Here is a 242,201-nt window from a genome sequence, read left to right on the forward strand (position 1 = left end):
CCAACCAATCAGAGGGCCCTGCTCAACTTCTCTGTTTCTCTCATCAGGATTGAGTCAGAGAGAGGGGATGGAGAGAGAGACAGAGAGAGAGAGAGAGAGAGAGAGAGAGAGAGAGAAAGAGAAAGAGAGAGAGAGAGAGAGAGAGAGAGAGAGAGAGAGAGTGAGTGAGAGGGTGAGATGTACTCATTCATCAAGGAGCGAGGTGCTTACTTTATGAGTAAGCGGAGGTCCATCTAATGTCATAACGGATGGTCTGTTTGAGTCATAATGATATATACTACTGTGTCTTAGTGCCGGGAAAAGGGATACCCAACTATTCAGGACCCCCACCTAAAACCCTCCTCGGCGCCACATATCTAAGTCATCTCTTCCTAGCAGGCTCGCCCCGTCATACCCTCGTAATCTCCCTCTCCGCTCTCCCGGCCCCCACTCTCCACAACCTCTCTCCTAACCCCTCTCATTCTCCCCACTTCCCTGCCTCCTCTCTTTTAACTAACCCCTCTTTCACAGTCCTCTCCCCCACCCCCTCTCTCTGTGCCACTCTGGGGCTGTATGGGGGTCTATTTTAGGCACCTGTTAGTGGAGGGAGCCCAGAGCCTCAGAGCCCAGCTGTCTGCCCATCAATCAGCCGCCCCCAAATGAGTGAAGCTGACCTGGGCCCGGCTGGCCCCTCACTGCCCCTCCAGACTACCAGACTACCAGACTACCAGACAACCAGAGAGCCAGAAGGCCAAACCACCAGAACCAGGGGGAGGGGATATCAGTCTTAATTTCCTGTGGCAGTAACCTTCCTCATACTTACTGGACTTCCAACTCTCCAAGTCACACACCCTCTAGTCTTCCTTCCCTGCCTGCTGACATCCAGACAACCGGAGAGCCACAATACACACCATGAGTGTGTGTGTATCGTGTGTGTGAGGGAGAAAGACCGAGTGGGTGTGTGACTGTCTGTGTGTGTTCTCCAGCTCTTCTGTTACTCAACACTCCCCTCCACCCCCCACTGAGAGAGAGAGCCATGGCAGGTGCCCTTCTGGAAGGATCACTCTTATCACCAATGTCACTGAGCCATCCTGGTCCGGCCCTTCCCCAATGACTCTGCATGTTGACCCATTTCCCCCTTTATCACACTGCATTCTGGGTAGCCCTAAGAGATATTGGACCCTGATATTGGGTCCTGAGGAGGGATCAACAACATTGTAGTTATTGTAGTTACTACACATTACTAACCTAAATGACAGAGTGAAAAGAAGAAAGCCTGTACAGAATACACATATTCCAAAACATGCATCCTGTTTCCAACAAGGCACTAAAGTAATAATGCAAAACATTTGGCAAAGAAATTAACTTTTTGTACTGAATACAAAGTGTTATGTTTGGGCCAAATCCAACACAACACATAACTGAGTACCACTCTTCAAGCATGGTGTTGGCTGTAGTATTTTATGGTTAAAAAGCGTTGGAATAGAGCTACTGTAAGCACAGGCAAAATCCTAGAGGAAACCCTGTCTCATTCTGCTTTCCAACAGACACTGGGAGGCAAAGTCACCTTTCAGCAGGAAAATATCCTAAAACACAAGGCCAAATCTACACTGGAGTTTCTTACCAAGACGACACTGAATGTTCCTGAGTGGCCTAGTTGTAGTAGACTTAAATCGGCTTGAAAATTTATGGCTGTCTGGCAATGATCAACAACCAACTTGATTGAGCTTGAATAATTTTTGGGGAAATAATGGGCATATATTGTACAATCCAGGTATGCTAAGCTCTTAGAGACGTACGCAAAAACAGTCACAGCTGTAGTCGCTTCCAAAGGTGATTATAACATGTATTGATTTAGGGGATGGAATACATATCTAATTAAGATATATTACTGCTTATTTTTCATAAATAAAATTAAATATAGAGTTTTGTCAACGTGGAAGAAACAATCTATGATATTTTATTTTATTCGTGAAAAGTAAAACAGCAATATATCTTGTGTGGATTTTTGACAACAAAAAAAGGATAATTAAATCCCTTTTAATCCCATTTTGAAAACATAACGAAATGTTTAAAATGTCAAGGGTTGCGAAGACTTTCTGAAGGCTATGTATGTGACAGAACGTCAACAAAGTGTAATACGAAAGGAAACAACAAAGGCCAGAGTGGGAACTGGGGTCTGTACCACTGATGGCTCTTCAGAATAGGGGAATGGTACACTGTAAAAAAAAAAAGCAATGACATAACTGTAAAAAAGGTAGATATTGTACTTTTTTTTACAGTAATTTATAGGTAACTGGCTGCCAGTAAATGATGGTAAAAAAACAATTTTTACAGAACCTCTAATCATATTGACTGGTCCAGTAGCTGGGACCTTCAGGTATTTCATAGTCTTTGGTGGTCTTCACACCTTCAAAGAGTTGACACAAGGACAGATCTAACACCAACACAACCTCAGGCAACGCTGAAACAACTGCTGTGTGTGTACCAACCCCTCGCCATCCCATCTTGTTGCCCAACCTGTTTGCAGTCTGTTTTGCTGTTGGTAGGCAGAATGAATGGCTGTTGCCATGCTCTTATCAAGGCTTGGCCAACACAGCCACAACACATCGGCACAACAGATGTGGACAACAAGGTGGGATGCTTTGATATGCCGCCTTTTCTCATGAACCCGGTTTAGATTCTGACAATAAATATAATAGCATTGATTGGTTTCAAGGCAGAACGCTCAGCCAAGGACCATTTTCCTTAGAACCACATATTCTCTGAGCACAAGGTGCATTCATAAATCACTGTTATAAGGCTCAGCAACAGAGGAGCTCTCTACAGGGCTAGTCTTAACAGCTGTCTGTCAGGCTGGCTGCTGCATCATCATCATCATCATCTGCCACCAGGGGTGTTTTCACAGTCCCCAAATCCAGAACAAATTCAAGAAAGCATAGAGCCCATATTGCATGGAACTTCCTTCCATCTCATATTGCTCAAATAAACAGCAAACTTGGTTTAAAAAAAACAGATAAAGCAACAACTCACGGCACAACACGCCTCAACCCTATTTGACCTAGATAGTTTGTGTGGATGCATTTTTTTATTTAACTAGGCAAGTCAGTTAAGAGTTAATTCTTATTTACAATGGCGGCCTACCGGGGAACAGTGGGTTAACTGCCTTGTTCAGGGGCAGAACGACAGATGTTTACCTTGTCAGCTCAGGGATTCAATCTAGCAACCTTTCGGTTACTGGCCCAACATTCTAACCACTAGGCTACCTGCCACCCATGCCGCTAATAACAACATTTTTTTTCAAATGATGTAGTTCTGTCCTTGAGCTGTTCTTGTCTATTGATGTTCTTTATTGTGTCATGTTTCATGTTTTGTGTGGACCCCAGGAAGAGTAGCTGCTGCTTTTGCAACAGCTAATGGGGATCCTAATACAATAACAAAAATACCAAAAATACCCCAAAAAATCATCATAATGCACATTAGATCCAGTCAGGGCAATCAAGCTGAGCCCCTGTCTCTCTGATGTTGTTATTGGTTCTCCAAGAACATATCCTACATCCTGGAGCACTGATTCTATAAGACCTGGTGGGTAATGTCATCAGATAAGATCAAATGTGAATGACGTACGCTGAGAGTACAAAACATTAACAACACCTGTATAGACTGACCAGGTGAATCCAGGAGAAAGCTATGATCCCTTATTCATGTCACCTGTCAAATCCACTTCAATCAGTGTCGATGAACGGGAGGACACAGGTAAAAGAAGGATTTTTAAGCCTTGAAACAATTGAGTGTGTGCCATTCAGAGGGTGAATGGGCAAGACAAAATATTTGTGTGCCTTTTGAATGGGATATATGCAAATGATTTGTAGACTACTTGTTACTTATTCATCTTTATTTCACATATTTGAACACATATTTGAACACATAGAGATGCCAAATTATTACATCATACAGAAGCAACTACAAGTCATTGGCTAATTAAAATGGGAGACTATCCATTCCATGAGAACGCTCCAAATGACTCATTCAGTATTTCATTTCATGAACAACAAATGACAGCAGCCAAGTTGGTTAAACCTGAGATTGTAATGACTCTCAATTGGCAGTGTCGCTTCTAATGGGACCATGCATGATTTACACAGTAATAACACACAGGAATCCAGAGGCATGCACCGAATCCAGAGTCTCTCTGGATACAGCTGAAAGCAGTCTTTGTCGGGCAGTCAGAAGGGGAACATTTCTTGATTGGCGCATCCTGAACACATCGCGCCGTTGTCTGGTCACTTACGCACAGAAGTACATATCAACGACGTGCGTAATTTGCGTCAAAAAGTACAGTGCATTTCATTTATGCACTGTTTATAATGCTTGCAACAGTTATGGAGAAGTGTATACAGTGAAAACACAACTCTGAACAATATAATGATGGAACAATCAACAACACAACCAGGAATAATTTGTATTCTAATAAACAAAAGCTGCATTGCGCATTACTTTTCTGTAACATCAAAGCATGTTTCATTCATTTTGAGGAGAAATCAATCTCAGACTCGTCCCCGGACTCAAATACGCCCTCTAACCAGTAACTGTAACCCCAAAAGGGGCTACCCCAGACAAAGTGGACAAAGCAACAACTTTCAACATGTTCGAGAAACCCAACCATTGCGCTATATCGGTCCTAAATGCAAACACCACTTACCTATCGATACCAGCTTTATGTGTTCTCTCTCCAAGAATTCCAGCGCGACGGACACATTTTCCAGTTTCATCTGTCTGAAGTTAGGTCTGGCGTGGTACTTTCTGTACATTTTCTTCTGGCTCAAAACCTCCAGGAGACCGATGAGCTTGAGCCCGTCGGTCAGGTCTTTCTGTAGGTCGTTGATCCGCTTGTTGAGGCACTTAAGGTGCTCGTTACACCACCTGGTGAAGGTGTTCTGTTGGATTTTCTTCCAGGGCGCATCCTCAGCGAGGTCCTTCTCTGTAGCCGGCATCTCCTCTTCTTCGTCGTCCCCGTTGTCCGTACTCTGGTAGTACTGCGGCGGCTGCTGCTGCTCGTAGTAAGTATTATTGCTCATCATGTTGTCGGTTTCCGTGCCCTTTTTTATACCACAATCAGTGGGGCCAGTGTGTGAACGTTACGGCACGCAAGGGAGCGTGGAAATAAATGTTAAAAAAATGTTTCTTGCGCGCCAGTGCCAAGCTTGCGCACTGGCCGTGAAAAAAGTTGTAAAACTAGGAAAAATATGAAAGAACGAGTAAGTGAGATGTTCGTTTGTACTTGTGATTGGAGTGGAGCTTGTCCGTTTAATCCGTTTATCGTTTCCAACGTGGACGGTTCCCTGATTTTTAATGTATCAGAATAGTGAAAAAAGTGGTAGCTGCATCCAAATAGACACCTTGGCACGGAAGAAGAATAGACTGTAGAAAGATGAACGCGTTGTCTGTACAATGGACAGCACAGGACCGCTAGTAACCCTACCAAGTCGGCGGCGACAGCCTGCTTGGTGAAGTCGGTTACACTTGAGTAGCTAAATGAAGCTCTAGGCAGGACAGGGTTTTAAAAAGCTTGGCACCCCTGAAGCTCGCATCAGGCCCCTGGACTCCCTGGAATGCCCCCGTTATGACCATATACAACTGCAGGATGGGTATTCTCTAATCAGACGGAGATAGCGAGAGGCAACACCATTGGGTAACACAAGAGAAGGGGGTCAACGATTGGCCCTGGGGCGCCATAACAGTTGTGACACTTCTCTTTATTTTTAGGCTCTCCAAATTGGGCGAGGGGGACGGAGCTTTGCGGTTGTTGTAAAAGTGAACGGTGACCAGGGCCAAATGGGCGTTAATAACAATTGGACTATGAAGGGAAAATGATGCCAGCATCTTCAATAGATCCAACCTTTACCAGCCAGGGTTACTCTTGCTGTCACTCATAATGTCCACTGATGCAGCATTGTGTTGTCAAACATATATATTTGAAACATGATAAATAAACTCACATGACAAGCTTTTGATGCTTAATTTACAAGAGGAATATCATACAGGGTTCTTGGGTTGACAGGGGTTTCAAAAGTTAAAAGGCTGCTCAGTTTGTTAATAATATATGACTTAAGCTTAATGCCGGGGGCTTTTGAATGTACCACCCCAGAGAGAACATAGCACATGTGCATGTATAGATGATACTTTACTGAAGACAACTACGAGCACTATCAGGCCATGCTGCTCTCTTTCTCTCGCTCTTTTGCTCTCTCACTCTTTCGCTTTCTCACTCACTCACTCACTCACTCACTCACTCACTCACTCACTCACTCACTCACTCACTCACTCACTCACTCACAGAATAATTCAGTTTTAGTTATCTTGCAGTTTATGTACATTCTTGCTCTAACCTTGCAAACTGTAGTATAGCCTATTGCCAATGTACAGGTAGCTGCCAAAATAAAGGAAACACTTGAGTAAATGAAGTATACAATGTATATTGAAAGCAGGTGCTTTCACACAGGTGTGGTTCCTGAATTAATTAAGCCAAGTGAAAGTTACTCCTGAGGTGGTGACCTTTTGCACCCTCAATAACCACTGAAATTATTATTTGACTCTGCTGGTCAGCTATGAGTGTTTGAACATCTTGAAGAACAATCTGGCGTTAAGTATTCTGGCCACCCCCTCAAAAAGTAATTTTTGTGCCTTGGGCGCACAATGCTGTGGGTGGGGTGCTCAGCTCTGCTACTCTTGGAGTCTGGGGTGGCCTGATGGTCCTCCCCACCCTCCCTGCTCCTCTTACGGCACTTGGACAGCTGGGAGAAGAGGTCCTGCTGGTTCTCTCTGGAGCTCTTCATGCTGCACTGGCAGTGAGTCATGGCTCTGGTGACTGTTTCTCTCGTCAGAGAAGCCAGGCCACATCACCTCTCTCCCCCTATGCCTCTCACCATGGCTGGGCCTGGAGTAGCAGTAGGGGTCAGGGCAACTAATCCTTCTCCAGCTCTGGCTGTGGCCAGGTTGGCTGGAGGCAGCAAGAGGGACACTGCCCTTCTGAAGGGACTCCATGTTAGGCTCCCACACGTCCAGCACCAAGTAAGACTGGATGTCCTTCAGCTCCAGGCAGTCTTTGATAGGCTGGGCCCTTGGTGCAGACACTTCAGACACCCAGAATGTCTTCTTCACAATGTGGACAACTGAGGGCAGCCATCCAGAAGACAGATTTGTAAGTCATGTGTTGATTAGGAGACAAAGAAACATGTATTTTTTTATCCATTATTGTATTACATGACATTTATGCATGAGTTATTTTTAAGAGAAAATTTGAATTTTTAACATTTAAAAAGCCTTACATTTCTTGCCCAGTTTGTGGATTCCAGGCAAAAAAATAAGATTTATCAGGAGTCATTGTAACACATATCTACTTGATCAGATCAGTTTGTGAATAAGGAATTTAAGCACAATTCAGCATTCTGTTCGGTTCCGTTTCTCGGAATATACATTGTCATAATTCAAAAATTTTGGCAACCGATAAATTAGCTGAAATAGAATGGTTGCATCAGAGTTCTAGAGTAACAATGAACGTGATGAGTATGATTCTTTAGCCAACATTCTACCTTGATATGACACCTCTTGATTATCAGTCAGATCTTCATTTACAACAAATGAAATACACAAGTTAGAAATGTATCTGGCAACAAACACACAGGTAACTTTTTGTTCTTTCAAATAATAGAATTTCATCATAATTATGTGTGCTACAACTTTGAATGCCAATTGTCAGCATTGCCATCTAGGACAGGGTTGCTCTGTATGAGTCAGAAATGCAGTTGTAATGGTCGGTGTTGACTCATCCCCCCCCCTCCCCCCTCAATAAAGAGAGTAAGCTAAAACAGTGGGGGACACAAGAAGGGAACATACACGCACACACACACACACTCAGAGGCAGTAGGCCCAAAATATCTACACCTCTCCCCCTCTTGTTTGGGTGATCTCACACCTCAGTCAGCAAGAGAGAGCTTCAACATGTAATTGAGCTCTCAAACACAGTGCCTGAGACTCACTGGACTCATGTCTTCCATGTTGTTGTTTCCTGAGGGGAAGGACATTCCTGAAAACACCTGAAATGTCGACATTAACTGGTAATCACTGCTTACAGCTCCTTCAGAAACTATTCACACCCCTTGACTTTTTGCACTATTTGTTGTGTTACAAAGTGGGATTAAAATAGATTTAATTGTTTGTTTTTTTGGTCAAAAATCTACACTCTGTAATGTCAAAGTAGAAATCAAATTCTAATATATGTAAAAAATAAAATGAAACAAAAAACCACACTAATATATCTTTAGATAAATAATCACACCCCTGAGTCAATACATGTTAGACTGACCTTTGGCACCTTTGGCTGTGAGTCTTTCTGGGCAAGTCTCTAAGAGCTTTCCATGCCTGGATTGTCCAGCATTTGCCCATTATTCTTTTCAACATTCTTCAAGCTCTGTCAAGTTGGTTGTTGGGCATTGCCAGACAAACATTTTCAGGTCTTTTCAAGCAGATTTAAGTCAAAACTGTAACTCGGCCACTCAGGAACATTCACTCTCTTCTTGGTAAGCAACTCCATTGTAGATTTGGCCTTGTGTTCTAGGTTATTGTCCTACTGAAAGGTGACTTTATCTCCCAGTGTCTGGTGGAAAGCAGACTGAACCAGGTTTTCCTCTTGGATTTTGCCGGTGCTCAGCTCCATTCCATTTATTTTTTTGTCCTGAAAAACTCCCAAGTCCTTAATGATTACAAGCATACTCATAACAGAGACATAATCATTAGATCATTTGTTTTGGCACTATCCATATCTAGCTTGTTTTCGGTCGCAGGTTCAGGAATAGCTGAAGAATTGCAACATTTACCTGGCGTTAACTCTGCATTTAGCACTGCTAGGTGATCTGAAAGGCCATAATCAATTGATCAATAATATAATATTACTCTTACTAAAAATGTTTATCTTTTTAATTTACAATCTGTAGAAGCTATGAGAATAGAAAAGTTCCGAACTGTTGTGAAACATCACAGCACATTTGAAAAATATATATGGCAAATAGAAATCCCAAATTGGATGGTGTTCATAGATAGATGGGAGGTAGAAGCCTTGTCCATTAGTTTACTCCAATTAGGGGAAGGGTGATAGGGATAAGGGAAATAATAAAGGAAAATATATATAGTGAACAAAAATATAAATACAACATGCAACAATTTCATATGAGGATATCAGTCAATTGAAATATATGAATTAGGGTGGGCCTGGGTGGGCATAAGCTCACTCATTTGGGAGCCAGGCCCACCCATTGGGGAGCCAGGCCCAGCCAATCAAAATTCATTTTTTTCCACAAAAGGGCTTTATTACAGACAGAAATTCTCCTCAGTTTCATCAGCTGTCGAAGTGACTGGTCTCAGACGATCCTGTAGAAGCCGGATGTGGAGGTCCTGGGCTGATGTGGATACACGTGGTTTGCGGTTGTGAGGCCGGTTGGACGTATTGCCAAATTCTCTAAAACAACATTGGAGGCACTTCTGGTAGAGAAATGAACATTACATGTTCTGTCAACAGATTTGGTGGACATTCCTGCAGTCAGCCTGCCAATTGCACACACCCTTAAAACTTGAGACATCTGTGGTATTGTTTTGTGTGACAAAATTGCACATTTTAGAGTAGCCTTTTATTGTCCCCAGCACAAGGTAAACCTATGTAACGATCATGCTTTTTAATCATCTTCTTGATATGCCACATCTTACCTTATCAAAGGAGAAATGTTCACTAACAGGAATGTAAACAAATTTGTGCACAAAATTGGAGAGAAATATGCTTTTTGTGTGTATTTCAGCTCATGAAACATGGGACCAACACTTTACATGTTGTGTTTATATTTTCGTTCAGTATTAAAAAATATATATTCAGTACCAGTCAAAAGTTTGAACACACCTAATCATTCCAGGGTTTTTATTTCGTTTTTCTATTTTCTATATTGTAGAATAATAGACGTCAAAACTATGAAATAACACATATGGAATCATGTAGTAACCAAAGAAGTGTTAAACACATCAAAATATATTTTATATTTGAAATTGTTCAGTAGCCACCCTTTGCCTTGATGACAGCTTTGCACACTCCGGGAAGGGTTTGGCCGGGGAGGCTTTACTTCGCTCATCGTGCTCTAGCCACTCCTTGTGGCAGGCCAGGGGCCTGCAGGCTGACCTTGTCTTCAGTTGACCGGTGTTTCCTCCGACACATTGGTGCGGCTGGCTTCTGGGTTAAGCAGGCGGGTGTTAAGAAGCGCGGTTTAGCGGGTTTTGGAGGACGCATGACTCGACCTTCGCCTCCCCAACGTTGCAGCGATGAGACAAGATCAAAATGGGGGAGGAAAGGGGGTAAAAAAAAGCACATTTTTATTTAGGCTTGCCATAACAAAGGGGTGGAATACTTATTGACTTAAGACATTTCAGCTGTGAATTTTTTATAAATGTGTAAAAAAAAATATGAAAAATAATAACAACTCCACTTGGACATTGTGGGTTATTGTGTGTAGGCCAGTGCCAAAAAGATCTCTACTTAATCCATTTTAAATTCAGGCTGTAACAAAGCTAAATGTGGAAAAACTCAAGTGGTGTGAATACTTTCTGAAGGCACTGTACGACAACTAAGTTACACACTGATATGTCATGTTATACGGTACACATGTAGTCTTCTCATGTAGAGTCACGTTTTCCGAATGTAGGATGCTTGGACTGGGAACCTTGCTGTATTTTGGGAATGAGCTTATATCATGCAAATCAGACATACTGTCCATGAGATATAATAGATCAAATGCCTGAAATGTGAACACATTGTGCAGTGTGCACAGCTAACATTATGCATACCTGCGCTACAGTGTGTATCATAACTGTATAATGACTATGTGTATAGGAGAGAATAGTGTGTCCATCAGGTGTGGCCCTCACTTGTAATGGATCTGTGTGAGAGGCCTTGACACTGAGCGCTGGAACTATATATAAAACCCCTGGAGGAGGGAGAGACAGTTAAGCACCCAGAGGGGTGTGATAGGGTTGCAGGGGGCTACGATGCAGGGAGTGTTGATCATCTTTCCTCTTTACGCTGTTCCTTTGGAACCTCCTCTCTGACCTATGTCAACAGGTCAGTCACACAGCGAATAAAGATCAGACTGAACTATCTACAGCTTGTAGTGTGCAATTCGCTTAGAAATTGACAGACAGAGAGAGACAGAGAGACAGAGAGAATGAGGATAAACTACTTTTATTTCTCAGTTCATTTACAAAATGTACAGACTATTTACCAAAATACTCACAATATTCTCATTAAAAGCCCATTGAGACATTGACTGACAAGGTGCTGTAGTAGAGACTATGGCAACATCGGATTCAGCGCTGCATAAAAGAGACATTGACAGTAGCCATGTCACACAGACCCAGACAGAGAGACATACAGAACGAGCTGCAGCTTTACATAAGGTCAAAGGTCAAACTTCACATCATCACATACAGTGAGCAGCAGCCAGTTTCTAGTTAAGAGCACAGGTTGTTTTGACATGTGGAATAGTTTCCGTAATGTGTCTCGCCTTTACTGTTTAAGCTTCCATGCTGGAATAGAAGCAGGGTAGAAAAAAAGGACACTGTCAGTGGATTTTACAGTATTTGAAGCACAGCAGAAAAGATAAATACCCGAACAATCTATGCAGAGACCAGTGTAGAGACCAGACAATTGAAGAAGAAAAGTAGAATAGAGTAGAGTGCGATAGAATAGAAGGGACTGTATGAAACCAAAGTGAAAATGTTAATAGTGACAACCCAGTAAAGTAGTAAATCAACGAAGAGAGACTGACATAGTTAGAACAAAAATCACAAATGATTCTGATTAGTCATGCATGAAGACAGTCACAATGGATTGGCTGAAATGACTGTCACTACATCTACCCATCAATAGGCATGCAAGTTGTTTACTAAGCCTAACATGCAATAGCTATACATGTTACTGTCTCACACATATACACTATTCATGCACTGGCTGTGTTCAGTCAATTCAAAAAGAAACCTCTACTCAATCGAGAACTGCTCTCAAATCAACAAACCATGTTATTAAACTGTGAAAAACTATTTCCTATTTACAGCACAATACAAATACCACATTTTGTTACAAAACTACAGATATCGTTTTTACATACACTGTAGCATGCATTTACCTACCAATGAGGTCTTATATTGTCTCTGCACTGTGGAAAAAATATTCTATGCATAGCCTATAAGCATTCATGTGTTTCAGTACACCTCAGTGTTCAATTGCCCATCACACAGTTATGACTGTGAAACATGTATTGAAACTAATATTATATACTTATAGTAGTAATTTATTGATTCATAGCACAAACTAGAAGCAGTAATTACCTATACATATTTATAATGCTATAACTCTACAATGGGATATTGGAATACAGAAGAATATTGGCTAAGCACACTTTCAATGTCTTGTCACCTACACACCCACGGAATTAAGCGAATTAGCTCGCCTACATACATCTATGAAACAAGCCAACTAACTGTCAGTCATGACAGCACACTACGAATCCAGGCACCAGCTATAACGCTTACTGCATTCTGTACACATTTCTCACAAACGATCCTCTAGAAAAGAAAACATTTATGGTTAGATTGCTCTCTCAGTCATAGTCGTTGTGTGTTCTTGGACAAAGACCATTTAAGTCTAAAATAACCGTCCCACCTCCAATGCAAAGCGCATTTCTGACTTTTTGCTCCACAGATCACGCAAAGGAGTTTAAATGATTTGCCTTGCTATGTATTTACACGGTAGCTAAATCATGCCAAAGCTAGAGTAAGAGTCAAAAAGTATTCTCGGTGCACTCCGTAGGTGCCCGAAACGGCAGAGTAAAGGTTAGACGTCTTCTCCATGACAACAGTGTCACCTCGCTGTTGTTAAGTCAATCTATCATTGGAATGTTTTGTGTCAAGTTTACAGCAATGACACTGAAAAGTTCCCATACAGAACCTGTGAATAAACTGTGTGCTTCGTGCCAACAAAGAAAAGGGCATCATCGTTAGAGAACATAGATATCAGCGATTAGAACGCAAGCGGTACAAGACGAAAAGACTAGGTAAGAGAACACACCCAAAATACGCATCTTGGAAAACAATGGTCCACATTTCATCACTGGCTCCACTTTTCATTTTGGTGGCCTATATTGATTGTTTGTCATTTTTCAGAATGTGTGTGACGATTAATATTTTTTTTTAAACGCAAAACATTTAAACACAAATGTCTATTTACAAAAATAACTCTCTTTTTCAAATAACGAGCCTTGTTAAGTTCTGCTTCTAAGCATAACCAAACACAGTGGAATCAGTCATTAAATAACGCCTCAGTCTTGGGGACAAATTGTTCCTACGGCTACAAAAATAGACATCTAGCTGGAAATCATTTGGACTGTCAAATTGAATACCCCAAGTTGCATTTATGATAGTATTGTTCATCTGTATAGATGTGTATAGTGGTTGTGGTTCCATACACATATAACCAATAACCAATAAGGAGAAAGTGCAGAGAGTGAGAGAGAGTGAGAGAGAGAGAGAGAGAGAGAGAGAGTGAGAGAGAGTGACAGATGCAGACGAGAGAGAGAAAGAACCATTTACAAAGGAGACAAACATCCAATACATCAAACTCACATAATCAAACCCTCCTCCACACAACTTCATTTAAACGTATAAAGAGCATGCCACAACAGAAACAGAAGGAAAAGTGTTAAGATAGTCAATTGTGAGCCGTAAAGACACGCAAAGTGTAGCAGAGACATTCGCATTGGCAATGTTCAAAGTGATTCAAAAGGAGGGGTAGGGTCTGGGAAAAGACCACATGCCCATTAGAAAGAGAAACATCTTATCAGTGACTCAATATGTGCAAAGGAAACAATAAGACATGAGCTTTTCACAATTCAACCTGTACAGGTTGTAAATAAACCAATCAAGCATCAACCAATCAAACAATAAACCAATCAACCATCAACCAATCAAACAATAAACCAATCAATCAATAAATGCTCAGATATGTTCTGTGCCAAATTGTGTCTTTCCATTGACGCCCGTGCAGACACAGTACTGCCACAAACTCAGAGGCAGTCACTGTTATATAATGCTGTTCCCTTAAACTCGTAAGTGTATCTAAAGAAGTGCAGAGAGAAGAGTAGTAGAGAGGGAAACCGATTGAGTCAAACTGAAGGACTTTAAAGAGAGAAACAAGATATTGCAGTCCTTATCGTTAGAGTGGCTTAAACAGGTATATGTATTTCTCCTTGAATAATGTATGGGACTACTTCCTTGTTGTGTTGTATTTCCTGGTGAAAATGTTTTTCGATGTAGTCCTCCTTGGAAGATGAATCGAGGAGGAGATTTGAACGGGGGCATCATGAGATAGGGGCATGGCATTGCCAGTGTTGCCATGGGCAACCGGCACAGTCATTTCCTGTACAGTGACTTCCTTTCTGTGTAGTCCTCAGGTAAATGCTCTAGAAAGGCTGGGGACTATCAGGACTACAAGCGCTGCCACGGCAACCACCGCCACCAGGTTCCAGCCTCCCTCGCTCTCCTGGTGGCAAGAGGACAGAGGACAGGGTTCAAAGGTCACAGAGGTTATTCATTCACAATAAGGACAGCTCAGGTTTTAGCACACATACCGTATCAGCTCCTCGAGTTTGGTCAGAGTAGTTCAAACAACCACTTCGCTTTGCACACACGTTGGACACATCCATTTTCTCAACACACACGTTGGACACATCCATTTTCTCAACACACACGTTGGACACATCCATTTTCTCAACACACACGTTGGACACATCCATTTTCTCAACACACACGTTGGACACATCCATTTTCTCAACACACACGTTGGACACATCCATTTTCTCAACACACACGTTGGACACATCCATTTTCTCAACACACACGTTGGACACATCCATTTTCTCAACACACACGTTGGACACATCCATTTTCTCAACACACACGTTGGACACATCCATTTTCTCAACACACACGTTGGACACATCCATTTTCTCAACACACACGTTGGACACATCCATTTTCTCAACACACACGTTGGACACATCCATTTTCTCAACACACATGTTGGACACATCCATTTTCTCAACACACACGTTGGACACATCCATTTTCTCAACACACACGTTGGACACATCCATTTTCTCAACACACACGTTGGACACATCCATTTTCTCAACACACATGTTGGACACATCCATTTTCTCAACACACACGTTGGACACATCCATTTTCTCAACACACATGTTGGACACATCCATTTTCTCAACACACACGTTGGACACATCCATTTTCTCAACACACACGTTGGACAAAGGAATCTTTTGTGCCTTACAGCCCAGTAATTTACAGCATTGGGATATAGTCCCACACAACCAACCAACACACTCCTATGCAAGAAGAGAGAAGACTTGAGTGGTGTTGGGCATTGTTAGCCACAGTATCTCTCTCTGTGTGTGTGTGTGTGTGTGTGTGTGTGTGTGTGTGTGTGTGTGTGTGTGTGTGTGTGTGTGTGTGTGTGTGTGTGTGTGTGTGTGTGTGTGTGTGTGTGTGTGTGTGTGTGTGTGTGTGTGTGCGTGCGCGTGTGTGTGTGTGTGTGTGTGTGTGTGTGAGAGAGAGAGAGCAAGAGAGAGTAAGAGTAAGAGAGAGAGGGAGTGAAAGAGAGAAAGGGAGTGAAAGAGAGAGAGAGAGAGAGAGAGAGAGAGAGAGAGAGAGAGAGAGAGAGAGAGAGAGAGAAGGAGAGAGAGAGATTTAGTAGTGATGTCTCCCTGGAGCCCAGTAAGAGGATCCCCTATAAGTGTGGTGTGCAGAAAGCTTCTCGCCCACACGCACAACTCGTAGCCATGTCATCCTAAAATGGACGCCTGCTCCCCTCTCATTAAAGTTTCAGAACCCTTACTCACATCAGGCTACAATAAAATACAAACACTCCAACTCAGGCTAAATGTCCCAAGGTAAATAGCCAAACCTCATTCGAAATGTCCCAAGGTAAATAGCCAAACCTCATTCAAAATGTCCCAAGGTAAATAGCCAATCCTCATTCTAAATGTTCCAAGCTAAATAGCCATACCTCATTCTAAATATCCCAAGGTAAATAGCCATACCTCATTCTAAATGTCCCAAGCTAAATAGCCATACCTCATTCTACATTTCCCAAGATAAATAACCATACCTCATTCTAAATCTCCCAAGGCAAATAGAAATACCTCATTCTAAATGCCTAAAGCTACATAGCTCAATCTACTGTAAATAGTCATGATTGAATGTCCATTGCAAAATAGCCTATACTTATAGTATGTAACATACTTCAGGTTGGCCCGAACCCCTGTCAGCTAAATCTGTCAGGGGTCATATGAGAGAGGGGGGGCAGAAAGGGCTATGCCTCATTGCAGGCTGACCACAACACAGCATTCAGCCGGCAGGAGGTTGGAGGGAGAGAAGGTTTATCTAAACCCCAGTTCCCTGGCTCCCTGGCTGCTGTCCCGCCTGTGGAGGTCAGGCAGCAGTGGTGGGTGTTGACATCAGCGCTGTGTCATCCATCTTGGCTCTAGTGGTAATCTCTGCACAGTCCCAATGGAGACATGAAAGGAGTCGCGTGTCACTGTGTTTCTCTCGGCTAAGTGTGACGGACCACTCAAATAAAAGCCAACTTTCTTCTCTCTCCTTTTCATTTCTCTCTTACTAGCAGCTTTTCATGTGTGACGTCTGCTTGGCTGTTCCAAGCCAAGTTCTTAGTATTCTTAGAATCGGAGCCATTCCATTCAGTAGAGTCATTGTAAACACAGTGAATGGTGCATTTGGAGACTGGGTGAGACTGAGTTATTGGACTGTCTGCCTCAGTGACTCTGCTAACTCTAAGGTTGACGGCCCACCTTCAGAGGAACGAAGCAGACCACCCGGTACATTTTGAGCCAGTTTACACCAACGAGAGCAAAGTCGCTGATTTCCGTCAAGTATTTTCGCAACACTCTATTACCGTTTTGGTTCGAGCCCATTTGGTGTTCATGTGGCTTTGGATGTTTATTGTTCACCATTTCTAAGACAGCTTGAGTTTGATTGACAGATCAAGAGAAACGTGATTCTTAGAGGGGCATATCACATTGTAAGACATGGGTCTACTACACTGTAATAGCTGGTCTTGCCAGCACAAGCTTAAGCTTGAATCAGAGTCTTTATGTCAGTGGAATAAGGTACCATTCCACAACAGATCAAATACTGTCAGAACTCTAATAACATTTAACTACTAACAGGAACCATGCGTTCTGGCCCTATACTGTACATTTGCAATATACAGTATATCTGTGTGTGCAGTATTCTACATTCAGGCACATCCACAGCTAGAGGCTGAATAATCTGCATCAACAACAGACATTCAGCCTCTCTTAGAGGAAATAAGAGTTGACTTTATTTGAGTCTTCCAGATAAAGAAAGGGCATGCCCATACCTGGTCCCCTCTAGGACGCCAGCTCCTCCCACCAGCACCATATCAGGGCCATTATTACAATCATTCCTATGAAGGAGATGGAGAGAACAGGGGGCTCAGACGGAGGAGTGCAGTTCTGGGGAGAAAACAAGGGATCGTGGGGGCATGAGAGAGGAGGAGGGAGGTGGTGAGAGAAATCACAAATCATAATAAAGGGAGGCAAAAATGAAAGAGTTACATGTGGAGAGATAGATGAAGAGACAACAGATAAATATATGTACATAAAACATCATGAGGTGATTGAGAGGTAGATAAATGGGATGACAGGCAGATAGACAGGTAGAGAGACCAATAGACAACGACAGAGAGGGTGAGTGACAGAGAGGTCAGAACGAAAGAAATAAAGAGATAGGCAGATTGTAAAAACCATATTGCGCAACATTTTGTAGGGTGGTTATGGTAAACAGATTTGACCATATGAATGTGAATGTGTTTATAAATAGGAGTTTTCAACAAAACACAGCCATGGAAACGATGAAGGGAGGGGAGAAACAGAAAGAGCATGCCATTAGAGCACATCAAAGATGGTTAAAGACAAGATGAACAACTTGTGTAAGTAATGATTCCATCTTGTCATTTAAAGATCTCTGCCCATACTGAAAAGTGCTGCCTGTCACTCAAACGTTCACTCAGACAGAGAGAACCCTGGGAGTTGTAGGCAGCCCAGCAGTGCGGGTGAGGGTGTTTAGTCACAAGATAAACTACAACTATGGAGGACAGGTGAGTGACATGAACTACTGTGGTACTCAGGCTGGATGGTCTAATTCCAAATCCTTGATAAGGAGACCACGTACACCCAATCAAATCATCAAGAGTGGCTGGCTTATAAGCGCACATTTGTACTCTATAAAAACATGTGGGTTGATTTGTCGTTTTTGTTATTCAGTTTTCAACAAAACTCTGATTCAGCACTTCCTGGTTTTGATGGCATCAGACAGGAAGAGAAAGAGGATATGGACCGGGTTGTTTAGGTGGACACGGGGACAGACACTGGACAGGGCGACAGGACGCAGAGACACACCGCCATTGAAGCAATGCATGTTGAGAAGAGGGCGGAAGAAGCCAGGGAGTCGAGGACACAAGAATAACTGACTACACCACTGGCGGCAGAAAGAGGACGAGAGACAAGTCACGATTCCATGAGACATAGCTGTTTGACTGAGCTGTTGTTACTGACCCACATGCACACACAGACAGACAGACAGACAGACAGACTTGATGCTTGAGGAGAATGGGTTAGTTAGCACACAGTTACTCAAGTGTACTGTGAATGCAGGTGTGTATGTGTATAGGTGTGTCATCTTGTTCTCTTCTACTTACCTCATAACTAGCTCCTTCACCACCATAACCCTTCTTATAGCACATGTGTTGTGCCCCCTTATAGAAACACTTGTTTTCACCAACTCATACACAGAAGAGGCCATCTTTTGTCGATCGATCATTGTTACCAAAGTTACCTCCCTCCGACCGCTGACCTCTCACCTTTGACTTCTTGCCGCCAAGCCTCTCTAGCTCCGCCCTATAGTGATGCAGTTCCTGCTCCAGCTCAACCCTCTCCTTCTGGCTGCAGTCAAACAGCCCCTGCAGGTCCGCAAGCTCCCCCTTCAACCCCTCACACTGGGAGACAGACAGACAGACAGACAGACAGACAGACAGACAGACAGACAGACAGACAGACAGACAGACAGACAGACAGACAGACAGAGAAAGAGAGAGCATTTTCATTATCACATTTGGCTTATAAGACTTGTATGTGGGTGTGTGAGAGCATCTGTGTCCATACTTGTCTCTGTACTTGCGAGGCCCTCTCTTCAGCCAGTTTGAGCTGGTCTCGTAGGGAGAAGGCTTCAGAGGGTCCCCCGTTCCAGTTGGTGATAGGCTTGCCATCGAACGAGATGTTCTTCTGGATGGAGGCATCCACCAAGCGCCCACCTTGCCCAGTCTGGGTCTGCCCACCCTGGGTCTGAGACAGGGTCATGTAGCCTCCAGCCTTCACTGATTCCTCATCCTGCCCAACACCCTCATCTTTCTGGTCCTCATCCCCCTCCCTTCTCAAGGCCAGGTAGACATCATTGGAGCTGTCAACCAGAGAGATCATTCAATGTATTAGCAATTTATAAGCATCATTCATCTGTACGTGTGTGTGTGTGTGTGTGTGTGTGTGTGTGTGTGTGTGTGTGTGTGTGTGTGTGTGTGTGTGTGTGTGTGTGTGTGTGTGTGTTTGCTGTGGTGTTGTTGAAATCCGCAGTGCAGTACTCGTCCCATTACTGATTCCCTCTCAGCATAATTTATTCACTGTGAGAAATTTATATCGTGGGCCAACCATAACTCTCACAGAGTTTAAACATATTTAACTCTGTCCTCTGGGCCAACCACAACTCTCCCAGAGTTTAAACATTCATGACATAACAGCTTATATGGTCAGATCACGCCATTACACCACAGAGTACATTGCTAAAACAAAACCACACATTCTGTGAACCGGTAGAGTGAAGATGAATAATTGAAGCTTAAAAATTGATGAGCGCGACAAGTCTAGAGTGCATTGAAGTAACTACTGTATTCAGTGTGATGTATTACAGTGCAACACCGTGAAGAACCTACCACACCTCTCTCTCATTCTGGGAAAACATGAGTCACTGCTTCTGCCAATTAGTCTGAGATTCTTTCTCTGAGGCTAACGTTGGATAAATGTGTCGTGTCTTTCATTTGAGCAGATCTGGGTTGGAAAAGGGACTTGAGAATGAATTCAATGAAATGTCCTAATACGATGTCACCACAAACCTAGATCCCGAAAAGAAACAATTTATCTTTCAAAAACAGGAAATAAACTATGTCAGGATACAGTACATACACAGGCTGCATCCTTACTAGTCACATTGTTGTTTCCTAAGGCCTCACCCACATTAAACAATCACTTCAAAGGGGACGAGAGAAGCTAGGGTCTAGGGGGTGAAATGAAACCAGACCGAAGTATGCTCTTGCAGGAAGATTGTTATTTTCCCACAGTGCTCTGCTGTGCTATTGCAGCCTGCATTATACAGTATAACCACCTCAATATCAGGTCTGTATGCATGGAGCTCAAATGGACATGTTCTCCTGTGTCTCGGTATCCCCTTCGATCAGAGTGGGGACACCAGAGAGCAGAGGGTTTAAAGGGAACTGTGTCAAGCATGTTTATGTAAGAAGGCAGAGTATTGAGCTCGTTGACGTGCCACTGTCAGCCGTAGGACATTAGCCCTCTGGATGGGTGTGTGTACCATGGAGAGATCGGCTATGAAATAGTGTGTGTCTGTCTGTCTGTGTGTTTGGGAGAGGTAGAGGTCAGTGTCTGTGTGTTGGAGGTACTAGCCTATGGTTGGAGGTAGGAGGTAGACTGCACATTTTCTAATAGATAGCCTCTTCCTTTCAGTTGTGAGTTTTTCATATTCACCAGTAGACTCATCTACTGTGAGTCATCTTCACTGGGCTGTGTGTGTGTGTGTGTGTGTATGTTCATCTGATTATAGCCTGTTGTTGACTGTTTGTTATTAAACAGGTGTTGCCTTGTTTTGCTGTCCGCATTATTTATATATTTTCAATCCAAAGGGTGAAGAAACATCTGGTGTACTCTCAGGTGCACAATCACACACATGCACACAGACCCAGACACACTTAATGCACGCACACAGACACACACACACAAATACACACATAGGCCTCCTAGTTATGTTAGAGGTTGTATACAGAAGATCAAAGAATAGATGTCTCGGAAATACAGAGAGAGATGGAGGAGACAAAGGCTTTAACAATTCAGAAGGCATTAAAAAAACTCATGTTTACCTGTGTGATCTTGTCTTGTCTTGACTGACAGATTGTTTTTGTTACATCAGACCCCAGACAAAAAGTTATGATAGATTATCCACAGACAATAAACAGACAGTAGGTTTATAGAGCACATAGGAGGGATTTTACTGCAATGTGGGGGTCTCCAGACATAGAGAGGCTGTGACTGATTGGTCGGCATCTTGATCGACAGGCGGCTCGGCCACTCACCCGGCTCTCTGTAGCTGCTGCAGTTTGAGGCTCAGCTGTTTGTTTTCGTCCTTCAGGGTCTGACACTCATCTGAAATCGCATGACACTCCGCCGTCAGCTGGCTTACCTCACCTGGAACATACACACATTCCCAGGGTTACATTAGTGTGTGGTGTTTTGTCTTGGGTGTGTGTGCGTTGGGGTGGGAAAGTTGACGCACTGAACCATGTTACCAATAAGTAGTCATGGTAACAGATTCCACAGGAAAGGGTGTGATATGGCGAGGAAGGTAGTTGAGGTTTTCAACAACACTGGTTCCACCATGGCCCTGTAACATATTAGTTTAGACAGAGTCCTGAAATGTGTTCAAGTGTAACAGAGTTAAGAACTTCCCCCCACAAATAGCTTCAAATGTCGGGCAAAAAAAGCTATCCAATTGGATCCTTTTGTACAGCTCAATCGGTTGGTACTTGTCAAGGAGGGCAGGCAAATGTGTTTGCGAGCGGAGGTTCACTGCTGCAGCTGCTGAAGCTGCAGTATACTGATAACGAAGAGGCTCAATCCTCCCCTAGACGAGGGTGGTCAATGAGTGTGGGAGAGTTGAGGAAAAACGATGAAAAGCACCAAGTAAAGCATACCTTTAAACACGACAGCGCTGTAGCTCCAAAGAGCTCCTCTTACAAGTGTTATAATTAGGAATTCTGTTTGTAATGTTGCTGGGCAACGTGTGTTTGTGTGTATATACCTAACTGTGTGTATGTGTGTGCATACCTGAACGTGTGTACGTGTGTATACCTGAACGTGTGTACGTGTGTGTGTACCCAAACATGTGTACGTGTGTGTGTACCCAAACATGTGTACGTGTGTATACCTGAACGTGTGTACGTGTGTGTATACCTGAACGTGTGTATGTGTGTGTATACCTGAACATGTGTACGTGTGTGTATACCTGAACATGTGTACGTGTGTGTATACCTGAACATGTGTATGTGTGTGTGGGTATGAGAGGTTGCCACTTCCTGTTCCAGATCCTGATGTATGGCTATAATAACAGCCTACTGTGTGTATGTGTGTGCATACCTGAACGTGTGTACGTGTGTATACCTGAACGTGTGTACGTGTGTGTGTACCCAAACATGTGTACGTGTGTATACCTGAACGTGTGTACGTGTGTGTATACCTGAACATGTGTACGTGTGTATACCTGAACGTGTGTACGTGTGTGTATACCTGAACGTGTGTACGTGTGTGTATACCTGAACATGTGTACGTGTGTGTATACCTGAACATGTGTATGTGTGTGTGGGTATGAGAGGTTGCCACTTCCTGTTCCAGATCCTGATGTATGGCTATAATAACAGCCTACTGTGTTTATGTGACTGGGCGAGGTACAGTACACTTAGACCCACCACTGTATCTTGCGCACAATCTCATTTACCCTTTCTGAATCCCTGTTTTCCTTTACTTTTAGAGTCCTAATTCTGTCTCAATACCTTCTCTCCCTCCCCCTCTCAGTTTCCTTTCCTTCCTCTCCTCTCTCTTTGGCATTAGCCCTGCTATTAGACAGGCTAATGAAAGTCATGCACAGACTGGAGATGCACGAGGATAGAGTACTGTGAACTGCCAATATAATACAGGTCACACACAGAGAGAGAGAGAGAGAGAGAGAGAGAGAGAGCCTTTGATCTAGTAACCCTGTGTTACTCATTCTGCTAGATAATATGTTATGTCATCATTATACTGCATACATAAAGTAGGGAGAGAAGAAACCAGAAGAGAGGTTTACAACAGTGAGGAGGAATGGCCAGCTGTCTGTCTGTCTGTCTGTCTGTCTGTCTGTCTGTCTGTCTGTCTGTCTGTCTGTCTGTCTCCTCTGAAAATAACCAATTGAAAAAAGCAGCTCTGGAAAATTGGCACTTTAATTCATTTATATCTACTATTGGGTTGGTTTTATATAGGGCAGAGTTGTTTTTCTACTTAATTAGCATTCAATTCAAATGAAGGAGTCGCAGCCGTAACAAATGAGCACATCGAGACAGAGAACACAGTAAAACTTTTAAAAGCTTTCGCCTGCTTTCTGGACTTGAGGGGTTTCAACTTGAGAGTGTTAAAAGGAGGACACAGTTTTCCGTCTGCATCCTCCCTCCAGAGGCCAAGACAGATTGTGCTCCTCATTTCCTCCAACACCGTTTGTTACTCATCAGGTAGAATAATTATCTTTTATTTAGTCTGGGCAAACCCATCAAGACCAGGGTCTCATTTTCAGCATAACAATACAACAATTGTCACATTTTGACCTTAGAGATCCTTTTAATTCTCTGTTTGGTTAGGTCAGGGTGTGACTGGGTGGGAAAGAATATGCTTCCTATTTCTTTGTTGTTTATGCCTAGTGTGGTTCCCAATCAGAGGCAGCTGTCTATCGTTGTCTCTGATTGTGGATCACATATCAGTTGTCATTTTCCTTTTGGGGATGAGTCACTGAGTGTTTTTGAGTGTTTTTTTGAAAATAAGAATCATGAACACTGTCCACGCTGCGCTTTGGTCCACTCCTTTCGACGAGAGTCGTTACAACAATAGAGAAAAGATCACTCTAACCAAACTACAAATTACAACTTTCAACATTACAACCACAACAATCTCTTCATTCACTCAAAACAACTGCAGCTCTCATTCAACACATCTAATACAAGAGTCATAAACTAACCTGGCGGCACCAGAGAATCAAGAGGCAAGGAGTTCTGCGGCCAGTCCAACAATGGGGGGCATTAAAATTGAAAGGGGATCTACCTAGATCGATACGGACTAGCGGAACCACGAGAGAATCAACCCATCAAACTGAAACAGAGGCTGTTGGCTTTCCTCCCTCTTGTTTGAGTACACACAGTGGTGCTGTGTCATTACCATATTATCCTAACAGTATAGTGGTGACACCTTGAACTCTGCATACGTGACTTCACCAATAACCTTGAGCCTGGGATCAATTTAATTTAATTTTTTAATTTGACCTTTATTTAACCAGGCAAGTCAGTTAAGAACAAATTCTTATTTTCAATGACGGCCTGGGAACAGTGGGTTAACTGCCTGTTCAGGGGCAGAACGACAGATTTGTACCTTGTCAGCTCGGGGGTTTGAACTCGCAACCTTCCGGTTACTAGTCCAACGCTCTAACCACTAGGCTACCCTAGTGGTTAGTGTGTTTTAATGGATACTGACATGATCTCTCTGAGGTCCATACAGAAACAGAGAGGGATAAAGACAAATCTGGCAACCCTGGAGTCACGACGATGAGTCCCCGACTCTTGTATTTACCCACAATTCTCTGCTGCGAAGAAGAGGCCTCTCTGCCAACTGGACCTGTTGAGTCTGTAAAAACCTGAACATTTCTAGCGTTTCTATTGGATCCGGTCTCCAGTTTTAACTGGATTATACTACTGTGTTGTAATAATGGGTGTACCTGACTGGGATTTTCCTCATGTCTGATTGGTTTCCATTGCTTCAGTGTTATGTATGGAGTGGTGTACTGGATGGGCAGGGAATGTGTGTGGAATGGTTGTGTTTGTGAAAGGGATTCAAGCAGTGTTGCAGCTTGTGTGGTGTTGTCGTGGTTAGTAGTTTGGGTTAGATGCAGGGTTAGTGCAGTATATAGTATGATAGTACCGTCAGTCTCTCCCTCCCTCCTCATGCTCTTCATTCTGATTTCAGCCCGCAGGGTGGTGATCTCCAGCTCGTACTCTTGGGCCGTGGTGCGGAGACGCTGCAGCTCGGCCCTCAGACGACACAGCTCCTCCTGCAGGGAGGCGATGTCGTTCTCCCTCTCCGCTGCTGCCTCCTCCCCCGCCTGCTGCAGCACCAGCACCTCCTCCTGGGCAGACCTCAGCTCCTCCTGCACCTCCCCCAGCTCACTCTCCTTCTCCTCCTCCAGAGAGTCCATCTCCTCCTGGACCGAACGCAGCTGAGCTAGAGGGGGAAGGAAAGGAAGGATAGGAGAGGAGAGGAGAGGAGAGGAGAGGAGAGGAGAAGAGGAGAGGAGAGGAGAGGAGAGGAGAGGAGAGGAGGAGAGGAGAGGAGAGGAGAGGAGAGGAGAGGAGAGGAGAGGAGAGGAGAGGTGTTCCTGTCAATCTGTGATTCAGAAAAAAGACAAGCAATGTTGACTTGTACTCTGTCAAGGACCTTTTGTTTCAGGAAGGTCTGGTAAACACTCTAGTGAACATGTCCTGGCTGCAAAGAGCAGACACAAGAGCTGACTGAGCCAGGGGCATGGGGAAGATAGGGAAGAAGGAGAGAGCAGAAGGGAGGGACAAGGGCATTAGCTCTGGTCTGGGCTCTCTGTCTCTAAAGAAAAACCCCTGGCGCCTCTGATCTCCTCATTAATCACACACACAAACACACACACACACACACAAACAAACACACACATACTTGACTTTTGAAGTGAAGGGAGATTGATTTGTTTACACAGACATGGCCAGAGCTCAAGAGGCCATGGCTATATGGCTGTGTCTGCAGACCAGCTCTCTTAACACACACTGCACAGAGGAACCACACACCTAGATTACTTCCTGGACCGCAACATTAAGAAGATGTACAGTCTGGGCAGTTCTGGCTCAGACAAAGCTACTTACTTACTTAGTTATAGTGTGAGGTACAGTAAGGTATTGTACTGGACAGAGGCTTGTCCTGGGTTAGGGACAAAAGAGTCTGGGCTCACCAGAGCAAGGGGACAATTCTTGAGCACACACATGACATGGTTGTGCAGTACGTTCACATTCTGCTCTTGAGAACTTTCCTTCTGGGAACATCAATCCCCTCCTGCCTTAATGTTTACAGTCATTCAGCCAATCACATGGCCTCTCTCTGACATCACATGGCATTCTGCCTTGGGGTTGCCGTTACGTGGAGCGCACCATGTACGGGGAGTTCTCTCCCTCTCTCTCTCCTTCTCCCTCACTGTGGATGGGAAACACTGGCGTCGTGTGTGTACAACAGCAGAATAACAAAGCCAAATGAGCTAAGACAAACTATCCCTACCTCAGCCTGCCCCCCCCACTCCATTCTGCATTCCAATAGGAGTCATGTGGTGAGTGTCACTGCAAGGGGGGAGTGAGAGAGGAATAAGGAGGGAGTGCTGTGATCCCTCTCACCCCCACACACCCGTCCACTCAGTCACCTACATAACCCCATGTTAATCCAAAATGCTGAGCATCTTCTCCTAAGGAAGTGACATCATGATAAGGCCTCTATCTCATCTGGAGCCACTGTCCTTCCTGTAACTAATGATGTCTGGTGCACAGAATGAAATAGAACAGAGTGGTAATACATGGATTTCTATGGTCTGGTGTGTCTCTGGTCACGTGACGTCATTCATACGGTGGCCACCATGTCTCCTGAGGTTGAGCACCATTGAGAAATCAGCCAATCATGGAGCTGTACCAGACCTCTTCCCAAGCAGACACATTCTGTGAATACAGTCTAAGATTGGCTTATCTAGCATCATTTATCAGTAATGTTAGACCATTAGACCATATAACTATGGTGGGACTCATAAGCGAATAGATATAATGTCATACTCATGTATGTGTATTGAAATCCTATTGCACTTCTTACATAGAACAGTTTATTGTAGAACTTTTGTTTAAACCCTATAGCACTGTCAGGTGATGGGGACAGTACACATAGAAAAAAGAGAGAGAAAGGCAGATTGTGTACAATCCTTGTATCTCTTAAAGTTATGTCCTCTCTCCACTATCACAAGACCCTGCTAGGAGACATTTATCTACAAAAGTTATGTTTATTGGTAACTTTTCCTCAGCCAATAAACTATTTCATGAGACAGTAGGTGAAGATAATGGTGCCGTGCTCATTTATCAGAAGTGGAGAGAGGAGAGGTTGTGTATAAGGGTGTGCGTGCTTGTGTGCGTGCTTGTGTGTGTGTGTGCATACGCGCTTGCGTGCGTGTCTACCTTGCAGTCTCTGGATCTGTCTGGTAAAGCTCTCCGCCTGGTGAGCACTGGCCAGACGCTCATCTTCCAACAGACCTGGGAACAGAGGAGAGCGGGAGAGAGGGGAGGAAGAGAAGAAGGGGGGGATATGAGAGGAAGAAATGTACAAGAGGAAGAAGAGAAAGGGGGAGGAGAGGAAGAACAAAGTGACTGTGTATACAGTCAATGTGGTGTATGTGAGGCAGCAGAATGGACCACGGGGGAGCTGGGATCAGGGACAACTGGCACAAAAACCATGACGGCTGAGCAATAGGACCTCCCAACCCCCTCACAACCCAGCTGTGATGTCACAGTGAACTAAACACCCAGCATGCAATCATGGCTACAGCTGTCACACACACACAGGCACACACACACGCACTCACTCATTCAGACACACACAGTTCCACACACTAACACAAATACAGTCACACTCAGACACAAACTCTTCACTCACACACACACCAACACACCCTGTAGCTCCATGAAGCTCTCTTCGTGTCTTTGAGACACATCCCTGGCCTCCTCCAGCTCCAACACCAGCTGCAGCACCTGGGACCTCAACTCTTCCAAGTCATCCTCCTCTAACATTCCTCCTTCCTCCTCTTCCTCCTCCTCGTCCTCCTCCCCTTTCACCTCCTTCTCCTCTCCTTGCTCCTCCTGCTGGCCCTTCTCGCCGTTCCCCACCTCCACCTCCTTCTCTTTCTCCTCCTTCTCATCGTTCTCCTCCAGGGACTCCCTCTCTTTGGCCGTCAGCTTGTCCACAATGCCAGGCCTCTCCACCTTCACGTCACATATGTCATCTAGAGAGAGAGGGATGGGGGAAAAGAGAGAGAGAGAGAGAGAGAGAGAGAGATAAAAATAGATAGTGAGAGATTTACTACCTCTGTAAACAGCTTAGTCTGCAAACTCCTTTCATACAGAGGTCTGTATTGACCTACAAAGTGGTAGCAGTACTTCTTAACTCATTGACCCTGCTTCATAGGATACGTCCTGGTGTCTGAAAGCTGATAGGCAGCTGTGGTTTGCTTGTCTAGGCTTTGAGCCTCCTAACCCAACCCCCTGACCCCCAGCCCCCCCTCCATCTGCTGCCCCATCCCCTGGTTCAATCCTCACCTGGTTTCCACGGAGGATCCCCCCCCCCCCCAATAGACTTCACACACACACACATTCTTGCCCACACAGTCCACTGCCTGATAGTGCTGTCCTCAGACCAAGCAGAAGGCCAGGGAGCAACTTTTAAAGTAGTTTTACCTGTGTTACAGAGCCATCTAGTGGGAAACAGAGGAATATTCAGAGAAACTCAGGAAATCAATACTCTCTCTGGAGCTATATGTGTCTCCTCAGAATGTATCTTTAGATAATCTTGAGTCATTGCTTATGCAGCACATGAGGTGGACTCCACTTGTCCTTTTCTCGTCTTTCGTTCTCGCCTATTGTCATCAGGACCCAGGGTGAGGAGGGACTTCCAAAAATAAAACCTCTCTCACCTCCCCTCCTTACCTCCTTGCTCCCCTCTCCCTCCCTCCCTTCTCTGTTCTCTCTCCCTCATCCTCTTCACCTTTCTCTCTCCACCTCTCCCCTCCAAATCCTCACTTCCCCTCTCCAAAAATCTCTCTCTCTCTCTCGCTCTCTCTCTTTACCTCTCTCTTTCTGGCTCTCTCTCTTTTCCCTTCCATCTCTCAGTCTTTCTTCTATCTCTCTGCGCTACCTCTCTCTCTTTCTGCTCGCTCTCTCCCCTCTCCCTCTATCCATCTCACGTTCCGCTCTCTCTCGGGCACGGGTAACAACATACTAAACATGTCTTCTGATGTCAGTGATGCTGAAAGGAGGTGATGCTGCTGCAGTCTCCTAAGTGCGTCACCACTGCTCAGACAGACTCTCACACACAGAGAGATGAAACAGGACGGGTTAGAGAGAGTGTAGCCTTCCATTCCTAAGACATGAGGTCTCATTTACTAGCTGTGTATGCATGTGGGTGTGTGTTATTGGCCAATTAACTGGAACACACAGAGTTCTGGTAAAGCCATTGGGCTGACAATAGTTCCAGTTAGATCAATCAATATTCTAGTAAAAGCGTGTGTGTGTGTGTGTGTGTGTGTGTGTGTGTGTGTGTGTGTGTGTGTGTGTGTGTGTGTGTGTGTGTGTGTGTGTGTGTGTGTGTGTGTGTGTGTGTGTGTGTGTGTGTGTGCGTTTGTGCACCTGAGAGTACACCAAATGTTTCCCTTTGGATTGAAAATATATAAATAATGCAGACAGCACAACAAGGCAACACCTGTTTATTAACAAACAGTCAACAACAGGCTATAATCAGATGAACATACACACACACACACACACACACAGCCCAGTGAAGATGACTCACAGTAGATGAGTCTACTGGTGAATATGAAAAACTCACAACTGAAAGGAAGAGGCTATCTATTAGAAAATGTGCAGTCTACCTCCTACCTCCAACCATAGGCTAGTACCTCCAACACACAGACACTGACCTCTACCTCTCCCAAACACACAGACAGACACACACTATTTCATAGCCGATCTCTCCATGGTACACACACCCATCCAGAGGGCTAATGTCCTGCGGCTGACAGTGGCACGTCAAAGAACCCTATGTACTCAGTGAGTACTGTATTCTTACATAACATGCATAGACTGGTAAGGACACAGCCTGTGTACGTAAGTGTATATATACAGTGCCTTGCGAAAGTATTCGGCCCCCTTGAACTTTGCGACCTTTTGCCACATTTCAGGCTTCAAACATAAAGATATAAAACTGTATTTTTTTGTGAAGAATCAACAACAAGTGGGACACAATCATGAAGTGGAATGACATTTATTGGATATTTCAAACTTTTTAACAAATCAAAAACTGAAAAATTGGGCGTGCAAAATTATTCAGCCCCCTTAAGTTAATACTTTGTAGCGCCACCTTTTGCTGCGATTACAGCTGTAAGTCGCTTGGGGTATGTCTCTATCAGTTTTGCACATCGAGAGACTGAATTTTTTTCCCATTCCTCCTTGCAAAACAGCTTGAGCTCAGTGAGGTTGGATGGAGAGCATTTGTGAACAGCAGTTTTCAGTTCTTTCCACAGATTCTCGATTGGATTCAGGTCTGGACTTTGACTTGGCCATTCTAACTCCTGGATATGTTTATTTTTCAACCATTCCATTGTAGATTTTGCTTTATGTTTTGGATCATTGTCTTGTTGGAAGACAAATCTCCGTCCCAGTCTCAGGTCTTTTGCAGACTCCATCAGGTTTTCTTCCAGAATGGTCCTGTATTTGGCTCCATCCATCTTCCCATCAATTTTAACCATCTTCCCTGTCCCTGCTGAAGAAAAGCAGGCCCAAACCATGATGCTGCCACCACCATGTTTGACAAAAGTGGGGATGGTGCCACCACCATGTTTGACAGTGGGGATGGTGTGTTCATGGTAGTAAGCTGTGTTGCTTTTACGCCAAACATAACGTTCTGCATTGTTGCCAAAAAGTTCAATTTTGGTTTCATCTGACCAGAGCACCTTCTTCCACATGTTTGGTGTGTCTCCCAGGTGGCTTGTGGCAAACTTTAAACAACACTTTTTATGGATATCTTTAAGAAATGGCTTTCTTCTTGCCACTCTTCCATAAAGGCCAGATTTGTGCAATATACGACTGATTGTTGTCCTATGGACAGAGTCTCCCACCTCAGCTGTAGATCTCTGCAGTTCATCCAGAGTGATCATGGGCCTCTTGGATGCATCTCTGATCAGTCTTCTCCTTGTATGAGCTGAAAGTTTAGAGTGACGGCCAGGTCTTGGTAGATTTGCAGTGGTCTGATACTCCTTCCATTTCAATATTATCGCTTTCACAGTGCTCCTTGGGATGTTTAAAGCTTGGGAAATCGTTTTGTATCCAAATCCGGCTTTAAACTTCTTCACAACAGTATCTCGGACCTGCCTGGTGTGTTCCTTGTTCTTCATGATGCTCTCTGCGCTTTTAACAGACCTCTGAGACTATCACAGTGCAGGTGCATTTATACGGAGACTTGATTACACACAGGTGGATTGTATTTATCATCATTAGTCATTTAGGTCAACATTGGATCATTCAGAGATCCTCACTGAACTTCTAGAGAGAGATTGCTGCACTGAAGGTAAAGGGGCCCAATTTTTCAGTTTTTGATTTGTTAAAAAAGTTTGAAATATCCAATAAATGTCATTCCACTTCATGATTGTGTCCCACTTGTTGTTGATTCTTCACAAAAAAATACAGTTTTAAATCTTTATGTTTGAAGCCTGAAATGTGGCAAAAGGTCGCAAAGTTCAAGGGGGCCGAATACTTTCGCAAGGCACTGTAAGTTATTTCCTGTTTATTTTATTTTATTTCCTGTTTTTGAAAGATAACTTGTTTTATTTTCGGTGTGAGATCTGGGTTTTTAGCGACATCATATTAGTATGGAAATGTCATTGAACTCATTCCCAAGGCCCTCTTCCAACCCAGATCGACTCAAATAAAAGACACGACACACTTATCCAACGTTAGCCTGGGAGAAAGAAACTCAAGACTTCCCTTTTTGAAACACAGCATAACACTTATCATCATGGCACAATTGTGGACGAATATCTGGAGGCCCTGGTTTAGTCTGGATTTAACAGTGATGCCTAAAAGCTAGCAAGGCCAATCTATTTTTAATCCAAAATAATGAGTTGTCGAAGGGAGACAAGACAGGAGTAAACAACACATCTGGAACACAGCAAGGTGAGGGAAACGCATGAAATCAAAGAAGGTTCAAGTAAAACTACAGTGCCTTCAGAAGGTATTCACACCCCTTCACGTATCCCACATGTTGTTGTGTTACAGCCCGGATTCAAAATGGATTCAATAGATTGTTTTTCTCATCTCCACACAAGACCCCATAATGACAAAGTGAAAACATGTTTTTAGAAATGTGAGACATTTTCTGAAAATGAAATACAGAAATATCTCATTTACATAAGTATTCACACCCCCTGAGTCAATGCGTGTTAGAATCACCTTTAGCAGTGATTACAGCTGAGTCTTTCTGTGTACGTCTGTAAGAGCTTTGCACACTTGGATTGTACAACATTTGCACATGATTATTTTTTAAATGCTTGAAGCTCTGTCAAGTTGGCTGTTGGTCATTGCTGGACAGAAATGTTCAAATCTTGCCATAGATTTTCATGGCGATTTAAGTCAGAACTATAATTACGCCACTCAGGAACATTCAATATTGTCTTGGTAAGCAATATTCTCTTGGTAAGCAACTCCAGTGTATATTTGGCCTTGTGTTTTAGGATATTTTCCTGCTGAAAGGTGAATGTTTCCAAGTTTCTGTTAGAAAGTAGGATTTTGCCTGTGCTTCGCTCTAATTCCATTTATTATTATCCTAAAAAAACTCCCTAGTCCTTGCCAATGACAAGTATACCCATAACATGATGCTGCCACCACCACGCTTGAAAATATGGAGAGTTGTACTCAGTGATGTGTTGGATTTGCTCCAAAACAGAACGCTTTGTATTCACAACATAAAGTTAATTTCTTTACCACATGTTTTGCAGTTTTACTTAAGTGCCTTATTGCAAACAGGGTGCATGTATTGGAATATTGGTATTCTCTATAGGCATTCTTCTTTTCACTCTGTCATTCAGGTTAGTGTATTGATAAACCATCTAAAGTGTCATGCATAACTTCACCATGCTAAAAGGGATCGTTAATGTCTGCTTTTTGTTATATCCACCTACCAATAGGTGACCTTTAAGGAAGCATTGGAAACCTCCCTGTTCTTTGTGGTTGAATCTGTGTTTGAAATTCACTGCTCGACTGAGGGACCTTACAGATAATTGTATGTGTGGGGTACAGAGATGTGGTAGTCATTCAAAAATCTTGTTAAACACATTTTCTTTTAACTCCTGGACGTATTTAGGCTTGTCATAACAAATGGGTTGAAGACCTAATGACTCAAGCCATTTCAGCTTTTCATTTTTATAAATTTGTATTAACATTTTTAAAAAACAACATAATTCCACTTTGACGTTATGAGGTATTGTGTGTAGGCCAGTGACACAACATCTAAGGGGGTGTGAATACTTCCTGAAGGCACTGTACCTCTAAACTACGACAGAGAAAGGAAGGCCCGACGTGGTGAAGGAAAGGCATGAAGAGATTGTCATGTGGGATCTGGTCAGGTTATGTGGTATGAGATGTTATGTCAGCACTATGAGGGTCTTACAACAGGCCATTTCAAATATGGTTAAGTGCCATTTTCAAGGTAATTTAAGCTGTTCCCTCCTCTCTTCCCCTTCCTCCTCCCCCTCCCCTCTTTCCTTCTCTCTGTAATCAACTCTGCGCCCCAACATCCTTCTGGTCTGTCACAGGACTGGCTGATTGGTCGGGGCTTCTGGCAGGCAACCAATGATGCCCCTGCTACAACAGCATCACTGTCACAGGGACCATTCAATAAATCACTCATCATAGCTGTCTGATACTTCCCTCTCGCCCCTCTCTCTCCATCTCCTTCGCTAATCTTCCTCGCCTAACCTTCTCTCACACTGTTCTCCCTCTCTCTTTGCCCCCCTCTCTCTCTCGCTCTCTCGCTCTCTCTCTCTCTCTCTCTCTCTCTCTCTCAGCTAGCCCTCTCTCTCTCTCTCAGCTAGCCCTCCCTCTCTCTCTCTCAGCTCTCTCTCTCTCTCTCTCTCTCTCAGCTAGCCCTCTCTCTCTCTCTCTCTCTCTCTCTCTCTCTCTCTCTCTCTCTCTCTCTCTCTCTCTCTCTCTGCTCTCTCCTCTCTCTCTCTCAGCTAGCTCCTGCTCTCCCCCTCTCTCTCTCAGCTAGCCCTCCCCCCTCTCTCTCAGCTAGCCCTCTCTCTCTCTCTCTCTCTCTCTCTCTCTCTCTCTCTCTCTCTCTCCTCTCTCTCTCTCTCTCTCAGCTAGCCCTCCCCTCTCTCTCTCAGCTAGCCCTCTCTCTCTCTCTCTCTCTCTCTCTCTCTGCTAGCCCCTCTCTCTCTCTCTCTCTCAGCTAGCCCTCCCTCTCTCTCTCTCAGCTAGCCCTCCTCTCTCTCTCTCTCTCTCTCTCTCTCTCTCTCTCTCTCTCTCTCTCAGCTAGCCCTCTCTCTCTCTCTCTCAGCTAGCCCTCTCTCGCTCTCTCTCTCTCTCTCTCTCTGAAACACAATACTCATTCTAAAGACAGGGTTTGACATCGAAATGCTCTTGACAAGATGAGCTAGACGTGTCTCTCTCTTCTCTCTGACTGAGAAGCCACAGTTAGAACAGAGGACAATTATCTTCCTTCCGCACAACTCTACCCGTAAATAATGACCCCCCTCCCTCCCACCACTCAAAATCCCAGACCTGTCCCTCTTTGTGTCCACATGAATACGGGACAATCTCGGTGACTGGTGGTTTGGAGGTGAGGGGATGGGGACGGGGGGCTGCGATGGCAGAATGACTCATACCTCGACACTGCGTCAGAAAACAGCACCTTGGTAACCATGGCCACACTATCTTCTCTGCAAACACACACCTTTTCACATAGCACACACACAGTATGCTACACATAAGCATCCTATCACAAACAAAGCAGCTTATTTATGCAGTCAAAGAGATACACCCCCCTTTAGAATACACATGAGGAGAATGCAGTCTTGCACACTTGATCCCATCACCGCACTGTTATATCAACTATGGGTTTATGGTTACAGACAATTTTATTGCAGGGTACACAAGGAAACATAACTAGAGCAATCGTACAGGTATAACAGGTAACTAAGATACTGAAACCATAACTGGGAGTCAGAGCAGGAGTAATGTCATCTCCTAACCGGGGACAGGGACGACGGGCGACTATAAGGGACATGAATGCAAAAGAGCAGTAAAAACCATGACACCAATCACAGAGTTTGAGACATACAGACTTACCAAAGGCTAGGATTCCAGCACACACGCACATACAAACACACCCTACAGCCTCCTTAGCATGCAGATACCTGAAGTCCCTGTCCGCTGGGGTGTGAAGCTACAATTCACTTCTGTCTGAATAGCACCAAAGCACTTAGTGACCAGACACATTGCCTCTTCACAGCCCTGATCACTCCTGACAGGTACCATCAACACACTGTCTACACAGTACACACATCCCCCCAGGAGCACTCACGCAAACAAACATACACGCCACACACACACGCCACACACACACACACACACACACAGAGAGAGAAAGAGAAACAGATAACACTGCTCTGTGGCACAGCTGACACAGTGGAATGAAAAGGAATCTCTATACACTCATGCATCATTTTCAATTTATTAGGCCGAGCTTTCGGTCTTCAGACCTTCATCCGAGCATTCAAAAACACACAATGACAGAGGCCGAATATAGAAAACGTGCGCCAATGCAATCAGACATGTCGAGGCAACAGCAATAAAAACACCAGGAGGCACATCAGTAATCAATTATCTCAGAAAAGTGTGACTTGATATTATATTTTTCCCAGTGTTTTTTCTCTCTCATTATCATGCTTTAATATGTTTCCCCCTAACCCCTGGCTTTATGTGGTTCCTGTAATTTATGACGGTTCTTTAACCCAATTCCCGCTTACATGTTCCCATAGGCCCACCTCTTCAGCTTTTTTATTCAGTTTGAGGCCTTTCTTGGTCTTCACACCTGTTTCTAGGCCATTTGAAATGTTTATGCATTATGCAAAAATGTGGTAAAACATTTAAAAATTATGTCAAAACTATACTGAATCCCAAAACTACATATGCTGTCTCAATCAAGTCACACTTTTCTGAGATAATTGAGATAATTGACTACCGAGTGCCTTGTATGCAGGTGTTGCGCATCATGTCTGATTGCATTGACGCACGTTGCCTATATGTGGCCTCTGTCATTTTTGGATGCTCTGATTCCTTTTATTTTCAGTGTTACTCTTCATCTCCTGCACCTCAGAAACGGTCAGGTCTGCCACAGAGCCACTCAAGATTCTACAGCTGAGCCAGTGAAAAGAGAGAAAGGTTGAAAAGAATGAGTGACAGAGAATCCAGTCCAGTCACCTCTGTAACCTGTCTTTGGCCCCGGGCCAACACCTGCACTGATTACTATTCTGTTGTGCTGCTTCCCAGACCAAAGACAGGGTGCTAGTTTGCCTTTATCACACATTTTGTTTTGTATTTTTTTATTTCACCTTTATTTAAACAGGTAGGCCAGTTAAGAGCAAGTTCTCTGACCAAGATAAAGCAAAGCAGTGCATCAAAAACAACAACACAGAGTTACACATAAACAAACGTACAGTCAATAACACAACAGAAAAATCTATGTACAATGTGTGCAAATGTAGAAGATTAGGGAGGTAAGGCAATAAATAGGCCATAGAGGCAAGAAATTATTACAATTTAGCATTAACACTGGAGTGATAGATGTGCAGAAGATGATGTGCAAGTAGAGATACTGGGGTGCAAAAGAGCAAGAAGATAAATAACAATATGGGGATGAGGTAGTTGGCTGTGCTATTTACAGATTGGCTGTGTACAGGTACAGTTATCAGTAAGCTGCTCTGACAGTTGATGCTTAAAGATAGAGTCACCAGCAGCAAGAGTGACATCATTGATATATACAGAGTAAAGAGTGGCCCGAGAAATGAACCCTGTGGCACCCCCATAGAGACTGCCAGAGGTCCAGACAACAGGCCCTCTGATTTGACACACTGAACTCTATCTAATAAGTAGTTGGTGAACCAGGCGAGGCAGTTATTTGAGAAACCAAGGCTATTGGCCAGGTCAATGAAGACGGCTGCACAGTATTGTCTTTTATTGATGGTGGTAATGATGTCGTTTCGGACCTTGAGCGTGGCTTAGGTGCATCCATGACCAGCTCGGAAACCAGATTGCATAAGTTAAGGTGGGATTCGAAATGGTCAGAGATCTGTTTTTAGAAAGGCAGGGCAGGGCCGCTTTCCAATCTTTAGGAATCTCAGACGATATGAAAGAGAGGTTGAGCAGGCTAGTAATAGGGGTTGCAACAATTTCGGCGGACAATTTTAGAATGAGAGGGTCTAGATTGTCTAGCCCAGCTGATTTGTAGGGATCCAGATTTTGCCTCTCTTTCAGACCATGGATTTGGGTGAAGTAGAATCGGGGGGGGGGGCTAGGGCAAGTTGCTGCAGGGGGTGCAGAGCTGTTGTCTGGGATAGGGGTAGCCAGGTGGAAAGCATGGCCGGGCATAGAAAAATGCTTATTAAAATGATCGATTATTGTAGATTTATCTGTGGTGACAGTTACCTAGCCTCAGTGCAGTGGGCAGCTGGGAGGAGGTGCTCTTATTCCCCATGGACTTTACAGTGTCCAAAACCTTTTTGGAAATAGTGCTACGGGATGCAAATTTCTGTTTGAAAAAGCTAGCCTTAGCTTTTCTAACTGACTGTGTATATTGGTTTCTGACTTCCCTGAAAAGTTGTATATCGCGGGGGCTATTCGATACTAAAGCAGAACGCCACAGAATGTTTTTGTGCTGGTCAAGGGCAGTCACGTCTGGGGTGAACCAAGGGCAATATCTGTTCTTAGTTCTACATTTTTTGAAAGGGGCATGTTTATTTAAGATGGTGAGGAAAGCACTTTTAAAGAACAACCAGGCATCCTCTACTGACGGATGAGGTCGATATTCTTCCAGGATACCCGGGCCAGGTCGATTAGAAAGGCCTGCTCGCTGAAGTGTTTTAGGGAGTGTTAGACAGTGATGAGGGGATTGTTGTTTGACCGCAGACCCATTACGAACGCAGGCAATGAGGCAGTGATCACTGAGATCCTGGTTGAAGACAGCAGAGGGTGATATTTAAGAGGGTGCCCATGGTTACGGATTTAGGGTTGTACCTGGTAGGTTCCTTGATAAATTGTGTGAGATTGAGGGCATCTAGCTTAGATTGTAGATTGGCCGGGGTGTTAAGCATATCCCAGTTTAGGTCACCTAACAGTAGAACTCTGAAGATAGATGAGGGGCAATCAGGATTTTCAGGAAATGTCAGTATTTTTGGTGGCCTTCCTGCCAAGATTCAGACACGGCTAGAAAATCAAGGTTGGTGGAGTGTGCTAAAGCAGTGAATAAAACAAACTTAGGGAAGAGTCTTCTGATGTTAACATGCATGAAACCAAGGCTTTTACAGTTACAGAAGTCAACAAATGAGAGCGCCTGGGGAATGGGAGTGGTTCTGGGGGCTTCAGGGCCTGGGTTAACCTCTACATCACCAGTGTAGGAGAAGGAGAAGGGTACGGCTAAATGCTATAAGAACTGGTCATCTAGTGCGTTCGAAACAGAGAGTAAAAGGAGCAGATTTCTGTGCTTGGAAGAATAGATTCAGGGCATAATGTACAGACAAGAGTATGGTAGGATGCGAGTACAGTGGAGGTAAACCTAGGATTTGAGTGACGATAAGAGAGGTTTTGTCTCGAGAGGCACCAGTTAACCCAGGTGAGGTCACCGCATGTGTGGGGAGTGGGGCATATTGGGCAGGGCTGGGGACTCTACAGTGAAATTAGACAATAATCACTAACCAAAACAGCAATAGACAAGGCATATTGTCATTAGGAAGAGATAAGTGTAGCCGAGTGATCATAGGGTCCAATGAGTAGCAATAGGTGAGTCAGGGAGCCAATTCAAGTAGTCACTACTACAATAGGTGAGCTGGAGACAGCGAGGCTCCGTGTCGGCAGACCAGTCGTGATGGATCGGGCGAGGCTCCGTGTCGGCAGACCAGTCGTGATGGATCGGGCGAGGCTCCGTGTCGGCAGACCAGTCGTGATGGAGCGGGCGAGGCTCCATGTCGGCAGACCAGTCGTGATGGATCGGGCGAGGCTCCGTGTCGGCAGACCAGTCGTGATGGATCGGGCGAGGCTCCGTGTCGGCAGACCAGTCGTGATGGATCGGGCGAGGCTCCGTGTCGGCAGACCAGTCGTAATGAATCGGGCGAGACTCCGTGTCGGCAGACCAGTCGTGATGGATCGGGCGAGGCTCCGTGTCGACAGACCAGTCGTGATGGAGCGGGCGAGGCTCCGTGTCGGCAGACCAGTCGTGATGGATCGGGCGAGGCTCCGTGTCGACAGACCAGTCGTGATGGATCGGGCGAGGCTCCGTGTCGGCAGACCAGTCGTGATGGATCGGCGGGGCTCTGTGTCGGCAGTAAAGGGTCCAGGCCAATTGGCAAAAGAGGTACTGTTTCCCAAGAATTGGCTGATGGACCTCTTGGCTAGTCGGGAGATGGGCCTAGCTCGAGGCTACCTCAGGGCTAACTGGTGCTTGCTTTGGGACAGAGACGTTAGCCAGGAGTAGCCACCCGGATTGCAGCTAGCTAGCTGCGATGATCCGATGTAAAGATTCAAAGCTTGCGGTAGAAATCTGGAGATGTGCTAGAGAAAAAGCAGTCCGATATGCTCTGGGTTGTTATCGTGCTGTGTAGACTGGCAGGTATGAACCAAGCTGAGGCTGGCTGATGTCCTAGTTGATGGTGAAAGACTGCTAATAGTGGCTGACTACTAGCTAGTAGCTAGTTAGCTACCTAGCTTCTGATGGCGGTTCCAATTCTAAAGTATAAAAATAGCAGATCCGTACCACATTGGGTGAGGCGGGTTGCAGGAGAGTATATTCAGTCCATAGATGGAAAGTGAGATGAACATATATACAAAATATATACGAGAGAAAAAAACGGGGAAAACGATATTTACGATATTTCCACGGGACAAGACAAAACACACGTGCGACTGATACACCATCTTGGATCTCTCACACATACACAAACACACACTCCTGAGTGAGACTGATACGAAGCGGGTGACATTGGCTAAGAGACAGAGGCAGAATACTGAGGACCACCACACACACCTATACACCTTATCAATCCATCCAACTCTGTTCCTTTCATCACTCCCCAAGTGAACATTATCCCAGCTTTTACCACAGAACACACACACACACACACACACACACACACACACACACACACACACACACACACACACACACAGCACCCCAGCCTTGATGAGAAAAGGCAGTATATCGTAGGCCAGAGGAGAGCAGTTCTGGAATATCAATAGGCCTGCATCAGTTCTGTGAAGACATTTAACATCTCTCTCTCCTTCACTTCCTCCATGCCTCATCTCCTCTGGTTCTCTGCCTCTCAGCATCTTCCCTTTCGTTCTCTCTGGCCAGATCAGACATCTTCACTGTGGCAGTGGTGTTTTGAATTTTTTTGTTTTTAATTCATGTTTGATAGAGCTGTAATGAGTACTTCATATGAGATGGAGAGAGAAGAGGAAGCCAGCAAGATGATGCGAGAGAATGAAAGCAAGAGGAGGAAAACAGCGAAACAGTTGAAGAAGGGAGATATAACAGTTGAAGAAGTGAGATATAGACTGATGAGTAAAAAATATGGATTATAAAAGATTGAGAGAAGATAGGAGAGAGAAGATAGCAGAGAAGATAGGTGAGAAAAGATAGGCGAGAGAAGATAGGCGGGAGAAGATAGGCGGGAGAAGATAGGGGGACAAGATAGGGGGACAAGATAGGGGGACAAGATAGGCGGGAGAAGATAGGGGGACAAGATAGGGGGACAAGATAGGGGGACAAGATAGGGGGACAAGATAGGGGGACAAGATAGGGGGACAAGATAGGGGGACAAGATAGGGGGACAAGATAGGCGGGAGAAGATAGGAGAGAAAATAGGAGAGAGAAGATAGCAGAGAGAATATAGGAGAGAGAAAATAGGCAAGAGAAGATAGAGGGGAGAAGATAGGACAAGAGGGGAAAATAGGGGGACAAGATAGGGGGACAAGAGGGGGAAGATAGGGGGACAGGGGGACAAGATAGGGGGAAGATAGGGGGAAGATAGGGGGAAAGATAGGGGGGAAGAAGAGAAGATAGGCGGGAGAAGGGGAGAAGATAGGAGAGAGAAGATAGGCGAGAGAAGATAGGCAAGATAGGGGGAGAGAAGATAGGCAAGATAGAGAAGATAGGGGGACAAGATAGAGAAGGGGGGGACAAGATAGGGGGACAAGATAGGGGGACAAGATAGGCGGGAGAAGATAGAGAGATAGGAGAGAGAAGGCAGAGAGAATATAGAGAAGATAGGAAGATCGGGGACAAGATAGGGGAGAAGATAGGAGACAAGATGGGAGAAGGCAGAGAGAAGATAGAGAAGATAGGCGAGAGAAGATAGGCGGGAGATGATAGGCGGGAGATGATAGGCGGGAGAAGATAGGCGGGACAAGATAGGCGGACAAGATAGGGGGACAAGATAGGGGGACAAGATAGGGGGACAAGATAGGGGGACAAGATAGGCAAGAGAAGATAGGCGAGACAAGATAGGCGAGAGAAGATAGCAGAGAGAATATAAGGAGAGAAAATAGGCAAGAGAAGATAGGAGAGTGAAGATATGCGAGAGAAGATAGGAGAGAAAAGATAGGAGAGAAAAGATAGGGAGAGAAAAGATAGGCGAGAGAAAAGATAGGCGAGAGAAAAGATAGGCGGGAGAAAAGATAGGCGGGAGAAGATAGGCGGGAGAAGATAGGCGGGAGAAGATAGGCGGGAGAAGATAGGAGAGAGAAGATAGGCGAGAGAAGGGAGAAGATAGGCGGGAGAAGATAGGCGGGAGAAGATAGGCGGGAGAAGATAGGCGGGAGAAGATAGGAGAGAGAAGATAGGCGGGAGAAGATAGGCGGGAGAAGATAGGCGGGAGAAGATCGGAGAAGAGGCGGGAGAAGATAGGGGGACAAGATAGGGGAACAAGATCGGAGAGAGAAGATAGGCAAGAGAAGATAGGAGAGAGAAGATAGCAGAGAGAATATAAGGAGAGAGAAAATAGGCAAGAGAAGATAGAGGGGAGAAGATAGGAGAGAGAAGATAGGCGAGAGAAGATAGGCAGAGAGAAGATAGGAGAGAGAAGATAGCAGAGAGAATATAAGGAGAGAGAAAATAGGCAAGAGAAGATAGGCGAGAGAAGATAGGAGAGAGAAGATAGGAGAGAGAAGATAGGCGGGAGAAGATGGGCGGGAGAAGATAGGCGGGAGAAGATAGGCGGGAGAAGTTTGGAGAGAGAAGATAGGCGGGAGAAGTTTGGAGAGAGAAGATAGGCGGGAGAAGTCGGGAGAAGATAGGCGGGAGAAGATAGGCTGGAGAAGTTTGGAGAGAGAAGATAGGCGGGAGAAGTTTGGAGAGAGAAGATAGGCGGGAGAAGTTTGGAGAGAGAAGATAGGCGGGAGAAGATAGGCGGGAAAAGAGGAGAAGGCAGGAAAAGATAGGCGAGAGAAGAGGAGAAGGTGGGAGAAGATAGGTGTAAAAATGGAATGAACAGTGTCAAAGAGTAGGAAAAGTTGAGAGGACGTAAATCAAAGCCTAAACCAGACTTGACTAATCACCAGTATTAATGTTTACCCGTTTATAAACTCAATTCAATGTGTTTTCCTTCTGTATGAGGGAAGGGAGATCAATATGAGGAAAATATGTCCTATCAGAGCACCCCTGTCTCTGTGATTTACTAGATTATGAATAAACACACCATCTCTCACACACACAAACAAACACACACAGTGCGAGGGCTTATAAAATCCATATGACTAACCTGACTACACACAGGGCCAGAGCAGAGGGGATATGATATACCGTAGGATGATGAAAATGGAGGACGAAGGGCATTGGGACATAATGTTATTTGACTCTCTCTCCCCTACCTCTATCATTCATATCCTAATTTTCTACTAACACACTAAGGTAACAGCCCCCTCACACTCACAAAGATGACATCCCACACACTCAAGTCCTACACACACTGTCAATGGCTAGTAGCACCGCATAGACACAATGCAGTCTTCTTGGAAACAGTCTCATGGTCCCATTTGGAGAAAACACACACACACCTTAAACTACAGTTATGTGCAGTTATGTGCATCCCCCCCCCATTCCAATGAGCCCAACCATCTTTTGTATTGACGTCGCTCCCTCAAGGACAAGAAAATGCCAATCAGAAGAGAAACCATGACAGGAATCTAGCCATGTATGAATTCACATTCTCACGAGACAAATATGTAGATTATGTCAGCCGAGATCTTTAATAAGGATTGACACACACGCACTTGTTAGAATAAATAAAAATGATACGACCATACAAGGGCAGTCCACACCCACGAGCCCTTTTGGAGATGGCTCCTATCTGGTTAGTATAGAGCAGGGGTACTCAAATACTATTTGAGAAAGTCCGGACGGTTATTGTAATTTATCGGTGTGGTGACAAACCCCCACCAAGCGATCCAATGCGACCCCAAACTGTTCACACCCCTCTTGTTGGTGGAGAAAATGTTGCAGTTTTAAAGCTAAGTTCATGCAATTCTATACATTTTGCGATCTTCTGTGTGTTTATACAATGATACGCTACATGACCAAAAATATGTGGACACCTGCTTGTCAAACATCCCATTCCAAAATCACGGCCATTAATATGGAGTTGGTCCCCCCTTTGCTGCTGGGAAGGCTTTCCACTAGATGTTGGAACATTGCTGCGGGGACTTGATACCATTCAGCCACAAGAGAATAAGTGAGGTTGGACACTGATGTTGGGCGATTAGGCCTGGCTCGCTGTCGGCGTTCCAATTAATCTCAAAGGTGTTCGATGGAGTTGAGGTCAAGGCTCTGTGCAGGCCAGTCAAGTTCTTCCACACTGATCTCGACAAACCATTTCTGTATGGACCTCGCTTTGTGCACAAAGGCATTGTCATGCTGAAACAGAAAAGGGCCTTCCACAAACTGTTGCCACAAAGTTGGAAGCACAGAATTGTCTAGAATGTCATTTTATGCTGTAGTGTTAAGATTTTCCTTCACTGGAACTAAGAGGCTTAGCCGGAATCATGAAAAACAGCCCCAGACCATTATCCCTTCTCCACCAAACTTTACAGTTGGCACTATGCATTGGGACAGGTAGTATTCTTCATCCGTCGGACTGCCTGATGGTGAAGCATGATTCATCCCTCCAGAGAACGCGTTTCCACTGCTCCAGAGTCCAATGGCGGCAACCTTTACACCCCTCCAGCCAAAGCTTGGCATGGTGATCTTAGGCTTGTGTGCGGGGGCTCAGCCATGGTAACCCATTTAATGAAGCTCCCGACGAACAGTTCTTGTGCTGACATTGCTTCCTGAGGCAGTTTGAAACTCGGTAGTGAGTGTTACAACTAAGAACAGATGATTTCTACGCGCTACGTGCTTCAGCACTCGATGGTCCGGTCCTGTGAGCTTGTGTGGCCTACCACTTCTCGACTGAGCCGTTGTTCCTCCTAGCCATTTCCACTTCACAATAACAGCACTTACAGTTGACCAGGGCAGCTCTGGCAGTGTAGAAATTTGACAAACTGACTTGTTGGAAAGGTGGCATCCCATGACAGTGCCACATTGAAAGTCACTCAGCTCTTCAGTAAGGCCAATCAGCTGCAAATGTTTGTTTATGGAGATTGCATGGCTGTATGCTCGATTTTATACACCTGTTAGCAACGGGGTGTCCACATACTTTTGTATGTATATATATATATATGTAGTGTACCTGAGTGACACATCAAAATCAATGGGGGCCTCCTGTTGGTTGAGGCCCCATGGGCACATAATCTGGCCATGGTAACTACAGCAGTTATATAGCTGGTTAGTTAGCCTTACATACCTACCTAGCTAACATGGGCTGGTTGATGATCAACTGGAAATTCCTGACAGGTTATTAATAGCTCTCTAAGGTATGTCAGTGAATGACATAACAAGAGGAAATCTGCCCATGCACTACCAAATTTGGGATTCCATGGTAATGAACAAAAATAAGGGTTACTATTTACCAATTTGTAAATGTGAGGTTGTATATATCACAGTTGTATTATATTCAGTAGGCCAACTGATTAGAGTGACCAATAATACACCCAACTCTGTGCCCATGTGCCACCTGCATACACACAGCCTAACACAGACACACACTTCTCAACACCCCACCAACACACCACTTCACACACAGCCTAACACAGACACACACTTCTCAACACCCCGACTAAAACACTTCACACACAGCCTAACACAGACACACATTTCTCAACACCCCACCAACACACCACTTCACACACAGCCTAACACAGACACACTTCTCACTAAGTCTATACTGTAACACAGAAGGTTACTAGTCTAATAACATAGCTTACTTCTAAAGCAGGAAACACACTGAGAATCTCACTGCCGATGTGTACTTATCACAGTGGGAGGCCCTTCCTCCTCTTGCTAGACAAAAGCGTTACCTGCTGCGTGCCGACTTGGTAGCGACGAACCTACCGATTCAACTTGTAGAATTACAATGCTCATTAGTAACTTTGAACCAATCAGAAAAAAGAGTGCATTTTCTCTGTACATCCACGGATGAGCCAGTCACACTTCATATGCAATGGGTAGCTAGCTAAGTGCACAGACACAGTGCACAAAACATTAAATACTTCCTCCAAGCTAGCTAACCACTGTATCTAGCATTGACATTATAATTAAATCACAATGGTTTAGCTAGTTTAGCTGAAACTGCTGAGTTAGTGCATTGTCATTAGTTAACATCCCAAATGGCACTAGGGGAAAAGCTAGTCAGTTGAACAACTGAATGCCTTCAACTGAAATGTGTCTTCCGCATTTAAGCCAACCCCTTTGGGTTGGAGAGGTGCGGGGGGCTGTCTTAGCATCCACGGTGCCTGGGGAACAGTGGGTTAACTGCTGTCCAGGGACAGACAGAACCTTGTCAGCTCAGATTTTTTACCTTGTCTAACCACTAGGGGATTTGATCCAGTTCAACTTTTTGCTCTGGGTTACTAGGGAACAAGGTGCCAACGCTCTAACCACTAGCGATTGGCTACCAGTCCACAGACCTCAAACCCCCTTACTATTCCCTATATACTGTAGTTCACTACTTTACATAGACCATAGAGCTCTGGTCAAAAGTAGTGCACTATAGTGCACAGAGAGAGAGAGGGAGAGTAAACATGGTAAACACAATTTAAAGAAGGTTATACTGCAACTAGACAGTCAGCTCTCATGACTGTACTTTTGGTTGACCTCTGCTACAGACACACTGTAACGGGGGGGGGGGGGGGGCAGGTTACTGGCAGGAAGGGAGGGAAGGCTCCAGAGGCCTCGTTTTTGCTGGAGAGATAGACAGAGAGGGTAACCCCAGGCAATGGGTCACGATCCTGAACTTTTCATCACCAGTCACATCCAATTACAGATGACAGAGGAGAGGAGACAGGCTCTAATAGGAGAATGCAGAGGCAGAACTATGGCTGCAGCTGTCTCCCTGTGTGTGAGAGAGAGAGCTGGGAGAGAGAGAGAGAGAGAGAGAGAGAGAGAGAGAGAGAGACTGCAGTAGAGTGGTGTGTTAGTGGGCCATGGAGGCGTGATGGTGGGAGGATGAGGTTGGCACGCGCTGGGCTCTGTGGGTGCTATACATGGCATATGTGGAGAGAGAGAGAGAGGAGGGGTGCAGCTGCTGGGGGTGGACAAGTAGAGACGGGAACTGGTGAAACCAGTGGGTATTGAGGGGTATTGAGGGAAGAGCTATGGGAGTCAGTGGTTCTTCAAAGGCATATCAGGGGGGGGTGTACGTACTTATGGAACAGCACAGCAGAGCTAAAGGACAGGGGAGTCACTGACACAACATGGACGAGGTGTTCTAGAGTGTCGCAGTCAGATCAAAGGAGATTGAGATGCAGTGGGTGGAGACCTTCTCTGTCCTTCTCCCAGTGCCTCCATTTATCCTCTACCTCTCTATCGAACTCCTCAGAGGCCAACTGTGAGGAAGTAACATCTTTGGGTCAGTCAAATCAGATGAGGGGGGATAGAGAGAGAGAGAGAGAGAGAGAGATGCTGTGTGTTTGTCAGTACTTTGTAGTGAGAGTGGAGAAACACTGTAGTCATTTCTATAGCAGAATAAACTGGGCCATCAGCACACACACACAGAATGAACCACACACAGACACAGAGAATGAACCATGCAGCCTAAGCTTACACACTCCGAGCCATCACAAAGCAGCTCTGAAGATCACAATGGACTTTGGCTTTGATCAGAGACAGCATTTTACAGAGGGAACCCCCGGGACTCTCAATTTCATCTGGGTATAGCTAGCTCTACATAGCTCAAGTCCTTCAGACTAGCTATCAAACCCAATTAACCCAATAGACCAGCTATGGCTAACTCACAGCTACAACAGCTAACTAGCCTCATCCACTCTGCCAGAACAGCAACTCAACACAGACAGCTGTGGCTAACCCAAACTCACCTTTACATACTGTAACTACAATACTGTCTCACCTCTACCTGTTAAACTATGTCGCACCTACACCCAGTGTTAATTTTGTCAATGAAAATAGTGACTACAATTTTTGTCAAACACCTATTTTTCGGACGAAATTGACAAGACTATAACTAAACTCAAATTAGTTTTCATTTCAGTTATCTCTGTGACTAAAATCTGACTACTAAATGGATTGGATAAGAGTTTTTAGGTGAGATTGAGAGCTTTTCATTGATAAACACCATGAATATTAGTAGCACAGACCCACAGAGCAGTTCTGTTCGGCAGTCTAAAGGACACGCAGCACCCGGAGCACACAGCCTACATCACTACATCAGCTGGTGCACTGCAGAGGAGCAAGCGATGAGTGGCTCCGATTATACACGTGAACCAGTCACCACCAGTCACCATCTTCTAGTTAGCTACCTTTTGCCTGGTTAAGAAATAAGCTTCTTTACTAAATGAAAAACAATAGCAGCATTGAGTTTAATAGTGAAACAACAGTCTAGTTATGTTTTTCTCTCCCTCGAGTATAGAAAAGTAGGCCGTCTTTAAAAGTGTGGTCTCGTTCAAGCCTGCCACTTTCCCCACTGCATTTCATAGCCAGGTTCTGCAGCCACCGTAACCAATTCTCCCTCTTTTCCTCAGAGAAAACAGCTGGATTCTAGCCTTTACCGTTTTAAAGATATGACCCATATACCCGCTCTACCTTCTTACTTTCTATCGTGCATTGGTGGACCACTTTTTACAGTCATAAAGCATATTGCTGGCTGTTCTACAACTGGACTGCTTCCAGACCAAACCTTCAACCATTTGTTTCGGCTACACCAACTACACCAGCTATAGCTAACAACCTGGGACGTATTGTTCTGGAAAATTCTGATAGAAATATGCTACTGTATGTAGAACAAACATGCCTCTCTGACATGTTGAATAAGGAATAACATCAGTTCTACTCATGGAATTTTCAATCTGCGACGTGGCTCTGGCAACGTGGCTCTGGTACCAGAACCACGTTCAGTTGCAAAACATTCTCGAAGGTAAAAATATCTAAGACTAGACTAAATCTAAAACAAAAAAAGAGTGCAAAAATGAACACTGCCTACACCTGTTAAAACTACAACACTGTCTCACCTACACCTGTTAATAACATCTTGGGGCTAGGGGGGCTGAATTTTCACTTTTGGATAAATAGCGTGCCCAATTTCAACTTCCTGCTACTCATGCCAAGAATATAGGATATGCATATTATTCATAGATTTGGATAGAAAACACTGAGGTTTCTAAAACTGTTTGAATCATGTCTGTGAGTATAACAGATATCAGTTTGTCTCTGTGAATGGTTTGTCCTCTGACAAATCAACTGTACATTTCGGTGTTCCTCAAGGTTCCGTTTTAGGACCACTATTGTTTTCACTATATATTTTACCTCTTGGGGATGTTATTCGAAAACATAATGTTAACTTTCACTGCTATGCAGTGAAATGAATGAAACATGGTGAAGCCCCAAAATTGCCCTTGCTAGAAGCATGTGTTTCAGACATAAGGAAGTGGATGGCTGCAAACTTTCTACTTTTAAACTCGGACAAAACAGAGATGCTTGTTCTAGGTCCCAAGAAACAAAGAGATCTTCTGTTGAATCTGACAATTAATCTTAATGGTTGTACAGTCGTCTCAAATAAAACTGTGAAGGACCTCGGCGTTACTCTGGACTCTGATCTCTCTTTTGAAGAACATATCAAGACCATTTCAAGGACAGCTTTTTTCAATCTACGTAACATTGCAAAAATCAGAAACTTTCTGTCCAAAAATGATGCAGAAAAATTAATCCATGCTTTTGTCACTTCTAGGTTGGACTACTGCAATGCTCTACTTTCCGGCTACCCGGATAAAGCACTAAATAAACTTCAGTTAGTGCTAAATACGGCTGCTAGAATCCTGACTAGAACCCAAAAAATTGATCATATTACTCCAGTGCTAGCCTCCCTACACTGGCTTCCTGTCAAAGCAAGGGCTGATTTCAAGGTTTTACTGCTAACCTACAAAGCATTACATGGGCTTGCTCCTACCTATCTCTCTAATTTGGTCCTGCCGTACATACCTACACGTACGCTACGGTCACAAGACGCAGGCCTCCTAATTGTCCCTAGAATTTCTAAGCAAACAGCTGGAGGCAGGGCTTTCTCCTATAGAGCTCCATTTTTATGGAACGGTCTGCCTACCCATGTCAGAGACGCAAACTCGGTCTCAACCTTTAAGTCTTTACTGAAGACTTATCTCTTCAGTAGGTCATATGATTGAGTGTAGTCTGGCCCAGGAGTGGGAAGGTGAACGGAAAGGCTCTGGAGCAACGAACCACCCTTGCTGTCTCTGCCTGGCCGGTTCCCCTCTTTCCACTGGGATTCTCTGCCTCTAACCCTATTACAGGGGCTGAGTCACTGGCTTACTGGGGCTCTCTCATGCCGTCCCTGGAAGGGGTGCATCACCTGAGTGGGTTGATTCACTGATGTGGTCATCCTGTCTGGGTTGGCGCCCCCCCTTGGGTTGTGCCATGGCGGAGATCTTTGCGGGCTATACTCAGCTTTGTCTCAGGATGGTAAGTTGGTGGTTGAAGATATCCCTCTAGTGGTGTGGGGGCTGTGCTTTGGCAAAGTGGGTGGGGTTATATCCTTCCTGTTTGGCCCTGTCCGGGGACCCCTCCTGTCTCAGCCTCCAGTATTTATGCTGCAGTAGTTTATGTGTCGGGGTTCTGGGGTCAGTTTGTTATATCTGGAGTACTTCTCCTGTCCAATTCGGTATCCTGTGTGAATCTAAGTGTGCGTTCTCTAATTCTCTCCTTCTCTCTCTCGGAGGACCTGAGCCCTAGGACCATGCCCCAGGACTACCTGACATGATGACTCCTTGCTTTCCCCAGTCCACCTGGCCGTGCTGCTGCTCCAGTTTCAACTGTTCTGCCTTATTATTATTCGACCATGCTGGTCATTTATGAACATTTGAACATCATGGCCATGTTCTGTTATAATCTCTACCCGGCACAGCCAGAAGAGGACTGGCCACCCCACATAGCCTGGTTCCTCTCTAGGTTTCTTCCTAGGTTTTGGCCTTTCTACTGAGTTTTTCCTAACCATCGTGCTTCTACACCTGCATTGCTTGCTGTTTGGGGTTTTAGGCTGGGTTTCTGTACAGCACTTTGAGATATCAGCTGATGTACGAAGGGCTATAGAAATAAATTTGATTTGATTTGATTTGATAACAGAACCTGTAGCAGGCAAAACCCCGAGGACTAACTGTTCAGATTTTATTTTTTTGCCTCTCTCTGTGCCCTGACTTGTTATTGCCAAGGGATATTTCTTAGGAACCTGTTTTCAGTTCTTCCACTGGATGTCACCAGTCTTTGGAATTTGGTTGAGGTTATTCCTTTGTGCAATGAAGAAGTAGGCCAACTAGGAACTGGGGACACTTTTGTGAGTTGCGCAAGACGTGAAAAGTGGCGCTGGTTTGTTTTCTTTCCTGTATTGAACACAGATTGCCCCGTCTACAATTTGATTGATTATTAACGTTTAAAAATACCTAAAGTTGTATTACAAAAGTAGTTTGAAATATTTTGGCAAAGTTTACAGACAACCTTTGAAATATTTTGTAGTGACGTTGTGTTTTTTATAAGCTATTTTTTTCTGGATCAAACATGCTTTATAAATGGACATTTTGGATATACAGTGGGGCAAAAAAAGTATTTAGTCAGCCACCAATTGTGCAAGTTCTCCCACTTAAAAAGATCATCATAGGTACACTGAGAAAAAAAATCCAGAAAATCACATTGTAGGATTTTTTATGAATTTATTTGCAAATTATGGTGGAAAATAAGTATTTGGTCAATAACAAAAGTTTATCTCAATACTTTGTTATATACCCTTTGTTGGCAATGACAGAGGTCAAACGTTTTCTGTAAGTCTTCACAAGGTTTTCACACACTGTTGCTGGTATTTTGGTCCATTCCTCCATGCAGATCTCCTCTAGAGCAGTGATGTTTTGGGGCTGTTGCTGGGCAACACAGACTTTCAACTCCCTCCAAAGATTTTCTGTGGGGTTGAGATCTGGAGACTTGCTATGCCACTCCAGGACCTTGAAATGCTTCTTGCGAAGCCACTCCTTCAGTGCCCAGGCGGTGTGTTTGGGATCACTGTCATGCTGAAAGACCCAGCCACATTTCATCTTCAATGCCCTTGCTGATGGAAGGAGGTTTTCACTCAAAATCTCACAATACATGGCCTCATTCATTCTTTCCTTTACACGGATAAGTCGTCCTGGTCCCTTTGCAGAAAATCAGCCCCAAAGCATGATGTTTCCACCCCCATGCTTTACAGTAGGTATGGTGTTCTTTGGATGCAACTCAGCATTCTTTGTCCTCCAAACACGACAAGTTGAGTTTTTACCAAAAAGTTATATTTTGGTTTCATCTGAACATATGATATTCTCCCAATCTTCTTCTGGATCATCCAAATGCTCTCTAGCAAACTTCAGACGGGCCTGGACATGTACTGGCTTAAGTAGGGGGACACGTCTGGCACTGTAGGATTTGAATCCCTGGCGGCGTAGTGTGTTACTGATGGTAGGCTTTGTTACTTTGGTCCCAGCTCTCTGCAGGTCATTCACTAGGTCCTCCCGTGTGGTTCTGGGATTTTAGCTCACCGTTCTTGTGATCATTTTGACCCCACGGGGTGAGATCTTGCGTGGAGCTCCAGATCGAGGGAGATTATCAGTGGTCTTGTATGTCTTCCATTTCCTAATAATTGCTCCCACAGTTGATTTCTTCAAACCAAGCTGCTTACATATTGCAGATTCAGTCTTCCCAGCCTGGTGCAGGTCTACAATTTTGTTTCTGGTATCCTTTGACAGCTCTTTGGTCTTGGCCATAGTGGAGTTTGGAGTGTGACTGTTGTGGACAGGTGTCTTTTATAATGATAACAAGTTCAAACAGGTGCTATTAATACAGGTAACGAGTGGAGGACAGAGGAGCCTCTTAACCTCTTACATCTATGGGGGCGCTATTTCATTTTTGGATGAAAAACGTTCCCGTTTTAAACAAGATATTTTGTCACAAAAAGATGCTCGACTATGCATATAATTGCTACCGTTCGAAAGAAAACACTCTGACGTGTCCAGAAATACAAAGATCTTCTCTGTGCGTGCCCTATAACGTGAGCTTCAGGCAAAACCAAGATGAGATGGCATCCAGGAAATGACAAGGATTTTTGAGGCTCTGTTTTCCATGATCTCCTTATATGGCTGTGAACGCGAGAGGAGTGAGTCAACCCTTTCTGTCGTTTCCCAAGGTGTCTGCAGCATTGTGACGTATTTGTAGGCAGATCATTGGAAGATTGACCATAAGAGGAAATTGGTGCGCAAAAGTCACCTGCCAGTATTTTTCCATACGATACAGAGAGTAAAGCAAGCTTCCACGAACTGCATGTCAATGAAGAGATATGTGAAAAAACACCTTGAGGACTGATTCCAAACAACGTTTGCCATGTTTCGGTCGATATTATGTAGTTAATCCGGAAAAAGTTTGACGTTGTAGGTGACTGCATTTTCGGTTTGTTTCGGTAGCCAGACGCAATGTAGAAAACGGAACGATTTCTCCTACACACAGACGCTTTCAGGAAACACTGCGCATTTGGTATGTGACTGAGAGTCTCCTCATTGAAAACATCAGAAGCTCTTCAAAGGTAAATGATTTTATTTATTTGGTTATCTGGTTTTTGTGAAAAGTGCTACATGCTACACAAAAATGCTAGCTTTGCATACTCTTACACAAATTAGTCAATTTCTATGGTTCAAAAGCATATTTTGAAAATCTGAGATGACAGTGTTGTTAAGAAAAGGCTAAGCTTGAGAGCAAACGCATTATTTTAATTTTATTTGCAGAAATCGTTAACGTTGCGTTATAATGAGCCTGAGGCTTTAAAAATCCGGGATGGGGAGTTTCAAGAAGTTAAAGAAGAAGTTACAGGTCTGTGAGAGCCAGAAATCTTGTAGGTAACCAAATACTTATTTTCCACCATAATTTGCAAATAAATTCATTAAAAACCTACAATGTGATTTTCTGGATTTTTTTTCTCATTTTGTCTGTCATAGTTGAAGTGTGCCTATGATGAAAATTACAGGCCTCTCTCATATTGTTAAGTGGGAGAACTTGCACAATTGGTGGCTGACTAAATACTCTGCATTTTCCCTGGCAATTGGCCAGTTGAGACATTTGCGTCCCGCCTATCCCTAACTAGTTTTAAAACTACAACACTGTCTCTCCTACAACATTGTACCTGCTTTAACCACCCACTGCACAACTCACACTCAGACACCAATGTCAAGTTCAAGAGCCTTGTTTGTGCATTGTACAAATCCCTACACGCGGAGTCTGGGGAACAGTCCGGCTAGTTGATTACCTATCAACTAGACTCCGTAACATCATCCTTTTCAATAGAAAGTGCAAACATAAAGGCATAACATGAAGTTCTTAACAGTCAAGTCATAACAATTGAAAAAGCATTACATTTTCTTGTTACTTCAGTTGTCATCTTCCTTTTAAATGTTTGTTTTATTTTAAATGTTTAATTAACAGAGGACAAGTTAACAGTCTCTTGCTTACAGAGTAAGCCTGTCCGGTGGCTTGCACAGCCGACCCACCCGTGACTAAATATTGGCTCTGAAAGGGGTAGGGTTAGGGCCACGAGCTGGAGAGCTTGGTGAGGTAGAAATCTCACCTTCAGTTGGCTCATGTTTCAATTCTGCGTTGTAAGATCGCTTTCCATGGGTCGTTGCTGTTGCACAAGGCCCTGCTTAACAGTTTTTTTGTAATCTTGACAGCTGATTCTGCCTTGCCATTTGCTTTTGGGTGTCTTGGAATGGTCACGTGGTCAAACTCCCATTCTGAGGCGATACGCTTGAACGGTGCAGTGAATTGTGGGCCATTGTCTGTGATTACCTTGTCAGGCTGACCTTGCCTTGCAAACTGTGCCTTGCAAGCTTTATGACCGTCTCTGCAGACAAGTCAGGGAGCAGTTCAATTTCCCAAAAGTCAGAGTAGTGATCAACCATGAGAAGATAGTCCTTTTGTCTGTGGCTGAATAAGTCCATGCTGACGATTTGCCAGGCCCTTGTGGGCAGTTCATGTGACATCATGGTTTCCTTTTGCTGTTCAGGAGCGTACTCGTTGCATGTGGTACAGTTGCTGACAAAGTCTTTAATTTCTGCTTGCATGTTTGGCCAGTATAATGTTTCACGGGCCTGGCGGTAGCATGCGTCACCTCCAACGTGACTGGAGTGTATGGGGGTAAGCATCTCTGGACGTAGTGATTTGGGAATAATGACCTTCTGACCTCTGAACAAGATGCCATTTTGCACGCTGATCTCATCTCAAAAGGTCCAGTATAGGTAGTGATGGAATCGCTGGCAGGAGAAGACGATGCTGAGGCACTCTTTCTCAATGTGTGCATAGTTTTGTTCGGTGGGGGTGAGCGCTCTCGATGCAAACGCAATGGGCTGGCCTTCGTGCATAAGGCAGCATCCAAGTCCCCTGGCTGGAGTCGCTCTGGATTGCGATAGGCTTTGTGACATTGTAGTAGCGCAACACTGGCATGGATTAAGCCAGAGATTTCATCTCCTGCACTGCGGCCTCGTGCTTGGGTTGCCAGTGTCATGGTGTGTCTTTGTCCAGCAACCGGCGCAGAGGCTCACAAACTGCTGATAGGTGTGGCATGAACTTTGCAAGATAGTTTGCAAAACCGATAAGACGCTGTACTCTTTTTGCATCAGACGGGCTTGGCATGTCGAGGATCGCTCGGAACTTGTCTGGGTCTGGCTACAGGCCTTTTGCTGAGAGAATGTGGCCATGGAAGTGGACGCCTTTCACCTTGAACTGCAGCTTCTTCAGGCCAAGGCGAAGCTTAACTGATCGGCAGCGCTCCATCAGTCCCAGGAGCTTCACATCGTGGTCGCGTTCTGATTCTTTGTCTGTGTCACCACAGCCAACAATCAGGACATCATCGGCAATGGGTTCAATGCCCTTGAGCCCAGCCAGTAACTCGTGCTGCTTACGTTGGTATATCTCAGGCGCCACTGAGACACCAAACGGGAGCTTGAGCCAGCGTTTCCGACCACAGGGGGTCCAGAAGGTAGTCATGAAGCTGCTTTCTTCGTCCAGCTTGCATTGAAGGAATGCATCTCGGGCATCCACCAAGGTGACGATCCTAGCCTTGGGAAGCTTATAGAGGACATCCTCTAGTGTCGGCATGATGTAATGGGATCGTTTCAGTGCTTGTTTCAGATGCTTTGGGTCGATGCAGACCCTCAGCTTCTCTGTTTTTTTCACTATGACCATATTGCTGATCCAGTCAGTTGGTTCAGTCACAGATGTCATGTGGCCATACTTGTCCAGCTGGGCCTTCACAGCCACTTTCATTGCAATGGGCACATTGCGAGGAGCACACTGGACTGGAGTGATGCGCTCATCCACTTCAAAGTGTACCTCCCTAGGCACTGATTCAACGGGCCTGTTGAATACATCGTCATATCTGCTGAGTAGTTGTTCTTTGGACAGGGGTCGATGCTGGACATGATCCACAATGTGCAGGTCATTTGGTACAGTGAACTGCATCAGTCCCAGGTGTTCGCATGTAGAGCCTGAGAGGAGAGGATGTTGACTGGTTTTCACAATCTCAAACTCCAGCTTGTGTTTGCGTCCCCGAATAACATATTCGGTATCAAAGGTGCCCATAGAGCTCATTAGCTCTCCTGAGTACAGCTTTAGTCTAATATCGCTGGGCATTAGATGTGTGTCAGGTGCCAGATTGATTTAGTCTTTGTAGCTCATTACGTTGCATGTAGCACCGGAATCCAGTTGACATTGTTGTTGCTTGTTGTGTAATCGTAGTGTCACAAACCATTTCTTCCCTCTTGAGTGTACAGCCCCAATGGATTCATGCATGTAAATGTCACTTTCACTGTTCAGCTCTGAACATTGAGTGACATCATCAACACAGAGAATCTTGCCCTCACTCACCCTTCTTTTGCTTTTGAGATACAGTTTTGCAAAGTGATTATTAGTTCCACAAGCTCTGTGTGGTTTTCCGTAGGCAGGGCAGTGCTCTTTGCCACGTGTGTGTTCCCACAGTATTTACATGCTACGGGGCTCTGTGTTCACCGTTCGTGGTGAATTGCTCTGCCTCGATTGGTTTTGTCTGAATGTCTGCCTAGCAACAGCGTGAACAATATCAACATTGGTGCGTGGGGTTTCGATTTCCATTGCTCTCATTCTCATGTCAGTGACTTCAGCAGTGCGGCACATTTCTAATGTTACTAATGTTAAGTCTCTCTCTCTCAGTAGACGCCGGTGCATATCCTCATTTGCAATTCCCAGCACTATTTTGTCATGAATCAATTCATCTTTCAATCCACCGTATTCACAAGTTCTCTCAAACGGGTTACAAAATTGTGTACTGACTCACCCTCTTCCTGTTTGCAGCTTCCGAAAACGAACGGCTCGTAAAATGATGTTTCTGGCGGGTTTGAAGTAATTCTCCAATGCATTCAATATAGCCTTTGCATCACACTGTTGTCATGCTGTGAGGGTGAGATTGTGCCGGTAGATATGCCTGCATTCGCTGCCCAATAAACTCCTCAGAGTTGCAGCTTGTACCTCGTTGGGTTTCCCAGGTAGACCGGTCGCCAGCGCATAGTCCTCGAATTCATCCCTGAAGTTGTCCCAATTAGTATTCCAGTCCCCTGTGAGAACCATGGGATTTGGTGGCAGAATGTTCGCTGCCATAGCAATGGAATTGGAGATTTCTTTGCCTTCTGTCATCGAGGTAGGTAGTGATGCTAGCTAGCTAGCTAACGACGAGTTGATCAGTGTTGTGAGTAGGAAACGGCGTGTGTTCGCATATGGAACGTAACTGCGCCTATACTGTACTTAGCTACAAAAATAACAAACGTGTTTTCCGAGCCACTTCTGATACCATGTTTCTGTATGATATGTTGGATAAAGGAATAAATACAGACACCACTGTCAAGTTCAAGAGCCTTGTTTGTGCATTGTACAAATCCCTACACGTGGAGTCTGGGGAACAGTCCGGCTAGTCGAATACCTATCAACTGGACTCCATAACAGGAACCATACGTGTGATTAGACCATGGCTAAAATGAATGTTACTACAAGCTTCACTCCGTTGATCTATGTGTGTGTGTGTGTGTGTGTGTGTGTGTGTGTGTGTGTGTGTGTGTGTGTGTGTGTGTGTGTGTGTGTGTGTGTGTGTGTGTGTGTGTGTGTGTGTGTGTGTGTGTGTGTGTGTGTGTGTGTGTGTGTGGGTGAAGTGGGATTTTTGGAGTAGCAGATACCTTTTGGTAACATGATATCCTCGCCGGTCCCTCTCCCATTTACACTCCAAATTTTTATATTTTTGTCTTAACATTTTGTGAAGGCAAGGAAGAGTCGCCTTTCTATGCGAGTAGTAGCTAGGTGGCAGTCTGGCTAGCTGGCTTTAGCCTTGCTAAAAACATTGCGAGCCAGCTAGCCTTTTTAGCTTCCCACATCTCCATGTGAAATAATCAGATTTATAATTGTATATATATTTTTGTAACCTAAATCATTATTCCAGTTTAATAGGCTCCTTGTGTGTTCATTCCCATATCAGCTAAAACATAAACGTTATCATGTTTTGGTCGTGGAGAAAATAGCACGTTTGGTTTACTGTTTGAACAGTTACTGAGATTATATTTGGTTTTAAATGCAAAATAGGCTACTTTGATGAATAGCCTATGAAGCATATAGATCAGATCAAGAAACCAAGCGACAAAACTTTTCAGGTCGTAAAAAGGATGTTGAATGCCGGAGTGTTACAAGGAGTCGCCCCTTTTGTAACAAACAACATTGCAACACTCTGACCATAATTATATTCTCCTGATTCCTGCTTACAAGCAAAAACTAAAGCAGGAAGTACAAGTGACTCGCTCAATACGGAAGTGGTCAGATGATGCGGATGCTACACTAGAGGACTGTTTTGCTAGCACAGACTGGAATATGTTCCTGGATTCATCCAATGGCATTGAGGAGTATACCACCTCAGTCATCGGCTTCATCAATAAGTGCATCGAAGGCATCGTCCCCACAGTGACTGTACGTTCATATCCCAAGCAGAAGCCATGGATTACAGGCAACATCTGCATCAAGCTAAAGGCTAGAGCTACCGCTTTCAAGGATCGGGAGACTAATCTGGACGCTTACAAGAAATCCCGCTATGCCCTCAGAAGAATGATCATACAAGCAAAGCGTCAACACAGGATTAAAATTGAATCCTACTACACCGGCTCTGACGCTCGTCAAATGTGGCAGGGCTTGGAAACTATTATGGACTACAAAGGGAAACCCAGACGCAAGCCTATCAGACAAGCTAAATGCCTTGTATGCTCGTTTTGAGGCAAGCAACACTGAAGCATACACTAGAGCAACAGCTGTTCTGGATGACTGTGTGATAATGCTCTCGGTAGCCAATGTGAACAAAACCTTTAAACAGGTCAACATTCACAAAGCCGCTGGGCCAGACGGATTACCAGGACGTGTATTCGAAGCATCCGCGGACCAACTGTCAAGTGTCTTCACTGACATTTTCAATCTCTCCCAGACGGAGTCTGTAATACCTACATGTTTCAAGCAGACCACCATAGTCCCTGTGCCCAAGGAAGCGAAGGTAACCTGCCTAAATGATTACCGTCCGTGGCACTCACGTCGGTAGCGATGAAGTACTTTGAAAGGCGGGTCATGGCTCACATCAACAGCATCCTCCTGGACACCCTAGACCCACTCTAATTCACATACCGCCCCAACAGATCCACAGATGACGCAAGCTCAATCGCACTCCACACTGTCCTTTCTCACCTGGACAAAATTAACACCTATTTGAGAATGCTGTTCATTGACTACAGCTCAGCGTTCAACACCATAGTGCCCATGAAGGTCATCAATAAGCTAAGGAATCTGGGACTAAACATCTCCCTCTGCACCTGGATTCTGGACTTTCTGATGGGCCGCCACCAGGTGGTAAGAGTAGGCAACAACACGTCTGCCACGCTGATCCTTAACACTGGGGCTCCTCAGGGGTGTGTACTTAGTCCCCTCCTGTATAACCTTGTTCACCCACGACTGCACGGCCAAACATGACTCCAACACCATCATTAAGTTTGCTGACGACACAACAGTGGTAGGTCTGATCACCGACAATGATGAGAAGGCCTATAGGGAGGTCAGACAACTGGCAGTGTAGTGCCAGGACAACAACCTCTCCCTCAATGTGAGCAAGACAAAGGAGCTGATCGTGGACTACAGGAAAAGGCGGGCCTAACAGGCCCCCATTAACATCGATGGGGCTGTAGTGGAGCGGATCGAGAATTTCAAGCTCCGTCGTAAAGAGGAATCAACAAAACCTATTCCCCCTCAGGAGACAGAAAAGATTTGGCATGGGTCCCCAGATCCTCAAAAGGTTCTACAGCTGCACCATTGAGAGAATCCTGACCGGTTGCATCACCGCCTGGTATGGCAACTTCTCGGCATCTGACCGCAAGGCGCTACAGAGGGTAGTGCGTACGGCCCAATACATCACTGGGGCCAAGCTTCCTGCCATCCAGGACCTATACAATAGAGGAAAGCCCATAAAATTGTCTCCAGAGACTCCAGTAACCCAAGTTATAGACTGTTTGTCTGCTACTGCACGGCAAGCGGTACCGGAGCGCCAAGTCTTGGACCAAAATGCTCCTCAACAGCTTCTACCCCCAAGCCATAAGACTGCTGAACAATTAATACATTCGCCACCGGACAATTTACATTGACACCCCCCCCCCTTTTGTACACTGCTGCTTCTCGCTGTTTATCATCTATGCATAGTCACTTTGCCCCCAACTACATGTACAAATTACCTCAACTAACCTGTACCCCCACACACTGACTCAGTAGCGGTGCTTTCTGTATATAGCCTCGTTATTGTTATTGTGTTATTTTTTACTTTAGTCTACTTGGTAAATATTTTCTTAACTCTTCTTGAACTGCACTGTTGGTTAAGGGCTTGTAACTAAGCATTTCACGGTAAAGTCTACACTTGTTGTATTCGGTGCATGTGACAAATAAAGTGATTTGATTTGATAAAGGATTCACACAGAGGTCATAGGTTACATTATAAATACTTAGGCTGAATGTCCCAATTCAAACAAAACAACATGATGTTTAATGCCAGGAAAACCCCTGGGGATTTCAAAGCTGAAAGTATGTACACAGAATTCCCATTGTTCTGATGATTGACTATTTACCCAGCATCAGCATTTATATTTGGATGTGTAAAGCCAATATGTTAATAATATTAAGAGTTTATGAATGTAATATTCACAGAGCTCTGTGATCCAGCTAGCTTACAGTCTCTGTTGGATGACGTCCCTGAGTAGTGTCACTATGGAAAGCTGGCAGGCTGTCTCTCCATCCCTCTGAGATGAAGCCTCTCTGTTAATCCGTCTGTCCTGGTAAACACAGGCCTCGCTGACTGGCTAACACAAACACACACAAACAGACACCCACACACATACACTGGCAGAGCCTTTATGGCTCACACACTCACGAACACAACATGTTGTGTACACATCCATGGAGTCATTGGTATGTAATACACACACACACACACACAGGCACACAAACAACACACACATGATAGTGTGATAAGCACACACACACATACACATACACAAACAAACACACACACTAACCTGCAGGGTCCATGACCTCCTCGATGACCGGTGGCAGGCGTAGTCCGTCCATGGTTGCCCTGGCAACTCAGTGTGGGGGATTAGGGGGGAGGTGTCGTGTGGGTCCAGATGCTCTCTTGCACTGCAGAGGTCAAGTGATGGATGAGTATAGGGGGCCCAGGGCAGAGAGAGACAGGGGGAGGATGACGCAGACGAAGCCCAGGAAGGCTCCTCACGCTCCGGGTAGACTCAGCCGCAGCAGCCCCTCCATCCTGGAGGTGAGAGAGACGTACGGACGCTGGAGATGAAAGAGACAAACTGAGCGAGGGACCGCAGTCTGAGATGCATGCAACAAAGAGACAAACGGTACAGCTCTCTCTCTCAAACTCACAATTCACTCTCTAGACCTCCTTTTGTTTTAATACTGCACTCATGTCTCCTTTTTACTTGAGCTGTAATTCTATAACCCTTTCCTGTCCTATTCTCTCTCTACCACTGACCAATTCTCTCTCTCTCATTTGCATGGTTGGTCCCTCTACTGGTTTCTCTCTACCGTCTCGGTCTGGGTATCAAACACGTTTGATGCCCATGCTTTTGCATCCCATCTCTCGCTCTACCTCTAGCTCTCCCTCTCCCTCTAACTGCTCTTTCTGCTTCTTTAACCACACGGGTCAAATCGAAGGCATTCCTTTCACCATCTAGCACACATATCTGTAAGCACAAATATCAAGTAAATATAGACACACACACACTGTATTTACCTTTAATGAGATTCAGACCTTGGAGCTCTGGATGCTGACAACCTATTCTCCTGCAGCTTGCGATTCATTTTCCGTCGGTCGTTCACTCCTCCCTCCATCCTCTCTCTCTCTCTCTCGCTCACACACACACACACACACACACACACTCTCTCTCTCTCTCCCTCCGATTCTCTTTTCTCGTTGTGTTAACTATGCAGGCCTCATTAGTAAAGGTTCTCATACTAAATACTGCTGTCTGATCCATTCGTCTCCTTCTATCCTCCCTCTATCTTTCCTTATAGATCAAAACGGCTTAACCCTTCCCTTACCTGCTGTTGGTCCGTCAGCTGTAATCAATGAACATTAGGTCATTTCATCCAGCCATCGAACCTGAGAGCACAGATTGTATGTCATGAATACACAATGAACTTGTGATGTGAGTGATTTAACCCTTCGCTGCACTGAGGACGGGTACTGGGGGGAGAGACTGATGACACGATGAGGGACTGATGAGGGAGGACTCTTGTGGGTTCTCACAGCTGCCGTGTACCTTCAGAGAGACATGAACCACTAAGGGGGAAAATATGGTATCTGGTATCTGTCATTCTGCGAGCAGCATCTTGTCACATCTACAATGCTTTTGAAAGCTTTGTGTAGCAAGAACCTTTAATATTCATGACTATCAGAATGGCATCAAATGGAACTAAAGTAGGCTACTTGTCAGTGCTGATTATTCTCAAACTATTCATTACGAATTTTGATCAGTCATGGAAATAAAACTACTGAAAACAAATTGGCTCCCAATTTAAAAAAAGAAGATGGAGAACAAGCTATGAGGTTTTGATGAAGGTAAAGCCAACGAGCGCAAAAATAATATTGCGATATTGTCAACACGATAAGACATATCGTCAAAATATTTAAAATGTATTATGTATTATGGTATCTGTCATTCGGCAAGCCTTTGAAAGCTTTTCTCCTTCGTGTTGCAAGAACCCTTAACATTCATTGCTATCAGAATGACATCAAATGGAACCAAAGTAGGCTATTTGTCAGTGTTGATTAATGTCAACAGATGTAACTATGTGCTCTCAGTTTTGACATGTCATTGTGAGCACAAAGGCCATGAAGTAACAAACTGCACTCCACAATACACAATGACGTTATAAAAATGGAACTGCGACGAACTCAGAGCATCACACGAATCGAGGCGGAGGGGTTGCTAGGCAACCAAGTCCACTGGACCGCATCACATGAAATAGGCTAGATGAACAAATTTTTCAAGCTAAAAACAAAACTACAGAGAAAAGTGAAACATTCTTAACAGTCAAATCTCATCTTTCCTTGTGAGATGTTGACTGTTGAGGGGGTTTTAATAGATGGTCCTTACTAGCCAATGACTGAAAGTTTCAGGAAAGACTACAAAAGTTCAAAGTTGACTTTGAAGGGTTTTCCCATCTTTGCCAGAACACCCTGGTATCCTCTGCCCTGTGGGTTTTTTCTCTATCAGATGGTGAGTCAGTAAACCTGACTACTGTGAGTGTGACTGAGCTGCTGTGCATCCCTGAGCAACACTGCAGCATAAGTTATATAAGGCAGGCTTTCAGAGGACCAGAGAGTGAGAGAACACTACTGAGTGAAAGGAAGAGGGAAGGGAGTGTACCCAGAATTTTGACAAATGGAAAAGTCGAATTGCATAAGCTAGCAACACATATAGGTTTTGCTCCCACCACTGTGCCGCACAGAGTGGAGGTTTCTGCTGTGTGCTATCCTATGAGAGATGCTATGAATGCCATGCTACCGTCATCAGGAGGTAAGTGGGGACGTACAGTCTGTTAACACACATGGATACACACACACACACACACACTTGATAACCATGCCCTGGAGGACCCTGTGTCCTGCTCTCTCCAGAATATCTCCTCTTCCCCCACACACACACACACACGATAACCATGCCCTGGAGGACCCTGTGTCCTGCTCTCTCCAGAATATCTCCTCTTCCCACCCACACACACACACACACACACGATAACCATGCCCTGGAATGCCCTGTGTCCTGCTCTCTCCAGAATATCTCCTCTTCCCCCCCCCCACACACACACACACACGATAACCATGCCCTGGAGGGCCCTGTGTCCTGCTCTCTCCAGAATATCTCCTCTTCCCACACACACACACACACACACACACACACACACACACACACACACACACACACACACACACACACACACACACACACACACACACACACTGGTATAAAGACAAGAAGACAAGCAGGCTGTGAAAACTAGCCTAACCTTGCTGTGGGCTAAGACAGGATCTTACCGTCTCTCCTCTCATCACTGCCCTAGCCTCGCTATGGGCTAAGACAGGATCTGACCGCCTCTTCTCTTATCACTGCCCTGACCTCGCTGTGGGCTAAGACAGGATCTGACCGCCTCTCCTCTCATCACTGCCCTGACCTCGCTGTGGGCTAAGACAGGATCTGACCGTCTCTCCTCTCATCACTGCCCTGACCTCGCTGTGGGCTAAGACAGGATCTGACCGCCTCTTCTCTCATCACTGCCCTGACCTCGCTGTGGGCTAAGACAGGATCTGACCGTCTCTCCTCTCATCACTGCCCTGACCTCGCTGTGGGCTAAGACAGGATCTGACCGTCTCTCCTCTCATCACTGCCCTGACCTCGCTGTGGGCTAAGACAGGATCTGACCGCCTCTTCTCTCATCACTGCCCTGACCTCGCTGTGGGCTAAGACAGGATCTGACCGCCTCTCCTCTCATCACTGCCCTGACCTCGCTGTGGGCTAAGACAGGATCTGACCGTCTCTCCTCTCATCGCTGCCCTGACCTCGCTGTGGGCTAAGACAGGATCTGACCGCCTCTTCTCTCATCACTGCCCTGACCTCGCTGTGGGCTAAGACAGGATCTGACCGCCTCTCCTCTCATCACTGCCCTGACCTCGCTGTGGGCTAAGACAGGATCTGACCGCCTCTCCTCTCATCACTGCCCTGACCTCGCTGTGGGCTAAGACAGGATCTGACCGCCTCTCCTCTCATCACTGCCCTGACCTCGCTGTGGGCTAAGACAGGATCTGACCGCCTCTCCTCTCATCGCTGCCCTGACCTCGCTGTGGGCTAAGACAGGATCTGACCGCCTCTTCTCTCATCACTGCCCTGACCTCGCTGTGGGCTAAGACAGGATCTGACCGTCTCTCCTCTCATCACTGCCCTGACCTCGCTGTGGGCTAAGACAGGATCTGACCGTCTCTCCTCTCATCACTGCCCTGACCTCGCTGTGGGCTAAGACAGGATCTGACCGTCTCTCCTCTCATCACTGCCCTGACCTCGCTGTGGGCTAAGACAGGATCTGACCGTCTCTCCTCTCATCACTGCCCTGACCTCGCTGTGGGCTAAGTCTGGATCTCCCAGTCACTCCTGTCATCACTTCTCTGGGAAACACAAACATTCACATTTAAACAGGCAGGGAAATGGAGTGTGTTCATTGCCATTAAGCCAGGTTTATGCTAACACACACGCGCGCACACACACACACACACACACACACACACACACACACACACACACACACACACGCACACACGCACACACACACACACACTCTGCAGGTCCATTTGGTAAAAAGGAGTTGTGGCTCGGAGAAAACATCAACACCATAAAAAAGGCATATCCTCTAATTGTTTTTTTGTTTCCTATTTCCACCAGCCATAGGAGCAGCTGACAGACTTGCTCCGTATCAAAACACGGGCAACAGTTTACAGTCAGGTGCCCCAGTTAGCATGGGAGAGAGTGAAACTGGGTATTCCCGGCTGGAGCAAGGCAGAACACTCTGTTGGAAACACATTGTGACCTTGTTCGACACAGCTGGGCCAGAGTTGGGATCAACAGAAATGTCATTACAATACCCTTTCTATATTATATATCTATAATAATATGCCTTAGTACCATAGTGAGGTGAAGGAATATTATTGTACCTAAGGAGGTTCTAGCAGTGAAAAAACGTGGGAAAATGTTAGGTTGGCCTAATGTGTGTAATAACTATATCTTCTGTGTTTTAAACCAGCATGGCTATAATAAATCAAATCAAATTGTATTTGTCACATGCTACGAATACAACAGGTAGACCTTACAGTGAAATGCTTACGTACAAGCCCCTAATCAACAATGCAGTTTAAAAAATACAGATAAGAAATAAAAAATAAAACATTAAAGAGCAGTAGTAAAATAACAATAGCGAGACTATATACAGGGGGTACTGGTTCAGAGTCAATGTGCAGGGGGACCGGTTAGTTGAGGTAATTGAGGTAATATGTACATGTTGGTAGAGTTATTAAAGTGAAGATAATAACAGAGAGTAGCAGCAGTGTAAAAGAGGGGGCGGGGGGGAATGCAAATAGTCTGGGAAGCCATTTGATTAGATGTTCAGGAGTCTTGTGGCTTGGGGGTAGAAGCTGTTTTAGAAGCCTCTTGGGTCTTGACTTTGCTCTCCGGTAGCGCTTGCCATGCCGTTGCAGAGAGAACAGTCTATGACTAGGGTGGCTGGAGTCTTTGACAATTTATAGGGCCTTCCTCTGACACCGCCTGGTATAGAGGTCCTGGATGGCAGGAAGCTTGGCCCCAGTGATGTACTGGGCTGTACGCACTACCCTCTGTTGTGCCTTGCGGTCGGAGGCTGAGCAGTTGCCATACTAGGCGGTGATGCAACCAAGCTCTCGATGGTGCAGCTGTTGAACCTTTTGAGGATCTGAGGACCCATGCCAAATCTTTTCATCACCTCTCTTTTCAGAGAGAGGTGATGCGGCCTGGCTTCTCTGGCGAGAGACACAGCCACCTGAACCGTGACCCTCACACCCACCACTCCTAACAGAGCCATGACCCTCACACCCACCACACCTAACAGAGCTGTGACCCTCACACCCACCACTCCTACCAGAGCCGTGACCCTCACACCCAGCACACCTAACAGAGCCGTGACCCTCACACCCACCACTCCCACCAGAACCGTGACCCTCACACCCACCACTCCCACCAGAGCCACACGGAGAGAACCAGCAGGACCTCTGCTACCGGCTGTCCAAGTCCCGTAAGAGGAGCAGGGAGGGTCGGGACGAACTTCAGGTTTCCTCCGGCTGCAAAAGAAGCAGAGTTGAGCACTCAGCCTACAGCATGGTGCACCCAAGGCACTGAAATGACTTTGAATTAGATATTTTCAAATTAGTTTAATTTAGAGCTAAATATGAGTTACTTGTTGTTTAACTCTTGAGTGTCTGCCTGATATTTTCTCCCAAAAGCATGCACATACTATTAATATGCGCCTGTTGTGGAATTATTAGATATTACCTGTTAGATATTGCTGCACTGTCGGATAAACATTTCACGACACTCGCAACAACATCTGCTAAACATGTGTATGTGACCAATACAATTTGTGTGCGATCAAATAACCCATTCCTCAAACATTTGACGAGAGGCCTAAGTGGGCAATAGGCTAATATGGTTAGCAAGTTTAGCGCAAAGGGAATGCGACACAGACTGTGAAATGACCTGGATACTGCAGCCCTGTTGTCTGCTCAGCATATTAATTAAAACATGGAAACCATAGAGAGGGAGAAACATATGTGTTTTACACAGAGAGAGAGAGAGTGTCAATGAAGAACAAAGAAGAAAAAAATGGGGTGACAAGGAGTAGTCACTGACAGAAAGAGAGAAGGAGAGAGAAAGTGAGAGAGACGTGAGGTGGTTGAGTGAGTGAGGGGATAGTGTTTGACAGAGAGAGGGAGAGAGAGTTTGAGAGATTGAGAGGAAAGGATTGAAGAGGAAGAGAGATTTAATTACTGTTCTTGTTCCTCAGTGACCACAGTGGTTTGGAATAGGGAGCCTGCCTATTACTGTCAACACAGCAGGGCCAGAACTCACACACACACGCACGCACACACACACACCCACGCACAGCATGCACACACACACATGCGCACAATACCGAACCCACACACTAGCACCTAAATTGACTTCTAAAAGCCAGATCTGACTTCATTTTCCAAACTATAACAGAACAGACTATTCCATTTGTGTTTATATAGAATACTGCCACACACTGTGTTTCCTTATGGTGAGCTCACAGGAAATTAAGAGGTACATTTTTCCCTTGAATGTCACAAAAGGTCCCCAAAGCACCATAATATCCCTTTACATACAGCGACATGTAAATGATCTGAGCCGTTGAAAACAACCAGAGACAGTTAGATAAGAGATGTCTGTTGAGTGCAGAGCTGTAGTGGGAGGGACATGGGTGGGCAGGGTATTAGGATGAAGGGATTTATCTAGGCTGTTTTCACCTTTGGCTAGGAGACAGTAGATATACACACACACACATTGTTTTTGCTCTGGGCTAACACTGGGGGGGGGGGGTCTGGGCTGCTTTTTTTCATTGATTTGATTTCCTCTAATCATAGTTCTGGATCTGACAGGGCTCATTAGTGTGTGAATTTCTGCCCCGGAGACCAAGGCAGAGCGGCCTGAATAACATTAACATTTAAACCAGCACACTAATAACAGTGCAGCATAATAATCACCACATTCATTGCATTACAGCTATACCACATAATGCCTCTTATAACAAGAAATGGCTTCATAACAAATCGCTAACATAAGCCCAGTAATTACCTAAAATCTTAATATCAAAACACTAAACATTAGAGAGACTACACAACCCAGCTCTGCTTGACTCAAATTAACTCTACCACACTAGTTTTAATTCATCAGCAGACTCAGACTCAATTTACATAATCTAGTTATTATAGCCTGGGTACTGCTTGGGGGCATTTACATTTATTACTGTAGAACAACACAATGCATCTTACCAGAAGGACAACATTGTATTATGCACTACATGCACCACTACTACGTCGGTAAAAATATCAAAATTAGTTTTTAATATGAAAGGCAAACATATACCATGAGAAAGAGACAGAGGAAAAGAAAGAGATGAAAAACAGCCGTATTCATAGATTACAACTCCAGTGAATAAAATGAAAAGAGAGAGGAGAGAGGGGAGGGAGGGAGGGGAGAGGAGAAGGAATATGGGCCAGAGCTGAGGTTAGTGACCAAAGCGAGTAACTATAATAATAAAATCAAATGTTATTGGCCGCATACACATAGGTATTTTGCATTTTGAGTGTCGTGAAATGCTTATGTTTTCCGCTCTCTAACAGTGCAGTAATACCTGACAATACAAAATAAAACACGCAAATCCCCAAAAGAAAAAGAAAGGAATTAAGAAATATTAGAACGAGCAATGTCAGAGTCCGGAATATAAATATACAATATATGTATATGATGGTGTGTATTGACATCATGGACAGTATATATAATATGACTCATCCAGTGGCGCACGCACACATGTACACGCACACACCATGGTATAAAAACACACCACTACTATAAGCATGGAAAAACAGTCTGGAAGTGAGCTCAAGTGAATCAATGATTTCCTCATCAAAATCACAAGCTACACCAGTACATAGAGATCAAATATATCATCTGTGGTCGGATAAGGAAAAAAACACATTCTGCCGTTCATTGATTGCGATGTATTTACCCTAAACATAAATTGCTGTGTCGGCCTTCATTCTCAGACGAATAATGGAGCAGGATTGGTGAGAGGTAGCAGGTTGCAAGATAAATAGAATGGAGCCTACCTTTTCAGTGCCGAGTTTAGTTTTTTTTCTCTCTATTTTTGTATTTGTACCTGTTGCCCTATTCCGATGATGTCTTTAACCATGGAAGTATCTAACCATGCGGACATGTCCGATGAAATCATTGGATATCCAGTACCAACAAATTACCTACACGTGAAAGAAAGAAGATAAACTGAAAGAATTCATGTACATTTGAACTCTGCAGCATGTAGGAGAGACAACAGCACCACCTAGTGGAACGTCTAGGACAGAAAGAGATATACACGAATCTGCCCATGTGACTTCAACATGTAAAATAAAAACTATTTTGTAACAACACAATTGTCAAACACATTTACCAATTGTTGTATTGTTCACAATAGTCGTTTTTGTTTTGTTTATTTATTACATATCGGTATTGTCGAATAAACATATCTGAAAAGACCAGGACATGTAACATCAGTATCACATGAGCAGCGTGTGCATTTAAAGGTCGACCAGACAGGAAGTTGAGGTAGCTAGCCTTACGATGTTATCCATTATAATGGGATAGTATAAGATAACCTGCATGTTGAATGAAAGCATGACTACTTTTAAAGAGTTATATCATTACTCATAAAAACGTCTGTATCTAAAGCAGGTAGGTTTTAGGCTTAGCCAGATAGCCAGCCATTCAAGCTGGACTGATGCAGTTTAGCTTGAGTCGCCTACTAGTCAGTTTTTAAACCTGTACTGTCTTGGTAGTAGTAATGTGTTGTATGGTTTGACAGGGCCAGGACAATTACAGAGCTAAATCCTGTGGTGTTATTAGATTGAATGATCATCAAGGACAACAACCACCCGAGCCACTGCCAGCTCACACTGCTGTCATCCAGAAGGCGAGGTCAGTACAGGTGCATCAAATCTGGGACTGAAAGATTGAGAAACGGCTTCTATCGCAAGGCCATCAGACTGCTAAACAGCAATCACTAACTCAGAGAGGCTGCTGCCTACATTGAGACCCAATCACTGGACACTTTAATAAATGGATCACTAGTCACTTTAAACAATGCCACATTAAATGTTTACATATCTTACATTACTCATATCACATGTATATACTGTATTTTATACCATCTACTGCACCTTGCCTATGCAGCTCGGCCATCGCTTATACGTATACCTGGCTATTCTTTAAAAGTGCCTTCCTCGCCATCTTAAATAAGCATGTGTAACGGATGTGAAACGGCTAGCTTAGTTAGAGGTGGGCGCTGAATAGCGTTTCAATCGGTGACGTCACTTGCTCTGAGACCTTGAAGTAGTGGTGCCCCTAGCTCTGCAAGGGCTGCGGCTTTTGTGGAGCGATGGATAACGACGTTTCGAGGGTGACTGTTGTTGATGTGTGCAGAAGGTCCCTGGTTCGCGCCCGGTAATGTGCGAGGGGACGATTTAAAATTACACATGCCCCTCTCAAAAAATGTAGAACTAGGAATAGATATAGTCCTTGGTTCACGCCAGACCTGTCTGTCCTTGACCAGCACAAAAACATCCTGTGGCGTTCTGCATTAGCATCGAATAGCCCCTGTGATATGCAACTTTTCAGGGAAGTTATGAACAAATATACACAGGCTGTTAGAAAAGCTAAGGTAAGCTTTTTCAAACATAAATTTGCATCCTGTAGTACTAACTCAAAAATGCTCTGAGGCTAGGAAACATTGTCACCATCGATAAATCCGCTATAATTGAGAATTTCAAAAAGCATTTCTCTATGGCTGGCCATGCTTTCCACATGGCTACCCCTACCCCGGTCAACTGCCCGGCACCCTCCACAGCAACCCGCCAAAGCCCCCACCATTTCTCCTTTACCCAAATCCAGATAGCCGATGTTCTGAAAGAGCTGCAAAATCTGGACCCCTATAAATCAGCTGGGCTAGACAACCTGACAATTGTTGCAACTCCTATTACTAGCCTGTTCAACCTCTCTTTCATATCGTCTGAGATTCCCAAAGATTGGAAAGCTGCCGCGGTCATCCCCCTCTTCAAAGGGGGTGACACTCTAGACCCAAACTGCTACAGACCTATATCTATCCTGCCCTGTCTTTCTAAGGTCTTCAAAAGCCTAGTTAACAAACAGATTACTAACCATTTCGAATCCCACCATACCTTCTCCGCTATGCAATCTGGTTTCAGAGCTGGTCATGGGTGCACCTCAGCCACGCTCAAGGTTCTAAATGACATCATAACCGCCATCGATAAGAAACATTACTGTGCAGCCGTATTCATCGACCTGGCCAAGGCTTTTGACTCTGTCAATCACCACATCCTCATCGGCAGACTCGACAGCCTTGGTTTCTCAAATGATTGCCTCGCCTGGTTCACCAACTACTTCTCTGACAGAGTTCAGTGTGTCAAATCGGAGGGCCTGTTATCCGGACCTCTGACAGCCTCTATGGGGGTGCCACAGGGTTCAATTCGTGGGGCGACTCTTCTCTGTATACATCAATGATGTCGCTCTTGCTGCTGGTGATTCTCTGATCCACATCTACGCAGAAGACACCATTCTGTATACTTCTGGCCCCTCCTTGGACACTTAACTAACCTCCAGACGAGCTTCAATGCCATACAACTCTCCTTCCGTGGCCTCCAACTGCTCTTAAACGCAAGTAAAACTAAATGCATGCTTTTCAATCGATCACTGCCCACACCTGCTCGCCCGTCCAGCATCACTACTCTGGACGGCTGACTTAGAATACGTGGACTACAAATACCTGGGTGTCTGGTTAGACCGTAAACTCTCCTTCCAGACTCACATTAAAAATCTCCAATCCAAAATTAAATCTAGAATTGGCTTCCTATATCGCAACAAAGCATCCTTCACTCATGCTGCCAAACATAACCTCGTAAAACTGACCATCCTACCGATCCTCGACTTCGGTGATGTCATCTATAAAATAGCCTCCAACAATCTACTCAACAAACTGGATGCAGTCTATCACAGTGCCATTCGTTTTGTCACCAAAACCCAATACACTACTGACCATTGCGACCTGTACGCTCTCGTTTATTGGCCTCCCTCGCTTCATACTCGTCGCCAAACCCACTGGCTACAGGTTATCTACAAGTCTCTGCTAGGTAAAGCCCCGCCTTATCTCAACTTACTGGTCACCATATCAGCACCCACTCGTAGCACGCGCTCCAGCAGGTATATCTCACTGGTCACCCCCAAAGCCAATTCCTCCTTTGGTCGTCTTTCCTTCCAGTTATCTGCTGCCCATGACTGGAACGAATTGCAGATCTCTGAAGCTGGAGACTCACATCTCCCTCACTAGCTTTAAGCACCAGCTGTCAGAGCATTTTACAGATCACTGCACCTGTACTTAGCCTATCTGTAAACAGCCCATCTATCTACCTACCTCATCCACATACTGGTATTTATTTATTTTGCTCCTTTGCACCCTAGTATCTCTACCTGCACATTCATCTTCTGCCGATCTACCATTCCAGTGTTTAATTGCTATATTGTAATTACTTCGCCACCATGGCCTATTTATTTCCTTAACTTACCTCATTTGCACTCACTGTATATATACTTTTTGTTTTCTTTTGTTCTACTGTATTATTGACTGTGTGTTTAGTTTATTCCATGTGTAACTCTGTGTCGTAGTATGTGTCGAATTGCTACGCTTTATCTTGACCAGGTCGCAGTTGCAAATGAGAAGTTGCAAATTCTCAACTAGCCTACCTGGTTAAATAAAGGTGAAATAAAAAAATAAGTACATATTCTCATTAACCCAATTAGATTTGTGTGTATTAGGTAGTTTTTGGGGTATTGTTAGATTACTTGTTATATATTACTGCACTGTCGGAACTAGAAGCACAAGCATTTCACTACACTCGCATTACCATCTGTTTATGTCACCAATAAAATTTTATTTGAATGGGCTGGTATGCCTTGGGAACACATAGCTTGCTTACATTCTCACTTTTCCGTTTTCCCCTAGTTACCACAGCCACAAAGTCAACATTGGCTAGATCTTAAAAACACATTAAAATAATTAGGTTCGGTGTAACACTCACATTTTAAGAAGATAAATTGTAGAAATAGACAGGGTTTGTGGCTGTGGTGACTAGTGATGACCCTTTATTCTCAACCCCCCATCTAGGTTTGCTGGGGGAAATATGCTGGGACTTGTATGCTTCATAGGGGGTGACCTCCATGCTACGTCGGGAAGACTCCTGAGATGCACCTTGAGGTCTTCAACAGACTTCTGGCTCCACACACCACCCCCAGAGGGCATGGCTCGCCTCACAGGCACCCCTCTGTGGACACCATACCCCTAAACATAGGACAGGGCTATATGGCCCTTTTACACACCCACAACAGACACTGGGGAGTTCCCGTGGCCCCTTCTCCCTACCCCTTTTCACCCAGAGGGTCACCCTCTCCCAGGGAGCCAACACCTCCACAGCCAAGATCAGGCTGCGAACGCGGCTGGTGGTCATCCTGCTTTTCGGCGGGGGACTGCTTGGCACCTGGTGGTACGTGCGTAACGAGAAGCAGCAAAATCACCAAATGCAGCGTATAGAGTAGTTGAAAAAGGTAGCCCTGGGCCAGGGAGACTTCAGCCTCCGACCACAGGGGGCACCGCAGGACCAAAAGAGACTTCCTGGGTCACTGGGTGCTCCTCTACTTTGGCTTCACCCACTGCCCTGACATCTGCCCCGATGAGCTGGATAAGATATCTGCTGTGGTCAGCGCTCTGGACGAGGACCGGTCTCTCCCCGCGGTCCAACCACTTTGTGACGGTCGACCCGGAACGAGACGACGTGGCGGCCCTGGAGAGGTACGTGAAGGACTTCCACCCCCGGCTGATCGGCCTGACGGGTACCCCAGAGGAGGTGAAGGTGGCGGGGAAGGACTACAGGGTGTACGCCAGCCCTGGACCGAAGGATGAGGACGGGGACTATATAGTGGACCACACCATCCTCATCTACCTGGTCAACCCAGATGGGCTGTTCCTGGACTATTACAACAGAATGAAGGACGACGTGCAGATCGCTGAGCGCGTCAGGAACCATATGAAGAGCTACGTCAAACTCTCTGAATGAATGACTGTAACCACACCAACAAGACTGTATCAAAGGCCTTTAGTATGTTACACTTAAGCTGAACCCAATGTCCAGATAACAATAATCCTCCATCAGAAATGAGGCCCTGTGAATTGTTCTCAGACCAGACTGAACCACAACAATATGGACGCTTCGTCGAGGCTATGGTGATTCTGTGTGTGCAATAAATTGTTTTTGTCTGACACCAATAATGGTTAGGATATGAAATTGTCTTCATACTAGTCTTTTGTCAAGGACAATCACTAGTATACAGACACTAGTAGGTGTTGCAATATCTTCGTAAAATCTACATGCTCGTTTTATTTTATACACGTTTTTGGCCATTGTAAAAAAAAATCTATATAATTTCCTTACAAACCAGTAAAACATAATTTCCCAATTTAGGTTGTTCTCTTGAATGAAAGAAAAATTATCACATTTTTCTTAAAAGTCCTCTCATCTGATATAGAAAATGTATGAGTTCTACACCACTTGGACAAATATGCAAATAAAAACCAACGTATAGAATTGTCATGGATACGAAGGCAAACATTGTGAACAGGGTGATAATTCTTAGGGTCAGTCAATACTACCAACATACCCTGAGTGCCACATCTGGTAAATATATTGTGTAGATGCAGGTGAATGAGAGAGAGATTATTTCTCTTGACAGAACCAGAGGAATACACAGACATGATACACACAGACAAGACATACAGAGGACAGAGACACCAAAGATCAAACAATAGACAGGGGGGTGAAATTAAAGAGCAAGTACGTGAGGAGAGAATAGGTGCAGCCAGGTTGTTGATAGAGCAGGTCAGTACCAGTGGTCCGGTAGGCACAAGTGACATCACACACAGGAGTGCGTACCACGTTTCAGAGTAATGGATCTCTAGTCCCCACGGAGTCAGTAGGAGGCAATAGCGCGCACACACACACAGGATCAGGAGATGTCTGGGTCATATAGGGTCGGAGGTTGCTGCAGGGGCTTTCTTGAATCGTTGGTTGGCCCGGTGTTTGCTGAGCAGAGTGAGTCCCATGGTGTCGATGCTTTCCTCGAGACCCTCACTCCTGTCGATCTCCACTGTGTAGTCGTTGGCCTGAAGAGGAGAGAGCATGATAATAACCTGATGGCACAGTGTCCTGATGGTAGAGTAATGGGAGTTACTGTAGACAAATACACCTTGAACTAGAAGCTATCAAACTCATTTGTCATACAATAAAATCAAGAATCTCGAAATATCAAGTGTTCAGTGTCAAGACTAAACTCCAGACAGTGGCTGATTATGCTTGATTAGATTGAATGAATTGAATACAGCACAATCACACACTCACCAGTTGAAGGGAAGCCAGCATGTACTTGCAGGCCTCGAAGTTGTCCATGCCGTGGACTATAGAGGAGAAGGTCTTCCTCTGGCCCACACTGCTCAAAGCTGCTACGATCCTGTCCCCATAGTCATGGATGTCAAAGGTAGCACGCATCTCCTACAGAGACATGGGGTCAGGAGGTTTAGCCAACACTAGAAATCACCAACGGGGTGAACAATAATATCATTTTCCATTAGAATAGAATGGATACTTGATCTACAGCAAAATGTCTGGAAAGTATGCCATTGAATCTGACCTGATAGGTGAGTTCCGGTCGTATTTTGTCCTCCCATTCCTTCACTCTTTTCGACAGCGCCGTCTCCTGGGCATAACCCTGGGAGTTCACTAGGAACTGCTCCTGGAATATGAAGGAAGTGGGGGGGGGCATCAGGAACATCAGGAACAGTGACTAGCTACACAGAACCCTCTAGTATTTCTCGCTGTAACATGACCCAGAAAGACTGGCTCATTGAGACCATATATACGTACCACACTCTTCTTCACCAGGTCTTCGTAACTCAGTCCGTCCATGTCTGCCCCTGGCAGCGACAGAAACATTGTAAACAGACTCAGAACTATACCATCTTTGCCTAGGGTTGCCTACAGTGTCCTAAAACTTTCCTGAGTGGTCCACAAAGTGGTTTTACCATCTGTGTTTTGTGTTGTCAAGTAACATATCATTGTGGAGTGACACTAATACATTAGTCCAACTCTACAGTCACACAGTCGAGACCTCGTGGCTCTGTTTACACCTTGCCTTAAGATATGTGCAGTTAATAGCAGGAGTGAATGTGGTCTGAGAGATAGAAAGACAGACAGGACAGTGTCTACCTGGTACGAAGTCCTGTCCACTCAGGAAGTCAGCCGGGGCTTCATCAGTCAAAGGGTCATGTTCGTTGTCAGAGAGGTCATCGTGCAGGCCTAGGGGGTCGTGGTGTCTGAGGCCCTCTAACTCCTCCTCCCTCTCTTCTCTCTCGTCCAGCTGCAGGTACGTCCTTCTCAGCTCCTCGTCAGACACAAACACACCCTGTAAGGGCAAAAGGTTGTATGTTCAGTACATAAAAACAGCAACAAATACTTCGTGCTTCATGACCCATAGCAGTACAAACACATACTGTTTTTCCAAGAATCCTCTTCCGGGTCTTCAGCTTGTCTTTCATTTGACTCATATAGATGTAGTTCAAGTCTGTAACAGAAATACCACTTGCTGTAAGCGCCAAATAGTAGAGGGTTCAAAAGATAACACCTCTATCTCCTGTCATTTAGCTATGAGATCCACCCTTACCTGTATACGTGGGTCCATTCTTTAGCCTGGGTTCACGGGGGTCATCTGCAACAAGAGGAGGCATTTGTCAGGTATATTCCATCCGAGTCACAGTCTTCATAAAAACACCAACACACACTACTTACAGGTGCCAGTGTACCAGGTCCAGAAGTCTTGCAGCGCAGCCGGGCCTTTCCTTTTCCGCTTCCCAGAATCATCCAAACCCGGAGGAACCTTATAACATCTTCCTATGGTGAAAGAACACACATTTAACACAGACAGGACCCCTCATAGAAAATACACTGACATCCTCTCAGTGAGTAAGAGTCAGTTGGACAGCATCTCATCGATAGGAAAATGTTTCCTCACCTGTTTTCAGAGGCTTGTCCTCGCCGACTGTATCATAAAGGTCATGTAACCTCCACATGTTTGCCTGCATCACAACAATCATCACATCACAAAGACAAGAACAAAAAACTAAGTGCGCACTAGAATGGTTATTTTTTTATCTCGAAATGTATGGTGGTTTATCCCCCGTGTCTGTGGTTGTGACGGGTAACCGTACCGTCTGGGCCTTCTCCTCCTCCTTCCTCTGTTTCTTCTGCTCCTCCTCAGAGAGCTGCTGGACTCCTCCCCTCTCCCTCAACAGCCTCCCTTCACTGGGGGCCTGTGAAAGAACAAGTTAGAACACACGGATACAAGACATCAATAAACAGAACACATGATAATACAAAATCGTACACAATTCAACACAAGGTCCCATAAAAGGGCTACAATAAATGGGTTGCAATGGAACTAGGCATGTGTGAAACCTATGGTTCCTATGCAGGTATGCATGTATATACAGTGCATTTGGAAAGTATTCAAAACCATGGTCTTATTCCACATTTTGTTGTATTTCAGCCTGAATTCAAAATCTATTAAATACCCCATAATGACAAAGTGAAAAATGCTGTCTTTTTTCAAATTTATTGAAAATGAAATACAGAAATATCTAATTTATATAAGTATCCACACTCCTGAGTTAACACGTTAGAATCACCTTTGGCAGCGATTATAGATGTAAGTATTTTTGGGTAAGTATCTAAGCGCTTTGCACACCTGGATTGTACAATATTTGCCAATTATTTGTTTCTACATTCTTCAAGCTCTGTCAGATTGGTTGTTGACCATTGCTAGACAACCATTTTCATGTCTTGCCTTAGCTCTACAAGCAGATTTAAGTCAAAAATGTAATTCAGCCACTCAGATTTAGTGTCTTCTTGGTAAGCAACTCCAGTATAGATTTGGCCTTGTGTTCTAGGTTTTTGTCCAACTGAAAGGTGAATTGTTCTCCCAGTGTCTGGTGGATTGCAGACTGAACCAAGTTTTCCTCTAGGATTTTACCTGTGCTTAGCTCCATTCCATTGATTTTTTATCCTCAAAAACCCCTTAGTCCTTAACGATTACAAGCATACCCATAACATGATGCAGCCACCAATATGGTTCAAAATATGGAGAGCAGTACTAAGTAATGTGTTGTATTAGATTTGCCCCAAACATGACACTTTGTATTCCGGACAAAAGGTGAATTGCTTTGCCACACTTTTTGCAGTATTACTTTAGTGCCTTATTGCAAACAGGATGCATGATTTGGAATATTTGTATCCTCTATAGATTTCCTTCTTTTCACGCTGTCAATTAGGTTAGTATTGTAGAGTAACTACAATGTTGTTGATCCATGCTCAGTTTTCTCCTATCACAGCCACTAAACTATGTAGCTGTTTTAAAGCCCCCATTGGCCTCATCCCTCGGCAGTTTCCTTCCTGTCCGGCAACTGAGATAGGAAGGACGCCTGTATCTTTGTAGTGACTGGGTGTATTGATACAACATTCAAGTATAATTAATAACTTCACCATGTCCAAAGGGATATTCAATGTCTGCTTTTTATTTATTTTCTACCCATCTACCAATAGGAGACCTTTGCGAGGCATTGGAAACCTCCCTGGTCTTTGTGGTTGAATCTGTGTTTGAAATTCACTCCTCGACTGAGGGACCTTACAGGTAATTGTATGTGTGAGGTATAAAGATGAGGTAGTCATTCAAAAATCATGTTAAACACTATTGTAACATACAGAGTGAGTCCATGCCACTTAAGTGACTAGACTCACTCCAATTTGCGTACAGCCCTATCAGATCCACAGATGATGCAATTGGTATTGCACTCCACACTGCCCTTTCCCACCTGGACAAAAGGAACACCTATGTGCGAATACTATTCATTGACTACAGCTCGGCATACAACACCATAGTACCCTCAGAGCTCATCACTAAGCTAAGGACCCTGGGACTAAACACCTCCCTCTGCAACTGGATCATGGACTTCCTGATGGGCCTTACCACCCCCAGGTGATAAGGGTAGGTAACAACACATCTGCCACGCTAATCCTCAACACAGGGGCCCCTCAGGGGTCCGTGCTCAGTCCCCTCCTGTACTCCCTGTTCACTTATGACTCCACGGCCAGGCACGACTCCAACACCATCATTAAGTTTTGCCGACAGTGGTAGGCCTGATCACCGACAACAACGAGACAGACTATAGGGAGGAGGTCAGAGACCTGGCCGTGTGGTGCCAGGACAAGAACCTCTCCCTCAACGTGATCAAGACAAAGGAGATGATTGTGGCCTACATGAAAAAGGAGGACCGAGCACGCCTCCATTCTCAAGGACGGGGATGTAGTGGAGCAAGTTGAGAGTTTCAAGTTCCTTGGTGTCCACATCACCAACAAATTGTCATGGTCCAAACACACTAAGACAGTCGTGAAGAGGGCACGACAACGCCTATTCACCCTCAGGAGACTGAAAAGATTTTGCATGGTTCCTTCGATCCTCAAAAGGTTCTACAGCTGCACCATCGAGAGCATCCTGACTGGTTCACTGCCTGGTATGGCATCACTGTCTGGTATGGCAACTGCTCGGCCTCCGACCACAAGGCACTACAGAGGGTAGTGCATACGGCCCAGTACATCACTGGGGCCAAGCTTCCTGCCATCCAGGACCTCTATACCAAGCAGTGTCAGAGGAAGGCCCTAAAAATGGCTAGATAACAGCTAACGTTACATTATACCATATCCGTTAGGTGCTAGACTCCAGCCACCCTAGTCATAGACTGTTCTCTCTACTACCACACGGCAAGCGGTACCGGAGCACCAAGTCTAGGTCCAAGAGACTTCAAAACAGCTTCTACCCCCAAGCCATAAGACTCCTGAACATCTAATCAAATGGCCACCCAGACTATTTACATTGCCCCCCCCACTACTGCTACTCTCTGTTGTTATCATCTATGCATAGTCCCTTTAATAACTCTACCTACATGTACATATTACCTCAACTAATCGGTCCCCCTGCAAGTTGACTCTGTACCGGTACCCCCTGTATATAATCTCGCTATTGTTATTTAACTGCTGCTCTTTAATTACTTGTTCCTTTTATTTCTTATTATTTATTTTTTACTGCATTGTTGGTTAGGGACTCGTAAATAAGCATTTCACTAAGGTGAAACTTACACCTGTTGTATTCGGCGCATGTGACTAATACAATTTGATTTGATAAGCAGATTTTTACTGCCGCACTTAAGCTTGCCATAACAAAGGGCTTGAATACTTATTGACTCAAAACATTTCAGCTTTTAATTTTTTATTCATTTATGAAAATTTCAGAAAACACAATAATACTTTGACATTATGAGGTATTGTGTGTTTTAAATTCAGGCTGTGACAACAAAATGTGGAAAAAGTCAAGGGGTGTGAATACTTTCTGAAGGAAATATATATATATATATATATATATGTGTGTAGGAGTATGTGTGTGTGTAAGAGAGAGATATTTCTACGTTCCTACCTGGTGTCTGTCAATATGTTCCTCAGGTCCCTGGTCCATCTCCATCCCGTTGTCCTCCAGGGTCAGGAAGTTCTCCGCACCGGCATCAGCACCATCGTCCCCAGCAACGCCCGACATGGCATCCCCTGCTGCAAGCTCTGCGTCATCTGGACACACAACAACAATAAGGAAGTCAACACCCGGCCATAGCTTAGAAATACACATTAAAGAACTGTATATTCCATTTGAGCTGGTCCTTGCAACATGGTATGGGATTTAGTGCTCTGTTGGAGGCAAAACACATCACAAACACCCCCAGAGAAACCAAATCTATGGGGTGTTTTCTATGATCAGTCGGCTGTTTTGGCTTGACTACAGTTGTGTACAGTATATAGACCTAGACACAGTAATGTACAACTGTCGATATACTGTATCCATCTCTACCTTGGTGCCCGAACAGGGTGACAGGGACCAGGGGTGCGTCAGACAGGGCGTCCCTGAGGAAGTGGGACTGAGAGGAGGCCGGGAAGAGGCGGAGGATACCCAGGGTGTCCGGAGTGAACATGTTCATCCTGAAGTCCTTACAGCTACCCAGCACCTCTCCTTTCAGACTGCAGCGCAAACAAACAGGGAAAATACACAAACAAACATTGATACGACAGCCCTCTGAAGTAATGTGTTCCATCAAAAAGTAAGGCTGCTACATATGGCAAGGCTTATAATGTTTCATAGTTATTCTACAGAAAAGGTCATCATGTTGAGGGCGGTTTAGGCCGTGGACTTGGAACCCACCTGACGAGAAGCAGCTTCTGTTTCTCAAACGCCTCAGGAGGAATCAGAGACTCGGGGGGAAGAGGGGCCACGTCCACATTCTAAGGAACACACAGGACAATCATTTACACAGATAGAATCATGGATACACACACACACACACACAAATCAGTTAGTCTGATTGAAACACCAATCAATATATTGTACATTCTGGGGGGGGGGGGCATTTATAAAGGGTTAAATTTTTCCAGAGGGGGACACTCACTGTGTTGGCCTCATTCTTCATCTCTGACTGCAGTGAGACATCTGTTGTATCCTGGTCTAAGGAGTCAAACTGGGGGAACAACAAACATCAGTAAAATCAGGTGATAACAGTGTTGGGCCAGAACTAAAGCCTGCTACACACACCCTATGGCTCTCTTTGGCCAGGGTTCCCTCGCCCAACTGTCACCGACCCACCCAGCTCCACACTCTTACCCCGCCGTCATCATCATTAGCATTGTTGGATGAGGCCCCATCCGTGCCATCCTCTCCAGATGTCACTGCTCGTTCATCTTTCCTGAAAATGACAGGTACAAATCCCTTTAACTCAATGGGAAAGGAAGTGAAGAAGCAGAGCAGAATGAAGACTGGTGGCTTGAGTGGGACTGTGTGTGTTCACAGGGAGCGAGGCAGGGTAGAGTACCTTCCGAAAGTATTCATACCCCTTGACTTATTCCACATTGTGTTGCGCTACAGCCGGAATTCAAAATTGATTCAATCTAAAAATGTATTTTATAAAGCCCTTTTCACATCAGCCAATGTCACAAAGTGCTATACAGAAACACAGCCTAAAACCCCAAACCCCGTCCCCCCCCCCCTCACCCATCTACACACAATACCACATAATGACAAAGTGAAAGCATGTTTCTAGACATTTTTGAAAATGAAATACTGAAATATCTAATTTACATATTAGAATTAGCATGTTAGAATCACCTTTGGCAGTGATTACAGCTGTGAGTCTTTCTGGGTAAGTCTCTAAGATCTTTGCACACTTGGATTGTACAAAATTTTCACATTATTTTTTAAATTCTTCAAACTTTATCAAGTTGGTTGTTGATCATTGCTAGACAGACAATTTCAGGCCTTGCCATAGATTTTAAAGCCAATTTAAGTCTACTATAACTAGGCCAATGCTTTGTCTTCAGGACATAAAGTTATTTTATTTGACATATTTGTTTGCAATTTTACTTTAGATGCAACAGGATGCATGTTTTGGAATATTTATATTTTGTACAGGCTTCCTTCTTTTCACTGCCTTTCTGTGTTTGAAATTTACTGCTCGACTTTGGAACCATACAGGTCATTTTATGTGTGTGGTACAGAGATGAAGTAGTCCTTCAAAAATCACGATAAGCACTTATTTACTCTTGAACTTATTTATGCTGGCCATAAATGGGTTGAATAGTGTTTGACTCAAGACATTTCAGCTTTTAATTTATTTATTTGTAAAAATGTCTAAAAACATAATTCCACTTTGACATTATGGGGTATTGTGTGTAGGCCAGTGACAAAATCTCAATTTAATCCATTTTTAATTCCGGCTGTAACAACAAAATGTGGAAAAAGTCAAGGGGTGTGAATACTTTCTGAAGGCACTGTACTTACTTCTTGTTTCTGTCATTGATGTAGTCCAGAGTTTGGTACACCAGGTTGTACAAATGTTCCACCTGAATCAAACAATAATAACAAAATAATGCATATTAATAAAGTGTTTCCCCTATATTCATAGCAGCAGCCTGCTAAATTGTTGCCACCCCCCGAAAAAAATGAGATAAAAGAATATGATTTTGTTTTGAAAATAATTTGAGGAATGGAAAACTTTGTGTAAACTGAAACCACTTAAACCAGATATAAACTGTGTAGAAAAGATAATGGACCTATACGTTTAAAAAATAATAATATCATCTTTGAGAACTAACAATCGCTAAAATAAAAACTAGACAGTCATGCAGTTGACTCGACAGTTGATTTTGTTATAATGTTTGAGTCACTCAGATAGATTGCATAAGCCCTGGCAAAAATTGTAGAATTGCAGAAAATTAACATTAAAACTGCAATTTGTCTCAGCCCCATGGCAAAATGTGTAGAAGAATTGAAGGAAATTAGCTTTAAAACTGAATGTTCTCTCTCTCAGCCTGTCAGCCCCTCGACAAGATGTGTAGAATTGCAGGAAACGAGTTTTAAAACGGTAAAAATCTCTGGATCACATAGTTACTTTTGGACAACAAGTCAGGAATATTATATGAAACCAGCCTATGATGTTCTTCTTTTCTACCAAACAACTTCTCACCTTCTTGCTGTAAATGCATGCTGAGCCTTGTATGAGCAGCGCTGCCTCTGCAAAGTTAAGAGTGGTTTTGCCCCCATCGAACGAGATGTACATCTCATCCAACTGCCAGACCAGAGAGACAATATGACAGTGGTAAGTGCAGTGTATATCAATGTGTGAGAGGACAACCTTTCTTAACAGTCTACTCCAGCCTTGGTCTGTGTGATTTTCAACCCAGTTAGTGACTCAATTCCAGGCTGTGTTTGTGTGTTGACACACAACATTGTTGTTAATACAGTACTTTAAGTCTATTTTGTTTACATGATTTGCCCCATAGTGCATGCCACGGGCACATTCCTACCTCCTCTAGATAATCTGCCAACTCCGAGGCCACATCAATGTCCCAGTTTTTCGTGAGCTCCCGGATAGGCTGCAACAAATGGGTGAATCGAGTCTCCACTGTGTCCATGGCTCCCCTTAAAATGAGAGATCAAATCATGTCAGATTTGAATCGGTTTGATTTTTAGAAAAGCTAACACTTTATTCAGTAGCTATCTACAAAATAGGTGGGTTGACATTTAGCTATCTAGCTAGAGAACGTTTAAATTCACAGAAAATTATCATTTTGTTTATATAGTTGCTAATGAACTAACCGGGGCTGCATGTAGCCAAGTGGTTAGAGCGTTAGCCTTGTAACCGAAAGGTTGCAAGATCGAATTCACGAGCAGACAACGTAAAAATCTGTTGTTCTGCCCCTGAACAGGCAGTTCCTAGGCCGTCATTCACAATAATAATTTATTCTTAACTGACTTGCCAAGTAAAATACAAAAAATAATCTACGAGTAGTACTGACTGTAACGTTAGCCAGCTACCTGTACGTTTTAACACAAACATACATTAAATGCTATTAGACTCACAATCAATGTAGGCGTTGATTCACAAAAGACAAAATTGTCCCAAATTTAAACACATGTAATATGTGTTGATAAACTTTGGAGCCCTTTCAAAAAAAATCCGGGCGTCCACCATTTTATTTTATATTCGCGCGAGATTTTCTTATTCGCCGAATTAGTTTCCTCTCTGACGTCGGCGTCAAAAGAGCCAGGGTTTTTGCGGTTTGCTGACATCTACTGGCGGAAGTACCACTAAAAAACAACCTGTATCCTTTTTTTAAAATTTCACCTTTATTTAGCGAAGTAGGCTGCGACCTGGCCAAAATAAAGCAAAGCAGTGCGACACAAACAACAACAAAGAGTAACACATGGAATAAACAAGTCTATATACAGTGTGTGCAAATGGCGTGAGGAGGTAAGATAATAAATAGGCCATAGTAGCAGGTAATTACAATTTAGCAAATTAACACTGGAGTGATAGATGTGCAGATGATGGTGTGCAAGTAGAAATACTGGTGTGCAAAAGAGCAGAAAAGTAAATAAAAACAATATGGGGATGGGTGGGTTATTTACCGATGGGCTATTTACTGCTGCAGCGATCGGTTAGCTGCTCGGATAGCTGATGTTTAAAGTTAGTGAGGGAAATATAAGTCTCTAGATTCAGCGATTTTTGCAATTCGTTCCAGTCATTGGTAGCAGAGAACTGAAAGGAAAAGCGGCCAAAGGGGGTGTTGGTTTTGGGGATGACCAGTGACATATCCCTGCTGGAGTGCGTGCTACGAGTGGGTATTGTTATCGTGACCAGTGAGCTGAGATAAGTTGAGTAAACATTTATAGATGACCTGGAGCCAGTGGGTCTGGCGACGAATATGTAGCGAGAGCATTCAGGTCGCAGTGGTGGGTGGTATATGGGGCTTTGGTGACAAAACGGATGGCACTGTGATAGACTGCATCCAGTTTGCTGAGTAGAGTGTTAGAGGCTATTTTGTAAATGACATCGCAGAAGTCGAGGATCGGTAGGATAGTCCGTTTTACTAGGGTATGTTTGGCGGCGTGAGTGAAGGACCCTTCTCACCGAAAGATGGAGCACTTGGATTTTATATTTACAAACCATCCTTGAATAAGTGTGACGTTCCGATGCTTGTGGCCAGTAAGGCGGCGTTCACACAGATAGCTCAAATCTGATATTTTTCATAATCAGATCAAATATCTTGTCAATCATTTGAACATGTTTATATCAGAATTTGGCAGCCTGTGGAAACGCAGCCTTAGTTATCGTTTTGAAATCAAAGGAGCACCTGTGTCATATTAACCACTTCTGATTTGTTATCGAAATACCAAAACATTAGCCAATGTGTTGTCTCTCTTGTCGTGATGTGTGTTTTGTCCTATATTTATATATATATTTTGTATTATTTTTAATCCCAGCCCCCATCCCTGAAGGAGGCCTTTTTACTTTTGGTAGGCCATCATTGTACGTAATAATTTGTTCTTAACTGAATTGCCTAGTTAAATAAAGATTAAATTAAAAAAAAAAAAATATGCAAAAAAAAATATGCAACATGCAACATTTCGTTTTATGCAAAACTTCTCCAGTTGATGTATACATTTTCAACTTTTATTGGCCTAATTCACAATGTTATTTGACTTCGCCTCTAGCATGTGCTCTATATAACCCATGCATCAAAAGCATTTATTGTGGTTCAGTTTTTAACCAGTGGTGGGGAAACTATTCTAAAAAATATAGTTTACCAAGCTACCAATTAGGCGTACTTCACACTGCAAGAAGTATAGCAACTAAAGTCACTACATGCAAACTACTTCGCGAAAAATTGTCATATCTAAACAAGAAATGTCGGACAACAAATTTTAAAAACAGATTACTCGGGAGTCAGCTGTTCACAGAACATGTAATTTAGCCTATTGCAAAACATGTTTCATGTGAGAATTAGTCAGGTTTGATGCCAAAGTAGTAAGACCATTTTTGCTAAAAGGGCTAATTAACTACTGGAAAAAATACTAAGGTTTGAATTAGCTCAATACCACCAAGCGCCTGCAAAATGTAGTGAAATTACTAGTTGAACTAGTCTACCTTGTAGTTCGCTAATCGCCACTCCCAAACACTGCTAACCCTTGCGTTAAATTCTATGTCGGGCAGAAATGTGTGTTTGAACCCATACTTTTGTACAAAGTACAGAGAATGGATAATTCCACCCATAACCTTTTTCAACTACTTATTATATAGGGACCGCCAGCATACCCCCATGTGATAGTGATAGGCTAGACTAGCCTATGATGCCCAAGCATTGTCCACAGAACCATAATACCTTTTCCGACACACATATAGTGATGCCCTTCGGGGCCTTTATAACAGTCTATGTGAGTGATATTCTCCTTTTAGACCTATTGCATTGCATCTTCTCCCTAGGCCTATTGCATGTTTGACGATGAAGCCAGCAGGAGGCCTATTTGTCAAAGTCTATCAGGGATCCAGGCCTAATTGCTAAGTAAGGTCATAAATTTATCAAATAGCATGCACTTGTTGTGTAAAGTGATTTGAGGCCCTGAACCTGCTCGTCTTGCCTGCTGCGTCCGCACCCCATCCATCTCTCCTCTGGGGCGGCAGTCCCAGCGGACAGCGCGCCCATTTTGACTACGACCCTACATCTTTAATGACCATCATTAATCAATGTTATGCCTGCATAACAGCACGTGTGAGTCCCCAACAAAGACTTGGTATATTCAAAGGCAAACAAATAAGGTGGTTAATTAAAAAGTTAGTTAGACTAATTATTTGGGCACAATCCCATTTAAAATTGGATTTGCGTGTTTATTGTAGCCTATAACAACAGGCGGGTTAGGGTTTAGAACGGGACACTTCATGGTTTCCATGAAAATGCAGGTTTCTTCGAAAGGATTTTCTTGGAATTTGGTATCTCTCTCCCGCTCTCCCACTCGCTCTCTTTCTTCCATTCGCTCTCATACACGTGCGCGCGCACACACACGCACGCACGCAATTGTATTCATGAGGTGCAGCTGGCTTGGCAGTTGGCACTACCTTAAAAATGGTTGCGCTCTACACCACGTGACGCGATTCCTGGAAAGTTCTTGGAAATCGGTATTTTGTGTGTAGCTGTGGGTTTAATGGGGATTTGGTTATTAAAAACACATACCGAAGGAAAGGGATTCAACGCCGCGGAAAAGACTGTCATTGGGATCTGTACCAAAAACAAGACAAGCGTGGTTTGGTGACTTTCTGTATGGTGTTTTAAATCTGAACATTACCAGCAGTGAGCGAGTCGTGCCGATTTGCCTCGGTCGCGAGACGTTGTCATTGCCTGTTTTGCACCACGGGTTGGAAAAATATTCTGAGTTTGTTTGCCATCGCCAAAATGACAACTGATTGATTAGCCCGCCAGAACATAAATAATACGACATGGAAATCCCTAGCTATGTAATCTGTCAGTGTGATCGACATGGCTAAACTAGCTAGCTGTTCCATGGAAGTGTATAGCTAACGAGCGGTTTTGTGCTTTGTTTATTCATCTTAGTCCCCTTTTTTCTTTAGGGAGAAGTGTATTTGAATTACAATCGGTAGTCGTTTGGTGCTGGATCCACAAGCAAACAGGTGAGATTTCATTCATGTAACTCTGTTCATAGTACATTTACTTTGTAAACTAGCTAGTCAGCATTAGATAGCTAAACTGTAAATTTAGTAATGTGTTGTGAACATACGCAATAGTCGATGGCACGTGCTTTATTGGCTGTAGAACAGTGGTTATTTAAAAACGTTGCACATTTACACGACCACAATGTAGGCTTTAATGTAGCCTACACAAAATCAAATAAACATTGCTACAATAGACAAGCTGCAAACACCGAACAAGGCTGATTGGGATTTCTGTTTCCAGTATCTCCTGCCCTGCATATAGTGAGTTTTAACTGCCTTTGCAATTTCGGAGAAGTATTCGATTTCGCAGAACGTTCCGTAATCTGTTTTATTTATTTGAATGCGGACAAACGTTTTCAAATCTTTAACTTCCACGCAGCAATTGTAATCGAGCATTTAAGTGAACGGTAAACATCGAACCTATTGCACATTGTTTTATTGAAGACTTATCAAGTCACTGAATTAGGCTTTTCAGTATCCACTTTGTTTCGTGCTCCCTTACTTGCCATGTGTTTGCAAAAGCTTTATGTTTTTTAAACGTAACTCATTCATATACATCAACTACCTTTAGCGCCAACTGAAGTATATTCTGGCAGGGGAGTTAGAACCCCGCCGTTCTGAACGTTAACGTGTCACTTGCTGTACGATTTGGAAACATCTTTCATATCAGCTAGAAATTCAATTACTACACGCCTTTTATGGGGTTAGGGTTCTCACACGGCTATATTTCCATGTTACAGGGGTACCAGTACCGAGTTCATGTGCAGGCTGTACGAGGTAATTGAGGTAGATTACTGTAGGGGTAAAATTAGTAGTCAACAAGAGATATATACATCTCATTAGCAGCAGTTTGTGATGCGTTAGTGCAAAGGTGGGTCAATGCAGATAGCTATTTGGCTTGGGGGTAGAAGCTCTTCAGGGTCCTGATGGTGCATTGTTACCGCTTGCGGTACGGTAGCAGAGCGAACAGTCCATGACTCGGGTGGCTGGAGTCAAGCACCTAACGGATATGTTATAATGTAACGTTAGCTGTTATTTAGCACGAATGTCCGTGACTAAACTGAATTAATTTACGTGTTGTATTTATTAATTTACAGGACGATACATAAGATACGAGAAGAAACTTGCAAAAGAAACTGGTTTTGCGACTGTGGGGCAACTGCCTGTCTTCTGGGGAATATTTTTGCATTTGTCGGATGACTTTTGGCCTACGGCTGGGCAATTTCGGGTGGTTCCCCAATGACCTGCCACTCACCCGAATCCACGGATACCATCGAAAACGAGAGAACGGATACCGTGTCACGGGTTGTAGATTCCGACGAGACTCGCATCGCTCAGACCATGAAAGACCTTAAAAATACAGGTGAGTGCATGTCCTCATTTTATAGTTTTAGATTACATCCACACACATTTCGACATGATTACTAATGTTCCTTTTTTCAGCGTTCTAGTACAGTTTTACTAGTACCGTTCCATACATACGAGCATGACGATGTCAATAGCGTTAATGAATTACAAATCAACGAGAGCCTAACTTTCAAAATATTTTTGTAATAAAACTCAAGTCATGCATCTCTATGGCCCGGAGAATGAGTGATTGTAAAGCAAACTAGTTTGAAAGTAACCTTATCTACATGCTCGTGCCCATATCTAGCACGATATGCATGCGGTCACGCTGTACGCACTGTCTGTACTCATTATGCATGGTTGAAAATGACTAAACAAGGCACACTTGGTATTTCATCGTACAATGAATGCATTTCACCCTTATTTATCCTGAACAGTAACTTGTTTAGTGTCTTGAAATTCGTAGTAATTCGTGCACGAGGTACTGTTAGACACTTCACTTTGTTTTCAAGTCGCAGAATGTATATTACGTTTTGTTATAGGCTGTTGTGAGTTGACGACTTTCTTTTTTTACAATTAGACACATTCCAATGAGAATTCTCAGAACATTTCTGAATTAATACAATTTGCCTTCATTCATATGTTCAGCGTTTATGTACCTTTTTCTTAATTAAGTCACAAGCATTGTGTTCATTTACTTTCTAATGAACCTATGTTTCACTTCAAATGCTGTTAATGCATTTATAGAATTCCCATTATGGGAATGCTGTGGAGCGGATCATTATTTTTAAGAGATTCACAAAAAGCTGTTCCTATGCTGTGATCTTAAAATGGAGGTGTTCATTTACTAGGTAGACATGTTGGCTATTCAAAGAAAAAAGTATTTTAAGAGGCATGTATTACCATTAAAGGGAAATAAAAAATGTAACTTCATATTCATCTCCAGCAACATCAACATATGTGAAGATGGCAGATCAGTGTTTTCAATGACATCCCCAATTATTAGGAGACATTGCTTACTAATTGGTTTGTCATTGGAAACACTTTTTTTAATTGAAAACATAAGTGTACTTTTCACATGTTGGTGATGAATATGAAGTGGAATTTGTATTTTTCTGAACAAAGCACATAGGACAGCTTCCCCTTTGTATTGCCTTAGTCACAGTAATAAAGAAAGACATAGTTGCGTGTTAACTTTTTAATGTTGAAAAGCGATATCTCAAGTGTAAATACAGTACATACACTAAAGTGGGGATCATCAACTAGATTCAGCTGCGAGACGATTTTATAAAACATTCTTTAGTGGATGGTCGGGGGCCAGAAACATAATTACATATTAACTGCAAATTGACCTTAAGAAGCCCAAACGGATATTTGACTAAAACGTAATTTCAAACTTTGTTAACATTTGTATACGATCATGTTTCTCTATACATGGGAATAAATTACTTGGTGCTGATTTACTGTAGTTTGTCAAATTCTATACAAAAAAGGATATACAACTATTTTTAATTGAGTTAGTTAAGGAAGTCAGTCAATTGAAATTTCATTAGGCCCTAATCTATGGATTTCACATGACTGGACAGGGGCGTAGCCGTGGGTGGTCCAATGTCCTCCCAGGCCCACCCATGGCAAAGGGTGTGTACTTTTGAAGAATCTGAAATATATTTTGTTTTAACACTTGTTGGTTACTGCATGATTCCACATGTGTTATTTCATAGTGTTGTCTTCACTTATTCTACAATATACTAAAAAATAAAGACCCTTGACTGAGATGTGTCAACCTTTGACTGTCTATTCAGACCCCTTTGACTTTTTCAAGATGTTACATTACAGCCTTATTCTAAAATTGATGAAAATAACAATCTACACACACTACCTCATAATGACAAAGCAACTTCTTCCTTTTATATATCAATTGAAATATGTACATGTGATAAGTATTCAGACCCTTGTTAAAGCACAGTGATTACAGCCTCTATTCTTCTTGGTTATGAGGCTACAAGCCTGGCACACCTGTGTTTGTGAGTTCCTCCCATTCTTCTCTGCAGATCCTCTCAAGCTCTTGTCAGGTTGGATGGGGAGCAGCACAGCTATTTCCAAGTCTCTCCAGATGTTCTAACTGGGCCACTCCTATGTTGTCTTGGCTGTGTGCTTAGGGTTGTTCTCCTGTTGGAAGATGACCCTTCGCCCCAGTCTGAGGTCCTGAGTGCTCTGGAACAGATTTTCATCAAGGATCTCTCTATACTTTGCCTCAATCCTGACTAGTCTCCCAGTCCCTGCCAATCAAACATCCCCACAGCATTATGCTGCCACCACCATGCTTCACCTTAAGATGGTGCCAGGTTTCCTCCAGATGTGACGTTGGAGATGGCAGACAGTTGCTGCTTCAGTGTACGCTAACGGCAGAGATTCCCCTCATACATTTTACTGCAAAAGTCACTGCATAAATTGTGAGAATTTAACCTGTTAACCCAGTGGAATTTGTTTTAAAATTCCTGTGGACAGGATAGAGGGATATTTTTTTTTTAGGTTAAATGCTTAAATTCAGGTTTAGTTGTATAGTTTCTGAATGCACATGTTCGCGTATGACCTTTTGATTTGGATTACCGTCTTATCATTAAAAGGGATCTTGTTTTGTTTGAGTAGCCCAGTGTTTTGTCCTGTCTCCTTGTGCTAATGCATGTGTTTCTCTCCTAATAGGCTGGTACTGGGGCAGCCTGACTGCCAACGAAGCCAAAGAGATTCTCCAGGATGCATCGGAGGGCACCTTCCTGTTGCGAGATAGCTCCCAGAGGGACTACCTGTTCACCATCTCTGCCATGACCTCTGCCGGCCCCACCAACTTGCGCATCGAGTACAAGGAGGGCAAGTTTAAACTGGATTCGGTGGTGCTGATCAGGCCCAAGCTCAAGCAGTTTGACAGTGTGGTGCACCTGGTGGAACACTACGTGCAGCTGTCCAGGACTACCAGTAAAAGGCCGTCGTCAGGGGCATTGCAGTCCCTGGCCCCACCCAATGGGACGGTTCAGCTGCTCCTGACCAAGCCTGTGTACACTGCCACGCCATCTCTACAGCACCTGTCCCGTATCGCCATCAACAACGCCACCAGGCAGGTGCAGGAGCTGCCTTTACCCAACAGGCTAAAAATCTACCTGACGGACTACAGTTACAATGTATAGTAGGACTACGAATCCCAGATGTGGTTTGGGGTAGAGAGCCTGCACCTGCCGTGTAGTGGCTATCACCCAGTCTGAAGTCTACCTTTAGCCCCAACCACTAGACATGGCTTGATGGCCCCTGTCCTTCTGGAAGGATTGATGTTGAGCAATATGGTTAGCGCCAAGTCAGTCATCTAATCCTCAGGAAGCTAGGTGGAATTTCTCCCATATTACTACACCCTTCCAGTTCATTTAGAGCTACAGTTGTTCATCAAAAAGGGCTTAGGAGTTGGAGCTAAGGGTTGATTTCAGACCCAGGTCATGTTCATAATCTCTGAAACTGGTGCAAATTTTTGTTCAAATGGTGGTATACCCTGCCTGCAGACCAGCTCAGGTAACAGGGTTTCAGACTCTTCTGAACGAGACCCAGGAGGGGTGGCAGTTAGCACACTTTTTTTTTTTCTTGTTTCAAAGCTTTGTTACTTTTCATAATCTGCCTCATGTCTGAGACATGAGCATCTGACACGGTATCCACTTTCATTCTGAATTATGTTTGTTAATATTCTCTTTTTTTACATTTTTTTTTTTTGTACTGTAATTATAAGAAGGTGCGGTGCTGGGGTGTCGAACTACATGTTGGAACTAGTCATTTAACTAAAATTTTCAGTAGTTTCAAATAAATCTTGGTAGTATTTTCAGTATTACTTTTTTGCGTGTAGCAAACTACTGGAACTACACACAACCCGTTATTTATTTTTGTTAAATTGGCCAGAACTACTTTTTTGGCATCAGACCTACTTAATTGTCACTTGAAAACGTTTTGGTGTTTAATAGGGCTAAATAATTGAGTCCAGGTTGATTTTTCACGTAGCAGTTTGGATGTACTGAACACATTTTTCACAATCACTTTAATTAAGTAAGCTATAAATGTAGCTTCTTCCAGTGCAAAGTAATTGGTAACTTGGTAAACTATTTTCAGTGTAGCTTCCCCAACACTGATCTTTTTTTACATTTTTGTTCACTCAGTTCAGATTTTTGTTTTGATAAAGCACAAGCAATTTACAGGCTTCAAATCTGATGTTGGTATCTCTCTCACTGTCTCCTCTTGCTAAGAGGTTAAAAATAATTGATTTCAGGAAGTTCTCAATCCTGGATGTTGCTCCCACTACGCATCACTTCTCTGAAACATCTACTTCATCACTGCATTTTCCTTCAATAGAAAATGCCATTGAGCAAGTCAATGCTCACACCTCAGAACTAGACCTTGATTAGACACAGGCTGTATCTAATGTCTAGCTATTATGGCTGTGTTATAAGGAATTACCTTTCCAAGCGCATATTGGATGTTCGCCCAGGGGTTTTCATTGGATCAACGTGAATCTTATTTGAATCAACATATTGCAAGTATTTATTGATTGTTCTACTGTTTCCTATATAAAAGTTACAAATAAAGCATGTTTTATCAGCCTCAATTCTGTGATTTGGGAGGCAATAGTGCAGGGGTGTCATGGCGCTCCTGTGTATTGTTTGAGTCATTCTCAATTTACAGAAGGTTCAGTGTGAACACTTCTCGCAGAATATTCCAGAAATCACTCTTGATACATGATCATGACATTTACTGTTTTTGTATGGTGCTTAAATACAAGTGTTTTACTTTCTCTGTGAGGAAACCAGAAATAAAACTTAGCAGTGAGTCTTCTCTGTGTGAAGGTTATTTTCAGTTTAAATTCAGCTGTAGGCTCTGGGGCAAGAGGTTGGGTCAATGTTGAGGGGGCACAGGGATGGGTCCCAGTCTATTGTTTTTGTTTGAAATTAAACATAATAGAACCAGCCCATCGGCCACTAAAACAATCGATTCCTGCTACTGAGACCTGGCTTGGCTCGCAACAGCGCTGGCACACACAGCGCTGGTCTCTGTGGGTAAGTTGGTTGCATTCCTGCGGCTTCTACAGCAGGATGCACCGTTTAGACTTGGCTGAGGCAGATAAATGGAGCGGCTAGAATTTGATGCAAGACAGACTCATGTCTGTTCCACAGAATATAGTTCTGTAAATTAATGTTCTGTATTGTTGAGTTGTCCTGAAATATTCCACTTAGCAGCAGATACAAAATGCTGTTCAAAGGTGCCGATTGGAGTAGACTGAATTGAAGCAATTTCCAACTAAATGTATGCTTCAGTAGGCTATATGTTCAATTTCCACCTGCAGCTTTGTTCAGCTTTATGTAGTGCATGTTGGATCCATCCTTGCTCACAGTACAGTGGCTTACCCTCAGAACACACTGTGTGGGGCACAGTGGCTGCAGCCTGCTTAGCTCTGGCCGTCCTAGCTAGCACTCGTTTGATGAGATCAGGCTGGGTATTAGATCGTATTCTGCATGTGGAGCAGAATGAGAATTTAAGCCCTGCGCCCATGCTTACACTTTCTATAGGGACTGTTTGTTCTGTAGTGGTCGCATGATGGAAAGGCCGGTAGTGTAGTGATGATTGCTGCAGTACCTGCAGGTTGTCACCTTCCCCGGTCCCAAACCACATTAACCCCAGTAAGCGAGGAGAAAGGTTTAAATTTAGCAGGTTGGGAAACCTGCCTGTTTGGTAACACTACCTGAACACTCAATATGGACTGATTTTGTGGCCAGACAGTAGCAGAAAGCATTTTTCTGAGAAATCTACTGGGTCTGAGAACAATCCTTGATTTTTGGCAAATGGAGCGGGATGCTAGTGGGTAATCATCACCCGGTAATGGGGGGCAATTTTATCTTGTGCATGGGTTAGTAAAGGAAGAGGTAGAGAGAGAGGATTTAGGTGAGAGGATGATGTGTGGAGTAGATAGGGAGAGATTATGTGACATGGTTAGAGAGGCTGGACGGGGTCGGGGTATGAGTGGTGTAGTGGGGGGGGGGGGAGTGGTGTCTAGGGTTCTGTTACTTTCTTAAAGGAACAGGACTAATGAAGCTAATTTTATGTAGTTAGCCCGTGACGGTCCTCACACTCCAGAACAATAATTGGCGCTGTACGCGTCGTAAAAGTTGGGTGTGATCCGCCAACCCAATCCCAAAGAAGAGGAACTCAGCAGATGAGGCTGCCTAAAGTTATTGTAAAACAAGAGGAATGACAGTTGACATGAAATTAATCATGGAATAAGGTTAGTTTTTTGTTCACGCTGAGACAAAAAAAATAAGAAATCTTTGCGTATATGCTGCAGTTAACGTTAGCAGCAAACCAACTTCACATGAAGGCGATCTAGCTAACGTAGCTAGCTAATTTTAGCCAATAAATATTGGCTATGGTGGGTTCATTTGACGAAATATATGTTTGTAGACATTGTGTACGACTAGCTAGTTATTTCATGACAACTATGGACCTGAGGCACAAAGATATACTCAGGAAACACCGGCTGGACCTGTCCAACCAAATTTGAATTGATGACACCATAGTTCAATTCCTGTACCAGGAGAACATTTTAAAGAGCCAGGTGGACGAGATTCAGTCCCAAAAAAGAACAAAAAGAAGACGTTGAGACTGCTGGATATCCTTCCCACCCGAGGTCCGCGGGCGTTGGGTACATTTCTGAATTCCCTGGAGGAAGAGTTTACTTGGGTGAGAGACAAGTGACTCCAGGATTTGGAGCAACCCAATGCACCTGGGCAAAGTCCAATAGGTGAGTCTGTTGCCAAGTGTTTGACGTCAAACTAACGTAAGGCTAGATTTTCAATGGCGATTTATTAGTACAGACAAAAGACCATAGAAATAGAATAGGTAGCTAGAACCAACCAACATAGCTCAAACCAGTGCTGGGCTTGATGGTGCTGGTACTTATTTTTGAGTACAGGTACTGTTTATGTTTAGGTGAACTCTGCAATACGTTTATGCTAATATTCTATAAGACGTGCAGGAACTTGAGCAGTAGAACATTTGATGTGCCATAACTCCTGCCCAAGTCAAGCACTGGTTGTAACCATGGAAATATAATTACTATAAAGATTTTAGCTATATTAATAATGTATCATCTTTTGTAAAGCATTTTTTACTATACACTTTTAGATTATTCTTGTACAAAATAAATCAACTTGATAATATAAAGAACTGAAATGTTAAAATAAAATATAATCATATCATGAAAGCAACAATTGGATAGAAGGGTAAGCCAGCCCATAGAGATTAGTCTTAAAGGCCTGCTTTAAATTCCCCAACATGTTGACCAGTCCTGAGATTGTCAGGGAGTTTCAAAGGCATAGTGAGCGGGTGGAAAGCCCTTAATTCCCATAATTCTATGGTTCTAACATTTGTTTGCAGTTTTATGCCTATTACCCTGCAATATCTGAACAATAAGTGCAATATGTCTGCATAGTACACAAACAACTGGCTTTCCTTTTCACAAACATTCCATAATACCATTCTGGTTTGGCGTCAACATGGCATCCATCCCAAATTCTAACTCTTAAAAGCATAGAAATCCATTGTATTCTAAGAAACTAATCACATCTTATCCGTCAAATGCTTTGTAAACAGGTGTAGACTAACTAGGGCTGTGACGATAATTGTATAAAATAACCGTCAAAACTGTTTAAATTGGCCTACATTCATTTTAGGATGAACAAAAAAATGTTTTACTTTATTTTCATGTAGATATACATTTGACCTAATAGCAGGATTTTTCACTAATGATTATAATCAATTGTTTAGCTAAATTAGTCTATTAAACGTTCTACATCTCCTCCTCTTTCCAACGGTCCTTTGATGTTCCAGCAGCCTATGGCAGGGGGGTGTAGAGCCCTATAGGCTATGGCGCTTCAGTACAAAAATATTTATTTTATCCAATGCACATTTTCATTGCTTGCTAGTAAATAAATAAATTGGTATTCTTTAAAAAAAAAAAAGGTTGGATTTGTCTGCAGTCAAGGTTGTTCTGGCTCTGAGGCCTATAATGCGCTAATGTTGTGTCAAATGGACAATGTGCAAATTCTCTCCAACCGGGCATGGTATAATTTCATACAGAATATTTTCTTAATTTATAGACTAATCAACGCTGATCAGGCCCGATCCTGGACGAATCTCCACAAAGTAGAATAGTAGCCTAGGCTATACAGTGTCGGCCCACAATGCACTTTTATGGATGCCCATGTTGTTAAAACTTCTTAGGGATCGAATCCCTTTAGCAGGATCGATTTGACAACATCCGGTGAAATGGCACAGCGCCTAATTCAAATTAAATGACTATAAATATTTAATTAATGAAATCACAAGTGCAAAACATAAAAATAAAGCTTAACTTCTTGTTAATCCAGCCAACATATCAGATTTCAAAAATCTCAGTGCTAGAGAGGTCACTACAGAGACCCTGGTTCGAATCCAGGTTTTATCACTATCGGCCGTGATTGGGTGTCCCATAGGCGGCAAACACGTGTCCCAGTGTCGTCCGAATTTGGCCGGTGTAGTCCGTCATTGTAAATAAGAATTTATTAATTGAGTTTGAGTTTATTTTATTTTTACAGGGACTGTGGACATTAATTAACTTTTCAGTAAGAGTGCCGGTTTTAGCCAGCCGGCTAATTTTCAACCGGAATCCCTGGGCAGGTTATTAAAAACAATTACAATATAGACAATCATTGAGCAGTGAGCACACGCAATTGACTTGCCTAGTTAAATAAAAGTTACATTTAAAAATGTAAATAACAATCAAACGCTCCTGTCATGATTTGTATCTTGTAAAATGCAGATTTTCAGTAGCTTAGGCTATATTATTTCTCTCATTACGGCGTCCTCTTTGTAGAACACATGCCAATGCCACGGCCTTCGAATGACCACAGCATCAGGGTTTGTGACATTATGCTAATAGTTCTGCAAAAGTGGGAAAGAATCCATCAGACTTGGTTTGAATGAAATAGGACTGTATTTAAAAAAAATGAAAAATTATATGCAGAAAAGTTGACAAGGTAGGCATATTTTTGTCATGTCAATATGAAAATGCGACATCCTCTCCAACCTGGTATTTCTTAATTTGATGATTAATATTTATAAGTAATAACATGAATGATAATAACGAAGTGCAATGGCTTGTTTCAAATAGGTTTTATTCAGACACGTGTCCATGTAAACAAGTGTGCAAACAGAATTGTGATCTCCCTTTTTTGAAACCCCCCTCTCTCATGAACTGTTATGACGATGTACAGTCGTGGCCAAAAGTTGAGAATGACACAAATATTAATTTTCACAAAGTCTGCTGCCTCAGTGTCTTTAGATATTTTTGTCAGATGTTTCTATGGAATACTGTATAATTACAAGCATTTCATAAGTGTCAAAGGCTTTTATTGACAATTACATGAAGTAGATGCAAAGAGTCAATATTTGCAGTGTTCATATTCAAGACCTCTGCAATCCGCCCTGGCATGCTGTCAATTAACTTCTGGGCCACATCCCGATTGATGGCAGCCCATTCTTGCATAGTCAATGCTTGGAGTTTGTCAGAATTTGTGGGGTTTTGTTTGACCACCCGCCTCTTGAGGATTGACCACAAGTTCTCAATGGGATTAAGGTCTTGGGAGTTTCCTGGCCATGGACCCAAAATATCGATGTTTTGTTCCCCGAGCCACTTAGTTATCACTTTTGCCTTATGGCAAGGTGCGCCATCATGCTGTAAAAGGCATTGTTTGTCATCAAACTGTTCCTGGATGGTTGGGAGAAGTTGCTCTCGAAGGATGTGTTGTACCATTCTTTATTCATGGCTATGTTCTTAGGCAACATTGTGAGTGAGCCCACTCCCTTGGCTGAGAAGCAACCCCACACATGAATGGCCTCAGAATGCTTTACTGTTGGCATGACACAGGACTGATGGTAGCGCTCACCTTGTCTTCTACGGAAAGCTTTTTTCCAGATGCACCAAACAATCGGAAAGGGGATTCGTCAGAGAATATGACCTTACCCCAGTCCTCAGCAGTCTATTTCCTGTACCTGTTGCAGCATATCAGTCTGTCCCTGATGTTTTTCCGGGAGAGAAGTGGCTTCTTTGTCCAGGATCTAGTTGCAGAGGAAGGTGTCCAGTTCCAGGGTCCTTGGCTTCGTGATGAGCTTTGAGGACACTATGGTGTTGAACGTTGAGCTGTAGTCAATGAACAGCATTTTCACAGGTGTTCCTCTTGTCCAGGTGGGAAAGGGCAGTGTGGAGTGCAATAGAGATTGCATCATCTGTGGATCTGTTGGGGCGGTATGCAAATTGGAGTGGGTACAGTGTATCTGGGATGATGATGTTGTGTGCCATGACCACTCTTTCAAAGCATTTTATGGCTCTAGATGTGAGTGATATGGTGCGATAGTCATTTAGACAGGTTAACTTGGCATTATTGCGCACAGGGACTATGGTGGTCTGATTGAAATGTAGGTTATTACAGACTGGGTCAGCGATAGGTTGAAAAATGTAAGTGAGGACATTTGCCAGCTGGTCAGTGCATGCTATGAGAATGCGTCCTAGTAATTATTCTGGCCCTGCCACCTTGTGAATGTTAACCCATTTAAATGTCTTACTCACGTCGACTACGGAGAGCTTGATCTCAGTCATCCGGAACGGCTGGTGCTCTCATGCATGGTTCAGTGTTGCTTGCCTCGATGCAAGCATAGAAGGCATTTAGCTTGTCTGGTTGGCTTTTGTCACTGGGCAGCTTGCGGATGGGTTTCCTTTTGTAATCTGTGATAGTTTTCAAGGCCTGCCACATCCGACAACATCAGAGCCCGTGTAGTAGAATTCAATCTTAGTTCTGTGTTGACGCTTTGCCTTTTTGATGGTTTATCGGAGGGCGTAACGGAATTTCTTATAAGTGTCTAGATTTGTGTCCTCCTTGAAAGCGGCAGCTCCTAGCCTTTAGCTCTGTGCGGATGTTGCCTGTAATTCATGGCTTCTGGTTCGTTATGGACATACGGTCATGTGGGGGGACATTGTCGATGCACTTATTAATGAAGCTAGTGACTGATGTGGTAAACTCCTCAATGCCATCAGATAAATCCCAGAACATATTCCAGTCTGTGCAAGAAAACAGTCCTGTAGCTTAGCATCCGCTTCATCTGACCACTTCCGTATTGAGCATGTCACTGGTAGTTAGTTTGAGTTTTTGGTTGTAAGCAGGAATTAGGAGCATAGAGTTATGGTCAAATTTGCCAAATGGATAGCTTTGTATGCATTTCTGTGTGTAGATTAAAGGTGGTCTAGAGTTTTTTTTTTTCCTCTCGCATCGGGTTGCAAAGGTGACTGGCTGGTAGAAATGAGGTAAGATTGATTTCAGTTTTCCTGCATTCAAAACACTGGAGACTAGGAGCGCCGCCTCTGGATGAGCATTTTCTTGTTTGCTTATGGCCCTATACAGCTCGTTGACTGCAGTCTTAGTGCCAGCATCGGTTTGTGGTGATAAAATGACAGCTAGGAAAAATAGATAAACTCTCTTAGTAAATAGTATGTTCTACAGCTTATCATGACGTATTCTAACTCGGGCGAGCAGAACCTCGAGACTTCTACTGATTGGAATTCTGCGTGACGCCACATTTCTTCTATTATAAACGCGATAGGCAGCACAGACACAATGGCAGCACATTAAATGATGATTATAGTGTGGACTACTCTGTTCTAAAGCCATCCTAGATTGTCCACATGTCAACAGCATCACAACCTTAAATGGTTGGCTCCAGAAATACGGCACAAACATAGTCTTTGGCACTTGATCAAGACGTGTAAACATCTCATTCTGGTGGATGTTTACTCTAGCTCTGTTTTGTTAAATCGATCCTCGTGTTTTTCTCTCGCATGCAACTTTTTGTGAATAAAAGGTCAGTAAACTCACTATAAAACCATCCTGGACGTCACTGGCATCCGTGTCCTTATCTGAAGGCCATTAATATGACCAAAACACCATGGTTTTATTCAGTAAAATGTTTTTAAAAATGTATGCGTAGTTGGTATTACCAACTATTCATGAATTTATTTTTAAAAAATCCCAAATTCTATTTAATGGAATTAAACTACGTGGTTTCCAGTAGCAGCTAGCTACTGCCAAAAATGACGTTGGTATGACGTTAGTCGACTGTGTTGAAATGCCTGCAGACTAGTGACCCAATCAGTAATGAGGATCAGAGGACTGAGGGCCACTACTGCTTTTTTATAGGGCTGGGTGACATATCGAATTAATTCAAATGAATGTTTTAGCGCAATGTTCCAATTGTCTCATAAGAATCTAGGTTTGTTTTTATGAGTTTTCTGTGTCTTTTTGGTCTAGTCTCCTTTGCTCCTGCTGTGCTGTGTGCACTGTGTACCTTCCCACTCTCACAGACACCAAGCCCATGCCACTCGCAACAAATGCGAAAGATAATTAATTCCTCTCTCACGACATGCAGTTTAAACTCGCTATTTGCATTTGAGGTTTGGTCCAACAGAATCGGTCATATTGACACCGAAACACTCAGAATTGTTTTTACTGTAATAGATGACCTTTCTAACAATGCCCTTTTTATGTCTCAACTACCAAAATGTAGAACAGAGCAGACCCTACTAAAACGAGAATATCAATGAGCATGTTTTGGGAAATGTATGCTCAGTTTCTGCCGCATGTGGTTTTATGGTACCATGTACAGGGTAGCCTAGTGGTTAGAGCATTGCACTAGTAACCGGAAGGTTGCAAGTTCAAACCCCTGAGCTGACAAGGTACAAATCTGTTGTTCTGCTCCTGAACAGGCAGTTCCTAGGCCGTCAATGAAAATAAGAATTTGTTCTTAACTGACTTGCCTAGTTAAATAAAGGTAAAATTCAAATGTACCACTAGGATGTTTTTAGCCACATACCTTTGTGCTAGCTGTCTAGTGTATAAATGTGCATTGAGCAAAATACACATATAAGGAATTGGCAACTCATTCTCATTCTGAGAAATAAGTTCTTATCCAGGTAAGACACTTGATTTCAACATCTAAACAAAGTGAACAGGCGCTGTTGTTCAAACAGTTGGAGACGGACCAGAGGGTGTGTTCATAACAGTTTGAACTGTTCTACCTTGTTAGCAAGCAAACATATCCAAGTTGCCTAGACTTGAAATATGAAGCACATGGGCTTGTGCTTGAGCGATTGTTAATTTTCTATAATGCCTGCTACAATAAATGTATTAGTGGATGTACATGGTTCTGGTTAAATTTGTTACAAAAATTGCATTTTCATGAAAAATTAACAGGTTAAACTCTTTTGTTAAAATATTACAATTAGTGGGTCTTATGGTTGTGGAAGGCTTATAGTTAGCCTAGGTATACTTTCACAAGCACTGAATTAATTTGATTATTCCTGACAGTTTGAGAGTGTTTTTTATCTTTAATTGTGCATCAAAGCTTATTTAGCGAACATTTACAAAATCGACATATACAGTATACCGTGAATCGGCCATAATAAAAATAAAATAAAAATGGAGGAGAGGTTTTTGGGCCATATCGCCCAGCTATACATTTGTATGAATAGTTTGGAAAAACAATATTTGTAGCTTTTTCTTTGGCACATACTAACCATATACAGTATGACTGGAAGCCTTCCTTTTTATTTTGAATGTACAGTATCCGTGCAGAAAAGGGAAGATGGCGAGGATAAAGTCTGTTGTTTTTGGGACTGTCTAGGGCGTGGTTTCCCTGAAAGCTGTTTTCATTCTCAGCGCTAGCACCGAGGTCAGGCACACACTGCATCCTCCTTTCTAGGAAAAATATTTAATCAAAGCCATTTGTCTGTTCTCTATTTCTCCCTCTCACCCTCCTGTCCTGACCCACTCCCAGCTGTTCAGATTGTAATAAATAGATGTGGGGTGGGTGGACAGGGAGGAGAGAAAAGAAGCTGCTCTCAGATTTCCTAGAAGCAGCAGCGTAGAGAACTGAGTGCAAGTAGAGTGTTTCAGGTGGAGGAGAGGACGAGAGCCTTCATTTTCTATAGGCTTTTATTCTACTTGATTGAACACAGTGGGGAGAGTCTGGCGTTCTGAAAAGGATCATTTAGCCTGAAAATGATTTCATGCATTTTATAGACGCCTCTCACTGAATCATTTGGCGTAATTCACATAAATGCATGGATGTGCTCTGCAGTTATCCCCAGCTTCCCCCGCTCCTGTTATGATGGCACAGAGGACATTGGTGGGTTGCCTTGGAAACCATGATGGTATTATGTTTTTCAATAACCCTTACCTCGTCCCTGCTTCACTCGCTGCCCAGTACACACACACACACACACGCACACACGGTTGTATTAAATACGTTTTATTGCCATCAGTGCATTTGTTTGGAACACATGCTGTCACTTCTTGTGCCCTCCTGCTCCTCTGCTGATGCAGTGACACAGAAGACATGCATCCCTCTATCAGCTCTCAGGTTACCATGGTCTCTGGTCTCCACCAGTAAGGGATTCCTGTAAGCACCTGATTGGATAGATGCTGGTACTATATGTCCTCTCATCATAACTTAACATGTCGTTAGAGCAGAGGTGGGCAATTCCAGTCATCGAGGGCCTGATTGGTGTCGCAGTTCTGCCCCAGCTAACATACCTGACTCCAATCACCTAATCATGATCTTCAGTTTAGAATGCACTTTGATGAATCAGCTGTGTTTGCTAGGGATGGAGAAAGTGTGACACCAATCAGGGCCTCGACGACTGAAGTTGCCCACCCTTGCTTTAGAGCTTTACCTCTTCCTGCACTGCCTGCTAAGAGGCATGCTGTGTAGGTTATCTCTTCCCCAGATCAGCGTGTGACAGGAGAATTAGACTAGCTGTCTACCAGGGTTTCCATGAGGAACATTTGGTGCCGAACAACCTGACCGGCAAGATTTTTAATTTACCGGACATTTGAGAAATTTACCACACGTCTCATAAATTTAACGGACAACCATATGTATTGGGGACGTAATGCATTAGGGCGTTCAGACAAGGTGCTCAAAATACTTTTTTGTTTGTTTATTGTAAATCATAACTGAATAGAAATGAGCCCGTAAAATAGAAATGTGTGCTAAAAATCATCTCTTCTAAAAATCAAATGAATATCATTTAAAAATAGAAAATAACATTTAGCCTAGAAGAACAAGTCACCTACACAGTAATAAAACACAACTTCAAAGTATAATATCACTTGTGAAAGACCTGTCTTGATGGCTATTTGCATTAACATTTGAATTAATAAATACCAAAACACAGCTGTTTTCAAATACAATCTAGGCCTCATTTAATTTAGCCTAGGCATGAACATTTTAATTAGGCCTAATCAACAAAGTGACAAAATTATAAAACCGGCAATCATTGAGAGCTTACTTTACAATGCTCTTGTGAAATGAGGCCCGCGCCATGCATTTATGAAAGCACATGCTTCCAAAGCTCAAATGATCTCTCTTTTTACAGTGCTTCTGGATGATGTTAAATGTTTATTGTAATTTGAAATATTGTGTGGTCGTGACATGCTCTTTCCATGACGTAGACTGACCAGGTGAATCCAGGTGAAAGCTATGATCCCTTATTGATGTCACTTGTTAAACCCACTTCAATCAGTGTTGAAGAGGAGACAGATTAAAGAAGTTTTTTTTAAGCCTTGGGACAATTGAGACATGGATTGTGTGTGTGCCATTCAGAGGGTGAATGGGCAAGACAAAATATGAATGTGCTTTTGAATGAGGTATGGTACGCTGCTAGATTTTTCCCCGCTCAACGGTTTCCAAGTGTATCAAGAATGGTCCACCATCTAACTTGACAACTGTGGGAAGCATTGGAGGCAACATGGGCCAGCATCCCTGTGGAACACCTTGGTCCTAATGTTTGGTGCACATGGCTTATTGATAGCAGCTGTTTCCTAATATAGGTAGTTGGCTGCCTAGTGATTTGCAACTCTCTGATGTGAATAGTTGGCAATGATGTTCTGTTACCAAGTGCTACCGAATAAGCTCAATTGGAGTGCACCAATTCCGTCATTATTCTAGTCTATCAATCCGTTCCAAATCTTTACACTATACAGTTGAAGTTGGAAGTTTACATACACCTTAGCCAAATACATTTAAACTCAGTTTTTCACAATTCCTGATATTTAATCCTAGTAAAAATTCCCTGTCTGTTAGGATCACCACTTTATTTTAACAATGTGAAATGTCAGATTAATAGTAGAGAGTGATTTATTTCAGCTTTTATTTCTTTCATCACTTTCCCAGTGGGTCAGAAGTTCACATACACTCAATTAGTATTTGGTAGCATTGCCTTTAAATTGTTTAACTTGGGTCAAACGTTTCGGGTAGCCTTCCACAAGCTTCCCACAATAAGTTGGGTGAATTTTGGCCCATTCCTCCTGACAAAGCTGGTGTAACGGAGTCAGGTTTGTAGGCCTCCTTGCTCGCACATGCTTTTTCAGTTATGCCCACAAATGTTCTATGGGATTAAGGTCAGGGCTTTGTGATGGCCACTCCAATACCTTGACTTTGTTGTCCTTAAGCCGTTGTGCCACAACTTTGGAAGTATGCTTGGGGTCATTGGTCGCAAATGGGTCATCCAAATGGACAATCTTTCACTTCCTGACTGATGTCTTGAGATGTTGCTTCAATATAGAGGTCGACCGATTTATGATTTTTCAATGCCGATACCGATTATTGGAGGACCAAAAAAAGCCGATACCGATTAATCTGCAGATTTTTTTTATATTTTTATTTATTTGTAATAATGACAATTACAACAATACTGAATGAACACTTATAACTTAATATAATAAATCAATAAAATCAATCAATTTAGCCTCAGGTCTAAAAATATATACTTCTGTGTATTGATTTTAAGAAAGGCATTGGTGTTTATGGTTAGGTACAGTTGTGCAACGATAGTGCATTTTTCGCAAATGCAGTTTTGTTCGAGCATACGATACGCACTGCATCGATTATATGCAACGCAGGACACGCTAGATAAACTAGCAATATCATCAACCATGTGTAGTTAACTAGTGATTATGATTAATTGTTTTTTATAAGATAAGTTTAATGCTAGCTAGCAACTTACCGTGGCTACTTACTGCATACGCGTAACAGGTAGGCTCCTCGTGGAGTGCAATCAGAGGCAGGTGGTTAGAATGTTGGACTAGTTAACTGTAAGGTTGCAAGATTGAATCCCGGAGCTGACAAGGTAAAAATCTGTCTTTCTGCCCCTGAACAAGGCAGTTATCCCACCGTTCCTAGGCCGTCATTGAAAATAAGACTGTGTTCTTAATTGACTTGCCGAGTTAAATAAAGGTGTAAAAAAAATACAGATTTCCGATTATTATGAAAACTTGAAGTCGGCCCTAATTAATCTGCAATTTCGATTAATCGGTCGACCTCTACTTCAATATATCCACATTTTCCCACCTCATGATACCATATATTTTGTGATGTGCACCAGTCCCTCTTGCATCAAAGCACCCCCACAACATGATGCTGCCACCCCCACAACATGATGCTGCCACCCCCGTGCTTCATGGTTGGGATGGTTTTCTTCGACTTGCAAGCCTCCCCCTTTTTCCTCCAAACATAACAATAGCCATTTTGGCCAAACAGTTCTATTTTTGTTTCATCAGACCAGAGGACATTTCCCCAAAAGTATGATCTTTGTCCCAATGTGCAGTTGGAAACCGTAGTCTGGCTTTTTTTATGGCGGTTTTGGAGCAGTGGCTTCTTTCTTGCTGAGCGGCCTTTCAGGTTATGTCGATATAGGACTCGTTTTACTGTGGATATAGATAATGTTGTACCTGTTTCCTCCAGCGTCTTTACAAGGTCCTTTGCCTTTGTTCTGGGATTGATTCGCACTTTTCGCACCAAAGTATGTTCATCTCTAGGAGACAGAACGCTTCTCCTTCCTGAGTGATATGACGGATGCGTGGTCCCATGGTGTTTATACTTGTGTACTATTGTTTGTACAGATGAACTTGGTTTCTTCAGGCGTTTGGAAATTGCTCCCAAGGATGAACCAGAATTGTTGAGGTCAACAAAAAAAATTCTGATGTCTTGGCTGATTTCCTTTGATTTTCCCATGATGTCAAGCAAAGAGGCACAGAGTTTGAAGTTAGGCCTTAATATACAGTGCCTTGCGAAAGTATTCGGCCCCCTTGAACTTTGCGACCTTTTGCCACATTTCAGGCTTCAAACATAAAGATATAAAACTGTATTTTTTTTGTGAAGAATCGACAACAAGTGGGACACAATCATGAAGTGGACAAAAACGACATTTATTGGATATTTCAAAAAATATGACTAAAGTATTTTTAACAAATCAAAAACTGAAAAATTGTGAGTGCAAAATTATTCAGCCCCTTAAGTTAATACTTTGTAAATTGGACAAAAGTATTTTGCTGCGATTACAGCTGTAAGTCGCACTTTTTTTGGGGTATGTCTCTATCAGTTTTGCACATCGAGAGACTGAAATTTTTGCCCATTCCTCCTTGCAAAACAGCTCGAGCTCAGTGAGGTTGGATGGAGAGCATTTGTGAACAGCAGTTTTCAGTTCTTTCCACAGATTCTCGATTGGATTCAGGTCTGGACTTTGACTTGGCCATTCTAACACCTGGATATGTTTATTTTTGAACCATTCCATTGTAGATTTTGCTTTATGTTTTGGATCATTGTCTTGTTGGAAGACAAATCTCCGTCCCAGTCTCAGGTCTTTTGCAGACTCCATCAGGTTTTCTTCCAGAATGGTCCTGTATTTGGCTCCATCCATCTTCCCATCAATTTTAACCATCTTCCCTGTCCCTGCTGAAGAAAAGCAGGCCCAAACCATGATGCTGCCACCACCATGTTTGACAGTGGGGATGGTGTGGTCATGGTGATGAGCTGTGTTGCTTTTACGCCAAACATAACGTTTTGCATTGTTGCCAAAAAGTTCAATTTTGGTTTCATCTGACCAGAGCACCTTCTTCCACATGTTTGGTGTGTCTCCCAGGTGGCTTGTGGCAAACTTTAAACGACACTTTTTATGGATATCTTTAAGAAATGGCTTTCTTCTTGCCACTCTTCCATAAAGGCCAGATTTGTGCAATATACGACTGATTGTTGTCCTATGGACAGAGTCTCCCACCTCAGCTGTAGATCTCTGCAGTTCATCCAGAGTCATGGGCCTTGGCTGCATCTCTGATCAGTCTTCTCCTTGTATGAGCTGAAAGTTTAGAGGGACGGCCAGGTCTTGGTAGATTTGCAGTGCTCTGATACTCCTTCCATTTCAATATTATCGCTTGCACAGTGCTCCTTGGGATGTTTAAAGCTTGGGAAATCTTTTTGTATCCAAATCCGGCTTTAAACTTCTTCACAACAGTATCTCGGACCTGCCTGGTGTGTTCCTTGCTATTCATGATGCTCTCTGCGCTTTTAACGGACCTCTGAGACTATCACAGTGCAGGTGCATTTATACGGAGACTTGATTACACACAGGTGGATTGTATTTATCATCATTAGTCATTTAGGTCAACATTGGATCATTCAGAGATCCTCACTGAACTTCTGGAGAGAGTTTGCTGCACTGAAATTAAAGGGGCTGAATAATTTTGCACGCCCAATTTTTCAGTTTTTGATTTGTTAAAAAAGTTTGAAATATCCAATAAATGTCATTCCACTTCATGATTGTGTCCCACTTGTTGTTGATTCTTCACAAAAAATACAGTTTTATATCTTTATGTTTGAAGCCTGAAATGTGGCAAAAGGTCGCAAAGTTCAAGGGGGCCAAATACTTTCGCAAGGCACTGTACGTCCACAGGTACACCTCTAATAGACTCAAATGGATCATTTAGTCTATCAGAGGCTTCTAAAGCCATGACATCATTTTCTGGATTTTTCCAAGCTGTTTACCAGCACAGTCAACTTAGTGTATGTAAACTTCTGACTCACTGGAATTGTGATACAGTGAATTATAAGTGAAATAATTTGCCTGTAGAAAATTGTTGGAAGAATTACTTGTGTCATACACAAAGTAGATGTCCTAACCGACTTTCTAAAACTATAGTTTGTTAACAAGAAATTTGCGGAGTGATTGGAAAAACAAGTTTTGATGACCCCAACCTAAGTGTATGTAAACTTCCGACTTCAACTGTACATGACAAGTGCGGCATGTGATGATCGTGCCTAAGGCGGCAGCAGAACTCCTAGGATGGAGCCAGACTAACAGTTTGCCTCAAATTTACTTGCATTTTTGCCCAACCTTGGCCTGCTCAAAGTGAGCCGCTGCTGTTGGGAAGTCAACACTGTCAAACTCTTTTTTTGAGCAGCTTGCAATGTGAGATGGTGAGATCAGCCTCGTTACTTTGTCCTCAAGAAGGCGCCATCTTTGGAGAAAGAATCCCCTCTCGCCGGGCGTACTGGAAACAGGGATAATCAACACAATCTTCACCAATTTTTATCCATTCAGGGTACACTTAGCTGAAGTCCCCTATGAGGACCTTGTCTTTTGCTTGAGTAAAAATAAGTTGCACACTCTCGACACTAATTTCCAAGAAGCTTGAAGATTTATTAGCCTATGAAGTATATTTGCCTTTGAAGGTAGAGTAAATGGACTGGTATTTCCATCAATTAATTGAATCCATTGCCAACTAATATATATTTTTTTCTTGTCTCTGACAATTTGGCCAGCAACATGATCTGCTTTTCATTTTTTTTATCCGCCAAAAGCCAGCATTTACCAGCTAACGGAAACCTTGCCGCCTACTTTATCATGTACAGGAGGCTATGGCTAAATGGGAGCAGATTTGAAGATGTTCGACTAAAATGTTTCTTCTCCCACTGTTAGTCACCTGTTGCCATGGTGATCAGATATGACCATCATACATTATCTAATCTAGATTGTCCCTTTTATCTCCTGTGCCATTGAAAACATGTTATTATCGTACACTGATTATCAAGATGACAACCTTCACAGTGGTACAACCCTAGTAAATAGATTGTAGTGTGTTCGTAGAAGGACCCTATCTATTTTGCATGTTTAGGGCATTGTAAAGTGAGAGTAAAAAATATATGATTGCTAATTCCTTGTAGCTTGTTCTTAGAAGGCCCTTATCGAGGCTATTTGGCACGTTTAGCCAGGGCATGATAACGTGAGAGTTTAACTGTGTTCTTCATTGTAGCTTGTTCTTAGAAGGAGCTTATCTATTTGTTTCATGGAGGGTATAGTGTGAGTTAAAGCTGTAAACATGGAAGGCATTGTATAGTGAGAGTTGACGCTGAGGCCATAGTGGCTGTGGCCTGATAAAGAGCAGTAAATTCATGCTGAGACGGGCTGAGAGGGAGCCTTGTGCTGCTGCCTTGTTTCCCTTGTCCGTGAGTTGCCAAGGGTGGCCCCCCTCTCCTTTAGTGCCTGCTGTCTGCTTTCCAGGAATCTTGGCAGGAGGAGTGTCTTCCCGTTCAAACGGTGAAACATTAAAGTCAGAGGCCCGCTGCTCCGCTCAGTGGTAGCCAGGCGACCAATCACACGGCCAGGACTAGGGCTGTGGCGGTCATAACATTTTTGTCAGCCGGTTATTGTCCTGCAAAAGACTTCCTGTCTCAAGATTAATTGACCGTTAGTTAACATAAACAGGTTTAGCATCTCCAGGCCTCCACACATACAAGCTGCCTTTGGTACATCTACATTTAACAAAAGTACAATAAATAAATTTAATATAAACCATCACAATAAATCCATTATTTATTTTAGTCCGGTCAAAAGAGAAATTATGATATGAAGAAAATGAATTTCAGGTGAACAGAATGAGTTGAATAGAATAAAGGATATTTTTCCCATTACAGAGCCAGAGCGTTGGGACAGTAAACGAAAGGTTGCTGGATCGGATCCCTGAGCTGATAAGCTAAAAATCTGTCATTCTGCCCTTGAGCAAGGCAGTTAACCCACTTTTCCCTGGGCGCCGACGACGTGGATGTCGGTTAAGGCAGCCCCCCCCCCCGCGCACCCTTTTCAATTTCGAATGACCCATTATCTGGGACCAGGGAAGTGGAAAAAAATGAAATCTGTATACACTCAAATAGTGAATTGAGGCCCTGTGCCTTCCCGCCGGTTCGTTTTGTAGGCTACTTCTGTTTTTATAGCAGAGCATGTGCTTAATATGAGCAGCTGAGAAGTAAATATAAGAAGTTATTTCACTCCACTCACCAACCACTGTTTGAGGAGCTCTGGCTGCCCAACAGGTGAAATATCCTTTGCCTTTGTCTAGCCAACCTTGTACCTGCAGTTACCCAGTACTTCATTTGGGAAACCAAGTGAAATCTGTTTGGGAACATCAATAGTAACGGGTTCAACAAAATATACTTCACTGACCTGCCTGCTCAAGAACGGAATAAAGGAGAGCGAGAAGAAGATGGAAATGCATGGTGGTGAGATTCTGTATAGCTGAAGGTAATGTCACTCATTAATTATGGAAATATAAAAACAATCCATATCACTAGACTTTTCAAATAAAAATCACAAATTGTAGGCGAACTGTAAGCAGCCCTTTACAATCAATGAACCAACAACATGGCATACATTCTCTCCCAGACTTATGGGTAGACATTTTGGAGTGTAGCACAATGTAACCAGTCCATCCAGTATGCGTCATGCTTGACTTGGGGTGGAAGAAGGACAGTAGCTTTTGTTTCAAGTCGGTCGATTTGACCATTTTCACCGAAATTCACAAAGGACATTAATGCTATAGAGATCTCCTGATTTATTTACTGTTAGTGTTTTATACACCATTTTCCATTACTTCTCCATGCCATTTAACCACCTTTCATTATTGTAGCCTACATTATTGACACTGGAAAGCTGCTGTGTCTGATCTCATGTAGACCTGCCCCTTACGCTGTGCCCTTCGAGGCACTTAGCCCCCCCACATAGAACTGCATTGTTAGTCGCATGTTGTCGTCATGCTTGGATGTTTCAACATTGCAACCAAATAATTTTGTCTTTGTAGAACAATTCCCTCATTAAATAAGTCCGGGATCAAATGGATAAGGTAGGCAACGTCAAAGCAAGGTACAGTTACATTGTCAGAGTGGTTAGTGTACCAGACCATTAGGACCTGAGTACCACACCATTAGAACCTGATGGAGGAACAATAGAGCCCTGAATACCAGACCATTAGAACCTGATGGAGGAACAATAGAGCCCTGAGGACCAGACCATTAGGACCTGATGGAGGAACAATAGAGCCCTGAATACCAGACCATTAGGACCTGATGGAGCGACAATAGAGCCCTGAGTACCAGACCATTAGGACCTGATGCAGGAACAATAGAGCCCTGAATACCAGACCATTAGGACCTGATGGAAAGACAATAGAGCCCTGAGTACCAGACCATTAGGACCTGATGGAGGGACAATAGAGCTTGAGTACCATGCTATTAGGACCTGATTGTCGTCAGTATGCTGGGTACTACAAAGGCTCAACGGTTAAGTGGACAGTTAAGTGGATTTATTTTATTGTGGTCATGACTCATGACTGCCAGTGTGGCGGTAATACTGTCACCTCAACAGCCCTAGCCAGGACCAGCTTAAATGTTTAATTTCAAAAATTATTAATGGGGATCACGTGACCCTTGAATGAGATGGCCGCATGAACTAAGAGCTCAAGTTAAAACTTCTTTAGCGGCTACAAAAGGCAACATTACAGGGACATTTTTACCCGGACTCGAGCATTAGCGGCAGAAAAAGCCTCCAAGAAGCATTAGCCAGGAGCAAGAGTACCCCCCCTCCCCCAGGCCCAACCAATGACAACCTCGCACTCTGTCGAAGACATCCTTTCTGAGCTGAGATTCCAATGTACAGAACTCCACTTCAAAGTAGATGGCATTAACTCTCGGCTCAGTGTGATAGGGGGCAAGGTGACAACCCTGGAAAATGCTTTGCCTGACATCAACAACAAGAACCATCAATGCGGGGCTCCTGGATGAGGCAGAGGGGCAAATCCTATCAATGGAAAACTCACTGACAGACGCCATGGAAACAATAGCATCTGCTGAAAAGAAAATAGAGCATCTGGAAGAGAACAGAGGACCTGGAAAACAGGGGGAGAAGGAATAATTGTGTTCTATTAAATCTGGGCGAAAAAGAAGAGGGAAACATGCCACTGATCCGCTACCTGCCAGACAAACTCCGAGTGGCTCCACCTGTCCACCGACAGGCCCATAGAACTGGTGAGAGCTCACTGAGCACTGAGGCCCCCACCAGCAGCCCAATCACCATACATTTCCCGAGATTCACCGACAAGGAACGAGTAATGCAGGCGGCGCAAATCAACACCATTACAGTGGAAAACGCCAAACTCACTTTATACCAGGACCTGTCAGCTGGAATGCACCAGAGAGTTTGACGAGGTGAAGAAGTACTCCATTGACCGAGGCATCTTCAGGGGATTCAAATACCCAAACGAGCTCAGGATTCTTCACCAAGGAGCCCTGCGACACTTTAAAACTCCCGAAGAGGCAAAGGGTTTTTTGAAAGACAATCCTGGTCAATGAGAAATGGACCAATGACTAAAAATGATTACTGTTATTACTAAAGGAGGTAAGACAACATATAGCGGCCATCCAAAGACCCACCCACCCCGCTAAATGTCATTATAGCCATCTAATTTGTATTTCTTTTAGCTGAGAGGGATAGGCTCTATAGCCTAACCTCGGCCTACTAACGTTTCAGACTACTTTTATTTCCCTTTTGTTTTAAACTATTATTATTTTTAGTTATCATTTTCCAATAAGCCTCCACCATTGATAGTTTGTCGATTTAAGACACATTTACAGACCTATCGAGAAGCTCAATGTGTAAATGTTATGCCTATGGCCGTATTCTGTTGATATGATGTTTTAATGAAAACAAACAACTTATCCTATAGATCCCTCCTAAGGACTTGCTCCAACATTTCTGTTTTATTTGGACCTAACGATTAGCCCTGTGACCTTTGGTGGAGATATATGTAGGCTGGGCTATTGATTTTATTTTCTCCCGCTTTTTTAATGTGGTCTGGACAGGGGCTACGTTATCACTTACTCAATGCATGGTGGAGAGGATGAGGCATTTCTTTGGTGGGGATGGGGAGACGTTGTGCGTTGCCAACTGTTCCCGGTTTGATGTTGTTTTTTTTCGGGACACTGAATTGAGACTGAGCGTGGCGGTAATAGATCCAACATGTGGAGCTGTTTGGGAACTCGTCTGGGGTGTTCAGAGATTGTTCTTTTATGTACACCATTTATTTTTATTTTGTGATCGCAGCTGTAACTATTATCCTCTTTTACCCAGAGATGACTTGCGCTGGAGTTCGATGACTGTTTGATGACGTTGACTAGTACCTTAAATCTATTGACATGGAACTGCCATGGTCTAGGTCATGCAATAAAACAGAAAAAAGATACTATGTGCCCTAAAAAAGGAAAAAGCAGACATTGCACTATTACAAGAGACACACCTCTGTGATGCCGAACATGCCAAACTCCGCAGAGCTTGGGTGGGACAGGTGTATTTCTCATCTTTCAAATCAGAGGTACTTATGGTACTTATCCATAAGAATGCTCCATTCATAATTGACAAAAACATACCTGATCCGGAGGGGAGATTTATTTTGATAACTTAATAATAGTAATATGGTTGCCCATACAGTGACCATCTTAAACATATACGTGTACAAACGGACCCATAGCACTTTCAGATCATGCCTTTGTCCACCTCCGCTTTGACCTCTGCAGAAACATTCCGAAGTCAAAGAGCTGGAAATTCAACACCTCCATGTTATCCAGCGACGTGTTCCATACATTGGTAACTACATGGATAGACAACTACACAAGACCACAAAGACTCTCCTGTTTCTCCGGCCACAATGTGGGACGCTGCCATAGCCACACTGAGGTCATCTAATTGCATATGCTTCCTCTAAGAAAAAAGCTATGGAAGCACACAGACTAGATCTCGAGAGGGAGCTGGAACGCTGTGAAAAAGTACATAACCAGACAGCACCTCCCTGAGTCAACTTAAAGCAGCCAAAGCCAAACTGAACTTGGACTACACTCAAGAGATAAAAAAGAAAAGTTTTCTTTACTAAACAGAAATACCGTGAGTATAGCAATAGGCACAGTAGATTGCTTGCTTACCAATTAAAAAAGGAGCAGTCAGAGCGTACAATCATGGCTATCTGAACAGCAGGGGACAAGGTCACATACGAACCAAAAAAGAAAACACACGGAGGCAGAACTCCACTCTTTCCTATAGGGAATCTCGCTACCTAAACTATCAGAGACCGACCAAGAAGATCTCAACTCCCCCTTCACTCCTGAGGAGATCCTGGAGGCAATTACCTCCATGCCACCTAATAAGTCCCCAGACCCAGATGGATCCCCAGAGAGTTCTACAAAGCTTTTTGGCCCCAGCTCAGCCCTATCTTCATGCAATGCTGGATGATTTTTGCAAAAAACTGAGTTATCCCAGACTCAATGCACACAGCTAGCATTACAGTGTTGCTCAAAAAAGACAAGGACCCTCTATCCTGCTCGTCCTTCCGGCCCATAAGCTTGTTGGATTTCGACTACAAAATAATTACCAAATTGCTCGCCAAAAGACTAAACACTTCATCCCAAAATAATAAAAGCGGACCAAACTGGATTTATTAGAGATAGGTACTCTTCTGATAACATTTGTCGTCTTTTTGATATTATAGATCAAGTAAATGCACAGAAGACCCCTGTCCTGCTGGCTTCACTGGATGCTGAGAAGGCGTTTGACAGCTTTCTGTTTTCAGTCTTAATAAAGTTTGGGCCCATATTGAACTTTTCTAAATGGATTAAGTCCCATTCAAATGCCATGGTGACTACTAACAGACTGAACTCTGACAGATTCCCTTTGGGACGGGGCACAAGACAAGGGTACTCGTTGTTCCCCCCTGCTCTACTTGTTGGGGGCGGAGCCTCTGGCAGAGCTGATAAGGAGCAATCCAAGTATTATGGGTGTCTCTGCAGGCGGCCTGCAGCACAAGACTTCGCTTTACGCTGATGATGTCTCGCTCTACATATCCAACCCTGAGAAATCCCTCCCATTTTAGACAGTTCAGTATGGCAGGTTTTCAGGATATAAGATACATTTTAACAAATCCACTGTTTGCCCTCTCAATATTACACTCACCAGCTCTATGAAGACACTCTGTCCATTCCAATGGAAGACACAGGGGTTTCAATACCTTGGGATTTTCGTAACCCCAGATCTGAATAGCTTTTCAATGGAAAATTATCTTCCACTCCTGGATCGAATCAAGAACGATCTCCAAACCTGGATCTCCCTCCCAATTAGCTTAGTAGGAAGAATTAATGTCATCCGTATGAACATCCTCCCTAGACTGAACTATTTATTTCAGATGCTCCCATGCTATCTCCCAGTTTCCTTTTTCAAAACAACTAACCAAGGCATCACCAAATTTGTATGGGGCAATAAAAATCCTAGGATCAAGTTCTCCACTCTATCGAAACCTGAATCAAAGGGTGGTCTTGCCCTTCCCTCCCTTCAATTGTACTACTGGTCTCCCCAAATCAGCAACATGCTAACATGGATCACAAACAGACAAGACTCAACGTGGATTCAGATAGAAGCCCAATCCTGTGGTTCATTGCCCTTAAACTCAATTATATTCATTAATAACTTTAGTGAAGTGGGCAACCCAGCCAAAACATGTTGTGATTTACAGCACCCTACTAGGGTGGAGAGACTGAGAAATACCTGTTCATTTCCTCCCAAATATCTTCTCACTCGCCTATAGTATGCAACCCAGGCTTGCCAAAAGCCCTGAGGGATGCCAACTTTAATCTTTTTCATCCTCTAGTAATCAGGACCTTTTCAGATCTATTTCATCAGAAAACCACTACACTGAAATCCTTTCAAGAGCTCTGCCGTGAATTCAATGTGCCAAGATCCATTTAAAAAAAAAAAAATATATATCTTCAAATTAGATATGTAATTTCCTCATTTACTTCCAAGAGGAGATTTAGAGCTTAGCTGAATGAAGTTGAAACCCTTCTTGTCACAGCACAGTCCATTAAAGGCTAAATCTCCTATCTATAGACTTCTTTCTGAGAATGGGTGCTCCTCCTTTACTCTGAAAATAATCTGGGAAAAGGACCTTGGTCTGACTATCAGTGATGAGGTATGGGTGGAGGTTTGCGACAGGGTATATATATATATACTACTCCTCTACTAATGTAAAAATGAAAATCTAATTACAAATTTTTGTACAAATTGTATTACACTCCAATGAGACTCCATAGAATGAAAACAGACATTTCTCCTAACTGTAAAATATGTACCTCTGAAAGTGGAACCAAATGCATGTATTTTGGAGCTGTAGAGCGAGTGCCAGATTTTGGCAAACTATACATACTGCTGCACAGAAAATACTAGATGTACAGTTAGATACACGGGGTCATATCAATCTTAATGCCCACCAGGACTTTGTTCTTGATCCTGACAGAGAACATTTGTTTGACTATCACATACTTAGCTAAGAAATGTATTCTTCTATTGTGGGCTTCTAATACTTCTATGTTTAAAATGTGGATTGACCAGATTGTTGACTTTCTTCCTCTTGAAAAGCTCACTTATGACCTCCACAAGAGACAGCCCAAGTTTGATAGACTCTGTCCTCCACTGCTCAACTATATGTCAAATGTGACAGAGTGAATGGGGTGATAAGGGAAATGAGCAGATACATGTTGTAAGGTGCTGTAAAACGAATCATTTGCTCATCGTCTCAGCTAAGGCTGGAAATAAGAACCTTGATAGTGCTGCTGCAAGTTATTATTTGAATCTGTCATCTGTGAATGTGGAATGTGTTTTCTGGGTTGATTTGAAAAACAAGAACTTAACTTTAAATTGAAAAAAATAAACAATGAATTATTGTGGAGGCTACATTTGAAATGCAGCTGTTACAAACATACAGTACATTGTACTGACTAGTTTAATAAGCTGCGTGTCCGGCCAGAACTAGTTTAAATGGCCAACTGTGCCCAAATTGGTAACACATAGCTGCACTGGCTGCCATGAAATCATTTTAACTAAGATAAAACCATTTTTAAAAGGCAGCACCAAACATTTGTGACCTGACAAGGCATCAGAGTCACATGAGGACACGGGAAACTTTCCTGGAAACAGCCCTCTGAGCTAGAGGAGAAAATCATGATTATTTTAGGCCTCCACACAGGGGTAACACACACACGCACACAAACACACACACACCATTACTCCCACTCATTTTGTCTCTGTCAGTCTGTGTAGTCATGAACAAGGTAGTTTGGCGAGAGTCCTGTACCTTTTTGGATTGTTTTCTTTGCCTACTCAGGGTTTTGGTTCATGCTTTTAGTCATCGTTCATCCCTTCGTTATTACGTTGCAGTGTAGGTGCTAATAACTGAGCTAAAAATGGAATTGAACAAAATGAATGGAACTCTTTGAACTTAGATGAATGGATCTGAGTTAGTTGGTTATTAAAATAGGGAAACAGCGTGGTGATGTTGGGTTTTTACTATGTAGAATGAACTAGGCATCACTACACAGCCCTTACCTACCGGGACTACTGTCCCAATGGCCTCATACACTTCCAAATACTCTGGTTTATTTCAGTTACACGTCAGCATGCCCTGCCCCCCTCCTCATCAGTGTGTGAGAGAAGGTGAGGTTGAACCGCCTGCTCTTCTCATAAAGAGGCGATTCCTAGAAAAGTGTTCCGTTTCGTCAGTTTTTTTTCTCTCCTATAGCTCCTTATTTGGTTACAATCTCTCTTGCGCTCTCTCCCTCTAGACCTACTCTCTCACTCACACACTTACACACTCACACACTCTCTCACTCACTCACTCACTCACTCGCACACTCTCTCACACTCACTCTCTCTCTCACACTCACTCTCTCTCTCTCACACACTCACTCTCTCTCACACTCACTCTCACTCTCTCTCACACTCACTCTTTCACTCTCTCACACACACACTCTTTCACTCACACACAGGCCTATTTCTCAAAAGCTCCCAGCATCTTAACTGTTAGCATACTCGCCTTTCAGCAAATGTTTTTTCAGGGGAAGAAAGGTTTTGTTTAGTTGTAACAGCCGTCTTTCACACAGCCCTGTCAGTGTCTCTCCCCATGTGCTCTCCCTCTGAGTTTCTGTGTGTGTCCCCTTTGTTAGCGAACAGATGAAGGCCTGGCTTGGTGGGGCCAACCCGTTCTTGGAATGCATTAGGGAACATGATGGACTTCAGAGTCCTACTGTCTCACTTGTGACACTGGGATAAAGGTGTTCCCGGGCGTTGTTACCCAGGTTTGAGTTGCTTTGCGTAGTGTGTCAGCTGCTAGCTATCCCATGAGGCCTCTTGTTCAATAGTAAGAAATGTCGATCAATGAAAGATCTTTGAAAAAGAAAGTAGCCGCACATTATCAGATGTAATCGCCCAGCAGGAGCATTAGAACACCTACTCTCATTAACTGGCAGTGTCATGTTTGGCAGTTCTGTCAGCCACTCTTTTGGGAACTCGACACATGACCTCCCGTGACCTTTTGGAACCGGAACCCTCCTCCAGTTTATAGGAGTTAGGAGAATTAGCTCAAACTCTGTCGTTTCTTCTCAGCACGTTGGATTCCCAAAGTGGATGACGGCATAGATGATAATGGGTGAAATCCTAATTGTCCCTCAGCTGCTTGGCCATATAATTTCAATAGGGGGACGGGGGTCAGTTTGTGTGTTGCCCTCATCATGGCCCAGTGAGTTCTCAACTGTCCATTAATCGGATGACAGCCATTAGCTCGCCAGACATGTCGTGGGCCTGGCCGTGTGTGTGTTGGGGATATTTAAAGATAGATAAGCATTGTTTAATTTTATTACGTTTTCCTTTTGTGTAATATGTATGATTTCCAGTGTGTTTTTTTATTTGCGACACTCATTTGTGTACTAATTGATGGTCACTAGACTTGATACTGAATGTCATGGATTGTTCATATCTGATAGTGATTGACGCCAGACTGGAGGTATGAGGACAGGGGACGCTGATTGTTATTGTATTCTGGGACACTGACTCTGTAGCAGCTGATGCTGTGACTTCCTACAAGCCTCTCGGCGGGTGTTTACAGAACATTGGTGCTGTGAGATTAGAATATAAGGTCCTGCTTCTCTGCTTCTCTGCTGGAGGTGTCTCCCTGTTGCAACTTGCATTAAACCACATTGATTTACTTTCTCTGTAACTTCTTTAATTCACCTGGAAAATCCCCGTTACCTGTGTGTGTACACGCGTAATCTGTGATGAGTTGGGGCAGGGTTATGAAATCCTCTTGTATGGGGGCTCGGAGTGCAGTGACACAGCCCTGCACAGTGGCACGATCAGCACTGAGTGGAGGGAGCTGGAGGTAGACTGAGGGAGGAGAGCAAAAGATTCCTAAAACGAGAGGGAGGCACGGAGGATGGATTGAATTGTGGAAGGGAAGGAGAGCGCGATTTGCAGTGGGAGTAGCGGGAGGGAAGAAGGCAGGGAATTGGGGATATAGGCCTAAGCAGGGAGGAGAGCGGGGGAAAGAGGAATAGGGCGCGGAGGAGAGACAACTGATGGGCTATTGACTCACCGTACTGCCCCAAACTCACTGAACATACACCTCCTTATACCGTCTCATAACAGCCCCACATCCAGCTGTGTCCTTGGTTCCACCATACCTGCTGAACTGACCGTACACCTCCTTATACCGTCTCATAACAGCCCCACATCCATCTGTGTCCTTGGTTCCACCATACCTGCTGAACTGTCCTTTGGTTCCAGCCCCACATCCATCTGTGTCCTTGGTTCCACCATACCTGCTGAACGTAACGTGGCTGGACCTTGACCTGCTCTATACATACAATGCATGATATACAGCTGTACCCAAAGCATGTTTGTTTACCATGCAAACCATGTCACCTCCATGTGTGAACCCTTTTGATACCCTCTCCAAGGACAGTTACCCTCAGCCCCTTACCGGCTGGGCAAGAAGACCATCCATAGGTGACAAACAACTGACTGTATTTTGAAGCGAGTCGACTGCAGCGCTCAAGCCACATCTACGATATCCCATTCCAATCAGCCAGAGAGGGAGAGATTGGTTTTGGATCCTCGATTGTAGTTTCCAAGCTAGTTTTCTATCCAATTGACGACCGATTTTCATGCAGATATTCTAAAATCTGCATAAAAACCAATATGCAGGTTTTCCCAGCAGAGTCTCGTTTCCATCAGATTGACTTGTTGCGGTAAAAGGTTGCGCGTGATGACGTACCACAGTGCACATAAAAATGATCCTACCTAGCATATTTCAATGATCCCACCTAGCATATGTTGATGATCCTACTAGCATATTTTGATGATCCCACCTAGCATATTTTGATGATCCACCTGATCCTACCTAGTCTATTAAAAAACATTAGCGGTTAAATTCCCATATGCCAAATAAAAAATACAAGTTAAATGGGTTTTCAATTGATGGGATTGGCACACGAAGCAAAGGTGACATTTGGTCTTGGTAAGTGTGCTCTGGTCAAAAGCTCTCAGATACAGTGTAGGTGGGCCAGCCTACATGATGACATTATTATGGACTTTCATTTGTCAAATGGCTGTCAAGCATTGATCATCATGTCCCCAGAATAAGACACTCAATATGTCTTGGAAATAAGCATCAAGATCATCACTCATCACCATCGTAATTTATTTTGTCTGTAGCCTAATAAACTGTAGGCTGAGCTGTAGTGGGAGGAGCACAGAACATACCACGTTACTCCCAAGTTTACTTTCGATATGACTGGTTATTATATCAATATTTGCGTACAAAGGCATTTCCACCACCATTTCTCACCTAATACATTTTAGACACAAAATGATCCCACCTAGCATATTTTGATGATCCCACCTAGCATATTTTGATGATCCTACCTAGCATATTTTGATGATCCCACCTAGCATATTTTGATGATCCCACCTAGCATATTTTGATGATCCTACCTAGCATATTTTAATGATCCCACCTAGCATATTTTGATGATCCCACCTAGCATATTTTGATGATCCCACCTAGCATATTTTGATGATCCCACCTAGCATATTTTGATGATCCCACCTAGCATATTTTGATGATCCCACCTAGCATATTTTAATGATCCTACCTAGCATATTTTAATGATCCTACCTAGCATATTTTAATGATCCTACCTAGCATATTTTAATGATCCCACCTAGCATATTTGGATGATCCCACCTAGCATATTTTGATGATCCCACCTAGCATATGTTGATGCTCCCACCTAGCATATGTTGATGATCCCACCTAGCATATGTTGATGCTCCCACCTAGCATATGTTGATGATCCCACCTAGCATATGTTGATGATCCCACCTAGCATATTTTAATGATCCCAGCATATGTTGATGATCCCACCTAGCATATGTTGATGATCCCATATTTATGATCCCACCTAGATGATCCCACCTAGCATATTTTAATGATCCCACCTAGCATATTTTAATGATCCTACCTAGCATATGTTGATGATCCCCACCTAGCATATTTTAATGATCCCACCTAGCATATGTTGATGCTAGCATATTTTAATGATCCCACCTAGCATATTTTAATGATCCCACCTAGCATATGTTGATGATCCCACCTAGCATATTTTAATGATCCCACCTAGCATATTTTAATGATCCTACCTAGCATATTTTAATGATCCTACCTAGCATATTTTAATGATCCTACCTAGCATATTTTAATGATCCTACCTAGCATATTTTAATGATCCCACCTAGCATATTTTAATGCTAATGTTAATATTTTACCCACGTTTGCTGTTTTCTGTCGTGGCTTCTTTCTTTTTTTTATCCGACATGTACTTTACTCGCATGAAAAGGTTGGATGGAAACCTGGTTTTGGATAGATGAATATTGTGGAGAGAAGAAGATTCATGTTGGAAGAAGAGGGAGAGAAATGAATGTGGGGAGAAGTGTATAGCCCAGGTCTACAGAACTCGAGGACAATTAAAATAAAATAAAACATGTATTTTTAAACCTGCCTGCTCTCCATCTCCCCACCTCCTCTCAGCCAGAGGAGGATGACCTGGTATTTCATGTGGTTTTGGTGTGACTCTATTATAAAAAGTTGTTTCCAGGAACAGCTGTTAAGTGTTTCTGATCTGCCCACCTCTGTTATGCAACACGTTTCAGATATAAAAACACCACAATATCTCACTATGTCGCTCTGTTTTCTAGGCCTATCTCTCACTCTCGTTCCCGCTCTCCTAAATGGAGGTCATTATCAGTCAACAAATTAGCTGATAGTATTGTTATTTTTTCCTTTCAAGTCCAATAAATGGACATGGAATTACATAACGTCTAGTCTTCACAACCTATTGTTGTAACATTACGCCACAATGAGTCAGCGACGTGGTTTTATTAAATGGAAATTGATACTGTCGCTCTTCTCCCTCCACCCATCTCTCCCTCCACCCATCTCTCCCTCCTCCACCCATCTCTCCCTCCACCCACCCATCTCTCCCTCCACCCATGTCTCCCTCCACCCATCTCTCCCTCCACCCATCTCTCCCTCCACCTCGCTCTTCTTCCCATCTCTTTTCTCTGTTTCCCTCTTTCCCTTCCAAAGATGAGTGGAACATTCCAGAGGTGACGCTCCAAGCAGTCCCGTCCGACAGACGGTTGTCCTGGCTGGCATCCCGTATCGGTTCGGAGTGGGAGTCGGTTCTCCTCGACTTGGGCCTCTCCACGGGGGCGCTGTACCGTTGCCGTGCCGACCACCCTCTGAGCTTGCACGGGCAGGTGCTAGCAGGGCTGATCCAGTGGAGGCAGAGCCAGGGGAGGAGTGCTACAGTCCACAGGCTCCTCCAGAGCCTGCAGGCCACTGACGTCCACCCCTCTACCCTGGACGAGGTGTTCCAGTGAGGGGAGAGGACACACTGGATCATGGATGAAATCCTAATTGGGTGACAGCCATTAGCTCAGCCAGACCAGGGTTTCTGATAGGAAAATGTGGTGCTGGACATGTGACCGGAAACTTTTCTTTTACCAGACATTTGAGATCTGCCAGACCCATATGCATTGGATGCATAACCTGATTAGGGCGTCCACCCACAGTGCTCAGAATGACAGGAATCACATTTTCATTATGGTAATTGATATTAACAGAACATGCAAGTCGAGGATACAACAATGAAGATATAATAAGTGTCCACATTTGCTTTTCCTCAGCCAACAAGACGACGAACAGCAACATCACTAGCCTGTCAATCTACTATCCCCCATAGTAGAATAGTTAACCTATTCTATTGGTCAGCTTGTTGAGAAATAGTCTATTCCAATCCGAATCTGGGACAGTTGTAAGATGGAGCCCAAAATCTTACAACCAGTAGGCTTAGGCTACATAAAAAACAACAACGTTAAAAGCAGTGAGAGTGACGCAACAGAACAGAACAGAACTTTTAGCTTATAATGCTGGGGAACTATTATTTCTTCACATTATAAGCTCAGCAATGCGCACAAGGCAGTAGGCTACTCATGAACATTCCTTCCATAATGCAATGAGCGGGAAAACACCGTTGTCAAAAGGGCACCACAGACTTGAGCGGTTTCATATGACCGAGATGAAAATGTCCATTAGAAATGTAGAAAGAGAACTAATAGGCTAAGGTAAGACATGCCTCATATGTATTAAAAGGAAATGCATAGCGCCTCCAGCTCATTGCCAAGTGGTGTGTGTGTGTGTGTGACACGGCAGCAGCTCAAAGGCTCTATGCTGTACGGGTGTGATAAATAAGATACATAACAAATATACTGTAGCCTACACAGTTTGCCAACTTAATTCCACTAAATAATGCAAAATAACCTAGAGAACGATTAAATATGACCAGTCAACTGGTATTTCCATCAATGAAGAGGCTAAAAAGGATTATATGAAATGTTCTTATTTTCCAGGACAATTGACCAGGGATATATTATTTCAGCTTTTCAACAACAACAAAAATGTATAGGCCAAAAGCCAGCTATTACCGGCTAACAGAAACCCTGAGCGAGATGTGTCATTGGCCTGGCCCTGCATGTGCGTGTTGTAATAGGGACATGTAAGATTAATAAAGTTAATATTCAGTTTAGAATAATTAACACAATGATTAGCGTAATTATGTTTTTCCCTTTTCTGTAATACGATTTCCAGTGTTTTTATTTTGGGGAAACTCTTTTGTGTACTGTTTGATTTGTCACTAGACTTGATAGGAGAATAATCCGTCACGTTCAGTATCTCCTGATCGTGATTGACGCCAGACTGGAGGTACAAGGACAGAGGACACTGATTTGTTATTGTAAGATTAGAATAAGCCGATTTTGAAACCATGCAGGCCTACACACAAACACACACTCCTACAGACACGCCTTTCCTCAGTCACTCAGACAGACAAAGTAAACAGACACGATGGCGTTGCGACATCCACTCTGTGGAAAACAAATCCACTGATAGTATTTTTCTTCCTTCACGTCCATTTGAAATGGCCATGGAATTGCATAACGTCTAGTCTTATTTTCACAACATATTGTTGTAACATTACGTCACAATGAATCGGGGACATTTTTGGCAACAGCAGCTACCGCAGCAGTCAGTGTTTATAAAACTGGAAATGCCTCAACAAGGTCAAGGCTGCATACCCAACAAGCACTCTCCAGGATTTTTTCACCTGTTTTTTTTTTTTTTTTAAGTGGAGCTGGAATTAGAGCAGTTTGTACATGAACTATATCCTTGTACTTTTTGCCTTGAAAAAGGATTCCTATATTTGTCCAATTTTAAAAAAAAAGATGGAACTGGAATGGGATTTGTTTTCCTCTTCAAATGGCATACCATGATTGTAAAACAAAATTGGTGAATGCCTCCTTTTTTATGTCGTGCTTTATTGGTCTTGATGTCATGTTGACATTTCTTAATGTAGGGCCATTTCACAAGATGTTTCATTTGCCAAATGTTTAGTTGTAAAAACAAAGACCATACTCTGCTTCATCTGCATGTGCCTTGCTGTTCATGACCGCAAGGTTAATGCCAAACAAATTCTCTTAACTACTCGTAAGTAAATGTGAGGACATTTTAAAGCACTCGCTCTTCTCTGACTTACACGACGTGTGAGTTCTGTCTGCGCCTCGGCCAATGCTAGTATAATTCTTAATAGGGTCATTTATGATGGGCTAAAGGTAATTCATAGCACAGTCAGATACACACATGAATGTCTGTTACATTTTACGATTTTTGTGAATGAAAAGCCACAGTGTTCCTGGGACAGCTTAGAAGTACAACTCAAGTGCCGTCTTGGACTAGGGGACTCGCATACGTACACTTACACATCTTGCTGCATGGAGTTTTCACACAGCTAGGGAAACTAGGCTAGCACAGGTAGGCAGCAGTCAAATCAATCAAACTTGATGAACTCTGATTCTTTTTTTTTTTTACAAAACACTAGTCACTGAGCAAGGCTAGAGGGGGAGAGGAAAGACTACCTACCTCTGCATTTGTATTTATTAGGCACCAGACGGAAGACAAGACTGAAAGTGGGAGGGACTACATCCCCTGAACCTGTCCAATAATAAACACTTGTTTTTGGCTGTGGCCTAATGACTACGACCCAGTTGTGTGGCAGTCTTCTTGAGATATCTATATCCAACCCCCATCTTTTTCACAGTCTCCGCTATCTGCTGGTCTGGTTGGTGAGTAGTGGCTGTGGAGGCAAAGGTCAGAAACCCCACATAGCCTCTGTCCGCTGACACACCACAACCACTGAGAGGATCACAGGCCATGAACCACGTGGCCTGACCGTAAATCCACCTCCTGGTTGGTTGGTTGAGACAAAGCCATGGTGACCTTTGACTTAAGGGCATTCTAGGCCAGGGATCAACTGTCTACTACATTCCCTGATGCTCTTAGGATTGCTGCATGCTGACATCACACCAGCCAAGCATTTTGCCTTACATTTGTGTCAATGCAGACGGAACTTGAGGAGGGATGTTGGGTAACTCTGTGGGGGAGTTGTTAGATGGGAGTGTTGAATAATGGAAGATGTTTTGCCTGCTGTTGTCACAACACAGCACAAGCAGGTTACTACAATTTAGTCTTTAGTGACTTTGTGAAGAGGGTTGTGGCCCATACAGTATGTGAAAGGTACTGTAAAAATAAATTGCCCCCCCCCTCATAAAATTGACTCTAACATAATACCACCATCAATAAGAATTGTAGCAACCCTGAGTTTATAATTGTAAATACTGACATGTCAGCATGTTTCTTTTTTGATTAGACAGTTGATGCCACACGGCTAACGGGACAGAAGGTTGAGGGATCGCCGATCACCACGGACAAGCTCACTCTTCCTGCCTGTATCATTACATTACGATCAGAGCCAGCTGCAGACAACGATCATCTATATTTCTATAATGAATACAACAACATTTCTACCAACAGGTTTCTGTGCCAATGCACCACACAACCAATAAGCAACGCATAACTGCATACTGCTTACTGACTTTGAACGCTCATTATGGTTTGCGTTTTCAACATCACAATCAAGTATGACATACTCGATTGTGGTATTGACAATCTCGACAAACAGAAAATGTAACCCAACTCAGTATTGAAGGCTTGGTTTGACAGTCTCTGTGTCACGCCTTGGTCTTAGTATTTTGTGTTTTAGATAATTAGTTGGTCAGGCCAGGGTGTGACATGGGTTTATGTTATTGTGTTGTCGTATTGGGGTTTTGTAGGCATTGGGATTGTGGTTGATTAGGGGTGTGTTTAGTTTAGGTTTGGCTGCCTGAGGCGGTTCTCAATCAGAGTCAGGTGATTCTTGTTGTCTCTGATAGGGAACCGTATGTAGGTAGCCTGGGTTTCACTGTGTATTTCGTGGGTGATTGTTCCTGTCTCTGTGTAGTGTTCACCAGATAGGCTGTAATAGGTTTCACGTTCCGTTTGTTGTTTTTTTGTATTTATTAGTTATTTCATGTATCGTTCCGTTTTTTTTCATTAAAGACATGAGTAACCACCACGCTGCATTTTGGTCCGACTCTCATTCAACAAACGAAGAACGCTGTTACACTCTGAATGTCATTAAACTGTTTGGTGTTTTTTAACAGATTAATCGAATGACCATTGCGCAGTTTGGATGCTGGAATTAATTTTGAGGGGAGTGGATGAACGTGAGCAGGTAGGCTCCATGAGACTTTTGAAGTAGCCTAATCAGATTAAAATATTTTTACTAGTTGTGTTTATGCCACAAAAAAGTAATACATTTTCAAAGTTAAATAAACGTCCATTTTTCAGGACCCTGTCTTTCAAAGATAATTTGTAAAAATCCAAATAACTTCACAGATCTTCATTGTAAAGGGTTTAAACACTGTTTCCCATGCTTGTTCAATGAACCCTAAACAATTAATGAACATGCACCTGTGGAACAGTCGTTAAGACACGAACAGCTTACAGATGGTATGCAATTAACATCACAGTTATGAAAACGTAGGACGCTAAAGAGTCCTTTCTACTGACTCTGAAAAACACCAAAAGAAAGATGCCCAGGGTCCCTGCTCGTCTGCGTGAACGTGCCTAAGGCATGCTGCAAGGAGGCATGAGGACTGCAGACGTGGCCAGGGCAATAAATTGCAATGTTCGTACTGTGAGACGCCTAAGACAGCGCTACAGGGAGACTGGGCGGAGAGCTGTTCATCCTCGCAGTGGCAGACCCCGTGAAACAACACAGGATCGGTACATCCGAACATCACACCTGCGGGACAGGTACAGGATGGCAACATCAACTGCCCGAGTTACACCAGGAACGCTCAATCCCTCCATCAGTGCTCAGACTGACCGCAATAGGCTGAGACAGGCTGGACTGATGGCTTGTAGGCCTGTTGTAGTAAGGCAGGTCCTCACCAGACATCACCGGCAAAAACGTTGCCTATGGGCACAAACCCACCGTCGCTGGACCAGACAGGACAAGCAAAAAGTGCTCATCTCTGACGAGTCGCGCTTATCGTCGAAGGAATGAGCGTTACACCGAGGCCTGTTCTCTGGAGCGGGACCGATTTTGGAGGTGAAGGGTCCGTCATGGTCTGGGGTGGTGTGTCACAGCATCATCGGACTGAGCTTGTTGTCATTGCAGGCAAACTCATTGCTGTGTGTTACAGGGAAGACATCCTCCTCTCTCATGTGGTACCCTACCTGCAGGCTCATCCTGACATGACCCTCCAGCAGGAATGCGAGACAGGAATTTCAGTGTTCTGCCGTGGCCAGCAAAGATCCCGGATCTCAGTCCCATTGAGCACGTCTGGGACCTGTTGGATTGGAGGGTGAGGGCTAGGGCTATTCCCCCCCAGAAATGTCCAGGAACTTGCAGGTGCCTTGGTGGGGTAACATCTCACAGCAATAACTGGCAAATCTGGTGCAGTCCATGAGGAGTAGATGCACTGCAGTAACTAATGCAGCTGGTGGCCACACTGTTACTATTGATTTGGACCCCCCCCCCTTTGTTCAGGGACACCATTTCTGTTAGTCACATGTCTGTGGAACTTGTTCAGTTTATATCTCAGTTGTTGAATCTTGTTATGTTCATACAAATATTTACACATTTTCTTTTTCTGCTGAGTATAGTTGGCTATATTGAACGTTAGGGTTGAGGAATAGCCGCTCTGATCGGAAAGGAGGAAGAACGTGTGTTAAGCTTTCCTGAAAGCTGGGCCTGCTGGGAGCGTTGGGCCACGCACATAGGCCTATGCTAGGACGACTTGGGAGAATGATGATCGGCAGCAGACAACACATCATTATCAGAAGCAGAAATACTACTGTGCCTTAATACACTGCTCAAAAAAATAAAGGGAACACTAAAATAACACATCCTAGATCTGAATGAATGAAATATTCTTCTTAAATACTTTTTTCTTTACATAGTTGAATCTGCTGACAACAAAATCACACAACAATTATTAATGGAAATCAAATTTATCAACCCATGGAGGTCTGGATTTGGAGTCACACTCAAAATTAAAGTGGAAAACCACACTACAGGCTGATCCAACTTTGATGTAATGTCCCTAAAACAAGTCAAAATGAGGCTCAGTATTGTGTGTGGCCTCCACCTGCCTGTATGACCTCCCTACAACGCCTGTGCATGCTCCTGATGAGGTGGGGGATGGTCTCCTGAGGGATCCCCTCCCAGACCTGGACTAAAGCATCTGCCAACTCCTGGACAGTCTGTGGTGCAATGGAGTGGATGGAGCGAGACATGATGTCCCAGATGTGCTCAATTGGATTCAGGTTTCGGGAACGGGCGGGCCAGTCCATAGCATCAATGCCTTCCTCTTGCAGGAACTGCTGACACACTCCAGCCACATGAGGTCTAGCATTGTCTTGCATTAGGAGGAACCCAGGACCAACCGCACCAGCATATGGTCTCACAAGGGGTCTGAGGATCTCATCTCGGTACCTAATGGCAGTCAGGCTATCTCTGGCGAGCACATGGAGAAATGCCACCCCACACCATGACTGACCCACCACCAAACCAGTCATGCTGGAGGATGTTGCAGGCAGCAGAACGTTCTCCACGGCGTCTCCAGGGCGCCAGTGGCGAATTTGCCAATCTTGGTGTTCTCTGGCAAATGCCAAACGTCCTGCACGGTGTTGGGCTGTAAGCACAACCCCCACCTGTGGACATCGGGCCGTCATACCACCCTCGTGGAGTCTGTTTCTGACTGTTTGAGCAGACACATGCACATTTGTGGCCTGCTGGAGGTCATTTTGCAGGGCTTTGGGCAGTGCTCCTCCTGCTCCTCCTTGCACAAAGATGGAGCTAGCAGTCCTGCTGCTGGGTTGTTGCCCTCCTACGGCCTCCTTCACGTCTCCTGATGTACTGGCCTGTCTCCTGGTAACGTCTCCATGCTCTGGACACTACGCTGACAGACAAAGCAAACCTTCTTGCCACAGCTCGCATTGATGTGCCATCCTGGATAAGCTGCACTACCTGAGCCACTTGTGTGGGTTGTAGTCTCCGTCTCATGCTACCACTAGAGTGAAAGCACCGCCAGCATTCAAAAGTGACCAAAACATCAGCCGGGAAGCATAGGAACTGAGAAGTGGTCTGTGGTCACCACCTGCAGAACCACTCCTTTATTGGGGGTGTCTTGCTAATTGCCTATAATTTCCACCTGTTGTCTATTCCATTTGCACAACAGCATGTGAAATTTATTGTTAATCAGTTTTGCTTCCTTAGTGGACCATTTGATTTCACAGAAGTGTGATTGACTTGGAGTTACATTGTGTTGTTTAAGTGTTCCCTTTATTTTTTTGAGCAGTGTATGTTGAGTGTAAATCCACAACTGATCAAAATGGAATGAAAGGACTTTTGCACCATAATTAAAATCAATCAAATCACATTTTATTTGTTGCATGCTCTGTAAACAACAGGTGTGGACTAAAAATGTAATGTTACTTCCAACAATGCAGGGGAAATGGAAATGGAGAAATAATAGAAAAGTAAAACCCTTAATTAGAAAAGATACACAATGAGTGACGATAACTTGGCTATATAAAAGGCTTACATTTTAGTCATTTAGCAGACACACTTATCCAGAACAACTTAGTAGTGAGTTGATCCCTATTTCTTTTTTTCCCCCCATACTGGTCCCCCGTGGGATTTGAACCCATTACCTTCGCGTTGCAAACGCCATACTCTACCGAGTCACACGGGTACCAGTAGCAAATTGATGTGCAGGGGTACGAGATAATTGAGGTAGATATGTACACATTACTAGGAATAAAGTGACCAATACTGAACAGTAGCAGCAGCATATGTGAGTCAAAGTTTGTGCAAAAGGGGTCAATGCAGATAGTCTAGGTAGCTATTTGATTAACTAACTATACTGAACAAACATAAACACAACAATTTCAAAGATTTTGCTGAGTTACAGTTCATGTAAGGAAGTCAGTCAATTATAAATCAAGTCCTAATCAATGGATTTCCCATGACTGGGCAGGGGCGTAGCCAAGGGGGTGGCCTGGGAGTGCATAGGCCCACCCACATGGGAGCCAGGCCCAGCCAATCAGAATGATCTCCTCAAAAGGGCTTTATTGCAGACAGAAATACTGCTCAGCTCCCATCCTGATGATCCTGCAGTCGTGGATACATGTGGTTGGTACTTGTGATGACAGTTGGACGTTTTGCCAAATTCTCTAAAACGACGCTGGAGGTAGTTTATGGTAGAGAAATTAATATTAAATTATCTGGTAACAGCTTTGGTGGATATTCCTGCAGTTAACAGGCCAATTGCACACACCCTTAAAACTTGAGACATCTGTGGCATTGCTGTTTAATCAACTTCTTGATATGCTAAACCTGTCAGGTGGATGGATTATCTTGATAAATTATAAAATGCTCACTAACGGATGTAAACAAATTAGTTCACAACATTTGAGAGAAATAAGCTTTTTTTCCATATGGAACATTTCTTGGATTGTTTATTTCAGCTCATGAAAAATGGGACCAAAACTTTACATGTTGTGTTTATATTTTTGTTCAGTATATTTAGCGATCTTGGGGGTAAAAGCTGTTCAGGCCTGGGCCGTGTTGGTTTCAGACTTGGTGCATCGCTACAGCTTGCCATGTGGTAGCGGAGAGAACCGTATGACAAATGTAATTTTCACTGCAGTTTACAGCCTAGAGTAGAACTTTACTTAACTGTACTCACTTGAAAACAATAATGCAATTTATTCATTGGATTGTTGTAGGGTAGTCTAGGTAGGATCATGTGATGGTCCCTAAACGAGATCAATAGGGAAGCGTTTTAAGCTGCGTATCTTCCCTGTTCTTTCATGCGCAATGAAGCACCTGGCCTCCACTGCTTATCAGCTACTCTTCTATCTTGTGTATTTATGTAGAAAAATTGGTTCAGATTTGAATGATTTTACAGAGCAGTAGTTTCAGAGCCTTCCGAAAGGATTGTTACATTACAGCCTTATTCTAAAATGGATTCAAAAAATAATAATCCTCAGCAATCTAAACACATTACCCAATAATGACAAAGCGAAAACAGGTTTTGTATTTTATTTGTTTGCAAAATGTATTTAAAAAATGATAAACAAATACCTTATTTACATATGTATTCAGACCCTTTGCTATGAGACTTAATGTAGCTCAGATGCGTTCTGTTTCCGTTCATCATCCTTGAGATGTTGTAAATCATGTTGTAAAATTCAATTGATTTGACATGATTTGGAAAGCCGCACACACCTCTCTATATAAGGTGTCACAGTTCATGTCAGAGCACAAACAAAGCCATTGTCCGTAGAGCTCCGAGACAGGATTGTGTCGAGGCACATATCTGGGAAAGAGTACCAAATATGTCTGCAGCATTGAATGTTCCCAAGAACATAGTAGCCTCCATCATTCTTAAATGGAAGAAGTTTGGAACCACCAAGACTCTTCCTAGAGCTGGCCTCCCGGCCAAACTGAGCAATCAGTTGAGAAGGGTCTTGGTCAGAGAGGTGACCAAGAACCTGATGGTCACTCTGACAGAGTTCTAGAGTTAATCTGTGGAGATGGGAGAATCTCCCAGAAGTACAACCATCTCTGCAGCACTCCACTAATCAGGTAGATGGTAGAGTGACCAGACAGAAGCCACTCCTTAGTAAAAAGCATGACAGCCCGCTTGGAGTTTGCCAAAAAGGCACCTAGACTCTCAAACCATGAGAAACAAGATTCTCTGGTCTGCTGAAACTAAGATTGAACTCTTTGGCCTGAATGCCAAGCATCACATCTGGAGGAAATTTGTCACCATCCCCATGGTGAAGCATGGTGGTGGCAGCATCATGCTGTGGTAGAGGTTGACCGATTAATCGGAATGACCGATTTAATTAGGGCCGATTTCAAGTTTTTTTATACCTTTATTTAACTAGGCAAGTCAGTTAAGAACACGTTCTTATTTTCAATGATGGCCTAGGAACGGTGGGTTAACTGCCTCGTTCAGGGGCAGAACGACAGATTTTCACCTTGTCAGCTCAGGGGATTCAATCTTGCAACTTTACAGTTAACTAGTCCAACGCAATACTGACTGAGCATACAAGCATACAAGTATCTGACTGAGCCGTGGTAGGCAGAAGCAGGCGCGTAAACATTCATTCAAACAGCACTTTCGTGCGTTTTGCCAGCAGGTCTTCATTGTGCGTCAAGCATTGCGCTGTTTATGACTTGAAGCCTATCAACTCCCGAGATGAGGCTGGTGTAACCGAAGTGAAATGGTTAGCTAGTTAGCGCGCACTAATAGCGCTTAAAACGTCACTCATGCTGAGCCTTCTAGTAGTTGTTCCCCTTGCTCTGCATGGGTAACGCTGCTGACGGAAGCTATACTGTTACACTGGCAATACTAAAGTGCCTATAAGAACATCCAATAGCCAAAGGTTAATGAAATACAAATGGTATAGAGAGAAATAGTCCTATAATTCCTATTATAACTACAACCTAAAACTTCTTACCTGGGAATATTGAAGACTCATGTTAAAAGGAACCACCAGCTTTCATATGTTCTCATGTTCTGAGCAAGGAACTTAAACGTTAGCTTTCTTACATGGCACATATTGCACATTTACTTTCTTCTCCAACACTTTTGCATTATTTAAACCAAATTGAACACGTTTCATTATTTACTTGAGGCTAAATTGATTTTATTGATGTATTACATTAAGTTAAAATAAGTGTTCATTCAGTATTGTTGTGATTGTCATTATTACAAATTAAATTAAATCGGCCAAATATAAAAAAATCGTCCGATCAATCGGTATCGACTTTTTTGGTCCTCCAATAATCGGTATTGGTATCGGCGTTGAAAAATCATAATCGGTCGACCTCTATGCTGTGGGAATGTTGTTCAGCTGCAGGAACTGGGAGACTAGTCAGGATCGAGGGAAATATGAACGGAGCAAAGAACAGAGAGATTCTTGAGGAAAACCTGCTCCAGGGTGCTTAGGACCTCAGACTGGGGCCAAGGTTCACCTTCCAACAGGACAACAACCTAACCACACATCCAAGACAAGGCAGGAGTGGCTTCGGGACTCTGAATGTCCTTGAGTGGCCCAGCCAGAGCCTGAGCTTGAACCCGATCGAACATCTCTGCAGAGACCTGAAAATAGCTGTGCAGCAACGCTCTCCATCCAACCTGACAGAGCTTGAGAGGATCTGCAGAGAAGAATGGGAGAATTGTGTGTAGATTGATGAGGGGAAAAAAGCAATTTAATACATTTTAGAATAAGTCTGTAACATAACAAGATGGAAAAGGTCAAGGGGTCTGAATTACTTTCTGAATGCACTGTATGTGTGATATGATTGCTTAGTTAACCTAATGCAGATCTGTACAAACGATCCACCTACCACTATTGTTACTATTGCCACTATTGTCACTATGGATAGAGGGCAGGATAGATAGTTGACTGGTAGACCATATTGACCTGTCGTATATTTAGCGCACGGAAAAGTGTAGTGCATAAGGGAAGTACCAAAACACCTTGATAGGGGAGGTGCATGCAAGCAAATGAGGAAATGTTTCTATATGGAAGACATGAAATTATAGCACCTGAAAAATGGTGAATGTAAATCAGGGAAAAAGTGCACTACCCTCCCAAAAGCCCCAAAAAAGTTAGAGAACCGTCTCCTATTTTGGACCAGCCCCCCCACCCCAGGACATTTCAAACGATCCCTAATCTCAAGTTAGGACTTGGGCCTTGATGTGTTTATTGACAGGGATTTCGTGTGAGTTCATTTGAGGACACAAGCTTCAATGGATATCAAAGGTCCTTTCACAGAGAGGAAAATCATGTGGACACACACACACACACTGAAACACATCCACGTTCTCTGGATCAGTTGTGTCAACTACCCACACACACAGAGGCCACACTTACGAAGCTGAGGAGAGAAACCTTCGTTCTCTCCACCCTGTAATTAGAGAGAAACCAACAGGGAGCACAGCTCTAGAATAACAGGAAATAAGACCCGAACCAAGAGAGAGAGGAAAAGTGAGAGTATCTGTGTAACCAGACCCGGCTCAAAAACAAACATGATAGCTAAACCGGCTCAAATTGTAGAGCATGGCAAATGTCCAGAGTGAAGTTTCAACATTTGTGCCACTCTCACATGGACGCAAATATTGCTCTTCTCAAAGCACCTGTTCACACTTATGTTTGCTTTACACTGCAAGGTGCAATTCAGAAACTGGACAAATAACAAATACAGTACCTCGTGAAGAGACGCTTCGTAAGCTTCACTCATACACAATACACACACTCAGCTATGTGTGTGTGCGTCTCTGTTCTGGGTTAAGGCGTGTGTGTGTGTGTGTCAGTTCTGGGTGAGACTGTCTGATCGGAGTGTTGGTTTGGTGTGTGGTTTTAAGGGTGTGCCTCACCCCACAACTCATTCCTCTACTTCTGAATACCTAGCTCTCGTCACCCCACAACTCATTCCTCTACTTCTGAATACCTAGCTCTAGTCACCCCACAACTCATTCCTCTACTTCTGAATACCTAGCTCTAGTCACCCCACAACTCATTCCTCTACTTCTGAATACCTAGCTCTAGTCACCCCACAACTCATTCCTCTACTTCTGAATACCTAGCTCTAGTCACCCCACAACTCATTCCTCTACTTCTGAATAGCTAGCTCTAGTCACCCCACAACTCATTCCTCTACTTCTGAATACCTAGCTCTAGTCACCCCACAACTCATTCCTCTACTTCTGAATAGCTAGCTCTAGTCACCCCACAACTCATTCCTCTACTTCTGAATACCTAGCTCTAGTCACCCCACAACTCATTCCTCTACTTCTGAATACCTAGCTCTAGTCACCCCACAACTCATTCCTCTACTTCTGAATACCTAGCTCTAGTCACCCCACAACTCATTCCTCTACTTCTGAATACCTAGCTCTAGTCACCCCACAACTCATTCCTCTACTTCTGAATACCTAGCTCTAGTCACCCCACAACTCATTCCTCTACTTCTGAATACCTAGCTCTAGTCACCCCACAACTCATTCCTCTACTTCTGAATACCTAGCTCTAGTCACCCCACAACTCATTCCTCTACTTCTGAATACCTAGCTCTAGTCACCCCACAACTCATTCCTCTACTTCTGAATAGCTAGCTCTAGTCACCCCACAACTCATTCCTCTACTTCTGAATACCTAGCTCTAGTCACCCCACAACTCATTCCTCTACTTCTGAATAGCTAGCTCTAGTCACCCCACAACTCATTCCTCTACTTCTGAATACCTAGCTCTAGTCACCCCACAACTCATTCCTCTACTTCTGAATACCTAGCTCTAGTCACCCCACAACTCATTCCTCTACTTCTGAATACCTAGCTCTAGTCACCCCACAACTCATTCCTCTACTTCTGAATAGCTAGCTCTAGTCACCCCACAACTCATTCCTCTACTTCTGAATACCTAGCTCTAGTCACCCCACCACGTGGCCGTGTGTTTGTGTGAGCCCAGCATTCTTTCCTGGACCATATCTCCCATCTCTGAAGAACTCATCCACTCCCTCCACTACTCGTCCCTCCCTCAGTGGCACGGCTGTATATCAGTCTATGACTGCGGCTCCCGCTGGTGTGCACTCTGTTCTAAATCACTGTCTAAATCATAGTTGTCCACTGACACCGTGTTATTTTCTATACATTAGACCTGTTGGAGATTTTCTTCATGATTTATGCACCTCCCCACCCCTTCTACTCCACACATAAGGCCTGAATGAAGTCTAGAGTTCAATGAACTTTGCGTCGTATACGGTGTGTATACAGTTCAGGATGGTTTAGAAGCAGTCATACAATAACCAAACACACATATATGGGACTGTTTTTGTTTGAGCGGATATTCATTCTAATCTGTTCAAAGCTGGAGGCGATATTTAAAAGCTCCCAACCCAGGAAGTACCAAGGAAAAAGAGGGAGAGTAAGAAGAGGGGGAGGGGTGAGGAGAAATGTTACGCCACAACTCTTCAGATCTCCTTATGTGTTTAACAAGCAGTAAGCACACTCACAGTCTGTACAATACCTCGGGCCACATGACCGAGCATATGCCCAAAAACGGAGATGAATATTTGCTTTGTTGTGGCTGTTTACATAAACAAATAATGCAATAATGTCAGTCATGTTTCCTCACGGATTTACAACATCGACGGGGAGAAACCCGTTTTCAGCTTGGACTCTAGATCTCGAAAAGAAGCAACAGAATAGATGTACATTTATTTGTGTTTTGTCTTCAATGCTTGTTTTCTGGTCCCATGCCACCGCGAACCCAGCTTCCCAGAAGTGCATCTGCCTTCCCAGTAAAACTCTGTGCTGAACCAATACTACAGTGTCTCTTAAACACTCACCCCCTCACATATACATGCATACATACACACACTCGCATTCACATTAAATTGAAGCTGAAACTGGGATTTTATTTTAGGAATAAGGCCTGTTTTTCTTTTGAAGCCAGAAGGAGGCTCGTGTCAGCTACATTTATGCCTTTACTAGACTATGGGGATATTTTATAAATGAATGCTTCCGCTCAGTGTTTGAGATCAATTGACACTCTTTACCATTGCACTTTGAGATTTATTTTAAACTGCAAAACCCTTACGCACCACTGTACTTTGTATACCAGGGTTGGCGGGCCTTCTCTAGTCACTCGTAGGCTCAGTCACTGGTATACTTTTCTTTACAGAGCCATTTTATTTGGGCATTTTTATTGTTCAGAAATGTGGTGGGTACTCTCTTTGTTCGCAGGACTTTATCCTGCTGACTGTTCCAAATGTCCCAACTGAATTTGGTAAAAGGGTTTTTATGTACTCTGCGCCATCGTCTTGGAACACCTTACAAAATACTTTTAAACTGAAAGAACTTGTCCCAATTGGTATTTTTAAATCACTGATGAAGGATTTTGAAACTGATTCCCTGACCTGTCAATGTTTTTAATTTTCTGTTTTATGATTTTGTAATACTCTTGTGAATTCTATGGTTTTTACTAGATTACTTGTAGTTTTTCATGTTGTCTGTCTGTAATTGTGTCATGACTTGGTGCTACCTATCTTGACCAGGATGCTCCTGAAAAAGAGATTTAAAATCTCAATGAGCCCTTCCTGGTGAAATAAATCAAATAAATAAATAAAGCGCTGGTAAAAAAAACACAGTTAACAGTACAGACCGAAACACAGCTACTCTACCTCTCATACATGCACACATACACACACCGCTGTTTTGTTGATTAACCCGGGCCAGGAGAGGGTGTCTCCTTACAGGGCTGAAGGAGGCCAGAAATCATGGGAGGAATTTCAGCGGGATTACCTAGCGACCGCTTCCTAGAATGCCCTAGTCGGCGCCTGGAAACGGCTTTCCCAGAAGCCTGATTAGAGGGAAGTGGCAAAGTGCCAGCCAGCCAGAATCCATCCACAGGCCACGCTGCCATGCTGCAGCTAGGATATATACACACACACAGTAATTCAATCACACACTCTGACAGACACACACATTAAATCATACATGATTCCACGTATTTTCAACCACACACACAAATGCACTCATACATTTGCATCATTTACGTACACACACATCACCATCACACACACTCACCCTAACCTCACAGAGACAGACAGACAGTTGGTGACAATCCTCAGTCCAATCATGTCTCTCTCTGTGCCCTGTGGGGGTCACCATGACACTAAACACTAATAAGAGTATTATAAAGAATCCCTATCCCCTGAGTAAGAGTGTTAGTAGTCTAGTGTGTACACAGAAACACAGTCAAGTGCATTAGCTAGGTATGTTTACATGTGATGTGTGTTAGTTGTAGGTAGCCTGGCGGGTTGGAGCGTTGATCCAGTAATCAAAGGGTTGCTGGATTGAATCCCAGAGCTGTCAAGGTCAAATTCTGTTGTTCTGCTCCTGAGCAAGGCAGTTAACCCGCTGTTCCCTGGGTGCCGTAGATGTCGATTAAGGCAGCCCTCCGCACCTCTCTGATTCAGAGGGGTTGGGTTAAATGCAGAAGACACATTTCAGTTGAATGCCTTCAGTTGTACGACTGACTTTCCTGATGCCAACTGTAACTGAACTGAACATATAGCATAACCACATGTACTGTTGCCATGTAATGACTCCGGGTAGGCACACTGCACCTACTTCTTTTCTCAGGCACAAATGACCAAATTCGATATCTTGTTCATGACGCCTCTGATGATACCAGACCCATATCAAGTAGTGCATTTAAATGTAACTAGGCTAATTCCCTGTAGATGAGTGGCTAGCCTAAACGAGGTTAGATGGACCCGGGCCATGTTGAGGTATCTGATACCACAAGGCTTTCCCTCTGAATATTTGGCAGTGGATTTCACTGAGATGGGACACAGAGATTGCCCTCTCTCCTTTTTTCCTGCCCTCTCTTTCTCCTCCCTTTTAGAGATAAACCATATCTTAATGCTGGATGTGAGTTTGGCCAGTCATGAATCGTTTCATACAGTGTTCTCTTTCCTGTCCCCCTGTCTCTCCTTTCCCTCACTCTCTCCTCCTAAACACTTTCATATCCTCTGTCTCCTTCCCTCTCTCCTCCACTTCATGTGTCTTGATTTTGGCATTCATCAACCCCATTGTTCTTCCAAACCGTTCCCTTCTTTCTCTCTCTCTCTCCATCTGTTCTCTATGTACAAGGTAGACTCAAGCATCCCTCCCTCCTCCTCCTTTCTTACTCTCCCTGTTCAGGAGATTGCAGGGCTCTGAAGGATCTAACCATATGAGGTGTGATGGAGAATTATTGAGATTTAAATTGAACGTCAGTAAAAACCTGTTTGTTGGCTTCCAGACAAGCTCTCGCTTTAATTGGTGTGTCTGTCGGCGCCTGGCCTGATTCCCTGACCCCGAGGGGAAAGGGAAAAGAGAGGGGGATGAATAGAGGGAGGAAAAGGAAGAGAAGAGAAAAGTGGCTACGTGTTAGACACGGTTGGCTCAGCGTGCAATTACGTCCTCATCTGTTTAAATCCCAACGGGATGTTTTCTCCGAATTAGTCAGCTTTCCAACTCAGGTTTTATTACCCTGATAGGTTTCAGGGAACAGTTCCTTCTGTATCTGGAAAATAGTCCGATGAACTACTATCTGATTAGTGATCCAGCTGAATGAGTTAGCTTGATTGTGCAGTACAGACAACTCCTGATAAGTGTGCTTGCCTTCGGGTAAATACAAACTCAGTTTTACAGTCCCAATTAAAAAAAAATCTTTTTTAAAATGTATCTGTTATTTTACCAGGTAAGTTGACTGAGAACACGTTCTCATTTGCAGCAACGACCTGGAGAATAGTTACAGGGGAGAGGAGGGGGATGAATGAGCCAATTGTAAACTGGGAATTTAGCCAGGACACCAGGGTTAACACTCCTTGTCTTCCAATACGTGCCATGGGATCTTTAATGACCGCAGAGAGTCAGGACAAATTTAACTTCCCATCCAAAAGACAGCATCCTACACAGGGCAGTGTCCCCAATCACTGCCCTGGGGCATTGGAATATTATTATTTTTTTAGACCAGAGGAAAGAGTGCCTCCTACCCACCCTCCAACACCACTTCCAGCAGCATCTGGTCTCCCATCCAGGGACTGACCAGGACCAACCCTGCTAAGCTTTAGAAGCAAGCCAGCAGTGGTATGCATGGTGGTATGCTGCTGGCTATTTTCTCTTCAAATGTTTTCCTGGAATCTACGTGTCCTGGTTCAATATGTGCAACCGCAACAGTCCCAAGAATGTGTATGAGTATCTATGAATTTGTTGTTAGGTCTACACACCCACACATACCCTATCTTCACATAGAGTGACAGACGGTGACAATCCTCAGTCCTCTGGTTCTCGCCTGTGAGTGGGGGTGAATGATGGGGTACACCATGATACTAAACACTAATAGGAGTATAATAAAGAGGGCCTAAGTGTCGCGGCGGTCTAAGGCACTGACCGGGAGTTCCATAGGGCGGCGTACAATTGGCCCAGCTTCGTCCAGGATAGAGGAGGGTTTAGCCGGTGGGGCTTTACTTGGCTGATTGTGCTCTAGCGACTCCTTGTGGCGGGCCGGGTGCCTGCAGGCTGACCTCGGTCATCAGGTGAACGTGTTTCCTCTGACACATTGGTGTGGCTTGCTTCCAGGTTAAGCGGGCGGGTGTTAAGAAGCGCGGTTTGGCGAGTCATGTTTCAGAGGATGCATGACTCGACCTTTGCCTTCCAAGCCCGTTGTGGAGTTGCAGCGACGAGACAAGATCAAAATCGGGGAGAAAAATAGAGTATTATAAAGAATCCCTATCCCCTTGGTAAGAGCATTAGTAGTCTATGTGTACGATATACACTGCACTTAGTATAGGCTACACAAACACAGGCAAGCACATTAGCCAGGTATTAGTAGTGTCTATTTCTTCTTGTATGTTGTGTTATGACTATGTTTTCTGATTTAAATAGGAAAGGGGTGAATTATACAAGAAGAGAATATGCCATATAGTGCCATAGCGTGAGGAGGAAGGGAATCTTTATTCAGCTCTTAAACTTGACAACACACACACGTCTCAGACAGCACTGTTCTACACTCCCAGGTTTCCACCTCGCATGAACTACACACGCACGCACATTGACCGATGGGCTCATATGCATAGTTGATCCTGCATTCTCTCACACAGACATACAGTACTGTGCATAAATAACATCCTCACAGACACTCAGACAAGAATGATCACACACACAAATCCAAACGTATGCAAAGGTGACAAATGCATGAGGCCACACTCCGACATCTACAAACACACACACGCACACTTATTTATAGAGTTTGTAACTGGAGGAGATCCATTGTTGATGCTGTGTGTCAGTGGGTCACACAGCTCAGCATTGATAGAAACCCTAACCTCAGAGCATCTGAAGAAGGTCAATTTTGAGGCCGTGCACTTACATCAGGGGAAAATGTGTGTGTAATGGTTATGTAAGGGGCTATTTGAAAATAGAAATTACAGTAAGTGTATAATGAATCCCTCCTCCTGTACCAGGGACATCTGAGAAATACTGCAGCAGAGCAGCAAGGAAAGGAAGAGAAATAATTGACCAATAGCCCTTATTTTCAGAAGAAGCATAGGCCTACCCCAGCCTGCCTCAGCCCCATGGCCAAATTACAGGTATTATGTGGAGTTATTGGAAGCAGCTGTCTCTCAGCAGAGGGATTTCTCCACTGGGTCAGGGTGAGAGTGGTCTTCTCTACTGAGGAGGCTGGACCCACGATGCCCTGGCTGCCGATGGACCTCCTTCCCCCAGCTGAGTTCCCAGAGAGTAACACTTTATATGGTGGGCTATAACTACTGTTAAGTGTCTTGAAAAGTGTAGTCTGCCCAGGCAATGAAATAGGCCATTAGGAATGGAAGGATCCTGCGTCATCTGAGATCAATTTTGAAGACTGTCCTTTGTGATTCATTAATTCAGGCCCTGGTTTGTGCTGGAAATACATGTAGCCTACAAATGGAATAGTGGATAAGAGTTTAATGAGAAAAAATAGACTAATGTTGCAGACCGAATGTTATCTCCCTCACATGTTAGGCTTAACATCACAGTTAATCAGGTGATTCATCAGGATCTCAATGTAAGCCTCTGTATATTATAATAACCTTTCTTTATGGTGAACTCTGGGAGAGTAGGCTACATCTGTCACAGGGGTGAACACATCTTTAGGCCAAGGCCTGTGTGTGTGGTTGTTGGCCTCCGTGCAGCCATGTGTGTGTGTGTGTGTCTAGTCTAACCTGGACAGCTCCTCTAATCAATGTTCCATTTCAGACACTGTGATGGCGGGCGACTTCCTAGAACAGCACTAGAATGAAAAAAACATGGAAACTCCTTGGAATCTCAGAACGAGGCAATCGTTTCCGTGTTGATCTTTCCACATAGGGAGAGTCCTACATAGGGAGAGTCCAGTTGCTGGAAGCAATGGGTCAGCCGCAGTGGGTCAGCGGCAGTGCAGTGCCCCTGGAGAAATTGTAGGTGATTAAGTCTCTTACTCAAGGGCACAATGGCAAGGATGATGTCAGCAACCCTCCTGTTGCCAGCTCACTCTAAGCCCAATTTTCCCGTCTGAGCTGGGATTCGCACCAGCAACCCTGCTGTTGCTGGCCCGCACCTCTGACCGCAAAGCTACCTGCCACCACCAGGGTCTATTTGGAATGGGGCATCAGTTGGCTATTTGTGGAGTCCCTATAGGACCTTGTGAGTGTTAGATTACAGTGAGCTATAATGACCCAAAATCTGGAGTTGAAAGAGATGCCCTTTTTTAAATATTAGGATCCCATTAGATATAGCCAAAGCTTCAGCTAGTCTTCCAGGGGTCCACACAAAACATAAGACCCAATACAATAAATAACATTAATAGACAATTACAACTGAAGGACAGAACTACATAAAAGGAAATAATACATAACATTATTCATAGGCAGATACAGAACTACATAAATGAACATGTTTAAATGCAATGGGCTATTCTCAACTTTAAAGTTGTCCTCCAGTGATTAAAAAATAAAAAGAATCTGTTGAAAAGCGATATCCTAAGTATAAATACAGTAAAGTACACACACTAAAGGGTAAAAAAAAAGTATTTTAGACACAACTGCAAACTTCAAGGAGTTGGTCTGATGATGACTTTGTGATGTCATCGGCCTCCCCCCTTGCTTGAGGAACAATAGAGAACAAAAGAGGAAAGGCCCCCCCACTTGTGCCATGTCATGAAAATACCTGGAACACCTATTGAGATGTGCCTTTTATTTAAGTCCCAGTACAGTCAAAAACGTGATAAAAATATAGATAAAACACAGGACTATGTTTGGAATAATACTGTGAAATGAATAGACTAATAAGAAAGAGTTCCAAACCTCTGCCAATAACAGCTAGTTTTCAGTTTTCCCTGCCCACTCAGATCACCAAACAGCCCTAGCAAAATTCTTGCTTGAGAAATTGGTCATTGCTAAGCTATTTTTGTTACTTTTTGATCATTTTAATTGGAAAAAAAATCACAGTAAGGTACTTAATTGTTACCCAGAAATGATTTCGTTTTGAGATAAAAAATAAAATAAAAATAAAACGGTTGCATTGAACATTTAAGTAAATCAAGCATTAAATGAGGTGAAAAGGAGACTGGAGACTTAACTTGCAGCTACTAGTTGGGACTGTCGGAGGCCCAGGCGAGTACTTTCTCCTTTGAGTCAAGTACAGAAGAGATAAATACATGTTACGCTCCTGAAACCCTGAACAGTCGACAGATAGTGAACTCTCAGAAATTGAACCTGATATTGGTGAAGAGGAAGAACCTGCACCGACGGGACGTGAAGGCTTCCGAGCCTCACCCCAATGATCAGGAAAACGGCTGAGATGACTCTGGCCCAGTGGGAGCACTCTGCACTGACTCTGTTGCACCAGCTCTATGCACACTTACTGGACTACCCACACACTCGCACATACTACACTGACACTCTAACACACGCATACACACACGTCAAACACAAACACGTATATTGACGCCACACATAGACACACTTTCACACTCAGACCCAGTGGTGAGAGCGAGATTTTACTGCAGAAGAACTACAGGGGGTTTTGAGAGAAGGGGTTCCAGCCCCCCTTTCAGACAGCCTGGTGTATGATCTGTTGGGGCCAAAGTAGTGGGAAGGGGTGGTGGGGTGTATTGGTGATAGTGTTGTGTAGATGGGGTTAGATTATGGTGACGTTTCCTTTTTTCCCCCCATTAGCCTTTTCTTGTGAACAAATGTGCAATGCACTTTCCGAACTGTGACAGGTAGCAATACAGCAACAAAGCATCTAGTCTGCCGGAAAACCACAGGAAGAAGAAGAAAGGAGACTGGAGTAGGACTTTAAGTCCTGGTTTAACATCTGGAGTAGGACTTTAAGTCCTGGTTTAACATCTGGAGTAGGACTTTAAGTCCTGGTTTAACATCTGGAGTAGGACTTTAAGTCTTGGTTTAACATGAGGAAGCTAGAAGTACCAGAGCTTCGCAGAGGCTACTTGTGTTTAGGATCTATTATAACTGATATTAGATCGCCATCTTCTGGTCCAAAGTTAAAAAACCTTTACAGAGGTTTCTGCTGCAGTATATGCAGAGGAAACAGATGAGTGTATGTGAGCATACACGTTTCAAAAAGTATCATCATAATGAAAGATTTCAATGTTTGTTACATGTATTGTGTGTGTTGGTTGGTTGATTGATTGATAGTCCTGTTTAAAAGTAGAACCACAAACAATATAATACGTTTTCCTAGATGGCTGTTTAAAAGAAAATCTAAATTCAAGACCTGATATGTGTGCAGATTCTGGTGTACATAATGCCAGCAGTGGTATTTAGTGAGTACGCCAGATCAGAGGCAGTAGGGATGACCGGGAACGTTCTCTTGATAAGTGTGAATTTGACAATTTTCCTGTCCTGCTAAGCATTCAAAAGGTAACGAGTACTTTTGAGTGTCAGGGAAAACGTATGTAGTAAACAGTATTTTCTTTAGGAATGTAGTTGAGTAAAAGTTGTAAAATATAAATAAAGTACAGATACCCAAAAAACGAATTCAGTTGTATTTTCACTTAAGTACTTTACACCACTGCATGCCAGCCTTTGGGGTAGTATTTTGTCTAGTAATGTTACACTTTCACCACCAGAATGCAGTGTAGGACCGAACAAAAAGTGCCCCCTTGGGATAGCCCATGATGACATCAAAAGTAATGTGTGAGGCATTCACTTGGTTACGTATTTTTATTAATGAATCAAAGTGTTTAAATCTCAATTATCATCTGATGGTGATGTTGGCACTGGCATTTGAATAGGCAATATAGGCATCACCACCAATGCGCGTTTGGAGACGTTTTGGAAACACTCTAACAACGATGTTACTGATACAATCTCTGCTGAGATTGAAATGTATGGAACTAGTGTCCATTTCGACTTCACAGTAGAGACTTAAACACGGAAGTCTGAGTCTCAGAACATAACCGCCGGAACTATATTTAATGTCCTAAAGTTAACACATAGTTGCAGCATCTATCCACTGTGCGCTTTTACGCAATCCTCCTGTTGGCCTTCGGCACAGTATGACAGTGGCATCAGAGGCGCAGAACGGAGTTTCCAATGCTCTCTCCTCTCAGGCTTGACTGACTACATGATTTACGAGATGAGGGCTGTTTTCTGGGGAGTTCTCCTCGCCTGCGTGGACTGGAGTCGGGGCCAGGAGAATCACACATTCGATGGCGACGTCCGCGACTTTGCCATTGGTGACAGCTCGGTATACGTCGTTACGGATGACCGACTCTTCCAGCTGAACCATGATTTTACCAAAGTTATAAAGAGGGATAATCCAAACGTAGTTTATCCTAACCAAGAAGTACCTCCTTCCGACGAAACGTATCCATTTAAGGTAAACATTTTACTGCCATTCATCAAAAACAAGACCTTGATCACATGTGGAACCACAAAATGCGGATACTGTGAAATACTGGATCTCAACGAAATCTCAAAATCTGTGTATTCGGAGGATATTGACGTGGGTTCATTGGACCCTGGAGATTCAACCATTGGCTTTATCGTTGATGTCGGGACGAACTCCTACATTATGGCTGGAAGGCTGCAGAACCGTGTGCGTAAAGAGTGTTCCAATTCAGGTCAGTTTCTTGACCTACGGAATACTCTAGAAGGACAGTATGGTGGAATCTTTTCGAATTCAGATAAGAGCGCGACTCCGTATATTGACGCCAAACAAAAGGAGAAGTTTCAGTTTGTGGACGGCTTTCAGAGTAATTCACACATCTACGTGTTCTCGAACGTTCCCAAAGAGCGTCAAGTTCGACTTATTTGGTTCAAGAGCGAGAACAGTAAAACAAATACTTTGATGTCCCTCAAAGGTGCTACACTCAAATGTTGTGGAAACATGGAGCGCCGGGAGCTCCTGTCTTCCTCTGTGATTCAAGGTTCTGGTGGGCTCCATGGGCAGGTGCTCTGGGCAGGTGTGTTCACGGCTGGTAACACAAGCGACCCCATCAACACCGTGCTGGCCATCTATAACATCAGCTCTACAGGGCCTCAACTCAAAAACAATGACCCAGACTTCTGCTATCAAGCCTGTGCAGAGGTTGGTGAGATGATTATTTGTGTGGTTTATAACCAACGCCATAGCAGTCACTATCATTATCGTTACCCTAATTTCTTAGCAAATGTGTTGAGATTGTCTGTAACACTGATATGTATGCTGTTCAAGGCACCGCGGCAAGGTAACGCACCGGACCTGCATCCAGAGGCGGTGGTGTTTAAATACAGCTCCATGACATCAGTGTTGGCAGTGAGACACAACTCCTGGCTGGTGTTCTTCATTGGGACAGGAGATGGACAACTCATCGAGGTCTGAGGAACACAGTTATGAGAACTCTTAACACACACACACACTGGCCTCGTAACACCCCTCTGGTGTCATTATTTCTCCCTTGAACACACATATACTCATACAACAGAATTACAGCGTTTTCTACCAAACGTGGCTCACATGAGAGAATTCGAGGACTAAATTAGCCTGGAGAAACCCCACAATACTCTACTAGAGACAATAGTCTCCTTTATGCAGTGTTGTCCCTGGAAAGCTTTAATAATCCAGACAAATCCTCTGCATGTTTCTAACAGAAATATGACAGCCATGCAGTACACTAACAAACCAGACAGGGGTTTGGTCACCACTACACATCAATGATTGTTATCCTATCATGTATCATCATCAAATCCATACTCTTGTTGACAGAGAGAAATGTGTACAGTCAATTGACATTTACAACTGCAGTATTGGTGATTTCCTAGGGCCATGTTATGTATTGTTGTTTGTTAGTGGGATATGTCACCTCAACTGTAACGTTTTTCTTTACTTGAAGGAGAGGCAGACCAAAACGCAGCGTGGTGGTTATTCATGTTTAATTTATAAAGACATTATACATGAATAAACTAACAAAACGTGAAAACTCAAAACAGCCCTATCTGGTGCAAACACAGAGACAGGAACAATCACCCACAAACACACAGTGAAACCCAGGCTACCTAAGTATGATTCTCAATCAGAGACAACTAATGACACCTGCCTCTGATTGAGAACCATACTAGGCCGAAACATAGAAATACCCAAATCATAGAAAAACAAACAGACTGCCCACCCCAACTCACGCCCTGACCATACTAAATAATGACAAAACAAGGGAAATAAAGGTCAGAACGTGACATCAACAGAGAGATATTATTGAAGTGTCTCTCTCTGTCCCATGTCAGCTTGCTGTAGACAAGGCCTATAAATCTGCCTGTGCTCGAGTGCTCTACAAGTCAGATGACGACCGCCGTGTGTTTCCCAAGATGCACCTGGATCCAGTGGACCACAAACATGTGTACATGGCACTGAGAAACCAGGTAAGTTCTACTGTGCACAGATATACATACTATACAGTACAACCATTCTGAAATAGGACCCAGGACATAATATTGTGTGTTTGTTGTAGATGATGCGTGTGCCTGTGGCTCAGTGCAGTGAACACAAGAGTCTGAAGGACTGTTGGTCTGCTCAGGACCCCTTCTGTGGCTGGTGTGAGTCTGAGAACAACAAGTCAAGGTCAGTCACAAGAACCACAACTACACACTTCTATAACTTACACTATAGATGAGATTTCTTTATTATATCACATTTTCTTTTCTAAAATGCAATTTTTCACTCTTGTCATGAAGATTAACCGTGGCAATCATTTGAATGTAATTAAATTAGACAGTTGTCTTTGTTATTGACATATCTCGGCCCATGGTTTTTCATACCATATGATCTTGAAAACATTTATTTTCAGAGCGGTAGAACAAATGTTATTTCCTGAATCACCCACAGCTTCTTAGAATAAATTTGCCTCTATAGATGAAACTTCCTGTCAATATACTTCTTTGTCCTGTTTATCTGTGTCACCCTAAACCTGCTCATCCTCACCCCTTTATGTGATGTGTTCTAGATGTTCGTTTCAGGATGACTGCCTTCAGCCTTCAGCCTGGATCTCCATCTCTGAGGACTCCCAACAACAGAACATGGTCTCTTACCAGGTGGAGAAGAGCAGCAGTGGAGAGAAGATCACACTCACTGTCAAGGTCCACCTGAATGTGCATGGGACAGGAAGTCTCACCTCCGCCTGTATCTTCCTCACAAGAAATGATCATCTGTGTGACAGGACAAACCCTGCTCCAGCGTTGCCTCGATGCTCCTGCCTGTTCTCCAGCGACCAGCTTCCTGCTGAAGGTGACCTTTCACCTTCTAACTCTCCTGTAGATTTCTCAATGACAAAACGGAGCATCTTGCTTAGAGATTGTTTCCCTGTGTTTTTCCACATAGGTCTGAATGTCACAGTGGAGATAAGAGTGGGGAAGCAGAACCTTACTGAGAATCTGATGCTCACAAACTGTTCAAACATCTCTGGACCACCTACCTCTGCCCTGTCAGTCAGAAATCCCAGATCTGTCATGCTACGCCTCAGCACCTTGATATGGCTATGTTTCAACCTACTTGTTTAGACCTACTTATATTTACTATAATGACATCTTTTAAATTATGTTAGGCACTTGCCTTTCTGAATATTATAGATTTGTTAGTACACATTTTGCATGAATAGCAGATGGTACACATGTTTATGATTAAACTCAGTGTAGTATTTTTATTCCTGTCTCTGTGTCTCTCAGGTGTTCTCAGTGCATGACAGCTGGATGTAGCTGGATTAATGATGTCTGCTCCTGGACAACCAGGTCTGCCAACTCAGACCCCATACAGGTATCTCACTCACTCACTCACTCACTCACTCACTCACTCACTCACTCACTCACACACATACACACACACACACACACACACACACACACACACACACACACACACACACACACACACACACACACACACACACACACACACACACACACACACACACACACACACACACACACACACACACACACACACACAGCTCTTCTTCTTTGGGGTGGTTCATCTCACAACTTCTTCACCCATGTGTGTTCCTGTATCTTGTTCATCAACCCTCTCTCACTTCCTTCCCCAGGACGTGTGCAGATCCAGCCAGTCAGGAATGAACTACTCTGTAAGTCCATCCTGCCGATCACTTCATCAGCATCTCTCAGTGGATCTTCTGTCTCTTATAGAGAAGTTTGATCTCAGAACAGAGAACTAAGGTTGTGTCTGTGCTTGTGTGTTTGTGTGTGTGTGCGTGTGTATACGCATCTGTGTCTGCATGTGAAACAGAGTGGACTTGAAGTGGTCTGGGATTTTCACGGTGACTTTCACGGTGACTGGTCATTTCAGTACCTATCAAATAGCTATGGACATGTGTTTTGTGAAATGTGACAAGGACAAAGCTTTCTTGTATATGGTCACCACTACCCAAAAAAAAGAAATTTTGTTCACACGTGTGTCGTAAGCTACTTACTGTACGTACATACAGTAACTTATTTCAACAAGTAAACAATGTTGACGTTTGAAATCGAATAACATTGAAAGATACTGTATAGTGTCTGCGTTTGAGATGTTTTAATGAGCTCACTTTGTTATCATGCTCCTCCCAGTCTGAATGAAATGTGAAGAATTTAATCAGATGTGATGAATATTGCTGTGTGTGTTTGGTGTTAGTTAAAGTGTCAATGTTCCTTTGGCCTTATCAAAACACTCGCTCTCTCTCTTGCTCTCTCTTGCTCTCTCTCTCGAAAGCTAAGATTGAGGACAAAATGAAGACACTCAAATGGATGTCTACCAATGCCAAGATACTATATTCAGTTGTACAGAGCAATATTCATAGATCTGGGCATCCTACATTTAGATCACTCGTAGAATAGAGATTTTATCTCAACCAGAATGGTATGGATCAAAAAGGTTATAAATAGTAAGAAGATGTTTGTGAATAGAGCCTTTGTCTCTGAGTCAAGTCGTCATACCTCTTACAGTGGGGATCATGGATCACATGACTGTGCCCCAGGGCAGTAGTAGATTTCAAACCATCCACCATAATTACATACAGTGAGCTCCAAGTATTGGAACAGTTACAAATTTTTTGTTGTTTTGGCTCTGCACTTTGGAGTGGGTCAGCACCTTGGAGTGGGTCAGCACTTTGGAGTGGGTCAGCACCTTGGAGTGGGTCAGCACTTTGGAGTGGGTCAGCACTTTGGAGTGGGTCAGCACTTTGGAGTGGGACAGCACTTTGGAGTGGGTCAGCACCTTGGAGTGGGTCAGCACTCCAAAGTGATACAAGTGATACAAAGATTATGAAGTTAAAGTGCAGACTCATCTTTAATTTGAGGGTGTTTTCATCCATATCGGGTGAACCAACTAGAAATTACAGCACTTTGTGTACATATGTAACTGTGAAATGGCTTGCTAGTTAGCGGGGTGCGCGATAATAGCTTTTCAATCGTGGGTGTCAGTTGTTGATGTGTGCAGAAGGTCCCTGGTTCGAGCCCAGGTAGGGGCGAGGAGAGGGAAGGAAACTAAACTGTTACACATGGTCCCCACCAAAAACTATTGGGACAAATATACTTATGTGTGTTAAAGTAGTCAAAAGTTTAGTATTTGGTCCCTTATTCCCAGCACACAATGACTACAGCAAGCTTGGAGGCATTTGCTGTTTGTTTTGGTTATGTTTCAGATAAAACATTTGCCCAATAGAAATGAATGGTAAATAATGTATTGCGTAATCACTTTCATTTTGTAACGGCGTTCTTCGTTTGTCAAAAGAAGAGTCGGACCAAAATGCAGCGTGGTGGTTACTCATGATCTTTAATGAAGGATCGCGATACATAAAATAACTATTACAAAATACAAAACGGAACATGAAATCTAATTACAGCCTATCTGGTGAAACTACACAGAGACAGGAACAATCACCCACGAAATACAAAGTGAAACCCAGGCTACCTAAATACGGTTCCCAGAGACAACGAGAATCACCTGACTCTGATTGAGAACCGCCTCAGGCAGCCAAACCTATGCAACACCCCTACTCAGCCGCAAATCCCAATACCAACAAAAACCCCAATACGAAATACAACATAAACCCATGTCACACCCTGGCCTGACCAACAAATAAACTAAAACACAAAAATACTAAGACCAAGGCGTGACACATTTTAAATAATAGAATGTTTCTGAATGCTTCTACATTCATGTGGATGCTACTATGATTACTGATAGTCCTGAATGAATCGTGAATAATGATGAAAGTTACAGATGCACAAATATCATACCCCCAAGACATGCTAACCTTCCATCATCACAATAAAAGGGGAGGTTAGCATTTTTGGGGGGTAGGATATTTATGCCTCTAACTTTGTCACTCATCATTATTTACCAAAACTAAAAAACAAGCTTACAGCCATAAACACATATTTAGTTTCACTTGTCTTCATCAGAAATATTGTCTGTCTGTGTGTGTTTGTCAGGAGCCAGTGATCGTCTCCATAGTGCCCAGTGTTCTGTCCTTCCATGGCAGAAACCACGCCCTGATGACTGGGAAGAACCTCCATTACGTGACCAGGGTTCGCATCCAAGGGCACATGGACTGCAGTCTCAAGGAGTGAGTCAAAGTGGACAATCGGATGAATATGATTTGTTTTACTAATTTATGCAGACATTTTTTGAGATAATTAAACATTTAAAAAGTGTAATCAATGCTTTTAAACAACGATTTAGATTTTTTTCCCACTTCTGCATCACTTCGTTCATGAAAGCCCAAGGCTTTATCACTGTGTTTTGGTAAAGTGTGTCTGTCACGCTGGTATATCGGATTTTGGGGACAGGTGCAGCAATACACAATAGGGGTTTTTAATACACCCAAAACAAACACGTATACAAAAACACTGGGCTGTACCCAAACAAAAGAGCGAGGGTTAACCTCGTTGAACGACGATACCCGTAATACACAATGTATATATATAGCACACAGCATAACAGCTGCACCATCGCATAGGTACTCACACCACCAACAGACATGGGAACAATAACCGACAGAGGGAACAGAGGGCACATATACTAATCAGGGGAAATAGGAACCAGGTGTGTGTAATCAGACAAGACAGTCCTGGGTTGATGATAATGAATCCCGTTCAGTGAAGCCTAGCAATCCGGTGACGTAGACCTCCGGAACTGGTGAACAGAATGAGCAGCAGTACCGGGGGGATCTGTAACCTGTGTAGTGTGTGTATCACCTGGTCAGGTCTCCTGTGTGGAACAACACTGGGTCCAGTCTGACGTTCCACATCCCTATTGGTGACAAAGGTTCTGTCATTGTGTGTGCCGTGCTGCCAGACGGTCGCTGTCTGGGCAAGGCCACTGTCACCTATGGGTCCTCACCGTCCTGCACTGGGCTAATACCAAGCACTACCTGGGCTAGGTAAAAACACACACACACACACACACATACACATAGGTACGCATGTGCGCACGCACACACACGTAGGTACGCACCTATGATCCACATTTTTATATACACACACACAAGCTATACAGAGGTTAAGAAGCATGCCTGTAACTCTTTTCCATATATGGCTACTGGCCATTATGTTGTCTGATGGGGAAAGAAAGTGGGCCGCTTCCCAGAAGTTGCTTCATACAACAGTGTTATGTTTCAATCACCTCTTTCTCTCAGCTGCTCAGCACTGGCTTCCCTTTTTGCTTTTGGTAGCCCTCTAAAGCAGATTCTTCATGCTTGGCTAGCTAGTTTTTATGGACCATGTCATACTTTATTTATTCTGTGAAATGTTTTTTTGTGTGTTACAACTTGTTTTTCTTCCTCTGGCTTATTCAAATAATGTGGTTTAGACTTGACTACAATTTACATCAGCACGCTAGGTGTGACCAACAACCCTCCTCTGATTGGTTGATTTCGTATGTCTCCTGCAGTGGGAAGAGGAAGATCAAGGTCCAAGGGTCCCAGCTGGAGTTTGTGGAGGGGGTTGTTCATGACCACGCCCCTCAGACCATCCAAACCAAATACAGCTCTGGGGTAGACATCTTAACACACTGACGTAACCAGTCAGTAACCTAATATGAACATGCACACTGCCACACCTCGCCAAACAATCACCTTCACACAACACAGAAATCAGTCATGGGGGGGGGGGGGGTCAATATCTGAGGTATTCTAATTCCTGTTGTTGGTGTTTTTAGACTCTGTGGTACCACACACCTCCCTTTGAACACATTAACCAGCCAGTCACCTCCACTGTGTCTCTGAGAGTGGCCAATCAGACACTGGCCTGCTCATCACAGCTCACCTACCATCCGGACCCAGAATTCACCAGCTATACTGCAATCAAGACAGGAAACGATCTGCGTATCACCATTGAGGTATACACACATGTGCACGCATTCATGCACCCACACACACACATATGTACTTAAAAGCTCTCTCTCAATTAAATTCAATTCAAGGGGCTTTATTGGCATGGGAAACATGTGTTAACATTGTCAAAGCAAGTGAGGTAGATAATATACAAAAGTGAAATAAACAATAAAAATGAACAGTAAACATTACACATACAGAAGCTTCAAAACAATAAAGACATTACAAATGTCATTACATATATATACAGTGTTGCAACGATGTACAAATGGTTAAGGGTGCACAAGGGAAAATAAATAAGCATAAATATGGGTTGTATTTACAATGGTGTTTGTTCTTCACTGGTTGCCCTTTTCTTGTGGCAACAGGTCACAAATCTTGCTGCTGTGATGGCACACTGTGGAATTTCACCCAGTGGATATGGGAGTTGATCAAAATTGGATTTGTTTTCGAATTCTTTGTGGATCTGTGTAATCTGAGGGAAATATGTGTCTCTAATATGGTCATACATTGGACAGGAGGTTAGGAAGTGCAGCTCAGTTTCCACCTCATTTTGTGGGCAGTGAGCACATAGCCTGTCTTCTCTTGAGAGCCATGTCTGCCTACGGTGGCCTTTCTCAATAGCAAGGCTATGCTCACTGAGTCTGTACATAGTCAAAGCTTTCCTTAAGTTTGGGTCAGTCACAGTGGTCAGGTATTCTGTCACTGTGTACTCTCTGTTTAGGGCCAAATAGCATTCTAGTTTGCTCTGTTTTTTGTTAAATCTTTCCAATGTGTCAAGTAATTATCTTTTTGTTTTCTCATTGATTGGGTCTAATTGTGCTGCTGTCCTGGGGCTCTGTGGGGTGTGTTTGTGAACAGAGCCCCAGGACCAGCTTGCTTAGGGCACTCTTCTCCAGGTTCATCTCTCTGTAGGTGATGGCTTTGTTATGGAAGGTTTGGGAATCGCTTCCTTTTAGGTGGTTGTGGAATTTAATGTCTCTTTTCTGGATTTTGATAATTAGTGGATATCAGCCTAATTTTCTCTCTCTCTCTCTCTCTCTCTCTCTCTCTCATATACACATTCCATTCTTTTTTTTATTTCAGAAAAGGGCTGACAAGTTGAACATCGCCACAGAAGAGATCTTAGTGTTTGGTGTTCAGGAGGAGAACCAGGATGTAGAGTGTGTCATGGAAACCATCGAGAAGAGCAACGGGACTGACTCTGTCATCTGTGATATAAAGAACACTCCCAACTTTAACATCAAGTCAGTGAGGGTAAACCTCTTATTCAGATAAATCCAAAAAGGCTGTTAGTTGCTCTTGGAAACTCCGAATCAGAACTGTCCTCGGAAATAGTATTTTACAGTCAACATGCATTATGATGTGTTTGTTTTTCAGATAAGAGTTGGAAACTTCACGAAAAACCTTTTACCAAAAAAGCTGCACCTTCACTGCAACTCATCCTTGTGCTTATACCCATCATCATTGTGGTCATTGTGGGTAAGTATTCAACTTCATCAACTTTGTTTTGACTTAGTGTCTCATGACAGACTGTAAATGTCCAATCAAGTAGCTGGCACGCAAGATTTGGTTCTGGGTTCTGAAACTGCGCTCAGATATCTAAGTGATTACTTTCCTAGTGTTAGGGATGCACACAATCACAGCACCAGATCAGGTGTTGCTGATGTGTGCCTATACAGGTTCAGGAGTAATGCTGGGAAAGGTACTGTCTTGTATACTGGAGCCTCAGAACGGAATGAGTTGCCCCTGCCCATAAAAACAATGTCCTCTCTAGGCAGCTTTAAAAATAAAGTACAAATATGTTTGTCTTCTGTGCCCATATGAATCACCCCTATGATGCAACTGGAATGATGAGATGTTCTTCTTCTCTGTTTTTTAAATTTTATTTCACTGCCATACTGTGTTCGATGTTGTCCAGCCATCTTGTCTCAAGAGGACCACAATGGAAACAAGTCCCAGACTTTATTGTGTGTTATCCTCAATGATTTTTTTCATGTGCATGTATGGCTTTTTCAAGTTTTATGTGTGCTTGTTTTTTTAAATGGTTGAATTAATATACTAAACAACAACAAAAAAGACCTGTTTTTGTTGAATAGGGCCCATAGGTTTAGGTATGGTTTTGTGTGTGTGTGTGTGTGTGTGTGTGTGTGTGTGTGTGTGTGTGTGTGTGTGTGAGAAAATAAAGCTCTTGTCCTGTCCTGACCAGGGGCGGTGTGGTATTCCTACATTAAACAGAGGAAAATGGCAGCACAAATGGACAAGCAGCTGGAACTGCTGGAGTGTGACATCAGAAATGACATCAGACAAGGTCAGTCATCGTGGACACACCAACCTTGATTTATATTCTTAAATCACACACAGACAGGCACACACACACACACACTCATACTCACTGATGCACCAAATTGCCATCATAAAATGGATTTAACAGAGTAAAGGCCCATGACTACCACCCACATGCAATTCACACATAGTTACAGTTGCACCAAAAAACAAACGCCCTTACTTACCCTTCTGTTCTCTAGGATTTGTGGATATGCAGACGGAAAAGTGTGATTTAATTGAGAACGTTGGAGCCATCCCTTTCTTGGACTACAAGCACTTTGCTTCCAGGATCTTCTTCCCTGACGTACGTAGGAGCAGAGCACAGAACAGAGTCAATGCAGTATACCTAATACAGTCTGATTTAAGATCAAACATGTTGTATTAAATGGACAGATAGGTTGTGTTTTAATGTTCATAGTTTGTCCTATTGTTTCTATTAGGGTGGACCTGTGATGACCTCCTGTATCAAAGACATTGGCGAGGTGAGATTTGATTTGAACCGTATGTGAAATCTGCTCGTCTGATTGCCATACCATGACTTTATGAATGGCTGGAAGGGAAATGGAGGATGTAATAGATTTCCATAAGTGGCTAACATCTGCCCTGTGGTCAGGACGCGGTGAAGGGGCAGCCAGACGAGAGCTGCCAGGCCCTGTCCAGACTGATCCGGGATCAGGTGTTCCTCACCTCCTTCGTCCACGCTCTGGAGGAGCAGAAGAATTTCAACGTCAAGGAGAAGTGAGTCAGTGAGGACAGGACACAATTTAGGCCAAGTGTCACTTAGCTGGTTTGGGTATAGGATATACAACAGATAAGGTTAATGTACTGTATATAGTACAGGGGAAATTATTTAGGTGTTGTTTAAGTCATTATGGATGAGCAGGTTGATGTGTATAGCTGGTAATAGAGATGTCATAAGTCTGATGTTTGTTGTGTCCTACAAGGTGTGCGGTGGCCTCCCTGCTGACCGTGTCCCTCCACGGTGACCTGCCCTACATGACCCAGGTGATGGAGGAACTACTCAAGGCTCTGATGGAGCAGCCCAGTAACTCCCAGCCCAAACTCATGCTGCGACGCACCGAGTCCATCGTAGAGAAGCTGCTCACCAACTGGATGTCCATCTGTCTCTACGGCTTCCTCAGGGTCAGTCTGTCTGTCTCTACGGCTTCCTCAGGGTCAGTCTGCCTGTCAGGGTCAGTCTGCCTGTCTTCCTCAGGGTCAGTCTGCCTGTCTCTACGGCTTCCTCAGGGTCAGTCTGCCTGTCTCCTAGGGTCAGTCTGCCTGTCTTCCTCAGGGTCAGTCTGCCTGTCTCTACGGCTTCCTCAGGGTCAGTCTGTCTGTCTCTACGGCTTCCTCAGGGTCAGTCCGTCTATCTCACGGCTTCCTCAGGGTAGTGTCTGTCTCTACGGCTTCCTCAGGGTCAGTCTGTCTGTCTCTACGGCTTCCTCAGGGTCAGTCTGTCTGTCTCTACGGCTTCCTCAGGGTCAGTCTGTCTGTCTCTACGGCTTCCTCAGGGTCAGTCTGTCTGTCTCTACGGCTTCCTCAGGGTCAGTCTGTCTGTCTCTACGGCTTCCTCAGGGTCAGTCTGTCTTCTCTCAGGGTCAGGGTCAGTCTGTCTGTCTCTACGGCTTCCTCAGGGTCAGTCTGTCTGTCTCTACGGCTTCCTCAGGGTCAGTCTGCCTGTCTCTACGGCTTCCTCAGGGTCAGTCTGTCTGTCTCTACGGCTTCCTCAGGGTCAGTCTGTCTGTCTCTACGGCTTCCTCAGGGTCAGTCTGTCTGTCTCTACGGCTTCCTCAGGGTCAGTCTGTCTGTCTCTACGGCTTCCTCAGGGTCAGTCTGTCTGTCTCTACGGCTTCCTCAGGGTCAGTCTGTCTGTCTCTACGGCTTCCTCAGGGTCAGTCTGTCTGTCTCTAAAGCTTCCTCAGGGTCAGTCTGTCTCTCTGTACGGCTTCCTCAAGGGTCCGTCTGTCTGTCAATATCAGTCTATATTTGTTATTTTCTTGCTTCTTCTATCAAAGCCTTATTCATTCATGTTGTATGTATTTATTAGCCTCTATCTCATTATGGTCAGCTCACAGTACATTTTCATTTTTCTCTCATACATTTCCACGTGAGTTTAGTGTCTCTGTAAATGAGTGTCTGTTTTTGTAACTTTTCATATGAGTGAATGTTAATGAGTTATACCTAATTGTACAAGTGAATACCGGTTTGTGTGTGTTTAACTGAGCTGTGTGTGTGTGTGTTGTGTCCCAACAGGAGAGTGTGGGCCAGCCTCTTTTCCTGCTGGTTTGTGCTCTGACCCAGCAGATGTCTAAAGGCCCAGTGGACTCAGTCACAGAAAAGGCTCTCTACACACTTAATGAAGACTGGTTACTGTGGCAGGCTCAGGACTTCAGCCCAATGGTGTGTACACAAACACAAACACACACACAGACACACATACACACATACACAGCACACTACACACACACACCCTTCCTGGATCTAGGGTGTGGTGAGCGAGGTAGTTGGCAGTTCCTCCTTTATGTTTTGTTTGTTACCAGAAAAGTTGTGGTTAGTTGAGCTAGTCTGTTAGAAAAGATATCTCAGTATGTTGGGGCAAAAGTAGATGGGTTGAAAGTGATGTTACCCTCACAAAGATCCTCAACAAAAACATGTCTTCATAGTTATCTGTTTGTATTCAGCCTATTCTCGAGGCCCATATGTGTAAATGTATCTTTTTACTTTATTCTTGGTCTGTGGTTTGTAGATGGTTACAGCCGCTCATGCAGTGTTGACAGGAAAAGCTACAGATTTTCTCAGTTTCAGTCTCTCAGAAGCAAAAGGTGAACCCTTTTAAATTAAGAAACGAGTCTAGAAGTAAATGGATCAGAGCCTAAATGGACCCAGACTCTAGTCTTTATAAGCACAGGTTGAGCCATATGGTAATCCTGCTGAGACAGTTGCTCAGTGGTTTCTTATAACAGAGAAATTAGATATAAGATTATCTGTCACGCCTTGGTCTTAGTATTTTTGTGTTTTAGTTTATTTGTTGGTCAGGCCAGGGTGTGACATGGGTTTATGTTGTATTTCGTATTGGGGTTTTTGTTGGTATTGGGATTTGCGGCTGAGTAGGGGTGTTGCATAGGTTTGGCTGCCTGAGGCGGTTCTCAATCAGAGTCAGGTGATTCTCGTTGTCTCTGGGAACCGTATTTAGGTAGCCTGGGTTTCACTTTGTATTTCGTGGGTGATTGTTCCTGTCTCTGTGTAGTTTCACCAGATAGGCTGTAATTAGGTTTCACGTTCCGTTTTGTTGTTATTTATTTATATCAGTTATTTCATGTACCGCGATTCATTTGTTTCATTAAAAAACATGAGTAACCAACACGCTGCATTTCGGTCCGACTCTCATTCAACAAACGAAGAATGCCGTTACAGAATCACCCACCACACACGGACCGAGCAGCGTGTTAACAGGCAGGAGCCACAGGAGAGGCAACAGAAGCAGCTTCAGTGGGAGAGGCTGCACCACTTGGAGAATTGGACATGGGAGGAAGAACTGGACGGAAAAGGACCCTGGGCTCAGCCTGGTGAATATCGTCGCCCCAAGGAGGAACTAGAGGCGACTAAAGCGGAGAGGCGCTGGTATGAGGAAGAAGCACGGCGACGTGGATGGAAGCCCGGGAATCAGCCCCAAAAATTTATTGGGGGGGGCTTTCAGGGAGTATGGCTACGCCAGGTAGGAGACCTGCGCAAACTCCCTGTGCTTACCGGGGGGCTAGAGAGACCGGGCAGGCACCGTGTTATGCAGTGGTGCGCACGGTGTCCCCGGTGCGGGTGCATAGCCCGGTGCGGTATATTTCAGCTCCGCGTATCAGCCGGGCTAGATTGAGCGTCGAGCCAAATGCCATGAAGCCGGCTCTACGCATCTGGTCCCCAGTGCGTCTCCTTGGGCCGGCTTACATGGTACCAGCCTTGCGCTCGGTGTCTCCGGTTCGCCTACATAGCCCAGTGCGGGCTATTCCACCTCGTAGCACTGGCAGGGCAACCGAGAGTATTCAACCGGGTAAGGTTGGGCAGGCTCGGTGCTCAAGAGCTCCAGTGCACCTGCACGGTCCGGTCTATCCAGTACCACCTCCACACCCCAGCCCTCCGGTAGCAGCTCCCCGCACCAGGCTTCCTGTGCGTGTCTTCGGCCCAATACAACCAGTGCCAGCACCACGCATCAGGCTTACAGTGCGCCTCGCCTCTCCTGCGCTGTCGGAGCCTTTCTTCTCTCCTGCGCTGTCGGAGTCTCCCGCCTGTTCAGCACTATCAGAGCCTTTCTCCTCTCCAGCGCTGCCGGAGCCTCCTGCCTGTTCGGAGCAGCCTGAGCTGCCAGTCTGCTCGGAGCAGCCAGAGCTGCCAGTCTGCTCGGAGCAGCCAGAGCTGCCAGTCTGCTCGGAGCAGCCAGAGCTGCCAGTCTGCATGGAGCAGCTAGTGCTGCCAGTCTGCATGGAGCAGCTAGAGCTGCCAGTCTGCATGGAGCAGCCAGAGCTGTCAGTCTGGTTGGAGCAGCCAGAGCTGCCAGTCTGCATGGAGCAGCTAGTGCTGCCAGTCTGCATGGAGCAGCTAGAGCTGCCAGTCTGCATGGAGCAGCCAGAGCTGTCAGTCTGGTTGGAGCAGCCAGAGCTGCCAGTCTGCATGGAGCTGCCAGTCTGCAAGGAGTTGCCAGTCTGCATGGAGTTGCCAGTCTGCATGGAGTTGCCAGTCTGCATGGAGTTGCCAGTCTGCATGGAGTTGCCAGTCTGCAAGGAGCTGCCAGTCTGCAAGGAGCTGCCAGTCGGCAAGGAGCTGCCAAAGCTGTTAGTCTGCATGGAACAGTCAGAGCTGTCAGTCTGCAAGAAGCCGCCAGAGCTGTCAATCTGCATGGAGCAGCCAGAGCCGTCAGTCAGCATGAAGCAGCCAGAGCCGTCAGTCTGCCAGGATCCGCCAGTCAGCCAGACTCTTCCAGATCTGCCAGTCAGCCAGACTCTTCCAGATCTGCCAGTCAGCCAGACTCTTCCAGATCTGCCAGTCAGCCAGACTCTTCCAGATCTGACAAACTCTTCCAGATCTGCCAGTCAGCCAGACTCTTCCAGATCTGCCAGTCAGCCAGACTCTTCCAGTCAGCCAGACTCTTCCAGATCTGCCAGACTTTTCCAGATCTGCCAGTCTGCCAGACTCTTCCAGATCTGCCAGTCTGCCAGACTCTTCCAGATCTGCCAGTCAGCCAGACTCTTCCAGATCTGCCAGACTCTTCCAGATCTGCCAGTCAACCAGACTCTTCCAGATCTGCTAGTCAACCAGACTCTTCCAGATCCGCCAGTCAGCCAGGATCTGTCGGATTCAACTGCCTGCCTGGGCTTCATCTCAGTACTGGGCTTCCTCTCAGTACTGGGCTTTCTCTCAGTACTGGGCTTCCCCTCAGTCCCGAGCTGCCCCTCAGTCCCGAGCTTCCCCTCAGTCCCGAGCTGCCCCTCAGTCCCGAGCTGCCCCTCAGTCCCGAGCTGCCCCTCAGTCCCGAGCTGCCCCTCAGTCCCGAGCTGCCTCAGTCCCGAGCTGCCCCTCAGTCACGAGCTGCTCCTCAGTTCAGTGGGGTTCTGGGTGAGGACTATTAGGCCATGGTCGGCGGCGAGGGTGGATCATCCCAGGACGTGAAGGGGAGGAACTATGACATTTATGGAGTGGGGTCCACGTCCCGAGCTGGAACCGCCACCATGGACAGACGCCCACCCGGACCCTCCCTATGGTTTTGAGGTGCGTCCGGGAGTCCGCACCTTAGGGGGGGGGGGTTCTGTCACGCCTTGGTCTTAGTATTTTTGTGTTTTAGTTTATTTGTTGGTCAGGCCAGGGTGTGACATGGGTTTATGTTGTATTTCGTATTGGGGTTTTTGTTGGTATTGGGATTTGCGGCTGAGTAGGGGTGTTGCATAGGTTTGGCTGCCTGAGGTGGTTCTCAATCAGAGTCAGGTGATTCTCGTTGTCTCTGATTGGGAACCGTATTTAGGTAGCCTGGGTTTCACTTTGTATTTCGTGGGTGATTGTTCCAGTCTCTGTGTAGTTTCACCAGATAGGCTGTAATTAGGTTTCACGTTCCGTTTTGTTGTTATTTATTTACATCAGTTATTTCATGTACCGCGATTCATTTGTTTCATTAAAAAACATGAGTAACCAACACGCTGCATTTTCGGTCCGACTCTCATTCAACAAACCAAGAACGCCGTTACATTATCACAGGAGACGACACCACACAAGATATCCTCAGTCTCTCTATTCTATCCCTGTAGTGTATAGGTTTTATTGTATGAAGTCCATCAAGTGATATACACAGACATGAGGCTTTATCAAGCTTTAGCTAACTGTGTGGTTTCCCTGACCCAAGTAGAAAGATAGTGGGAATTAGTTCAGTTAGCTTCAGTGGTTAGCGACACTGATGAATAGATCTCATCTCACGTTTAATTTTCTAACCCAAACTTCATGTAAATAGCCTACATCATGATGTATGTGTGTCTGTTGACCCCCCCCCCCCCCGCCTCCCCCCAGAGGCTGCAAGTGCTGTTTGCTGTGGGAACAGACGGAGAGGTCAGTGAGCCTCTGGAGGTCAGTGCTCTGGACTGTGACACGGTGGAGCAGGTCAAGGAGAAGATCCTCCTGGCCTTCAAGACCAAGTTTGGCTTCCCCTACAACACCCCTCTCCGACAGATACACATCGGTCAGTTGTAGTACCTCACGTGTCCAAGACATTAGGAGAGAATGCAAGAGTGATGACTGCATTATAGCTCTAAAAGCATGCGTACCTCAAATGAAACATCTTGATCGATCATACGTTCTTTCAAAGGGATGGCTTTCAAATGTTCATTATAATGACTTCTCTCTGTTTCTTGAACTCTGCAGAGTATGAGAAGGATGGAAGTTTTGTCCCACTGAATGAGGTGGATGCCAGCTCAGGGGTTCTAGGAGAAGTGACCATGCTCAACACACTCAAGCATTACAAGGTTAGAGAACACTACCAAGCTTCCTGATGCAGGAAATAAGCCTAATCTCACGTTCAATATTTCTCTCTTTATCTCAAATCACCATCTAAGACTGATACAAATAAAAAGAAATAGCATGTAGTTGAAGGCCTGAACTTCAAACAGGCAGATGAAAGGTCCAATCCCTTGCAGCTGTCGTACTACTCAATGGCTAATTCCATCAGTACCGCTGAAGAGCTGCTCTGGAGCCAATTGACATTTTTAAGGCAATGTTCCTGTGTTTGCGGAGACTGCATTCACTGTAAACCCTGCATATGTCGGCTCAATCGGAAAATACCTTTCCATTTCAATCGCACTATAACGCGGATCTCCCGCGATCCGGATTTAATCTAGCGTTGGACTAGTAACCGAAAGGTTGCAAGTTCGAATCCCCAAGCTGATAAGGTACAAATCTGTCATTCTGCCCCTGAACAGACAGTTAACCCACTGTTACTAGGTTGTCATTGAAAATAAGAATTTGTTCTTAACTGACTTGCCTAGTTAAATAAAGGTTTTTTAAAAATGTACAAAAAAATCTAGTCCTGATTAGTTGTGAGAACTAAATGGATTGAGTTGTCAAATTGTTGCTTAACGTCACCAAACCACATCCACAAATTCGTCAAGTATCTTATAAGCACATAATAAGTAGAGGGTCTTACTAGACTAGAACATCATTTACATTGAATCAGAGTACTGAGTACAGTGTACTCCTCTGCTGCTCTCATTCTGCTGCCTGGTTTTCAAGGCTACTAAAAAGCAGTATTAGCTCCATTCAAGGCAGCCTGGCTGGTAGGACTGAGCTTCCTGTGTCACAACGCAAAACCAGACCACAATTAGATTAGAACTCATGTACACGTTATTAGCCTCTCTGTAGGACACCACTGTGTCTTAGGTCTACCAGATGGTTGAGAAGCTGGTAACCCAGCATTTATCGACCTTCTAACTCAGTGTGTGTCTCCAGGTACCGGATGGAGCGTCCATCAAAGTGCTCTCTAAGACCCATCCCAGTCTGAGTCCTCAGGGCAGCCTGAAAGGTAAGGGTGTCAACAGAGATTGCCATGCAATCAAAACTTCTAACTACAACATAAAGGATTTTTTTGTGAATGACTACACTGCACACAGTACACACCAACAGTATTCACACACACACACACACACAAGCGCATGCTCATAGTTAATGCTCATCACACTATCACACACGTGGGCACAAAGTAACTTTTGCGATTGGTTTTGTCAAAGTCCATCTTTTATTTATTGGATTTGTTTATTGAAACTTTTTTATTTTGGCCGGGTGGAGTCCTATTGAGACAAAGGTCTCTTGACAAGGGAGCCCTGCGTGACAAACAATTACTCAATCAAGGTTGAAAATAGACATGTGTTGCTCCACATTTACCCCTCTTTCTAAAATTGTTTTATGGCAGATATGAAACACAAGTGAGATGCAAAACCACTTAACCGTGTCAACTTATTTAAAACACTAACAGAAACCAGGAAGCTATTTAGCACAATTGTCTGCTATTTAGTCATCCGTGGTGACCTGTTGTTGTGTATTTGTCACAGACGATCAGAACTACTCCACTAAGTACTTCCATCTGGTAAGTGGCAACATGACCTCTGAATTGAATATCCCTGATATGCATTTGATCTGATTGATTAACAGTGCTCTTTGACCCCAGATTGACCCTGACATTGACCAGGACCAAAAGAAGAACCCGGAGAGGAAGAAGCTGAAACTGAAGGAAGTGTACCTCACCAAGCTGCTGTCCACCAAGGCAAGAGGAACTCACTGTTAACCCCTTTCAACCTGCCACTGTGCTCTGATAAATGGTTAACTGAAAGATGGAAAAGTCCAGACTCTTCAGTTACGTGTGATCCAGCATACATAGTGACTATCTAACAGTTCCCTTCCCTTGTCTCATTTACCTTATGAGCGTTGCTTTAAAAAAAAGTGGATAGGTAGTAAAGTTGCTTGCTTGGAGCTGTCAGTGTGGTTTCAGTGTAAGGGAAGTTTGAAAGACATTTACAATAGGGCATAAAAACTGTAGCTCTTGACAAATACTAAATAAGGATCATATGAGAAAATACTTTTTCATCAGGCAATTATATATGCAGTGCATCAAACAGCTATTTGTTCATTTCCTTAGTCAGCATCCTCACTGAGGCCAGACTTCCTGGTCCCGTATTCACTTTGCGACAAATCTGGGGGCAAATCTCTCTAACAGACCTCTGAGACTATCACAGTGCAGGTGCATTTATACGGAGACTTGATTACACACAGGTGGATTGTATTTATCATCATTAGTCATTTAGGTCAACATTGGATCATTCAGAGATCCTCACTGAACTTCTGGAGAGAGTTTGTTGCACTGAACGTAAAGGGGCTGAATCATTTTGCACGCCCAATTTTTCAGTTTTTGATTTGTTAAAAAAGTTTGAAATATCCAATAAATGTCGTTCCACTTCATGATTGTGTCCCACTTGTTGTTGATTCTTCACAAGAAAATACAGTTTTATATCTTTATGTTTGAAGCCTGAAATGTGGCAAAAGGTCGCAAAATTCAAGGGGGACGAATACTTTCGCAAGGCACTGTACATCCACAGGTACACCACCAATTCTCACTTCCTCCTCTCTCAGGTGGCTGTGCATTCGTTTGTGGAAAACCTGTTCAGAACCATCTGGGGAACCCCTAACCTCAAAGCCCCGCCTGCCATCAAGTACTTCTTTGACTTCCTGGACGCCCAGGGAGAGAGCAAGAGGATCAACGATCCAGATGTACTACACATCTGGAAAACCAACAGGTATGTGTTCATCTGGGTCATATTCATTTGGTCACACCATAGCAAAACATTTTGCAATGGAAAACAAATATGAGCCTTTTATTGGACAAGTTCAAGTAGTCCCTCCATTTTTCAGTGTTTTCTCCCATTTGGTGCCTATTGAATATGACCCTGGTGGTACACCTGTTTGAGTATGTTTATAGTAGAATCCATCTTTCTTTCTTGGTTGTATCTATTCATTCAATACTCAATCCATTACTCACTGTATTGGGATAGTGATAGAATGTTTGACTGTTCCTCTGTCCTGCTCCTTCCCAGCCTGCCCCTGCGGTTCTGGGTGAACATCCTGAAGAACCCCCAGTTTGTGTTCGACATGGAGAAGACCCCGCCTCTGGACGGCTGTCTGTCCGTCATTGCCCAGGCCTTCATGGACTCCTTCTCCCTGGCTGAGAAACAGTTGGGCAAGGTGGGGACATGACCGAGACATGGCAGAATATAATGACTAACACACCTCATCTCTTGTGCTTCTGTGTGAGTTTCTGCTAATCTCAATGTCAAATATGGAAAAAGAGTTGGTGGTTCAATTCCTGCTTTGGACCTGAGATGTTTTAGGTTCAAAGTTAATTTATTGTGCTTTTGTGTACGTTTCCACAATTCCAATGGTTAAATCCCTGCCAAAGTCAAATAAACAAAGAGAAGCGTAATACATGTTGAGTTTGTGGCTCCGGTACAAGAATCTCGCCCCATAAGGACAGGATTGTAGGTTTGAACCTAGGTGCCACCTCCTGGGCATAGTTGCCTACTGAGGACTCTGCTGGTTCGTGAGTCAAAGCCAATAGTGATGAGGGATTCTGCTTTTTGAGGTAGTTTCAGTTCGATGATCAGTTTTCGATTTCAAATATTAAAAAAACAAACATGAAATGCACTATGGGAATGCTTTAACACAGAATAAAACAATTAATCAAATATCCTCGATGGCAGTGACTGCCCATTACTGCTTATCACTTTTTAACCAACATTACTTTAATAAAATATTTCAGTAGTTTAATACATTTGTTTTATTATTTCATTCCAACACGTCGTTCTTCAAAGTAAATAAAGGCATACTTTTATGACTGCTGAATACCTACTATCAATCACTTTGATCATGCATTTACAAGTAGCGATACCTCGAGCGTCTTGTCTCCAATGTTCCCTCTAAACTGCACGAGCTAGGCCCGCACATCCTCCAGGACAGCCTCACAGAAATGTCAGGCCGCTCGGAGACGCAAGAGATTGAACTTCACTGAGTTCACCCCATTAGTTTGCGCTATATAGATCAATGTTTTTTTTCTGTGATTGAATCAACATTATATCAGCCCCTTTACAATGAAACAAAACAAATCTAACTTTGCAAGATTGAGGCTGTGATTTTGTTGTAGGCAGAGCGCAACGGAGTAGAATTATATTGGTGGGTTGCCCACGAGGGGTCTTTCAATCACCCGCTCGTGAATGAATGCGCTTTTCAGATCAGTTCAGAGCCGCTCATGTGAACATTTGTTGATTTTCTTTGCTAGTTAGCGAGTTACTAGCCCAGTTATAGATTGTAGAACTTCTTCCTACAAGAGCACAAACGTGTGGGCTACATTTCAAGCTGTCTTTATAAAGTAAGTTGGTAAAAAGCTTATGTTTTAATTAAAGGGCCAGTGTTGTATTTTGAGACAGGCTTGAATATGCAAATAAGACAGTAGTCAGAGGGGTAGTCTACATTATCTAATTCTCTGTATGGTAATAATACATTTTGTTTTGTAAAGGGGTTTATTACATCATACAATACAATTTACAGTCACCTATTTGGCCCATAGTGTTAGACTAAAAAATAATTAATGTCAAGCCCTTCATAATGTAAAATATATTTTTAAGTCTAATGCAATGTAGGCCTGAATTGAACACCACATATTAGGCTGTATCATAGAAATCAAAAGCTATTTCCATGTTAAAATGTTATGGGATTTGCTCCATTGGTTTTGTTGGTAGGTCTACATTATGCTCAAATAGCCTATTGAAATAATTCTCACAACTTTCAAATTTCCACTCACAAGACCTAAAAGTTTCTCAGTGACCCAAAGAATTTTAGGCAACATTGCTTGTCTCATCTCTCCGTTTCTGTGTCTGTCCTACATAGACAGGCCAAGTAGGAGCACAGTAGATTATGGTCATTCTAGTTAATTACCATGTTTTTTTGTGGTAACCTATGTAGAATATTGGCTTGTTGGAAACTACAACTCCCAACACTGCGCATTGAGCTCACAGGAAAAAAAACGAACAAAATGGAATTCAAATTAATTGAACCGGCGTCGATCCATTAGTTGTTTAAAAAAAATGAAAAACATTTACATTTAAGTCATTTGGCAGACGCTCTTATCCAGAGCGACTTACAAATTGGACTTAACAAATGTCAGTTAAACGCTCAGCACTAGCAGTGGTCGGCATCGGTAGCCGCTTATGGATTTGACAGCTCTTCCACTGTTCCACCTCCTACACTGCTAGTGCAAATCTGATTGAATCGAGCACATAGATGTAAAACAAAATCCAAGCCACAGACTCTGTCTCATAACTTGCAGGCCTCTTAGAATACCTGGCATTGACAATACATCACCTCGATTTGACATGACTCTTCTACCCTCTCTCTGTTCCAGCATGACCCAACCAATAAACTGCTCTATGCCAAAGATATCTCCCAGTACAAGCAGGAAGTGAAGGCCTACTACAAGCAGGTCAGGGACCAGCAACCAATCAACAGCTCTGAGTTCAAGGAGTTCCTGCATGAGGAGTCAAAGGTACCTCCCCTCTAGTTGTTCATTTTTCAAATAAATCATTTTGATATTGTGCTTTACGGACATTACATTTATATTTCTGTTTCATTAGAAACATGAAAATGAATTCAATGAATCTGCTGCCCTCTGTGAGCTCTACAAATACATGCAGCGGTACTTTGATGAGGTAAAGTGTCTGTCCGTCTTTTTCGCCCTCCCCTTTAGTAGTCTCACCACCCACATCATCTCCCCTTAATATGCATTCATGATTTTCCCCACAACCTTCACAGTTCCCCTGCATGGTCTAATCACTTCAACCAGAACTAAACATCTTGAAAAAGCTGGCCAACAGGACATGGTCATTGTGTAACTGTAAAGCTGACTGGCACAAAGCCATGATCTTGGGAAATGAGAACTGTAGTGGCAAGGCAGAGAATAAAACACAGCCTATACCACTTCTCTGTGTGGTGGTGGTCAGGCTGTTTTCAGGTCATTTTCTAATGATCTATGTTGACTGTTTTGAGCTCTACAATGGCAGCTGGCCATACCTGTGCCAAATATTTAGTTTAAGCTCATGCCAAGACTTAGTGTGGAATGATAATTCCCCCATTGTGGCATATTGCTACTAACTGAGGTCTGAAGTTTATGGCCACGAGCTGGCCTTTTTTTTGTTGCCCGCTTGTAAACACAAATTGGATGTGTGTGGTGTTTCCCTGGCAGATTAAACTGAAGCTGGATCAGAACGGCGCACCCGTGGAATTGAAGGAGCAACTGCAGCACGTGAAGAGCCTGTTTGATAGCCTCAACTATTCGTGAAACTGAGCTCTCTCTCCTCCCCTTCGAAATGCTGAAGGCCAGAAAGCTGTTCTGAAGACGGAATATGTCAGGAGACTACATAGGGATTTACAATTAAAGAATAAAAGAGGGAGGCATTTCAGATTACTGGGATGAACCAAATGATAGCATGAATTAGGTCACATTCCAGCTAGACATTTACCCAGAAGCAGTATACTCTTATTCTGAAGCTGGGACTTTTGTTTCCTCAACCTAAAGAATGTTTTTCACATTTTTATTTATTTAACCAGGAAGGGCTCATTGAGATTAAAATCTCTTTTTCAAGAGCGCCCTGGCCAAGATAGGCAGCACCGAGTCATTACAAGAAAATTACAGACAGACAAACAAGTAATCTAGTAAAAACCATTGAATTCACAAGAGTATAAAACAGCAAATTAAAAACATTGACAGGTCAGGGAATCAGTCTCAAAATCCTTCATCAGTGATTTAAAAACACCAATCGGGACAAGTTCTTCCAGTTTAAAAGTATTTTGTAAGGTGTTCCAAGACGATGGCGCAGAGTACATAAAAACCCTTTTACCAAATTCAGTTGGGACATTTGGAACAGTCAGCAGGATAAAGTCCTGCGAACAAAGAGAGTACCCACCACATTTCTGAACAATAAAAATGCCCAAATAAAATGGCTCTGTAAAGAAAAGTATACCAGTGACTGAGCCTACGAGTGACTAGAGAAGGCCCGCCAACCCTGGTATACAAAGTACAGTGGTGCGTAAGGGTTTTGCAGTTTAAAATAAATCTCAAAGTGCAATGGTAAAGAGTGTCAATTGATCTCAAACACTGAGCGGAAGCATTCATTTATAAAATATCCCCATAGTCTAGTAAAGGCATAAATGTAGCTGATACGAGCCTCCTTCTGGCTTCAAAAGAAAAACAGGCCTTATTCCTAAAATAAAATCCCAGTTTCAGCTTCAATTTTTTTGTAAGTTGTTGAATATGCAATTTAAAAAAGAGAGGCCATCAAGATACTTATGAGGTTACAACCTCAATCTCCTTGCCCTGACAGGTAGTAATAGGTGAAAGATTGAGGTCTATTTCTTGTATTAGAAAACACCATTAGTTTAGCCAGTATTGAGGATAAGCTTCAATTGACACAAGGTATGTTGAACAGAATAAAAAGCAGTTTGCATGTTCTGGAAAGCTTTTGTAAGAGACGAGGCACAACAGTAACATAAATATAAACATAAACATAAAAATTAGGTTGTGGTGTTAAATGGTTCTCACAAGTAAAGCTCAGAACAAAAATTATGTACACGACCTCAGTAAAGCATAAACATTTTTATATGAATTGCAAAATACAATCACACATTACAAAAAAAAAAGTTATATAAATGTTGTACAAGTCACAGCTCTTTAGAGCCGTGAAACCAACCTTTAACACAAATGCCTTTGGAACTATCACGCTTTTAAAGTTTCCGAGTGATGGCTTGAGTGTAAACACTTGATACAAACCTCACAACAGTCAAATAAAACTCAGAGGAAGTCCCTGGTTGGCCATTGATATCATTCTTTACATAGGCATCAACAGTCAAGGCATGGAAGGACTCCAGCACCGTTACTCACCAAGGCATGTAAACATCGAATCCATGTAGTTCTTTCTCTTTTCATTTGATATGTTTTTTGCCAATAAAATCAAAATGTTTTTCACAAAATATTTGATGAGCTCACTTATTAAATTAAAACGTCACTTCTAGGGAGTAATAAATCCTACAGTGAAGGTCACACCTCACTCTCTGGGGAGGTCAGTGTGGAGAGGTCAGAGTTCAGGGAGAGAGTCATGCAGGCCAGAGCCCCTGTTCCTGTCCATGGGAGGCCCCAGTTCCTCCATCTGCTGCTGCTGAGTACAGGCTACCTCCTCCAGCCTCCGACGCAGCAGTGATAACCCTCTCTGGTGCTGCTCCTCCTGAGAGAGAGAGGGGTGGGGAGAAAGAGGATGAGAAGGGACAGAAAGGGATGGAGCAGTGACCTCTTATCATATTGCTAACACCTATCAAAGCAAAAGTTTATTGGTCATGTACACAGATGTTATCGCAGGTTCAGCTAAATGCTTGTGTTTCTAGCTCTAACTGCAGTAATACACACATAATCAAGAAATGTATAGGTAAAAATGAGCCATGACAAGAAGTATAAACAAAGTGAGTGAAACAGTATGTAAACAATAGCATAATCATTTAACACTGGTCACTTTACTAACTAAGAGCCAATTTATGCTTGATCAGAGAATGTGGTCGGCGGTGCCGTATGGATGGTGTGACTCACTTGCAGAGCCCCCAGAGACATGCAGTGGGCAAATTGAGCACCGTACCACATCACCGTGCAACTCTCAAATTTTGTAACAATGCGGAGGACTCCGCATTGACATGTTTGCTTGACGGTAGGTGAGGGCGGGAGGTCCTGTATAAACAAACTCACTTCCTTGACAACAGCTATGCGCAGCGAAGCACAAGATTATGAATGCCCTGACTTCTGCAGAGGCCATATCACCATAAATGCTTCACGGCCAATGCAGACGTCTGGAATGACCATGCAGGTCTATTAAGGTTCAGGGCAGGGTACTGAGCGAAGGCCGGCTAGTGATGGTGACTAAGGTTCAGGGCAGGGTACCGAGCGAAGGCCGGCTAGTGATGGTGACTAAGGTTCAGGGCAGGGTACCGGGCGAAGGCCAGTGATGGTAACTAAGGTTCAGGGCAGGGTACCGGGCAATCCTACTCCGAGACTCTTTATGGATACCGGCCCTGATCTGTGAACACCAGTGATGAGGTATATGAGAAGGTACCCAGATTCAGTGTACTCACATGAAGACTAGGCCCCTCAGACCCGGGTACGAGGATGGAGATAGGCAGACCCGGGTACGAGGATGGAGATAGGCAGACCCGGGTACGAGGATGGAGATAGGCAGACCCGGGTACGAGGATGGAGATAGGGCCGAGTCCTGGGCCGGGAATGGAGGCGTCGGAACTCGCTGTGTCGGCGCTGCAGCTCCTTCAGTCGTCTGTTAAGGAGGGCAAGCTGGACGCCTGAGGAGGAACACGCATACTGGTCTTAAAACACACACAGTAAGAAAATATACATACTTCTTGGCTGAGCTGGTCTGTAGCTCCAGCTCTGCCATCTTATCCTCCAGTAGCTGGATCTTATCCTGGTATCTCTTCTCCTTGTTCTCGGTCATGTTTTTCCTCTGTATGAGAGTGACCTTAAATTGAATTGAGAGAGACTTCAGAAAAGGAAGTAAGAGAAGCAAAGGAAGAAAGGGAAGAGGTGAAGATGGGGGGGAAAGGTACCTTTTTCTGTGCCAGTGCAGCCCTCTGTAGTTTCTCCTTGGCCAGGCCGTACTTCTCCTGCAGCTCTGCATCCCTCTGCTGCAGTTTGTGTTTCTCCTCGAACCCCTCCACACAACACTCCAATCTGCAGAGAGAGCGAGAGAGAGGGTTAGAATAGAAACCACTTGATGGTTCCAACAGTAGAATTTAACAGTTCCATTCCTCCTCATAGACAGCATATCTATACAGTATACAGACCACAGTATAAAGGTGAAGCAGTGTACCACCCGGCTTCGTGTTGGGTCCTCTCAGCTTGTGAGCGGGCGCTCCTCAGGTCCTCCCGGGCCCTCTCCAGGGTTTCCCTCAGACACTGGTTGGACTCCAGAAGCTCAGCCTCGGAGTGGGACAATGTACCCAGCTGCAACCCCAGCTCCTGGTTCTGCTGTGAGAGGGAGGGACGGGTACGTGGTCAACTCAATGTTGTTTGGACATTAACTTTAACATAGGGCATTTACACCGGCCAATCAATGTTGAAAGGGCAATACAAACTAAATGTCAGTCAGGCGCTGAGCCTCAGGCAGTTTAGTACCCGTCTCAGATCAGCATTATCTGTCTTCTGTGTCTCCATTTCCTCCAGCTGAAATGGAGGTAAAGGTAAAGCAACACCTCTTACTCACCTGAGGTTCTGGAATTCCTTACAGGCAGACTCCTCCCCCAGCTGGGCGCCATGGAGACGCTCCTCACACTCCTCTTTCTGGGTGTGGCCAGCAGCATCCTGTAGCGCCCTCTGCTGCTCCAGCTCAGCCAGACAATCCTCCAGCACCAACCTGAACACACACACATTATATATACACGCACACCAGTGGAGGCTGCTGAGGGGAGGACGGCTTATAAAATGGCTGAAATGGAGCAAATGGAATGGCATCAAACGCCTGGAAACCATGTGTTTTATACTATTCCACTCCAGCCATTACCACGAGCCCACCCTCCTCAAATAAGACACCACCAACCTCCTGTGACACACACAAGATCGATTTACACAACTTCATCAAAGTAATCTGAGACAGTGTGTGTGAGAGAGAGCGAGCCTAACTTCTCCTCGTGCAGGGCGGCGGTTTTGTGGAACTCCTCGTCGCGAGCTGCCTGCACCCTCCGGACGAGTTCCCCCTCCCTCTCAGCCAGCACCTCCTCTCTCCACCGTCCCCTTCAACACCTCCACATCAGACTGCATACCTTACAGACAGCCAAAGAAGAAAGGAAGGAGGGGGGGAGAGAGAGAGAAAGTTGAAGGAGTCAAAAGGAGAGAGACTGGAAGGAAAGAGTTAAGTTTGCAGACTAAAATGAGAGTGATGTGCAGTACATGTATGATCAAAACACACAGAGGTTATTTGCGGAGTTACCTTCCATTTGGCCCTGTAGTGCGTCTCTCTCCCTCTCCACTTCCCCTCTAGACCTGGCACACTCCGGCTTCACATTGGCCACCTCCAGCTTGTGAGAGTGCCTCGCCCTCCATCTGAAAGAAACAGAGAAACTGGCATGAGCACACAGCAACCTATTGATATAAGGGGTTATGGTGGGGACTGTAAGTCGATCTGGATAAGAGCATCTGCTATTTAGAAATACAGCTGATGATCTCTGGGGTTAGAGGTTAAGGATCCCATAGGTACTTACCTGGCTGGTGAGAGTGTTGACCGCTCTCTCAGCCTTGTGTCGTCTGCCGGTCAGCTGGGTGTTCTGTTCATGACTCAGCTGCAACTTGCTCCCCAGACGCTCCGACTGCAGGCGCAGTGACTGCCTCTCTGCCTAAAACACAATCAAATTATGAATTATTCCACAAATCAAACCAAGCACACAGTAGTTATTCTACCTAAGTTAGGACTTACTCCAACAGATATATTTCATCATGTAGCTTAATATTCATAGTGACAATAACAGTTCAAGATTGACAGACAGAGACCACAAGTTTCTTACCTCCAGTGACTTGGCTGCAGCCTGGGATTCTGTGAACTGGTGGACCTGGATGTGCTGCACGTTCTCGGCTTGCTGGCCGGAGTTGTCCCTCTGGGCCCGGAGCTCAGCCACGTCAGCCTCCAGGCCCTTCAGACGCAGGTGGAGCTGGGCCTTCTCTCTCAGCAGAGACTCAATGCGTTTACAGTCTCTCGACGGGTCTGTGCCCTGATACTGGGCCATCAGCTCCGCTCTGTCCCTTTCCAGCCTTGAAACCTGAAGACACAACATATCAGAAGAGCAATGTCTATACATAATTTTTGTGTATTTGGACACCCCTTAAAATGAGTGGAATTGGCTGTTTCAGCCACACTAGTTGCTGAAAGGCGTATAAAATCGAGCACACAACCATGCAATCTCCACAGACAAACATTGGCAATAAATTTGCCTTACCGAAGACATCAGCGGCTTTCAACGTGGCACTGCCATAGGATGCCACCTTTCCAACAAGTCAGTTCATCAAATTACTGCCCTGCTTGAGCTGCCCCGGTAAACCGTAAGTGGTGTTATTGTGAAGTGGAAACATCTAGGAGCAGCTCAGCAGGAACGGTCAGCTGCGAAGCGGTAGGTCACAAGCTCACAGAACAGGACCGCGTAAAAGAACGTCTGTCCTCGGTTGCAACACTCACCACTGAGTTCCAAACTGCCTCTGGAAGCAATGTCAGCACAAGAACTGTTCGTCGGGAGCTTCATAAAATGGGTTTCCATATCCGAGCAGACGCACACAATCCTAACATCACCATGCGCAATGCCAAGCGTCGGCTGGAGTGGTGTAAAGCTCGCCGCCATTGGACTCTGGAGCAGTTCTCAGTGGAAACACGCTACCTGCCCCAATGCATAGTGCCAACTGTAAACGTTTAATGGAGGAGGAATAATGGTCTGGGGGCTGTTTTCATGGTTCGGGCTAGGCCCCTAATGCTACATTATACAATGACATTCTAGACGATTCTGTGCTTACAACTTTGTGACAAGTTTGGGGGAAGGCCCTTTCTTGTTTCAGAATGACAATGCCCCTGTGCACAAAGCGAGATCCATACAGAAATGATTTGTTGAGATCTGTGTGAAAGAACTGGCCTGGCCTGCACAGAGCCTTGACCTCAACCCCATCGAACACCTTTGGGATAAATTGGAACGCGGACTGCGAGCCAGGCCTCATCGCCCAACATCAGTGCCCGACCTCACTAATGCTTTTGTGGCTGAATGGAAGCAAGTCCCTGCGGCAATGTTCCAATAGCTAGTGGGAAGCCTTCCCAGAAGAGTGGGGGGAAGAGGGGGACCAACTCCATATTAATGCGCATGATTTTGGAATGAGATGGTTCGATGAGCAGGTGTCCACATACTTTTGGTCATGTAGTGTATATCAAAAGACAAACATACTGTATCAGACCTCACATTAAAAACGTTATGTCTCACACACACTTCAGCATCAAAGCGGATCTTCTACTCCTCCAGTATGCGAGCGCTCTCCTCTCTCTGGTGGTCAAACTCAGACTTCAGGAAGGTGTAGTCGTACCGCAGCTTGTTATACTCAGACCTGTTCTTCTGTCTCCTGCAAGGAACAGAGAAGAGGGCTGGTTCGAGTCAAGGAGGAGAAACAGAAACAGAGAAAGTTGAATTTGAACGGATGTACTGTTTTTTCATTCTCAATAATCTGACTGTTTAAGTGTGATGGCCCACCCATCCCTGCCCTCAAAAACATTCAACACTTAGTTCTCACGCAGTTGCTGTGAAGATAGCAGTTACAGCTGTGACAGTTCGAGAGCACGGTGGAACTAAAGTGTGAGAATAAGTTAAAAGCTATCCAAAGCAACTGAGGCTGGATAGAAGCAGTACAAAGCATTAAAAAAAACAGAAGCAGAGGCAACCCGGAGGTGGTTAAACGTAGTCCGAAGCAGTAGAGAACAGTAAATAGCAGTAGAGAACAGTAAATAGCAGTAGAGAACAGTAAATAGCAGTAGAGAACAGACAGAAGTGTTCTGGGGCACGAGGCTCACCCCCTCCAGTTTGTTGAAGCACTCTCTGACAGGCCCCTCCATCTCCTGCTGCCCTCAACAGCTCCAGCCGCTGGGGGGTCAGCACCTTACAAAACAAACCGACTGCTGTACACACTGGCACAGAAGACAGAAACACTGCCATACACAAAGATACACTACAGTAGTCATAGGTCAGTAGGTGAGTTTCTATTGACTAGCTCCAGTACCTGGAGTCGTAGCTCCTCAGGCATCTCTCCTCTGGATTCAGCCAGCAGCAGCTGCAGTTTCACCTGGGCGGTTTGCTTGTCACTAAGGAGACGCATCAGCTCTCCCTTCCCCTGGGTAAACTCATCCTGCAGCCTGGGACAAACACAGTGAAGGAGATATATACAAGTGTGAACACATCACACACACTATCAGTATTATGGTATTACACACACTTCTCCCGGGTTACCACCTGGTATGTTCAGCCTTGAGTGTCTGGTAGTTGATCTTGTGGTTCTCACATTCATCCGCTCATCGATCAGCATCTTCTGCCGCTCCATGTCGGGTCGCCCCCCCCAGCTTCACCGTCCCCCCAGGGTCCAGGCATGGGAGCAGGGGGGCAGACTGAGCAAGGGCAGAGGGGTTCATCTCGCCCCTACTGGATGGACGGATATAGCGAGAGAGAAGAATAAGGTTAGGGAAAGCGAGAGCTGTGGGTTGTTCCACTCCATCCCTTTTCAAATACATCATCCAATTAGTAAGAAAGATTGACATCAAAGCACGATCAACTTCTTCATAGCCACAAAGGCTTTAGCTCAACAAAATGAATCATAAAACAGAACCAACTTCAAAAGGGAAGAGACGGGCACTCCCACGGTTCTAGCCAACTAGATAGTTAGCTTGCGTGCTAACAACTGGTCACTGAACAATGTCAAATCAGTTACCAAGCTGTCTCTTGGGCACAATTTAGAATGCTACCACTTACTTCAGCGACAATAATATGCACTGTTTTGATCGTTGCTTACCTCTTGAACTCGACACCTTGACAAAACGAGCTATCCTGCAGAGAACTACTCGCATGGAATCCTGTGAGATTTATCTTAACTCTACTTGAATTTTAGCCCCATGTGGTTAAATGGCAACATTACATAAACTCTTGGAAAAGTGCTCGTGAGTCCTGAACACTTGCTGCAATGAATCTAAGTTTTCAGTTTGATCCATTTTCACAAATTAACTAAATGTTTTGCGGTGTATTTTGTAATTTACCGGTAGATGTTAAATAACTGATGCCAATGACGACCTGATTTCAGACAATGATCACACACACATAGTCAATGCTCATTAGCAGATTGTCATGACCAGTTGTATTTATTGGTGTATTTTAACCACATTTGGACTGTTAACAAAAGTCCACAATGTTCTAGGTTCTCCTTTGACACATTGTACAACATACACCTACCAAGAGTACAGGGATAACATAGTCATGCAGCCTGGTTTATTTTTCAATACAACCCTGTAACAAAACAGGAACGTTGAAACAATTCTCTCCTGTAATGAGCTCATATTAACAAAACAAAAATGAGATCTAGGCTACAAACTCACTGAGTAACATATGGTAAAAAAAAAAAAAAGTTAGTTTCAACAAACAAAAAATATTTGAATCATATGCATCTTCACTTTTGCCATACTAAGTAGCTGATGGAATTAATTAATGTCTGGATCAAATCTACAATTCAATTTGTAAATTCAATGAGCGGCCTAAAGAAACCTAGTGATTTCCACATTGCATAGTGAGCTACAGTGCTATAAAGAGAGGAAAGGTAGTGTTAATCACTGTATTTATGTATTAACAGAAGTATGGATAGCATAAGATAAAACGCATGGCTTACTTCCTACGGCTACAAAAGAAAAATAAAGACAATTGAATAAAGGATAATAACAGTATCCATAAATATGAAATGGTAAATGAACAACAAATTGATGGACTCAAACCCTCACATTGCATACCCACAAGGCATGTAAGAAGTGCTGTGTTGGAACCATGTTATACTTAACAAAAATACTTCTGCATGCTGAGGCTGAAATACAACCATCGACTTGGCCCAAATTATAAACACACAAAATATCGCACTACTATTCAAGTTTGCTACATGTTAATTATAGTGAAGCAGTCGCTGGCCAGTTGATCATCATCCCCATTCAAAACCCCTTCATACACTAAGGCACATTCATTCCCTGTCTGTTTGACAAGAGGGGAAATTCTCTGGTCATAACATCAGTTATCTATTTAACTTCAAAAATACAAATGGAAGTACAACTTTTTGTACACTATAATGTAATACAGTGTGGTCAAATGACAGGTGGAAATTAACACACGCAACAGTTATGTACAACAATTAGGAAAAACATAAAAAATAACTTAAAATCTATAAGTTCTGTACAGCCTTTTTGTGAGGGACATGGCTCGGGTTGGAAAGTAGTCATGCCCTCTGACTAGTTACATCATCTTTCCTGGGTATCGGCAAGCGTCTGGCAGTCCATCTTCAACCTGAGCTGCAAGACACGAGGAGAAAAGAAACAACAATAAGTCCTCTAACATCAAACTCTAAAAAGAGCAAGCCTGACAACGGCAAGGGACAACTCATCTCATATAAACCTTCTCCTAAGGTTTAGTCAGATGAGAGCAGAGCTTTTCACCTGTCTGCTGCCTCCTGTTCTGCCTCCGTGGGGCTGCCGTCTGGTTGTGACGACGAGGCTTTGAGTTTACTGGCATCTGAAAGGAGACAGAGCCCATGGTTAGAGACCACTCATTGGTGGCAGTCAGTATGCCACTAGAGTACTGATTCAGGGTCAGGATAAACACCCCCCCCACCCGTCTTGCCGCATACCCTGTAGCCAGCGAATCTGTGTGGCGGGCCCGTAGCCCTGCTCGTTCTTGGCCGCGATGCGGAAGACGACAGCTGGCCGGTTGGGGGCGGAACTGTCGATGTAGGCATTGGCCAGGTGGGCGGGGCTGACGGTGCAAGAGGTCTTGGTGCCGCGGTAGATCCTGATGAAGGCCAGCTGGCCAGGACGCTCAGAGCTGCTGCTGGACCGGCTCTTCCTCACCGCCAGGTACATGGAGTACTCCAGGATCTTACCTGACGGGGAGGTGGGGGAGTCCCACGTGATGTGGACAGAGTCATTAGCCTGAGGGGGGGATAAAGGATGAGAGGAAAAACAGCTAATTGAGATGAAACAATGATACACATTTGATAAAACTAGAAATATATTGTGAAACTAGAAAGGCAGAAAGAAATCACAATCTCCCATGTGAGCTCTCTGAAGCCTCTGTTGAACAATAACGAATGCTGGCAGCACATTCTGTTAGTGTGCTTGGCCTCATTTTCACCCCTCATCAGTAACCTTCTCTGTGTGTAAAGTAGGCTGTAGGAGTGTACAGTACCTTGGTGATCTTGACAGCTGAGGGCGCTCCGGGGAAGCCGGGCTGGCAGGTTTTGAACTCGCTGGAAGGGCTGAAGTCTCCCTGACCACAGCTGTTGATGCCTGCTACTCTGAACCTGTACGCTACACCTGGACACAGCTCCTGCTTCTCCCTCCACTCATAGTCCTGAGGCCCCTGCAAATTAATCTGTGAGAGTGTGGTGTGTGTCAAATTGGGAAATCAATAAACAGATTAGAGACAAATTAACAAAAATGACTGCTAGCCTAAGATGGTGACTGCATGTTATCTGCACACATTCCGGGGCATGTTTTTCATTATATACTGTTATTTAAGATTCAAACCAAGATGTGGCTTACCTCTTTAGTGTTAGTGGGTCTGCTGTAGATGGTGGAAATAATGTCATTTTCAGGTGGCAGGTAGTAGTGGGTAACCTCAGAGAACAGGGTTTTGAACACTCCAGCATCAAACCACTCAGACTCATCTAATTTCTCACCAGATACCTACAGGGCACAGACAGGCATTATTTCCTTCAGTATCTGTGGTAGACAAATGAATAACTTCCTTAGTATTCTAATCCTACCTTGCATTTGACAGTGTTGGGATCTGAGGAAGTGCTGTCAGGTTCTTGTCCTTTGAATGAGGAAGGACTGTCATTGGTTATGCCGATGATATTCAAACCATACTAGTAAAAAGCTAGCTTGGGGTCCATGCTGTTACCTGGCTGGTGCTCACTGCTCGCCACTGTGTCTGAGCGCTGGGAGGTTTTTGTGGGGTCACCCTCCTGTCCAAAGGACTCGGAGTGTGTTTTTCCACTAGCATCACTTTCTCCCTCTGGTTGGGGGTCTCGAACAGCCTCTGACACTTCCATGGGAGTCACCTTCTGCCCTGCAGCCACCTCCTGGTGTGCAAGGTGAAGAGACCGCAAAATTCAGTGTCAGTCAATGTAGCATTAACAAAATATGGATGTAACATTTAGCTTAGCTGTTACGGTCTCAATGGCAGTACTAACACCATCTGAATATAGCACTTTCCCAGCACTGTAGCTAAGACAACTGGATATGGGTATATGGGTCACCATCTGACCTGTTGGGATGTATTCTGGGCTTCCTGTGAGGTGGGGTCATCTGGGACCTGAGCTGACTGGACATCTGGAGGAAAAGAGCACATCAAGCATAGCTTTACATTTATGCCTCTTCTTAGCCTGCATCAACCTTCAACTCTGGCCCAGTACAGGTGTCAACCCTGGCCTGGAGAGTGGACCAGATGGCCCTGGACAAAGGCTTCTGCTTCTAAACCACTTTCAAAGCCAATTGCTTGGCATCAGACAGAACTCCTCTGAAGGCCATGTGAAATTCCCTGTTGTCATTCCTATTCAAATTAATGGTCTCCGATTGGATGTGTGTGAGCAGCAGGTAGATTTCTCCTCTCACCTTGGCCCTGGGGGTTCCTCTCCTGGCCATCTGTGCTGGGTCGGGCAGTGGGGTTGGCTGGGGTGTTGGAGGGGGAGACGGGCTGCAGCTGGAGGATGTAACACTCTGCTGCAGGTAGGGGGCGCCAGGCCACATGGAGCATGTTGACGGTGGACTTGACCAGTAGTACTGCTGCTGGGGTGGAGGGCCGCTCTGAAAACACCACAAGTCACAGTTAGGTTGTAGCAGCAAAATGGCCTTGCAGATAGCAAGTGTGAACAAATGAGAAATACACTCTCCACTGACTTTCCTAGTTAAATAAAAAATTTTTTAAAAATATATACAAATATGCTTTAAAGATGGTATGAAGCCGCAGCACATTTTGAGCGACAGTAATAAGACATATGCTGATATTAATAGTATCCTTGTCTCTCTTCTCACCTGTCTCCAGATACCACAGGTCCTTGCAGCACACCTGGTAGTTCCAGCTCTTCCGGTAGCCATCACGGCCGCTCCAGATGTAGAGGCGGGAGCCGACAGAGGCAGCACAGTGGCCTGCCCTGGCTCGAGGTCCCCCGCTGCTGGGCTGGGGATCTTCCTGGTCACCCTGGCTCACTGTCTGCCCCTGTTGCTGATCCGGGCCTAGGCTCTGCCATGTCATGGTGTCTGATATCAACAGGAAAAGGGGTAAACTGTTTAAGCACTTTAACTTCTGCAGATGGAAAATGGGCTTTATAAATACATTTGATTGATTTAACCTTACTGGGTTCAATTCAATGTGATGATTCCCATAATATGAATTTAAATGGAATGCCTGTTATGTGACCAGCCAGATACCCTAAGTGATGAGCTTGTAATAATGATGTATGATACTGACCTAAGTTGAGCACGGATAAGGAGTTGGTACATATCCATTCAGCTCCCAGGGCGTTAGGTTTGTCTGTCTCTGGAACGGGGACCCATCCCCCGAAAACATACATCCTTCCCACACAGAGGCAAAGTAAAAAAAAAAAACCCATATTAGGCAAACATCCATGATGCCACACAAACATATACAGCACACACAAAATACACATTTCCATTACTTGTTTTCTATAACGTTGGCAGAGTGAAGGCTTCTGGGTAGAGGAAGGGGTCCTTTAGTGTCAGGTGTAGACCATGTCATAGATTCTAAAGATCAGACAGAAGAGAGTGGAGAGCCAGTTAGATTACCTCACTTCAATCAGTTCATCGCCACAAACACAAATGCAAGGTTGCGGTTTATGGAAACTGAAGGTTGGTTACTGCTACAGCAATCTGAATTCACACCAAGGAGATTAGTTCATTCAAAGTTATGTGGTCAGATTGTGGTTCACCAAAGCATGTTAGTAGACTGAGATGAGGTTACCGAGGTCAAGCTGCCAGAGGTCGTCAAGGCGACTGCCTCTCATCCCTCCAAAGATGTAGAGTTTGGGGGAGCTTGTCCCAGTGTATGCCACCGAGGTGTGGGACTCTCGAGCCCACGGACCCACACCCTTAGTATCTGGAATGTTCCAACCCTTCACCCCTGACACTGACTGCAGCTCCAGCTCATAAAAGTCATCTAGGTATCTGCAGAGAGAAAACAGAGAGAGCCAGTGGAATGAGAACGAGCCTGGTCCCAGATCTGTTTATGCGGTCTTGCCAACTCCTATGGTCATTGGTGTGGCCAAACAGATCTGGGTCCAGGCTAGATGAGAACATAATTAGTGACAGAGCAAGCATTAAGGTTTCTTATGATTATCACAACCCTCAGTACCCTGATTAGAGAAGCTGTGTTGGAGACTGTTGGAGCTATATACATAGCTCCATACCTTGGGACATTGCCATTGGGGTCCTCACTGTCATTGGCCAGTCCCCCGAACAGGTAGCACTTGTTCCCAATGAGGGTGAAGCTGTGTCCGAGGCGGGGACATGGGGGCGGCATGCCATTCTTTGGTGGCCTGGGTTTCAGCTTCTTCCACAGCCAGCGGCTCGCCTGATAGACAAAGGGCCAGAGGTCAACTATGGCATCTTATCCATCCGAGTGACTACATACAATCTACTGTACAATTTAAGGGGGAAAGATGCTGTACTTGTGAAGACCTTCCATCAGAGCTACATATCTGAGAATGACAATTCTGCAGCACAACCTTCACCTTATGCATAAAACATGACAAGAGGATGTTTATTACAGAGGACGCAAGTGAGCACGAGAGCCTCACCTGTAGCTCGTACAGGCTGTTGTTGTATTTGCCAAATTCCACCATGCCACCAAAGACCAGGATGCGGGTTCCCTCACAGGCAAAACCATGGGCAGCACAGCCTGGAGGGATGTCCCCTCTCACCGCTGGGAGAAACCACTGCTTAGAGACTAGACAAAGGGCCAGAGATCTGATCACCTGAGAATAACTCATGTTTACTTAATCATAATGCACTGTGTAACTATAATTACGCAATATAACTTAGAAAAACTAAGTCGACAATTGTTTGTTTGTTAGCTACATGGCCTCGAGATTCTCAAGTGACCATCTGTTCCACACCACATCAATTGTATGCTAGCTAAATTAGCTATTCTACACAGAAACTCCATCTGACAACAACCATAGACAGTATATATACATTTGGTTAGCTTCGCTAGCTAACGTTAGCCAAGTAAGCAAGCTGGCTGCTTAGCTTCAGGGAATGTTTGTGAAACTTTCAATGCATTAACATATTAGTCGCACCAGATGGCTAGGAACACCAAATAGTTAAGTTAGCTCACTTCTCAAACACAAAATGTGTAGCATCCATTAGCTAACGTTCATTAACGCGTTAGCCTACCGGTGTTGTAAACATGGAGCTCCTCCGCTATCCCCTCGTTTCCACCTCCAAACACGATAATAAGTTCCCGAATAGCCGCTGCTCGGTGTCCGTGTCTTGACCGGGGAATAGGTCCAGTAAATGAGTTGACTTTTTTCCATAACGGGTCCATTGTTCCGTCAGGAACGCAACACACCGGGGTTCGGTCCATTAACGGTTACAGCAGTTTGGCGCTGTTTGTTGTTACCAGAGAGAAATAAGGCGGAGCGAGGTGGAAAACTCTCGCGTTGTCCCCATTCACCGGAACTGCAATACTAAACAGAGGAAGTTGCAATTTTTTTTCTCCAACTTGTTGAGCACTGATATGTTTTATCTATAATTTCTCTTCATTATTTATCTTAATTTGACAAGGATTAAAAAGGATTTGCAGTAGATGTTTGATTGATGTTTAATTCATGAAGATGACTGCTAGCTAAGATTTTGAAAGTATGATGTTGACCAATCAAAGCTCCTGTAGATATGTGATTTGACATCATTTTATCTGTGGCCAATGACCTTGAGCCTTCGTGGATGGGCATTTCTAATGTAACTCTATGGCAGCACACAAGGGGCTGGAATTTTCTATCTCTACCCTTACACTCGGCGATGACGTTGTGTCCCAGTCAGTGACAGAACACTGAGCCAATCACAGCGCAACGCTCTGTATTTTCTACTGGCTTGCTCCACCACCACAGAAAGCACTGAGCAAGGCTGACACACCTACATTTTGGAGCAGTCTTACTCAAGAAAAAAAGAGACCATGTTTGTATGCGGCTTTATTAACTCAATAATATATATTTTTTACATTATTTGCAAACTGATATGTGACATTTATGCCAAAATAACATTTGGGTGCAAAAAATGTGGGGCTCGAAACAGGTGGGGCTGGAAACAGGTGGGGCTCGAAACAGGTGGGGCTTTGCTTCACCGGCCCTGAACAACAGGTCACCACTGCTCAAGTATTTAACCTTTACTTAACTAGGTAAGTCAGCAGGTTGTGAACTATGCAAACAACGTTTCCAAGCAGAGAATGAGAACCGTAGGCTAAATTACTATAATTAATGCATTAATATAAATGAATGTAACAAAATCATGGGGAGTTAACGGTACATTTACTAGGACTACTGGCGACATATTGGGGAATGTCGCCAATTTATTAAAATACACAATTAAAGGGCAAACAATTCACACAATGAAACAATGAATTCGCAAGAATTGGCAGGAGACAACTGAGCGCATTCTGGAAAGTTGAGAGCATGTATTCTGGAGAGAGACATGCCATATCTTCACCCCCTGCTACATTTTAAATGATACTCAACACACATTATCTTCACACATATTTTAGATGCTTTTCACTGACAGCCGCAACTCAATCAACTAGGCTCATTGCCATGCGCGCTGCACAAATTGGAGGCTTCCCAAATATGCGTAGGTCTACCTTCAGCTATTAAAAAAGAAGCTAATGATTGCTTTGTGGATAAGTCATGCTCTCTGGTAAAGTATTTAGAATTATTTTAATTGTATTTAGACAGGCGTAATGAAATAATTTAGGAAAAACATCCATTTACTTTAGTGGAAGCCATCATGCTAACAGTGCACTTGCCAACTTTCCTTTCCAATTCAAAATAGTCTGTATATAATGTCGAGATGTTCATGTCTCCGCCCTAACAATGGGAGTTACCGTCCCAAAGGTGGGAAGGTAGGCTATAAACGGAGGTCTGCATATTATGCCCATACAAACGCATTGGGCTTCGCCTCTTCCTCTCTCTCTCACTGGAGAAAGCATCCGAGCGAGCAAAACAGCGCCCCTCTGGTCTGAAGGTTTTCACCAGCAACGAATTCGGTTGGAGAAGTCCGCCCGCATTCATTTTCAACGATAACACACAGAGAGATGTGCAGGGGATTGTGGGAAGTTGAGCAGCGAGAACCCTGCTCGAGGAGCGGTAGAAAACGTTGAGCTCCCCCTCTACTTTATGCAAATTTCCACCGAAGCATTGTCAACAGGAGCCCATGTATCTGATGCTGTCTGGACATAAATAATATATAATACTATAATTTTTTGGTTACAAACTGTTTAGTTTAACTTGCTCAGATGCTTTTTCTGAGATTGATGCATCTTTCTGTCAGGGTGCGCCTAGGTCAAATAAATTCTTATTCATATTTCAATATTTAAATTTGGGCAAGGAGGTAAAATACAGTAGGGCGGGTCAGGACCCCTAAGGCCTGCCATTTGTAGGCTACTGACCTATGTGACTGTATATGTTTTGTGAGCTACGGTTTCCTGTCAGTGAGAGGAAATCCATGCATGAAACCGGAAAAGTGGATCCACTCCCAACACACACAAACTCACGTGCACACATAAGTCTACTTATTGCATTTTCTCATTAACACAAACATAATCACATCACTTTATTCCACTAAGGCCAGGATTTAATCAGATCCATGTAAGATCCACACTCTGACTGCTCTCTCTCTCTCTGTCTGTGTGTGTGTGAAATCTCATTGACATCAAATTATTGAAAGGGGCTAGTTGTTGCATTCAATTTCAAGAAGTAGGGTATCCTTAAAATTCTCCATCTCACCATACACACACACACAGAGAGAGAGAGAGAGCAGTCAGAGTGTGTGTGTGGAGGAAGGAACACGAACGCCTCCAGCTGCTGGCCAAGAAGGTGACGTCAGTTGGGCCAGTAAGTACAGTAATTACAATATGACTGTGTGTGTGCGCGCGGGCGCAAAGAGGAGGAAAAGCGTGTTTACACAGACGGCCGAAAGCCTGGGGAATAATGCGCGAGAGGAAGTGAGCCGGCTCTCTGTCTGCGCGCTCCGACTTCCTGCTCTGTAGAAGAAAAAAACCTCCGGATCCCCTTACAGTCTCGAGTCCCGCAGCTCAGACGGCATCAGAATGGAAAACCAGCGCATTATACGGAATTCTCTTTAAAAACATATACAGAAGGAAAGCAGACGTCCAACACCAGGGTATGTGGAGGCATGCTTATCTATGATATTCATATTCACTTTATTAAACCAGGATAGTCACTGGGTTTGAGTGATGATGACTTAGAAGTGAACTCTGTACCATAAAATATAGTTTGGAAATATGATATAACTCATGTCATCACAATGAACTTGGAATTTAGGGGACGACAGTCGATAGATGCTGGTAGTATATCCGCGATTTGTTACGCTATCTTGGCACACATGTATACATTTGCGTAAAAGATATGTGTTTCCTTCTATTCATAAAAGTACGCCATAAAAAGTTACGTTTATTTTCGTTTTGATGTTTGCTAACATTGGGCTACTCCGTTATTCACACATTGGATGTCAAACTCAAATCGCTCGGGTCTGTCACGGTGCTCTAGTCTGCTTTTCTCGCGCAATTTATTGTTTGTGATGCATTTGGCAACTCCAATTAGCTGTTGGTGTGAAAATGGGCTCATGGCCCTTTAACAACTCTAGTAGACTTTCTGGTTTGTCTGGACTCTACAGACTAATTGCCATGCGCTTCCGGATTGAAACTGGCAGCAGACAACATCTTGAAAATGAGTCATGGGGCAAACAAAGAGCCGTTTGAGTGTTCCAGGCTCTCCAACACGGATGGCTCTGCACAAACCCGAGCCCGGCGTTCCACGGATGATAACCCATACTCCAGAGCGTCTATATACGGCGTTTGGTACGATACAGCGACCAGAGGCATTATATAGCCTATGACGTCTCATGAAGTCATTGTTGGTCGTACAGTACGTGCTAGCGACAGGAACGCGTAGCTAGTTGGTTTTTCCATTGGTAGTGCGCAGGAAGAGAGCACATTTAGTCATGGTTAAGTTATTCCCCCCACACAGAGAGCTCATAACGGGTTTCCATTTGGTCGATACTGGAGAAGCATATCCAGAGGACCAGCTGTATAATTTCTCTCTCTGTGTCATAGCACTGGTATAAGATACTAGAAACTCCCTATCAACAAAATAAATCATCCCTATCAGAAGCGACATGTAGAGTGTGTGTACCTGTCCAGGTGGAGAGACACTCAGTTGTGGGCCTATCATCCCACAGTACAAATAAATAACATGGACATGTTCAATGCTGCAATAAAACAGATGTAAATCTATGATGACAGTATTTTTAATTGCTCCAATCCCGTGTTTATCAGGCAATGCAGAGTTGCATGTTTCCTTACTATTGCTACGGATGTCCCCAAATGAACAGATCCTGCTGTTTTGTCTCTGAGCTTGGCTAGTTAACCCTGGTCACTATGGAACATCAGACTAGATCCCTCATACATCATGCCACAGCATGTCCTGGGGGAGACCCAGAGTACATACATGCATGCAATGCATTCTCCATATGTTGTTGTGGAATAGGAAATGGGTGTTGTGTGTTGCTGTACCAGAGCGAGGCGAGGAGGAAACCTGTCCATTTGTCTCATCTGTGAGGTCTCTGTGTTTCCGATGGTTCCCGGTGACAGGAATTCCTACCTTTGAGTTGGGACTGGCCTTTCCCCGGGAAGACGCCCTGTAGCAGAATGAGAGGAAGTCCTCATTTAGACAGCTTTATGGTCTCCCATCAGACACACTATAGACATACACACCCACACATCCCTACCATACACAAAAACATGCACACACACACACACACAGGAGACCTCCTCAGGAAACAGAGACAAGAGTGGGTATTCACCTTTTTCCTCTCCTGGATGGTCGCTCTCCCACTGAGAGGGATGAAGGTGGAGAGAGGGATGGAGGAGGAGGGAAAGCAGGATTCTCTGTTCGGTATTTTCAAACAGACAAGCTTGTGTCTGGGGCATGTGTGTGAGTGAGAGAGAGAGAGAGATGCACAGAAAGTTGTCTGTGTGGAGTGAGAGACAGACGGACAGTGAAGTCAAGGTAAATAGTGTCGTTGGGCTGTGGCCTGTCTTGGCAGAGGGGCACTGACCACGTCCTCTTTTATCACCACGGAAACATCCCTAGCTCCACCCGTCTGGCCATAGTTGGCAGCACCAAGTCTCTGAACTCTGACACAAGCACACACACTTGAACTCTTTATTTTGACCTATAATGAAACATAATTACTACTACGAAGCACGCAGTCAAAGCACAGCGTATGAGTGAGTGCAAGTAACTGAGTGTGCATGCGTGTTAGTGGAGTGGCATAGAGTTTGAGTGGACAAGCTTCTCTGACATGTCTGATGTACTAAAGCTGCCAGGCAGCCCCTCATTCACAAAGAGCTGCTGTGTTGACCCGTCTTCTTATCATTTGGGCAGCCAGCCAAGCGCTCCAGCGAGTGAAACTTCTACATAGCCCCTGGTGTGTCTCATTACATATGCAGTAATGGCTTTTATTCCCCACTTCAACATATTGTAATATGAGATGTATGATGTCGCTGGCTGGCACTTCGCCTCATAGGCATACATATGTTTATAGACAGTACATTGGTTGGCACCGGATCTGGCACATGATGCCAGGAGTAGCGAAATACTATGACTCAGTCTGCTGTAGTGATGATCTAAATGTGTTGTTGGTGTGTTTTGTGTCTTTATGGGTAGGCTTTTATGGTGCAGGAAATGCCTTCTTGGTTGGGGGCGGGACATGGGGGGAGGCTTTTGTACTTGAGGGTTAGAATGTGTGTTCGTCGATTTACATGCCGTGCAAGTGTAACTGACGGTGTTGACCCCTCATTCTTTCTCCCTCCCTCTCCAGTCATGGAGAGTGCCATCACATTGTGGCAGTTCCTGCTGCAGCTGTTATTGGACCAGAGCCACAAGCACCTGATCTGCTGGACGTCTGACGACGGGGAGTTTAAACTTCTCAAGTCAGAAGAGGTGGCCAAGCTGTGGGGCCTGAGGAAGAACAAGACCAACATGAACTATGACAAGCTGAGCCGCGCCCTGCGTTATTACTATGACAAGGTACACCTCCCATAGATTACATTGGCACGACACAAACACCTGCTGGTACGGTTGACAAGGTACATCCCATAGATTACATTGGCACGACACAAACACCTGCTGGTACGGTTGACAAGGTACATCCCATAGATTACATTGGCACGACACAAACACCTGCTGGTACGGTTGACAAGGTACATCCCATAGATTACATTGGCACTACACAAACACCAAACACACACCTGCTGGTATGGATGACCAGGTACAACACGGATGACCAGGGACACCAACATGGTATAAACCCTTCACAAACATACAGTAAATTGAGAAATCATGTAACTAAACAAAATGAAAAAGAAACTATACTATGGAACTAAGATAAATTATACAAAAGAATGATAGTAAAACGCTCTGGAGAACTTTAATGATATTTGATGCAAAAAAGCAAATCTCGGCTTCATCCTTCATTAAGGCAGATGGCTTGTTCATCACAAAACCCTTTGATATTGCCAACCACTAATATTTGTTGTTGTTGACAAGATTAACAAACTTAGGTATGACATCCAAACAACAAATGCTGAGTCTTCCTATTCATGCATAATGGACCAAATAATGAAAAGGCAAGCAGCACTGTAGTTTTGAGTTCCACAAATTCTGTGTGGAAGGGTGAAAAATGGTTGCTATCTATAAATAAGGACAAACCACCTGGTACTGACAACCTGGATGGTAAACTGCTGAGGTTGGTTGCGGAATACATTGACTAGTTTGCCACATCTTCAATTTCAGTCTGGAAGACAGTGTGCCCTCAGACATGGAGGGAGATAAAGGTCATTATGCTACCCAAGAATAGCAGGACCCTCTAATTATTCAAACAGCTAAACAATCAGCTTGTTACATGTGCTTAGCAAACTTTTGGAAAAACATTTGATCAAATATTTTGCTGAAAAAGACTTTCAGCATGCTTACAGTGATGGGCACTCTACATGGACACAAATGACTGATGGTTGGCTGAAAGTAATTGATAGTAAGAAGATTGGGTTGCTTTGTTAGACTTCAGTGCATCTTTTAATGTCATTGATCATAACCTATTGCTAAAAAATGTAGGTTTTATTTGCATCCTCTGCCTTATTATGGATTGAGAGTTACCTATCTAATAGAACACAGAGGGTCTTTGTTAATGGAAGCCTCTCTCATGCAAATTCAGTTGTGTGGTATACCGCAGGGCAGCCGGCTAAGGCCATTGTTTTCTATTTTTACAAATTACCTTCCACTGACCTTGACTAATGCCTGTGTGTCTATGTACGCTGACATCAACAGCATACACGTCGGCTACAACTAGAGGTTGACTGATTAATCCGAATGGCCCATTTAATTAGGGCCGGTTTCAAGTTTTCATAAATCGAAATAGGTATTTTTGGACACCGATTTGTCCGATTTAAAAAACAAAACAATTATTTGTATTTTTTACACCTTTTCAACTAGGCAAGTAGTTAAGAACACATTCTTATTTTCAATGATGGCCTAGGAACAGTGGATTAACTGCCTTGTTCAGGGGCAGAACAACAGATTTTTACCTTGTCAGCTCGGGGATTCAATCTTGCAACCTTACAGGTAACTAGTCCGACGCGCTAACTACCTGCCTCTCATTGCACTCCACGAGTAGCCTGCCTGTTACGCGAATGCAGTAAGAAGCCAAGGTAACTTGCTAGCTAGCATTAAACTTCTTATAAAAGACAATCAATCATAATAACTAGTTAACAACACATGGTTGATGATATTCATAGTTTATCTAGCGTGTCCTGCGTTGCATATAATCGATGCAGTGCGCATTCGCGAAAAAGGACTGTCTTTGCTCCAACGTGTACCTAACCATAAACATCAATGCCTTTCTTAAAATCAATATTTAGTTAATATTGCCTGCTAACATGAATTTCTTTTAACTAGGTAAATTGTGTCACTTCTCTTGCAACAGAGTCAGGGTATATGCAGCAGCTTGGGCCACCTGGCTCGTTGAGAACTGTGTGAAGACTATTTCTTCCTAACAAAGACAGTCAACTTCGCCAAACGGGGGATGATTTAACAAAAGCGCATTTGCGAATAAAGCACAATCGTTGCATGACTGTACCTAACCATAACCACCAATGCCTTTCTTAAAATCAATACACAGAAGTATATATTTTTAAACCTGCATATTTAGCTAAAAGAAATCCAGGTTAGCAGGCAATATTAACCACGTGAAATTGTGTCACTTCTCTTGCGTTCCTTGCACGCAGAGTCAGGGTATATGCAACAGTTTGGGCCGCCTGGCTCGTTGCGAACTAATTTGCCAGAATTTTACGTAATTGTGACATAACATTGAAGTTTGTACAATGTAACAGCAATATTTAGACTTAGGGATGCCACACGTTAGATAAAATACGAAACGGTTCCGTATTTCACTGAAAGAATAAACGTTTTGTTTTCTAAATTATAGTTTCAGGATTCGACCATATTAATGACCAAAGGCTTGTATTTCTGTGTGTTATGTTATAATTAAGTCTATGATTTGATATTTGGTAGAGCAGTCTGACTAAGCGATGGTAGGCAGCAGCCGGCTCGTACGCATTCATTCAAACAGCACTTTCATGCATTTTGCCAGCACCTCTTCGCAATGCTTCAAGCATTTAGCTGTTTATGACTTCAGGCCCTATCAACTCAGCTAGTTAGTGGGGTGCGCGCTAATAGCGTTTCAATCGGTGACGTCACTCGCTCTGAGACTTGGAGTAGTTGTTCCCCTTGCTCTGCAAGGAGCGATGGGTAACGATGCTTCGGGAGTGGCTGTTGTCGTTGTGTGGAAGCTATACTGTTACACTGGCAAAACTAAAGTAAGAACATACAATAGTCAAAGGTATATGAAATACAAATGGTATAGAGAGAAATAGTCCTATAAATACTATATTAACTACAACCTAAAACCTCTTACCTTGAAATATTGAAGTCTCATGTTAAAAGGAACCACCAGCTTTCATATGTTCTGAGCAAGGAACTTAAACGTTAGCTTTTTTACATGGCACATATTGCACTTTTACTTTCTTCTCCAACACTTTGTTTTTGCATTATTTAAACCAAACATGTTTCATTATTTGAGGCTAAATTGATTTTTATTGATAAGTTAAAATAGTCAGTATTGTTGTAATTGTTTTTTAAATTTTTATTTTTTTTTTTTTTTTAAATCGTCCGATTTAATCGGTTAGCGCCTTTTTTTGGGCCTCCAATAATCGGTATCGGCGTTGAAAAACCATAATCGGTCGACCTCTAGCTACAACAGTCAAATAAATAACTGAGACACTTAACATAGAGATCCAGTCAGTTTTAGCAATAGGCTGTTGCTAAATATTTCAAAAACAAAAAGCATAATTTTTGGGACAAATCACTTGCTCAGTGAGAAACCTAATTTAGATATCTTATTAAGTAATGTGGCAATTGAGCAAGTTGAAGAGACTAAACTGCTGGGTGTAACCCTAGATAGCAAACTGTCATTGTCAAAACATATAGACTCAATGGTTGCTAAAATGGGAAGAGGTCTGTCCATGATAGGGCGTTGCTCTGACTTCTCAGTCGACCAGACAGGTCCTACAGGCCCTAGCTTTGTCGCACCTGGACTACTGCCCAGCTGTGTGGTCATGGGCAGCAAAGCAGGACATAGGTCAATTGCAGATGGTCCAGAACAAGGCAGCATGTATAACACTTGAATGTGCGCAGAGGGGAAGTTGAGGAGAGATTGACTGCATCACTATTGGTCTTTGTGCGAGGTATTGATATGTTGAAGGTACCGAACTGCTCAAGCAGTTGTCACACAGTTCAGACACTCAGAAGTACAACACAAGACATGCAACCAGAGGTCTCTTCACAGTCCCCAGGTCCAGAACAGAGGCTGGGAAACACACAGTATTAGATAGAGCCATGACTAGATGGAACTCTCTGCCACCCCAGGTAACACAAACAAGCACGAAACCCAGTAAAAAAAGAAGAAGAAATGACACCTTACTGCACAAAAGGGACTATGACAAGACACAGCCATTTTAAATATGTTGTATTGTAATTTGCACTGTATTATGTATTAGACCTAGATATTGTGTTAATGTACTGATATGTATTTCAGTCCTTAACTAATAATGTTCTGTACTATCTATTATGTCATGTTTCATGTGGACCCCAGGAAGAGTAGCTGATGCTTTTGCAGTGGCTAATGGGGATCCTCATAAATACCAAATCAACACCGCATTAAACATGTCTGTACCAATTCTACAGGTCAAACCACCATATATCATGGCATGCATGTTAACATTACACTGTTATTACTGTATAACATATGACGCTTCAACTCCTCCCCTCTTCGCCAGAACATCATCAAGAAGGTGATTGGCCAGAAGTTTGTGTACAAATTTGTGTCCTTTCCGGAGATCCTGAAGATGGACCCCGCGGTGGTGGAGATGGGTGTGCGGGGGTGTGATGAGACTGGTGGGGCCCTGTCAGAGGGGGAGGGGGATGAGGAGGGGATGAGGGGTGGCCCCCCAGGGAGGAATGAGTACCTCCACTCAGGCCTCTACTCCTCCTTTACCGTCAGCTCCCTCCAGCATCCCCAGGACCTCCTCCGCCCCCCTGATCTGCTCCGGCCAATCAAGGTGGAGCCTCGACATGATCACCATGACGACAGTGGCACAGTGATTCGCTTTGTTCAGAACCGCAGCCATAAGGACGGGGCACTGCCGGTGGTGTCTCTGCCTTCATCCCCGCCCCCTTCCTCAAACGAGGGCTATTATTTGTCCAAACCTTCCCCAAGGCTAGCCTACTCCTCATCCTGCTCCTCCTCCCCATCACATAGCCCCACCCACGCACTCTGGAGGGCACGGAGCCCCGCCCCTGAGACTGATGAATCAGAGCAGAGTGCTCAACCCCTTAACCTATCGTCTGGTCACAGAGACCGTGGCCAGGTCACACCCACGCCAGAGAAGAGGGGCTTAGCCAATAGCGTCCCGCCAAAAACCAGGAAGCCAAAAGGCCTGGAGATATCTGCACCCTCCCTGCTCCTGACAGCCAATGACATCGGATCTATTGCCCTCAACAGTCCTGCGCTGCCTTCTGGGTCCCTAACACCAGCCTTCTTCACTGCACAGGTCAGCACCACCCTCACTCACAATCTTTTCCCAGGTTAGCCCTGAACCCAAACGCATACACTCGCTCCACCCTTGCCCTCTGTGTGTGTACGTGCTGATTTATGTGTGTAATGATATTGGGGGAAAATACATGACTTATCTGGACTTATCCCTGAGTCTCTCTGGAACGGTCTGTCCTTTCCTTACCATGAAGCAGGGTAGGGTGAGGAGAGGGAGGGAGGAGAGTTAAAAAAGAGTTATTGAGGAGAGACGGAGAGAGGAAATGAGGGAATGAGTGAAAGAGGTAAGCGGAAAAGAGGGTTAGGGTGGGGAGCAAGACTCGTAAGGAGGAGAGAGGGAGGGAGAGAGGTAAGTTGAGAGAGTGCAAAGAAGGGAAGGGAGAGAGAAGGGAGGGTGGGGAGGTCTAAGTGAAGCCATATGTTCCTAAATCTCTTGAAGTAAGGTAAGGGCTGTTTTAATACCACGGATACAGAGAGAGGGAGAGAGAATCTACAACTCCTCTTTATTGGGCCACAACAAAACAACACATTAAAATAGCATACATCATTCCTTACCCACATAAACACAACCCCCGTTTAACAGAGAAATTAAGTCAGGGAGAGAGAGCGATAGGGAGGAATTGATGTCATATGTAGCTTCTCAGCTCAAACCTAGTTTTCCAAGTTCTGTGACCTCAAGAGTTCCCCAAGTCAGCCTTGAATTCACTCCCCCAGTCTCCCCCAAAGCAGGGTATGAAGCCCTCTCTCCCCTCCTAGTTCCAGTGTTTTACTAAAACAAACAGTGCCAGCGCAGCAGGACTGAATAACCACAGGGAGAAATTAAACCTCTGCTGTTGTGTGTTCATACTCGGCTAGATCATTTTACAGATCACCAATAAAAACACCAACAGAATATTTAACAAATTGACATCTCACACTCTTTCCATAAACTCTTTGTTCTCCCCCTCTAGACTCCCTCAGGTCTCATCCTCACCCCCAGTCCCCTGCTGTCCAGTATCCATTTCTGGAGCAGTCTGAGTCCCGGAGGATCCCTGAGCCCCGCTCGCATGCAGGGCCATGGACCCCTATTCCAGGTGACACCCATACACTCTCTCTCTAAAAGAGAATAAAGAGAGAGGAGAAAGTAAGAATGACACCACTTGGAGTGAAGACTGATGGAAGTTGAGGAGAGAGGGAGGGAGGGACAGAGAGGAAGGTTGTGGGATGGGTGACAAAGGGTTAGGGGAGGACAGTTTAGTATTTGCTTGTTCATGCTGAGCCGAGAGGGAAAGGGCTCCACTCGAACTGGTAATAAAAAGGAGGGATAGTGAATGCTGACAGTCTGAGTTAGAAGTTTGAGCTACGACTTGGGTTGCAAAATTCCGGGAACCTTAAATAAATTCCCTGGTTTCCCCAAATCCCGATTGTAGGATCCCAGATCCAAGAGGGAATAAGCAGTAAATCTGTAGTCCTCCATCCAGGACTTCTGGAAAAACAGAATGTTTTGAAAGTTCCCTGAATTTTGCAACCCTTGCTAAGACAGAAGATTCCCCCAAACAGCCTCATTTTCTCAACAACAACAACAAGAGTCACATGACACCACCGCTATTTAGTTGTGTGTGTGAGCGGTTCACTGTGATTGTACTTAAGTGTGTGTGTGATTCACCGTGTGCATGGGTTTCAAAATAAGCTACAGATGTTTCCTTTCTGGTGAGGACAGGGGTGGGGTGGGGGGCAGCTTCCTGCTCGGGGGGGGGGGGGGTCAGGAGCCCCACCCACTCCAACATCAGGAAGTGCCTCTCCTCCCATCGTCAGAAGGAATGGGCGTTAAAATACCTCAGCCACCATTTTAGGGAATTCTTAAACCCAGTCATCAGCCTCTCCAGAGTTTTGGCTAGAGTTCTTTATAAAGAAAATGATCATTAGCAGTAATAGTACACATGTATAACACTATACTGGGGATAGAGATGAATGTACTTCACCTCACTATAATATGGGGTGCATCATTTTTATTGTGTGCCATTTCCTACCTGACAGTGGATCTCACCGGTCTTGTCCATCTGTCTGTAGTTCCCCACCCTGCTGAATGGGCCCATCCCAGTCCCCTTGTCCAGCCTGGACACCTCCTCCCCCCTACTGCTCTCCCACAGCCCACACAAGTCCTGATCTTCCTGGAGGACAGTACCATACTCTACTGGACTCTACTACCAACTGGACCAAAACAGGCTTAAAATCAGGCCCGACCCGAACAAATAGGCCCAGTCCACACAAGTTCAAATCTTGCACCCCCAAATCAGGTTAAGCCAGCAAATATCAGGACACTGCTGCAAACCTACTGGATCAGCCTTTAACTGTGTCAATATCATTGACTTGAAGATACATCTTCTTTAGTTTTGTTGAAACAGGTTTTTTGTTTTTTTACTTACTCATCTCATCCATCTTGGAAAAAAATAAAGTTATCCCATATTTATCCTCTTCAGAATGCTGTTCCATGTATTGTACCTTGTCTGGCGTATGGTTATAACGCTTTATAAGAGACAGGGTGTGGTTATAAAGCTTTATATCATTGTATAGTGGTTGATATGTTCACCGGAGGCTGTGAACCTGGTTGTAATTGTTCTGGCTAAGTGTTTTTCTATGGTTTTGTAATGCATTACACTAAGCATTATTACCTTCTACCGGCTGTGCCTTCTCAAACGTAAGAGTTATGGAAATGTTTTATTTTCAAGCTTCTTTTTTTTTTATAGACGAAATTCCAGTTCAATATTAAACAAAAGCTTAATTTGTAACAGCTTTGTTAACTTTTTTTTTTATAAAGGAATTGATACAAATGTATTCTCATAATGATTTGCCATTTGTTTTGCTGTTCGAGAGTCAAGTAAAAATGACTTACAGTTTTAAATAAACATGAAGCATTGACTGCTATACAACTCATTTTATCTGGTGTGTGTGTCATCAGCTACTGCAATTTCACCCAGAAAACCACAATAAAGACCAAATGTATTTAGCAAACAGACACATTTTTACTGTGATTATGAGAAATAAATAGTTCCAGTAAAAAGAGGTACAGGACCACCAACTGTCAGTGTCCCAGAGAGGTTGAGTTACCACAGCTGGCATTCCATGTCAGATGCACACACACTCAGGTCATTTTTAAACTTGAAAAAGTACAGTATGACAATATTAATATACAACACTGTCAGTTAAACACACACAGCGGCTTAAGTCTATTTAAAATTTCAATTTGAAATGTGTACAAATGCTGGAAAGAGAGACGAGTGGTCCAATGCAGACTGAAACAACAAGTATTTCTTCTCCTTGACATGCCACACGACACTGTATTATTCACAAGGAGAGGTCAAAAGGTCTAACATAGAAAACAACATCTCTTAATACTGTCAAATCAAGTCAGCCATTTTAAAGCACCAGTCATCCTAGTATTGCCCTGAAATCATGGTACATCCCCACTCCCATGGCCAGCTACAGAGTAGAGACATTCAAAAAACTAGTAACTGCTAACAGTTATTGATGATGCACAAAAACAGCCGGTATTGTAGACCTCCAAAAAGGCAAGAAGAGAAAATTAAGAACTTGCATACAATAACTTTAGTCAAGACCATCCTGGGGGGTAGGGGACACAGAAGGGAGAGACCGATGGGTTCCTTCGGGAGGTCACATTACTTCCTGCGGCGTTTCAGTGTTTCTCTCCTCCCTAATCGCCGCTTTCCTGTTGCCATGACAAGCGGTGAGGGAAACCGGAAATGTCCTGGGGAGTCAAACTCCACCTTCTGCTGTGGTCCCATTCGTTGGCTAAAAGACTGAGGGTCGTTGTGCTCTCCTGACGACTGGACCCCATCTCAACCCCATTTTGACCCCTTCCTAACCCCCGCCTGGCTCCTGAAACGTTCTAGGTCAAGGAGAATGAGAGGGAGGCTGGGAAATGATCCAGTTCAGATGAAAGATTTCCAGTTGAGGACCAGACACTCCCAGTCCCTCTCTCCCAGTCTAGACTGGTCTGGTCTCACTTCAGTCACACTGCCATCAGAGGAAGCTTGAGAAAGTACTTGAGAAAAAAATGCTAAAAAGGCATTCAATCTCTGAACACAATGACATGCACAACAGCAAAAGTAACAGCTATGATAAACGACATCGAGGTCATCAGTGGAATCATAATAACCATAGTAACCTTAGCGACTGGTCGGTTGTGCATGGTGTCGGAGTTCACATAATCATATACACAAACTGCGTGTTAAATACAGACAGTAGTAGTTTAGCAGCAAAATATACCCCCTACCCCCCTTCCATATCTTCAAATAAATAAACGTAGTTCATCTCTCCCTCCCCAATCAACTCCAGACTCACTCGCTCTATGGGGGTGAGGGGGTCTCTCCGGGGGTGAGGGGCTCATGCGAGAGGGGGCTCTGTCCTGTTCATTCTCATCCCAAGCGAGAGTCGGTTACTAGAGCAACAGGAACCAGCTCCACCCTGGAGCGCCCGGGAGCAGAACGTCTAGAAGAGCATGCTCTGTCTTCTGTTCTTGCTGTTGCCTGGAGAGATGGAGTGGATAAGAAAGAGGGAGAGAGTTGCATGTCTGTCATAACAGTTATACAGCTCCAGGTAAGAAGAGGTGCATGTGTATTTTACACACCTGACTCTAGGTGTGAGGAGTTCCGATAGCCAGGGTCTCTCTGCAGTTGGATATCCTTCAGAGTGAATATTGATATACCTGAGAGAGAGAGAGGGTTGTAATTATGTGTGAGTGTATCTCCAGGCCATTCAGAGGACAAGACCATCCCCACGTTTAGAGACTCACTCTCATGCAGTGTGTGGACCTGTGTCCCCAGGCTCTTGAAGTAGGCCTGCTTCATAGCTTCATCTGCTGAGATCCTCTTCTTGGACTCATACTGGAGAGAAGGGAGACCAACAGTTAACACACTGACATTACAGCAACAACTGAAACTGAATCAGTAAGGCAGAAGTGACCACTGCACCCCCTGTTGTTCATTATCAGTACTGCATGCCAGTGGTTCAGAGTATAACTGCGTAGGTTACACAGTGTGTGGAAAATGTAGCCAGAGAAACTCACTTTCAGGAATGATAACACCAGCTCAATGCCTTCTGTGTCCAACCTAAAAAGGAGGGAGAGAGAATCACAGGGTTTAATGTCAGTCAGTGGTGACTGATGGGAAGGAAGGAAGTGGAGAGTTGCTTTACTAAAGTTCCACAGGACTTCCTGCCTCATGTACTGACTAAACACACTCACATATACGCATTCACAAACCCACACAGAAACGTGTGCACTCAAACACACTCATGGATGCACGCGCACACACGGTACCTGGGCGCATGGTTGATGAACGGCTGAGGTTTGTATTTGGGGAAGTTGTAGGATTTGAATTCCTCGACGCCAGATATCCCTGGCCAGCTGTCCTCTGATGGCGTGCCTGGAGAAATAAGAGAGAGAGGGGACAGTCTTCAAATAACGCTCTATCAACGTTTAGTTAACGCTCAAATAATGTCCCCATCATCAGCAGCATGTCTGGGGACTCTCCTGCTTATTTAGAGAGTTCTGTGGTTGTGTTAGTGTGTTCGTCCCTGTAGCAGACACTAGGCGGCGCTAGGTCAGTGGGTTAGTTAGGCTGTAACATCCGAATCAGGCTGTACTCTGTCCTCACCCAGCAGTCTGAATATGAGGTGGAGCTCGTCCTCTACGGTGGAGCCAGGAAACAGGGGCCGACCTGCAGCCATCTCATAAAATATACACCCCACACCCCTACACACAGAGAGAGAGAGAGAGAGAGAGAGAGATAATTACACAGCTTGTTCACACACACACGAAAATAGAGGCTAGGGAGTAGGATGAAGGAGTTAGGACGCATAGCACTTAATCAAAATGTATATGTGTAAAATACATTGAATGAAGTGGTTGTGGTTGCTAGGGTGTAAGGATATAGGGCCCTAAAACCTGGACCTCAAAGCCAGCCACTGCTTTTTATTTGATTCTTCCTCTCTAATAAGGGACTGATTTAGCCCTGGGACACCAGGTGGGTGCAATTCATTATCAGGTAGAAGAGACAAACAGCAGTCCTCCGGACCTCCAGAGTAGGGTTTGCTTACCCTTTGCCTAGGTTGTTAGGATGTAGTGTTCTTACCACATGTCAATCTGTGTGGAGTACTCGGAGGAGCCTAGCAGGACGTCAGGTGGCCGGTACCACAGAGTCACCACCTCGTTGGAGTACGTCTTAGTGGGGACAGACTTCGCCCGCGCCAGACCGAAGTCAGCCAGTTTGAGTTCCCCTCTCTCGTTGATGAGCAGGTTCTGGGGCTTTAGGTCTCTGTGGAGAACCTTCCGCTTGTGGCAGTACGCCAACCCCCGCAAAATCTGGAACAAGAAGATCTAGAACCGCACAAACAACACGTGCAATGTCAACCACTATTATGCAAGGGTTTTTATCTAAAGTGACTTACAGTACAGTGTAGTGAGTGCTAGGTCATTCGTCTTGGTCATACGCACCTTGACGTTGTGCATACTCATGATGTTCCCACAGTCATCCATGTACTGCTTCAGGTCTTTATCCTGCACAGGAAGTGAGGACAGCAGTCAGTCAGACAGGACAAGAAGTACATATACAACAGCATACTTAAGACAATAAACTCCTCAGATAATTGGGGCAGATATTTGACTACAAAGACCAGCATGAAGTGTGAGCAATTTAGTGATTCTTACCAGGTACTCGAAGACCAGCGTCAGGCTCTTGTCTGTGTGGACAATGTCATGTAAGGTCACGATGTTGGCATGTTTCAGGTCCTTCAGTAACGACACTGGAGAGAGGGAAGGAAAGAGAGGGATGAGGGAGAGCTAGAGAAGGAACAATGGGCGGCAGGTAGCCTAGTGGTTAGAGGGTTGGACTAGTAACCGAAAGGTTGCAAGATCGAATCCCCGAGCTCACAAGGTAAAACTCTGTCGTTCTGCCCCTGAACAAGGCAGTTAACCCACTGTTCCTAGGCCGTCATTGAAAATAAGAATTTGTTCTTAACTGACTTGCCTAGTTAAATAAAGGTCAAATAAAAAATACATTAAAAAAAACAATAGTGAATGAGAAAGAGCTAAGAGTGATAAAAAATAAAAGATAGAATGTAGCATTGAAATCAGTAATGGGAGGATGAGAGAGTGGAAGAGAAGCAGGGATAAAGTGATAGAGGAAAGGCAGAGAGGTATAGACTCACCTTCTCTGATGGCGGTGCAGGGTGCGCCCTCTTCGTGCTCCAGCCGGATCTCCTTTAGCGCCACCAGGTTGTCAGTCAGCTTACTGCGGCCCTTAAATACTGTAGCATAGGTCCCCTATAGAAAAACTAACTGGTTATGACCGGACTCAAAACAAAATAACTTTCTTGTGAAAAGCATGTTTTCTGATTTTATAGGAGTATATTTGTGTGTTCTCTGACCTCTCCCAGTTTGTCCAGTTTGATGTAGGTCTCCAGCTTCCCAAAACCAATCTCTGACTGAAAAACACAAATAAAGAGATCATCTTCCATGTTGTTTGTCTTCTTTTCTGTGTTGAATGACGTTTGTACAGTTTCTTCTTCATTCACTACACAAAATTACATACACAGTCCAATTCAACCTCATGTCTGTTGCCAGAAAGCAGGGCGGTACCTGAACACTGTACCGCAATAATGTTATATTCCTTCAATCACTCACTCACACACACACACACACACACACACACACACACACACACACGTACCAGTGAGGCCCTGCGTGAGAGTCGGCTGAGGGGCTGGTCGAAGGTAGGGCTGCTCAGCTGCAGCTTCTCCAGGTAACCGTCAGGGATACGGATGTCAGCAGGCAGAGACAGACGCTTGTTCAGGTCCTACACACACACACACAAACAATTGGGTTAGAGGCGTAACATACACATATATCATGTGTCCTATCGAATACTGCGTCTGTCTGTGTGTGAGACATGTAGACAGCAGAAAGCTCCATGACTACACCCACACACTTTGTCCTAGAAATTACTCTCCCCTCCCACTCACTCCAGAAAGAGACAGAAGAATAGAAGAATGAAAATCATTATTGAAGAGAAAACATGGCATCGCACACTCGACACAAAACAAGTGACAAAAACAACATAGATAAGCAAACAAGCATCTTTCAAACACTAATGACACACACCCACCATGGATATCACGCAACACTTGTGTACCGCCTGCCATCTCCCCCCCAGAGAAAGAGATCAAAAGAGAGCATCATGTTCTCGCTATAGCTTGTGATATGAAGTGTATTGTTACAGCCAACTAACCCCATAAACACACCGCTTTAAAGGGGGGAGAAAATGGGCCGAATGATATGTACCCACATGAGTGTTTGTGTGAATCTGGTTAGATGTAGTAACCGAGATGACGTGTGTGTGTGTGAGATTATTCAGATATCTGATGATTCCCATCTATAAAGGTCAAGCACCTCTTGTGCCTCCGCTCAGACTATTAAAATAAACACTTGGCATCAAGGAGAAATAGGTAAATCCGTGTGTGTGTGTGTGTGTGTGTGTGTGTGTGTGTGTGTGTGTGTGTGTGTGTGTGTGTGTGTGCGTGTGTGTAATACCATAATACCGATATTCAGGTAGTCAAGTACTGTTTACACTTCTCCAGACTGACCACCAGGTGGCAGAATGTCACCAGGCTAAGGAAACAGCATTCCTTCCAGTGATTCTATAGGAACTCCGTAAACAGAACCAGTGAGACAAGCATGAACCCTGCACTAAATATATAGTAGAAATTCTAATAGTCCATGGGACACCAGGAACTAAGTCATACTTCACAGCATTCACTCACATAGACAATAGCAAAAAGAACACAGCTTACACATACAGAAAAAAGCAAAAACGAGTCACAGAGACGAAAGCAAAAACATCCCCAAGCTTAAAGAGCGACTGAACATACGCCGATTGGCACGTGTGTTTTCTGTTGCTTATTAGAAAAACAAGATTTCAGTATTGGAGGTGTTTGTCCCCCATGAGACACTGTAGACGCGGAATTAAACTTCCTCAAAATCCCCAAAATGAATATAAAATAATTCATTACAGATTTATTGAGTTATGATTAAAGTTGTTGCCGATGATGTTTTAGTTACACAAATTTACATCTAACCAAAGTGTTTGGTGCAGTATTTTTCAAGTAAAAAAGTGCGCGATGCACTGTCTTACGTAAACAAAGCCGGAACTGCTGGGCAGGTCTGTCATTGTTTATGCGAGTGGATAGAGAGCAATCACCGCAGCTGTTCACCCCATGTTAGTGGGCAAATGGACATCGTTAAATTAAAACTCAACCTTCATTTACCCGTTGTGAAGCACGGATGAGACTAACGTTATGACCAAAATGATCCTATTTACACTTTGTAGTAAATTCTGACACTAGAATAACTGTTTCGAATTCATACTGATGCCACATCAGTACGTTTTCAGCGGGATTCGTATCTTTTTAAAGACAGTCCCTCTTTAAACCCCAGGTTCTCACTGAGCTATGTGGAGCAGTCTCTCTCCATCCGAGGTTACTCTCATGATTGTTGACCAGCTATGTGGCAGGGGATCGTCTGGAATGTCAGCAGTCAGAGGCCAAGCGTGCCGCAGATTACTGTCACATGACAACATTCCATTAGTCAGTCGTCTGTTTGTGGCCTGAACCAGCTCCTACTTTCCACCCTGTCTGCCATCAACCCTCATCTTTCTCCATCTTCCTTTCTCGCCCCCCCCCCCACCCTCTTCCTCACTGGTACAGGTTTCATATCAGCATTCAGAGTCAGACAGTGAAAGCCTCTTAAGTGTTCCCTGCTTATCTCTCATCCCCACCACACCAACAGAGAAAGAGCGGAGGGGAAGACAGAGATGGGGAGCCGGGAGCGGTGTAGTTCCCTTCTGTAGAGACAGGGGGTGGTGGTGGGAGGGTGTACCTCCATGGAGATGCGTCGTTGCACCCTGTTCCTCAGACACACCCCAGTGGGCGACTGCACCTCGTCCGACGACGTCCCAGACGCCTGGTCACTCTCCCCGTCTGAGCCCATCTTCAGGTTCTCATGGACGATGTCTTGGGAGGAGGAGAGGAAGAGGAGAAAGAGTTACAGTTTAGAAGCTGAACTTGCTCAATTTCAACATTTTGCCTGGCAAATGACACTCGTGATCTTCTATGAGATAAACATGGCATGGATTTGCTATAGCTTGTGTCAATCTGAGTCAGTAGTCTGCAGTTATTTTATTTTTATTTATTTCACCTTTATTTAAACCAGGTAGGCTAGTTGAGAACAAGTTCTCATTTACAACTGCAACCTGGCCAAGATAAAGCATAGCAGTGTGAACAGACAACACAGAGTTACACATGGAGTAAACAATTAACAAGTCAATAACACAGTAGGAAAAAAAAGAGTCTACATTCATTGTGTGCAAAAGGCATGAGTAGGTAGGCGAATAATTACAATTTTGCAGATTAACACTGGAGTGATAAATGATCAGATGGTCATGTGCAGGAAGATATACTGGTGTCCAAAAGAGCAGAAAAGTAAATAACTAAAAACAGTATGGGGATGAGGTAGGTAAATTGGGTGGGCTATTTACCGATAGACTATGTACAGCTGCAGCCATCGGTTAGCTGCTCAGATAGCAGATGTTTAAAGTTGGTGAGGGAGATAAAAGTCTCCAACTTCAGCGATTTTTGCAATTCGTTTCAGTCACAGGCAGCAGAGAACTGGAAGGAAAGGCGGCCAAATGAGGTGTTGGCTTTAGGGATAATCAGTGAGATACACCTGCTGGAGCGCGTGCTACGGGTGGGTGTTGCCATCGTGACCAGTGAACTGAGATAAGGCGGAGCTTTACCTAGCATGGACTTGTAGATGACCTGGAGCCAGTGGGTCTGGCGACGAATATGTAGCGAGGACCAGCCGACGAGAGCATACAGGTCACAGTGGTGGGTGGTATAAGGTGCTTTAGTAACAAAACGGATGGCACTGTGATAAACTGCATCCAGGTTGCTGAGTAGAGTATTGGAAGCTATTTTGTAGATGACATCGCCGAAGTCGAGGATCGGTAGGATAGTCAGTTTTACTAGGGTAAGTTTGGCGGCGTGAGTGAAGGAGGCTTTGTTGCGGAATAGAAAGCTGACTCTAGATTTGATTTTTAGATTGAAGATGTTTGATATAAGTCTGGAAGGAGAGTTTACAGTCTAGCCAGACACCTAGGTACTTATAGATGTCCACATATTCTAGGTCGGAACCATCCAGGGTGGTGATGGTAGTCGGGCGTGCGGGTGCAGGCAGCGAACGGTTGAAAAGCATGCATTTAGTTTTACTAGTGTTTAAGAGCAGTTGGAGGCCACGGAAGGAGTGTTGTATGACATTGAAGCTCGTTTGGAGGTTAGATAGCACAGTGTCCAAGGAAAGGCCAGAAGTATACAGAATGGTGTCGTCTGCGTAGAGGTGAATCAGGGAATCGCCCGCAGCAAGAGCAACATCATTGATATATACAGAGAAAAGAGTCGGCCCGAGAACTGAACCCTGTGGCACCCCCATAGAGACTGCCAGAGGACCGGACAACATGCCCTCCGATTTGACACACTGAACTCTGTCTGCAAAGTAATTGGTGAATCAAGCAAGGCAGTCATTAGAAAGACTCAGACTCAGTAGCCTCGGTTTAAGAATATGAGAGAATAACTTAGAGACAGAGAGAGGAGTGCTTTATCTCATTCTGTCAACAGTTACAGTTTATGGCCTGGTCCTGATCCTACAACCTCACCGTCTCTCTCAAGTTCCCTTCTTTTATTATCCTGCAGCCCCCCCCCACCTCTCTCTCTCTCACCCCATAGGCCAAAGATGAAACACTAACCAACTCTGCCTCTGGTCAAGAACATGGTGTGTAGTGTGTGTGTGTGTGGGGGGGTGAACTAATGAACACACACACGCACAGTGTGCTAATGAGTAGCTGTATCTGAGTGTGGCATATATTCTCTCTGTCAACACCTCCAACCCAGCAGCCTGTCATCATACCATCCCATATCATCCAGCACACCGCACTACTGTCATCTCCCTCCTTTCTGCTTCTCTCTCCAGCCGTCTCCTTCTCTGCCTACCAAATACCCCTCCTTTCATTCCAACTCCACTCTCTTTGGTCCTATTTCTCCCTCTCTCCCTCTGTTCTTTGAGGTAAACCGGTACATGACAGTGTGTACTAATCTAGTTCCATCTTGTCCCAGATACACATGCCTGATTGTCTGTTCCCCCCCGCCAATATCCCCAAACCCATGTAACTAACTGGGACACAGTTCAGTCTGAGGTGTCACTCCTCATGACAACTTATAGACAAGACCGCAGGACCAAAATAGTTGGCTCACCCTGGAGACCAGAGAACAGCTATCGTCATGGTGATGGCTCAGAGAAAATGCAGGGAAAACATTTGTCCGCAGACACACACAAATGTATGAAATCACACAAAAATCAAACTTTTAGATGCAAATATACACCCGCACAAGCACACAGTGTAGAATGAGAACAGTTGACTCATGCAAAAACACATAATTGAGAGGAAGATTGGAGATAAAGATGGAGAGACAGACGAGTCTGGTGTTGTGTGTGATGAAAAGTCACACCATGACCATGTCAGGATGGAACTCTCAGGGGCTATGACTAACTTCCTGTTTGTCCTCTGTCGCCATCTGCTCTTTCTCTGTCACTTCCTGGTGCACAGGCACGAGTATGCCCATCTCCACGGCAACTCACCTTGGCAGCCCGGGTGACGACCGGGTGGCATGACCATGAAGGAGAACAGGTTGCTTATAGTGGTGCTGCTAGTGGGTGTGTCATTAGAGTAGCCTAGTGGTTAGTGTTGGACTAGTAACCGGAAGGTTGCCAGTTCAAAGCTGCCAAGGTACAAATCTGCCATCATTGAAAGTAAGAATTTGTTCTTAACTGACTTGCCTAGTTAAATAAAGGTAAAATAAAATACAAATTAAATGAGTAAATATGTGCGCGCATGCATATGAGTGTTTGTGCAAGCATGTGTGTCGTTAGTGTATATGTTCTTGTGCATCTCAGAGTCTGTTTGTTTCTCTCTCTGTGTAACTCACCGAGGCGGCTGCCGTTGCTGGGGAAGGTCATGAAGGAGCCCAGGCTTCCTCCGATGACACTGTGTGGTCTGCGGAGGGGGGGCTTCTTGAAGGACCCGGTGTACTGGTGCAGGAACGAGTGCATGCTGTGGGAGGAGGGCGGTCGCCCATTACGCACGATCGGCTCTGCAAGGAGAAACAATATGTCAATCAATCTGCCCATCTATCTATCCGTCCATCCGATTCATCACGCAATCTACCAATGAATCAATCAGTCATTGTACAAGTAGTTCATGTACTGTTGTCTTCTGTTGAGCAGAATTCAGTAAACAGCTTCCTTGTTTTATATAAAAACAGCCGAAAAGAACACTTATGCCGTCCCCCTGCGTTGTGTGTGTGTGTGTCCCAGTAACCTAAAGTAGGCCAGAGGATGTTAGCTTCAGACATTTTGGGATGTTGCAGTATGTTTGTGAAAGTGTTTTCCTTTTCTGTGTGATTTCTTTTCCACAAACATTGTGGCAGCGTCACCTGCCGTCCCCCTGCGTTGTGTGTGTGTGTGTCCCAGTAGGCGTTTCATCTCACCAGGCTGCTTCTGTTGTTACATAAGGACATAAAGAGCTACTCTCTAGGACACAATCACTCACACTGCTGCTCGCTCTCCCTGTGTGTCAATTTCCCCTCTCGATGTCTCTCACCCCGTTCCCTCTGTCTCACTCTAATCACTTCAGATGGCAAGAAAGGATACCATTGGCTGCCAGCTACATCAAACATTTCAACTGTATCCTCGGGGTGACCAAAGGGCCCTAGTGTGTGTGTCCACTGGCTGGCTGTATCCTTCTCTACTGGCATTCAGTCAAGAGTCAATTCAGAATAGTAACATCATCAGTCTCTTATCACTGGGACTTGCACAGAGCACAGTAGACGTGTGTGTGTGTGTGTGTTCTGTTTGTTTACTAATATAATATCTAATACTCACACACACACACACACACACACACACGCCTACTGACCGCTGTCCTTGTTGCCGCCGTCCTCGATGGTCATCTGCTCGGCCAGTTCAGACAGAGACTCGTCTATGGTGTGGCTGGAGCGCAGCGTTAGAGACAGACGCCGCTTAAACCTCTTCATCTTCTCCATGACACACTCCTCAGGGTTGGCTGGGCTGGCAGGGCCTGTAGGGCACAGATGGCAAAGGTCAGCACTGGACACACACACACACACACACGTTTTAGATGGCAAGGCGTAAACAAGTAACTTGTAATTGTCCCGATAAGAAAAGATGGCGCTGAAGAACATAGCTGACGTTTTACACTCTCCCAACCAATTGTGAATTATTTTTTTACTTATTGTGTACATAATGTTGCTGCTACCGTCTCTTATGTCCGAAAATAACGTCTGGACATCAGAACAGCGATTACTCACCGCGGACTGGAATAAACCTTTTCCTTTAACGAGTCTGACGAGAAGGATGTCCTGCTTTCACTGGAACAGGCCCAGATCCACGCCTTTTGTGTGAAGAAAAGAGGGCGGAAAAGGAGACGCACATCGGGGATCCTTCTGAGAACTCTGAGGCAAGCGAGTAAACTCCCAATGCCTTCCATTCTCCTTGCTAACGTGCAAATGTTAGAAAATAAAATTGATGACCTACTATTAAAGTTTATCCTACCAACGGGACATTAAAAACAAACATCTCATGTTTCACATAGACGTAGCTGAACGAAGAAACTGACAATATACAGTGAGGGAAAAAAGTATTTGATCCCCGGCTGATTTTGTACATTTGCCCACCGACAAATAAATAATCTGTCTATAATTTGAATGGTAGGTTTATTTGAACAGTGAGAGACAGAATAACAAAAAAAATACAGAAAAACACATGTCAAAAATGTTATCAATTGATTTGCATTTTAATGAGGGAAATAAGTATTTGACCCCTCTGCAAAACATGACATAGTACTTGGTGGCAAAACCCTTGTTGGCAATCACAGAGGTCAGACGTTTCTTGTAGTTGACCACCAGGTTTGCACACATCTCAGGAGGGATTTTGTCCCACTCCTCTTTGCAGATCTTCTCCAAGTCATTAAGGTTTCGAGGCTGACATTTGGCAACTCGAACCTTCAGTTCCCTCCACAGATTTTCTATGGGATTAAGGTCTGGAGACTGACTAGGCCACTCCAGGACCTTAATGTGCTTCTTCTTGAGCCACTCTTTTGTTGCCTTGACCGTGTGTTTTGGGTCATTGTCATGTGGGAATACCCATCCACGACCCATTTTCAATGCACTGGCTGAGGGAAGGAGGTTCTCACCCAAGATTTGACGGTACATGGCCCTGTCCATCATCCCTTTGATACAGTGAAGTTGTCCTGTCCCTTTAGCAGAAAAACACCCCCAAAGCATAATGTTTCCACCTCCATGTTTGACAGTGGGGATGGTGTTCTTGGGGCCATAAGCAGCATTCCTCCTCCTCCAAACACGGCAAGTTGAGTTGATGCCAAAGAGCTCCATTTTGGTCTCATCTGACCACAACACTTTCACCCAGTTGTCCTCTGAATCATTCAGATGTTCATTGGCAAACTTCAGATGGGCATATATATGTGCTTTCTTGAGCAGGGGGACCTTGCGGCCGCTGCAGGATTTCAGTCCTTCATGGCATAGTGTGTTACCAATTGTTTTCTTGGTGACTATGGTCCCAGCTGCCTTGAGATCATTGACAAGATCCTCCAGTGTAGTTCTGGGCTGATTCCTCACCGTTCTCATGATGATTGCAACTCCATGAGGTGAGATCTTGCATGGAGCCCCAGTCCGAGGGAGATTGATAGTTCTTTTGTGTTTCTTCTATTTGCAAATAATCGCACCAACTGTTGTCACCTTCTCACCAAGCTTCTTGGCGATGGTCTTGTAGCCCATTCCAGCCTTGTGTAGGTCTACAATCTTGTCCCTGACATCCTTGGAGAACTCTTTGGTCTTGGTCATGGTGGAGAGTTTGGAATCTGATTGATTGATTGCTTCTGTGGACAGGTGTCTTTTATACAGGTAACAAACTGAGATTAGGAGCACTCCCTTTAAGAGTGTGTTCCTAATCTCAGCTCGTTACCTGTATAAAAGACATCTGGGAGCAAGAAATCTTTCTGATTGAGAGGGGGTCAAATACTTATTTCCCTCATTAAAATGCAAATCAATTTATAACATTTTTGACATGCGTTTTCCTGGATTTTGTTGTTATTCTGTCTCTCACTGTTCAAATAAACCTACCATTAAAATTATAGACTGATCATGTATTTGTCAGTGGGCAAATGTACAAAATCTGCAAGGATCAAATACTTTTTTCCATCACTGTAGAGCTGGCAGGGATTTTCCTTTCCCTGGAGGAACAGAGACGCTACCTCTGGTAAAACCAGGGGTGGGGGTGTGTGTCTATGTCAATAACAGCTGGTGCGCGATGTCTAATATTAAAGAAGTCTCGAGGTATTGCTCGCCTGAGGTAGAGTACCTTATGATAAGCTGTCGACGACACTATCTACCAAGAGAGTTCTCATCTGTATTATTTGTAGACGTTTATTTACCACCAGAAAGCGAAGCTGGCACTAATACCGCTCTCAACCAACTCTATAAGGCCATAAGCAAAGAAGAAAATGCTCACCCAGAAGCGGCCCTCCTAGTGGCTGGGGACGTTTATGCAGGCAAACTTAAATCAGTTTTACCTCATTTTTACCAGCATGTCACATGTGCAACCAGAGAAAAAAAAATCCTAGACCACCTTTACACCACACATAGAGATGCATACAAGGCTCTCTGCCACCCTCCATTTGGCAAATCTGACTACAATTCTATCCTCCTGATTCCTGCTTGCAAACAAAAACTAAAGCAGGTGGTACCAGTGACTCGCTCAATACGGAAGTGGTCAGATGACGCGGATGCTATGCTACAGGACTGTTTTGCACCACAGACTGGAATATGTTCCGGGATTCATCCAATGCATTGAGGAATACACCATCTCAGTCATCGGCTTCATCTATAAGTGCATCGATGACGTTGTCTCCACAGTGTCTGTATGTACATATCCCAATCAGAAGTCATGGATAACAGGCAACATCCGCATCGAGCTAAAGGCTAGAAGCTGCCGCTCTCAAGGAGCGGGAGACTAATCCGAACGTTTATAAGAAATCCCGATATGCCCTCAGAGGAACCATCAATCAAGCAAAGTGTCAATGCGGGATTAAGATTGAATCCTACTACACCGGCTCTGATGCTCTTCGGATGTGGCAGGGCTTGAAAACTATTACAGACTACAAAGGGAAACCCAGACGCGTGCTGCCATGTGACGCAAGCCTACCAAACAAGCTAAATGCCTTGCAAGCTCGCTTCGAGGTAAGCAACACTGAAGCATGCACAAGAGCACCAGCTGTTCTGGATGACTGTGTGATAACACTCTCGGTAGCTGATGTGAACAAAACCTTTAAATCAGGTCAACATTCACAAAGCCGCTGGGCCAGACGGATTACCAGGACGTGTACTCAAAGCATGCACGGACCTCCCTAAATGATTACAGCTAGCCATGAAGTGTCTTGTACTTAGTCCACTCCTGTATTCCCTGTTCACCCATGACTGCGTGCCAAACACGACTCCAACACCATCATTAAGTTTGCTGACGACACAACAGTGGTAGGCTGATCACAGACAACAATGATACGGACGGCCTATAGGGAGGTAGTTAGAGAACTGTCAGTGTAGTGCCAGGACAACAACCTCTCCCTCAATGTGAGCAAGACAAAGGAGCCGATTGTGGACTACAGGAAAAGGCGAGCCGAACAGGCCCCCATTAACATCGACGGGGCTAATGTGGAGCGGGTCGAGAATTTCAAGTTCCTTGGTGTCCACATCACCAACAAACTATCATGGTCCAAACATACCAAGACAGTCGTGAAGAGGGCACGACAAAACCTTTTCCCCCTCAGGAGGCTGAAAAGATTTGGCATGGGTACTCAGATCCTCAAAACGTTCTACTGCTGCAACATCAAGAGCTTCCTGACCGGTTGAATCACCGCCTGGTATGCTAACTGCTTGGCATCTGACCGTAAGGTGCTATAGAGGGTAGTGCGAATGGCCCAGTACATCACTGGGGCCAAGCTTCCTACCATCCATGACCTATATACAGTGCCTTGCGAAAGTATTCGGCCCCCTTGAACTTTGCAACCTTTTGCCACATTTCAGGCTTCAAACATAAAGATATAAAACTGTATTTTTTGTGAAGAATCAACAACAAGTGGGACACAATCATGAAGTGGACCGACATTTATTGGATATTTCAAAAAAAATTAACAAATCAAAAACTGAAAAATTGGGCGTGCAAAATTATTCAGCCCCCTTAAGTTAATACTTTGTAGCGCCACCTTTTGCTGTGATTACAGCTGTAAGTCGCTTGGGGTATGTCTATCAGTTTTGCACATCGAGAGACTGAAATTTTTTCCCATTCCTCCTTGCAAAACAGCTCGAGCTCAGTGAGGTTGGATGGAGAGCATTTGTGAACAGCAGTTTTCAGTTCTTTCCACAGATTCTCGATTGGATTCAGGTCTGGACTTTGACTTGGCCATTCTAACACCTGGATATGTTTATTTTTGAACCATTCCATTGTAGATTTTGCTTTATTTTTTGGATCATTGTCTTGTTGGAAGACAAATCTCCATCCTAGTCTCAGGTCTTTTGCAGACTCCATCAGGTTTTCTTCCAGAATGGTCCTGTATTTGGCTCCATCCATCTTCCCATCAATTTTAACCATCTTCCCTGTCCCTGCTGAAGAAAAGCAGGCCCAAACCATGATGCTGCCACCACCATGTTTGACAGTGGGGATGGGGTGTTCAGGGCGATGAGCTGTGTTGCTTTTACGCCAAACATAACGTTTTGCATTGTTGCCAAAAAGTTCAATTTTGGTTTCATCTGACCAGAGCACCTTCTTCCACATGTTTGGTGTGTCTCCCAGGTGGCTTGTGGCAAACTTTAAACGACACTTTTTATGGATATCTTTAAGAAATGGCTTTCTTCTTGCCACTCTTCCATAAAGGCCAGATTTGTGCAATATACGACTGATTGTTGTCCTATGGACAGAGTCTCCCACCTCAGCTGTAGATCTCTGCAGTTCATCCAGAGTGATCATGGGCCTCTTGGCTGCATCTCTGATCAGTCTTCTCCTTGTATGAGCTGAAAGTTTAGAGGGACGGCCAGGTCTTGGTAGATTTGCAGTGATCTGATACTCCTTCCATTTCAATATTATCGCTTGCACAGTGCTCCTTGGGATGTTTAAAGCTTGGGAAATCTTTTTGTATCCAAATCCGGTTTTAAACTTCTTCACAACAGTATCTCGGATCTGCCTGGTGTGTTCCTTGTTCTTCATGATGCTCTCTGCGCTTTTAACGAACCTCTGAGACTATCACAGTGCAGGTGCATTTATACGGAGACTTGATTACACACAGGTGGATTGTATTTATCGTCATTTAGGTCAACATTGGATCATTCAGATATCCTCACTGAACTTCTGGAGAGAGTTTGCTGCACTGAAAGTAAAGGGGCTGAATAATTTTGCACGCTCAATTTTTCAGTTTTTGATTTGTTAAAAAAAGTTTTGAAATATCCAATAAATTTCGTTCCACTTCATGATTGTGTCCCACTTGTTGATTCTTCACAAAAATATACAGTTTTATATCTTTATGTTTGAAGCCTGAAATGTGGCAAAAGGTTGCAAAGTTCAAGGGGGCCGAATACTTTCGCAAGGCACTGTAATAGGCGTTGTCAGAGTAAAGCCCATAAAATTGTCAGAGACTCCAGTCACCCAAGTTATAGACTGCTTTCACTGCTCCCGCACGGCAAGTGGTACCAGAGCACCAAGTCGAGGACAAAAGGCTCCTCAACAGCTTCTACCCCAAAGATTTAAGTTTGCCTGCTTTAAAGTCCCCAGCCACTAGGAGTGCCGCTTCTGGGTGAGCATTTTCTTCTTTACTTATGGCCTTGAGAACGGTCTTAGTGCCAGCTTTGTTCTGTGGTGGTAAATAGACGGCAACGAATAATATAGTTGAGAACTCTCTCAAATGTTGCTCACATAGCAACATGCTAGCTTCCTTATCTTGAAATTGGTACAGCGGGGTTGGAGTGACCATGTTATTATTCCAGTATGGACTGATATTGTACATGCTACCAACACATGAACACACATAAGACAGTGAGAAGCCCAAACCTTAAGCTGCAAGAGTATGTAGAGGCCGAGAACACACGGGTGTGCTAAAATAGCACCCTTCATAAATAAACTACACCTCCTTTTAATCTAATATTCATGATGAGAAGATGAATACTGCAGTCACCACACCTCTCCTCAGCACTCAGCTAGGGCCTTCATAAAGCACGAATTAAACATGAATTTAACATCCAAACATTATACTGCTTTCCTTAATTGCAAGCAAAATGCATTCACACACACACACACGCAGACACACACGTGCAGACACTCATACATAATTTATCAAGGCCATCTACTGTGGCTAAAATTACATAATGAGAGGTGCAATACAGAGATGAGCTTCAAATCCACAGTACCAGCTACATATAGGAATAGCAGTCATACACACACTTAACACACACACACACACACACACACACACTGACCTCACCATCAGTGTCCTCAGATTGGCCACACCCTAAGTAGCAGCAGTGGTCGTCATGTGGTTGTGTCTTGTTGTGTGATTGGTGGGCTGCAGTGACAGACCTAGTCCAGTGGCTGCAGTGATTGGCCGAGGCAGGCTGAGTGTGATGGGAGGTGAAAAGGCCACAGACTGGGAGAACTGGCCACATTCCATAGCAACACAAATACATGCCTGGTCCGATGGTATGGCTGTGTTTTGTGTGCATCCATCCGTGTAGGATCCACTGTATGTGTGTAAGTACCAATGAATTATGTGTTGTGTGGATATGTTAGTGTATGATTTGTGTGTGTATGGTAAATATACATAAATGTAGAATACAGTATGTGTGTATGTATCAGTGTATGGTTTGGGTATCAGTGTGTGTGTTTATGTGTATCAGTATGTGTGTGTGCATGCTGACACAGCAGTAAGCCAGGTCATAGGAAACACCTTGCTCCCTCTGCACCAGGCCAGTTTTCCTGCCCATTGTGTTGCTGCGGTGACGCCCCTCGGACGAGCGGGACCCACCCTTCTAACCCCCTCACACCATCCCATACTGGACACAGTGATAACACACTGCCAGCTAGCAGTGAAGGTTGCCGTGTGTGTGTGTCTCGCTCTCACACATGGGATACAGTTAGCCACTACATCAAGAAAACATCCTAACACAGCACTAACCTCACATCAGACAGACAGAGACACAAGAAGAGGACCAAGATTATCTAACTATCCATCTCTCCACCCATATCCACTATTTTTACAAAAGTATGTAGACACCCCTTCAAATTAGTGGATTCGGCAATTTCAGCCACACCCGTTGCTAACAGGTTTATATAATCAAGCACACAGCCATGCAATCTCCGTAGACAAACATTGGCAGTCATAGGATGTCACCTTTCCAACAAGTCCGTTCATCAAATGTATGCCTTGCTAGAGATGCCTTGGTCAACTGTAAGTGCTGTTATTGTGAAGTGGAAACGTCTAGGAGCAACAACGGCTCTGTCACGAAGTGGTAGGCCACACAAGCTCACAGAACGGGACCGCTGAGGTGCTGAAGTGACTGTTAGTCAGGCCTAATCGCCCAACATCAATGCCCACCCTCACTAATGCTCATGGCTGAATGGAAGCAAGTCCCAGCAGCAATGTTCCAACATCTAGCGGAAAGCCTTCCCAGAAGTGGATGCTGTGACAGCAGCAAATGGGGGAACCAACTCCATATTAATGCCCAGGATTTTGGAATGAGATGTTCGATGAGCAAGTGTCCACATACTTTAGGTCACGTAGTATACATTTCTCTTTCACTCCCTCTGAGATCATTTGCTCAACTGTATACAGTCGTGTCCAAAAGTTTTGAGAATGACACAAATATTAATTTTCACAAAGTCTGCTGCCTCAGTTTGTATAATGGCAATTTGCATACACCCCAGAATGTTATGAAGAGTGATCAGATTAATTGCAAAGTCCCTCTTTGCCATGCAACTGAACTGAAACCCCAAAACACATTTCCACTGTATTTCAGCCCTGCCACAAAAGGACCAGCTGACATGATGTCAGTGATTCTCTCATTAACACAGGTGTGAGTGTTGACGAGGACAAGGCTGGAGATCACTCTGTCATGCTGATTGAGTTTGAATAACAGACTGGAAGCTTCAAAAGGAGGGTGGTGCTTGGAATCATTGTTCTTTCTCTGTCAACCATGGTTACCTGCAAGGAAACATGTGCCGTCATCATTGCTTTGCACAAAAAGGGCTTCACAGGCAAGGATATTGCTGCCTGTAAGATTGCACCTAAACCAACCATTTATCGGATCATCAAGAACTTCAAGGAGAGCGGTTCAATTGTTGTGAAGGCTTCAGGGCGCCCAAGAAAGTCCAGCAAGCGCCAGGACTGTCTCCTAAAGTTGATTCAGCTGCGGGATCGGGGCACCACCAGTACAGAGCTTGCTCAGGAATGGCGCAGGCAGGTGTGAGTGCAACTGCATGCACAGTGAGGCAAAGACTTTGGAAAAAGAGGAAGACCTGGTGTCAAGAAGGGCAGCAAAGAAGCCACTTCTTTCCAGGAAAAACATCAGGGACAGACTGATATTCTGCAAAAGGTACAGGGATTGGACTGCTGAGGACTGTGGTAAAGTCATTTTCTCTGATGAATCCCCTTTCCGATTGTTTGGGGCACCCGGAAAAAAGCTTGTCCGGAGAAGACAAGGTGAGCGCTTACCATCAGACCATTCATGTGTGGGGTTGCTTCTCAGCCAAGGGAGTGGGCTCACTCACAATTTTGCCTAACACAGCCATTAATAAAGAATGGTACCAACACATCCTCTGAGAGCAACTTCTCCCAACCATCCAGGAACAGTTTGGTGACAAACAATGCCTTGCCATAAGGCAAAAGTAATAACTAAATGGCTCGGGGAACAAAACCTCAATATTTTGGGTCCATGGCCAGGAAACTCCCCAGACCTTAATCCCATTGAGAACTTGTGGTCAATCCTCAAGAGGCGGGTGGTCAAACAAAAACACACAAATTCTGACAAACTCCAAGCATTTATTATGCAAGAATGGGCTGCCATCAGTCAGGATGTGCCCCAGAAGTTAATTGACAGCATGCCAGGGCGGATTGCAGAGGTTTTTGAAAAAGAAGGGTCAACACCGCAAATATTGACTCTTCGCATCAACTTCATGTAATTGTCAATTAAAGCCTTTGGCACTTATGAAATGCTTGTAATTATACTTCAGTATTCCATAGTAACATCTGACAAAAATATCTAAAAACTCTGAAGCAGCAAACCATATGGAAAATTAATATGTGTCGTTCTCAAAACTTTTGGCCACGACTGTAGACACCATCTGTCTAAACGCACACAGCACGCACGCACGCGCACGCACGCACGCCAACGCCATCCTTCTCTGTCGTTCCTGATGGCATGTGTGTGCATTGCAGGAATCATTCAAATCAATGACTGTCTGGATCTGTGGCTGCAATGATCCCAACCCTGATCCGAACACACAAACCCACACACACCGCTCCCCAGTGCACATACTGAGTGTATGTCCAGCCTAATCCTGTAAACTCAAATTACCTCCAGGCTTGGAGGTGCCGGTCAATAGGGCACAACGTCAAAGAACGATCAGATACAAATATATAGTGTAGAACAGACATGCCTCTCTGTCATGAAGAGTGAGGAATCACATCAGCTCTATACATGACATTTCTATCTGTGCCCTCAAATATGCCCCAGGCCAACGCATATAAAACACATACAGCAGCACATCCCCCCTCGCCAGTCAACCACTAATCTACCAATGAAAATCTATGAAACACTGTGTGTGTTAGGGGATTAGTCTCCCCACCCTTCACATGCCCTAACACCCACCATGTACCAGGCAGGGTGAAGGCAGGGACGCTTTGATGTCAGGTTTAAGCATGTGTGTGCGCGCGCGTGTGTGTTGCACGGGTATGACATGGTTCTCTTCTCATCTCGGCTGGAGTTGATCTCATTAAAACAAACATAGTTAATGAAGGAGGGGAGTGTGTGTGTTTTTAGTTTTACTATCGTTGTGGGGACCTGAAGACAAGTGGGGACATTCCACCTATCCCCATAAGGAAAAAGCTTATTTTAGGCTTAAGGGTTACGTTTACAATTAGGGTTACGTTCGGGGTTAAGCATTAGGTGTAGAGTTAAGGTTAGGGAAAATAGGATTTTGGATGGGAATCAACCGTTTGGTGGTCTTCACAAGGATAGTAAAATAAACGTGTGTGTGTGTGAGAATGTTTCTGTAGGTGTCTTCATCTGTTTAAGCACAACAAACCTGCTGTAAAGAGAGTCAGGGGAGATGGAGTGAGAGATAAAAGGAAAAGACGAGAGTGAGATAAAAACAGAGAGAGCAGGAGGGAGAGAGAGAGAAGGAGGTAAAACAGAGTGATTAGGAGGGAGAGAGAGAGAGAAGGAGGTAAAACAGAGTGATGAAGGGGGAAATAATTAACAAAAAAGCTGAGCAAACTAGAATGCTACTTGACCCTAAACTGAGAGTACAGTGGCAGAATACCTGACCACTGTGGCTGACCCAAACTTAAAGACTCAGTGAGCATAGCCTTGCTATTGAGAAAGGCCACCGTAGGCAGACCTGGCTCTTAAGAGAAGACAGGCTATGTGCACACTGCACACAAAATGAGGTGGTAACTGAGCTGCACTTCCTAACCTGCCAAATGTATGACCACATTAGAGACATACTTCTCTCAGATTACACAGACGACCATATCTAATGGGTGAAATACAACAGCAAGATGTGGGACCTGTTGCCACAAAAAAAGAGTAACCAGTGAAGAACAAACACCATTGTAAATACAACCCATATTTATGTTTTTTTCCTTTTGTACTTGAACTATTTGCACATAATATGACATTTGAAATGTCTTTACTCTTTTGGAACTTTTGTGAGTGTAATGTTTACTGTTAATTTGTATTGTTTATTTAACTTTTGTTTATTATCTACTTCACTTGCTTTGGCAATGTGAACATATGTTTCCCATACCAACAAAGCCCTTAAATTCAATTGAGATGGAGGTAAAAACAGAGAGAGCAGGAGAGAGAGAAAAAAAGAGTGAGCAGGAGGGGGAAGAGTGTGTTCTGAGTTCACTAATATGATTTTCCAACAGAACATTCTCCATTTATCTTATCAGCCACACATCGTGGTCCCCACACATACTTCTTTAAAAGTGCCTTCCTCACCATCGTAAATAAGCATGCCCCATTCAAAAAAAAAAATGTTGAACGAGGAATAGATATAGTCCTTGGTTCACTCCAGACCTGTCTGTCCTTGACCAGCACAAAAACATCCTGTGGTGTTCTGCATTAGCATCGAATAGTCCCCTGTGATATGCAACTTTTCAGGGAAGTTAGGAACAAATATACACAGGCACTTAGGAAAGCTAAGGCAAGCTTTTTCAAACAGAAATTTGCATCCTGTAGTACTAACTCAAAAAAGTTCTGGGACACTGTAAAATCCATGGAGAATAAGAACACCTCCTCCCAGCTGCCCACTGCTCTGAGGCTAGGAAACACTGTCACCACCGATAAATCCACTATAATTGAGAATTTCAGTAAGTATTTCTCTACAGCTGGCCATGCTTTCCACCTGGCTACCCCTACCCTGGTCAACTGCCCGGCACCCTCCACAGCAACCCGCCAAAGCACCCACCATTTCTCCTTTACCCAAATCCAGATAGCTGATGTTCTGAAAGAGCTGCAAAATCTGGACCCCTACAAATCAGCTGGGCTAGACAACCTGACGAAATTGTTGCAACTCCTATTACTAGCTTGTTCAACCTCTCTTTCATATCGTCTGAGATTCCTAAAGATTGGAAAGCTGCCGTGGTCATCCCACTCTTCAAAGGGTGTGACACTCTAGACCCAAACAGCTACAGACCTATATCTATCCTACCCTGTCTTTCTAAAGGTCTCCGAAAGCCAAGTTAACAAACAGATTACTGAACATTTCGAATCCCACCGTACCTTCTCTGCTATGCAATCTGGTTTCAGAGCTGGCCATGGGTGCACCTCAGCCACGCTCAAGGTTCTAAACGACATCATAACCGCCATCGATAAGAGACATTACTGTGCAGCCGTATTCATCGACCTGGCCAAGGCTTTCGACTGTCAATCACCACATTCTTATTGGCAGACTTGACAGCCTTGGTTTCTCAAATGATTGCCTCGCCTGGTTCACCAACTACTTCTCTGATAGAGTCCAGTGTGTCAAATCGGAGGGCCTGTTGTCCGGACCTCTGACAGCCTCTATGGGGGTGCCACATGGTTCAACCCTCGGGCCGACTCTCTTCTCTGTATACATCAATGATGTTGCTCTTGCTGCTGGTGATTCTCTGGTACACCTCTACGGAGACGACACCATTCTGTATACTTCTGGCCCCTCTTTGGACACTGTGTTAACTAACCTCCAGACGAGCTTCAATGCCAAACAGCTCTCCTTCCGTGGCCTCCAACTGCTCTTAAACGCAGGGAAAACTAAATGCATGCTATTCAACCGATCACTGCCCGCACCTGCTTGCCTGTCCAGCAACACTACTCTGGACAGCTCTGACTTAGAATACGTGGACAACTACAAATACTTAGGTGTCTGTTTAGACTGTAAACTCTTCTTCCAGACTCCTTCCTTTTGCCAATGGGCAGAGTGCAGGACACAGGCCTGGTCATGTGGCTGGGACTGAGTATGCCTGTGTCTGCCCCTCAGATCATCACTGTCCTTGGGCAGACAGGCTAGGAAAGTGGGCAGGCTGTGGATGATTGGGTTGCTGAGACAAAGGTTGTGTCTGCTGCTGTGGGGAGTGACACACACATTCTTTACCTGCTGAATGAGCTGGCAAGGAAATATGAGAACAACTGAGGGCCAAGGAAGCCACAGCTGTCCTCCAATGTGTGTGTGTTGGGCAGTCTTCTATCCAACAAGAAAAAAAAACACACACTGCTGATCCCATCTCCGCTAACTAGAGCAGATCCCTCTCTGCCACCCTGCAGTGTAGATATAGAGTTACTAGATTAGCTGTTCCCATTGGACAGGGTCCAGAATCCTGTATCAGCAGCACAGGGAGAAAACTCAACCTCTCTCTCATTCTCTAACTCACCATCTCTCTAGTGGTTCATTGGTTCCCATTGGACAGGGTCCAGAATCCTGTATCAGCACACAGGAGAACACACAACCACACACTCATTCTCTAACACACATCTCTCACACACACACACACACACACACACACACACACACACACACACACACAGGGATCATCAACTATATTCAGCCACAGGACATTGTTTTCTTGAGCAGATGGTCAGGGGGCTGGAACATAATTTCTAATAATTTGTAGACTGCAAATTGACTAAAACATAAATCATTTAAAACCTTGCTCACATTGTATAAGATCACATCCACTGAGTGCACAAAACATTAAGAACACTTCACTAATATTGAGTTGCAGTTCTTGACAGAAAGCCCGGCACCTACTACCATACCCTGTTCAAAGGCACTTACTGTAAATCTTTTGTCTTGCCCATTCTCCCTCTGAATGGCACACATAGAAAACCATGTCTCAATGCTTAAAAATCCTTCTTTAACCTGTCTCCTCCCCTTCATCGACACTGACTGAAGTGGATTTAACAAGTGACATCAATAAGGGATCGTATAGCTTTCACCTGGATTCACCTGGTCGGTGTCATGGAAAGAGCAGGTGTTTTGTTCACTCAGTATGTGTACAAAATAAATAAATAAATAAATATATATTTTGCATGGTAATAGTTCAGAACAGATTTCCAAAATTAAAAATCACTTGGTCCTGATGTGCTGGTGGTTTTGTACAGTCTTTTATTGCAAACAATAAAATAAAAAATATCTAGCTTTTTATTTTTGCTCAGAAAACTTGGGGAGACAAATAAAATCACCCACAGGCCACCAGCTGGGGAAGCCTGCTGTACAGGTAGGGCTCCAAGATATGGGCAAATCATCTAATTGTGATTTTTTTTAACCAAATATTGCAAATGTGATTTTACTTGCGATTTAGATCAAAACACTTGGGTGAACTGTTGGAATCATATAAATAAAATGAGTATTCCAACTCTATGTTTGGTGTTGTTTAGTATGACAACTAATGAAAAAAAACCTGTAGAAGTTGTTGTGATAGTGTAGGAACCAAAGTGTTGGTCAGAGTTTCAGGGGATCCTTATTACATGTTACATTCATGATGTTTTACACAATTTAATCAGCCTTGAGATATGGATATTGCAATTTTGATGAAAGTATGATACACTGTTTTAATTTAACCTTTACTTCACTCGGCAAGTCAGTTAAGAACAAATTCTTATTTACAATGATGGCCTCGGAACAGTGGGGTAACTGCCTTGTTCAGGGGCAGAACGACAGATTTTTTTCCTTGTCAGCTCAGAGATTCGATCTAGCAAACTTTCAGTTATTGATCTAGCAACCTTTCAACTATTGGCCCAACACTCTGACCACTAGGCTACCTGCTGCCCCTGTGCAGCGAGATAAGCACTCTCTCAGATAGAGGGATGTAACAGAGACAGGTATTATCTCTGGGCCACACCAAAACAAAGAGAGCTCATTTGACAGGGCTGGGGGGGATACAGCATCTGGCATATCTAAATGATGTGAAAGAGAAAGCACAGAGAATTCCCCATCAAACACAATCCAACACACTGGCTGATGGGCTCTGTCCCGGTATCCTCCTCGTCTCTCCCCCTCTCTCTCTGTAATCAGCATCCTTTCAAAAAAACATGCATGCGCAAGCAGGCACACACACAGCCTATACATTCTTCTGTGAAATCCTGACCCACATACCAAACCAGGCACTTCCTCAGATCTTCCCTCGTTCCCCTTAGCCTGTCCTTCTGGGGGTCCCCCAGTGCATCATGGGTAAGCTAGAGCTCAGCGAAGAGGAGGAGACTTCAAAGGGCAGGCGGGGGAGAGACGGCAGACGACAAGGCCTAATTAAGACTAATACACACACTCACATCAAAGTCAATTCCTTCAAATTTGACAACTAAGACAGCTCCCTTGAAGGCATGTCCCTAAAGTAAGATACAGTAGTTCCACCCCCATTTAGGGAAATCTGCCTTGAAATTGAAAAAGAGAACAGCAACTTTTGTCCCTCTCCCTTTTGTCTCTCTCTAGACCCTGAACTCCTCTCGTCACCATGGTGACCAAGGCCCCAGAGTCTATATTCTGCTTCCAAAAGATTAGGAGGTCTAGACTATCCCAGAACTCTATCTGGCTGGTTGCTCTTTCTCCTCCAGTCTCACTCCCACTCTTTGTCAAGTAACTAGGAAATATGAAATGGTCAAATTAATATCCAATTGAAAATGGAAAAAATAAAAAATAAATGGAATGAGAAAAGACTTATGTGAATATGTGGGTGTCGATGTGCACGCGAGAGAGTGTGAAGGCGAGAGCGAGCAAGCAAAGGATAAAGAGAGGGAGGAAAAGAGAAAGTGAGCATATTTGGAGTGAAGAACAGAATGGCGTCTTTGTGTTTGTGTAAGAGGCATGACATCACCAGGGTAACTCCAGGCATGTACTGTTAGCTGAGGAAAGTACAGAGAAAGAACAGAGACCGAGCTGTACTGTAATTCAATACGAAACCAGGAACCCCCCCCCAAAGAATACCATGATTTTGAAATGTTCACGAAATGTCATCCATAGAAGGGTTCTTTGGAGGAAGTTCTCTTGACATATGCATCTGAAAACATAACTGAGAAATAATTCATCAAAGTTGCCCTCCTTTAAGACTCCATACCGTTTCATCTGTAGGCACTTCAAAGCAACAATTGGTGTCATATGAAGCTTTTACCGCTTGCTCTGTAATATGAGTAGTATATTGATTTCAATTAACACGTTTTTAGGTTAATTTTGCTTACAAAAAAAATCTAAAACATGAATATAGAAAAGTACAAATGTAATATCCTTTACGGTCAAATCAAAAGTTCCAGAGTGGGATCCCTGCTACTTTTGTTATGATCCAATTTGTCAGCATTACCAACAGAGTGAATGTGAAAATGGATTCAAAATGGTCCCCTCAGGTGGTGATTTGCAGGATGTGTAATGACACCAATAAAAGGAGTGCCGTGATTGGTTACATTGCCTACTGTGCCAATCGTTCTATAAAAAGAGATTCTTTAAACTTTAAAACTAGCAGAGATCCAACGCTGAAACATTGATATGCCAGTAGAGTATATTATGTTTAATAATATACAAGAAAAAATGCCAAATCTAAAATAATAATTTTCAATATTTCTGTTTATAATTTGCCATATTCATAAATGAAATGTACATGTGTGTGAAATAGAAATTCTATTCATATTTCAGAGCAAGTGGTAAAGCTTCATATGACATCAACTTTTGCTTTGCAGCACCTCGTCTTAAAGGAGGACTGGGTAAGGCCAAAATTAAATAAATATGCCAACTTTGATGAATTCGTTCTCAATTATACTTTTAGATACAAAATGTTAAATACATGTCAATGACCCTTCCTTCCAGAGAACCGAGGCTAATACGGTTAACACCGTGATAAGCTATTCAACTACACCCCTGAGGCAAACACCTAGTACCTGTCCATAGGGCTGGGGGATATATCAAATCAATAAAAAATTGGGTTTGAGCGTGATGTTCCAAATGCCTGTATCACAAGAATGCATTTTTTTGTTGTTTTGATGAGCGTTCCGAGTCTATTCAGAGCAGTTCAACTGTTCTACCTTGTTAGCAAGCAAATAGAGCCAAGTTGGACTAGACTTGAAATATAAAAGATTAGCTGGCTACTCATTAGCGAGTGGGCTTGTGCTTGAGAGATTGTTTGAGACCCGTGTTCATTTTCTATAATGCCTGCAACCAGAAGTTGGTCATTATTGGTGGATCTGCATTGAGCATGGTTCTGGTTACAATTTTAACAAAAAGGGCATTTTTATTGACAGACTTGAAAGCCCGATCAGGGAATAATATATATATTTTTTTTAAAGCAGGTTAAACAGCTTTTGATAAAATAATGTAATAATTAGTGGGTCTTCTGGTTGTGTAAGGCTTATATTTAGCCTAGGAGTAATTTTACAAGCCCTGAATTCATTAGATTATTGCTGACTGTTTGAAATGTGGTGTATTGCCCTTTAATTGTGCAGCAAAGCTTATTCAGATGAAAAAAATAAATTACAATTGGAGATTTGATTTTTAGGCCATATCCCCCAGTCCTACCTGTTCTATCAGTCTGCTGTGTACATGGAGGTGAGTGATGGGCTACAGTTATAGGCTTAACCCTGGGCTAGCTGACATCACCCCTATGATATAAAGATCAAAGACAGTCACAGACTCCTGTATGCCACCACACAAACACACCAGTACGCACACACACACCAGTGCCAGAGGGGTTCCTCATCTTGCAGGTGTGCCTTACTAACCAAAACCACCACGGTCATCAAATGAATGGGGTTATAGACATGCAGACGACAAGATACTTCCGAGCACTCATCCAAACACAGCATTACACCCCCTTCCTGGACCCTGAGGGAGTTCCATTAAGCTGAACCGCGGTGCACCGGGCTATGGCCCGTGACGTTAACGGGGGGGAAAAGTGAGGGAGGAGAAGGGCCTTTTTCATATCAATCAGTAACCTGTGCTGCTCAGTCATGCTGTCAACAAAATTATGTGGATATATTGAAGGAACATCTCAAGATATCAGTCAGGAAGTTGAAGCTTGGTCGCAAATGGGTCTTCCAAATGGACAATGACCCCAAGCATACTTCCAAAGTTGTGGCAAATTGGTATTTGGAGTGGCCATCACAAAGCCCTGACCTCCATCCTATAGAAAATTTGTGGGCAGAACTGAAAATGTGTGTGCGAGCAAGGAGGCCTACAAACCTGACTCAGTTACACCAGCTCTGTCGGAGGAATGGGCCAAAATTCACCCAACTTATTGTGTGAAGCTTGTGGAAGGCTACCCGAAAAGTTTGACCCAAGTTAAACAATTTAAAGGCAATGCTACCAAATACTAATTAAGTGCATGTAAACTTCTGACCCACTGGGAATGTGATGAAATAAATAAATCATTCTCTCTACTATTATTCGGACATTTCACATTCTTAAAATAAATGTGGTGATCCGAACTGAATTAAAACAGGGAATTTTTACTAGGATTAAATGTCAGAAATTGTGAAAACAGAGTTTAAATGTATTTGGCTAAGGTGTATATAAACTTCCAACTTCAACTGTATTTTACATCAAATATGTCAGAATTTTCTAAGCAGATAGTGTTTTTATCAAAAGCAATCACTTTTGCATGTGAACACACAGAATCCTACTCATTACACCACGTGCTTGACTTGTCACTTCGCTGGCTAACTCATTGAGTGCTTTATAGTACACCCCTCTGGAGGCAGCTCAGTTCCAAATCAAATACAATCAACGCTAACCTGGTTAGGCCCGAGGCATTCATCAAATCCCCTCCCTCATCACTCCCCCTCCACACCATGAACCCAAACCTTATCCTACACACACAAACCATCCCCTTAACCAAACTTAGCCTTATCTCAGCTAGCCTACCAAACAACCTCCCCCAAAAACACAGATGAGATAGCAACATAAATAACGGAACACAGCCATTAGAGAAATAACGCTGCCTCCCCTCTGATCTTTTGACCTGCAGCTCAGGGGTGAGGGGTCGGGCATATCACTATGACAACCTGGGGACGCCTGACCTCCCAAAACCCACACGAGCCAACCGGCTGAGAGGTAATGACTGCTGCTGCCAATAACCATAAACCAGTGCAGCCAGGGGGCAACCATTCACAGTGATGTAATGGGATGTGTTAGCACAAAAGTCTGCTGCTTGACATCCATCACACTGGTTGACTGGAACTGAGCCAGTCACACCAGCTCGCGCACACACCTCTCAGTGTAAGGAGCTAAAAGAGTTTCAGCGTGACTGACCCTTGAGGGATGAGCTGAAATAACAGAGCCAACGGGTAATGGACATGTGTGTGAGTGTGTGAGTGAGTAAGAGTGTGTGTGTACATTAGAGGCCCTTGCGCAAACAGAGACAGAAATACCTATGTCCCAAATGCTGTAAAATCTCCTTCAGTGTGAGAGTGGAGAGAGGATGCCAAGAGAGTGAGACAGAGCAAGAGAGAAGAGAAGCGATCAGATCCTGTAGAGAAGGAGAGAAGTGGAACAGAAGGAGGGCAGAGACAGAGAGAAAGAGGAACGATCAGATCCTGTAGAGAAGGAGAGAAGTGGAACAGAAGGAAGGCAGAGAGAGAGAAAGGAGATAACAGTGGGGAGATAGGGATATGGAAGGAGAAAGGGGATGGGTGAAAGGGGGAGGGAGGAGAGGGGCAGTAAGGGGGTTATTTTTAGGACTGGGTACTGCAGACTCACAGCTGAATACAGTGTATTCTACACAGGACAGGCATGCCATTATACACAGACAAGCATAAATACCACACAGGCATGTGCTCCTTCCCGCTCTCTCTCTCTCTCTCTTCACATTTTAGTTATTTAACAGACGCTCTTATTCAGGGTGACTTACAGTTGGTGCATTCATCTTAAGATACAGTAGCTAGGTGGGACAAACATCTCTCAGTCATAGCTACTTTATTGTGGAAAAATCTATCAGAAAAGTGAGTCTGTCCGATCAAAAATACAAACAACCCACAGATTAAAGCAGGAAAATAAGTGATCAGAGCCCCATAGTGAGTGGCATGACACACAGACACACACACACGGTTTGAATTGATTCCCAGACACTACAGTGTCATGTGTGCAGCAAGGGGGGGTTGGAAAGGGAGAAAAAGCACTGTGTGTGTGTGGGAGATAAGAGGATAAGCACAGACTAGGCTATACATTATCCCTGTGTCAAATGGGGAGATGAACGGGACAGAGTCCAACAGGACCCAGACCTCACCCCTAAACACACATGCTCACAGCCAGCTACATACAACCCTTTGGGGTTGCCTAGACCGCTACCCTTTAACCAACTTTGGCAATGTCTCAGTCTCACATGACGACCATTTGAGAAGATAAAAGACTCTGTGCTTCGTTGTCTCCCTCTGTGTGTGCGAGGAGCAGAAGGCCACACCGGTGCGGTTATTGAACCCCCTGTCGTCTGACAGCCAAGTCAATAACTGTCAGCCCATCCATCCTCTCTTCCTGTAGCACCTTCCTCCCACCAGCCCTCTCAGCCTTACAGTTACACATCTTGCTATTTACTTCTTCTTCTCCTTTAAAGCCATGCCACACTAACAAGGTCTAACGAGCTGCTTCCGGACGACTCAGGACAGCCAGCCAGAGGAGCACAACAGGGAACGTGCGAGTGTGTCCCAAAACACAGGCTTCCTCTTTGCAAGGATCAGCTGGAGTAGTTCCCATTCCACAGGACAGAGATAGGAGGGACACATGTCCCACACAAACACACACAAGACGGATATGAACATTAGCAGTAAAATGCCTAAGTTATCTGGAAGTGTTTTCCAACAACGTGAAGAGCAGATCAATTATTTCATCCTTGCATGTTTCAATGCTTTATCACTTCACTGTATTCTTCCCACTGTTATCCTTTCCCTGATCCCCCTTTCCCTATTGATCCTCCCCTTCCTCACAACCTGCCCCAGGCCCCAACTCTAAACCACAAAGCCCTAGAGAACAGGTGTGCCCACCAGGTTCACCTAGAGGTCGTCCCGGAGACACCCAGGCCAGCACAGGTGGTTGTTGCGTCCCACGGTCTCTGTTCTGTTCCCACTGGGCCAGCCAGTGGTGCTTCCTGTCTTTGTCCCGGTCACTCCAGGTGTGACATTCCTCGTCACCTGAGTGAGGGTTAGGAAGTCAGAAAGAGAAACATTCCACCCTCTCGCTCAGGCCTCTCAACAGTTTCAGCTAGTCTCCTTTTCTCTCCATTATCACCATGTCCTCTGATTTGGCTGTGAAGGCAGAATGGCTAGAAAATGAGACTGGGATAGGAAGTCATTCATGAGTATGGCCTGCCTCTCAGCCATGTTTCCCATTAGCTCACTACCTCCTCCCAATACCACTTTAACCCCACTTGCAGTCAGGACGACCAAGCGTTCACAATGTTAATAATTTATCTGAGCACAAGTGTCATCTTCAACACACACATAGCCTGTCACCAAAGACTAGAGGTAGACCGATTAATCGGAATGGCCAATTAATTAGAGCCGATTTCAGGTTTTCATAACAATCGGAAATCGGTATTTTTGGACACCGATTTGGCAAAACAAAGTTTACACCTTCATTTAACTAGGCAAGTCAGTTAAGAACAAATTCTTATTTTCAATGACGGCCTAGGAACGGTGGGTTAACTGCCTTGTTCAGGGGCAGAACGACAGATTTTTACCTTGTCAGCTCGGGGATTCGTTTATGCAACATTCCGGTTACTAGTCCAAAGGGCAGGCTTATAAAAAACAATCATTCAATCTTCACATAAATCACTAGTTAACTACACATGGTTGATGATATTACTAGTTTATCTAGCGTGTCCTGCGTTGCATATAATCAATGTGGTGCCTGTTAATTTCTCATCGAATCACAGCCTACTTTGCCAAACGGGTGATGATTTAGCACTGCACCAAACCTAACCATAAATATCAATGCCTTTCTTTAAAATCAATACACAAGTATATATTTTTAAACCTGCATATTCAGTTAATATTGCCTGCTAACATGAATTTCTTACAATTAGGGAAATGGTGTCACTTCTATTGCGTTCAGTGCAACAGAGTCAGTGTATATGCAGCAGTTTGGGCCGCCTGGCTCGTTGCGAACTGCGTGAAGTCCATTTATTCCTAACAAAGACCGTAATTAATTTGCCAGAATTGTACATAATTATGACATAACATTGAAGGTTGTACAATGTAACAGCAATATTTAGACTTAGGGATGCCACCCTTTAGATAAAATACGGAACGGTTCCGTATTTCACTGAAAGAATAAATGTTTTGTTTTCTAAATGATAGTTTCCGGATTCGACCATATTAATGGCCAAAGGCTCGTATTTCTGTGTGTTATTATGTTATAATTAAGTCTGTGTTTTGATATTTGATAGAGCAGTCTGACTAAGCGATGGTAGGCAGCAGCAGGCTCGTACGCATTCATTCAAACATTGCACAACAGTGCATTTTGCCAGCAGCTCTTCACAATGCTTCAAGCATTGAGCTGTTTATGACTTCAGGCCTATCAACTCCCGAGATTAGGCTGGTGTAACCGATGTGAAATGCCTGGCTAGTTAGCGGGGTGCGCGCTAATAACGTTTCAATCGGTGACGTCACTCGCTCTGAGACTTGGAGTAGTTGTTCCCCTTGCTCTGCAAGGGCCGCGGCTTTGGTGGGGCGATGGGTAACGATACTTTGAGGGTGGCTGTTGTCGTTGTGTTCCTGGTTCGAGCCCAGGTCGGGGCGAGGAGAGGGACGGAAGCTATACTGTTACACTGGCAATACTAAAGTGCCTATAAGAACATCCAATAGTCAAAGGTATATGAAATGCAAATGGTATACAGAGAAATAGTCCTATAATTCCTATAATAACTACAACCTAAAACTTCTTATCTGGGAATATTGAAGACTCATGTTAAAAGGAACCACCAGCTTTCATATGTCCTCATGTTCTGAGCAAGGAACTTAAACGTTAGCTTTTTTACATGGCACATATTGCACTTTTACTTTCTTCTCAAACACTTTAAACCAAATTGAACATGTTTCATTATTTATTTGAGGCTAAATTGATTTTATTGATGTATTATATTAAGTTAAAATAAGTGTTCATTCAGTATTGTTGTAATTGTCATTATTACAAAAAAATATATATTTGTTATTATTTATTTATTTTAAAATCGACGATTAATCAGTATCGGCTTTTTCTGTTCCTTCAATAAATCGGTATCGGCGTTAAAAAAATCATAATCGGTCGACCTCTACCCAAGACCCTTCAAAAGAGTCCTGAGACAAATTGGCACCAAGATACAATGTCCGACACACACACACACACACACACACACACACACACACGAGTTCAGCTAGAACAGAACAAACCCTTTTTGTGATGTAACTTTAGCTTCGCCTAGATTCAATTTCTTCAGCCTCTTGTCTGTTTGCTAACTAACAACGTTCCCATGACTTCCTACAGCTCCAGAGCCCCACAGTGTCAGCTGAACTAGTGAACCAGAGTCAACAGACTCCGTACTCTGCTGTACCTGTGTGCTATGCGGGTTGGGATATGAGGGTCTGTACAGCACTGTGAAGGAATGTAAACTACGTGCCTGTCAGAACAGTGTGCCATGCCCCACTATGTGAAGTTACATAACAAGGTAGGGTTTGTCCTGTTATCGTAGCTGAATTCATGTTACTCTGTGTATAGTGTAGGCTGGTTGGAGATTACGGATTCATGACTATTTCAGCACGGCAGACAGGAAAGACTAACGGGACACCATCACTCTGTATTAGACACAGTCAGTTTGTGCTGTTGTGCGTGTGTCTATTTCAGGGAATTTACCTATGAGTGTGTATAATGAGTACAGTATCTGAAGTGTGTATGTACAGTATGTGGTGTGCTTAGTGTACGAGTGCTACTGTTCGTGTGTATGTGTGTGTGTGTGTGTGTGTTTGTGTGTGTGAGAATAATCTGTCAGTCTGCTGCTGCTCGGACAATGCCACCCTCTAATCTCCAGATTACAAGCCAATGTCCCAACCCCCACAGGGCAACGCATGATGGGACAGTTTCCTCAGGGGGAGAGGGAGAAAAAAAAGATGGGACAAAGACAGAATGTGTAAGTGCACACACACACAGTGCCGGTCTGTGCATGGTACCGGGGTGGTGTTAATCAGACCCTGGGCTCCTTCCAAAAGGGCTGCTCCAGTTCCCACAATGCCCCTCTTCAGACAACGAAAGGGGGGCATTGGGCTCGTCTACAGAAACCCCTCAAACCCCACCACGCCTCCCTCCAAACTCTTTTCAGGGGACAGAAAGTATATCCCTCAGAAGGCGTCCCATTCCCACCAGAACACACACCACGTACATCAACTCTTGTCCAGAGCCATTCATATAAGATGACATCCAAACCAGATGACAATAGACTGGTATTGTACTGTTGGCCTACACACACATTGCAGGCTGATATAAATGGCTGATTTCTGTGTATGACCTCAACTCTCTTCATAGAACAGCAGGAAGGAAGCTGTGGCTCTGTCGCCATAGCAAGCCAAGGAAGTGTGCGTGTCTAACACACCTTGAAAGTACAGTCTATTAGTTGGCAGAGCAATACACCAGACACAAACAGCGAAGACCGTTGACACAGTACTAAAATACCATGACTAGTCAGCACATCAAACCACTAATCAACTACACTGAATGTCTTTTACAGTTGAGCCGTCTCCACCACAACTTCCTCAGTTTCACTTTCAAACTATTAATAGAGACACAATGGGATGATCCCCACCATACAAAACACACAAGCCCACCCCTCTTCCACATTCCTTACATGGCTGACATAACTTCCATAATCAGCATGTGTGCATACGTGGTCTGTCCCTCCGCCTCCCCTCGCTAGTTGTGCTGATTCAGTCACCCATGTTCTAAAGCAGGCCTGGGAAAAAGGGCTGGTCAACAGTTGTCTCTCTCACACACACACACTACGTAGGTGGAGATAGACAATAAGTCATTAGGTTTTAGGCATGGCCCCCCCATCAAATGATCTCCTTTACACTTTAATGGTGTATTGTCAATACTTAGTCATGTATATTGTTTATACTGCACATGACTATGACAATGGGAAAATAGCAATGATAGAAGTAACACCTCGGTGTATTCCATTTTACAGAATGCTGTTTTCTGGTTCGTTCTATAGCTGTCTGAACATTCCTTTACCTCAGTTCTAAGACTCTTTAATATGTCTGTGTGGGAGTGAGGCCCACGAAGGCTGCAATAATTACACTCATTATCAAGCCTACAATTAGACTGTCCCGAAAAAAAATACATAATTGCTACGTGACCCAAAATACACCCAATGACAAAGCACCATGTCCCGAAGACACATGGCATCAGATAAAGGGGGTCTTCATCAGCATCCACTCCTTCTCCTCCCTCTCTTCTCTGTCCTCCCTCTCTTGAATCAGGAACTGAGGGAAAGCATCTGATTGCCCCTAATGATTATCTGATGTCACATTCCACACGTCCAGGCAAACAGTTTAACCCTTGGCTGACCAGACTGAGGGGAGAGGCAGAGGGCTGTGTGAGGTGGCCTGCCTTCCCGATCCATCTCTTCCTCCACACATAATCCTACTAGTAGGAATAGGGACGTGCACGCCTCACAGGCACAGAGACACACACATGAACATTCACACAAGGACTAAAGAGGAAGAAATTCATGGAAAATATATCGCCCACACACACATATAAACACGAACTTGTTCATGCCTCAGTATGGTGTTAGCTATGTCTTCAGTGCTAGCTACAGTTCTGGCTGTGGGGCACGGTGTGTGCTGTAACTCTTGTCCCTAATCAATGAGCTTTCTCAAGACACAGTTACATAACACAAGATTAAGGCCTGATATGATAGTGCGTGAGTGAGTGAGAGAGCGATACCTCATAAATTGGGATGGATAGAAATAGAGAAAGCGCCTGGTTCTGTTGTCAATGGCAACTGTGTGTTCTAACCTAGGATGATCTTCTGTAAGCATGTCAGTGAGATATCCCCCCTCCCATAGCAGACAGGAACTTCATGAGCATACTGCGTACTTTAGCACATCTGCAGTGTCAATGTGTGCACTGCCACTGTGGGCCTTTCTCTGTTAATTGTGATTCAGCCTGGATTCAAACCAGGGACTGTAGTGCCAACAGCTTGCACTGAGATGCAGTATCTTAGACTGCTGCGCCACTCGGGACCCCAATTCCTTTAAATTATTCGTACTTTTACTTTTAATACTTATGTATATTTAAAACCAAATAGTTTCAGACTTTTAATCTAGTAGTATTTTACTAGGTGACTCACTTTTACTTGAGTCATTTTCTATTAAGGTATCTTTACTTTTACTCAAGTATGACAATTGAGTACTTTTTCCATCACTGCTGGACCACCTCCTCTCGTCTCTTCTCCCTCAGACTTGGTCTGCTGATTTGCATGTGAAGGCAGACAGACAGACATATGGATTGAACATTTGTCAGACGGACAGTGAGACACTGTGGGTATAGTAGGCAGAGGGTCCCGTGAAAAGAAGACTCACAGAGGAACCTTCCCAAAGACAGAGGGAGAGAGAGGATGGTACCGCCTTAGAGTCTGGTGTCAAAGGAGGAGAGAGGGGAGTTAACACACACACACACACACAGAGAGAGAGAGAGAGAAACAAGAGAGAGACAAGGGAGAGACAAAAAGAGAGACATTTAAAAAAAACAGAGCGAAAGAGAGAGGGGGCTGGCAAAAGACTGTACAGCACGATATTCTTAGCAACTGCCATGAATATTCGACATGATCATATTTAATCAGACCTGAGAGGATGAGTGTGAGCCCTTTCATGAGTCATGACAGAGGAATTCATGGAGCACCAGTACACCATCACTTCTGAATATAATCTGATTCTGTCTCTGTTATCCTTCCATGCGCTTCACCTCCCAGCACTGAGACTGATCAATATCACAGCTATCTTGGCATGCTGTTATCAGCATGGTTACACTGTAGCACTCTAGAGAGAGAGTTGGGACAGAAAAATGAGGGTTTGGGTCAGTATAATTAGCCTGTCCTGAGGGATTGGTTTCACACAGTTAGAACAACCTGCCTACATAACCCTGATCTGGGTCATTCTAGCTGCAGGGAACTGCTAGGTCTAACCTGAGTACATGTACACACATACCTCTGGCCAAGAACTAACTGACAACTACTAAGATTTGACACACATAGACACACCTGTGATGGATGAAAAAACACTCGCTGGACACATGCAGTACTGGGGTGGGGGGGGCATGCTTCAGCCCAGGGACATGCTGGCTCCAGAAGCACAGTTAAGGGATGTTCCAGACAGACATGTATGCAACACCACCACTGGAAAAACACCACAGGGGTCAGAGGTCAAACGACATTGCTCCAATGAGACAAGCACCGGAGGACGAGTGTCATCATAATCACACACACACCTCTCAAAGTGTGGGTCTGCCGATAGGATAGGAAAGAGGGACATTTGGACAGAATATGTTGCCTCAAGGTATGATATTAAATGGGGGATGTATCCTATGCCAGTCTGCATGCCTGGTATCTTTGTGGCATGGTTTCAGAGAGAAATCTGACTCTGAACTGATCCATTTCCACCATGATATTGTTTCCCTGAGAGGCAGTCACAGCCAATGGGTGCTACACTGAGATTATTCTGTGCCAGGTATTACTGTGGTCTAAGGAACCAATTCCTCATCGTCACTATTACACACTTAGTTACCCTAGTTCAGACATCTATACACTGAATTGTAGCTTATTGGCCGAACAACCTTACATTCATTCTTAACATTGTACACAGTAGCCAATCAGTTTCATAGACGCACATTTGACAAACTTACAATGTGCGACACCTATAATACATTGTTATTTTAACGGTTCAGATAGGCTACAGCAAAACATTAACTTGGCAAAAACAAACGAAGCCAGTGTAAAACTGAAAGGAATCTTTGTGTATAAAATGTGATGACATGCATTTAACTGGCATGGGTCAAGGCATTGACTATTTACCCAATTTATACTATACTCAGCACTTTCAATATAACCTACTGTATGTAACGTTACAAGCTTCAGCTTTTCCTGGGTTATAGCCTAAAAGGTGTTGACAACATGGTGTTGAAAATCAAATGGTGCGTAGCCTATAGGCTGAAAGCAAATAGACAATGGTATTGCCCATTGTAACCACTCACTAAGGTATTTAAGCAACACATATAATTGTGTTAATACAACTCATATTAGTAGGTGTCCTGTAGCTAGTCCTATTTTGACAAGCGAGCAAAATAGTTGGTCAACTCAACCAGACCCTTGTGGCGACGCAACATTGCCCACTGGCAACATTGTTTCTAGTCCTTTCAAAGCGACATTGTTGTAGCCATTCTGTTGGACAGTGTGCTTGTAAACCTACATGAAGCCACAACATTTGGCTACTTACCAGAAACGATGTACTTTGTTTCGATCTGACTTCCACACCTCGATAGGCGCTTCCACGGAGGCCGGATGCCTGTTTTTCCACCCACCCGTAAAAAAAAACAGTTCGTCTACGTCTTGCTTTTCTCTTGCTCACATTATTCCGTACAGAATGTTCTCACATGAACACCGTCTTCAAAATTCAAATGATAAACATTACAGACCAGATTCCGAAAGCTCACTTCTATGACGAGCAGGGAGTTTATGGGGAGTGAGAACGGATTGTGTCTGTGGATGAACCGGTAGGGGTGCAAGCTTTGGCTGCCCGCATTCTGACGCCTCCGCCTATGCTGCTACTGACATGGAGAGAGAGGGGAGAAATAAACTGAATGCGATTGGTGGCTGCCTCCTAGCAGCACCAATATGGCCCTTCCTTCATTCAATGAGTAGTTTTGTAGCGCCTCCTACAGAAGGCCTACGACCTAGATAAATCATAGCCTACATTCCCTGATAACTAGGCCTATTAATCAGTGGTGCAAATTACTTACTAAAAATACTTTTAAGTACTACTTAAGTCGTTTTTGGGGGGGCATCTGTACTTTACTTTACTATTTATATTTTTGGCAACTTTTACTTCTCTACATTCCTAAAGAAAATAATGCACTTTTTACTCCATACATTTTCCCTGATACTCAAATCTATTCGTTATATTTTGAATGCTTAGCATGACAGTCAAATTATCTGTTTTCACGCACATATCAAGAGAACATCCCTGGTCATCCTTAT

General features: G+C 44.0%; 8 protein-coding genes and 3 pseudogenes across 18 annotated transcripts in view; 5 read left to right on the forward strand and 6 right to left on the reverse strand.

Annotated features, from left to right (window-relative positions):
* LOC135514869 (filamin-C-like) overlaps positions 1–5,583 on the reverse strand; it is an 82,748-nt gene extending 77,165 nt beyond the window's left edge. Inside the window, 1 exon segment of the mRNA XM_064938535.1 lies at positions 4,682–5,583. Within this exon segment, the coding sequence (XP_064794607.1) occupies positions 4,682–5,060 (379 nt within the window). The 5' untranslated portion in view covers positions 5,061–5,583.
* A 5,652-nt stretch (positions 5,584–11,235) lies between these two features.
* LOC135514870 (coiled-coil domain-containing protein 136-like) lies at positions 11,236–70,364 on the reverse strand. Of its 6 annotated transcripts, none has more exons than XM_064938539.1 (11): positions 70,111–70,364; positions 62,724–62,784; positions 61,676–61,926; positions 28,030–28,359; positions 27,539–27,613; positions 25,236–25,535; positions 21,599–21,710; positions 19,347–19,641; positions 19,046–19,180; positions 17,525–17,639; positions 14,523–14,608 (listed from the first exon to the last, which is right to left on the reverse strand). In XM_064938539.1, the coding sequence occupies exons 3-10, from the start codon at positions 61,725–61,727 to the stop codon at positions 17,535–17,537; spliced, it is 1,404 nt and encodes a 467-aa protein (XP_064794611.1). In that variant the 5' UTR covers positions 61,728–61,926; positions 62,724–62,784; positions 70,111–70,364; the 3' UTR covers positions 14,523–14,608; positions 17,525–17,534. The 6 variants fall into 6 exon arrangements, 5 of the variants coding, with proteins under 5 accessions (XP_064794613.1, XP_064794611.1, XP_064794610.1 ...); XM_064938538.1 differs by having other exon boundaries at positions 61,676–61,952; XM_064938540.1 differs by lacking the exons at positions 62,724–62,784; positions 70,111–70,364 and adding an exon at positions 62,416–62,686.
* A 206-nt stretch (positions 70,365–70,570) lies between these two features.
* Positions 70,571–75,177, forward strand: LOC135514873 (protein SCO2 homolog, mitochondrial-like; annotated as a pseudogene).
* Positions 75,178–75,199: 22 nt separating this feature from the next.
* LOC135514872 (condensin-2 complex subunit H2-like) lies at positions 75,200–85,785 on the reverse strand. 2 transcript variants are annotated; one of them, XM_064938543.1, is made up of 19 exons: positions 85,673–85,785; positions 85,117–85,231; positions 84,777–84,878; positions 84,092–84,153; positions 82,919–83,000; positions 82,707–82,775; positions 82,463–82,542; positions 82,115–82,281; positions 81,692–81,837; positions 78,378–78,479; positions 78,182–78,245; positions 77,959–78,060; positions 77,834–77,878; positions 77,664–77,734; positions 77,380–77,575; positions 77,038–77,081; positions 76,805–76,906; positions 76,516–76,665; positions 75,200–76,280 (listed from the first exon to the last, which is right to left on the reverse strand). In XM_064938543.1, exons 2-19 carry the CDS (start codon positions 85,222–85,224, stop codon positions 76,140–76,142), a joined length of 1,833 nt encoding a protein of 610 aa, XP_064794615.1. In that variant the 5' UTR covers positions 85,225–85,231; positions 85,673–85,785; the 3' UTR covers positions 75,200–76,139. The 2 variants fall into 2 exon arrangements, with proteins under 2 accessions (XP_064794615.1, XP_064794614.1); XM_064938542.1 differs by having other exon boundaries at positions 77,038–77,087.
* Positions 85,786–88,707: 2,922 nt separating this feature from the next.
* Positions 88,708–95,519, forward strand: LOC135514874 (suppressor of cytokine signaling 2-like). Of its 4 annotated transcripts, none has more exons than XM_064938546.1 (4): positions 88,708–88,896; positions 89,217–89,276; positions 90,416–90,681; positions 93,369–95,519. In XM_064938546.1, exons 3-4 carry the CDS (start codon positions 90,558–90,560, stop codon positions 93,845–93,847), a joined length of 603 nt encoding a protein of 200 aa, XP_064794618.1. In that variant the 5' UTR covers positions 88,708–88,896; positions 89,217–89,276; positions 90,416–90,557; the 3' UTR covers positions 93,848–95,519. The 4 variants fall into 4 exon arrangements, with proteins under 4 accessions (XP_064794618.1, XP_064794619.1, XP_064794617.1 ...); XM_064938547.1 differs by having other exon boundaries at positions 88,708–88,891; XM_064938545.1 differs by having other exon boundaries at positions 88,708–89,276.
* Positions 95,520–96,829: 1,310 nt separating this feature from the next.
* LOC135515098 (death domain-containing protein CRADD-like) lies at positions 96,830–127,522 on the forward strand (annotated as a pseudogene).
* A 21,335-nt stretch (positions 127,523–148,857) lies between these two features.
* LOC135514875 (plexin-C1-like) lies at positions 148,858–174,703 on the forward strand. Its single transcript, XM_064938549.1, is given in 31 exon segments — positions 148,858–150,018; positions 150,145–150,285; positions 151,191–151,325; positions 151,415–151,524; positions 151,907–152,187; positions 152,281–152,383; positions 152,625–152,712; positions 152,999–153,037; positions 155,385–155,518; positions 156,158–156,334; positions 156,844–156,946; positions 157,111–157,290; positions 158,372–158,542; positions 158,666–158,701; positions 158,704–158,767; positions 159,495–159,596; positions 159,814–159,917; positions 160,054–160,095; positions 160,227–160,351; positions 160,558–160,756; positions 161,870–162,016; positions 166,157–166,325; positions 166,508–166,608; positions 167,588–167,660; positions 168,187–168,221; positions 168,303–168,398; positions 169,262–169,425; positions 169,723–169,870; positions 172,083–172,223; positions 172,312–172,386; positions 172,920–174,703. Coding segments are annotated over 31 exon segments (4,545 nt in total). The 5' UTR covers positions 148,858–149,052; the 3' UTR covers positions 173,016–174,703.
* On the reverse strand, positions 174,315–181,386 carry LOC135514876 (centrosomal protein of 83 kDa-like; annotated as a pseudogene).
* Positions 181,387–181,625: 239 nt separating this feature from the next.
* LOC135514877 (host cell factor 2-like) lies at positions 181,626–188,758 on the reverse strand. The gene is made up of 16 exons (XM_064938550.1): positions 187,951–188,758; positions 187,353–187,501; positions 186,963–187,126; positions 186,518–186,720; positions 186,216–186,300; positions 186,008–186,111; positions 185,572–185,796; positions 185,152–185,343; positions 184,805–184,869; positions 184,439–184,619; positions 184,302–184,351; positions 184,078–184,221; positions 183,722–183,907; positions 183,165–183,465; positions 182,974–183,049; positions 181,626–182,829 (listed from the first exon to the last, which is right to left on the reverse strand). Exons 1-16 carry the CDS (start codon positions 188,138–188,140, stop codon positions 182,820–182,822), a joined length of 2,325 nt encoding a protein of 774 aa, XP_064794622.1. The 5' UTR covers positions 188,141–188,758; the 3' UTR covers positions 181,626–182,819.
* A 1,871-nt stretch (positions 188,759–190,629) lies between these two features.
* LOC135514879 (ETS domain-containing protein Elk-3-like) lies at positions 190,630–201,924 on the forward strand. The gene is made up of 5 exons (XM_064938554.1): positions 190,630–190,947; positions 193,669–193,877; positions 198,239–199,012; positions 199,962–200,084; positions 201,061–201,924. Exons 2-5 carry the CDS (start codon positions 193,671–193,673, stop codon positions 201,154–201,156), a joined length of 1,200 nt encoding a protein of 399 aa, XP_064794626.1. The 5' UTR covers positions 190,630–190,947; positions 193,669–193,670; the 3' UTR covers positions 201,157–201,924.
* A 65-nt stretch (positions 201,925–201,989) lies between these two features.
* LOC135514878 (cyclin-dependent kinase 17) lies at positions 201,990–241,787 on the reverse strand. Of its 2 annotated transcripts, XM_064938553.1 has the most exons (17): positions 241,441–241,787; positions 213,502–213,584; positions 213,090–213,251; positions 212,101–212,265; positions 208,943–209,076; positions 206,739–206,864; positions 206,437–206,493; positions 206,218–206,332; positions 205,718–205,812; positions 205,505–205,567; positions 205,143–205,387; positions 204,666–204,763; positions 204,329–204,434; positions 204,077–204,119; positions 203,804–203,894; positions 203,639–203,716; positions 201,990–203,537 (listed from the first exon to the last, which is right to left on the reverse strand). In XM_064938553.1, the coding sequence occupies exons 3-17, from the start codon at positions 213,214–213,216 to the stop codon at positions 203,500–203,502; spliced, it is 1,581 nt and encodes a 526-aa protein (XP_064794625.1). In that variant the 5' UTR covers positions 213,217–213,251; positions 213,502–213,584; positions 241,441–241,787; the 3' UTR covers positions 201,990–203,499. The 2 variants fall into 2 exon arrangements, with proteins under 2 accessions (XP_064794625.1, XP_064794623.1); XM_064938551.1 differs by lacking the exon at positions 213,502–213,584.
* Positions 241,788–242,201: the final 414 nt, after the last annotated feature.

This window comes from Oncorhynchus masou, chromosome 26 (genome assembly GCF_036934945.1).
Source record: "Oncorhynchus masou masou isolate Uvic2021 chromosome 26, UVic_Omas_1.1, whole genome shotgun sequence".
In the NCBI taxonomy this organism is placed as follows: Eukaryota; Metazoa; Chordata; class Actinopteri; order Salmoniformes; family Salmonidae; genus Oncorhynchus; species Oncorhynchus masou.

Excerpts from the sequence above, each read along its gene's own strand:
- LOC135514870 (XM_064938539.1), bottom strand. The coding sequence starts at position 61,727 with ATGGACGGACTACGCCTGCCACCGGTCATCGAGGAGGTCATGGACCCT. Across the intron at positions 28,360-61,675 it reads GGAGGTCATGGACCCTGCAG|ATGACATATGTGACGTGAAG; the intron begins GTTAGTGTGTGT and ends CTCTCTCTCTAG. Across the intron at positions 21,711-25,235 it reads GAGGGAGGGAGAGACTGACG|GTGAGGTAAGCCAGCTGACG; the intron begins GTACTATCATAC and ends TGTATGTTCCAG.
- LOC135514872 (XM_064938542.1), bottom strand. The coding sequence starts at position 85,224 with ATGGACACAGTGGAGACTCGATTCACCCATTTGTTGCAGCCTATCCGG. Across the intron at positions 83,001-84,091 it reads ATCAATGACAGAAACAAGAA|GAAAGATGAACGAGCAGTGA; the intron begins GTAAGTACAGTG and ends TGTCATTTTCAG. Across the intron at positions 77,576-77,663 it reads AGAGGATTCTTGGAAAAACA|GGTGTGTTTGTGTCTGACGA; the intron begins GTATGTGTTTGT and ends TTGCCCTTACAG.
- LOC135514874 (XM_064938545.1), top strand. The coding sequence starts at position 90,558 with ATGACCTGCCACTCACCCGAATCCACGGATACCATCGAAAACGAGAGA. Across the intron at positions 90,682-93,368 it reads GAAAGACCTTAAAAATACAG|GCTGGTACTGGGGCAGCCTG; the intron begins GTGAGTGCATGT and ends CTCTCCTAATAG.
- LOC135514877 (XM_064938550.1), bottom strand. The coding sequence starts at position 188,140 with ATGGACCGAACCCCGGTGTGTTGCGTTCCTGACGGAACAATGGACCCG. Across the intron at positions 186,301-186,517 it reads CCTCTGGCAGCTTGACCTCG|AATCTATGACATGGTCTACA; the intron begins GTAACCTCATCT and ends TCTGATCTTTAG. Across the intron at positions 183,050-183,164 it reads ACAGATTCGCTGGCTACAGG|ATGCCAGTAAACTCAAAGCC; the intron begins GTATGCGGCAAG and ends GTCTCCTTTCAG.
- LOC135514879 (XM_064938554.1), top strand. The coding sequence starts at position 193,671 with ATGGAGAGTGCCATCACATTGTGGCAGTTCCTGCTGCAGCTGTTATTG. Across the intron at positions 193,878-198,238 it reads TGCGTTATTACTATGACAAG|AACATCATCAAGAAGGTGAT; the intron begins GTACACCTCCCA and ends CCTCTTCGCCAG. Across the intron at positions 200,085-201,060 it reads GCCATGGACCCCTATTCCAG|TTCCCCACCCTGCTGAATGG; the intron begins GTGACACCCATA and ends ATCTGTCTGTAG.
- LOC135514878 (XM_064938551.1), bottom strand. The coding sequence starts at position 213,216 with ATGGAGAAGATGAAGAGGTTTAAGCGGCGTCTGTCTCTAACGCTGCGC. Across the intron at positions 209,077-212,100 it reads CAGCAACGGCAGCCGCCTCG|ACATCGTCCATGAGAACCTG; the intron begins GTGAGTTACACA and ends CCTCCTCCCAAG. Across the intron at positions 205,568-205,717 it reads CGCTGGTCTTCGAGTACCTG|GATAAAGACCTGAAGCAGTA; the intron begins GTAAGAATCACT and ends CTTCCTGTGCAG.